The sequence below is a fragment of the Cetorhinus maximus genome, chromosome 9, assembly GCF_964194155.1.
Source record: "Cetorhinus maximus chromosome 9, sCetMax3.hap1.1, whole genome shotgun sequence".
NCBI lineage: Eukaryota > Metazoa > Chordata > Chondrichthyes > Lamniformes > Cetorhinidae > Cetorhinus > Cetorhinus maximus.
The window spans coordinates 72,738,370-73,026,727 of record NC_135887.1 but is presented as its reverse complement, the minus strand read 5'-3'; the positions used below and the strand labels follow the sequence as shown (position 1 = coordinate 73,026,727).

At 45.0% G+C, this 288,358-nt stretch overlaps 2 protein-coding genes across 6 annotated transcripts; one reads left to right on the top strand and one right to left on the bottom strand.

Annotated features, from left to right (window-relative positions):
• Nucleotides 1–12,942: 12,942 nt before the first annotated feature.
• On the top strand, nucleotides 12,943–36,850 carry commd9 (COMM domain containing 9). Its single transcript, XM_078548850.1, has 6 exons — nucleotides 12,943–13,041; nucleotides 28,333–28,458; nucleotides 33,116–33,255; nucleotides 34,545–34,579; nucleotides 34,756–34,859; nucleotides 36,311–36,850. Exons 1-6 carry the CDS (start codon nucleotides 12,988–12,990, stop codon nucleotides 36,449–36,451), a joined length of 600 nt encoding a protein of 199 aa, XP_078404976.1. The 5' UTR covers nucleotides 12,943–12,987; the 3' UTR covers nucleotides 36,452–36,850.
• A 76,383-nt stretch (nucleotides 36,851–113,233) lies between these two features.
• ldlrad3 (low density lipoprotein receptor class A domain containing 3) lies at nucleotides 113,234–256,997 on the bottom strand. Of its 5 annotated transcripts, none has more exons than XM_078548848.1 (6): nucleotides 256,655–256,997; nucleotides 209,804–209,950; nucleotides 207,458–207,583; nucleotides 196,318–196,449; nucleotides 118,052–118,415; nucleotides 113,234–115,681 (listed from the first exon to the last, which is right to left on the bottom strand). In XM_078548848.1, the coding sequence occupies exons 1-6, from the start codon at nucleotides 256,686–256,688 to the stop codon at nucleotides 115,495–115,497; spliced, it is 990 nt and encodes a 329-aa protein (XP_078404974.1). In that variant the 5' UTR covers nucleotides 256,689–256,997; the 3' UTR covers nucleotides 113,234–115,494. The 5 variants fall into 5 exon arrangements, with proteins under 5 accessions (XP_078404974.1, XP_078404973.1, XP_078404972.1 ...); XM_078548847.1 differs by having other exon boundaries at nucleotides 113,234–115,684; nucleotides 196,318–196,452; nucleotides 256,655–256,995; XM_078548846.1 differs by lacking the exon at nucleotides 256,655–256,997 and adding an exon at nucleotides 220,616–221,049 and having other exon boundaries at nucleotides 113,234–115,684.
• Between the last annotated feature and the right edge of the window lie 31,361 nt (nucleotides 256,998–288,358).

Here is a 288,358-nt window from a genome sequence, read left to right as displayed (position 1 = left end):
CAGTTCCAAAGACTCATGGCCCTCTGAGAAAAAATCTCTAATCTCTGTCTTAAATGGGTGCCCCCTTATTTTTAAACTGTGTCCCCTAGTTCTAGATTCACCCTCAAGAGGAAACATCCTCCCCACATCCACCCTGTCAAGACCCCTCAGGGTATTATATGTTTCAATCAACTCACCCCTTACTTTTCTAAACTCCAGTGGATACAAACCTGGCCTGTCCAACCTTTCCTCATAAGACAACCTGCCCATCCAAGGTGTTAGTCTAGTAAACCTTCTCTAAACTGCTTCCAACACATTTACATCCTTCCTTAAATAAGGAGGCCAATACTGTCCATAGTACTCCAGGATCTGGTCTCACCAATAAAGCATAACCTCTCTACTTTTGTATTCAATTCCTAGCAAAAAATGATAATGTTCTATTAGCTTTCCTAATTACTTGCTGTACCTACAAAGTAGCCTTTTGCAATTCATGCACTAGGAACCCTTATCCCTCTGTATCTCAGAGATTTGCAGTCTCTCACCATTTGGATAATATGATTTTTAATTCTTCCTGCCAAAATGGACAATTTCACATTTTCCCACATTATACTCCATTTGCCAGATCTTTGCTTATTCATGTGACCTATCTTTTATTTATTAATTTACAGGATGTAGGCGTCGCTGGCTAGGTCAGCATTTATTCCCCACCCTTAACCGTGCCTGAGAAAGTGGTGGTGAGCTGTCTTCTTGAGCTGCTGCGGTCCTCGTAGTGTAGGTACACCCATAGTGCTGATAGGGAGAGTGTTCCAGGATTTTGAACCAGCGGCAGTCTCCCTTCGTGCCTCCTTATGTCCTCTTCACAACTTACTTTTCTCCCTATCATTATGTCATCAGCAAATTTAGCAACCATACCTTCGGTCCCTTCATGCAAGTCACATATAAATAGTAACAAGTTGAGGCCCCAGCACTGATCCCTGTGGCTAACCACTCATTACATCTTGCAAACCAAAAAAGACCCATTTATGCCTACTCTCTGCTGACTGTTAGCTAGCCAATCTTCTGTCCATGCCACGATGTTACCCCCTACACCATGAGCTTTTATTTTCCGCAATAACCTTTGATGGGGCACATTATCAAATGTCTTCTGGAAATCTAAGTACAGTACATCCACTGGTTCCCCTTTATCCATAGCACATGTGACTCCTTCAAAGATCTCCAATAAATTGGTTAAACAAATTTTTCCTCTCAAAAAACCATATTGACTCTGCCTGATTACCTTGAATTTTTCTAAGTGCCCTGCTATAACATCTTTAACAATAGCTTTTAACATTTTCCCTATGACAGATGTTAAGCTAACTGGTCTGTAGTTTCCTGCTTTCTGTCTCCCTCCACCTTTGAACAAAGGAGTTACATTCGCTATTTTCCAATCTAATGGAACCTTTCCCGAATCTCAGGAATTTTGAAAAATTAAAACCAACTCATCAACAATCTCACTAGCCACTTCTTTTATGACCCTAGACCCTAGGATGAAGTCCATCAGGATCTAAGGACTTGTCAGCCTGAAGTTCCAACAATCTGCTCAGTACCACTTCCCTGGTGATCGTAATTTTCCCCCTAGTTCCTCTCTCCCTTCCATTTTCTGATTTACAGCTATTTCTGGGATGTTACTTGTATCCTCTATAGTGAAGACCAATGCAAAATATCTGTTCAATTCATCTGCCATCTCCTTACTTTCCATTATTAATTCCCCAGACTCACTTTCTAAATGACCAACACTCACTTTGTTAAATCTTTTCTTTTTAAAATATCTATAGAAACTCTTACTGTCTGTTTTTATATTTATAGCTAGCTTTCTCTTGTACTCTAATTTTTCCCTCCTCATTAATCTTTTCGTCATTCAATGATGTTTTCCTTACCTTGCCCAATCTTCTGACCTGCCACCCTTCTTTGCGCAATTATATGCTTTTTCTTTACACTTGATACTATCTTTAACTTTTTTAGTTAACTACGGATGGGGGGTCCTCCCCTTGGAATTTTTCTTTCTTTTTGGAATGTATCTATTCTGTGTATTCTGAAATATCCCCTTAAATGTCTTCCACTGTATCTCCATTGACCTATCCCATAACCTATTTTGCCAGTTCACTTTGGCTAACTCTACTTTCATGACCTCATAAATGCCCTTATTTAAGTTTAAAATACTAGTCTTGCACCCATCCTTCTCTCCCTCAAACTGAATGTAAAATTCAATCATATTATGATCATTGCTACTTAGTGGCACTATCACTGATCATTAATTAATCCTATCTCATTGGACAATACCAAGTCTAGTATAGCCTGCTCTCTGGTTGGCTCCAGAACATACTGTTTTAAGAAACTATCCCGAAAACATTCTTTGAACTCCTCAAACCAGCCACCTTTGCCAATCTGATTTTTCCAGTCTATATGTAGATTAAAATCTCCCATGATTATTGCTGTACCTTTCTGACAAGCTCCTGTTGTGGTATCTTTGACAAACGAACTACAGGAGGCCCAGGATCGCTTATTCGAGCAATTGCAAGGAGAGAACCACCTCAAAGCAGCTTGAGGTAGCACTCTACTAAATTACAATTATACAGCTTATTTATACATCACTGATCACATACAAGAACATTGTTCAGATTCCAATCTTGTCTGCATTTAGGTTTATAGTAAACAGATATCTCTGGTTCTAGGTACATACATCCCCTTTCACCCAGGCAGAGCCCTCTCCCCCTTTCTAAGTTGGGACCATCTGTCCTTTCCTTATCTGTTGACGAGCACACTTAATCTATCTTGTTTTCATCCTCCGTCTCCAGTCTGGCTTCCAAGGCCTTTCTGGTGATTTCAGGCCCTAAGGGTGTGCAAGGTTCATCTGGTAACCCTTAGCTGTTAATGTACTTGATGGCATGGGCTGCCTGGAGAGTCTAAGTAATTCCCTTTCAATAATTTCTTACTGTATTCCCCTTAACAGTCTCCCCTTTTGGCCCTTGCCTAGCCCAAGGTAGCCAATTACAGTGGTACTGTCCATCCCTTTACATACCGCCACCCATTGATACTAGCCAGATATCCAGCTTTGGATTGTAAAGATACTAGGTCAGGCCATCTGTATCATCTGGCCCTTCAATTCAGGCCTCTGGCTTGCTAAACCTCTTTTCCACCTGTTAAAATTCCCACAGCGCCACCTCTTTTGCGACCTACGGGTACAATAAATCCAGTATGTTAAATATATAACTAATATCAGCTGAATCACAACCAGGGCATGGGAGATAATCCAAATCCACGGGTGTATTTGTACATTTCAGCCCCAATGCCACAGATCCTCCCACCATATGGAGGAATCTATTTGCTTGATATCCTCTTTTAAGGTTCTAACTTGTTGCTGCAATGTACAGTAAGTTCTATATATCTGCTGAGGCTGTCTTCGAATCACGGTTAAGTGCTCTGGTAGTAAGGGAATTTCATAGGAGAACTGGTTCAAATACTGCGTCAGGTTATCCTCAAGGCTTTACATGACCTGAATAGTAGCGGCTCCTCTCTTGAATATTTTGACCAGTTCCACCTTCCCCACCCTTGCCGGCACCTGCGGGTGTAGGTACACCGAATGATTATGGATGGGGCACATCCAGTTGCTCCCGTAGTGGATCTTTTGCTGCCACGTGGTAATACAATATCTCCCATTCTCCATATATGCAACATGGGTCATTTCTTTTGCAGCCCATATAGTTTCCATTGTACAATTTGCGGCTGCTTTAAAGCTGCACCTTGCTTCTTCCGTCTCGTATATTGGATGTACATATACTGCTGCGGTGGCCTCTATACTGCACCCTTCTAATGTGGTGCTAACTATATTCCCTTCTATGTCTACTGCATATGGCGGAATATTATGGTACCCAATATAATAATCCCCCCCGTATCACCCCAATATTTTCTACTCTATATATTGTTCTGCTGGGTGTTGACATAAGTATAACAGGTATCAGTAAGACAATGTCTATTAGCATATTATTATTCACTATACATTCAACATTCATTCTATATACACATGTTAAACCTCTGAGCTGGCAACCAGTCAAGTCATGATCCTTTTGTCGTGAAAGATTAAATAAGCGTTCATTAGTTACCCATAAAGGAACTACCCCTTTATTAATCTGTCTTAAATTCTCTCGGGCTTGTTCCAGTGCCCAGGATTCATAGGTGCTACAAACATCATTTCTGCTTGCTTCATCTGAAATATTTTCCCCTATCCCGATCAGTTTATTGATAGTCCCCGCATGACCTTCGAGCACGGCAGCCAGCTTTTGAATTAACTGTCTTGTCCTGGTCTGTATTTAATTGGATGTTGTGAATTCCCTGTCCCCGTTCTAAAATTTCCTTAAGCTTGGAGCTCAAGGTCTGGACCTTCTGGTCAACAGTTGCCAGGTCAATAGAATTAACCATTGATGTTCCTGTATTGAATATTGTAGCGGCATCATTTATCAGGCTGCACTTAACTTGGTTCCCTCCTAAATCTGGAGATATAATCATTGATTGCATCCCGCCATTAAACTTGCCTGCTTCAGTCATCAACTGGCCCATCAGAGCCGTATAAAGTGCACATAAGAGTACAGGTTGAGCACCACTGGGGCAGGGCTATACCAGATATGTTCAAGACTACCGGTACAAACTTATGATGTACGTTATCATACAAAACTTTATTATGATTAACCAATACGAGGCCGTTTGTCGGACCTGGACTCATAGCCAGACAAGGTGGGTCGGTTCGTGTGGGTTGAGAGGCTTCAATTGCCTCTGCTCGGATTGTTGATACAGTCATGGGAGGTGGCTGGGTAGTGGTACTAATCTTCCCTCTAGGGTGTATCGCCCATTTCCATCTACCACTGCTGTTTGCCCAAGTCGGTACGACATTATCGTTTGGGCCACAAATGTTCCATTTGGAATTCTTAGGGTGGGAATGAGCAATTATTGATGCATACATTGTCAATGCTGCATAAACATAACTCTGTTTCACAAACAAAATCGAACTTCCCTGCCCACTCCTTATGTTTAAAACACAGTAGTTAAATTTGGAAACTTAACATCAGAGCCAGCTTTCCCGGACAGCCCCCTCAACCGCCCATGCGGGTCATATCCCTGACACTTCCACATCCGATCTGAAGCAAACCCTTGCTACAATTCAAAATCACTTGTTCTCCTACTGTTACATTTAGCATTCCCCGTTGTGTGTCGTATTCAGCACTGTCCGTGCTGTACCAAAGTCCCTCCTACGGTGCGGGGCGAGCCGTGATAATCCCCGACCTTGTTGCCAGTATCTCCATGCCCACGGGCATCGACAATTGCAATTAACATTCTGTGAACTTAAGCAGTTAACCGTTCCAGTCGTCATTGGTCGGTTGTTAAGATTAGTCCTGTGGACAGAATCAGTTAATAAAACGCTTCAGTTGTGACCAGTGCTCCCAGCGCCCCTTTCCCCTAAAGTCCACGCATGCATGTATTGTTGGTCATGATTACCTCATATGGCCCCACCCACTTGGTTGCAAACCCAGGCTTTTCAGGAGCACCTTTAACCATTACCTTCTACCCTATGCCAAGCACTTCCGCTTGCTCTGACCTAACTTCCTAACTTAAGTCCCATATGATCTGCTGATCCCTAGCCTCCTGCCTTAGCCCGTGAAGCTGCCTGCACAACTCTCGGACAAATTGCTTCACTCTCTCCCTCATCGGTCCCACTTCCTCACTGCCAGTTACAACATCCCCTGGTAGTCTCATCACTCTTCCCGTCATCAACACGTATGAAATTAATCTCGTTATTCTGTTAGGCGTTGCTCGAACTCCCATCAGAATACTGGGTAACAAATCTGCCCACCCCGTCCTGTATCCTGGATGGCCTTTGCCAATGCTCGCTTCAAGGTCCTGTTCATTCGTTCGACCATGCCCGAGCTCTGTGGGTGATAGGGGACATGGAACTGCTGATTGATTCCCAGTCACCTACATACTTGAGTATGCGCCCCGTAAAATGCGTACCCCAATCCGAATCCATCTGCAAGGGTATTCCCCAGCATGGAATTACTTCCTCTAACATTAGCTTTGCCACAGTTTTGGCTGAGCAGTTCCGCATGGGAAAAGCCTCTACCCATCTAGTGAATTGATCGATAATAACCAGGCAGTAGCTTGTATAGGTTCATCTGGTAACCCTTAATTGTTAATGTACTTGATGACTGGAGATTTTCAGCAATTCCCTTTCAATAAATTTTTACTGTATTCCCCCTAACACTTCCATTATCTCTTCCTTTATACTCAGTCCTACTGCGTAGTTACAGTTAGGAGGCCTATACATCACTCCCACAGGGGACTTCTTGCCTATCTCATTTCTCATCTCTACCTAAATCGCTTCTGCATCCTGGTTTCCTGAACCTTGGTCATCCTCTCTATTGTGCTAACACCATCACTAATTAACAGAGCCACCCCTCCACCTTTACCTAGCTTCTTGTCTTTCCTCAATGTCATGTGCCCTTCAATTTTCAGGTCCCAATCTATGTCATCTTGCAGCCATATCTCTATAATGGCTATCAGTTCATTGGTTTTGTTTCGAATCACATTACTTTTAAAGTGCAGAAGGTGGCCATTCGGCCCATCAAGTCTGCACAGGCTCTCAAGAAGCATTCCACCTAGTCCCACTCCCCTGCCTTATCCCCGTAACCTTGCACATTCTCTCTTTTCCGGTAGCAATCCAATTCCCCTTTGAATACGTCAATCAAACCTGCCTCCACCACCCATTCAGCAAGTTTGTTCCAGACTCTAACCACCCTCTGGGTGAAAACATTTTTCCTCACATCACATTTACTCCTTTTGATAATTATTTTGCATCTGTGTCCTCTAGCTCTTGATGCTCTTGAGTGCGAACAGTTTCTCACTCCTCTTACCCCTCAGCATCTTGAATGCCTCTATCAAGTCTCCTCTCAGCCTCCTTTTCTCTAAGGAAAACTGTCCCAATCTCTACAATCTATCCTCATAGCTACAGTTCTTTATCCTTGGAAGCATTCTTGTGAATCTCCTCTGTACTCTCTCCAATGCCTTCACACCCTTCCTCAAGTATGGTGCCTAGAACTGGATGCAGTACTCCAGATGAGGCCTAACTAGTGTCTTACACAAGGTCAACATGACCTCCTTACTCTTGTACTCGATGCCCTTGTTAATAAAGCCTAAGATACTATATGCTTTATTAACTGCTCAACATGCCCTGCCATCTTCAATGATCTATGTACGTATACACCGAGGTCCCTCTGTTCCTGCACCTCCTTTAGAGGTTCTCCATTTATTTTTACTGTCTCACCATATCTTTCCTGCTAAAACGAATCACCTCACTTCTCTGCATTTAACTTCATCTGCCACTTGTTTGCCCAATCTACCATCATGTTTATGTCCTTTTGAAATTCAAGACAACCCCCTGCAGTTGACAACATTTCCAATCTTTGTATCATCTGCAAATTTTGAAATCATGTCCTGTACACCACAGTCTAGGTCATTAATATACATCAGGAAGAGCAAGGATCCCAACACTGACCCCTGGGGAACTCAACGACAAACCTTCCTCCAATGTGAAAAACAACCATTTATCATTACTCTCTGTTTCCTGTCACTCAATTTCTTATCCAAGTGCCTAATTTCCCTTTTATTACATTTCCTAGAATTTTGCTCACAAGTCTGTTGGCACTGTATCAAATGCCTTTTGAAAATCCATACACATCAACAGCGTTTCCTTTATCAACTTTCTCTTTTACTTCCTCAAAAACGCTAGCAAGTTTGTTAAACATGATTTTCCCTTCATGAACGCATGCTGGATTTCCTTAATTATCCTGCATTTGTCTAAGTGACTATTGATTGTATCCCGTACCCTGCTATGTGCAGATACAGAGCCTTTAATTTTGTTCTTTTATTATTTTTGTAGCCTGTAACCTTCTCTGCTGATTTACTCTTAGAATTGTACTATTTACCCATTCCTGTCATGGTCTGTTTATCGTTTCCCATATTAATACCTTTCTCTCTTCCCCATCTCTAATCTACAACATTCTCCCAAATTTGATCTCTTGCCCCCACTATTTAGTTTTAAGTCCTTTCTACTTCCCTAGTTATGCGGTTCGCTAGAACACTGGTCCCAGCACGGTTCAGACGTAGACCGTCCCAACGGCACAGCCCACACTTTCTCTAGTATTGCTGCCAGTGCCCCACGAACCAGAACCCACTTCTTCCACACTAGTCTTTGAGTCATGCATTTTTTCTTTAATCTTATTTTCCCTATGCCAATTTATATGTGGCTCAAAGGTAATAATTCAGAGATTATTACCTTTAAAGTTCTGCTTCTTAATTTGGCGCCTAGCTCCTCATACTGTCTCTGCAGAACGTATTTCCATGTCCTTCTATGTCATTGGTACCTACATGGACCATGATGACTAGATCCTCTCACTTACACTCCAAGTTCCTCTCCAGCCCTGGTCATACGTCCTGAACCCTGGCACCGGGCAGGCAACACAGCTTTCTGGACTCTGGCACTTTGCTGCAGAGAAGAGTGTCAATCCCCCTCACTCTATGGTCACCTGCTACCATGACATTCCTTTTTGCTCCCCGCGACTTGAATGGTTTCTTGTACCATGGCACCATAGCCAGTTAGCTCATCCACCCTGTAGCCCCCACTATCATCCAAACAAGCTGAGAGAACCATAAACCTGTTGCACAATTGCAAAGGTTGAAGCTCCTGAACTCCTGCCCTCTGGGTCCCCTTACCTGCCTCACTTGCAGTCACACTCTCCTGTCCCTGACCAAATCAGAAGCGCCTACCCTATCCTAAGGGGTATGACTTCCTTCTGGTACAAAGCATCCAGGTAACTTTTCCCCCTCCCTGATGTGTCACTGTCTGCAGCTCAGCCTCCAGTTCAACGACTCTGAGCCGAAGCCCCTCGAGCCACGAACTCTTGCTGCAGATGTGTTTGCCCTGGATCACATTGGCAACCAGGAGCTCCCAAATGCTGCAGCTGTGACACATCACCTGTCTGCCACCCTTAATGTTTAATTAGTTACTAAATTATTTTATTCACTTCTTTATCTTTCTTTTTTATATATTTTATGAGCCTTACCACCCATTCCTGTACTATTTTAAAACTTAGGAATTGATTAGACCTTAACCACTTACCAGACACTCACCAACAGCTAGCTTCTTTCCCTGTAGTAAAGAACCAATTCCTACAGGGCTAAAAGGTTGGAAAAAGCAAAAGAGTACCTCCTTCCCTTCCTCACCAAACTCCCTTCCTCACCAAACTCCCTTCCTCACCAAACTCCCTTCCTCACCAAACTCCCTTCCTCACCAAACTCCCTTCCTCACCAAACTCCCTTCCTCACCAAACTCCCTTCCTCACCAAACTCCCTTCCTCACCAAACTCCCTTCCTCACCAAACTCCCTTCCTCACCAAACTCCCTTCCTCACCAAACTCCCTTCCTCACCAAACTCCCTTCCTCACCAAACTCCCTTCCTCACCAAACTCCCTTCCTCACCAAACTCCCTTCCTCACCAAACTCCCTTCCTCACCAAACTCCCTTCCTCACCAAACTCCCTTCCTCACCAAACTCCCTTCCTCACCAAACTCCCTTCCTCACCAAACTCCCTTCCTCACCAAACTCCCTTCCTCACCAAACTCCCTTCCTCACCAAACTCCCTTCCTCACCAAACTCCCTTCCTCACCAAACTCCCTTCCTCACCAAACTCCCTTCCTCACCAAACTCCCTTCCTCACCAAACTCCCTTCCTCACCAAACTCCCTTCCTCACCAAACTCCCTTCCTCACCAAACTCCCTTCCTCACCAAACTCCCTTCCTCACCAAACTCCCTTCCTCACCAAACTCCCTTCCTCACCAAACTCCCTTCCTCACCAAACTCCCTTCCTCACCAAACTCCCTTCCTCACCAAACTCCCTTCCTCACCAAACTCCCTTCCTCACCAAACTCCCTTCCTCACCAAACTCCCTTCCTCACCAAACTCCCTTCCTCACCAAACTCCCTTCCTCACCAAACTCCCTTCCTCACCAAACTCCCTTCCTCACCAAACTCCCTTCCTCACCAAACTCCCTTCCTCACCAAACTCCCTTCCTCACCAAACTCCCTTCCTCACCAAACTCCCTTCCTCACCAAACTCCCTTCCTCACCAAACTCCCTTCCTCACCAAACTCCCTTCCTCACCAAACTCCCTTCCTCACCAAACTCCCTTCCTCACCAAACTCCCTTCCTCACCAAACTCCCTTCCTCACCAAACTCCCTTCCTCACCAAACTCCCTTCCTCACCAAACTCCCTTCCTCACCAAACTCCCTTCCTCACCAAACTCCCTTCCTCACCAAACTCCCTTCCTCACCAAACTCCCTTCCTCACCAAACTCCCTTCCTCACCAAACTCCCAGGTATCCACTCAGTAACAACCTGCACATGCTTGCGAGCTGCCCTGTATTTATATTAACTGAGCTGCAGCTACAGAAACCAGATTAAACCACTTAGCTAATTAACTACTCAGCTACTCTCAGTAACTCTTTTGAGTCAAAACAATAAACTAAATTAACAAAAACAAGGGAGAAATCAAGCACAGCCCCTAAGTCAGGTCAGCTGTAAAATCAAGGAAAAACTTTAAAGGAACCTTACAAACATCAAACTAAGATGTGATTAAAGGGGTCAACAAAACACCCCAGTCCCCGCGGTGCCCACCGTGCACGGACTCTCAGTAGAGAGTATCTACCCTGCCTAAGGCTGGAAGAAACTTACTCCACTTATACAGTACTTTCCAATTACTGCTAACAACAGACTATATTTTTCAAGAACAAGATTAACACTTTAAACTCCCATGTATCCACTCAATAACAAGCTGCACTCATTTGTAAACTGCACTAAAGACCCTTGTATTTATATTAGCTGAACTGCAGCTACAGAAACCAATTAAACCAGTTAGCCTCTGATAGATAGGAACAATATTATTGCATATGGTTTTGAGAGTTTCCTTTCTGTTTTTGGTTTTCTTTTAATTTTTATGTTTAAATTAATTGGTCGCTGGTGTGGCCTACACCTATATACGCCAGCATAAACTAACTATGAGACATATGACTTTTACTCTAATTGTCTCTTCTATATTCCTTCCCTGTTTATTAATAGGATAATATTTTGCTATTGAATGCCTCATTGCCCTGTATAGAATCAAGGAATGTTTATAGCACAGGAGGTCATTTGACCCATCATGCCTGTGCTGGCTATCTGAAGGAGCAAATCACCTAGAGCCACTCCACTGTACTATCAACTATCTTTACAATTTTTAAGAATAAATTATACTGTTGAAAAAAAATGAAACTTTCAAGACTGAGATTGAAAGACTTTTATTAGGTAAGGGTGTCAAGATATGTGGATCAAAGGCAAACAAATAGAGTTGTGGTCAGACGTGATCTGATTGAATGGCAGAGCAGGTTCAAGGGACTGAAACCCAAAGCTCAGGCTGCCAGCCATTTCCACTCAGGCCACTCTGGTGGGAAGGAAAATTCCCTAATCTGAAGATTTCAACTTGCAATCCTGTAGGACAGCGTCTTGCCAAATGTTCTCCAGAAGCTGAAACCCTGGTTCAGAATTCACTGTAAGGAAAAGGTCTGACGTTTCCAACACTGTGATGCTGTTGACCATCTTTTGGAAAAAATCTAATTTATAGCTTTTCCCTCCACAAGGTTTAGTCAGGACTGGACACACAAACTGCACCATCCCATCCCATCATTCAATAATTGAAGTTGGTGTTTCTTATCATGATTCTAATGAAACTTACGCACCTCTCTACCTACAAAAACAAAATAGTGTGGATGCTAAAAATTCAAAACAAAAACAAGGTGCTGGAAATACTCAGCATCCCAGGCAGCATGTCAGTGCCATTCTCCCACCTCTATTCCTCCTCTTCAGATAACGGTCTAACTCCCCTTTGAATGGTTAAATCTGCCTCCACCACACTCTGAGGTCACAATGAGCGGCCACAAATTATACTTACAAATGGGCAATTGTACAGGACTGCGGGAAGAGACCGAGCCTCCATTGAAAATTGCAAATGCTGATAATACACGAACTAAAATATCCAGCGGGTTAAATTGCTGCAGTGGTTCTAAATACCGTGAACAAAACTCCATTCACCGAAACCACTGGTCGGAACCAGCAGCGCCAACGCGTTCCACTCCTTCCGGAGTCAGTCAGTTCTGTCAGTCTTTCCACCCCACCCCCACTAGAGCTGTACCTTGAGTGTCCTGCCATCCATTCTTAATTAGCACATTCTCTTAGATAATATCACCACCTTCAACACCTCTTTGTTCCTTTGTCTGTGACATCTTTTGATTATCTGCTCCTATCACTGCTTGCTTATCCCCACAACCACCTCCCCTCAACTTCTCTCTCCCCGCCCCCCCACCTTAAACCAGTTTATATTTCACCCCTCTCCTAACTTTACTCAGTTCTGTTGAAGGGTCATGAGAACTCGAAACGTCAACTCTTTTCTTCTCCGCCGATGCTGCCAGACCTGCTGAGTTTTTCCAGGTAATTTTGTTTTTGTTTTGGATTTCCAGCATCCGCAGTAGTTTTTTTATGTTCTTGTTTCCACTCCTTCCGGTTCTCGTAGGACTACAAGACCCACCACGCCCTACACAGGCTTCAGCGCTTGCGCAGTGAGTCATTTGAGACCGGGATTGCAGCGTTTGCGCAGTGGGTCATGTGAGACCGGAATTGCAGCGTTTGCGCAGTGAGTCATGTGAGGCAGGGATTACAGCGTTTGCGCAATGGGTCATGTGAGACAGGGATAAAGCGCTTGCGCAGAGAGTCATTTGAGACCGGGATTGCAGCGCTTGCACAGTGGGTCATGTGAGGCAGGAATTGCAGCGCTTGCGCAGTGGGTCATGTGAGGCAGGAATTGTAGCGCTTGCGCAATGGGTCATGTGAGGCAGGGAAGATGGCGGCAGCGGGGAGAGTTCAGGAGGTTGGGGCTTTGCAGCTGCTCCTGAAGGTAACAGAAGGGGACGGACTAGGAGCTTCGCCACTTGTCCATGTCCACTAACCCTTAGGGTGGACATTTATTGTTGGATTGGGCTAACGGTGCGATAAACCCTGCCTTCGCAGTGCCTTTAATAGATGGAGTTGGCTTTTCTATTGAAGTTAAATCTAGTCCCACTTTTAAACTAAAACGAGTGAGTTTTATTCCAAACATTTGGACACTATGTAGTTTCACCTATCTGCAGAGACTGAGGGTGAATCTGACTTTCACTGGGAGATCTCTCTAATGGAATCGCCACATTTGGGACACCGTTTAAAAATGTAGAAACACAAAAAATAGCCCTAGTGCAGAAAATTCAATTTACTTGTTTTCAATGAAATTGCAGGAGCAGTTTCTAAAAATTAAAAAATTGCTAAGATTTGTGATGAAGCTATGAAGGGGGAATAAGAAAAGATCATTATCCCCCCTGGCTGTGGAGTGGGTGATGAAGAGTTACTGGGTGAGGAGAAGTTGCTCTAGCAGTGTCTGGGTTCTTGTGCTGTAAACTTTTTATGAAATCTGTGTATAGTCAGCGCAGGAGGAAATCCACTATTTTTAAAGGGTGCTGCCTTCCTGAAACATTTTTTGGCAAGGAATAGCAGTTTGTAAATTTCTTAATTTGTTGCATTTGATTTGGCTAGTATTAGCTTCATGTTAACAAACAGATGGAAAAGAGTTGTCAAATTCTGTGTGGAGCAGAGTGCTTGTGAGAGGACTTGCAGTTATACTGAACATAGCACTGTGATGCAGGGTCTATTCAAGTGGGGGAGTGAAAAGGAATGTGTTAGTTATAGGGGACAGTATAATGAGGGGGATAGATTGTGTTTCCTACAGTCGCAACTGGGAGCTCTGCAGGGTGTGCTGTCTGCTTGGTGTCTGGGTTAAAAACATCTCCGTGTGGCTGGAGAAGAACTTTGAGTGGGTGCGGGAGTTGTCATAGTCCACATAGGAACCAACAACATAGGTAAAATTAGGGATGATGTTCTGCTGAGAGAATTTAAGGTATTAAAGTACTAATTAAGTAAAGTAGAACCTCAAAGGTGGTGTAATCTCAATTATTTCTTGAATCATGCACCAATTAGCACAGGAATAAACAGGTTAGAAGGTTAAAATGCTTTGCTGAAAGAGTGGTGTGGAGGCAGGGGTTTTGTTTCATGGGCCATTGGCAGCAGTACTGGGGAAAAAGGAGTTGTTCCCTTGGGGCAGACTGCATTTAAACCAGGCTGAAAGTAGTGTCCCAGCACATTGAATGACTAGGATTGTCGACAGAGCTTTAAACTAATAAAGGGTGGGAGGATTTAGGAAAAGATAAGTTCAAAAGCAGCATGGAAAATGTCAAGGTTTTAGAGCAGAACAGTGTTTTGGGTAAAAATAGGCAGAGTAAGCCAGGAAAGGACACTGGCCAGTTTCAAAATTAATGGGACGTCATGACTGAGGTGATGTCTGGGAAAAGTAGAAAAAATGTCAAAGCTAAAGGTCTGAATGTGTGAAACATTTGCAACAAATTAGATGATACACTAGAAGAACTTAAAATCGAGAAGAAGGAGGTGTTGGAAAGGCTACCTTTACTTAAAATAGATAAGGTGCCAGTACCGGATGAGGTGCATCCAAGAGTACTGAGAGAAATGAGAGTGGAAGTTGCAGAGGCAGTAGAGATAATCTTCCATAATATAAAAGCAAATTACTGCAGATGCTGGAAATCTGAAGTAAAAACAGAAAAAGCTGGAAAAACTCAGCAGGTCTGTCAGCATCTGTGGAAAGAGAAACAGGTAATCTTCCAGTCTTCCTTAGACACGGGACATGCCAGAGGACTGGAGAACTGCGAATGTTATACTCTTGTTCAAAAAGAGGTGCAAGGATAAAGCTGGCAACTACAGACCAATCAGTTTGACCTCAGTGGTAGGGAAACTTATGGAAACTATAGTACGGGATAAAATCAATAATCAGTTAGACAAGTGCAGGATATTTAAGGAAACCCAGCGTGGGTTCATCAAGGGAAAATCATGTTTAACTAACTAGAGAAGGTTGATAAAGGAAACACTGTTTTGTGGTGTATATGGATTTTCAAAAGGCATTTGATACAGTGCCACACAACAGACTGATGAGCAAAATTCTAGGCATGGAATAAAAGGGAAAGTAGGCACTTGGATAAGAAATTGGCCGAGTGACAGGAAACAGAGAGTAATGATAAATGGTTGTTTTTCAGATTGGAGGAAGGTTTGTAGTGGAGTTCCCCAGGGCTCAGTGTTGGGACCCTTTCTCTCCCTGGTGTATATTAATGGCGTAGACTGTGGTGTGCAGGGCATGATTTCAAAATTTGCAGATGATACAAAGATTGGAAATGTTGTCAACTGTGATGCGGACAGTCTTGAACTTCAAAAGGACATAAACATGTTGGTTGGTTGGGCAAACAAGTGGCAGATGAAGTTCAACGCAGAGAAGCGTGAGGTGATTCATTTTGACAGGAAAGATATGGCGAGACAGGATAAAATAAAGGGAGAGCTCTAAAGGAGGTGCAGGAACAGAGGGACCTCTGTATACGTACATAGGTTATTGAAGATGGCAGGGCATGTTGAGAGAGCAGTTAATAAAGCATATAGTATCCTAGGCTTTATTAATAGAAGCATTGAATACAAGAGTAAGGAGGTCATGTTGAACTTGTGTAAGACACTAGTTAGGCCTCATTTGGTGTACTGTGTCGAGTTCTGGACGCAATACTTTAGGAAGAATGTGAAGGCCTTGGAGAGAGTACAGAGGAGATTCACAAGAATGCTTCCTGGGATAAAGAACTGTAGCTATGAGGATAGATTGGAGAGGTTGGGACTGTTCTTGGAGAAAAGAAGGCTGAGACGAGACTTGATAGAGGTATTAAAGATCCTGAGGGGTAAGAGGGGTGAGAAACTGTTCGCACTCAAGAGAACATCAAGAACTAGAGGGCGCAGAGTCAAAATAATTGGCAAAAGGTGTAAATGTGATGTGAGGAAAAATCTTTTCACCCAGAGGTTGGTTGGAGTCAGGAACAAACTTCCTGAAGGGGTGGTGGAGGCAGGTTCCATTGAGGCATTCAGAAGGGAATTGGATTGCTACCTGAAAAGAGAGAATGTGCACGGTTATGGGGATAAGGCAGAGGAGCGGGACCAGGTGGAATGCTCTTTGAGAGCCAGTGCAGGTTTGATGGGCTGAATGGCCTACTTCTGCACTGTAGAGATACTGTAAGAACACAGAAATTAATAGGGTTGACCTAATGGCCATGAAAGAAATGTGGTTACAAAGTGACCAACGTTGGGAACTATTTATTCTGGGACACTTCTCTTTTATAAGAGATGGGCAAAATGGAAAAAGAGGAGAAAAAAACAAAAAGCTAAAAGCTACTGCGGATGCTGGAAATCCAAAACAAAAACAGAATTACCTGGAAAAACTCAGCAGGTCTGGCAGCATCGGTGGAGAAGAAATCAGTTAATGTTTCGAGTCTTCATGACCCTTCGGCAGAACTGAGTATAGTTAGGAGAAAGGTGAAATATAAGCTGGTCTAAGGTGGGGGGGGTGGGGGGAAAGAGAAGTTGAGGGTGGGCTGATTGTCTTTTCCCACCTATTCTTCTTTTCCCACCTATTTCCATTATTTTTAAATCTAAAACTAAAACTTTGTTAGTCTTTCCACCCCACCCCCACTAGAGCTGTACCTTGAGTATCCTGTCTTCCATTCTTAATTAGCACTTTTCTTAGACAATATCACCACCTTCAACACCTCTTTGATCCTTTTGTCTGTGACATCTTTTGATTATCTGCTCCTATCACTGCTTGCTTATCTCCACAATCATCCCACCCTCAACTTCTCTTTCCCCCCGACCTTAGACCAGTTTATATTTCACCTTTCTCCTAACTATACTCAGTTCTGCCGAAGGGTCATGAAGACTCGAAACGTTAACTGATTTCTTCTCCACCGATGCTGCCAGACCTGCTGAGTTTTTCCAGGTAATTCTGTTTCTGTTTTGGAAAAAGAGGAGGATTAGACCAGATAATGGATTGGATAAGGACAGAGGAGAGAAAGGATGTTAGCTCAGAAAATCAAGTAGTATGATCAGTTTGGGTGGAGCTAAGAAACAGCAAAGGCAGAAAACACTGGTGGCGGTTATTTATAGCACACCACCCACCCACCCCCCCCACCGCCCCCGAAAAGTAATATAGTAACCTAGGAAGGGTGTAAATCAGGAACTTAGTAATGCATGTAACAAGGATAATACAATAATAATGGGGGACTTTAATCTTCACATAGATTGGGCAAAGGGCAAACCAAATTTGCGCTAATAGCGTGGAGGATGAGTTCCCGGCACAAGTTAATTTTCTAGATCAATAAGTTGAGGTACCAACAAGGGAGCAGGCTATTTTAGTTTTGTGCAATAAGTGGGTTAATTAATAACTATTTAGTAAAGGGATGTCTAGGGAAGAGTGATCATTATTGAATTTGAAAGTGATTTAGTTCAGTATGAAACTAAGGTCTTGAATCTATATGAAGCAAACTATGTTTGACAGACAGATTGGCTAAATTAGATTCGGAAACTTTAAAAAATTCGTTCATGGGAAGTAGGCTTCGCTGGCTAAGCCAGCATTTTTGTTTATCTCTAATTGCCCTTGAGAAGGTGATGGTGAGCTGCCGCCTTGAACCACTGCAGTCCATGTGGTGTAGGTACACCCACAGTGCTGTTAGGGAGGGAGTTCCAGGATTTTGACCCCGTGACAATGAAGGAACGGTGATATATTTCCAAGTCAGGATGGGTGAGTGATTTGGAGGGAACTTTCAGGTGGTGGTGTTCCCATCTATTTGCTGCCCTTGTCCGTCTAGGTGGTAGTGGCATTGGGTTTGGAAGATGTTGCCTAAGGAGCCGTCATGAGTTCCTGCAGTGCTGCTACTATGCATCGGTGATGGAGGGTGTGAATGTTTGTGGATGGGGTACCAATCAAGTGGGCTGCTTTATCCTGGACGGTGTCAATTCTTGTGTTGTTGATGCTGCACTCATCCAGGCAAGTGGAGAGTATTCCATTAGGCTCCTGTAGATGGTAGACAGGTTTTGGGGAGTCAAGTGTATTATTCACTGCAGGATTCCTAGCCTCTGACCTGCTCTTGTAGCCACAGTATTTATATGGCTAGCCCAGTTCAGTTTCTGATCAATGGTAGCCCACAGGATGTTGATAGTGGAGGATTCAGTGATGGTAATGCCATTGAATGTCAAGGGGCGATGATTAGATTCTCTCTTCTTGGAGATAGTCATTGCCTGGCACTTGTTACTTGCCACTTGTCAGCCCAAGCCTGGATATTGTCCAGGTCTTGTTGCATTTGGACATGGACTGCTTTAGTATCAGAGGGGTCATGAATGGTGCTAAACATTGTGAAATCATCAGCGAACATCCCCACTTCTGACCTTATGATAGAAGGAAGGTCGTTGATCCAGCAGCTGAAGATGGTTGGGCCTAGGACACTACCTTAGGGAATTCCTGCAGTGATGTCTTGGAACTGAGATGACTGACCTCCAACAACCACAACCATCTTCCTTTGTGCTAGACATGACTCCAACCATTGGAGAATTTTCCCCCTGATTCCCATTGGCTCCAGTTTTGCTAGGGCTCTTTGATGCCACACTAAGTCATATGTGGCCTTGATGTCAAGCGCAGTCACTCTCACCTCACCTTGGGAGTTCAGCTCTTTTGTGCATGTTTGAACCAAGGCTGTAATGAGGTCAGGAGCTGAGTGGCCCTGGCAGAACCCAAACTGAGCGTCAGTGAGTAGTAAGTGCCGTTTGATAGCATGTTAATGACCCCTTCCATCACTTTACTGATGATCGAGATGGGGAGATAATTGGCTGGGTTTGATTTGTCCTGCTTTTTATGTACAGGACATACCTGGACAATTTTCCGCATTGCTGGGTAGATACCAGTGTTGTTTCTGTGCTGGAACAGCTTGGCTAGGGGCACAACAGGTTCTGGAGCACAAGTTTTCAGTACTATTGCTGGAATATTGCCAGGGCCCATAGCCTTTGCACCATCCAGTGCCTTCAGCTGTTTCTTGATATCACGTGGAGTGAATCGAATTGGCTGAAGACTGGCATCTGTGATGCTGGGGACCTCAAGAGGAAGCAGAGATGGATCATCCACTTGGCACTTCTAGCTGAAGATTCTAACAAATGCTTCAGCCATATTTTTTGCACTGATGTGCTGTGCTCCTCCATCATTGAGGATGGGGATATTTGTGGAACCTCCTCCAGCGTTGTTTAATTGTCCACCACCATTCACAACTGGATGTGGCAGGAGTGCAGAGTTTAGATATGATTCTTTGGTTGTGGAATTGCTTAACTCTGTCTATCACTTGCTGCTTATGCTGTTTGACATGCAAGTAGTCCTGTTTTACAGCAACACCAGGTTGACACCTCATTTTTAGGTATGCCTGGTGCTGATCCTGGCATTCCCTCCACTCTACATTGAACCAGGGTTGGTTCCCTGTCTTGGTGGTAATGGTAAAGTTGGGGATAAGCCAGGTCATGAGGTTACAGATTGTGGTAGTGTACAATTCTGCTGCTGATGGTGACCCACAGCACCTCATAGTTGCCTGGTCTTGAGTTGCTAGATCTGTTGGAAATCTAACCCATTTAGCCTGGTGATTGTGCTACACAACACGATGGAGGGTATTCTCAATGTGAAGACGGGACTTTGTCTCCACAACGACTGTGCGGTGGTCACTCCGACTGATACTGTCATTGATAGATGCATCTGTGGCAGGCAGGTTGGTGAGGATGAGGTCAGAGTGTTTTTCCCTTTTGTTGGTTCCCTCCGCCTGCCACAGACCCAGTCTAGCAGCTATGTCCTTTAGGACTCGGCCAGCTCGATCAGTAGTGGTGCCACCAAGGCACTCTTGGTGATGGACATTGAAGTCCCCCACCCAGAGTACATTCTGCGCCCTTGCCAAGTGGTGTTCAAGATGGAGGAGTACTGATTCATCAGCTGAGGAGGGCGGTATGTGGTAATCAACAGGAGGTTTCCCTGCCCATGATTGGCCTGATGCCGTGAGACTTCACGGCGGCTGGAGTCTAATCTATCCTAATGAGTACAAGACAAAAGGCTTCAATAGCATGTCTCTTCTTTTCAGCAGTACTCAAATATGACAGGAGACGAGCAATGGCTGGCATTGAAAGAATCATTGCATAATTTACAGCAAATACACATTCCTTTAAGGCATAAGAAAACCACACAAAGTGGATAACAAAAAGAATTAAAGATAATGTTGCTAAAAATAACATAAGCCTAAGAATTGGGAGGTTATTTTTAAATTCAACAAAGGAGGACCAAGAAATTGATAAGGAGAAAGAACATGAAGTAGACTAGCAAGAGACATCTGAACAGGCTGTAAATGTTGTAGGTACGCAGTTAGGAAGGGATTAGTGAAACTAAGCATGGGCCCATTAGAGGCAGAGACAGCTGAAATATACTGGAGAGTAAGGAAATGGCAGAGACATTAAACAAAGTCTTTGTATCTATTTTTATGATAGAAGACACAAAAATCTTTCAGGGAATGTTGGGGAACTGAGTCCAGTGAGAATGCAAAACTTAAGAAAATAGAGAAATTAATGGGACTAAATGGCGACAAGCCCCTTGGACTTGAAGGCCTGCACCCTAGGTTTTAAAAGAGCAAGCTGCAGAGATAGTGGTAAGAAGTATTTAGATGAGCACTTGAAATGCCATAGCATATAGGGCTACGGGCCAAGTGCTGGAAAATGGGATTAGAATAGTTAGGTGCTTGGTGGCTGGCATGGACGTGATGGGCCGAAGGGCCTGTTTCTGTGCTGTATAACTCTGACTCTGTGGATGCATTGGTTTTAATTTTCCAGAATTCCTCAGATTTCTAGAACAGTTCTCAAGGATTAGAAGCTGGAAAATGCTCTTTAAGAAAGGAGATAGAGGAAATAGGGAGCGATAGGCCAGTTAGCCTAACATCAGCAGTGGGAAAATGCTAGGAACTATTATTAGGAATGTGGTAGCACACCACTTGGAAAATCAAACTATGATTAAGTAGAGTCGACAAAAATGTATGAAAGGGAAATCGTGTTTGACAAACCTGTGAAGATTTTTTGAGCATGTAATTAGTAAGATGGATAAGGGAAAACCAGTAGATGAAGTGTATTTAGATTTTCAAAAAAAAATTGATAATCTGTCACAAGAGGCTGTTACACAAAATTAGGATGAATGGAATTGGGAGTAATATATTAGCATGGATTAATAATTGGTTTGATGGATGGAAACAGTCGGAAAAAAGGGCCATTTTTCAGGTTGACAGGCTGTGATTAACTGGGTGCTGCTAGGATCAGTATTTGGACCTCAAGCTATTTGTAATCAATGTTAATGACTTAGTTGAAGGAGATGGGACTGAGTGTAACATAACCAAATTTTCTGACAATACAAAGTTAGATGAGAAAGTACATGGTGAAGATGATGCAAAGAGGCTGCTGAGGGATAGAGACGGGATGGGTGAATGGACAAGAACATGGCAGATGGAACAGAATATGACCTGTGAAGTTATCCACTTTTGTAGAAAAAAAGCAGAGTATTTTTCAAATAGGACTGAGAAATGTTTGCATTCCGAGGGACCCCTGGGTGTCCTTGTACATGAATCACAGAAAGTCAACATGCAGGTACGACAGGCAATTAGGAAGATGAGTGGTATGGTGGATTTTGTCACAAAGGGATTGGAGTGTAAAAGTAAAGATGTCTGACTACAGTGACATAGGGAATTGGCTACATCTGGAGCACTGTGCGCTGTTCTGGCCTCCTTACCCAGACAAGGACTTGCCATAAAGGGAGTGCAACCAAGGTTCAAAAGGCTGGTTCCTGGGATGAGAGGATTCTCCTGTACACCAGGCCTATATTCCATGGAGCTGAGAAGAATGAAAATTGATCCAATTGAAACATAAAATTAAGGGACTTGGCTGGGTAGATGAAGAGAGAATGTTTCCCCTGGCTGGGGAATGTAGAACTGGGGGGGGCGTCACAGTCTCAGACTAAAGGGTCAGCCTTTGAGGACAGGGATGAAATGTTTCTTTACTCAATGGGTTGTGAATCTTTGGAATTGTCTGCTCCCAGAGAGCTGTGGATGCTCAGAGAGCGAGTGTATTCGACACAGATGTCGGTAAATTTTTGTGTACTAAGGGTTTTAAGGGATATGGGGATAGTGCGAGAAGATGGAATTGAGGTAGATGATCAGCCATAATCTTTTTGAATGGCAGAGCAATCACAGAAGGCCAAAGGCCCAACTCCAGTTCCTATTTCTTATGTTGTTGAAGGTGATGACCCTTTGAAATTTATTTCTGTGTCTGAAAATGTTTAACTTGAGAGCTATCTGAAGTAAAGGACCTTCAGTATAGGTCTTTGTGTAAGGAACCAGTCTCTAATTCTGGCTGAGGAAGGCCATTTAACCCATTTCCATCCAGCGATATCTTAACATTTCTCCCACTGGAACCTCCTTTTCAGTCTTGGTGCTATGGTAGTACTGTGACTTCCGAGTCCGAAGATAGTAGGACTCAAGTCTGAATACAATTTAAACTATAAGCTGGATGCTGACGGAATGCCTCGCTACCTGATGTGTCATCTTTTAACTGAGCTTTAAACCAAGGCCCTGTCTGCTCTTGGGTGAATGGAAAAGATTCCGTGGCACTATTAGAAGAACAGGGAAATTCTCCTAGTATCTTCACCAATACTTGTCTCAACCAGCATCAGTAAAATGTGACTACCCAGTCATTTACCTAATTGCTGTTTGTGGGCTCTTTCTGTGCAGATTTGCTTCTGTTGCTGTATTGACTATACTGCAAAGTGCTTCATTAGCTGTGAAGTGTTTTGGATTGGTCCTGAGAACGAATGGTACAATATATATTGAAGTCCTTACTTCCTATCTTGATAATTATTCCCTAAATGATTCCAGAGATTTTACCGCTGTTCTATTTGGAAGGTCATTCCACAGATTGGCTTTAATAAGGATCTTTTCAAGTGTTGTTGTGGTGACTGTAGAATTTACTTTATACCTAATTAATTTAAAAGGATTGCAGATTCATTGATTCATATGTCTCTGGACAAGTAACCCCAACCCTATTCAAATGAAAAGATTTACACAATATCGCAGTCTTTTCTAAATAAAACCTTCTGTTGGCAAGGCTCTCAACCCCTTTTTGTAGTGTTGATTGCCTTTGCTGCACAGTTCCCAGTGAAATAAAGAAAATGCAGTCATTCGGTCTCCCAAGTTACATTTCCGTCAGTGAGACCTTTGCTTTTGTGCACAATGTTGTTGACATTTGGGACTGTAACGTTTAAATCTTGTGCATTTCAGTAGTTGTGAGGCTCTGCTGTAAGCACTTGTGTCCTTTTATTAAGTAAATTTCATTCTTCACTTCTGGTGAGAGCAACTAGGATCCCTGTTCCACTACCCTATACCAGGAAAAAATAACTATTGCACAAGATGGTGTTTATTCTATATTCTATTCTAACTGTAAGTAATTGAGAATGAGCTTCCAGAGTATGTGGATGCATCTCCCTCAGTGAGAAATCCAGATATTTTGTATTGTGAGCAGCACCTATTCAGTGGATCCAACTGTACTGCATCCTTTTAGAGATTTGCCTCCCCTTTGACTGATCTGTCTCCAGTTACAGCCTTACATCGAACCTCCACTTTCTCTCTAAGCTGTGTCAGTTTGCAATTGTCTCCCACCTCTATGTCCGCCTCTCCTAACACTCTCTTTGAAGCTTTGCAGCCCATTTTCTGCCCTGCTTGCAGCTAAGACTGCCCTCTCAAAGTCACCAACAATTGGCACTGGCTGTTACAATAGTAACTTTCCCCTTCAGGATGCCTTGGGACACCCATGTTGTGGAGTAAGCCTATATCCCCTGCTGCTGCTGCCCTCTGTGATCTAGCTGAATGGGACTACCCTTCCTTGGCATGCTGCTATCATTCCAATGCAACCAGTGCATCTTAATAGATCCTCCTTCAGCTACTCCATGACCTCCCCATCCCTTCTTGATCTTTATGTTGCCCCTCACTGACATCAATAGGATTGTATAATTTTCCATATGTATTCTGATAACACCCAGTTCTACCTTTTCTATAAAACTCACTATAGGCTGTCAGACTACCTGTTCATGAGCCAGAATTTCCTCAGAGCCATTTTATATAGACGCTACCAAAGCTCTGTTCTTGTGCTATTAACTCCATCCTGTTCCCAGACTATGAACTCAAATGGAACTAGACTCTTTGTAACCTCAGTGTGTGCAACCCGTTTGACCAAGAGTTGAGTTTTAAACGTGCATGACTTATGGAGGTACATATATACAATCGGGTTTCTGCCCTGCTACAGTACCGAAAGAGCTCTTATCAAAATCACAAATGACATTCTGTGACTGAGAAAGGTAAACTCATCCTTCTCAACCTGTCTGCATCCTTTGACAAGGTCAACCACACCATCCTCTTCCAACAACTCTCAACCCTCAACCTGCTGGCTGGGACTGAACTGCTCTTATTTAATCATAGCAGAAGTATCTTCCTTAACCGAGGTTTCCCACCCACGATGGTTGACAGGACCCTCAACCGTGTCCGACCCATCTCCCGCGCCTCTGCCCTCAAACCTTCCTCTCCCTCCCAGAACCAGGATAGGTTCCCCCTTGCCCTCACTTTTCACTCCACCAGCCTCCACATTCAAAGGATCATCCTCTGCCATTTCCACCAACGCCAGCATGATGCCACCGCCAGACACATCTTCCCTTCAGCCCCCGTCAACATTCCATAGGGACCGTTCCCTCCAGGACTCCCTGGTCCACTCCTCCATCACCCCCAACACCTCAATCCCCTCCCACGACACCTTCCCATGCAATCGCAGAAGGTGCAACACCTGCCCCTTCACTCCCCCCCCACCTCACCGTTCAAGGACCCAAACGCTCCTTTTGCACTTCCCTCAATTTAGTCCGCTGCATTCACTGCTCCCAATGCAATCTCCTCTACATTGGAGAGACCAAACGCAGACTGGGTGACTGCTTTGCGGAACACCTTTGGTTTGTCTGCAAGCATGACCCAGACCTCCCTGTCGCTTGCCATTTCAACACACCACCCTGCTCTCATGCCCACATGTCTGTCCTTGGCCTGCTACAATATTCTAATGAAGCTCAACACAAACTGGAGGAACAGCACCTCATCTTCCGATTAGACACTTTACAGCCTTCCGGACTTTACATTGAGTTCAACAACTTTAGGTCATGAACTCTCTCCTCCATCCTCACCCCTTTTCCAATCCCCTTTTTTCTTACATAAAAATTGAAGAATAAATATGTATATATTTTTTCCCACCTATTTCTATTATTTTTAAAATTTATTTCCATTCATTGTTTCATCCCCACCTTTTAGCCTATTTCGATCTTTTCTCCCACATCATCCTCTCCTCCCATCCCACCTCCACTAGGGCCATTTGTCACTTGCTCCTTCTGCTTTCTACTCTTAATGTCACCATTAGCACCTCGCTTAGCCAGTACCGCCACCATCAACACCCCTTCGACCTTTTGTTTATGACATCTTTTGCAATCTCTCTTTTGTCTCCACCTACCACTGGCCTTCTATTCAGCTTCACTTGTCCCATCCCCCTGAAACAGTATGTATTTCACCACATTTGTACTTCTCTTTAGCTCTGAAGAAGAGTCATACGGACTTGAAACGTTAACTCTGTCTTCCTCTCCACAGATGCTGTCAGACCTGCTGAGTTTTTCCAGCAATTTTTGTTTTTGTTTGATTTCCAGCATGTGCAGTATTTTGCTTTTATTATAGTAGGAGTATCATTTGTTATGGCTTTTATAAGACCATAAGACATAGGAGCAGAAATTAGGCCATTTGGCCCATCGAGTCTGCTCCACCATTCAATCGTGGCTGATAAGTTTCTCAACCCCATTCTCCCGCCTTCTCCCCGTAACCTTTGATCCCCATACCAATCAAGAACCTATCTATCTCCGTCTTAAATACACTCAATGACCTGGCCTCCACAGCCTTCTGTGGCAATGAATTCCATAGATTCACCACTCTCTGGCTAAAGAAGTTTCTCCTCATCTCTGTTCTAAAAGGTCTTCCCTTTACTCTGAGGCTGTGCCCTCGGGTCCTAGTCTCTCCTACTAATGGAAACATCTTCCCCACGTCCACTCTATCCAGGCCTTTCAGTATTCTGTAAGTTTCAATCAAATACCCCCTCATCCTTCTAAACTCCATCGAGTATAGACCCAGAGTCCTCAAACGTTCCTCATATGTTAAGCCTTTCATTCCCGGGATCGTTCTCGTGAACCTCCTCTGGACCCTCTCCAGGGCCAGCACATCCTTCCTGAGGTACGGGGCCCAAAATTCTTTCTTCCCATTCCTGCACTGTTACCTCTGTTCTCCAGGATTTATCATTGTCTCACCTCCTCCACCCCCGCCACCGCTTAATGTCTCTCAGCTACATGCTGTCCATTGGTGATTGCACCCAAAAACACAGCAATAATTTTCACATGGATGCTGCTGACACCCACATCTATTTCAACACCACCTCTCTTAACCTCTCCACTATCTCTAAATTATCAGACTGCTTATCTGACATCCAGTATTGAATGAGCAGAGATTTCCTCCAATTAAGTTTTGGAAAAATCAAGGCTATTGTCTCTGGTTACAGTTGCAAACTGTCTTTTTTTAGCTACCAACGCCCCTGCCCCCAAACCAATCCCCCCCCACCCCCACCCCTCTCCCTGGAAACTATCTGAGCTTGAACTTTGCCGTTAACAACCGTGGCATCTTATTTGATCCTGAGATGAGCTTCCAGCCACATATCCGCACTATCAGTAAGACCCAGTTTTTGCCCCTGCCTCGGCTGATGATCTGCTGAAACCCTCATCCAATTTTTTGTTAGAGGTGGGAAATATGGCAAAATGGAAGGAACTCAGCTACTCCAGGTTTGACTATTCCAATGCATCCTGGCCAGCTCCCCACATTCTACCTTCCGTAATCTTGTCATCCTAAACTCTGCCCGTGTCTTAACTCACACCAATTCACGTATCACCCCCATGCTTGCTGAACTACATTGGCTTCTGCTCAAACAACGGCTTGATTTTAAAATTCTCCTCATGGCTTTCAAATCTCTCTATGACCTCACCCCTCCCTTTCTCTATAACCTCCTCCAACTCCACAACTCTGAAGTATCTGTGCTCCTCTAATTCCAGTCCCTTGAGATCCCTGATTTTAATTGCTCAACCATTGGTGGCTGTGCCTCTAGTTGCCTCGGCCCCAAGCTCTGGAGTTGCCTCGGCCCCAAGCTCTGGAATTCCCTCCCTAAACCTCTCCACCTCTCCCTCTTTTTTTCCTTTAAGATGCTCCTTAAAACTTGGCTCTTTGACCAAATTTTAGTTCATCTGCACTCATATTGACTGATGTGGTTTGGTGTCACAGTTTTTGCTTTGCAATGCTTCTGTGAAACAACTGGGATGTTTTATCACATTGAAGGAACTATAGAAATACAAGTTGCTGTATCAGTCAAACAAGTTCCTTCCATTTTGCCATGTTTCCCACCTCTACCCTGTTCTCTGTTCCTGTTCCTACCGAACCATACTATCATCCCCTCTAGACTGAGCTTTCCAATGCCTGTTCACCAGCCTCCCACTCTCCACAAGTCATGGGGGCGGTGATGGCATAGTGGTATTGTCACTGGACTCCTACTTCAGAGACCCAGGGTAACTCTCTGGGGACCTGGGTTCGAATCCCACCATGGCAGATAGTGAAATTTGAATTCAATAAAATAATCTGGAATTAAATTATGACCACAAAACCGTTGTTGATTGTAGTAAAAAATTATCTGGTTCACTAATGTCCTTTCGGAAAGGAAACCCACTGTCCTTACTGTGACTTCAGACCCACAGCAACATGGTTGACTCTTAAATGGCCTAGCAAGCCTCTCAGTTCTCAAGGGCAATTCGGGGTGGGTAATAAATGCTGGCCCAGCCAGCGATGTCCACATCCAATGAATAATAAAAAAAGTCCAATTTGTTCATCATCTACCTGTAACTTCACTATGTTTCACTTGCCCATCAACCTTGCTCTCATAAACCTACACTGGCTCTGTCTCCAGTGCAGAGAGTTTATATTCATTGCACTCATCCACATAGACTTGTCTTGAGACCTATGTTAAAGGTGCTTCACTTAAAGGTAGTTGGTGATCACTGGCTTGAATTTCTGTCTTTTAGGCTTCCTCAAAGGATGTGGTGAGGCATTTATGTCAGGAATGCTTTCCCTCTTCAGCGACCAATTCAGTCAGGTTAGTTGACAGCACTGTCAAAAGCTTATCGGTGACCCCCGAGGAGGCAAAGCAGGTAGGAGAAAACTTGAGTGTGTGTGTATTATAATTATATATTTAATATATGTATAGCCTTGCCTGCATCTAAAAAGTAAATGAATGTTTTTTTTTTGTAAATATAACGAATAATGTGAATCGAGAAAGTAGAATGTGGAGCAGTGTGTTGGGACCCAAAACGAAAGGTTAGAGATGGGTGTAAGTTTGTAAGAATCACAAAACCCATTGTGCACGAGATGTACTAAAGTCCAAGCCTTTTGGACTTAACAAAGGGGGAATCTCTGCTTTTTTTTTTACAGAAAATGTAGCCCCTTCACTCCTGAAACTTATCATTCTGTGCTGAATTTGAATCTGAGATGAGCGTCTGACCCATGGCTGTAAATGAATTGTGGAATATGTTTGTGGCACAGTTCCCCTACAACAGAGTGGGACTACAAATGTTCCAGATTTACCCTGTTTATATTGTGGAGAAGACTCAACACACACCCCGCCCAAGCGGCATGCACAGTTAAAATTGGTACAGACCCAAGGCTTTTAACTGTGGGCCTTGATTACTCTGGAAGGGCAGGATATGGCAGCCTAGTTTATCCTGGCAGCAGGATATTAGACAGTCTTAGTACTATTGGATATGACCACCAGGCACATAACTGCCTACTATTTGTCAGCCTCATTCAGTTTGCAAGAATAGCTGATATGCAAAATGGCAAAAGGCTCCTGTCACAATAGAACTGAAGTAGATTGTTCAAGTGGAGTTAGGAGAAATTTGCCCATGTCTGATGCAAAGAGTGCTCAATTTATGCTTTTTTAAAAAAAAACTTTTCAAAGTTGACACTGCAGAAGGTGCAAAACCAAATCAGTTTCTTCCAATAATAGGAAGGATGTGATTGCACTGGAGGGGGTGCAGGATGTTGCCTGGGATGAAACATTTAAGTTATGAAGAGAGGTTGGATAGACTTGGGTTGTTTTCATTGGAGCAAAGAAGACTGAGGGGCGACCTGATCGAGGTGTACAAGATTATGAGGGGCATGGACAGGATGGATAGGGACCAGCTGTTCCCCTTAGTTGAAGGGTCAGACATGAGGGGACACAAGTTCAAGGTGAGGGGCAGGAGATTTAGGGGGGATGTGAGGAAAAACTTTTTTACCAGAGGGTGGTGACAGTCTGGAATGCGCTGCCTGGGAGGGTGGTGGAGGCAGGTTGCCTCCAAAAAGTACCTGGATGAGCACTTGGCACATCATAACATTCAAGGCTATGGGCCAAGTGCTGGTAAATGGGATTAGGTAGGTAGGTCAGGTGTTTCTCACGTGTCGGTGCAGACTCGATGGGCCGAAGGTCCTCTTCTGCGCTGAGTGATTCTGTGAAAAATGTATGTTACTCACTACATTTACAATTATGGCTCATATTTACAAGATTCATTACATAACAAACACACAGCCCAAGGAATTTTACCCAGCTGCCAGCCCCTCAGTGTAATATGGCTGAAGGGCCTTAAATATGACCTTTCCCATATTGAACCTGTGCTGCAGCTGCCCCAAGCATTAGTCCCTCAACATATCATCCTGAACCTTGGAATAAGCCAGTCTGCAATATTGGGTCAGGGAAAACTTTGCACTGGAAGGCCAGCAAGTTTCAGGCAGACCAAAGAGAGTCTTTCACCGAGTTGATGTTTATCTTGGTGTGTGTCACTGGGCACATAGCTGCTTGAGATGAACCTCATCAAAAAAACACTGCATTTCTATCTGACCTTCTTAGCAAAGGCATATTCCAGAAGGAGGTAGGTGGTGGTCTCTTCCCTGCTGCAGCCGCTCCGAGGGAAATGTCCAGAGTGGGTGAGACTGCAGGCATGTAGGAAAGATCCAACCTCATAGTCTCCCAAACTCAGACGGCCCGCTTCTACCTCCTTCCCAAAATCCACAAACAGGACTGTCCCAGTAGACCGATCATGTCAACCTGTTCCTGCCCCACAGAACTCATTTCTTCCTATCTTGACTCCGTTCTCTCTCCCCTTGTCCAGTCTCTTCCCACCTATATCCACGATTCCTCTGATGCCCCACATCATATTAACAATTTCCAATTCCCTGGCCTCAATCACCTCCTCTTCACCATGGACGTCCAATCCCTCCACGCCTCTATCCCCACCAGGATGGTCTGAGAGCTCTCCGCTTCTTCCTTGAACAGAGTCCCGAACAATCACCATCCACCACCACTCTCCTCCACCTGGCTGAACTAGTTCTCTCACTGAACAATTTCTCCTTAAACTTGTCTCACTTCTTCCAAATAAAAGGTGTGGCTATGGGTACCCGTATGGGCCCCAGTTATGCCTATCTCTTTATGGGATATGTGGAACATTCCTTGTTCCAGTCCTACTCAGGCCCCCTCCCACAACTCTTTCTCCGGTACATCGATGATTGCTTCGGTGCTGCTTCATGCTCTCGTCGGGACCTGGAAAAATTTATTAATTTTGCTTCCAATCTCCATCCTTCCATCATTTTCACGTGGTCCATACTGACACTTCCCTTCCCTTCCTTGACCTCTCTGTCTCAATTTCTGGTGATAGGCTGTCCACCAATATCCATTACAAGCCTACCGACTCCCACAGCTACCTCGACTACAGCTCCTCACACCCCGCTTCCTGTAAGGACTCCATCCCATTCTTTCAGTTCCTTCGCCTCCGTCGCATCTGTTCTGATATTGCCACTTTCAAAAACAGTTCCTCTGACATGTCTTCCTTTTTCCTTAAATGAGGTTTTCCACCCACGGTGCTGACAGGGCCCTCAACCGTGTCCGGTCCATCTCCCGCGCATCCGCCCTCACACCTTCCTCTCCCTCCCAGAACCATGATAGGGTCCCCCTTGTCCTCACTTATCACCCCACCAGCCTCCGCATTCAAAGGATCATCCTCCGCCATTTCCTCCAATTCCAGCATGATGCCACCATCAACACATCTTTCCTTCACCCCCCCGGCAGCTTTCCGCAGGGATCGTTCCCTCCGGGACACGCTGGTCCACTCCTCCGTCACCCCCTACACCTCAACCCCCTCCCACGGCACCTTCCCATGCAACCGCAGAAGGTGCAACACCTGCCCCTTTACTTCCCCCCCTCCTCACCGTCCAAGGGCCCAAACACTCCTTTCAAGTGAAGCAGCACTTCACTTGCACTTCCCTCAATTTAGTTTACTGCATTTGCTGCTCCCAATGCGGTCTCCTCTACATTGGAGAGACCAAACGCAGACTGGCTGACCGCTTTGCGGAACACCTTCGGTCTGTCCGCAAGCATGACCCAGACCTCCCTGTCGCGTGCCATTTCAACACACCACCCTGCTCTTGTGCCCACATGTCCGTCCTTGGCCTGCTGCAATGTTCCAGTGAAGCTCAACGCAAACTGGAGGAACAGCACCTCATCTTCCAACTAGGCACTTTACAGCCTCCCGGACTTAATATTGAGTTCAACAACTTCAGATCATGAACTCTTTCCTCCATCCCCACCCCCTTTCCGATTCCCCTTTTCCAATAATTTATAATTTTTAAAAAAAATTTCTTTTCCCACCTATTTTTAAATTTATTTTGATCTATTGTTTTATCTCCACCTGTTAGCCCATTTTGATCCCTTCCCCCCACTCCATCCCCACTAGGGCTATCTGCCACTTGCTTGTCCTGCTTGCTACCCTTAATGTCACTTATTAGCACATTCCTTATTAGCACCACCGTCAACACCCCTTTGTCCTTTTGTCTATGACATCTTTGGCAATCTCTTCTTTGCTTCCACCTATCACTGGCCCTCTATCCAGCTCTACCTGTTCCACCCCCCTCTACCAGCTTATATTTCACCCCATTTCTCTATTTCCTTAGTTCTGATGAAGAGTCATACGGACTCGCAACGTCAACTGTGTTCCTCTCCGCAGTTGCTGTCAGACCTGCTGAGTTTTCCGAGCTATTTTTGTTTTTATTTAAGATCTGACAGGTGTTGTCTTTCTCACCACCAGCCAAACTACATCTTGGTGCTTGTTTGAAAGTACTGGCAATGGGGCATTCTGCCAAATGACTTTGACTATCTACTCTGGGAACTATTTGACAGGATTCACCATCTCCTTTTCCCGCAGGGCTCTGAGGACATTACATACAGACCATTATCTGATAGATTTGTGGTCAAAGATGTCTTTCTGCATAAACCTTTCCAAGTAGGACAGGTGGTGCAGCACGGTCCAACTGCTTGGAGCATTCCACAGCAACATGACCAGACCCATCCTTCGCAACACCAAGGACAGGTAGAACCTCAGCATGTAGTGACACTTAGTGTTTTTGTACTGAGGGTCTATGCACAGCTTGATGCAGCCACAATCCAAGGTGGCCATCAACATGAGGGTGATGTTGGGTACGTTTTCACCCTCAATTTCTAGAGTCTCTTACATCCTTTCCCTGCGGACCTGGTCCATTTGTGAACCCCAGACAAAGCGGAAGATGGCTCGTGTGTTCACCATGGCGCAGGAGCAGGGTATGGGCCAGATCTGCGCCACATAAAGCAGCATCAAGATTGCCTTGCACCTGATTACCAGGTTTTTACCTGCAAAGTAGAGGGTCGTCACTCCAACATCCCAATTTACTCTCACTAGAGGAAAAAATGATGTATTTCACAAAGCCGAATTACCTTATTTCTATCTCTTTGTTTTCTACCTATAGTTGATCTGCAGCCTACATGGTTTCACACGGCAAATTGTATTCCAAGGACTGACTTCAGCTGAAGAGATTCTCCCACTCTTTCCTGATGACTTTCATCAAAACCTGAAGAATCTGTTAACTAAAATAATTCTTGAAAACATGTAAGTGCTTTTTTTCTACTCTTTCTCTTCTCGTTGTGCTGCTGCCTGCCCTGCTGCACTCGGTTCAAACCGAAAGTGCTACCTGTTAAAACTGATAGTCAATCCAAGTTCTGCTCTGGTTTAACTTGCTTGGATTTTGTGTTCTTACTTGTGCATCTGGGGCTTGAGGACTTGAGTACAATGTGATTTAAAATGTCAGAGGCCTTTAAAATTGGAAACAATCACTTGTCAGCACCTGCAAATGAAACAAGTGATATAAAATATGGTAAATCTGTATAAATGTATATTGTCTAGGATGAATGTAATCTCAGATCCTGATGAATAGCTTTGGACGTTTGACACTTAGATTGAATAATGAGCTGTTAAACTAAAATGAGCAGTTAACATATGGAAACCAGAGAGACCATTGTGTATTGTTAAGGGATGTCGACACTCCAGATTGGCAAGAGAGTCAGTGCCTCTTAGTCCAGATAATTCCAAATTCTACTTACTGTAACTTCATTTGCAATAATTAGCTTATTTGCTCCTCTCGACTTGGCTATTCAAATGCTTCCTTGACTGGCCTTTCACCTTGCACCTTCCAGAAACTTGAACTTACCTAAAACTATTGCCCATTATCTGAACTTGCATGAAGTACTGCTTACCCATCACCCTGTGCTTGCTGACCTTCATTAGCTCCCAGTCTGACAATTCTCATTGTTTTCAAATCACTCCACCCCGGCCTCTCCCTAGCTCTAGCATCTTCCAGCCCTATAAACTCTCCAGAACCTGTGTTCCATCAACTCTGGCCTCTTGCATATCCCTTATTTTAATTGCTCCACCATTAGTAGCCATGCTTTCAGCTGCCTAGGCCCTAAGCTCTGGAATTCCCTCCCTAAACCCCTCTGCCTCCATATCTTCCTCTCCTTAAAGACGCTCCTTAACCTCTTTAACCAAGCTTTTGATCACTTGTCCTAATATCTCCTTTTATGGTTCAGTGTCAAATTGGAACAGTGGTACATGCATTTGGAAAATTGTTTTATTTGTTATGAACTGTATCTAAGCATGAAGTTGGGCAATTCTCCCATAGTGAGCATTTGAGAGAGCTGGGACAGTCTTGATGTACGAGATTTGGTGTGTCTGTGCGTGCAGGAACTGCATGAATGCTTGCCTGACAAAAAATGATCTGCATCAAGATAAAGCACCATCTGTGCTGTGATGTTCTGAAATGCTGCTCTCAGATCTTGTGGTAATTTGGAGAGGGTGGGTGGTGTCTATTCTCTGAAAATTAATTTCACCTTCTATTTCAGAGCTGCCTGGAGGAGTGAAACACTTGCAAACCAAAGTAAGGGAAACTTTTTACTTATTGCTTCAATCCATATTCTGTCATTGTATATTCTGAGGTAAATTCATTGCATGTAATGAGATTCTTATTATATTAATTTCTTCCCCTCTAGTTAGCATAAGCTTAAGAATGCTGGTTCCTTATGCAGTGTTTCTTTCCTTCTTTCTCTTCCCTAGTTTCCTTACCCCATCTCATTGACATGGACTGGAGAGTGGATATCAAAACCTCGTCTGATAACATCAACAGAATGGCAGTGCCCACTTGCCTGCTCCAGATGAAGGTATTACTGTGTAATTCATGCTTGTAACATTTTGAGAATTTGGAGAAATCGGCATCTTTTGAAACATGTTTTTCAAAGGAGGCATCAGTGTTGTGATTTGGGCCAATTGGTGAGTGTCAATCAGGCTCATCCCAGACAAAGAGCACAATTTCAACTGGGCCAATTTGATCTTTCTCTTCAGTCCCGTTAGCACCAAGCGACTGTTTTCCACCTTGTGTTGTAATCTATGCTGTATCAATCATCCCTCACCTATCTACCATAACTGCAACAACAATTTTACAAGGAGAAATTTCTGTAAAATGGACATTTTTGAGACCGGAAAATCCGACAAATCAATGACACAGTTTACAGTAAGTTAAATTGTTCAGATCCAATGGAACAGCCTTTTCCCTTCAGTGTTTTCTTATGGAAAATATTAATGGACATGAACGATTTATGAAAATATTCCTTAGTTTAATCTAGAAATATCAATACAAAAAGCAAATATCAGCAACTCCTATAAAAATGCAGAACTTGCAGCAAGAAAGTCTGCAAATGCATGGGTGCACTATATGATTTAAAATACAATTCAAGGAGTATGCAACTCAGCAGAGTTTTTGTTAATGGTTTTATTATGGGATGTGGTTTTCTTTGAGTAAAAGAGCATTCCTCATCCTTGATGTGAGGTGACATAAATGCAAGATTAATAGCTTTGAGCGAATAACTGAATTTAAAAAAGAATTAATTGCTGTTCATCAGGAAATCTTGTACTCAGTAATTATTCTTGTTCCACATTAGACATGTACAGAATGTTACTTTTGTAGGTATGTTGAAATTCAATGCTGCACTTGCTGACAGTCATACTAGATAGCTGCTGCTGCCTAATGAAGACAGCTTGACTCTGTTGCCTCAGGACTTACGTACACCAATGCACAGTTGTCAAATAAAGGTTTCAGTGCTATGGGCTCATGAAATTAGGATGCAGTATGTGTTGCTGTCATTAGGTTAGGTGCAGTCAACAATAAATAATCATACTTGATTCCCAATAGAAGAAACATCTTTCCATCTGCACCCAGAAAACAATGCTGGTGGAGTACACTCCTTCCCATTTCTCATGGATAGAATTCCAATTCAATCATAAGTTATTCCCAGGTTACCCCCATTTCATCTCATAAGATAGTCAATATAACTGATATTAAGTAGAGACAGCCGCAGCTTTGTGTAGATTAAATCATTGAGTGTTTGTCAAATTGACCAGCTTATGCAGCTAATGCAATTGTGCAGTCTCTTGGAAAGCTGATTATCAGGATTCAGCAAAATTGTGAAAAGGTCACTTTGTTAAATTGCACTCTGTGTGTGTTGTGTGAATAAAATAAAATTGAAAGTAAAATTTAATAACTTCTAATGTTGCAGCCATCTGCATTTGCTGGCAAAGTCGTGTTCGTCTTTTCTAACTGTTGTGCTTCTCTCAGATCCAGGATGACATCAATGCCTGCCGAGGTGGACCCATCATTTCCACTGTCTCTCTTGAACTAAGCAAAGAAAAGCTGGATACAATGTTGGATGGACTCAGTCGAATCCGGGATCAGCTTTCAGCTGTGGCAAACAAGTAGCATGTTAACTAACTGTGTTGGAGGAGTAAAAGTATTGGAACTGTCTTAAAGCATCATGTTTGGACCTGAGGACTTGTTCCGTTGCCCTGTTTTGTTATATGGGACTTTGCATTGCTAAGTTTTCACACTTTATTTACAGAGAGGTTTAATTTCAAACACGATGAATCTATGATTTGTGTAAATTTCCCCTCCACTTTCTTTGCTATTTGATCTGACATATCTTATTGATGGTTTTTCTGTGTATTTTAACACAACTTATTTCTCCTGTGAATTGTGAGCTTTGCATTGTATGTACTCGCCTGAGTTCCTCAGTTTGGTTGACTGAAGATCTCCAAATACAGAGTAAAATATCCATAGAAGACTATTACTTTTGTAATTAAAAGCAATGTCAAAAATCTATTACTATTTTTTGAAACATTTATTCCTTTAATTGAGAAATCCTGTGTGAGGTGAGTTAGGAGACAAAATATGGTAGCTTGTGTGTAATTTCTATTTATTAAAGATTTAACTGGAACTGTATTGATGTGTGGCTGCACGTAAGTGTTAATGTTCACCCTAGCTTTACAGAGCTGAACAGAATAGGCTTATAATTGGCAGCCTCACTCATGATTTGAGTAGTACTGTACTGTTTAACCTTTGATCGGTTATAGAATTGAGGCACTGCAGGAATATGTTGTAAGGTGAAATCTGAATGCACTTGGGAACATCAATGCGGAATAGATAGGTTTAGGTTGCCTGTATTCTCCACTATTATGAGTTAGATTCTATAATTCATTTAGCAGATCCTGAATGCCCAGGAAAATATAAAATGTGAAATGAATGAACAATAAGTGGAAAAAACATCTAATAGGCTTATATTCGAAGTTAGTAATTTTACCAACAGATTGTGATCATGATGAAAACCTCTCCCCACTGCCCCCCCCACCACCCATTTTTTTTAACACCTCTAGCTGTATTATATTTGACCCTATTAATTATTTGTTTCAAATGAGACTTGTGCCAACAAGCAGTCTATTCTGCAAATATACTGCCCCAATCATGAAGAGGTTATTCCTTTTGCCAAATTTACCTTATGACTTTGTGTCCTATGGTTCTTCATAGGCAGGGGAGGGGGGGGGGGGGGCGGGGATGTATCTGGCTGATGGCTCCTAAAATGGTTAAATATAGAAGAATGTAATTGGGTAGAGTATATGCTGCGCATGTGTACACCATGCAGAGAAATGGGTTCATTGCTGTTCAGTGTTACGGTGCATTCACTGTAAAGATTCAAAAGGTTGGATTCCTGAGACTGAGAACTACATGTGAAAGATAGGTGGGTACTTGGGGGGAGGTGGCAGGGGGGTTGGCAGGGAACATATGTCTTACTCATGGTGGTCTCTTGTATTTGCATGATCATCTTTGGGGGGGGTCAGGGAAAAATTTTATAGATTCTGTTTTTTCTCTGATCTTTGCATCTGTCAGAGAATTGCCCTGCTTTTGGATGGGGCTGGGGTGGGTGGGATCAAGATGAGGCGGAGAAATTGTGCTATGATAATGGACCAATGGACAGCTGATCTTCACCTTTTCTTTTTATGCATGTCCACAGTGATTTCCCCTGCCTAGTCTGTTCCAGAAGCTGCTTCGAGCCACCCCACCACAACTGCTGACCAAACTGAAAGCTAACTCAGCACAGACCAGCAATTGACAGAATGCACTGCACTTACCGACCCAGTCATTGGGGGAGTCAGAAGCTGCCTGTTTCCCTGAAACAGACTCTGTGCTTCTGTTAGTGCTTAAGGTTCAAGCTCCTATATCTGAGGCGGATCCTGTAATTGGTATGTAGGGAGTGTCTACACAGTAGTCCAATCAGAATTAAACCCTGAAGTGGAAAAATTGTAAATGGCACCAAGACCCCTGCTGATGACTATTTATTCCCTTTCCCCTGCACTTTTATATAAGAATTTTCTTATCTGCTACAGTGAAATTTCTGCAAAATTCAAGAATTTTTTTTGAGATTAATTGAATTACCAAATGGTGTCTCTTATTTTTGCTATGAAACTTACCACTGGATGCTAATGTTGTTTCTGAGATTTAAATGGAGACCACCAGAGGGCACATATGCACTTTGGAAATATTTAGGTTTAGCTGAATTAGACAATGTTTGAAAGTCCAGCAGTTAACTTCATTGAGTGTAGTTTGACAAATGAATGTTTGACAAAAGTTTTGAACTTTTGGTTGTTGGATTTTTAGTCCGAATCTCTGGATTGCTAAACTCATGGTTTGGCTAAGCTTCAACTTTTAAATTCTCATCTGTGTTTTCAAATCTCTTCATGTCCTCACCCCTCCATAATCTATAACCTTTACCAGCTCCACAACAACCTTCCCCACTTCTCCAATTTGGCCTCTTGCACATCCCCCATTTTAATCGCGTCACCACTGCTGTCTAGGTGTTAAATTCTGAAATTTCCTCCCTAAACCTATCTACTTCTCTATCCTCCTTTAAGATGCTTCATAAATCCTACCTCTTGTCATCGATCCTAATATATGACTTGTAAAATGTTGTTTAGTAATGCTCCTGTAAAGTGCTTTAGGATGTTTTGTAATGTTAAAGGTGCTTTCTAAATACAATTTATTGTTGACGAGTAACAATCACTATTGTACCATACCCAGGTCTACACTTCGATTCATCATTCAGTTAGGTTCCCGATTCCAGATGTGACATTGTGATTCTGCCCCTCTCACAACAGTGAGATTTGTCCCTTACCTCTTTTGGAGGTAGATTCAGAGCAACATTTAGGTTAAGACCCTGGAATAAATTTCCTTTCTCCCTTATCTTATGAGCAGTGTCTGGCTTTGGGAGGTTAGTCCTTTTCTAAACAAAATCTCACATTTATTTTAACAAACAAGATTGGATTAACAAAATCTACATCATGAAGTATCCTATTTTTGCAGATATAACTTTTGTAGCACAGGAGTTAAACTGGCGAACGTGGTGGGGTGGCAGCAGAGATTTTGGATTTGAGCCTATCAATCAAAGTGATAATGCCTCAATGTATAGCTGATCTATTTATTCATTTCTAAGTACTTGAACAGTAGATTCTACAGTAGTAGGATTTTGTTTTTGCACTTGTCTTCTCTATGTGCTGTCATAGAACTGTTTTAAGGGTTTTATAAGTTTTCAGTGTAATATTTCCATTGGTTTGTCTCTGTGCAAAGTACATGTCATTGTTTACATGGATGATAAACTGTTCTTGACAGAAAACTAATTATCAGGCATTTATGTAGGCAGCAAGGTAACCTGGAGAGGCCCAGATAATACATAACTGCAAATTCCAGGGACAGTCCTGTACTGACATATGTACCTAGAGTAGAAACTTTGGAGGTGAGCAGTTAGGCTCCTGGCTTCTGATGTGTTATACATGGTCTGCCTGGAAGAATTTTTGCACTTGTTAAAGTAGAGCTGAAGCCCCTGTTATACAGGCAGGCACAGTAAAGTAGGTTGGCGCAGGAATGCTGCGAATTAGGAATGCCTAATTATGTCTGGTTCAGTCAGCAATGAGTGCTTGATCTTGGCTGTGCTTTTCCTATGCTCTGCAGTGAGAAGAATAGAAATCCCTGCGATGAGGAGTTTATTCCTGTTACTCCCAAGGGATGATGGAAATGTGAGGCTCCTTTTATAAAGAACAACTGGGAGAAGTTACATGGCATGCAGAGAATCTGAGAGGGAACAAGGCAGAAAAAATTTGAGTTGCAAAGTAGCATGTCTTTACACTCTGTTCACATCTGTGGAACTATGGGGACATTGTGCTGTTATTTCCTAAAGCAAATGCATGCAATGGATGACTTGTAGCAGGTTACTGATGATCCCAAAGCTTTTTGGACTCTTGAAAATCATGCAAAAAATAAATTAAGATAAAGGCAAAATACTGTGGACACTGGAAATCTGAAACAAAAACAAAAAAATGATGGAAAAACTCAGCAGATCCAATAACATCTGTGGAGAGAAAGAGAGTTAACATTTCGAGTCCGTATGACTCTTCATTGATCAAAAACATTGATCAGGAACATATGCCACTCAATGTCAACCTTTTAAAACTACCCTACTCACCAGTATCTCTTCCATTTGCAGTTACTTCAAGACATTGTTACCATAAAGGCAGGCTTTACTCAGTTTATTTCCACCAGTTTATTACATGCATCAGCCACATCAGCCTGGCGACTATGTCTGTGAGCGGCTCTACTACAGAGCTTTTTGCCATGACATTGTTTGCAACATTAAATCAGGGTGTTGCAGGCGGAGAACGTAAATTCCATACTGGTCAGCAGCACTCAGTGGTTCAGGAAATGTCACAGAACCATGTCCCTATCTCCCTGGTTAAGCCCGAGTGTTACATCCCTGCCATCATACTGTGTGTTGTTTTTCAAAGTGTGATGAAGTCTTATTACCTGTAAAGCATCCCAGGCTGTGAAGTGCACTTGGTAGGAGCTCCTTGTTATTCTGGGGCATTGGGGTACTGTGACACCAGCTTGTCATTCAACAACCTAATTGTGACAACTCCCTCAGTGTGAACTAGATGACCAGGCTAATTAAAACACATTCCTTTTGGTTCATAGATCTGAGTTTGAATCCCCACTTCACAGACATCTCGTGAATCCCACACTGCTTGCTCAGAGGATGCTTTGTGTGTGATATGAATGTGCTGGGCAATATCACAATGGTGAAGCAAGGGCTGTCACTGATATTTCATTCACTTAATGCTTTCCAAATAAATGTTCCATCATTTCTTTAATGTCATGCATGGGGAAAATACTGTAGTGCAGAGAGCAATTGGCAATTCTCCGTTATACTCCAAAAGAAATGCACACAGTATTCGCTATACAAGTGCCATTTTCAGTGGAAGTGCAATACAATGGAAGAACACATCTGTAGTACTGAATAGGTTAATCAATTGTTCACATGACTGCAGCCACCGTGCTTCAGAATTAATTCATTGCATGTAGAGCTTTGAGACGTTTCAATGACATGATAAGGTGAGATGTAAATGCAAGATGCCTGGTTGAAGCAGCTGTCCCCTAACGCACACTATCCAGATTCAAAACACAAAGTTAGACTGGCACTTATAACCTGGCCCTTGCACGTCTAGCTCTTTTTCTCAATTAAAACGCCGCCCAGGGCAGCTGAACAGTAAATTTGCAAGAGATTATGGTAATAAAAATAAAATAAATTATGCAGAGGTTTCTATTATTTGACAATGTCAAACTTTGCCTGCCTTCAGGGACATGCTGCTTGATATCGAACAGAATTACATTTAAACGCACCTCACGTAGACAGTGAAACATTTACACAGTTACAGCTGCTCATCCAGACAGACTGATGCGATTCTCTGTTGTATCCTAAAATTATCTGGTTTATGTTTTTTGTGCTTGTGACTATATATCAATTTGGTTAAGAATAATGCTTTGTACTGGAGGAGGCGGAACTGCCCTATTGGGTTAATTTAGTGTGTCCATGGAAAGTGTTTTGCAATGCGCTAAATCTTCCTGCTTTTATTCTCCTCTGTGGAAAGGTGTCACACATGGGCACTTGTTTACAGGAGAGAGAAGTGTGTACGCTGGTTCTCTGTCATTTCATTTTCATGGGTAGGCGATCCTGCTGCCAATGTAAAGGAGCTGATTTTAATAGTGTAAACTTGGGAAAAGAGCACATAAACGAGTCTCTGTGATTTGAGTTAAACAAACAGCAAAAGAGCCAAGGATTCACATTAAAAATTGATTCCACCAGTCTTAGTTCAATACAGACAGATCAGAGAGTTTGAGATGAGGAGAAATATTTCAGGTTGTGTGTTATGATCTGGAATGCACTGCCTGGAAGCATGGCTGAAGCAGATCCAGTAACTTTCAAAAGGGAATTTGACATATATTTGAAAGGGAAAAAAATGCCAGCCAATGGGGAAAGAGCAGGGGAGCAGGCCGAATTGGATCGCTCTAACAAACAGCTGGCACAGCCACAATGGACTGAGTGGCCTCCTTCTGTGCTGTATCCTTCTAAGTGGAATTGTCTTGACAGTGTTTTCATCACTATGAAGGAATGACAACCGTGCATCGGTTTTAGTGTGACAGCTGTCATGCACTTCAGTCGCTTAGCCATCGCAACACCTTTAAACAAAACAAAAATAGGTTGACACACCTTCAACAGATTATTTTCCGAAACTACATGGTACCCCAATTTAAAAACAATAGTGCTTCCAATTCGCAGCTGAGCTGTCATATTCATGAATCGTTGGCAAAAATAAAACATTGGAGAAGTGAAGATGAAATGTCAATTGTTAAAGTGCAAATTCTCTGAGAAAGAGGCGCCCCAGGGCTCTTGCCTATACTGTAACATTTTTGTCAAGTTAGTGGGGGATGGAGCATGTCAGGTTATTGTTGGATAATGTACACTTGAAGGAACCTGAAACCTATACTCTGCTAAAGCACATCCTGTGATTATACTGAAGTATTTTTTCAGGTGATCATACACCTTCATAATTGAATAGACCCTCTATGCTATTAATGTTCCTGATACTACTGGTAACATGTACCAGCTTACATTGTATTTCTGTCACACTCTCCAGCTCCTCCAAGCCATTTTCTTTATTTCAGTTTATATCCCATTGTTACTTGTGCATCTAATTTTCCAATTGAACAGTGTCCTATCAATTCTTTCGTTCTTATTTGTGAAATTCTTTTACTAACTCCCACAATTAAGTTGAACCAAAATGCCCAGTTGTTCGGAAGATTTTCAAGTTAGATGCTTAGAAAGGAACCAAGATGTGTGAATTGGACAAACTAGCAATGCAGTAACTAAGAGCCATGCAGTTTTAATGTTCCAACTCTAGATGTCAGTAGGACATTTAGTAAATTCTGAATCACACTCATGCTGAAGGAAACTAGGCATAGAAGATCATTGCAGTATTCGCCCTTTTCTTCATTTTGGGCCCTTGAAACTGAGACATAAATATTATGCAGTACAGATATATATTTATTGTTTATGTGCATTGCCAAACTAAAAGACTGCTTTAGAGAAAGAGCGTTTTAGCTTTTTGTAAAAATTACCTTGCAGCCAGAATATACATCAACATTCTTCATAGTGCTTTGAAAAATAAACTGACGAATGTCAGTTTGCATTACAATACTCCTATATTACAATAAGTGGCTGCACTTCAATACTACTTCACTGGCTGGAAAGTGCTTTCTGAAGTCATGAAAGGTGATATATAAATGCAAATCTGTCTTCCTCAGCTGTAGAAATCAAAGGCAGCAATGGAAAACAAGGGAGTTTGGTGTACCTGCTTATCAATTTACTGATGCCCGCAGTTGATTTGTTGGTGCACCCATTGTGCTGTTTATTTATTAGTTAATAGGTGCCAATTGTTCTAAATTTATTGATGTGACTCTTCAGAATTAAGCAGTGTGACTGCTGCTCTGAGATTATGTTAGTACACATAGTCACTGCTCTATTAATGTATTGATTTTCTGGTATGCCTCCTGTGACATGGATTCATTGGTATCCACTTTGATGCCTATTGCTATTGTATTAGTTTATTAGTTCACTGTTAACACAATTTATTAATTAGCTCATGCCCATTGATCTATACACTTACTGATTCAGTGGTGCCCGTTCCTCCATTAATCCCCTAGTTCTTTACTACCTTTTCAGCTGTGCTGCCATGTTCTGCAGCATTTTTATTATCATCGAGTTCTGATGTATGTGATGGGTATTAGTTGTGATGTGATGGGTATTGTTTGCTTTTACCATTGTATGGTGTCACAAAAAATACAACTGCACACTTACACAGTTCATTCCATTAATTTTTCATCTCCACTTCATTATAGTAGTTTCAATTATCCTTTGTTTTAGGGTGCATCATCTTCACATACTGAGAATTGCATGATAATACTCTAAACACTATACAGAATCTTGACTCCCCACACGCAACACCATGGATCATTGGGCATGTGTATAAACATGCAACATACACACTTGTCACTTTCCCATGATGTCACTTTCCCATGATGTTGCACACTGGAAGACATGACCAGGTATAATCTGTATGTGAAGGGTTACAAGACAGAAGGATAATTGGACCATGAAATAAAAACAGAAAATGCTGGAAAAACTCAGCAGGTCTGGCACTATGAAGAAGTCATACAGACTGGAAACGTTAACTCTGTTTATCTCTCCACAGATGCTGCCAGACCCACTGAGTTTTTCCAGCATTTCCTGTTTTTATTTCAGGTTTCCAGCAACTGCGTATTTTGCTTTTATGATAATTGGACCATGTTGTGTGGGCATAATTCAGCCCCCATTTTAGAATCATACCTTCTGTCCTTATTTGTATATAATTTGATTTATTATTACCAATAATCAAACAGTAAAGTTTGTGGGAATTGGGGAAGTAGAATTGGAACTTAGAGGTTTCTCTATTATAGCTTGAGGGGCTGCGAGATGCAAACCTGAGATATTCTAATACCATCAGTGATGAATTGCAGAATGCCAGGTTGACATAGGTGGTTTCCAAAATGTGGGAAAGATCGGGGAAAGGATCTAATCGTAGTATAAATGACAAGCTTCAATCTTGCAATTCTCCAAGTCCTTTTTGATTTAATTACAGTACAAACCAAAGGCAAATACAAAAGTCCTTGGATGTATTACTCGTCAGCGATTATTTCCTTTTCTGGTATTGTTGCAGGATCCAAAGCCATGAAACATTCCAGGAACTTTCTAATTTTTGAAAGGGATCAAACATTTGGACATATCCTTCATGCCTCTGGAGCCTGTGCTGTGTTCTGGCTGTATGAATATTCAAAGCTTAAATCTGTTAGCTGGCTTTTTGACCTCCAGTTCCTTTTCAAATGGCAGATCCACTTTCTCAGATGATTAAATCCAGCACTGTTCCTTTTGAAACCTTCCACAGATGGTTTAGCTTGAGAGAAAAAGACTGTTAAATTGTGCTGGGTACGGTCTATGCATGCAGTGAATTTTCAGCATCAAAACCCTTTATGACTAAATGCCTGAGATTTGTTTTATAGACGGAAGAAATAGATTGTTATTCCCACAGACTAGTCTTATCTGCATCATTTATTTAACTGGAAGTACAAACCTAACCTAATTGGTGCCGAATCCAGCTTTCCATTCTCAAACAGATAGCAAATTCACCCTGTGTAAATTCATGGCAGATCAAAATGTTTGTTGATTCTTACTGTTGGATCATGATGTTGAATGCTCCTTTTGAGCCTATGTCATCTTGAGACCTTAAATGATGCCTGGGAACTATGCACTTAGCTGTTACTTCAACTGGCCAGGTCAGTGAGCTTCAGGCTCTGTGGTACCGATGCTATATTTTATTTGGTGCTCATTTCAGCATTCTTAAATCTCACCTAGGGTTTTTAACCTAAAGTTCTCATTATTCTCACATGATGGTCCAACACTGAAAAAGACACTTTGCATTCTGTATATAAAGCAGCCTTGTGGAACAATCTGCTAACTACTAAACACAATGCCTGGACTGACTTATGAAGGGACTATTTATTCATTTAGAAAGATTGGTTCTGAAAGCAGGGCTAACATCAAATCATAGATATTGCAGCCCATTTTGACATGAGAATAGCTTAAAGTGTGCAAATTAATGAGGAAGAAATTCAGAGTTATTTTTAGTAGAGTCTGCCCTATTCTTTGAACGGAGTTTATCCTGTAGACATTTGCTCCCATTCTCCATTCGAATTCTGATTTGCAGTGCTTGGATCTTATTTAATTGTGGCGCAAATGTTTGCATTTGCTTGTCTTCTCAACTGTGTTAACTATAGCTTATTCTGCAGGCTGTCTCTGGGAGAACAAAATGAAAATGGGTATATGGATGGATTTAAATACATTTTGTGAGGAGGAGGAGACAGGGGAATACATGACTCCAGCTGCAGTAATGGCCAGTACAGCGATGCCTTAAAGTATGTGGAAGATGAAGGGATCAGGCTAAATTAATGGGTAATTTAAAAGATGAATGGTTGTCGGATCATGAAGGGATTTAAGATTATAGCTAGGATAGTACAGAAGTACATAATCCTTGAATCTACTGCGACTGTAGACATGGCATCTGTGGAATGTGGATTGACGGCATGTTCCGTTGTTACCCAGAGTTTCACAACATTATTTGTGGAGTGGAATGGATTGGGGGAAGGGGAGTAAATGGTGGTCACAAGTTCACTGAGCTTTACTCTGTTTGATGTATTAGAGCTGGCTACAGAAGCAGTATTTAATTGCAATCTCCCTACAGCGATATTGTTTGAGGCTGCAACATTTTACTCAACAATGCTACTAAGTACCACCTACTTAATGTGGTGTCAAATCTGCACAAATATAGTCATGAAAAGGAACTTTCATAATAAGTATTATAAAAATAATTAATCAGCAATTGTTGACATCTGAGTCTCCTTACAATAGATGTTCTCGGGACCCTGACTGCCTGGGGGGGGGCGGGGGGGGGGGGGGGGGGGGGGGGGGGGGGGGGGGGGGGGGCGGGGGGGGGGGGGGCCCTATGCAGTATGGTCCTAATTATGACATCTCTGCTGTTTAAAATACCAGCGACATAGAATAAGTCAGGCAGTGTAAAGACATGGTCTTTTGGTGGGAGTGCGATCAATGAGAAATTATTTTTAATGGTTTCTTACGCTGTGCCTAGGGAGTCTTGGAGACGACAGTCTGATGACACTGGTAACTTCTTTGACTTGCTCTTCACTCATTGAAGAAATGATAATCATACTGGTAACTATGGAACACGCTCTGTACCATCTCCAATTTCTTTGTGCAATCAACTATTTTGAAATTTATGAACTATTCTAATAGAGCCAAACAACACTGATATGTGGAATGTGACTGGACAGTGAGGACTTTGGTCAGCTTGGGTATGTAGCGTAACAGAAATGGCCTGGCAGATTTTAGCAGAAAACTGACTGCTTTGATTGTTATAACGTGGCAGATGATGAGTGCCAGGTGGATCAAATCCGTGAGGGAAACTTGATCACACGGTCACAATTGTTTTGCAATTTGTATTTTATTTCGAGATGTGTGCCTTGAATTCAGAAGTAATAAGACTACCATGACTTCACAGATTTTTAGAAAACTAAATTAAACATTTATCAACAAAAGATTTCAAGCACATATATAGGTCTACAAATTACTACTATAATAACTCCTAAAACCCCTAATTAATCTGGCTCCCAGTTACACCTCCATTAAGGCAACAGTAAAAACAAATAGATTTAAACAGACCCAAGCAAAGCAACACAATACCATGAACAGTCACATTCAAAATTAGTTTTCTCAGCTTCGGTTCCTGTAGACAGCAACTTGATGCACAGAGACTGGAGGCTTTTCACACTTGTTTTGGATCTTAAAATGCCTTCTCCTCTTACACATAACATTTTCTCCCTTATGTTTCTCCCTTTTTAATGCAAATTCCATTGTTCCCATATGTTTTTGCAACTTTACTTTTCTCATAATATAAATCTTTTCATAGTGTTTATATGATCAGTAACCTTTGGGGAAAATAAATGCACGATTTGGCTTAGCTTTTAACTAGGTGTAACATCTTACCATCTCTTTGAAATTCAAACTAACCTAATTTATCTAAAGATGCAAATTTTACTCACATCTCACATTCTAAAACTTCAGCCATGTTTACATATTTAACATTTCAAACTTAGCTTCCTGTTTGATGACTCAAAATCTCCAGACCAGCTGTCTCCAATTCAATTAAATCCCATCCACACAGAGAAACTAATCCAAACCCCACTATTAACCCATGTTTACAATAAACCACAATAACATTGTGAACATTATTATATTTTCATGACAGTGATGAATTTGATGCCTGTGCTCCCAGCAAAGATTCTCAGTACCATATAGTGATTGACAGTTCAGTCCTGAATGAACAACATTGATATCATGTACACACTATAGTGATGATCAAAACTCATGCACAAGAGAAGAAACTGAACTTCATCTAGGCTGTTAGCAGTAGCTCCCCAGGGGATTAGGGGACATAGTTACAGAGTAAGGGGACACTCATTTAAAACTGAGATGTGAAGGAATTTCTTCCCTCAGAGGGTAGTGAATGTCTGGAATTCTCTACCCCAGAGTGTTGTGGAGGCTAGATCACTGAAAGTATCTAAAGAGGAGGTAGATAGATTTTTGAAATATTGGGAGGTGAGGGCTATGAGAAACTGGCATGAAAGAGGAGTTGGGGCCTGGGGCAGATCAGCCATGATCTTGTTGAATGGTGGGGCAGGCTTGTGGGGCCGAATGGCCTACTCCTCCTATTTCTTATCTGATCAGGGATGTTATAAGAACATATCTATTTATGTTCCCTGTTTCATGTTCAAACCCTCTCTAAAAAGGTCCTGATTTGGGAATGTATGGCGCCATGACAGTGGTGTTTTGACCCCACATGTTCCCTATTTCTGTGAGGAATCATCCCTGGTTCATTATGTGCCCTTCACTGCACATGTTCAGAACATTCTCAGCGCAGGCCTGGGAACAGGCCCCCTTTCATTTCATTTCATTTAACTTGGTGAGACTCTGTTCGAAAGGAGTCCCAATACATCTTTTTAACCTTTAACAAGAAATAAAATCTGAAGAAAGGACTTGTTTCTCTATGCTTGGATAACAGCAGCTTGCCTTTTCTGGCTTGAGTTATTTATTAGCTTTTCTCTTCATAGCACCGTCAATTCGGTCTATACACTAAATAGCCACTTACGTTGAATAGGCCAGTTAACTCAGTCCAGCTGCTGAGGGCCATATGAAGCACTCCCTTGCTCCTTGTAAACTGCAGCAATGCTAACTTCCTGACAGCACACAGTCCACCCTCTACTTCACTGAGCTGTGTGCTGATTCCAACGGAGCAGATGGATTCAATCTCATGGTGTAATGCAGTTATACTGAGGTCTAGAGATTTGGATGAAGGTTTGGATAATAAGCAGCATTTCATATAGCTGCTTCTATTCAAATAATCTGGCAACCTCTCTTCACTGATGATAACATGTTTAATGAAACACTTTAATTTAAGCACAGTAACTTTGTGAGATTCCTGCAGTTTTAAAGCCTCCAATTTGCCTGTTAATGTCTGACTCAAACCCGCTGATACACTGTGGCATTCATAGCATTGTTCAAAGCAATGAAACATGCAAAGGGTTGTGGACCAATCTTTTGTTCAGAAAATGAGACTGACGTAGTTTGCAGAAGTTGCAATAAATTTATACTCTTGTTGATTTTATGTAGTTAGATTGTGTTGGAGTCGAGAGGAAATACCTACTTCCTGAATTACAAGTGTATGAAAAGTCCTAAAAATGGCCTTGGGATATTTTACTATGTAAAAGGTGTTATAAAAATGCAAACTAAAAACGGAAAGTACTGGAAACACAGCTGGTCAGGCAGCATCTGTAGAGAGAGAAATAGGGTTAAAGAACAAGGGCAGCAGATGCTTAAGAACACCACCACCTGCAAGCTGGTTACACACCATCCTGACTTAGAAATATATCCGTGTTCCTTCACTGTTGTTGTGAAAAAAGCCCTGAACTCCTTTCCCAACAGCACTTGGGAGTACCTACAATACATGAACTGCAGCGATTCAATAACTAGATCTGGCTTATTACTCCTTACTAAGCCTAAAATGGCTTGGCTCCTTGTTGATTCTAGGACATATTGTTTCAGAAAATTATGTCAGACACACTCAAGAATTCACTACATTTCTGACGTGCTGCTCTGCTTATTTAAATTTGTATGAAAGTTAAAATCTCCCCTTAAAACCATGCTGCCTTTACTACATGCTTGTCTAATCTCTGCATTTATACAAGCTCACTTCACAGATGCTATCGGGGGCCTATGCATAACTCCCACCACAGTCTTAAATCCATATCTATTTCTTAATTCTACCCTTAATGTATCCACCCTCTGCTTACCTTATATATTCTCTCCTCACTGAAATGATTTCATCGCCAATCAGTATTGCTACTCCTCCGTCTATTATGTTCCCTAGTTTTCCTGTAGACCTTATAACCTGGTATATTTAGCTTTCAGTGCTGACTGTCTTGCAGCTATGTCTCTGTAATGGCTACCATATTGTACCTTCAAAGTTGAATTTGTGCCTGATGTTAATTCAATTTGTCCTTATATGAATTTGTGTAAAGAGTGTCTATTTGTGCTATGCACCTCAACCTCTCTTTCTGTTCTCTCATTCTTTTTTATTTCTCTCTCTCCTAGTTTAAACACTTTACACCTTTTAGTTTCCCCTTTACCTGCGGTGTATAAAGCACAATTTCTGACTCTCATTCTGACTGTCATTTCATGTGTTTTCAAACTATTATAACCTGAAAATTCCAGTGTAGGCCACGCACAAGATGGCCCCTTTAAGTTACCACGTGTGTGCGACTGTGCAAAAAATTTGAAGGGGTCGCAAACTTAAATCGCCCACAGCCAAAATTAAAATTAGAGGGAACATTGAAACTGAGCTGCTTTCCCCCCGTCCCCCCTCCTCCCAATTTAGTTCTCGTGATCACATCCTTAGAATCTGTTCGGGTCTTGGTCATAGTCTAGTTCAGTTGGATCCCATCCCAAGGGTACAGTTCTTTCCTGCTCCAGTTCTGGTGCCAGTCGCCCATGAAACAGAATCCCTCTTTCCTACACCATTCCTTCAGCTATATATTCACCTCCCTAATCTGCATATCCAAATGCCAATTTGCACGTGGTGGGGCTCAGGTAATAATCCAACGATTATAACCCTTGAGGTCCTATTCCTTAATTTAACTCCTAGTTCCGAGTACTCTCCAAACACAATCTCTTGCCAACTCTTCCCAGTGTTGTTGGTTCCAATATGGATCACAATGACCGGATCCTCCCTCTCCCTCTCCAATATCCTTTCAAGCTGATTTGAGATGTCCCTTGCCCTGGCACTAAGTAGGCAACATGCCATGTGGGACTCTTGATCCAGTTTACAAAGGATGTTAACCCTCTTTAATTACTGAATCCCAATTACCACATTACACTTCCCCTCCTCTTTCCCCCCCCAACCCCCGTCTTTGCACCTCCTCCTACTCCAGGGTCTGTGGTCTGCATTTTGCCTGTCCTTCTGACAGCCTTTCTCCTTCAGCAGTTCCTCAGGATCCAGGATGACTTGCTTCCACTCCAGTTCAATGGTTCTGAGATGGCTGATAAGTCCAATGCGTGATCTACAGAGTCTGCCACGTGCTAAAGGGTTTGGTAGTTGGGTTGTTTGGAGGTTTGTGCACTCCCTCCCATACCTTGACTTTGTCTCTGCACTTTCCCAATGAAGTCTCTTGCTGTGTTCGGTCCCTCCCTTCTCCATTCTGGTCGGTCACAAGCCAGGGTCTCCCATGAGTCAGTGGAGATGTTTGGTCTTTGTTTTGAGGGCATCCCTAAAGTGTTTTCGCTGTCCTCCTGGGAGTCACCTGCCATGACCAAGCTCCGAGTAGAGCAGTTGATTTGGGAGCCTGGTGTCAGACGTACAAACATGTCGCACCCAGCAGAACTGCTTTTGAGTGACTAGCGCCTCTATGCTAGGCAAATTGGCTTAGGCAAGGATGTTGCAGTTGGACCACCTTTCTTGCCACCAGATTTGGAGGATCTTGTAAAGGCACCACTGGTGGGATTTCTCTCATGCTTTGAGGTATCTGCTGTAGATTGTCCAAGTGTCTGAAACATGCAGGGTTCACTGCTGCCCAGTAAATGGTGGCCTTAGTCTTGGGTTTGAGACTCTGGTCCTCAAATACTCTTTTCCTCAGTTGATTGAATGTTGAGCTGGCACATTGGAGGCGATGATGCATTTCGTCGTCTATGTCTGACTTTGTTGAGAGGAGGCTCCCGAGATACGGAAAATGGTCCACATTTTCCAGGATGTTGCCACTGATCTTAATCGACAGGGGGAGGTGTTGTGCTGTGAGACACAGTTGAAAGAGGACCTTGGTTTCCCAGTTGTTTAGTGAAAGGCCCATTTTCTCGTATGCTCCAGAGAAGGAGCCAACAATGACCTGGAGCTTAGTTCGAGTGAGCATACACCTACATCTACACCCTGAAGCTCTATGACTGAAGTTGGAGTGGTTTTGGATTGAACGCAGTATAGATTGAGCAGTTTCCGGCCTGTTCTGTAGATTATCTCCATGCCTCTGGGTAATTTGCTAGAGGTGAGTAGCAGAATTGTAGTGAGGAAAATGGAAAAGAGAGTTGGCGCATAACCTTGTTTAACCCCAGTCTTCACTGAGATAGGGTTTGTGGTGGTTCCATTGGTGAGGATCCAACGGTTTGTGTGTCACCTTAATCATTTTCTTTATCCTTATTCTCACAGGTAGCAAGTACATTGTACCTGTTGGATCGGGTGAGTTTCTGCAGACCCTCGTTATCTGCCTCACTTGGGTTTCCCTTACCCTGCAAACTATTGATCACACCAACATCATTTTAAACCTGAACCTCTCCATGAGGTGTGACTGAAATCTGAAGCAAACTGGAGTAGTATCTCCCCTTTGTTTATGTGTCAGAGTCTCTCCAACTCACACTCTAGCTCACTAACCCTGAGCTGGAGAGATTTGAGACAGAGACATGTACTCCAGATATGTTCATTCAAGACAATCACGCTGTTCACAAACTCCCACTTACTGGTCTCCAGACACACAACTTGCTCTGCCGTATATGCCATTATTAATCTCTAATTCTTACTTTGTATTTATTTTCTTTTTCTACACTTGCACTAAGCACTAATAATACACTGGACAGAACTTTTAACAATGTATTCCCTCAAGCCTTCAATGAGCCATCAGAAATTGGGGGTAAAAAGCAACACCTCCTTTCTGCTCTCTACGGATTTTCAGCTCTCGGCAGATTTTCACCCAACCGACCACAGTTGATTGAAAGTGTCCTTCAGTTATATGTTAGGGAGATAGACACCATCATCTTCGGCTCCTTGCTACTTCTGTATCCCACCCCCCTTGAGGCTGTTGTCTCAGGTTGAACCATATTGTTTGCAAGCTCATTATCCTTCTTAATTCTGAGATGTGCCCCAACTACAACTTCTATCAGAAAAGACACTTTCTTCTATAGCACCACCACCACCCTGCACCCCTACCTTGGCCCAGTTGCCATTGAAACACTGTGGATGGGATTTTCCAGCCCCTCTTGCTGCCATGATCTTCCAGTCCTGCCGAATGTCAATGGGCTTTTGGTTGGCCCACCTGCATCCCCCACGGTGGGTCCCGCCACAGCTGGGCCGGAAAATCCCGGACTGTGTCACTTTCAGATGTAACTATTCCAATTCTCTCCTGGTTGGCCTCTCATCTTCCACCCTGGCCTGCATAAACTTCAGCTCATCTAAAACTCAGCATTTCAATCACCCAATGCTCACCAAACCCTGATGAATATCTAGCACACTGACCTTCCAATCTTAATTCTTGCTTTGAATCCCACCTCAGCCTTTTTTTTTATGCATTCATGAGATGGCTAGTCCAGCATTTATTGCCCATCCCTAATTGCCCTTGTTTAGAGGGCATTTAAGAGTCAACCATATTGCTGTGGGTCTGGAGTCACATGTAGGCCAGACCAGGTAAGGACAGCAGGTTTCCTTCCCTAAAGGACATTAGTGAACCAGATGGGTTTTTTTTTACAACAATCGACAGTAGTTTCATGGTCATCATTCGACTTTTAATTCAAATTCCACCATCTGCTGCGGCGGGATTTGAACCCAGGTCCCCAGAGGATTACCCTGGGTCTCTGGATTACTAGTTCAGCAACAATACCACTCCGCCTCCTCCCACCCCTCCCCCCTCCACCCTCCCTCTTCCTCCCCCCTCCACCCTCCCTCCACCCTTCTTGCATCTCAGCGTACACCCTGATCTTCTGATTCTGCCCACACCCTGGGTCCATTGGTAGTTCCTGTGCTTCGGGTCCCATGTCCCTACATTCCACAACTCACTCTCCAAAAATCCATTCTTTCCATCCTGACAGCTTTCTCCCCGTCTTTAAGAACCTCCTCTTTGACCAGGCTGTTAGTTATCTCCCATAACTTTGTCATTTCTTGCTCAGTGTGCCACAGTCTACTGTAAAGGGACAGTTATTATGTGAAAGGCTGTATATAAGAGTAAGTTATATCACTGATGTTACAGATGGTTTAATTCACCACCAGCCGTGAGTTGGAATGATTGGATTGGAATTTCAGTCCATGTTCATGCATAAAACTAAGACAGTACCTTTTAAAATGCTGCGGTACAATTGATGGTAACTGCACAGCCCTTTTGAATTTTGCCTGGTACTCATGAAATGAGCTCAATTCAGCTGTATCTATTGGGAATGTGACTTGATCCTTGATGTTTGATGTTCAATAACCGTGGATCTACCTTGCGAAGATTAGTTATCTTGCTGTTTTATTTCTGTGAGATAATGTTGTGTCCTAAATTGAACCAGATGTCTCCCCAGGCCCCTGCATTCCCCATAACCTTCCCAGGCCTTTGATATCCATAGCCCTATCTCCAGCACTCCCTGTCTACAAGGGTTGTAAGGAGTGATTAATGGACTTCAAGCTGCAAAACCACAGGGAGGGAGAGGAAAGGGAATCCTGTTCCATGGGCCATTCCTGTTGTTGCATGACAGTGTGAATTCAATCCCTTTCTTCTTTCTAAGGCTCAGAAATGTTGTTCTAGATTATCTTTTCCCTTTGATGAGGGGGCTTTCATCTTGGGATCAATTAGCTGCTCTGTGTCCGCCAGGTCCTAATGTGGCTTGAGCTCCCAGCTTTCACATGTGGGTAACTCGTGTGTAACTAAACTATCTAAAACATTTGTCCATTTTGAAGGTCCCAACTTCAGATTTTAATTCTTCAGGTCTAATCAAAGAGCATTTCCTTAACTTAAGCTTCCACCTTTCCACTTCCTTTATGTTTAAATAAAACGATTCACCGAAAAACAAAGAGCACACCTCTTTAAAGTGTACTAAATGTTATATCATCTTAGATTTTCTAACATTAAGTGCTTAATTATTCTGCTTATACTGTGGTAATTCTTACAGGTTTAATATTTACTCATATGTTTGTGTTTACAGTGCTCTCTTTCTATTTGGGTCAATTATTAAACTTCCTCCACCTCCGCAAATATTTTTAACATTGGATTGAGAATCAGTCTTGTTCTAAAATGTTGTGGCTCATGCTGAGTTCCTCCCAGAACCTTGTCCAATCATGCGTGCGTTTGAAGACTGAGCAGCAGCAGGATACTTTTATCGTGGGCATCATAGAGGAGTCCATTCTTGTGCGCTCTTGACAGCTATCTACAGGCACACTCAGCAGGGATGAGTGGATAATGATCAGGAGCTGGAACCTAGGCTAATTTTTCTCTCACACCCAGTAGGGTGCCACAGCAGCCCTCATGTTATTTTATACCATTAAAAAAAGAGTTTTCTTTTAGAAAATAGATTATTACCATACTCTTAGATGTTTGGTGGATGAAAATCGCTTCAGGGCTGACACAGTTCCAAAGAAGGCAGTGCATAGAGGGAGATAAAAAAAATACTAGCTATCTGATAACATATTTCATATCATATCATGTACTTGTGCTGTGTGGTGGAGTGCAATGTTTGATGGAGTGTGGGAAAATTTAAGACTGTTGCATAATACGAGCAGAATGTGAACACCCACTTTTAGCCTGGATCTGTGGGGAGAAAGACAGAAATAAAAGATTAATCCACGCAGACAAGCCCCACACAATTCAAGCCAATTAACTACTGAGTAGCCAACTCTGATCTTGGGTCAGTGTGAAAGAATAGCCTCTAACCCTTCCTCCTTTGCATCTCTGTTGTAGTAGATCTGGTTAGGATCAGGATAACTATCTATACAATCATCCGGGATAGGCTTGAAGTCCAAGCACTTAGGGCTATATCAGTACATAAGACAATTGAGCCTCCTCATAAGAACTCACTTCTGTTCATTAGAATCATAGAATAGTTACAGCACAGAAGTAGGCCATTGTTCCATCATGTCCTGCTGGCTGTCTGTAAGAGCAACTCAGCCAATCCCATTCCCTTGCCCTTTTCCTGTAGCCCTGCAAATATTTTTTATTCAGATGATCATCCAACCCCCTTTGGAAAGTCATGATTGAATCTGCCTCCACAAGAATCTCAGGCAGTGCACTCCAGATTCTAATCACTCGCTGTGTAAAAAAGTTATCCCTCATGTTACCTTTGGGCCTTTGGTCATTCACCTTAAGTCAGTGTCCTCTGGTTCTCAATCCTTCCACCAATGGGAACAGTTGTCCCTATCTATTCTACCCAGATCTTCCATGATTTTGAACACCTCTATCAAATCTCCCCTCAACCTTCTCTTCTCCAAGGAGAACAACCCTAACCCCCCTCCAATCTATTCATGCAAGTGAAGACTCTCATCCTCAGAACCATTCTCGTAAATCTTTTCTGCACCTTCTCTAATGCTTTGACATCCTTCCCAAAGTGTGGTGCCCAGAATTGGGGGCAATACTCCAGTTGAGGCTGAACCAATGTTGTATAAAGATTCATCTTAACTTCCTTGCTTTTATACTCTTTGCTGCTATTTATGAAGTCCAGAATACAATTTGTCATTTTAACCACTTGTCCTGCCACCTTCAATGATTTATGCATATACACCCCCAGAACCCTCTGCTTCTGCACCCCCTATTAGAATTGTACCCATTATTTTATATTGCCTCTCTTTGTTCTAACACTTCACACTTCGAACATGCGAACTAGGAGCAGGGCTAGGCCACTCAGCCCTTCGAGCCTGCTCTGCCATTCTATAAGATCATGGCTGACCTGACTGTAACCTGCCGCTTACCCCTTTCACCCTATTGTTTATCAAGAATCTATCTACCTCTGCCTTGAAAACATTCAAAGACAGTTTCCATTGCCTTTTGAAGAAGGGAGTTCCAAAGACTCACTACCCTTTGAGAGAAAAAAATTCTTCTCATCACTGTCTTAAATGAGTGATGCCTTATTTTTAAATAGTGACTTCTCTGCAGTAATTTGCCTTTGTCATGTATCTTCCCATTCCACCAGCCTGTCTATGTCCTCTTGAAATCTATCACTATCCTCCTCAATTATGTTAATTATAGGATTTCCCTTTACAAATATACTGGCAACACTCAGTTCTACCTCACCACCACCCCTCTTGACCTCAACACTGTCTTTAAATTGTCACGGTGCTTGTCCAACATCCATTACTGGATGGGCAAAAATTTCTTCCAATTAAATATTCAGAAGACTGAGGTCATGGTCTTTGGTAGGAGATGAGCTGAGGAGGGGTGGAGACAGATGATATTATGGAGGTGGAAGTAGCTGGCCTTGGTGATAACTGTCTTAAAATAATGGGAAATACACCACATTCATGTCATTAATTTATAATTACAGTAATTCCTGTCTTAACATCTCCATTAAAATCATGACTTTAAGTGAAACAACTTTAAGTGAATCAGAGGTCCCATAGAAATCAATGTATAAACTGGAGTTAGGTTGTTTTGGACATTTATCATCTGGAAAATTTAAACGGAATGACTTGTAAGATAAAATAAATTACTACATTTAAAATAAATATTGTAAAAATTTAAATTAGCTAACACTCACCAGTCACTCTTTCTTCTTAGGCAGTCCCTCAGGATGGAGGATGACTTTCTCCTACTCAGGTTCAATGGGTTCTGAGATGGCTGATGAGCCCAACGTGCAATCTGCAGACTCTGCCACAGGTGGGGCAGAGGGTTGGGTAGATGAGTTGTTTGGAGGTTTTTGCACTTTCTCTGGCTCTTGACTTCACCTCTGCACATTCCCAATGAAGTCTCTCAATGTGTTTGGTCCCTTCCCGGATGAACCTTCTTCATTTTGGTCAGTCACAAGCCAGGGGTCTCCCATGAGCCGGAGGGGATGTTTGAACTCTTCAGGCATACTTTGAGGACATCCCTAATGGGTGGGGTTGCTGGATGAGTGGGTGAGGGAGATATTCTGCAGAACTTTACATTGGGAGGAAAAAGTAAATTATCACAACCACAACTGCGTTTGCTGGGAATCCACATGTGCATTGCTGTGTGGGTTTTTTCCCCCCAATGTTTCCTTTCACATGAGACTTGTTAATTTTGTACCTAGTAACAAACTATGACCTCAGTAATCTGTCCAGCTACTGAACCAGAACGATAGCTATTGGGTTAGTGGGTCAGCAGCTGATAGCCTGCTCCCTTTGCGGGCTGTGAATTGTTTGTCACACAACCTGATGCTGAAACCAGAGTCAGAGCGGCATATCCCTAAACGTGTGGTGCTATTGAATGTTCTGTCCAAAACAGCAGCAGCATCAAAGGTTTAACACAATTGCTACAACTGAAAGTATAGCCACATGCTGGAAGAGAATGGAGAACAGACCAGCTAGTGAGACACTCCAGAGGAGTCAAATCAATAGCAGCAAGAAACTCAAATCAATAATGTATGCAGGGATTTGCAGCCTAAATGAATCCTGAAACTGTGAGAAGGAGATAAAGATGGGCATTGAAAGCTACTTCCTGAAATTTTAGTCAAGTTTTCAGGATCTCCCATCAGGATTAACTCACAACATGGAGTGTTATCATTGTACTTACACTTACTAGAACATTATTTTCTCACACTGGTGAATAGAACTCCACTTTTTTCCCCAGAATTTCAATAAAATAGAACATCTTCACCAGGATTCCATTAAAAGATGGATCTCATCATCAGGACTTTTCTATTTATTCATTCACGAGATGTGAGCATCGCCGGCATTTATTGCCAATCGCTAATTGAGAAGGCATTGGTGAGCTGCAGCCTTAATTAAATCTTATAATTCAAACCATTAGTGAAAATGACATTGTCAGGATCCCCGATTTAAAGGAAGTTCTAGCTTCCCCACCAGGTGAATGCACTGCAAGGTGTATACTGTTTATACGTGTGTGTCATGTGCACATTCTGAGCTGGATTTTCATCCTGAGGTCATGATCCCGATACCTGGAAAACTTCCCAGCCTCAACCCCGCACTGCATCGGAAGCTGACATGTGCATTATTGTCAAGCCAGCCTCTAATTGGTCCAACATCAAGCAAGCTAGCAGAAAGCATTTGGGGGCGGGAGGGGGAGTTGGGGGGGGGGGGGGGGGGTGCGAGGTGGGAGCCTGAAGGAGAGACCCTATTTAAAGTAGGCACTGGAGGCTCAGTGGTGCTGGCCATTGAAAAGAGAGGAGGAGGCATCAGGACAGTCTAGCAGGAGGGTAGAAGGCCATACCAGAGCAGTGCTAGGTTTCTCTGATATCTCCCTGGAGGCTTTGCCAGAGGCTATGGCAGAACGGAGAGCAATACCCTTCCCAGTGAGTGGCATGAGAGCCCACCATGCCAGGCATAGCTGGAGGTGGCAAATATTGTCAGCTGCCAGGGTGTAATGAGGAAGCCTGGGTGCAGCGCTGCAAGTGCTTCTGTGATCTTATCAGGTCAGGCAAAGTGAGTGAAACATCAGATCCAATTCCATAAGCAGCAGTCTACACACGAGATGAGCATCTGAGGATGCATGGTGCTCCTGAACATAGGAGATATGTGTGAACCCCATGCACCACCCACTACCAACACTATTGTGAAGGGGGCAACACTGATGATGGGTAAATCTCATGACGTAGTTGCGATGGCCGTGCTGAGGTAGGGCACCTTTGTCTTGACTCTTTCTTGACCTTGGAGGAAAATGAGCACATGATCCAGTGAGAGGGCTCACTCAGATGGGGGGTGGAGTGCCCCAGCTGATCATGTCATGATGCAGCTCTGCAGGGGCGTCAGCCGACAGAGACACCTTCTTGTGTTTCCATTCTTATGTCTCCCACATGGTCAGTTGTGAAGATGGAGGAAGCGATTCCAGGAGGAACTGCATCAGAGGAGGAAGAGAACCAGGAGCCTAGCACTGTCACATCTTTCAAACTCACCATTCGCCAGCACAAAGACACTCCCCTTGGTGGGGCCTTGATCGGGACTAGAACGGGTGGCATGTCACCAGGAAGAATGAGGGAGGCTGTGGGCAGCTGCCTCAGGGGATGAAGGGCAGACATAGCTTTGCTCAGCCGGGTGGAGATGTACAGCCTTGGGGTCAAACACAAGGTGGGAATTCCTGGAACGGTGGTGTGAGACGAGTGCCCTCCTTGAGGCAGTGTGGAGTCATGGGCAAGGCATCGAGGAGACCATTCAGCACATGTGCTCCACACTGTCTCAGGGTTTTGAACACTTGAGCTCCTCCACTGAGTGAGTGCGCAACATCATGGAAAGCAATCTGCAGCATGACTCAGAGTGGACACTGGCACAGTGCACTGAGATGCTCAGGATGAATGGAGTATTAAGTAACATGGACCACTCAGTGGCACAGATGGCACAGAGAAGAATGAAGGGTATGCCAGTTATGGCCCAGCTGGTGGTGCCTTTTTACATCTATGCATGCCATGAAATGGCTAAGGCAGGGCTGCATGATGATGAGGGGGAAGGACCCCCTCTCACAGGGAATCTTCACCATCATCTGCCTCCATTGTTCTATCTGCACAGGAAGACACAGTGACAGAAGCTGCCCCTGCGATGCCCGTGGAAGTGCCCCCAGCTGTGAGGACAACAGACATCAGGGGCATTTCAATCATATGTGGAATCAAGTGATCAGGCTGGCCCCACCTCATCCCCAATACAGGGGGAGCACCTGAAGGAGCAGCCATGCTGTTGGTAATTGCATGTTGTGGGTCACATGGGTGAACAATTACCTTTTATTTAGTTGTGAGGAAGTAATAATGCAATGGATATGTTGCTGTCAGAACTCAGCCTATGGTGGCCTGCTTTATTTGAAGGCAATGAGGTATGAGAGAAAAGTTTGTTGGCTGCAAGGTCAACATATGCTTGGGATTGTGGTGCCCATTGAGCTTCTAGCTCATCCAAGGTTTGTCAGAGTGGAAAGGCTCAATTGTGTGTATGGTATCGCCTCTACCCAGAAGGTGACTGTTTGACACAATGGTAAAATGTGATGGCAGTGACTCAGGTGACTCGTTCCTGCATCAGGTTGGTCCTTGTATCCCTCCCATCCTGAGCAGCATCATGCACCCTTAGATGCCCCCTGTGCACCGTTGGCCTGGGTCTACATCTTCCTCCTTTTCTCTTCCTCAAAGAACTGTGGCTTTCAGGCTCTTCTCTCTGTTCCAGATGCAGACCTGATTGGAGGGCCATATTGTGGAGTACACAGCACAACCACCTCAATGTGGATTCAATAAGATCATGTCTGATCTGCCCCAGGCCTCAACTCCTCTTTCATGCCAGCTCCTCATAGCCCTCAACTCCCCGATATTTCAAAAAATCTATCTATCTCCTCTTTAAATACTTTCAGTGATCTAGCCTCCCACAACTCTCTGGATTAGAGAATTCCAGACATTCACTACCCTCTGAGAGTAGAAATTCCTTCGCATCTCAGTTTTAAATGAGCGTTCCCTTATTCTGTAACTATGTCCCCTAGTTCGAGATTCCCCCCCTAGTGGAAATATCTTCTCAACATCTATCCTGTCAAGCGCCCTCAGAATCTTGTATGTTTCAATAAGATCACTCCTCATTCTTCTAAACTCTAATGAATAAAGGCCTAACCTGTTTAGCCGTTCTTGATAAGTCAACCCCTTCATCAGCCTAGTGAATCTCTTTTGAACTGCCTCCAATGCCAGTATTTCCTTTCTTAAATACAGGGACCAAAACTGCACACAGTACTCCAGGTGCGGCCTCACCAACACCCTGTATAGTTGTAACAAGACTCCCCTATTTTTAAACTCCAATCCCCTAGCAATACAGGCCAAAATTCCATTTGCCGCCTTAATTACTTGCTGCACCTGCATGCTAACTTTTTGTGTTTCATGCGCAAGGACACCCAGATCCCTCTGTGCTGCACTTTTTTGGAGTCTCTCTCCATTTAAATAAGAGTCTACCTTTTGATTCTTCCTACCAAAGTGCATGACCTCACACTTTCCATTAAACTCCATCTGCCAAGTTTTTGCTCACTCACTCAACCTATCTATATCCCCTTGCAGATCCCTTATGTCCTCATCACAACATGCCCTCCCAGCTATTTTTGTATCGTTAGCAAATTTGGATACATTACACTCTGCCCCCTCCTCCAAGTCATTAATATAGATAGTAAATAATTGAGGCCATAGGACTGACCCTTGTGGCACTCCACTAGTTACTTCTTTCCAATCTGAAAAAGACCCATTAATCCCGACTCTCTGTCTTCTGTATGTTAACCAATCCTCAATCCATGCTAATACATTACACCCAACCATGAACTCCTATCTTGTGCCATAACCTTTTATGTGGCACCTTAATGAATACCTTCTGGAAATTCATTTACACCACATCTACCGGTTCCTCTTTATCAACTCTGCTTGCTATATCCTTAAAGAACTCTTGCAAATTTGTCAAACATGATTTCCTTTTCACAAACAATGTTGACTCTGTTTGATTGCGTTAAGCTTTTCTAAATGCCCTGCTATTTCTTCCTTAATAATGGACTCTGGCATTTTCCTAACTACAGATGTTAGGCTGACTGCCCTATAGTTTCCTATTTTTTGTCTCCCTCCCTTCTTGAACAGGGGCGTCACATTAGTGGTTTTCCAATCTGCTGGGACCCCCCGCTCCCCCGGAATCCAGTGAGTTCTGGAATATTTCAACCAATGCCTCCACTATCTCTGCAGCCACTTCCTTGGATGCAGGCCATCAGCTCCTGGCAACTTGTCTGCCTTTAGACCCATTAGTTTGTTAAATGCTTTGTCCCTCATGATAGAGACTGTTACAAAATCTTTCCTCCCATTAGCTCCTTGCTGGTCTGATACTTTTGGGATGTTTATAGTGTCCTTCACCGTGAAGACCGATGCAAAATATTGGTTTAAATTATCTGCCATTTCCTTGTTCCCCGTTATCAATTCTCCAGTCGCATCCTCCAAGGGTGCCATGCTCACTTTAGCCACAATCTTTCTTTTTATATATGCGTAGAAGCTCTTGCTGTTTGTTTTTATATTTCTTGCCAATTTACTTTCATAATCAATTTTCTCCCTCTTTATTAGCTTTTCAGTCATCCACTGCTGGTTCCTAAACAATTTCCAAACCTCTGGCCTACCGCTAGTTTTTGCCGCTTTGTATGCCTTAGTTTTTGATTGGATACTCTCCTTGACCACCTTTGTTAACCACGGGTGGTTCATCCTTCTCATCGAGTCCTTCTTTTTGACCGGGATAAATTTTTGCTGAGTGTTATGAAATATGTGCCCGCTCCCTAGAGGATCCTTAACTACGATATCTCTTATTAATCCCACCTCATTATACATTACTAGATCTAAAATAGCCTGTTCCTGGGTAGGTTCTGCAATGTATTGATCTAAAAAATAATCTCTGATGCACTCTACAAATTTGTCTTCCATGTTACCCCTGCCAATCTGATTGGTCCAGCCAATATGCAGACTAAAATCACCCATGACAATTGTAGCATCCTTCTTACACACCTCTTTTATTTCCCAATTTACACTTTGTCCTACAGTGAGGCAACTCCTTGGGGGCCTATAGACGGCTCCTACCTGCGTCTTCTTCCCCTTGCTGTTCCTTATTTCCACCCAAACCGATTCCACATCACGATCTATTGCACCTATATCACTACTCACCACCACATTGATACCTTCCTTTATTAACTAAGCTAGCCCACCTCCTTTTCCTTTTTGCCTATTTTTCTGGAATGTCAAATACCCTAGAATATTGAGTTCCCAGTCTTGGTCACCCTGAACCATGTCTCTGTAATAGCTATCAAGCCATATTCGTTTATTTCTATTTGTGCCATCAACTCATCCATCTTGCTACAAATGCTGCATGCATTCAGATAAAGAGCCTTAAGCTGTGACTTTTTACCATTATTGCTCATTCTGGTTCTAATTTCTGCTGTGCTCTTCTGCTTATATTTTCTGCCCCTTCCTGTCGCACTTTGACTATCATTCACCTTTTCACTACCCTGCACCTTTGCTCTCTCATTTCTTTTTGATTTTTTAAAAAACTTCCCTTCAATTGAACCTTCCCCCCACTAATCAGTTTAAAGTCCTGTCTACAACCCTAGTTATACAATTTGCCAGGACACTGGTCCCAGCATGGTTCAAATGAAGCCCGTCCCAATGGAACAAGCTCTCTCCTTCCCCAATACTGGTGCCAGTGCCCCATGAATCGGAACCCATTTCTCCCACACCAATCTTTGAGCCATGCATTTACCTCTCTAATCTTATTTACCCTATGCCAATTTGCACGAGGCTCAGGTAGTAATCCAGAGATTATTATCTTTGTGGTTCTGCTTTTTAATTTAGCCCCAAGCTGCTTGTAGTCCCTCAGCAGAACCTCTTTCCTAGTCCTACCTATGTTGTTGGTACCAACGTGGACCATGACAACTGGATCCTTCCCCCCCCACTCCAAGTTCCTCTCCACCCCAGAAGAGATGTCCTTAACCTTGGAACCAGGTAGGCAACACAGCTTTCGGGACTCTCTGTCACTGCTGCAGAGAACAGTATCTATTCCCCTAACTATGCTATACCCTATTACTACTACATTTCTCTTTTCTCCCCCAACTTGAAAGGCACTTTGTATCATGGTACTGTGGTCACTTCGCTCATTCTCCCTGCAGTCTGTGCCCTCGGGAGCAAGAATCTCATACTTATTGGACAAGGGCACTGGCTGAGACTCCTCCAAAGCTAAATTCTGGATCACCATACCGGCTCCACTCGCAGTCACACCCTCCTGTCCCTGACCATGGTCCAAATTTGAAGTAATTAATCTAAGGGGTCTGAATGTCTCCTGAAATGCAGTGTCCAGGTAACTCTCCCCCTTCCTAATGTGTCGCAGTGTCTGCAGCTTGGACTCCAGCTGAGCCGAAGTTCCTCGAGTTCCCAACACTTGCTGCAGATGTGGTCACTCTGGATCGCACCAGCATCCACTAGCACCCACACACCACAGCTGCAATACATCACCTGCCCAGCCATCTCTATTCTATTTAATTATTTAATTTGGATGTTAAATATTTTAAAAGCGAATTTCATAACTGTAATCTTCAACTGTAAAACGTCTCCTGATTTAAACCATTTGGTCAATCAAAAGAGACACGGAAGAGATACCCACCAATCACATACCTGTTTTCCTTTGACATCATACTTCAGCTCTGACAGGTAGAAACAGATTGAAGGGGCTCTCTGCCCCTGGTTTTTACCTCCCGCCGCCGCTGCCCTTCTCACGTACGTCTGCTCTCGGTGTGCTGGGCCTCCCTCTCTGCCATCGGTTTTTATCTACTGCCGCCGCTGCCCTTCACATGCAGGTCCACTCTTCACCCTTATCCCCAACAGCCATTCACATACTCTTGATGGTGTCATAAAGAGCTATGGCACTTGCAACTGCAGGAGGATAACAGTGTCATGATAGCTTCCAGGAAAGTGTACACAAAAAGTGCTTGTTGTGGCTGCAAAGTAGGTGTACATTTAGGGAATGAAATCCCCTCCTGTTGAGAAAGCTCCTTTGCCCTTCACTTGAGCCTTGATGGTAATGTGGCCACAGTCAACGAGCCTTCGCACCAGCGATGGGAATCTAGCAATGTAGGCAAATCCCATCACCTCTGTGCCTGCTTTGCCCTTCCCAATCCAAACTCAATGTATTCCTCTGTCTTTGTGAACAAGACACCTGTTACCTGTGTTATGTTGTGATGCTCTGCCTCCTGACAGAAGCCATCAATGTCTGCCCATCAAGCCTTGAAACGGGCCGGAGGCATAGAAGTTCAAGCCTATGGTAACTTTGACAGTTACAGGCATGTCATGGCTGCAAGATCTGCAAGGCCTCAGCTGATCCTGAATGAGGGCAGAGGGATCGGGACTGCTGAAGCCTCCTGTGGCATTGTTACTCCAACAAAAAGTAACTAATCCATTGGTGGTAACACCAATGGCCTCGCTGCCTTCCTGCCCTTGTTCCTCCCCTCTGCTCTAATCTTTCCCAGTGGTCCACTTCTGCTGCTGAAGATGCTGCTCCATGTCATTACTGAGCTCTACTTCTGAGTAGCTTGCACCCATTGCCAAGTTTGGCTTTTCTTGCCTTTAGTTGATCAGTCAGACCATAAGACCATAAGACATAGGAGCAGAAATTAGGCCATTCGGCCCATTGAGTCTGCTCCACCATTCAATCATGGTTGATAAGTTTCTCAACCCCATTCTCCCGCCTTCTCCCCGTAACCTTTGATCCCCTTACCAATCAAGAACCTATCTATCTCAGTCTTAAATACACTCAATGGCCTGGCCACCACAGCCATCTGTGGCAATGAATTCCATAGATTCACCACTCTCTGGCTAAAGAAGTTTCTCCTCATCTCTGTTCTAAAAGGTCTTCCCTTTACTCTGAGGCTGTGCCCTCGGGTCCTACTAATGGAAACATCTTCCCCAAGTCCACTCTATCCAGGCCTTTCAGTATTCTGTAAGTTTCAATCAGATCCCCCCTCAACCTTCTAAACTCCATCGAGTATAGACCCAGAGTCCTCAAATGTTCCTCATATGTTAAGCCTTTCATTCCTGGGATCATTCTTGTGAACCTCCTCTGGCCCCTCTCCAGGGCCAGCACATCCTTCCTGAGATACGGGGCCCAAAATTGCTCACAATATTCTAAATGTGGTCTGACCAGAGCCTTATAAAGCCTCAGCAGCACATCCCTGCTTTTATATTCTAGTCCTCTCGAAATAAATGCCAACACTGCATTTGCCTTCCTAACTACCGACTCAATCTGCAAGTTAACCTTAAGAGAATCCTGGACTAGGACTCCCAAGTCCCTTTGCACTCCAGATTTCTGAATTCTCTCTCCATTTAGAAAATAGTCTATGCCTCTATTCTTCCTAACAAAGTGCATGACCTCACACTTCCCCACATTGTATTCCATCTGCCACTTCTTTGCCCATTCTCCTAACCTGTCCAAATCCTTCTGCAGCCTCCCCGCCTTCTCAATACTACCTGTTCCTCCAGCTATCTTTGTATCATCTGCAAACTTAGCCAGGATGCCCTCAGTTCCTTCATCTAGATCATTAATGTATAACGTGAAAAGTTGTGGTCCCAACACTGACCCCTGCGGAACTCCACTAGTCACCGGCCGCCATCCTGAGAAGGACCCCCTTATCCCCACTCTCTGCCTCCTGCCAGACAGCCAATCTTCTTTCCATGCTAGTACCTTGCCTCTAACACCAGGGGCTCTTATCTTACTGAGCAGCCTCCTGTGCGGCACCTTGTCAAAGGCCTTCTGGAAGTCCAAGTAGATAACATCCATTGGCACTCCTTTGTCTAACCTACTTGTTACCTCCTCAAAGAATTCTAACAGATTTGTCAGGCATGACCTCCCCTTGATGAAACCATGCTGACTTTGCCTGATTTTACCATGCACTTCCAAGTATTCTGAAATCTCATCCTTAATAATGGACTCTAAAATCTTACCAGGGGGTTTCCAGGCCCTAATTCCTCTGCCCCACTTAAAAATGGCGGCTCGAGACTTCCCCACCGAATAAATCTCCAGTGGTCAAAATCCTAACTCCCAGAGAGCTCAACTCATTCACAGGTAATTATGTGCCAAAGCATGATGGGCTGTTCTTGGTCTTCCCCTTTTTACAAAGCCTCCTGACACCACAACTGGCTCTCTGCTGTATTCGTGCCTCCATGTTGAGTACATGTTTTGGGAGTTTTCATGGTTCCCGTGCTGCAGGTTAAACATTGCAGACTGGCCCTTTTGGAGCTGTTAAGTGGCTTCTTATCAAACTCAATTGCTTATTTAGAATTTTTGGATGGGTTGCCAGTTCGCTCATCCTGAAACCAACATGAAAATTGCCTCGTATCGGAAAAGCGTCAGGAAACCGTGCTACCGCTTGCACTTCCAATTTTGCTTGCCCGTTTGTCCATCTCCAAATGTAGTACATAAATCCACAAAAATTCAGCCCTCTCCTTGTGCACTGAGCATCTGAATGTTATTTGTATATGTATGCCGTATATTTTATGTGTATGTACATACATGTTTGAATCCCTTTGCTCCTGTTTCTGCCCTGCCACAGTTGTAAAGCTTTCTGAAAGTTACAGATATCCTTTGTTTCTGTGGTGTGCTTTCATCCCTTAATTGATCTCACCAAGGTGTTCAAACGTGGTCAAACACTGCTTCCTTTTCCATCAATTCTCAGCTGCGATCCACTTCGTCAGCGCTGCTCTTGCTCATGTGTGCTCCTAACAATAGCCATGCTTTCCTTCTTCTCCTTGTCTAAATGTTGTTCTGGTTATAACATCCATAGATAAGGAGCTGGTTTCCAAGTGTATGCTGATTCTGCCCAACTAAAGATCCCTGTCACCACTATTGTGTAGGTTGACTCCTTGTCCAATATCAAGTTGTGAATAAGGGAGAACATCCTCCAGCTCTCACCACATACTCCACAATCTAGCCCCATATGCTCTTCTCTGGCTACTAATTTGGACGGAACTAGATTGTGTGCAACAATGGGTGCCCTGTTTGACTCTGAATCAAACTTCAAAGCTCACAACCTATCCATTTCTAAGACCTCTGCTACATTGCGCGCACTTCCCATTTCCACAGAAACTCTCATCCACACCTTCAACTCCTTTCTCATGCATGCACCTCCTCACTCACCTTCCATGTTCCATCCAACATAATCTACAACTTGTCTAAAACTTTGTAATCTGCATTCTATTCTACATTTTATCTGTTTCTCTGTCATCACTGACTTCCATTCCCTGTGCCTCAGTATTTTAAATTCACAATCCCTGTTCCTGGTGACATGTTCCTTCTTGGCCTTGGGCCTTCCCCGTTTTCAAACTTCTCCATCCCTACATGCCAGTACTGTGCTGAGCCTATACCACCATTCAACTAGATCCTGACTGATCTTATCTGCTCTTCATTTAGCTTTTGCTCCATATCCCCTTATCCAACAATTCCAAAGTAGAGTCATGTCGGACTCGAAATGTTAACTCTGTTTCTCTCTCCACAGATATTGCCAGACCTGCTGAGTTCTTCCAGCACTTTCTGTGTTTATCAAATCAAAAATCAAATCTCTTTAGTCATGAGCATTTCAATTGACCCAGAACCTTTTGGGGGAGGGAGTTGCAGATATCAAACATCTTTTGCGTGACGAATTCCTTCTTGATTTCATTCTGATCTGACGTAAATTTTAAGATTATGCCTTTTTTATGTATATTTATGTTTTTTAATATATTGTATTATACTATTAGCATACTATGCTGTGTGTACAAGTGTGTTATGTGTAGCATGTGAATGCACAATGCCAAGCAGGGATAAGACCCCTGTCCAAGATAGTACTTCAGAATTGTAGGCAACTCACATCCTTCTCCTTCCTCCTAGTGGACTCAAGAATGGATTTGCCAGGAGTCTGAGAGCAGCCAAGTACAGCACAGGGAGGGGAAGCAAAGAGACAGAGATGAAGGAAACAGTTAATGAGACCAAAATGTAGGGAGTATTTTCCAGTGCGGCTGGCTCTGCACAAGCCAGGTGAAACACAGAGCCTGCTTCTCCGCTGCAATAACTACTGCAGGGCTGGAATAGATTGGCAGCTGAGACTGAGGATAGGAAAGGCTGGATTGATCAAAACAGCACCTCATGTGCATTCTGAGGGAAATAGAGCATTGGCAGTCCGACTGGTGACTGAAAAACAAGTAGAAGGTGTACCTGGTGGTTTCTAATGCAATATTTTCATCTGAGAACCCACATGGCACATCATCCACTTGTTTTAATCACCAGTTGTGCTAAATATAAAGGATTTCCACAGCAGATAAATCCACTGTAAAACAAAAACAGGAATTGCTGGAAATACTCAGCCAGTAGACAGCATCTTTGGAGAGAGAAACATAGCTAACGTTTCAGGTTGATGACCTTTCACCAAAATTCCACTTTAAACAGCTGTCTTTGTAAATTATACCTGTTTCTGACTTGAAAATGAACCTTAAAAGTGATTTTTTTTTTTGTAAATTTAAGAACCTAAAGCATGAAGTGACAGCCACGACTCAGTGGTAGCTCTCTCGCCTCTGGGCTCAGAAGGCTGTGGGTTCAAGCCCTACTCCAGGGTCTTAAGGATAAAATCTGCGCTGATACTCTATTGCAGTACCGAGGGAGTGCTGCCCTGTCAGGGTTGCCATCTTTCAGATGAGTCACTAAACCAAGGCACTGTCTGCTCTGTCAGGTTGATGCAAAAGGTTCCATAGTACTATTGGAAGAAGTGGTTGGGAAGTAAGAGCAGCCTGGCTAACATTCATCCCTCAATATTCTTCACAGCGAAGAGAAAGAGGGAAATCGGCCACTCAGCTCTAGGCACCTCATGCAGCTGGTTTCTAACAGGGGTTCCTCCTCTTGGTGTGGTGAGGGGGTTACTGTTGGAGGAATTTGTGGGGGGGGGGCAGTGACAATGAGGAAATAATTAAATAACAGGAGCACTATGTTCAAGTCTCTGCTCTTTTGGCTACAACCAAGTCACCTACTGATTGAAATCAAAAAGAACTGAATCTTTCACACTGAGTGATCATTAACCACAAATCACTTGAGAGAAACTGCAGCAATAATGCGTCACTGATACAGGACTATTTATTCTGTAATATACACAACTTCTCCGTCATAAAAGGCATCACAGTAACTGTGATTATTAATTTCATTCTCTTGTGTCAAAATATACACCATTTGAGTGACAACATATCCGCTAACACTAGTGTTTTTGAGAAGGGTGATGAATTTATTCCAGGAAACAAGAAATAATGATTCTCCTAAGGCATTAACATGCAAATTTTATACTAATCGAATACACCACTGACAATTCAGCTGAACAGAAAGTACAAATGTGCCTGAGACTCTAGGCAGAATCTTTTGCCCTCCTTCCTGGCGATCTTGCAGAGAGCCGAAATACACATGATGGGCCATATGGTCTCCTTCAGTGCTGCAGCCATTATATAATTCTGTGATTCTCAGTATTAAGGTGCTGATAGCACTCAATTTTCTGGGTTAAGTTTACTTGTATAATTGTTTGTAGTTCCAACTGCAGACTTGGACTGTAGCAAAGAGATAGACTCAACTGGTGGAAACGAAAACACATGCAGGTAGGCAACATTGAAAAGGAATGTGGCTCAAAAAGCTTTTCCAAAACTGAAAAGGGAGTGGGCTAATAGCTGACAGGACACAAATTAAGGCATAGGAAACCCAATGTGCAGGAATGAGTCTGCAGGGGAATGATGGAGCAGCCCAGCTCGTTGCTTACTGGCTCCTGGAATGGGTTACTCTGTGTGATTCGTTGCAAATACAGTAATTCAGTTTGGCACGGTATGCCATCCTCTCCATAGGTCAGCATATCTGCATGGATATGGAATAAAATAGAAAGTGCTGGGAAAACTCAGTAGGTCTGGTAGCATCTGTGGAGAGAGAAACAAAGTTAATATTTCGAGTCCATATAACTCTTCTTTGGAACTGAAGCAAGGCAGAAACGTGATGGGTTTTATGCTGTTGAGAAGAGGGAGGGTCAGGTGGAGCAAAAAGGGGATGGTCAGGGATAGGTTAGAGGGCAGGGGAGATCAAAGATGTCATGGTACAAGAAATAAGAAGAGTGGGAATGCTAGTAGTAAAGGAACAAAGCATTGATCCAGAATAACTCTTGGTGGTGTTTGTATTGTGGACTTCTCATCTAGATTTCTTAAATTAAAGAAATTGTGTGGGAGAGTTTCACCAGCAGCAGACCTGGTGTATGAAGCTTTGCCATTCCCAGTGCACAGTCTGAACCTCAGTGCTGGGTGTGTTTCTGATATAAAAATAAACAACTCTTAGTGATGATGCTGTGCTCATGACTTTGCAGGGGACTGGCAATGCTGGCCCTCTGCAAGACTGTATAATTGTTTTGATTGCTAATTGATCATCTAAGACACCAAAGAGGCTTATTGTAAAATGGAGCGGTGAAATAAAATGGTGCCAACTCATTTATCGCGATTTACATTTATTGTATTAGCCATCCTTTGGCCTGTCTGAGTACAACTGCTAACCTGTGATTAGGATCTGAAATGCACTGCCTAGGAGTCTGGTGGAAGCGAATCCAAGAGGCAACCTGAAGAGAAACGAATTGTTGGGCTATGGGGAAAGGGTGGTAGGGGTTGGGTGGAACTAGCAGAGTTGCTCTTGCAGCCAGCCAGCATGGATACGATGAGCCGAATGGCCTCCTTCTGTGCTATAACCATTCTATGACTGTGTGTGAAAGTCTTGAGCTGCGGACCCTTGCCCTTTAGGAACTGCTTATTAACGTAGTTTAGAGCGTGAGGACAGTGCAGATACTGAGAAATCAAGAACAAGTGGACATAATCTTAAAATTATTGCAACATTCAGGAATGAAATCAGGAAGCACCTTTTCAAACAAAGGGCCAGTGGAAATCTCGAATTCTCTCCCCAAAAGATTCTGGATATGGGTACAAATGGCACTTTGGAGATGGTAGACTTTTGTTAGGGAAGAGTATCAAGAGACTTTGAGCAAAGGTGGCTAAATTATGTCAGGTACAGGTCAGCCATGGTCTAATTGAATGGCTGAGCAGGCTTGGAGCGCTGAATGGCTTACTCCTACCTAAATTGTAACCAAACTCATGCCATGTAGAATCTCTGGAACCAGTATGCATTGCATCAGTCTGCGCTGGATTCAAACCCAGATGTCAGAGTGAAGGGACAGTTCTCTAATTGACTACGCCATCTTTAGGGATGGAGTGTGTGTGTATGTCTATGAGGCAGGGGTGGTGTCTGAAAAATCAACTATTTTCTATATCTCACTTTGTTTTTCAAGTGTTTAATTTTGCAAAAAGAACCTGCAGAATTTACAGAACACAGCATATCATAATGGAATATATCTCTCTTTAAATAATCACATCATAGATATTAAAATGAAAACGACATATAACAATAACAAAAGAACTTTTCTGTTTACACATTCAGTAGATACAGTCTCTAGACCCTCAACTTGCTGTATGCTATCAAAAGCCAATTAAAAACATTAAAAAACTGTGATTCTCTCTGATCTTTGACAAGCAATACTTCCCAGACTATGTTAAGAAATGAGAGGTTCAATGAGAGACAGGACAGCAGCTGCTAAGGTTTGGAAAGGCTGATTTGGATTCTGTTTGTTACTTGGATCCTGAGATAAACGGCTAATTATTTTAAAAATTTGATTATTCATGCAAGTGCATCCAACATAGTTTTATGAGTCACAAAACATAGAGTTGGAGCACAAGCAGCAAGAAAAAATTCAGTAGTATTGTGTCAGCATGGTTTATTAATGGGATGAATAGCTGTTGCTAGAAGAATCTAAATCTCTTTAAATGATTCTTGCTCCAGGGCATAAATCTTCACCTGCAAATCTGGTTAAGAACTAGATTGTTCCAGTGATGGGGTGGGAATTTGATCTTCAAACACAGGCGATTTAAATATTTCAACAATTTATCTAATCCCATTCAATAATTGTCTCCAAAATGCACCTGCAGTAAACAATAAAATTAATGCTCTCCTTTCAAGAATGTGTGGAAATGAGGCTCTTTGCGAAACTGATGTGATCAACTGAAAATTTATGCAGTGCTGAGATTACAAATTAGGATTGAATGCCAGTGGGGTAATAACCTGCAAAATTGATAAGAACAAAAACAATTGATCAAGAATTTACTTAAGAGGGTGATTGGGAGAGGGTTTGGTACAGTGGGATTGTTGACAATGGGGAGCATGTGGGAATTGGGAACCAGGGAAGTGTTTATAGTGGGATGGGGGTTCAGTACAGTGAAATTGTTTACAATGCTATGGGTTTGGTACATTGGGTTTGTTAATAATGGGATGGGGTTGGTACAGTGGGATTGTTTACAATGGGGAGGGTGTGGGAATTGGGAACCAGGGAATTGTCAGAGGTGGAATTGGTTACAATGGAGAGGGTTGTGTACCATGGGAATTGTTCACAGTGGGATGGGGTTTAGTTCAGTGGGAATTGTTTACAATGGGATGAGATTTGGTACTGTGGGATTGTTTACAGTGGAGAGTGTTTGCTACAGTGGGATTGTTTACAATGGGATGGGGTTTGGTACAGTGGGATTGTTTACAATGGGATGGGGGTTGGTACAGTGGGATTGTTTACATTCGGATGGGGTTTGGTACACTGGGATTGTACACAATGGGAGAGGGTTTGGTACAGTGGGATTGTTTACAATGGGATGGGGTTTGGTACAGTGGGATTGTTTACAGTAGAGAGGGTTGGGTTCTGTCGGAATTGTTTAGAATGGGATGACATTTGGTACAGTGGGATTGCTTAAAATGGGATGGGGTTTGGTACAGTGGGATTGTTTACATTGGGATGGGGTTTGGTACTGTGGGATTGTTTACATTGAGATGGGGTTTGGTACTGTGGGATTGTTTACAGTGGGATGGGGTTTGGTACAGTGGGATTGTTTACAGTGCGATGGGGTTTGGTGCAGTGAGATTGTTTACAATGGAATGGGGTTTAGTACAGTGGGATTGTTTACAATGGGATGGGGTTTGGTAGAGTGGGATTGTTTACAATGGCATGTGCTTTGGTACAGTGAGATTGTTTACAATGGGATGGGGTTAGGTGCAGTGGGGTTGTTTACAGTTTGAGGGGGTTTGTTACACTGGGATTGTTTACAATGGGATGTGGTTTGGTACAGTGGGATTGTTTACAGTGTGATGGGGTTTGGTACACTGGGATTGTACACAATGGGAGAGGGTTTGGTACAGTGGGATTGTTTACAATGGGATGGGGTTTGGTACAGTGGGATTGTTTACAGTGGAGAGGGTTGGGTTCTGTCGGAATTGTTTAGAATGGGATGACATTCATAGACAATCTATGATTGTTTACAATGTCATGTGGTTTGGTACAGTGAGATTGTTTATAATGGGATGGGGTTAGGTACAGTGGGATTGTTTACAATGGGATGGGGTTTGGTACAGTGGGACTGTTTACAATGGGACGGGGTTTCGTACAGTGGGATTGTTTACAGTGGGATGGGGTTTGGTACAGTGGGATTGTTTACAGTGTGATGGGGTTTGGTGCAGTGAGATTGTTTACAATGGAATGGGGTTTAGTACAGTGGGATTGTTTACAATGGGATGGGGTTTGGTAGAGTGGGATTGTTTACAATGGCATGTGCTTTGGTACAGTGAGATTGTTTACAATGGGATGCGGTTAGGTGCAGTGGGGTTGATTACAATGGGATGGGGTTTGGTACAGTGGGATTGTTTACAATGGGATGGGGTTTGGTGCAGTGGGATTGTTTACAATGGGATGGGGTTTGGTACAGTGGGATTGTTTACAATGGCATGTGGGTTGGTACAGTTGGATTGTTTACAGTGGAGAGGGTTGGGATCCGTGGGAATTGTTGACAATGGGATTAGATTTGGTACTGTGGGATTGTTTACAGTGGAGAGGGTTGGGTTCCGTGGGAATTGTTTACAATGGGATGAGATTTGGTACTGTGGGATTGTTTACAGTGGAGAGGGTTTGCTAAGTGGGATTGTACACAATGGGATGGGGTTTGGTACAGTGGGATTGTTTACAATGGGATGGGGTTTGGTGCAGTGGGGTTGTTTACAATGGGATGGGGCTTGGTAGAGTGGGATTGTTTACAGTGGGATTGGTTTTGGTACAGTGGGATTGCTTAAAATGGGATGGGGCTTGGTACAGTGGGATTGTTTACACTGGGATGAGGTTTGGTACTGTGGGATTGTTTACAATGGAGAGGGTTTGCTACAGTGGGATTGTTTACAATAGGATGGGGTTTGGTACAGAGTGATTGTTTGCAATGTAAATTGTTTGCACACTGTAAACATACAGTGTGATGGGGTTTGGTACAGTGAGATTGTTTACAGTGGAGAGGGTTGGGTTCCATGGGAATTGTTTAGAATGGGATGAGATTTGGTACTCTGGGATTGTTTTCAATGGGATGGGGTTTGGTAGTGTGGGATTGTTTACGCTGGGATGGGGTTTGGTACAGTGAGATTGTTTACAATGGGATTTGGTTTGGTACAGTGGGATTGTTTACAATGGCATGTGGTTTGGTACAGCGAGATTGTTTACAATGGGATGGGATTAGGTACTGTGGGATTGTTTACAGTGGAGTGGGTTGGGTTCCATGGGAATTGTTTAAAATGGGATGAAAATTGGTACTGTGGGATTGTTTACAGTGGAGAGGGTTTGCTAAGTGGGGTTGTTAACAATGGGATGGGGTTTAGTACAGTGGGATTGTTTACAATGGGATGGGGTTGGGGCAGTGGGATTGTTTACAATGGGATGGCGCTTGGTACAGTGGGATTGTTTACAGTGGGATGGGGTTTGATACAGTGGGATTCTTTACAATGGGATGGGTTTTGGTTCAGTGGGATTGCTTAAAATGGGATGGGGCTTGGTACAGTGGGGTTGTTTACACTGGGATGGGGTTTGGTACTGTGGGATTGTTTACAGTGTGAGGGGGTTTGTTACACTGGGATTGTTTGCAATGGGATGTGGTTTGGTACAATGGGATTGTTTACAGTGTGATGGGGTTAGGTACAGTGAGATTGTTTACAGTGGAGAGGGTGGGGTTCAATGGGAATTGTTTAGAATGGGATGAGATTTGGTGCTCTGGGATTGTTTACAATGGGATGCGGTTTGGTACAGTGGGATTGTTTACGCTGGGATGGGGTTTGGTACAGTGGGATTGTTTACAATGTCATGTGGTTTGGTACAGTGAGATTGTTTATAATGGGATGGGGTTAGGTACAGTGGGATTGTTTACAATGGGATGGGGTTTGGTACAGTGGGACTGTTTACAATGGGACGGGGTTTCGTACAGTGGGATTGTTTATAATGGGATGGGGTTTGGTACAGTGGGATTGTTTACAATGGGATGGGGTTTGGCACAGAAGAATTGTTTACAATGGGATGTGGTTTGGTCCAGAGGAATTGTTTACAGTGTGATGGGGTTTGGTGCAGTGAGATTGTTTACAATGGGATGGGGTTTGGTACAGTGGGATTGTTTACAATGGGATGCAGTTTGGTACAGTGGGATTGTTTACAATGGGATGGGGTTTGCTATAGTGGGATTGTTTACAGTGGGATGGGGTTTGGTATAGTGGGGTTCTTAACAATGGGATGGGTTTTGGTACAGTGGGATTGTTTACACTGGGATGGGGTTTGGTACTGTGGGATTGTTTACAATGGAGAGGGTTTGCTACAGTCGGATTGTATACAATAGGATGGGGTTTGGTACAGAGGGATTGTTTGCAATGTAAATTGTTTGTACACTGTAAACATACAGTGTGATGGGGTTTGGTACCGTGAGATTGTTTACAGTGGAGAGGGTTGGGTTCCATGGGAATTGTTTAGAATGGGATGAGATTTGGTACTCTGGGATTGTTTTCAATGGGATGGGGTTTGGTAGTGTGGGATTGTTTACGCTGGGATGGGGTTTGGTACAGTGAGATTGTTTACAATGGGATTTGGTTTGGTACAGTGGGATTGTTTACAATGGCATGTGGTTTGGTACAGTGAGATTGTTTACAATGGGATGGGACTAGGTACTGTGGGATTGTTTACAGTGGAGTGGGTTGGGTTCCATGGGAATTGTTTAAAATGGGATGAAAATTGGTACTGTGGGATTGTTTACAGTGGAGAAGGTTTGCTAAGTGGGGTTGTTCACAATGGGATGGGGTTTGGTACAGTGGGATTGTTTACAATGGGATGGGGTTGGGGCAGTGGGATTGTTTACAATAGGATGGCGCTTGGTACAGTGGGATTGTTTACAGTGGGATGGGGTTTGGTACAGTGGGATTCTTTACAATGGGATGGGTTTTGGTACAGTGGGATTGCTTAAAATGGGATGGGGCTTAGTACAGTGGGGTTGTTTACACTGGGATGGGGTTTGGTACTGTGGGATTGTTTACAGTGTGAGGGGGTTTGTTACATTGGGATTGTTTACAATGGGATGTGGTTTGGTACAGTGGGAATGTTTACAGTGTGATGGGGTTTGGTACACTGGGATTGTTTACAATGGGATGTGGTTTGGTACAGTGGGATTGTTTACAGTGTGATGGGGTTAGGTACAGTGAGATTGGTTACAGTGGAGAGGGTGGGGTTCCATGGGAATTGTTTAGAATGGGATGAGATTTGGTACAGTGGGATTGTTAACGCTGGGATGGGGTTTGGTACAGTGGGATAGTTTACAATGTCATGTGGTTTGGTACAGTGAGATTGTTTACAATGGGATGGGATTAGGTACAGTGGGATTGTTTACAATGGGATGGGGTTTGGTACAGTGGGACTGTTTACAATGGGATGTGGTTTGGTCCAGAGGAATTGTTTACTGTGTTGGGGTTTGGTGCAGTGAGAGTGTTTACAATGGGATGGGGTTTGGTACAGTGGGATTGTTTACAATGGGATGGGGTTTGGTACAGTGGGATTGTTTACAATGGGATGGGGTTTGGTACAGTGGGATTGTTTACAGTGGGATAGGGTTTGGTACAGTGGGATTCTTAACAATGGGATGGGTTTTGGTACAGTGGGATTGTTTACACTGGGATCGGGTTTGGTACTGTGGGATTGTTTACAATGGAGAGTGTTTGCTACAGTGAGATTGTTTGCAAAGGGGTGGGTTTTGGTACAGTGGGATTGTTTACAATGGGATGGGGTTTGGTACTGTGGGATTGTTTACAATAGAGAGTGTTTGCTACAGTGGGATTGCTTAAAATGGGATGGGCTTGGTACAGTGGGATTGTTTACACTGGGATGGGGTTTGGTACAGTGGGATTGTTTACAATGGGATGGGGTTTGGTACAGTGGGATTGTTTACAATGGGATGGGGTTTGGTATAGTGGGATTGTTTACAATGCGATGGGGTTTAGTACAGTGGGATTGTTTACAGTGGGATGGAGTTTGGTACAGTGGGATTGTTTACATTCAGATGGGGCTTGGTACAGTGGGATTAATTACTATGGGATGTGGTTTGGTGCAGTTAGATTGTTTACAATGGGATGGGCTTTGGACAGTGGGATTGTTTGCAAGGGAGAGACTTTGGTACAGTAGGATTGTTTACAAATGGGATGTAGTTTGGTATAGTGGGATTGTTTACAATGGGATGGGGTTTGGTACAGTGGGATTGTTTACAATGTGATGGGGTTTGGTAAAGTGGGATGGTTTAAAATGGGTTGGTGTTTGGTGCAGTGGGATTGTTTACAATGGGATGGGGTTTGGTAAAGTGGGATTGTTTACAATGGGATGGGGTTTGGTGCAGTGCTATTGTTTACAATGGGATGGGGTTTGGAACAGTGGGATGGTTTACAATGGGGTGTGGTTTGGTACAGTGGGATTGTTTACATTCAGATGGGGCTTGGTACAGTGGGATTAATTACTATGGGATGTGGTTTGGTGCAGTTAGATTGTTTACAATGGGATGGGGTTTGGACAGTGAGATTGTTTGCAATGAAGAGGCTTTGGTACAGTAGGATTGTTTACAATGGGATGTAGTTTGGTATAGTAGGATTGTTTACAATGGGATGTGGTTTGGTACAGTGGGATAGTTTACAATGGGATGGGATTTGGTACAGGGGGATTGCTCATATTGGGATGGGTATTGGTAAAGTGGGATTATTTACATTGCTATGGGTTTGGTACAGTGGGATTGTTCACAATGCTATGAGTTTGTTATAGTGGGATTGTTTGCAATGGGATGGGTATTGGTACAGTGGGATTGTTTACAATGGGATGGGGTTTGCTACAGTGGTATTGTTTACAATGGGATGGGGTTTGGTACAGTGGGATTGTTTACAATGGGATGTGGTTTGGTACATTGGGATTGTTTACAATGGGATGGGGTTTGGTACAGTGGGGTTATTTACAATGGGTTGGTGTTTGGTGCAGTGGGATTGTTTACAATGGGATGGGGCTTGGTATCGTGGGACTGTTTACAATGGGATGGGGTTTGGAAAAGTGGGATTGTTTACAATGGGATGGGGTTTGGAACAGTGGGATGGTTTACAATGGGATGTGGTTTGCTACATGTGGTATTGTTTCCAATGGGATGGGGTTTGGTACAGTGGGATTGTTTACAATGGGATACGGTTTGGTACAGTGGGGTTATTTACAATGGGTTGGTGTTTGGTGCAGTGGGATTGTTTACAATGGACAGGGTTTGGTAAAGTGGGGTTATTTACAATGGGTTGGTGTTTGGTGCAGTGGGATTGTTTACAATGGACAGGGTTTGGTAAAGTGGGATTGTTTACAACGGGATGGGGTTTGGTACAGTGGGATTGTTTACAATGGGATGGGGTTTGTTAAAGTGGGATTAATTACAATGGGATGGGGTTTGGTACAGTGTGATTGTTTACAATGGGATACGGTTTGGTACAGTGGGATTATTTACAATGGGTTGGTGTTTGGTGCAGTGGGATGGTTTACAATGGGATGCGGTTTGGTAAAGTGGGATTGTTTACAATGGGATGGGGTTTGGTAGAGTGGGATTAATTACAATGGGATGGGGTTTGGTACAGTGGGATTGCATAGAGTGGAATTGGGTTTGGTACAGTGGGATTATTTACAATGGGTTGGTGTTTGGTGTAGTGGGATTGTTTACAATGGGATGGGGTTTGGTAAAGTGGGATTGTTTACAATGGGATGGGGTTTGGTACAGTGGGATTGTTTACATTCAGATGGGGCTTGGTACAGTGGGATTAATTACTATGGGATGTGGTTTGGTGCAGTTAGATTGTTTACAATGGGATGGGGTTTGGACAGTGGGATTGTTTGCAAGGGAGAGGCTTTGGTACAGTAGGATTGTTTACAATGGGATGTAGTTTGGTATAGTGGGACTGTTTACAATGGGATGTGGTTTGGTACAGTGGGATAGTTTACAATGGGATGGGATTTGGTACAGTGGGATTGCTTACATTGGGATGGGTATTGGTACAGTGGGATTATTTACATTGCTATTGGTTTGGTACAGTGGGATTGTTCACAATGCTGAGTTTGGTCTAGTGGGATTGTTTACAATGGGATGGGTATTGGTGCAGTGTGATTGTTTACAATGGGATGGGTTTGGTTTAGTGGGATGGTTTACAATGGGATGGGTATTGGTACAATAGGATTGTTTACAGTGGGATGGGGTTTGGTACAGTGGGATTGTTTACAATGGGATTGGGTTTGGTTCAGTGGGACTGTTTAGAACGGGATTGGGGTTTGGAACAGTGGGATTGTTTACAATGGGATGAGGGTTGGTACAGTGGGATTGTTTACAGGGGGATGTGGTTTGGTACAGTGGGATTGTTTACAATGGGATAGGATTTGGTACAGTGTGATTGTTTACAATGTGATGGAGTTTGGTACTGTGGGATTGTTTAAAATGGGATGGGGATTGGCACAGTGGGATTATTTACAATGGGATGTGGTTTGGTACAGTGGGATTAGTCACAATTGGATGGGGTTTGGTACAGTGGGATTGTTTATAATGGGATGAGGTTTGCTACAATGGGATTGTTTAACATCGTTTTGGTACATTGGGATTGTTTAAAATGGGATGTTGTTTGCTACAATGGGATTATTTACAATGGAGAGGGTTTGGCACAGTGGGATTGTTTACAATGGGATGTGGTTTGGTACAGTGGGATTGTTTACATTTGGGTGGGGCTTGGTACAGTGGGATTAATTACTATGGGATGTGGTTTGGTGTAGTGAGATTGTTTACAGTGGGATGGGGTTTGGACAGTGGGATTGGTTACAGCGGGATGGGGTTTGATACAGTGGGATTGTTTACAATGGAGAGGCTTTGGTACAGTGGGATTAATTACTATGGGATGTGGTGTGGTTTGGTGCAGTGAGATTGTTTACAGTGGGATGGGGTTTGGACAGTCCGATTGGTTACAGCGGGATGGGGTTTGGTAAAGTGGGTTTGTTTACAATGGGATGGGGTTTGTTACAGTGGGCTTGTTTACAATGGGAGAGGGTTTGGTACAATGTGATTGTTTACAATGGGACTTGGTTTGGTACAGTGGGATTGTTTACAATGGGATGTGGTTTGATGCAGTGCGATTGTTTACAATCGGATGGGGGTTTGGTAAAATGCGATTGTTTACAATGGGATTGGGTTTGGTGCAGTGGGATAGTTTACAATGGACAGAGTTTGGTAAAGTGGGATTGTTTAAAATGGGATGGGGTTTGGTAAATTGGGATTAATTACAATGGGATGAGGTTTGGTACAGTGGGATTGTTTACAATGGGATGGGGTTTGGTACAGTGCGATTGTTTACAATGGGATGGGGTTTGGTATAGTGGGATTGTTTACAATGGGATGGGGTTTGTTGCAGTGCAATTGTTTACAATGGGATGGGGTTTGGTATAGTGGGAATGTTTACAATGGGATGGGGTTTGGTACAGTGGGATTGTTTACATTCGGATGGGGTTTGGTACAGTGGGTTTAATTACTATGGGACGCGCTTTGGTGCAGTGTGATTGTTTACAATGGGATGGGTTTGGTTTAGTGGGATGGTATACAATGGGATGGGTATTGGTACAATAGGATTGTTTACAGTGGGATGGGGTTTGGTACAGTGGGATTGTTTACAATGGGATGGGTAGTGGTACAGTGGGATTGTTTACAATGGGATGTTGTTTGTTACAATGGGATTATTTGCAATGGAGAGGGTTTGGTACAGTGGGATTGTTTACAATGGGATAGGGTTTGGTACAGTGTGATTGTTTACAATGTGATGGAGTTTGGTACTGTGGGATTGTTTACAATGGGATGGGGATTGGCACAGTGGGATTGTTTACAATGGGATGTGGTTTGGTACAGTGGGATTAGTTACAATTGGATGGGGTTTGGTACAGTGGGATTGTTTATAATGGGATGAGGTTTGCTACAATGGGATTGTTTAACATCGGTTTGGTACATTGGGATTGTTTAAAATGGGATGTTGTTTGCTACAATGGGATTATTTGCAATGGAGAGGGTTTGGCACAGTCGGATTGTTTACAATGGGATGTGGTTTGGTACAGTGGGATTGCTTACATTTGGGTGGGGCTTGGTACAGTGGGATTAATTACTATGGGATGTGGTTTGGTGTAATGAGATTGTTTACAGTGGGATGGGGTTTGGACAGTGGGATTGGTTACAGTGGGAAGGGGTTTGGTAAAGTGGGATTGTTTACAATGGGATGGGGTTTGGTACAGTGGGATTGTTTACAATGGGATACGGTTTGGTGCAGTGGGATTACTTACAATGGGTTGGTGTTTGGTGCAGTGGGATTTATTACAATGGGATGGGTTTGGTTTAGTGGGATTGTTTACAATGGGATGGGTATTGGTACAATGGGATTGTTTACAATGGGATGGGGTTTGGTACAGTGGGATTGTTTACAATGGGATTGGGTTTGGTGCAGTGGGATAGTTTACAATGGACAGAGTTTGGTAAAGTGGGATTGTTTAAAATGGGATGGGGTTTGGTAAATTGGGATTAATTACAATGGGATGGGGTTTGGTACAGTGGGATTGTTTACAATGGGATGGGGTTTGGTACAGTGCGATCGTTTACAATGGGATGGGGTTTGGTATAGTGGGATTGTTTACAATGGGATGGGGTTTGGTGCAGTGCAATTGTTTACAATGGGATGGGGTTTGGTATAGTGGGAATGTTTACAATGGGATGGGGTTTGGTACAGTGGGATTGTTTACATTCGGATGGGGTTTGGTACAGTGGGATTAATTACTATGGGACGTGCTTTGGTGCAGTGTGATTGTTTACAATGGGATGGGTTTGGTTTAGTGGGATGGTTTACAATGGGATGGATATTGGTACAATAGGATTGTTTACAGTGGGATGGGGTTTGGTACAGTGGGATTGTTTACAATGGGATTGGGTTTGGTTCAGTGGGACTGTTTAGAACGGGATTGGGGTTTGGTACAGTGGGATTGTTTACAATGGGATGTGGGTTGGTACAGTGGGATTGTTTACAGGGGGATGTGGTTTGGTACAGTGGGATTGTTTACAATGGGTTGGGGTTTGGCACAGTGGGATTGTTTACAATGGGATGTGGTTTGGTACAGTGGGATTAGTTACAATGGGATGGGGTTTGGTACAATGGGATTATTTACAATAGAGAGGGTTTGGTACAGTGGGATTGTTTACAATGGGATAGGGTTTGGTACAGTGTGATTGTTTACAATGGGATGGAGTTTGGTAATGTGGGATTGTTTACAATGGGATGGGGTTTGGCACAGTGGGATTGTTTACAACGGGATGTGGTTTGGTACAGTGGCATTAGTTACAATGGGATGGGGTCTGGTACAGTGGGATTGTTTATAATGGGATGGGTATTGGTACCGTGGGATTGTTTACAATGGGATGAGGTTTGGTACATTGTGATTGTTTACAATGGGATAGGGTTTGCTACAGTGTGATTGTTTCCATTGGGATGTGGTTTTGTACAATGGGATTGTTTACAATGGAGGGGGTTTGGTACAGTGGGATTGTATGCAGTGGGATGGGGCTTGGTACAGTGGAATTGTCTATATGGGATGTGGCTTTAGTAGCGTGGGATTGGTAACAATGGGATGGGGTTTGATAAAGTGGGATTGTTTAAAGTGGGATGTGGTTTGGTACAGGGGAATTATTTACAATGGGATGTGGTTTGGTACAGTGGGATTAATTACAATGGGATGGGGTTTGGTATGTGGGACTGTTTATAATGGGATTGTATTTGGTACAGTGGGATTGTCTACAATGGGAATGGGGTTTGGTACAGTGGGATTGTTTACAATGGGATGGGGTTTGGTACAGTGGGATTGTTTACAATGGGATACGGTTTGGTACAGTGGGATAATTTACAATGGGTTGGTGTTTGGTGCAGTGGGATTGTTTACAATGGAGAGGGTTTGGTAAAGTGGGATTGTTTAAAATGGGATGGTGTTTGGTAAATTGGGATTAATTATAATGGGATGGGGTTTGGTACAGTGGGATTGTTTACAATGGGATGGGGTTTGGTATAGTGCGATTGTTTACAATGGGATGGGGTTTGGTATAGTGGGATTGCTTACAATGGGATGTGGTTTGGTACAGTGCCATTGTTTACAATGGGATGTGGTTTGGTACAGTGCAATTGTTTACAATGGGATGGGGTTTGCTATAGTTGTATTGTTTACAATGGGATGGGGTTTGGTACAGTGGGATTGTTTACATTCAGATGGGGTTTTGTACAGTGGGATTAATTACTATGGGACGTGGTGTGGTGCAGTGAGATTGTTTACAATGGGATGGGTTTGGTTTAGTGGGATTGTTTACAATGGGATGGGTAGTGGTACAGTGGGATTGTTTACAATGGGGTGGGGTTTGGTAATAGTGGGATTGTTTACAATGGGATTGGGTTTGGTTCAGTGGGATTGTTTACAATGAGATGAGGTTTGCTACAATTGGATTGTTTAACATCGGTTTGGTACATTGGGATTGTTTAAAATGGGATGTTGTTTGTTACAGTGGGATTATTTGCAATGGAGAGGGTTTGGTACAGTGGGATTGTTTACAATGGGATAGGGTTTGGTACAGTGTGATTGTTTACAATGTGATGGAGTTTGGTACTGTGGGATTGTTTACAATGGGATGGGGATTGGCACAGTGGGATTGTTTACAATGGGATGTGGTTTGGTACAGTGGGATTAGTTACAATTGGATGGGGTTTGGTACAGTGGGATTGTTTATAATGGGATGAGGTTTGCTACAATGGGATTGTTTAACATCGGTTTGGTACATTGGGATTGTTTAAAATGGGATGTTGTTTGCTTCAATGGGATTATTTGCAATGGAGAGTGTTTGGCACAGTGGGATTGTTTACAATGGGATGTGGTTTGGTACAGTGGGATTGTTTACATTTGGGTGGGGCTTGGTACAGTGGGATTAATTACTATGGGATGTGGTTTGGTGTAGTGAGATTGTTTACAGTGGGATGGGGTTTGGACAGTGGGATTGGTTACAGCGGGATGGGGTTTGATACAGTGGGATTGTTTACAATGGAGAGGCTTTGGTACAGTGGGATTAATTACTATGGGATGTGGTGTGGTTTGGTGCAGTCAGATTGTTTACAGTGGGATGGGGTTTGGACAGTCCGATTGGTTACAGCGGGATGGGGTTTGGTAAAGTGGGTTTGTTTACAATGGGATGGGGTTTGTTACAGTGGGATTGTTTACAATGGGAGAGGGTTTAGTACAATGTGATTGTTTACAATGGGACTTGGTTTGGTACAGTGGGATTGTTTACAATGGGATGTGGTTTGATGCAGTGCGATTGATTACAATCGGATGGGGGTTTGGTAAATTGGGATTAATTACAATGGGATGAGGTTTGGTACAGTGGGATTGTTTACAATGTGATGGGGTTTGGTAAAGTGGGATTGTTTACAATGGGATGGGGTTTGGTACAGTGGGATTGTTTACAATGGGATACGGTTTGGTGCAGTGGGATTACTTACAATGGGTTGGTGTTTGGTGCAGTGGGATTTATTACAATGGGATGGGTTTGGTTTAGTGGGATTGTTTACAATGGGATGGGTATTGGTACAATGGGATTGTTTACAATGGGATGGGGTTTGGTACAGTGGGATTGTTTACAATGGGATTGGGTTTGGTGCAGTGGGATAGTTTACAATGGACAGACTTTGGTAAAGTGGGATTGTTTAAAATGGGATGGGGTTTGGTAAATTGGGATTAATTACAATGGGATGGGGTTTGGTACAGTGGGATTGTTTACAATGGGATGGGGTTTGGTACAGTGCAATTGTTTACAATGGGATGGGGTTTGGTATAGTGGGATTGTTTACAATGGCATGGGGTTTGGTGCAGTGCAATTGTTTACAATGGGATGGGGTTTGGTATAGTGGGAATGTTTACAATGGGATGGGGTTTGGTACAGTGGGATTGTTTACATTCGGATGGGGTTTGGTACAGTGGGATTAATTACTATGGGACGTGCTTTGGTGCAGTGTGATTGTTTACAGTGGGATGGGTTTGGTTTAGTGGGATGGTTTACAATGGGATGGGTATTGGTACAATAGGATTGTTTACAGTGGGATGGGGTTTGGTACAGTGGGATTGTTTACAATGGGATTGGGTATGGTTCAGTGGGACTGTTTAGAACGGGATTGGGGTTTGGTACAGTGGGATTGTTTACAATGGGATGTGGTTTGGTACAGTGGGATTGTTTACAGGGGGATGTGGTTTGGTACAGTGGGATTGTTTACAATGGGTTGGGGTTTGGCACAGTGGGATTGTTTACAATGGGATGTGGTTTGGTACAGTTGGATTAGTTACAATGGGATGGGGTTTGGTACAATGGGATTATTTACAATAGAGAGGGTTTGGTACAGTGGGATTGTTTACAATGGGATTGGGTTTGGTACAGTGTGATTGTTTACAATGGGATGGAGTTTGGTAATGTGGGATTGTTTACAATGGGATGGGGTTTGGCACAGTGGGATTGTTTACAACGGGATGTGGTTTGGTACAGTGGGATTAGTTACAATGGGATGGGGTCTGGTACAGTGGGATTGTTTATAATGGGATGGGTATTGGTACAGTGGGATTGTTTACAATGGGATGAGGTTTGGTACATTGGGATTGTTTACAATGGGATAGGGTTTGCTACAGTGTGATTGTTTCCATTGGGATGGGATTGTTTACAATGGAGGGGGTTTGGTACAGTGGGATTGTATGCAGTGGGATGGGGCTTGGTACAGTGGAATTGTCTATATGGGATGTGGCTTTAGTAGCGTGGGATTGTTAACAATGGGATGGGGTTTGATAAAGTGGGATTGTTTAAAATGGGATGGGGTTTGGTACAGGGGAATTATTTACAATGGGATGTGGTTTGGTACAGTGGGATTAATTACAATGGGATGGGGTTTGGTATGTGGGACTGTTTATAATGGGATTGTATTTGGTACAGTGGGATTGTCTACAATGGGAATGGGGTTTGGTACAGTGGGATTGTTTACAATGGGATGGGGTTTGGTACAGTGGGATTGTTTACAATGGGATACGGTTTGGTACAGTGGGATAATTTACAATGGGTTGGTGTTTGGTGCAGTGGGATTGTTTACAATGGAGAGGGTTTGGTAAAGTGGGATTGTTTAAAATGGGATGGTGTTTGGTAAATTGGGATTAATTATAATGGGATGGGGTTTGGTACACTGGGATTGTTTAAAATGGGATGGGGTTTGGTATAGTGCGATTGTTTACAATGAGATGGGGTTTGGTATAGTGGGATTGTTTACAATGGGATGTGGTTTGGTGCAGTGCAATTGTTTACAATGGGATGGGGTTTGCTATAGTTGTATTGTTTACAATGGGATGGGGTTTGGTACAGTGCCATTGTTTACAATGGGATGGGGTTTGTTGCAGTGCAATTGTTTACAATGGGATGGGGTTTGCTATAGTTGGATTGTTTACAATGGGATCGGGTTTGGTACAGTGGGATTGTTTACATTCAGATGGGGTTTTGTACTGTGGGATTAATTACTATGGGACGTGGTTTGGTGCAGTGAGATTGTTTACAATGGGATGTGTTTGGTTTAGTGGGATTGTTTACAATGGGATGGGTAGTGGTACAGTGGGATTGTTTACAATGGGGTGGGGTTTGGTAACAGTGGGATTGTTTACAATGGGATTGGGTTTGGTTCAGTGGGATTGTTTACAATGAGATGAGGTTTGCTACAATTGGATTGTTTAACATCGGTTTGGTACATTGGGGTTGTTTAAAATGGGATGTTGTTTGGTAGAATGGGGTTATTTGCAATAGAGAGGGTTTGGTACAGTGGGATTGTTTACACTGGGATAGGGTTTGGTACAGTGTGATTGTTTACAATGGGATGGAGTTTGGTAATGTGGGATTGTTTACAATGGGATGGGGTTTGGCACAGTGGGATTGTTTACAATGGGATGTGGTTTGGTACAGTGGGATTAGTTACAATGGGATGGGGTTTGGTACAGTGGGATTGTTTATAATGGGATGAGGATTGCTACAATGGGATTGTTTAACATCGGTTTGGTACATTGGGATTGTTTAAAATGGGATGTTGTTTGTTACAATGGGATTATTTGCAATGGAGAGGGTTTGGAACAGTGGGATTGTTTACAATGGGATAGGGTTTGGTACAGTGTGATTGTTTACAATGGGATGGAGTTTGGTACTGTGGGATTGTTTACAATGGGATGGGGATTGGCACAGTGGGATTGTTTACAATGGGATGTGGTTTGGTACAGTGGGATTAGTTACAATTGGATGGGGTTTGGTACAGTGGGATTGTTTATAATGGGATGAGGTTTGCTACAATGGGATTGTTTAACATCGGTTTGGTACATTGGGATTGTTTAAAATGGGATGTTGTTTGCTTCAATGGGATTATTTGCAATGGAGAGGGTTTGGCACAGTGGGATTGTTTACAATGGGATGTGGTTTGGTACAGTGGGATTGTTTACATTTGGGTGGGGCTTGGTACAGTGGGATTAATTACTATGGGATGTGGTTTGGTGTAGTGAGATTGTTTACAGTGGGATGGGGTTTGGACAGTGGGATTGGTTACAGCGGGATGGGGTTTGATACAGTGGGATTGTTTACAATGGAGAGGCTTTGGTACAGTGGGATTAATTACTATGGGATGTGGTGTGGTTTGGTGCAGTGAGATTGTTTACAGTGGGATGGGGTTTGGACAGTCCGATTGGTTACAGCGGGATGGGGTTTGGTAAAGTGGGTTTGTTTACAATGGGATGGGGTTTGTTACAGTGGGATTGTTTACAATGGGATGTGGTTTGATGCAGTGCGATTGTTTACAATCGGATGGGGGTTTGGTAAAATGCGATTGTTTACAATGGGATGGGGTTTGGTAAATTGGGATTAATTACAATGGGATGGGGTTTGGTACAGTGGGATTGTTTACAATGTGATGGGGTTTGGTAAAGTGGGATTGTTTACAATGGGATGGGGTTTGGTACAGTGGGATTGTTTACAATGGGATACGGTTTGGTGCAGTGGGATTACTTACAATGGGTTGGTGTTTGGTGCAGTGGGATTTATTACAATGGGATGGGTTTGGTTTAGTGGGATTGTTTACAATGGGATGGGTATTGGTACAATGGGATTGTTTACAATGGGATGGGGTTTGGTACAGTGGGATTGTTTACAATGGGATTGGGTTAGGTGCAGTAGGATAGTTTACAATGGACAGAGTTTGGTAAAGTGGGATTGTTTAAAATGGGATGGGGTTTGGTAAATTGGGATTAATTACAATGGGATGGGGTTTGGTACAGTGGGATTGTTTACAATGGGATGGGGTTTGGTACAGTGCGATTGTTTACAATGGGATGGGGTTTGGTATAGTGGGATTGTTTACAATGGAATGGGGTTTGGTGCAGTGCAATTGTTTACAATGGGATGGGGTTTGGTATAGTGGGAATGTTTACAATGGGATGGGGTTTGGTACAGTGGGATTGTTTACATTCGAATGGGGTTTGGTACAGTGGGATTAATTACTATGGGACGTGCTTTGGTGCAGTGTGATTGTTTACAATGGGATGGGTTTGGTACAGAGGGATTGTTTACATTCGGATGGGGTTTGGTACAGTGGGATTAATTACTATGGGACGTGCTTTGGTGCAGTGTGATTGTTTACAATGGGATGGGTTTGGTTTAGTGGGATGGTTAACATTGGGATGGGTATTGGTACAATAGGATTGTTTACAGTGGGATGGGGTTTGGTACAGCGGGATTGTTTACAATGGGATTGGGTTTGGTTCAGTGGGACTGTTTAGAACGGGATTGGGGTTTGGTACAGTGAGATTGTTTACAATGGGATGTGGGTTGGTACAGTGGGATTGTTTACAGGGGGATGTGGTTTGGTACAATGGGATTGTTTACAATGGGTTGGGGTTTGGCACAGTGGGATTGTTTACAATGGGATGTGGTTTGGTACAGTGGGATTAGTTACAATGGGATGGGGTTTGGTACAATGGGATTATTTACAATAGAGAGGGTTTGGTACAGTGGGATTGTTTACAATGGGATTGGGTTTGGTACAGTGTGATTGTTTACAATGGGATGGAGTTTGGTAATGTGGGATTGTTTACAATGGGATGGGGTTTGGCACAGTGGGATTGTTTACAACGGGATGTGGTTTGGTACAGTGGGATTAGTTACAATGGGATGGGGTCTGGTACAGTGGGATTGTTTATAATGGGATGGGTATTGGTACAGTGGGATTGTTTACAATGGGATGAGGTTTGGTACATTGGGATTATTTACAATGGGATAGGGTTTGCTACAGTGTGATTGTTTCCATTGGGATGGGGTTTTGTACAATGGGATTGTTTACAATGGAGGGGCTTTGGTACAGTGGGATTGTATGCAGTGGGATGGGGCTTGGTACAGTGGAATTGTCTATATGGGATGTGGCTTTAGTAGCGTGGGATTGTTAACAATGGGATGGGGTTTGATAAAGTGGGATTGTTTACAATGGGATGGGGTTTGGTACAGGGGAATTATTTACAATGGGATGTGGTTTGGTACAGTGGGATTAATTACAATGGGATGGGGTTTGGTATGTGGGACTGTGTATAATGGGATTGAATTTGGTACAGTGGGATTTTCTACAATGGGAATGGGGTTTGGTACAGTGGGATTGTTTACAATGGGATGGGGTTTGGTACAGTGGAATTGTTTACAATGGGATACGGTTTGGTACAGTGGGATAATTTACAATGGGTTGGTGTTTGGTGCAGTGGGATTGTTTACAATGGAGAGGGTTTGGTAAAGTGGGATTGTTTAAAATGGGATGGTGTTTGGTAAATTGGGATTAATTATAATGGGATGGGGTTTGGTATAGTGGGATTGTTTACAATGGGATGGGGTTTGGTATAGTGCGATTGTTTACAATGGGATGGGGTTTGGTATAGTGGGATTGTTTACAACGGGATGGGGCTTGGTGCAGTGCAATTGTTTACAATGGGACGGGGTTTGGTATAGTGGGAATGTTTACAATGGGATGGGGTTTGGTACAGTGGGATTGTTTACATTCGGATGGGGTTTGGTACAGTGGGATTAATTACTATGGGACGTGCTTTGGTGCAGTGTGATTGTTTACAATGGGATGGGTTTGGTTTAGTGGGATGGTTTACAATGGGATGGGTATTGGTACAATAGGATTGTTTACAGTGGGATGGGGTTTGGTACAGTGGGATTGTTTATAATGGGATTGGGTTTGGTTCAGTGGGACTGTTTAGAACGGGATTGGGGTTTGGTACAGTGGGATTGTTTACAATGGGATGTGGGTTGGTACAGTGGGATTGTTTACAGGGGGATGTGGTTTGGTACAGTGGGATTGTTTACAATGGGTTGGGGTTTGGCACAGTGGGATTGTTTACAATGGGATGTGGTTTGGTACAGTGGGATTAGTTACAATGGGATGGGGTTTGGTACAATGGGATTATTTACAATAGAGAGGGTTTGGTACAGTGGGATTGTTTACAATGGGATAGGGTTTGGTACAGTGTGATTGTTTACAATGGGATGGAGTTTGGTAATGTGGGATTGTTTACAATGGGATGGGGTTTGGCACAGTGGGATTGTTTACAACGGGATGTGGTTTGGTACAGTTGGATTGTTTACAATGGGATGGGGTTTGCTATAGTTGTATTGTTTACAATGGGATGGGGTTTGGTACAGTGGGATTGTTTACATTCAGATGGGGTTTTGTACAGTGGGATTAATTACTATGGGACGTGGTGTGGTGCAGTGAGATTGTTTACAATGGGATGGGTTTGGTTTAGTGGGATTGTTTACAATGGGATGGGTAGTGGTACAGTGGGATTGTTTACAATGGGGTGGGGTTTGGTAATAGTGGGATTGTTTACAATGGGATTGGGTTTGGTTCAGTGGGATTGTTTACAATGAGATGAGGTTTGCTACAATTGGATTGTTTAACATCGGTTTGGTACATTGGGATTGTTTAAAATGGGATGTTGTTTGTTACAATGGGATTATTTGCAATGGAGAGGGTTTGGTACAGTGGGATTGTTTACAATGGGATAGGGTTTGGTACAGTGTGATTGTTTACAATGTGATGGAGTTTGGTACTGTGGGATTGTTTACAATGGGATGGGGATTGGCACAGTGGGATTGTTTACAATGGGATGTGGTTTGGTACAGTGGGATTAGTTACAATTGGATGGGGTTTGGTACAGTGGGATTGTTTATAATGGGATGAGGTTTGCTACAATGGGATTGTTTAACATCGGTTTGGTACATTGGGATTGTTTAAAATGGGATGTTGTTTGCTTCAATGGGATTATTTGCAATGGAGAGTGTTTGGCACAGTGGGATTGTTTACAATGGGATGTGGTTTGGTACAGTGGGATTGTTTACATTTGGGTGGGGCTTGGTACAGTGGGATTAATTACTATGGGATGTGGTTTGGTGTAGTGAGATTGTTTACAGTGGGATGGGGTTTGGACAGTGGGATTGGTTACAGCGGGATGGGGTTTGATACAGTGGGATTGTTTACAATGGAGAGGCTTTGGTACAGTGGGATTAATTACTATGGGATGTGGTGTGGTTTGGTGCAGTCAGATTGTTTACAGTGGGATGGGGTTTGGACAGTCCGATTGGTTACAGCGGGATGGGGTTTGGTAAAGTGGGTTTGTTTACAATGGGATGGGGTTTGTTACAGTGGGATTGTTTACAATGGGAGAGGGTTTAGTACAATGTGATTGTTTACAATGGGACTTGGTTTGGTACAGTGGGATTGTTTACAATGGGATGTGGTTTGATGCAGTGCGATTGATTACAATCGGATGGGGGTTTGGTAAATTGGGATTAATTACAATGGGATGAGGTTTGGTACAGTGGGATTGTTTACAATGTGATGGGGTTTGGTAAAGTGGGATTGTTTACAATGGGATGGGGTTTGGTACAGTGGGATTGTTTACAATGGGATACGGTTTGGTGCAGTGGGATTACTTACAATGGGTTGGTGTTTGGTGCAGTGGGATTTATTACAATGGGATGGGTTTGGTTTAGTGGGATTGTTTACAATGGGATGGGTATTGGTACAATGGGATTGTTTACAATGGGATGGGGTTTGGTACAGTGGGATTGTTTACAATGGGATTGGGTTTGGTGCAGTGGGATAGTTTACAATGGACAGACTTTGGTAAAGTGGGATTGTTTAAAATGGGATGGGGTTTGGTAAATTGGGATTAATTACAATGGGATGGGGTTTGGTACAGTGGGATTGTTTACAATGGGATGGGGTTTGGTACAGTGCAATTGTTTACAATGGGATGGGGTTTGGTATAGTGGGATTGTTTACAATGGCATGGGGTTTGGTGCAGTGCAATTGTTTACAATGGGATGGGGTTTGGTATAGTGGGAATGTTTACAATGGGATGGGGTTTGGTACAGTGGGATTGTTTACATTCGGATGGGGTTTGGTACAGTGGGATTAATTACTATGGGACGTGCTTTGGTGCAGTGTGATTGTTTACAGTGGGATGGGTTTGGTTTAGTGGGATGGTTTACAATGGGATGGGTATTGGTACAATAGGATTGTTTACAGTGGGATGGGGTTTGGTACAGTGGGATTGTTTACAATGGGATTGGGTATGGTTCAGTGGGACTGTTTAGAACGGGATTGGGGTTTGGTACAGTGGGATTGTTTACAATGGGATGTGGTTTGGTACAGTGGGATTGTTTACAGGGGGATGTGGTTTGGTACAGTGGGATTGTTTACAATGGGTTGGGGTTTGGCACAGTGGGATTGTTTACAATGGGATGTGGTTTGGTACAGTTGGATTAGTTACAATGGGATGGGGTTTGGTACAATGGGATTATTTACAATAGAGAGGGTTTGGTACAGTGGGATTGTTTACAATGGGATTGGGTTTGGTACAGTGTGATTGTTTACAATGGGATGGAGTTTGGTAATGTGGGATTGTTTACAATGGGATGGGGTTTGGCACAGTGGGATTGTTTACAACGGGATGTGGTTTGGTACAGTGGGATTAGTTACAATGGGATGGGGTCTGGTACAGTGGGATTGTTTATAATGGGATGGGTATTGGTACAGTGGGATTGTTTACAATGGGATGAGGTTTGGTACATTGGGATTGTTTACAATGGGATAGGGTTTGCTACAGTGTGATTGTTTCCATTGGGATGGGATTGTTTACAATGGAGGGGGTTTGGTACAGTGGGATTGTATGCAGTGGGATGGGGCTTGGTACAGTGGAATTGTCTATATGGGATGTGGCTTTAGTAGCGTGGGATTGTTAACAATGGGATGGGGTTTGATAAAGTGGGATTGTTTAAAATGGGATGGGGTTTGGTACAGGGGAATTATTTACAATGGGATGTGGTTTGGTACAGTGGGATTAATTACAATGGGATGGGGTTTGGTATGTGGGACTGTTTATAATGGGATTGTATTTGGTACAGTGGGATTGTCTACAATGGGAATGGGGTTTGGTACAGTGGGATTGTTTACAATGGGATGGGGTTTGGTACAGTGGGATTGTTTACAATGGGATACGGTTTGGTACAGTGGGATAATTTACAATGGGTTGGTGTTTGGTGCAGTGGGATTGTTTACAATGGAGAGGGTTTGGTAAAGTGGGATTGTTTAAAATGGGATGGTGTTTGGTAAATTGGGATTAATTATAATGGGATGGGGTTTGGTACACTGGGATTGTTTAAAATGGGATGGGGTTTGGTATAGTGCGATTGTTTACAATGAGATGGGGTTTGGTATAGTGGGATTGTTTACAATGGGATGTGGTTTGGTGCAGTGCAATTGTTTACAATGGGATGGGGTTTGCTATAGTTGTATTGTTTACAATGGGATGGGGTTTGGTACAGTGCCATTGTTTACAATGGGATGGGGTTTGTTGCAGTGCAATTGTTTACAATGGGATGGGGTTTGCTATAGTTGGATTGTTTACAATGGGATCGGGTTTGGTACAGTGGGATTGTTTACATTCAGATGGGGTTTTGTACTGTGGGATTAATTACTATGGGACGTGGTTTGGTGCAGTGAGATTGTTTACAATGGGATGTGTTTGGTTTAGTGGGATTGTTTACAATGGGATGGGTAGTGGTACAGTGGGATTGTTTACAATGGGGTGGGGTTTGGTAACAGTGGGATTGTTTACAATGGGATTGGGTTTGGTTCAGTGGGATTGTTTACAATGAGATGAGGTTTGCTACAATTGGATTGTTTAACATCGGTTTGGTACATTGGGGTTGTTTAAAATGGGATGTTGTTTGGTAGAATGGGGTTATTTGCAATAGAGAGGGTTTGGTACAGTGGGATTGTTTACACTGGGATAGGGTTTGGTACAGTGTGATTGTTTACAATGGGATGGAGTTTGGTAATGTGGGATTGTTTACAATGGGATGGGGTTTGGCACAGTGGGATTGTTTACAATGGGATGTGGTTTGGTACAGTGGGATTAGTTACAATGGGATGGGGTTTGGTACAGTGGGATTGTTTATAATGGGATGAGGATTGCTACAATGGGATTGTTTAACATCGGTTTGGTACATTGGGATTGTTTAAAATGGGATGTTGTTTGTTACAATGGGATTATTTGCAATGGAGAGGGTTTGGAACAGTGGGATTGTTTACAATGGGATAGGGTTTGGTACAGTGTGATTGTTTACAATGGGATGGAGTTTGGTACTGTGGGATTGTTTACAATGGGATGGGGATTGGCACAGTGGGATTGTTTACAATGGGATGTGGTTTGGTACAGTGGGATTAGTTACAATTGGATGGGGTTTGGTACAGTGGGATTGTTTATAATGGGATGAGGTTTGCTACAATGGGATTGTTTAACATCGGTTTGGTACATTGGGATTGTTTAAAATGGGATGTTGTTTGCTTCAATGGGATTATTTGCAATGGAGAGGGTTTGGCACAGTGGGATTGTTTACAATGGGATGTGGTTTGGTACAGTGGGATTGTTTACATTTGGGTGGGGCTTGGTACAGTGGGATTAATTACTATGGGATGTGGTTTGGTGTAGTGAGATTGTTTACAGTGGGATGGGGTTTGGACAGTGGGATTGGTTACAGCGGGATGGGGTTTGATACAGTGGGATTGTTTACAATGGAGAGGCTTTGGTACAGTGGGATTAATTACTATGGGATGTGGTGTGGTTTGGTGCAGTGAGATTGTTTACAGTGGGATGGGGTTTGGACAGTCCGATTGGTTACAGCGGGATGGGGTTTGGTAAAGTGGGTTTGTTTACAATGGGATGGGGTTTGTTACAGTGGGATTGTTTACAATGGGATGTGGTTTGATGCAGTGCGATTGTTTACAATCGGATGGGGGTTTGGTAAAATGCGATTGTTTACAATGGGATGGGGTTTGGTAAATTGGGATTAATTACAATGGGATGGGGTTTGGTACAGTGGGATTGTTTACAATGTGATGGGGTTTGGTAAAGTGGGATTGTTTACAATGGGATGGGGTTTGGTACAGTGGGATTGTTTACAATGGGATACGGTTTGGTGCAGTGGGATTACTTACAATGGGTTGGTGTTTGGTGCAGTGGGATTTATTACAATGGGATGGGTTTGGTTTAGTGGGATTGTTTACAATGGGATGGGTATTGGTACAATGGGATTGTTTACAATGGGATGGGGTTTGGTACAGTGGGATTGTTTACAATGGGATTGGGTTAGGTGCAGTAGGATAGTTTACAATGGACAGAGTTTGGTAAAGTGGGATTGTTTAAAATGGGATGGGGTTTGGTAAATTGGGATTAATTACAATGGGATGGGGTTTGGTACAGTGGGATTGTTTACAATGGGATGGGGTTTGGTACAGTGCGATTGTTTACAATGGGATGGGGTTTGGTATAGTGGGATTGTTTACAATGGAATGGGGTTTGGTGCAGTGCAATTGTTTACAATGGGATGGGGTTTGGTATAGTGGGAATGTTTACAATGGGATGGGGTTTGGTACAGTGGGATTGTTTACATTCGAATGGGGTTTGGTACAGTGGGATTAATTACTATGGGACGTGCTTTGGTGCAGTGTGATTGTTTACAATGGGATGGGTTTGGTACAGAGGGATTGTTTACATTCGGATGGGGTTTGGTACAGTGGGATTAATTACTATGGGACGTGCTTTGGTGCAGTGTGATTGTTTACAATGGGATGGGTTTGGTTTAGTGGGATGGTTAACATTGGGATGGGTATTGGTACAATAGGATTGTTTACAGTGGGATGGGGTTTGGTACAGCGGGATTGTTTACAATGGGATTGGGTTTGGTTCAGTGGGACTGTTTAGAACGGGATTGGGGTTTGGTACAGTGAGATTGTTTACAATGGGATGTGGGTTGGTACAGTGGGATTGTTTACAGGGGGATGTGGTTTGGTACAATGGGATTGTTTACAATGGGTTGGGGTTTGGCACAGTGGGATTGTTTACAATGGGATGTGGTTTGGTACAGTGGGATTAGTTACAATGGGATGGGGTTTGGTACAATGGGATTATTTACAATAGAGAGGGTTTGGTACAGTGGGATTGTTTACAATGGGATTGGGTTTGGTACAGTGTGATTGTTTACAATGGGATGGAGTTTGGTAATGTGGGATTGTTTACAATGGGATGGGGTTTGGCACAGTGGGATTGTTTACAACGGGATGTGGTTTGGTACAGTGGGATTAGTTACAATGGGATGGGGTCTGGTACAGTGGGATTGTTTATAATGGGATGGGTATTGGTACAGTGGGATTGTTTACAATGGGATGAGGTTTGGTACATTGGGATTATTTACAATGGGATAGGGTTTGCTACAGTGTGATTGTTTCCATTGGGATGGGGTTTTGTACAATGGGATTGTTTACAATGGAGGGGCTTTGGTACAGTGGGATTGTATGCAGTGGGATGGGGCTTGGTACAGTGGAATTGTCTATATGGGATGTGGCTTTAGTAGCGTGGGATTGTTAACAATGGGATGGGGTTTGATAAAGTGGGATTGTTTACAATGGGATGGGGTTTGGTACAGGGGAATTATTTACAATGGGATGTGGTTTGGTACAGTGGGATTAATTACAATGGGATGGGGTTTGGTATGTGGGACTGTGTATAATGGGATTGAATTTGGTACAGTGGGATTTTCTACAATGGGAATGGGGTTTGGTACAGTGGGATTGTTTACAATGGGATGGGGTTTGGTACAGTGGAATTGTTTACAATGGGATACGGTTTGGTACAGTGGGATAATTTACAATGGGTTGGTGTTTGGTGCAGTGGGATTGTTTACAATGGAGAGGGTTTGGTAAAGTGGGATTGTTTAAAATGGGATGGTGTTTGGTAAATTGGGATTAATTATAATGGGATGGGGTTTGGTATAGTGGGATTGTTTACAATGGGATGGGGTTTGGTATAGTGCGATTGTTTACAATGGGATGGGGTTTGGTATAGTGGGATTGTTTACAACGGGATGGGGCTTGGTGCAGTGCAATTGTTTACAATGGGACGGGGTTTGGTATAGTGGGAATGTTTACAATGGGATGGGGTTTGGTACAGTGGGATTGTTTACATTCGGATGGGGTTTGGTACAGTGGGATTAATTACTATGGGACGTGCTTTGGTGCAGTGTGATTGTTTACAATGGGATGGGTTTGGTTTAGTGGGATGGTTTACAATGGGATGGGTATTGGTACAATAGGATTGTTTACAGTGGGATGGGGTTTGGTACAGTGGGATTGTTTATAATGGGATTGGGTTTGGTTCAGTGGGACTGTTTAGAACGGGATTGGGGTTTGGTACAGTGGGATTGTTTACAATGGGATGTGGGTTGGTACAGTGGGATTGTTTACAGGGGGATGTGGTTTGGTACAGTGGGATTGTTTACAATGGGTTGGGGTTTGGCACAGTGGGATTGTTTACAATGGGATGTGGTTTGGTACAGTGGGATTAGTTACAATGGGATGGGGTTTGGTACAATGGGATTATTTACAATAGAGAGGGTTTGGTACAGTGGGATTGTTTACAATGGGATAGGGTTTGGTACAGTGTGATTGTTTACAATGGGATGGAGTTTGGTAATGTGGGATTGTTTACAATGGGATGGGGTTTGGCACAGTGGGATTGTTTACAACGGGATGTGGTTTGGTACAGTTGGATTGTTTACAATGGGATGGGGTTTGCTATAGTTGTATTGTTTACAATGGGATGGGGTTTGGTACAGTGGGATTGTTTACATTCAGATGGGGTTTTGTACAGTGGGATTAATTACTATGGGACGTGGTGTGGTGCAGTGAGATTGTTTACAATGGGATGGGTTTGGTTTAGTGGGATTGTTTACAATGGGATGGGTAGTGGTACAGTGGGATTGTTTACAATGGGGTGGGGTTTGGTAATAGTGGGATTGTTTACAATGGGATTGGGTTTGGTTCAGTGGGATTGTTTACAATGAGATGAGGTTTGCTACAATTGGATTGTTTAACATCGGTTTGGTACATTGGGATTGTTTAAAATGGGATGTTGTTTGTTACAATGGGATTATTTGCAATGGAGAGGGTTTGGTACAGTGGGATTGTTTACAATGGGATAGGGTTTGGTACAGTGTGATTGTTTACAATGTGATGGAGTTTGGTACTGTGGGATTGTTTACAATGGGATGGGGATTGGCACAGTGGGATTGTTTACAATGGGATGTGGTTTGGTACAGTGGGATTAGTTACAATTGGATGGGGTTTGGTACAGTGGGATTGTTTATAATGGGATGAGGTTTGCTACAATGGGATTGTTTAACATCGGTTTGGTACATTGGGATTGTTTAAAATGGGATGTTGTTTGCTTCAATGGGATTATTTGCAATGGAGAGTGTTTGGCACAGTGGGATTGTTTACAATGGGATGTGGTTTGGTACAGTGGGATTGTTTACATTTGGGTGGGGCTTGGTACAGTGGGATTAATTACTATGGGATGTGGTTTGGTGTAGTGAGATTGTTTACAGTGGGATGGGGTTTGGACAGTGGGATTGGTTACAGCGGGATGGGGTTTGATACAGTGGGATTGTTTACAATGGAGAGGCTTTGGTACAGTGGGATTAATTACTATGGGATGTGGTGTGGTTTGGTGCAGTCAGATTGTTTACAGTGGGATGGGGTTTGGACAGTCCGATTGGTTACAGCGGGATGGGGTTTGGTAAAGTGGGTTTGTTTACAATGGGATGGGGTTTGTTACAGTGGGATTGTTTACAATGGGAGAGGGTTTAGTACAATGTGATTGTTTACAATGGGACTTGGTTTGGTACAGTGGGATTGTTTACAATGGGATGTGGTTTGATGCAGTGCGATTGATTACAATCGGATGGGGGTTTGGTAAATTGGGATTAATTACAATGGGATGAGGTTTGGTACAGTGGGATTGTTTACAATGTGATGGGGTTTGGTAAAGTGGGATTGTTTACAATGGGATGGGGTTTGGTACAGTGGGATTGTTTACAATGGGATACGGTTTGGTGCAGTGGGATTACTTACAATGGGTTGGTGTTTGGTGCAGTGGGATTTATTACAATGGGATGGGTTTGGTTTAGTGGGATTGTTTACAATGGGATGGGTATTGGTACAATGGGATTGTTTACAATGGGATGGGGTTTGGTACAGTGGGATTGTTTACAATGGGATTGGGTTTGGTGCAGTGGGATAGTTTACAATGGACAGACTTTGGTAAAGTGGGATTGTTTAAAATGGGATGGGGTTTGGTAAATTGGGATTAATTACAATGGGATGGGGTTTGGTACAGTGGGATTGTTTACAATGGGATGGGGTTTGGTACAGTGCAATTGTTTACAATGGGATGGGGTTTGGTATAGTGGGATTGTTTACAATGGCATGGGGTTTGGTGCAGTGCAATTGTTTACAATGGGATGGGGTTTGGTATAGTGGGAATGTTTACAATGGGATGGGGTTTGGTACAGTGGGATTGTTTACATTCGGATGGGGTTTGGTACAGTGGGATTAATTACTATGGGACGTGCTTTGGTGCAGTGTGATTGTTTACAGTGGGATGGGTTTGGTTTAGTGGGATGGTTTACAATGGGATGGGTATTGGTACAATAGGATTGTTTACAGTGGGATGGGGTTTGGTACAGTGGGATTGTTTACAATGGGATTGGGTATGGTTCAGTGGGACTGTTTAGAACGGGATTGGGGTTTGGTACAGTGGGATTGTTTACAATGGGATGTGGTTTGGTACAGTGGGATTGTTTACAATGGAGGGGCTTTGGTACAGTGGGATTGTATGCAGTGGGATGGGGCTTGGTACAGTGGAATTGTCTATATGGGATGTGGCTTTAGTAGCGTGGGATTGTTAACAATGGGATGGGGTTTGATAAAGTGGGATTGTTTACAATGGGATGGGGTTTGGTACAGGGGAATTATTTACAATGGGATGTGGTTTGGTACAGTGGGATTAATTACAATGGGATGGGGTTTGGTATGTGGGACTGTGTATAATGGGATTGAATTTGGTACAGTGGGATTTTCTACAATGGGAATGGGGTTTGGTACAGTGGGATTGTTTACAATGGGATGGGGTTTGGTACAGTGGAATTGTTTACAATGGGATACGGTTTGGTACAGTGGGATAATTTACAATGGGTTGGTGTTTGGTGCAGTGGGATTGTTTACAATGGAGAGGGTTTGGTAAAGTGGGATTGTTTAAAATGGGATGGTGTTTGGTAAATTGGGATTAATTATAATGGGATGGGGTTTGGTATAGTGGGATTGTTTACAATGGGATGGGGTTTGGTATAGTGCGATTGTTTACAATGGGATGGGGTTTGGTATAGTGGGATTGTTTACAACGGGATGGGGCTTGGTGCAGTGCAATTGTTTACAATGGGACGGGGTTTGGTATAGTGGGAATGTTTACAATGGGATGGGGTTTGGTACAGTGGGATTGTTTACATTCGGATGGGGTTTGGTACAGTGGGATTAATTACTATGGGACGTGCTTTGGTGCAGTGTGATTGTTTACAATGGGATGGGTTTGGTTTAGTGGGATGGTTTACAATGGGATGGGTATTGGTACAATAGGATTGTTTACAGTGGGATGGGGTTTGGTACAGTGGGATTGTTTATAATGGGATTGGGTTTGGTTCAGTGGGACTGTTTAGAACGGGATTGGGGTTTGGTACAGTGGGATTGTTTACAATGGGATGTGGGTTGGTACAGTGGGATTGTTTACAGGGGGATGTGGTTTGGTACAGTGGGATTGTTTACAATGGGTTGGGGTTTGGCACAGTGGGATTGTTTACAATGGGATGTGGTTTGGTACAGTGGGATTAGTTACAATGGGATGGGGTTTGGTACAATGGGATTATTTACAATAGAGAGGGTTTGGTACAGTGGGATTGTTTACAATGGGATAGGGTTTGGTACAGTGTGATTGTTTACAATGGGATGGAGTTTGGTAATGTGGGATTGTTTACAATGGGATGGGGTTTGGCACAGTGGGATTGTTTACAACGGGATGTGGTTTGGTACAGTTGGATTGTTTACAATGGGATGGGGTTTGCTATAGTTGTATTGTTTACAATGGGATGGGGTTTGGTACAGTGGGATTGTTTACATTCAGATGGGGTTTTGTACAGTGGGATTAATTACTATGGGACGTGGTGTGGTGCAGTGAGATTGTTTACAATGGGATGGGTTTGGTTTAGTGGGATTGTTTACAATGGGATGGGTAGTGGTACAGTGGGATTGTTTACAATGGGGTGGGGTTTGGTAATAGTGGGATTGTTTACAATGGGATTGGGTTTGGTTCAGTGGGATTGTTTACAATGAGATGAGGTTTGCTACAATTGGATTGTTTAACATCGGTTTGGTACATTGGGATTGTTTAAAATGGGATGTTGTTTGTTACAATGGGATTATTTGCAATGGAGAGGGTTTGGTACAGTGGGATTGTTTACAATGGGATAGGGTTTGGTACAGTGTGATTGTTTACAATGTGATGGAGTTTGGTACTGTGGGATTGTTTACAATGGGATGGGGATTGGCACAGTGGGATTGTTTACAATGGGATGTGGTTTGGTACAGTGGGATTAGTTACAATTGGATGGGGTTTGGTACAGTGGGATTGTTTATAATGGGATGAGGTTTGCTACAATGGGATTGTTTAACATCGGTTTGGTACATTGGGATTGTTTAAAATGGGATGTTGTTTGCTTCAATGGGATTATTTGCAATGGAGAGTGTTTGGCACAGTGGGATTGTTTACAATGGGATGTGGTTTGGTACAGTGGGATTGTTTACATTTGGGTGGGGCTTGGTACAGTGGGATTAATTACTATGGGATGTGGTTTGGTGTAGTGAGATTGTTTACAGTGGGATGGGGTTTGGACAGTGGGATTGGTTACAGCGGGATGGGGTTTGATACAGTGGGATTGTTTACAATGGAGAGGCTTTGGTACAGTGGGATTAATTACTATGGGATGTGGTGTGGTTTGGTGCAGTCAGATTGTTTACAGTGGGATGGGGTTTGGACAGTCCGATTGGTTACAGCGGGATGGGGTTTGGTAAAGTGGGTTTGTTTACAATGGGATGGGGTTTGTTACAGTGGGATTGTTTACAATGGGAGAGGGTTTAGTACAATGTGATTGTTTACAATGGGACTTGGTTTGGTACAGTGGGATTGTTTACAATGGAATGTGGTTTGGTACAGTGGGATTAGTTACAATGGGATGGGGTTTGGTACAGTGGGATTGTTTATAATGGGATGAGGTTTGCTACAATGGAATTGTTTAACATCGGTTTGGTACATTGGGATTGTTTAAAATGGGATGTTGTTTGGTACAATGGGATTATTTTCAATAGAGAGGGTTTGGTACAGTGGGATTGTTTACAATGGGATAGGGTTTGGTACAGTGTGATTGTTTACAATGGGATGGAGTTTGGTCATGTGGGATTGTTTACAATGGGATGGGGTTTGGCACAGTGGGATTGTTTACAATGGGATGTGGTTTGGTACAGTGGGATTAGTTACAATGGGATGGGGTTTGGTACAGTGGGATTGTTTATAATGGGATGAGGTTTGCTACAATGGAATTGTTTAACATCGGTTTGGTACATTGGGATTGTTTAAAATGGGATGTTGTTTGGTACAATGGGATTACTTGCAATGGAGAGGGTTTGGTACAGTGGGATTGTTTACAATGGGATAGGGTTTGGTACAGTGTGATTGTTTACAATGTGATGGAGTTTGGTACTGTGGGATTGTTTACAATGGGATGGGGTTTGGCACAGTGGGATTGTTTACAATGGGATGTGGTTTGGTACAGTTGGATTGTTTACAATGGGATGGGGTTTGGTAAAGTGGGATTGTTTACAATGGGATGGGGTTTGGTACAGTGGGATTGTTTACAATGGGATGGGGTTTGGTATAATGGGATTGTTCACAATGGGATGTGGTTTGGTACAGTGCCATTGTTTACAATGGGATGGGGTTTGGTGCAGTGCAATTGTTTACAATGGGATGGGGTTTGGTATAGTGGGATTGTTTACAATGGGATGGGGTTTGTTACAGTGGGATTGTTTACATTCGGATGGGGTTTGGTATAGTGGGATTAATTACTATGGGATGTGGTTTGGTGCAGTGAGATTGTTTACAATGGGATGGGTTTGGTTTAGTGGGATTGTTTACAATGGGATGGGTATTGGTACAGTGGGATTGTTTACAATGTGATGGGGTTTGGTACAGTGGGATTGTTTACGATGGGATTGGGTTTGGTTCAGTGGGATTGTTTACAATGGGTTGGGGTTTGGCACAGTGGGATTGTTTACAATGGGAAGTGGTTTGGTCCAGTGGGATTAGTTACAATGGGATGGGGTTTGGTACAGTGGGATTGTTTATAATGGGATGAGGTTTGCTACAATGGGATTGTTTAACATCGGTTTGGTACATTGAGATTGTTTAAAATGGGATGTTGTTTGGTACAATGGGATTATTTGCAATAGAGAGGGTTTGGTACAGTGGGATTGTTTACAATGGGATAGGGTTTGGTACCGTGTGATTGTTTACAATGGGATGGAGTTTGGTAATGTGGGATTGTTTACAATGGGATGGAGTTTGGCACAGTGGGATTGTTTACAATGGGATGTGGTTTGGTACAGTGGGATTAGTTACAATGGGATGGGGTTTGGTACAGTGGGATTGTTTATAATGGGATGAGGTTTGCCATAATGGAATTGTTTAACATCGGTTTGGTACATTGGGATTGTTTAAAATGGGATGTTGTTTGGTACAATGGGATTACTTGCAATGGAGAGGGTTTGGTACAGTGGGATTGTTTACAATGGGATAGGGTTTGGTACAGTGTGATTGTTTACAATGTGATGGAGTTTGGTACTGTGGGATTGTTTACAATGGGATGGGGTTTGGCACAGTGGGATTGTTTACATTTGGGTGGGGCTTGGTACAGTGGGATTAATTACTATGGGATGTGGTTTGGTGTAGTGAGACTGTTTACAGTGGGATGGGGTTTGGACAGTGGGATTGGTTACAGCGGGATTGGGTTTGATACAGTGGGATTGTTTACAATGGAGAGGCTTTGGTACAGTGGGATTATATTACTATGGGATGTGGTGTGGTTTGGTGCAGTGAGATTGTTTACAGTGGGATAGGGTTTGGACAGTGGGATTGCTTACAGCGGGATGGGGTTTGGTAAAGTGGGTTTGTTTACAATGGGATGGGGTTTGGTACAGTGGGATTGTTTACAATGGGAGAGGGTTTGGTACAGTGTGATTGTTTACAATGGGACTTGGTTTGGTACAGTGGGATTGTTTACAATGGGATGTGGTTTGGTGCAGTGCGATTGTTTACAATCGGATGGGGTTTGGTAAAGTGGGTTTGTTTACAATGGGATGGGGTTTGGTACAGTGGGATTGTTTACAATGGGTGAGGGTTTGGTACAGTGTGATTGTTTACAATGGGACTTGGTTTGGTACAGTGGGATTGTTTACAATGGGATGTGGTTTGGTGCAGTGCGATTGTTTACAATCGGATGGGGTTTGGTATAGTGGGATTAATTAATATGGGACGTGGTTTGGTGCAGTGAGATTGTTTACAATGGGATGGGGTTTGGAAAGTCGGATTGCTTACAGCAGTATGGGCTTTGATACAGTGGGATTGTTTACACTGGAGAGGCTCTGGTACAGTGGGATTGTTTACAATGGCATGTGGTTTTTTGCAGTGGGGTAGTTTATAATGGCATGGGGTTTGGTTCAGTGGGATTGGTTACGTTGGGATGGGTATTGGTACAGTGGGATTATTTACATTGCTATGGGTTTGGTACAGTGGGATTGTTCACAATGCTATGGGTTTGGTACAGTGGGATTGTTTACAATGGGATTGGGTTTGGTACAGTGGGATTGTTTACAATGGGATGGGGGTTGGTACAGTGGGATTGTTTACAGTGGCATGGGGTTTGGTACAGTGGGATTGTTTACAATTGGGAGGGTTTGGTACAGTGGGATTGTTTACAATGGGATACGGTTTGGTACGGTGGTATTGTTTACAATAGGATGGGGTTTTGTACAGTGGGATTGCTTACAGTGGGATGGGGTTTGGTACAGTGGGATTGTTTACAGTGGGATGGGGTTTGGTACAGTGGGATTGTTTACAATAGAGAGGGCTTGGTATAGTGTGATTGTTTACAATGGGATCGGGTTTAGTACTGTGGGATTGTTTACAATGGGATTGGGTTTGGTACAGTGGGATTAGTTACAATGGGATGGGGTTTGGTACAGTGGGATTGTTTATAATGGGATGAGGTTTGGTACAATGGGATTGTTTAACATCGGTTTGGTACATTGGGATTGTTTAAAATGGGATGTTGTTTGGTACAATGGGATTATTTGCAATGGAGAGGGTTTCGTACAGTGGGATTGTTTACAATTGGTTGGGATTTGGTACAGTGGGATTGTTTACACTGGGATGGGGTTTGGTACAGTGGGATTGTTTACGGTGGGATGGGGTTTGGTACAGTGGGATTGTTTACGGTGGGATGGGGTTTGGTACAGTGGGATTGTTTACAATGGGATGGGGTTGGTACAGTGGGATTGTTTACAATGGGATGTGGTTTGGTACAGTGGGATTGTTTACGGTGGGATGGGGTTTGGTACAGTGGGATTGTTTACAATGGGATGGGGTTGGTACAGTGGGATTGTTTACACTGGGATGGGGTTTGGTACAGTGGGATTGTTTACGGTGGGATGGGGTTTGGTACAGTGGGATTGTTTACGGTGGGATGGGGTTTGGTACAGTGGGATTGTTTACAATGGGATGGGGTTGGTACAGTGGGATTGTTTACAATGGGATGTGGTTTGGTACAGTGGGATTGTTTACGGTGGGATGGGGTTTGGTACAGTGGGATTGTTTACAATGGGATGGGGTTGGTACAGTGGGATTGTTTACAATGGGATGTGGTTTGGTACAGTGGGATTGTTTACAATGGGATGGGGTTTGGTACTGTGGGATTGTTTACATTGGGATGAGATTTGGTATAGTGGGATTGTTGACAGTGGGATGGGGTTTGGTACAGTGGGATTGTTTACAATGGGATGGGGTTTGGTGCATTGGGATTGCTTTCACTGGGATGCTCTTTGCTGTAGTGGATTGTTTACAATGCGTGGACAGGTGGCAGATGAATTTCAACATCGAGCAATCTGAAGTTATTCATTTTGGTAGTAAGAGCTTGAAAAGACAATATTCAAAAATGGGTGCAATTTTAAAGGGGGTGCAGGTGCAGAGGGACTTTGTTGTATATGTGTATATGTAATATAAGCTGGCAGACAAGATGAGGGAGTGGTTAATAAAGCATACATTATCCATGGCTTTATTAATCGGGGCCAAGAGTACAAGAAGAAGGAGGGTTTGTTGAAGTTGTTTAGGACACTGGTTTGGCCTCAGCTGGAGTAATGCATCCAGTTCCTGGGTGTCACACTTTAGGAAAGACGCAAAAGTATTGCAGAGTGTGCAGAAGTGTTTCACGAGATAATTCTTGCAATGAGGAACTTCAGTTATGAAGATAGATTGGAGAATTTGGGACTGTTTTCCTTGGAGAAAAGAAGGCTGAGAGGGGATTTGCTAGAAGTATTCAAAATTATGAGGGGTCTGGAGAGAGGCGATAGGGAGAAACTGTTCATACTCACGAAAGGATCGAGAACAAGGGGGTACAGATTTATAGTAAGTTGCAAAAGAAGCAAAAGCGATATGAGAAAAACTTTCACGTCGGAATGCACTGTCTGAGAATGTGTTGAAAGCAGGTTCAATCGAAGCATTCGAAAGAAAATTAGACTGTTACTTGAGAAGAAAAAATATGTAGGGTTACGGGAGAAGTTGTGGGAATGACAAAGTAAATTGCTCATTCAGAGAGCCAGTGCAGACACGATGGGCTGAATGGCCTCTTGTGCACTGTAAAAATTCTGTGACTCGGATGAGGCCGAATGTTGTGGAATTTTATATTATGAGAGAGGGATTGTGGCGATGTAATTTTATACAAATTTTGGCCTTGACACTGTAGAATCATATGAAATGCAATGTGGCTTGGTATTTATTCATTCTTAGGATGTGGGTGTTACTGGTTATTGCCCATCCTTAATTCTCCTTGAAAACGTGGTGGTGAGCTGCATTCTTGAATCACTGCAGTCCATGTGGTGTAGCTACACTACAGTGCTGTTAGGAAGGGAGCTCAAGGATTTTGACCTAGTGACAGTGAAGGGTGATATATTTCCAAGTCAGGATGGTGAATGGATTGGAGGGGCACGTCCAGGTGATGGCGTTCCCATGTGTCTGCTGCCCTTGTCCTTTGAGTTAGGAGCAGTTGTCGGTTTGGAAGATGCTGTCTAAGTAGCCTTGGTGAATTTCTGCAGTGTATCTTGTAAATGGTACACACTGCTGCTACTGTGCCTCGGTGGTGGAGGCAGTAAATGTTTGTGGAAGGGGGGCCAATCCAGTGGGCTACTTTGTCCTGGATGGTGTCAAACTTCTTGAGTGTCGTTGGAGCTGCACTCATCCAGGCAAGTGGAGAGTATTCCGTCACATTTCTGACTTGTGCTTTGTAGATGGTGGACTGGCTTTGGGGAGTCAGGTGGTGAGTTACTCACTGCAGGATTAAGAGCCTCTGACCTACTCTTGTAGCCACAGTATTTATATGGCTAGTCCAGTTCAGTTTCTGGTCAATAGTAAACCCCAGGATGTTGATAGTGGGGGATTCAGCAATGGTAATGCAATTGAATGCCAAGGGGCGATGGTTAGATTTTCTCTTGTTGGAGATGGTCATTGCCTGGCACTTGTGTGGCGCGAATGTTACTTGCTACTTGTCAGCCCAAACCTGGGTGTTGTCCAGGACTTGCTGCATTTGGACACAGACTGCTTCAGTATATGAGGAGTTGTGAATGGTGCAGAACATTGTGCAATCATCAGCGAACATCCCCACTTCTGACCTTATGATGGAGGGAAGATCATTGATGAAGCAGCTGAAGATGTTTGAGCCTAGGACATTACCCTGAGGAACTCCTGCAGTGATGTCCTGGGACTGAGATGATTGACCTCCAACAAACACAACATCTTCCTTTGTGTGAGGTATGACTCCAACCAACAGAGAGTTTTCCCCCTGATTCCCACTGACTCCAATTTTGCTAGGGCTCCCTGATGCTGCACTCGGTCAAATGCTGCCTTGATGTCAAGGGCATTCACTCTCACCTCACCTCTGGAGTTCAGCTCTTTTGTCCATGTTTGAACCAAGGCTGTAATGAGGTCAGAAGCTGAGTGACTCTGGCAGAACCCAAACTGAGCATCAGTGAGCAGGTTATTGCTAAGCAAGTGCCGCTTGATAGCACTGTGGATGGCCCCTTCCATTACTTTACTGATGATGCAGAGTAGACTGATGAGGTGGTGATTGCCCGGGTTGGATTCGTCCTATTTGTGTACAAGATATACCTGGACAATTTTCCACATTGCTGGGTAGATGCCAGTGTTGTAGCTGTACTGGAACAGATTGGCTAGGGGCGTGGCAAGTTCTGGAGCACGAGTCTTCAGTACTATTGCCAGAATATTGTCAGGGCCCATAGCCTTTGCACTATCCAGTGCCTACAGCCATTTCTTGATGTCCTGTGGAGTGAATTGAATTGGCCGAAGACTGTGAAGATGGGGGGGTCTGGAGGAGGCTGAGATGGATCATCCACTTCTGACTGAAGATTGTTGCAAATGCTTCAGCCTTATCTTTTGCACTGATTTGCTGGGCTCTCCCATCATTGAGGAAGGGGATATTTGTGCAGCCACCTCCTCCAGTGAGTTGTTTAATTGTCCACCACCATTTACAACTGGATGTGACAGGACTACAGAGCTTTGATCTGATCTGTTGGTTGTGGAATTGCTTAGCTCTGTTTATCACTTGCTGCTTATGTTGTTTGACAAGCAAGTAGTCCTGAGTTGTAGCTTCACCCTCCTGTATTCTTAATTGAACCAGGGTTCATCCCCTGGCTTGGTGGTAATGGTAGAGTGGGGGATATGCCGGGCCTTGAGGTTACAGATTGTGGTTGAGTACAATTCTGTTGCTGCTGATGGCCCACAGTGCTTCATGGTTGCCCAGTCTTGAGTTGCTAGGTCTGTTCAAAGTCAATCTCATTTAGCACGGTGGTAGTGCCACACAACACAATGGAGAGTACCCTAAATGTGAAGATGGGACTTTGTCTCCACAAGGATTATGTGGTGGTCACTCCTACCGTCACTGTCATGGACAGATGCAACTGCAGCAGGCAGATTGGTGAGGATGAGGTCAAGTGTGTTTTTCCCTCTTGTTGGTTCCTTCACCACTTGCCACAGATCCAGTCTAGCAGCTATGTCCTTTAGGACTCAGCCAGCTCGGTCTTCAGTGGTAGTGTAGTGCTACTGAGCCACTCTTGATGATGGACATTGAAGTCCCCCACCCAGAGTACATTCTGTGCTCTTCCCAACCTCAGTGCTTCCTTCAAGTGGTGTTCAACAGGGAGGAGTACTGATTCATCAGCTGAGCGGTGGAAGTGGGGTGGTGGGGGGGTGGGGGGGGGTTGTGTGGCGGTAGGTAGTAAACAGCAGGAGGTTTCCTTGCCCATATTTGACCTGACGCCATGAGACTTCATGGGGTCTGAAGTTGATGTTGAGGGTTCCCAGGGCAACTCCCTCCTGACTGTATATCACTGTGCCACCACCTCTACTGGGTCCGTCCTGCCAGTGGGACAGGACATACCCAGGGATGGTGATGGTAGTGTCTGGGACATTATCTGTAAGGTATGATTCCGTGATTCCGTAAGTATGACTATGTCTCTCCAAATTTTGGCCCAAGCCCCCAGATGTTAGTAAGGAGGACTTTGCAGGGTTGACAGGGCTGAGTTTGCCGTTGTTGTTTCCAATGCCTAGGTCGATGTCAGGTGGTCTGTCTGGTTTCATTCCTTATCCAATTTTCTGTAGCAGTTTGATACAATTGAGTGGCTTGCTAGGCCATGTCAGAGGGCAGTTAAGAGTCAACCACATTGTTGTGAATCTGGAGTCACATGTAGGCCAGACCAGACCAGGTAAGGTAAGTACAGAAGACATTAGTGAACCAGTTGGGTTTTTATGACATCATTAGACTTTTAATTCCAGACTTTGTATCGAATCTAAATACCAACATCTGCCGTGGATTTGAATCCAGGTCCCCAGAGCATTACCCTTGCTCTCTGGATTACTAGTCCAGTGACAATACCACTACGTCACCACCTCGCTTTGCGTACAGTGCAATATTAATCAATCGGAGGGGTTTGATATGGCAGAATTCTGCAAAATGCAGTGGGGCGTTATACAATGGTATTCTATAAAATGGGGACTGGTGTTTGGTACAGTGTAAATCTATGTAATACTAGCAGTTTTCTGCAGTATTGGAAGGCCTAGTACAATGTAATTATATGCAGTGTGAATGGATGTGGTACAGGAAAGCTTTATATATTTGACAGAAGCTTGGAACAGTGGAACTTTATATAATTGGAGGATCTTAGGTGAAATAGAATTTATCTTTGATGAATTGCAGTTGTTTACCTTTCTTGATTTGTATGTGTACCTACACTATGAATGTTTTACTTGGGAAAGGTCTGCTGAAACTGAAGATAAACAGTGTAGGGAAGGTTTCCCCTATGTGGAGTGAAATAATAAACACATCTTTGTTGCAGGTAAATGGGTTTACGGTTCTGTTTGGTGAGAGAAAGAGAATCTAGCCTTAATACAAGAGCCCAAATAATATGATCAAACACAGCACCAAGCCCACTGCAATGCTCTGTATGGTAGAACTTTTGGACAGTTATAAAAGCCAGATTTACATAATGGGATAGTACCAACATTTTGGAAAGGGGAAGGAAATCTCAGAATAAAATCTAAAACTGTTGGAAATACACAGCAAGTCTGTCAGAGCTTGAAAAGAAGTAAACTTATCAGATGCAAATTTCTTGGCTTTGGAACAGCTGGTTGTATTTTTTGTCATCAGCCCTTCATGATGTGGCAACATGCGCCTGAGTGTTTGAAACCGGAAACATCCTGAGATGTTGCAGGTGATGTTGTTTAGAGAAAGCTCCAAACCTTAATTAAGTGACATTCCACAGGGCAGCAAGGTCCAGTTAAGGGTTTTGTTTAGAAAATGCGCCTTAAAGCACATCTCTATTCTCAGGATCATAGTGAACTTGCATTTCCATCACCACAAAAGGTAACAGTGAAAAACCAACTCCAGCACTGCAAGGAACCGGCTGCGGACTTTCCTCAGCTATGTTGCTACGTACCTTTGTCTCATTTTTGGAAACAGCCATTGCATTGACACCCAGATGAAGGGCAGTGAGACTTTCATCAAACAGATAGTGCAACATGAACCTCTGTCATGCGCTCTTCCCTTTCTTATTTTCAGTTAAAGTGGTAGTTGATCCTGAGTTTCCTGGAGATTTGTGCTGTTGAAAAGGTGCACCTAAGGCTTTGTGTTTGTTTCCTGGCATAAAAAGGCAGGGAAATGATGATGTAAGTGAGTTACGCCACTATTTGTGCTCTACTATGAGTTCTGGATTGTGAATGCTGAGATGACTCCAGTGCGCACTGCTCCAGGACACACTGCACTTAGGGGAACTGTGTGGATGCAGTTGGTCATATGTTTGCTTGAGGAAGGGGAAGGGAAAAGGAAGAGAATCACAGTCCAAAGAAATAGCTGCCTCACATGATAAACGGTAACTCTGTTCTATTTGAATACCTAGAGCAGAAGGACCAGAAGGTACAGATACTGCACTTATAGATTCTGAAATGTAGAATCTACACTTAGGCCAAGCAACACAATCATAAAATCAGCAGAATTCTGCTAACTTCCATTATGTTCCGATATGTTGCTTGAAGCTCTCTAGTGATTCACATTTGTTTACGCCTCCTGGCTGCTGTGAGAGTGCACACCCATCGTTTGGACCATAGAGCTATCGAAAATCATGCATCTCCAAACTTCACATTCTTGCATTTACTTTTTAGACTTACAGTCCAGTCTCCAAGCTACCCCACAGTGAAGGCTGCATGGTGGTCCCAACTGGCCACCCATGCCTAAGGACAATTGATCGGCTGTCGCTGACAAATAGCAAGCCTCCAGGGTCAAACATCAGTAAAACGACTGGATTTTGTTACTCAGGTTCACACAGCTAGATGCCAAGGTTGTGTCTTCACAATGAAGACGAAACAAATCAACAAGATTAAAGTGTGTGAAATCTTTTTTTCTTTGTTTCTCGAGTTAAATCCTTCAATGAAGGCTCCTTAAATAATCGCTAGTGCAAGAACACAACTGCCGTTCCACTTCATTGCTGCAACTTTGCTCACAGTCCCTCCTCCGATCTGGTGCTGAGCAGACAGTCTCTCATTTCGGCGCTCTCCTGTAGGTTGTTGGGATGTTCAGAGCTCAAGGTGCTTCCTGCCCTGGAGCGATAAGGGGGCAGCTCAGGATGGCTGGAGGTCTCTGTGTCTGAGAGGTACGGCGGGGGGGGGAGGTCGAACCACGGTGGTCTGCTGGTGGAAATAAGAAACTGAGTATGGAAACACACAGACTATTAATGAAGATGTTTCAGACTGATTGAAGCTCTGGGGATTTTCAGTAAGCACTGAATGGCCTTCTGGACTAGCCAATGAACAGCTTCAAGGTCAGCATGAAACACCATTCATGTTAACTTGAGCTCCTGGTTCGTATTCAGCACTGATAGTACTTAACCCTCTGAGTGTCCTACTGATGTTTGTGCAGCACATTCCAAAACAAAAGGTTCAGGTGGGCGAAGGGGGTGACTGGGGATTGAATTTCCTCCGAGTTTCTCCTACTCTACTGTCATATCCTCTGTGGAATCCCTGTTTACGCACTTATACCGTGAAGTTATGGCGGAGCGGGATAACCACCAAGGAAACTTACATTCCCCACGGCCATCCCCCACCCCCCACCCCCCCACCTTATATTTCAGAATAACTGACAATGCAGAGATGCATCTCCTTCATGAATACGGTTGTACAGATCAAGCAATAGCTTTGTACATGCTATCTGCTTCACTCCCACTCTGACCTCTTTTCCCTCAGCCTCCTACATTGAAACACAAGGAAAAGCACCTTGTCTTTCCATTAGGCACTTACAGCCTTCTGGGTTCAACATTAAGTTCAACAATTTCTGATCATAACCACTGCCCCCATTTTCTTTATGGACTCCACTTGTTGGTAATGTTTTTGCTTTTCCCATTTAAACCTCCTCTAGACCCATCTTTTGTTTCTATCCTTGTCCCATTACCATCCCCTTTTGCCTTGCACCATCATCCCTTTTGTCATTTAATCTCTCCACCCCATCACAGGCCTTCCCTTTGGTCCTTTCCCACTCCCTCCTTTCCCTGCCTCTGTGCTCACTTAAAACCTGTAACATTGACAACATTTTCCTCTTCTAATGAAAGCTCTCAACTTGAATCTTTGGGCTAGATTTTACGCACCCCCCCCCGCCCCCTCACCACCACCCCCACCCCAGCCAGTGTACTTGAAGGTGGAGGTGCTTGTAAAATAAAGCGGGTGGCCTTCCCACCACCTTTTCGCCCACTCCTGACCTGTCTCCCATATTATGGTGGGTGGGGAAGGTGTCAGGCAGCCTGCCTGACCTTGGGCCTATTGAGACCCTTAAGTGCTCAATTAATGGCCCCTTAGGGCCTTATTCCACCTCCGCCACTCTTTTACATGTAGCATGGGAAAGGGCAGGGAAGGCGGGTAGCCCAGCAGCTTTCACAGCGCAGGTTGCTGTTGGGCACGAAAGGCGGGTATGGTACCTTCTTTGGGGGGATTCCCTGTGCCCATAGGAAGCCCATCTCCCAAGATTGTACCCCCCCCGCCCACTTTCATTCTCACCCCCCCTCCCCTTTCTGGCCTCTCAAACCTGGGCCCCCATCTCCCTCCCGCTCTCACTTAGTTCTGCTAGCCAGGCCTGCCCCAAACCCCCAACTTACCTTTAAGTCCGGCTCCATTAGTCTTCTTCCTCAGGGATTGCCTCTAATCCCAGCAGTGGCTACTGCTTGATCCTGGCGCTGCTGAGGCCACAGAGCTGCTGGTCAATCAGATTGGTCAGCAGCTCTCTAGGATAGGACCTTCTCCCAGATGTGAAGTCAGGGTAAAATCTGAATGATCTTTTGTGAACATGAGTTGACATCACTAGTCAGCACTAAAGATTCAGGATCAAATTACTATTGGACAGTGCCTCAGCCAGACACCCTCAATACACAATTCAATGAGAAGATTTCAGGGTCTGCCCACAAATTACCCACTCAATGATCTCCTTCTGTTTCATGGCAAAACACAATTCAACAAAGAGCACTCCATATTTATTCATACATGGGATGTGCACGCCGCCAGCATGATCAGCGTTTATTGCTCATCCCGAGGAATCCTTGAGAAGCTGGTGGTGAGCTGCCTTCTTCAACACTGCACTCTGTGTGGTGAGGGTGCTCCCACGGTGCTGTGAGGAGGCTGGGAGTTCCAGCATTTTGACACAGGAACCATAAAAGGTTGGTAATTTATGTTCAAGCCGGGATGGTGGTGCTCCCGTGCACTTGCTGCCATGATCTATCTAGGGCGTGGAGGTCACGGGTTTGGGAGGTTTTGTTGAAGGAGCCTCAGTGATTTGCTTACAGTGGATCCCGTAGATACACACACTGCAACCACTTTGCATCGATGATGGAGGGAGAGAATATTTAAGGTGAGGGATGGGATGTCGATTGAGTGGATTGCTTTGTCACAAAGCAATTTAGTTCGCGATATTATGTGGCTAATATTTCAGAATCCACTGGATCTGGCTATAACGTGCCCTGCTGTCAGTAACAGCGTTAATTATAGATGGTTTTGTTGAGATAAAGAGCTTCATACCTGTGTTCCAGCACAGCCTCAGAGTATGAGGGTGGCACTTCCTCCATTGCCAGTGGCTGGTGGTACATGGAGTTGGATGTGAGCTGAATGCCATTGCTGGTGTTGTACGTGACGCTGCAGTGGTGGGTGCGGTCCAGGATGACAAGCCGTGACAGGAGCAGCGGGTGCTGCAGGCGGTGCAGGGGCGGCGTGACATGTCCAATCAGGCTGTTCCGCTTGCGGTGGTGGTGCAGCATCATGGCAAGCAGTGCAACCAGCAGGATGAAGACAACCGAGCTGCCTATGATGGCGAAGATGACACTCGGGTAGTACGGGAAGTGGACATCAGATGTGATGTAATCGCGATCTCCGTCCAGACTGTCTTCTGCAAAAAGGAAAGGTGGGGGGATTATTGAACACTCCAAGAGCCAGAGAATCTGGAGTACTTCTGGCATACATGAGACAAATGCACATAGCACACTGTAATTTGGTAGAACTAAAATGACGGGAAAAAAAACTGAAAGCTACGCCGACTGTTTGCTCAAAATACTTATTTTATTTCCATTGCAAACTCTTGCCCTGTTTAAAGTAACAAGGGAACATGTAATATTACTTCTCAGTCTGGTGAAGGGCTGTTCATTACTACAGATGGTATCACAGAGTCTAATAGTACCCTAGTGTTGCTTACAGGAAATTGGAGAATATACTTTTCTTAAGGACTGGACAATCATACTATGTGACGCACAATATATTTCTCTGTTGCTAATGTACAGCTGTATATAATTGGTCTTTCTCTTTGAGGTCACAATGCCTAATGATGGTGAATAGATAGGTGAGGTCAATTAGAGGCTAATTGATATTTGGCATAACCTGGGTCAATTAGAGACCAACTGCCTTTTTCTGATTCTGTTTTTTAAAAGCTGTACATGCTCTCTGGGTGGTTCCGTCTCTGTGTTCATTGGTAAAATATAGCAATTTTACATGTTCAATATGCCAAGATAAATTGCTGTTGAATGCCTTGAGATGCTTTACTGTATTCAAGGTGCTAAGTAAATGCAGGTTGTTGTAATATTTTTTCATGGAAATTCTTGCTGAATAAAAGGTAGTATTTACTTTATGTTGCAAAATTCTCCTTCAAATATATTAAAAGTCAATGAAAAAGTCAGAGAACGTTAATATGATTTTGATTACAAAGGAATATGCACATATCTTCAGAAGATGAATGCAATTTGAAGTATGCAACTGTTCTTGCATAAAATAGAATCTTTACTGTGGCATTGCCAGCATTCTCTTCTTTAGTGAGTACTCACTTAGTACTTCAGCCATGCCCTCTGTCTTTACAAGATCTCTTTTTTGGTCTCTAATTGGCCCCTCCTTTCCTTTGACTACATTCTTACTATTTATATGTCTATAAAAATCATTGGGCTCCCAATTATGCTACACACTAATCACTTTCAGTCTCATTGCCCTTCTTGTTTCCTATGGCAACCTCTCTTGTACTTGGTTTTCTAATAAACTGTGAACTTGACATTTACTAGAAGCCTCCTTTTGTTGTTCCAGTTTAACCTTTATAACCAGGGAGCTCTAGCTTTGGATGTCCTTCCTTTCCCCACCATGGGAATGTGTCTAATCTGTACCGGAGCCATCTTCTCCTTGAAGGCCTTGTATTAAAATTATATCTGCCATTCTTAGATTCTAATCCATCTAGACCAGGTTCCTTTTTAACTCACTGAAATTAGCCCTCCTCCAGTTAAATATTTTCATGTTTGATTTTTCTTGTCCTTTTCCATAACTAATCCAAAGCAAATGATACTGTGACCACTAGTTCCTAAGTGGTTTCTCATTGAAACATGCTCCATTTGCCCCACTTCATTCCCCAAAACTAGATCCAGCACTGATTTGTGGTTGGACTGGAAGCACACTGATCAAGATAGTTCTCTTCTACATGTTTCAGGAATTCCACCCCTTGTTGCCCTATACAAAGTTATTTCTGAAGTCTGTATTCAAATAAATGAAGCCCTCCATTATCACTACTCTAAAGTACCTGCTGCTTTCTGCAAATTTGTCCTTCTATCTCATTCCTACTATTTGATGGCCTATAGTATACATCCAGTAGTGTAATAGCTCCTCTACTGAACCTGAATTCTAACCAAATAGATGCTGCCTTTGAATGCTCAAGTACATTATCCCCTTCTAGTGCTGTAGCAGTGTCTATGATCAGTACTGCCACCCATTCCTCCATTAATTTTCAGCCCTATCTTTCCTCAGTACATTGTAGCCAAGAATATTAAGTACCCATCCTGCCCTTGTATGAGCCAGGTGACTGTTACTGCCATTATATCATATTCCCATGTGGTTACTTGTATCTACAGCTCATCAACCTATTTAGCACACCCAGGGCATTCACATATTTTAAACCTATCTTAGTTTGGGGAAACAGCGGCATAATATCACTGAACTAGTAATCCAGAGGCCCAGGCTAATGTTCTGGGGACGTGGGTTCAAATCCCACCACAGCAGCTGGTGAAATTTAAATTCAATTAATGATCCGGAATTTTAAAGCTAGTCTCAGTGATGGTGACCATGAAATCATTGTTGATTGTCGTAAAAACCCATCTGGTTCACTGATATCCTTTAGGGAAGAAAATCTGCCATCGTCACCTGGTCCAGCCTACATGTGACTCCAGACCCACAGAAATGTGGTTGACTCTTAACTTCCATCTGAAATGGTGTGGCAAGCCACTTGCCTGAAGGGCAATTAGGGATGGGCAAAAAATGCTGGCTTTGCCAGCGATGCCCACATCCCATGAGAGAATAAATTTAAAAAAAGTTTGCCTTGCATGTTCCCCTGACTGACTTGTCTGATTTCTAGACAGCTCTTTACTGTCATGCTGTTTGGTTCTTCCTGTCCTCAGTGTGTCTTGTTTCTCCTCTCTAATGCTCTCTAATCCTGGCGTCTCTTCCCCTGTCAAATTATTTTAAACCCTCCCTCACAGCACTAATAAACTTTCCCAGGGGGGCACTAACTCCAGTCCTGTTGAGGTGAAACCCGACCACCTTGAACAGTTCCTTCCTCTTTCAAATTGGTCCCAATACCCCAGGAATCTGAAGTCTTCTCTTTTGTACCAGTTCTATGCAAGCAGCTTATCTTGCTGCTGCTATAGTCACTAGCATGTGGCCTGGGAATAATTCCTGGACGACCTTTAAGATCTTGCTCTTTAACTTCCTCTCTAGCTTCTGGAACTGTGTGTAGGACCTCAAAACTTTTCCTACCTAAGTCACTGGTTCCAACATGAACCATGACTTCTGGCTGGTCCCATTCCCCCATAAAATGTTATGCACATGTTCAGTGATGTTCTTTACCCAGGCACTAGGGAGGCAACACACCATGCAAGACTTATGTCAGCGGTTGCAGAAATACCTATCTAACCCCCTTACTATTGATTTCCCTATGGTCACTGCATGTCTACACTTTGCCCCATGTAGTCATTTGCCTCAAAGTGTTGGGGGTGTGCTCTAGACTGCCCCTCCCTGAGGTATTGTCAACTTCACCAGTTGTATTCAGCGCTGAAAATTAGTTTGAGAGTGTCACACTCCCTGAAGAGCATCCCTCTTCCTAACCGACTGGATTGTCATCCACTTTCCGTCCTCCTGAAAGCTCTGTAGCGGTGGGATGACCAGCAGTTGGCACACAGGTACCAGGAAGCTCTCAGCGTCCCATGTGCCCTGCAGTTACTCCAGCTCCTCCTCAAGCTCTGAAATAGGTCTTAAGATGGAAATATTTTTAAGAGAGGTAAAACTGTTTGGAAATATGCTCAGCAAAAATTATATTGTGGCATTAAATATGGAAATGATCTTCTAACTTGCCTCTCTGCCGAAAGACTTGTTCTGTGCCCCTCGAGTTAAATTGTCACTTCACGCTGCATCGACAAAGTGAAGTTGCTTCATTTGAAAGTCTCTCTGTGATAAACAAGGCATGCCCCGCAGTCTTAATGAATACAAAGCAACTCCAACCAGGACAAAAGCACCACTGTCACAGGTCAATGACATTCCGATCCAGACTTGGAGCCAACACGGCTCACACAACCAAACAGAAATGTCCCAGGCTTGGAGATCACCAATTAGGAGCCCATCATTCTGCCAAAACGCTGGGACGTCTCATGAATCCCGAACATCTTAGTAATTGCAGCCCAAAAACATAGCAGTCTTCAGGAGATGTTTACCAAAGCATTCTTTATTTTCCAAATGATCTCACATCAGGTGCAGTAAACAAGTGGGTTAAGGGATTCAAACTCAAATTCAGTCTTGCAAATGCTCTCAGCTTCTGGGAATTTAGGTACAGGAACATATTCAGTTATCTGTGTGACGATCTCTGTAAAAAGCACTGAGCTACTTGGTCCTTATGTGCTGTTTCAATCAACATTTCTCTGAAATGGTATGCGAACAGAATGTTGTTAAACCTTTCATTAGCTCATTGAATCATTCAGCCAGAGATTCAATCCAAACAAAAACAGGAAATACTTTGCTAACAGAAACACACATTGAAATAAGGAGGCTTTAACAATACACTGCTGTCTCGGGATCAAATTTGACAGGGTATTCATCAGCGAATATAACACAATATAGCGGAAAGGAGTGTGAAGCAGGTTGGGGTCACTGTAAAACAAATGATGGAGTGTGAAGCCAATCAGCATCAGGGTGGAGCAGACCAGGAGGCGTGTGAATTAGGCCAGGATCACTGTGAAACAGACTGGGAGGTGTGTGAAGCAGGTCAGGATCAGTGTGAAGCAGACTGGGAGGAGTGCGAAGCAGGTCGGGATCAATGGGAAGCAGATTGGGAGGAGCTTGAAGCAGGTCATCATCACTGTGAAGCAGACCGGGAGGAATGCAAAGCAGGTCAGGATCACTGTAAGCAGGCCAAGAGGAGTGTGAAGCAGGGCAGGATTAGAGTGAAACAGACTGGGAGGAGTGTGACATAGGTCAGGATCAGCGTGAAGCAGACCGTGAGGAGTATGAAGCAAGTTAGGGAGGAGTGTGAAGCAGGGCAAGATAACTCAGAACCAGACTGGGAGGAGTGTGAAGTGAGTCAGGAGCAGTGTGAAGGAGACAATGAGGAGTGTGAAGCAGGTCAGGGAGGAGTGTGAAGCAGGATAGGGTCACTGTGAAACAGACTGGGGGGAGTGTGAAGCATCACTGTGAAGCAGACAAGAGGGAGTGTGAAGCAGGTCAGCATCACTGTGAAACAGACCAGGAGGTACGTGAAGCAAGTGAGAATGACTATGAACGAGGCTGGGAGGTGTGTGAAGCAGGTCAGGATGACTGTGAAGCAGGTCAGGAGCAGTGTGAAGCAGACCAGGATCAGTGTGAAGCAGACCGGGAAGAGTACGAGGCAGGTCAAAATCAGTGTGAAACAGACTGGGAGGATTGTGAAGCAGGTCAGGGAGGAGTTTGACGCAGGTCAGGGTCACTGTCAACAGGCCCAGAGGAATGTGAAGCAGGTCAGCTGTACTGTGTGGCAGACTGGGAGGAGCGTGAAGCAGGTCAAGATCACTGTGAAGCAGACCAGGAGGAGTGTGAAGTGGGTCAGGAGGAGTGTGAGGGAGACAATGAGGAGTGTGAAGCAGGTCAGGGAGGAGTGTGAAGTAGGGCAGGGTCACTGTGAAGCAGACAAGGGGGAGTGTGAAGCAGGTCAGCATCACTGTGAAACAGACCAGGAGGTACACGAAGCAGGTGAGAATGACTATGAACAAGGCTGGGAGGCGTGTGAAACAGGTCAGGATGACTGTGAAGCAAGTCAGGAGGAGTGTGAAGCAGACCGGGAAGAATGCAAGGCAGGTCAGGCTCAGTGTGAAACAGACTGGGAGGATTGTGAAGCAGGTCAGGCAGGAGTTTGACACAGGTCAGGGTCACTGTCAACAGACCCAGAGGAGTGTGAAGCAGGTCAGCAGTACTGTGTGGCAGACTGGGAGGAGTGTGAAGCAGCTCAAGATCACTGTGAAGCAGACCAGGAGTATGAAGTGGGTCAGGAGCAGTGTGAAGGAGACAATGAGGAGTGTGAAGCAGGTCAGGGAGGAGTGTGAGGCAGGGCAGGGTCACTGTGAAACAGACTGGGAGGAGTGTGAAGCATCACTGTGAAGCAGACAAGGGGGAGTGTGAAGCAGGTCAGGGTAAAGCAGACTGGGAGGACTGTGAAGCAGGTCTGGATCACTTTGAAGCAGACCGGGAGGAGTGTAAAGCAGACTGGGAGAAGTGTGGTGCATGTCAGGATGACTGTTAAGCAGACTAGGAGGAGTGTGAAGTAGACCGGGGGAGTTTGAAGCAGGTCAGCATCACTGCGAAGCAGACCGGGAGGAGTGCAAAGCAGATCAGGATCACTGTAAGAAGACCCAGAGGAGCGTGAAGCAGTTCAGGATAAATGTGAGGCAGACTGGGAGATGACTGAAACAGGTTAGGGAGGAGTGTGAAGCAGGGCAGGGTCACTGTGAAACAGACTGGGAGGAGTGTGAGGCAGGGCAGGGTCACTGTGAAACAGACTGGGAGGAGTGTGAAGCAGGTCAGGATCAGTGTGAAGCAGACCGAGAGGAGTGCAAAGCAGTTCAGGATCACTGTGAAGCAGACAAGGGGGAGTGTGAAGCAGGTCAGCACTGTGAAACAGACCAGGAGGTACACGATGCAGGTGAGAATGACTATGAAGGAGGCTGGGAGGCGTGTGAAGCAGGTTAGGATGACCGTGAAGCAGGTCAGGAGGAGTGCAAAGAAGGTCAGCATCACTGTGAAACAGGTGTAAAGCAGGTCAGGATCACTGTGAACCAGCCAGGGAGGAGTTTGGAGCAGGTCAGGATCACTGTAAGTAGACCCAGAACAGTGCGAAGCAGGAAAGGAGCACTGTGAAGCAGACCAAGAGGAGTGTGAAGCAGGTCAGGATCAGTGTGCAACAGAACAGGAGGGGTGTGAAGCAGGTCAGGATCTGTGTGAAGCAGACCGGGAGGTCTGTGAGGCACGTCAGGATCAGTGTGAAACAGACCGGGAGGATTGTGAAGCAGACCGGGAGGAGTGTAAAGCAGTTCAGGATAACTGTGAAGCAGAACAGGGGGAGTGTGAAGCAGATCAAGGAGGCGTGTGAAGCAGGTCAGGATCAGTGTGAGGCAGATTGGGAGGAGTGTGAAGCAGACTGGGAGGAGTGTGATGCATGTCAGGATGACTGTGAAGCAGACTGGGAGAACTTGAAGCAGGTCAGGGTCACTGTGAACCAGGCTGGGAGGAGTGTGAAGCAGTTCAGCATCACTGTGAAGAAGATCAGGAGGAGTTTGGAGCAGGTCAGGATCACTGTAATCAGGCCCGGAGGAGTCTGAAGCAGGTCAGCAAAGAGTGTGAAGCCCTGTGAAGCAGATAGGGCGACGTGTGAAGCATGTCAGGATCAGTGCGAAGCAACCGGGGAGGAGTGTGAAGCAGGTCAGGACCACTATGAAGCAGACCGGGCGGAGTATGAACCAGGTCAGGACCACTATGAAGCAGCTCTGAATCAGAGTAAAGCAGACAGGCAGGAGTATGAAGCAGGACAGGGTCACTGTGAAGCATACGGGAAAGAGTGTAAAGCAGCTCAGGATCACAATGAAGCAGATGGGGAGGAATGCAATGCAGGTCAGGATCACTGTGAAGCAGAACTGGAGGAATGCAAAGCAGGTCAGGATTCCTCTGGAGCAGACAGGGAGGAGTGTGAAGCAGATCTGGATCACCGTGAAGTAGGCCAGGAGGAGTGTGAAGCAGGTCAGCATCACTGTGAAACAGACCGAGAGGAGTGTGAAGCAGACCAGGATCAGTGTAAAGCAGACTGGGAGGACTGTAAAGCAGGTCAGGATCATAGTGAAGCAGCCGGGTGGAATGCAAAGCAGGTCAGGTTCCTCTCAAGCAGCCCAGGAGGAGTGTGAAGCAGACGGGAGGCATCTGCAGCAATTCAGGATCACTGTGAAACAGACGGGGAGGAATGCGTAGCAGGTCAGGATGACTATGAACCAGACCTGAAGGAGTGTGATGTAGGTCAAGATCACCAAGGAACAGACTGGGAGGAGTGTGAAGCAGGACAGGATCACTGTGGTGCAGACCAGGAGCAGAACAAAGCAGGTCAGGATCACTATGAAGCAGGTCAGAGTCAGTGTGAATCAGACAGGAGGAAGCAAAGCAGGTCAGGATGACTGAAACAGACCCAGAGGAGTGTGAAGCAGATCAGCATCACTGTGAAGCAGACCGGGCGCAGTATGAAGCGGGTCAGGATCGCTGTGAAGCAGACCGGGAGGATTGCAATGCAGGTCAGGATCACTAGAAGCTGGCCGGGACCAGTGGAAAGTAGATGGGGAGGAGTGAAGCAGGTCAGGGTCAATGGGAAGCAAGCCAGGAGGAATGTGAATCAGGTCAGGATGACTATAAAACAGACTGGTAGGAATGTGAAGCAGGTCAGGGAGGATTGTGAAGCAGGTCGGGATCACTGTGGAACAGACCACGAGGAGTGTGAAGCAGGTCAGCATCACTGTGAAAAAGACCAGGATGAATGCGAAGCAGGTCAGGAGGCTATGAAACAGACTGGGAGGAGTGTGAAGCAGGTCAGGATAACCGGGAATCAGACCGGGAGGAGTATGAAGTAGGTCAGCATCACTGTGAAGCATACAGGGAAGAGTGTAAAGCAGGTCAGGATCGCTGTGAAGCACACAGGGAAGAGTGTAAAGCAGGTCAGCATCACTGTGAAGCAGATGAGGAGGAATGGCGAAGCAGGTCAGGATTCCTCCGAAGCAGAGCAGGAGCAGCGTGAAGCAGGTCAGGATCACCGGGAAGGCGAAGTGGAGGATTGTGAATCACAGAATCACAGTGCAGAAGAGGACCTTCGGCCCATCGAGTCCGCACCAACACATGAGAAACACCTGACCTACCTGCCTAATCCCATTTACCAGCACTTGGCCCATAGCCTTGAATGTTATGATGTGCCAAGTGCTCATCCAGGTACTTTTTAAAGGATGTGAGGCAACCTGCCTCCACCAACCTCCCAGGCAGTGCATTCCACCACCCTCTGGGTAAAAATGTTTTTCCTCACATCCCCCCTAAACCTCCTGCCCCTCACCTTGAACTTATGTCCCCTTGTGACCGACCCTTCAACTAAGGGGAACAGCTGCTCCCTATCCACCCTGTCCAAGCTCCTCATAATCTTGTATACCTCAATCAGGTCGCCCCTCAGTCTTCTCTGCTCCAACGAAAACAACCCAAGTCTATCCAACCTCTCTTCATAACTTAAATGTTTCATCCCAGGCAACATCCTGGTGAATCTCCTCTGCACCCCCTCCAGTGCAATCACCTACTTCCTATAATGTGGCGACCAGAACGGCACATAGTGCTCCAGCTGTGGCCTCACCAAGGTTCTATACAATTCCAACAGGACCTCCCTACTTTTGTAATCTATGCCTCGATTGATAAAGGCAAGTGTCCCATATGCCTTTTTCACCACCCCACTAACATGCCCCTCCACCTTCAGAGATCTATGGACACACACACCAAGGTCCCTTTGTTCCTCAGAACTTCCTAGTGCCATGTCGTTCATTTTAAGGGTTAAATTCCATCTGCCACTTATCTGCCCATTTGACCATCCCGTTTATATCTTCCTGTAGCCCAAGACACTGAACCTCACTGTTAACCACCTGGCCAATCTTTGGGTCATCCGCAAACTTACTAATCCTACCCCCCACATAGTCATCTATGTCATTTATATAAATGACAAATAATAGGGGACCCAGCACAGATCCCTGTGGTACGCCACTGGACACTGGCTTCCAGTCACTATCGCATCATTCTGTCATCACCCCCTGCCTCCTACAACTAAGCCAATTTCAAATCCACCTTATCAAATTACCCAGCAGGTCAGGATCCCTGTGAAGTAGACTGGGCGGAGTATGAACCAGGTCAGGACCACTATGAAGCAGCTCAGAATCAGAGTAAAGCAGACAGGGAGGAGTATGAAACAGGACAGGATCACTGTGAAGCATACAGGGAAGAATGTGAAGCAGCTCAGGATCACAATGAAGCAGATGGGGAGGAATGCAAAGCAGGTCAGGGTCACTGTGAAGCGGACCTGGAGGAATGCAAAGCAGGTCAGAATTCCTCTGGAGCAGACTGGGAGGAGTGTGAAGCAGATCTGGATCACCGTGACGTAGGCCAGGAGGAGTGTGAAGCAGGTCAGCATCACTGTGAAACAGACTGGGAGGACTGTAAAGCAGGTCAGGATCATTGTGAAGCAGACAGGGAGGAATGTGAATCAGGTCAGGATGACTATGAAACAGACTAGTAGGAATGTGAAGCAGGTCAGGGAGGATTGTGAAGCAGGTCGGAATCACTGTGAAAAAGACCACGAGGAGTGTGAAGCAGGACAGCATTACCGTGAAAAAGACCAGGACGAATGCGAAGCAGGTCAGGAAGCTATGAAACAGGCAGGGAGCAGTGTGAAGCAGGTCAGGCTCACTGTGAAACAGCTGGGAGGAGTGCGATGCAGGTCAGGATAACTGGGAATCAGACCGGGAGGAGTATGAAGCAGGTCAGCATCACTGTGAAGCATACAGGGAAGAGTGTAAAGCAGGTCAGGATCGCTGTGAAGCAGATGGGGAGGAATAGCGAAGCAGGTCAGGATCACCGTGAAACAGAACAGGATGATTGCAAAGCAGGTGAAGGTCACCGTGAAGCAGATTATCAGTACTATGAAGCAGGTCAGCATCACTGTAAGTAGGCCGTGAAGAGTGTGGAGCAGGTCAGGGTAACTGTGAAGCAGACCAGCAGGATTACAAAGCAGGTCAGGATCAATTCGAAACAGACCGGGAGGAATGTGAACCAAGTCAGGGAGGAAGGTGGAACAGGTCTGGTTCAGAGTGAAGCAGACCAGGAGGAGTGTGAAGCAGGTCAGGATTACTGTGAAGCTGATGGGGAGGAATGTGGAGCAGGTCAGGATGACTAAGAAACAGATCGGGAGGAGTGTGAAGCTGGTCAGGGAGGAGTGCAAAGCAGGACAGGATGATTGTGAAGCAGACTGGGAGAAGTGTCAAGCAACCTGGGAGAAGTGTGAAGCAGACTGGGAGGAGTGTAAAGCACATCAGCATCACCGTGAAACAGACCAGGTGGAGTGTGAAGCAGGTCAGGTAGGAGTATGCAGCAAGTCAGGATCACTATGAAGCTGACAGGGAAGCGTATGCAGCAGATCAGGGTCACTCCGAAGCAGACCTGGAAGAGCATGAAGCAGGTCAGCAGTATGAAACAGGCTGGGAGGAGCGTGAAGCAGATATGCTTCACTGTGAAACAGACTAGAAGGAGTGTGAAGTGGGTCAGGGAGGAGCGTGCAGCAGATCAGGATCACTGTGAAGCTGACGGGGAGGAATGTGGAGCAGGTCAGGATTACTGTGAAGCTGATGGGGAGGAATGTGGAGCAGGTCAGGATGACTAAGAAACAGATCGGGAGGAGTGTAAAGCTGGTCAGGGTCACTGTGAAGCAGGCCAGGAGGAATGTGAAGCAGGTCAGGATGACTATGAAATAGACCGGGAGGAGTGTGAAGCAGGTCAGGGAGGAGTGCAAAGCAGGACAGGATGATTGTGAAGCAGACTGGGAGAAGTGTCAAGCAACCTGGGAGAAGTGTGAAGCAGACTGGGAGGAGTGTAAAGCACGTTAGCATCACCGTGAAACAGACCAGGAGGAGTGTGAAGCAGGTCAGAGAGGAGTATGCACAAGTCAGGATCACTATGAAGCTGACAGGGGAGCATATGCAGCAGATCAGGGTCACTCTGAAGCAGACCTGGAAGTGCGTGAAGCAGGTCGGCAGTATGAAATAGGCTGGGAGGAGCGTGAAGCAGGTAAGCATCACTGTGAAACAGACTGCAAGGAGTGTGAAGTGGGTCAGGGAGGAGCGTGCAGCAGGTCAGGATCACTGTGAAGCATACAGGGAAGAGTGTGAAGCAGCTCAGGATCACAATGAAGCAGATGGGGAGGAATGCAAAGCAGGTCAGGGTCACTGTGAAGCGGACCTGGAGGAATGCAAAGCAGGTCAGGATTCCTCTGGAGCAGACCGGGAGGAGTGTGAAGCAGATCTGGATCACCGTGAAGTAGGCCAGGAGGAGTGTGAAGCAGGTCAGCATCACTGTGAAACAGACTGGGAGGACTGTAAAGCAGGTCAGGATCAATGGGAAGCAGACCAGGAGGAATGTGAATCAGGTCAGGATGACTATGAAACAGACTGGTAGGAATGTGAAGCAGGTCGGAATCACTGTGAAAAAGACCACGAGGAGTGTGAAGCAGGTCAGGAAGCTATGAAACAGGCTGGGAGGAGTGCGAAGCAGGTCAGGCTCACTGTGAAACAGCTGGGAGGAGTGCGATGCAGGTCAGGATAACTGGGAATCAGACCGGGAGGAGTATGAAGCAGGTCAGCATCACTGTGAAGCATACAGCGAAGAGTGTAAAGCAGGTCAGGATCGCTGTGAAGCAGATGGGGAGGAATAGCGAAGCAGGTCAGGATCACCGTGAAACAGAACAGGAGGATTGCAAAGCAGGTGAAGGTCACCGTGAAGCAGATTGTCAGTACTATGAAGCAGGTCAGCATCACTGTAAGCAGGCCGTGAAGAGTGTGGAGCAGGTCAGGGTAACTGTGAAGCAGACCAGGAGGATTACAAAGCAGGTCAGGATCACTTCGAAACAGACCGGGAGGAATGTGAACCAAGTCAGGGGGGAGTGTGGAACAGGTCTGGATCAGAGTGAAGCAGACCAGCTGGAGTGTGAAGCAGGTCAGGATTACTGTGAAGCTGACAGGGAGGAATGTGGAGCAGGTCAGGATGATTAAGAAACAGATCGGGAGGAGTGTAAAGCTGGTCAGGGTCACTGTGAAGCAGGCCAGGAGCGATGTGAAGCAGGTCAGGATGACTATGAAATAGATCGGGAGGAGTGTGAAGCAGGTCAGGGAGGAGTGCAAAGCAGGACAGGATGATTGTGAAGCAGACTGGGAGAAGTGTCAAGCAGCCTGGGAGAAGTGTGAAGCAGACTGGGAGGAGTGTAAAGCACGTCAGCATCACCGTGAAACAGACCAGGAGGAGTGTGAAGCAGGTCAGGGAGGAGTTTGCAGCAAGTCAGGATCACTATGAAGCTGACAGGGAAGTGTATGCAGCAGATCAGGGTCACTCTGAAGCAGACCTGGAAGAGCATGAAGCAGGTCAGCAGTATGAAACAGGCTGGGAGGAGCGTGAAGCAGATTTGCATCACTGTGAAACAGACTGGAAGGAGCGTGAAGTGGGTCAGGGAGGAGCGTGCAGCAGGTCAGGATCACTGTGAAGCATACAGGGAAGAGTGTAAAGCAGGTCAGGATCACTATGAATTAGATGGGGAGGAATGGTGAAGCAGGTCAGGATTCCTCCGAAGCAGAGCGACAGCAGCACGAAGCAGGTCAGGATCACTGGGAAGACGACCAGGATTGTGAAGCAGGTCAGGATAACTGTGAAACAGAACAGGAAGATTGCAAAGCAGGTGAAGGTCACTATGAAGCAGATTGGCAGTACTATGAAGCAGGTCAGCATCACTGTAAGCGGGCCGGGAAGAGTGTGGAGCAGGCCAGGATGACTGTGAAGCAGACCGGGAGGAGTGAGGAACAGGTCAGGATGACTGTGAAGCAGACCGGGAGGAGTGTGCAGCAGGTCAGGATCACTTTGAAACAGACCGGGAGGAATATGAACCAAGTCAGGGAGGAGTGTGCAGCAGGTCTGGATCAGAGTGAAGCAGACCGGGAGAAGTGTGAAGCAGGTCAGGGTCACTATGAAGCAGACCAGGAGGAATGTGAAGCAGGTCAGATGACTATGAAATAGACCAGGAGGAGTGTGCGGCAGGTCAGGATCACTGTGAAGCAGACTGGGAGGAGTGTAAAGAACATCAGCATCACTGTGAAGCAGACCGGGAATAGTGCAAAGCAAGTCAGGATCACTGAAACAGACCGGGAGGAGTGTGAAGCAGGGGCAGGGAGGAGTATACAGTGAGTCAGGATCACTGTGAAGCTGACAGGGAAGCGTATGCAGCAGATCAGGGTCATTTTGAAGCAGACCGGGAAGAGCGTGAAGCAGGTCAGCAGTGTGAAACAGGCCGGGAGGAGTGTGAAGCAGGTATGCATCACTGTGAAACAGACTGGGAGGAGTGTGCAGCAGGTCAGGATCACTGTGAAGCAAAATGGGATGAGTGTGAAGCTGGTCAGGATACACTGTGAAGCAGATCGGCAGTGGTTTCAAGCATGTCAGCATCACTGTAAGCAGACCAATAGGAATGTGAAGCAGGTCAGGAAAGAGTGCGAAGCAGGTCAGGATCACTGTGAAGCAGACCAGGAGGCATGTGCAGCAGGTCAGGATCACTTTGAAGCAGACTGGGAGGAGCACGAAGCAGACTGGGAAAAGTGTGAAGCAGAGTGGGAGAAGTGTGAAGCAGACTGAGAGGAGTGTGAAGCAGACTGGGAGGAGTGTGAAGCAGACTGGGAGGAGTGTGAAGCAGACTGGGAAGAATGTGAAGCAGGTCAGGATCACTGTGAAGCAGACCCAGAGTAGTGTGAAGCCAACCAGGATCACTGTAAAACAGACTGGGAGGAGTGTAAAATGGGTCAGGGAGGAGCGTGAAGCAAGTCAGGATCACTGTGAAGCAGACCATGTGGAGTGTGAAGCGGGTCAGGATTACTGTGAAGTAGACCCGGTGTTTGAAGCAGGTAGGGATCACTACAAGCAGACACAGAGAAGGGTGAAGCAGGCCAGCATCACACTGCAGCAGAGAGGGAAGAGTATGGAGCAGGTCAGGATGACGGTGAAGCAGACCGTGAGGACTGTGCAGAAGGTCAGGATGACGGTGAAGCAGACCGGGAGAGAAGCAAAGCAGGTCACAATCAGTATGAAACAAACCGGGAGGAGTCTGATGCAGGTCAGGGAGGAGTGTGAAGCAGGTCAGGATCACAGTGAAACAGGCTGGGACTAGGGCGAAACAGGTCAGCATCACCGTGAAGCAGACCAGGAGTAGTGCTAAGTATATCAGGATCACTGTGAAGCAGAACAAGAGGAGTGCGAAGCAGGTCAGGGAGGATTGTGCAACAAGTTAGGATCACTGTGAAGAAGGTGAGGGAGGAGTGTGAAGCAGGTGAGGGAGGAGCGTGAAGCAGACTGGGAGGAGCGTGAAGCAGACTGGGAGGAGCATGAAGCAGACTGGGAGGACCGTGAAGCAAGTCAGCATCACTGTGAACCAGAACAAGAGGAGTGCGAAGCAGGTCAGGGAGGAGTGTGCAGCAGATCAGGATCACTTTGAAGCAGACCAGGAGAATTGTGAAGCAGGTCAGGGAGGAGTGTGCAGCAGGTCAGGATCATTGTAAAGCTGACAGCGAGGCGCGTGCAGCAGATCCACATCACCTTGAAGCAGACCAGGAAGTACGTGAAGCAGGTTATCAGTGGTGAGAAACAGGCCTGGAGGAGTTCAAAGCAGGTGAGGATCACTGTGAAACAGACTGAGAGCAATGTGAAGCCAGTCAGGATCACTTTGAACCGGACCGGGAGGAGTGTGAAGCAGATCAGGATCACTGTGACGCAGACCAGGAGTACGAAGCAGGTCAGCATTATTGTGAAGACGACCGAGAGAAATGCAAAGCAGGTCAGGATCACTGTGAAGCAGACCGGCAGTAGTTTCAAGCAGGTCAGCTTCACTGTAAGCAGACCAAGAGGAATGTGAAGCAGGTCAGGGAGGAGTGTGCAGCAGATCAAGATCACTGTGGAACAGACCATGAGCAGTGTGGAGCCAGTCAGGATCACTGTGAAGCGGATCAGGAGGCGTGTGCAGCAGGTCAGCATCACTATGTTGCAGGCCAGGAGAATGTGTGAAACAGGTCAAGATAATTATGGAGCAGACTGTGAGGAGTGCAAAGCTGGTCAGGATCACTGTGAAGCAGACTGGGAGGAATGTAAAGCAGGTCAGGATCACTGTAAGCAGGCCGGGAAGAGTGTGAAACAGGTCAGGGATGAGCGTGCAGCAGTCAAGATCACTGTGAAACAGATTGGGAGGAATGTGACGTTGGTCAGGATCACTGTGAAGCACATCAGGAGATATGTGCATCAGGTCAGAGTCACTTTGAAGCAGACCGGGAGGAGTGCGAAGCAGGTCAAGATCACTGTGATGCAGACTGGCAGTTGTTTGAAGCAGGACAGCATCAGTGTGAAACAGGCCAGGAAGAATGTGAAGCTGGTGAGGATCACTGTGAAGCAGACCGGGAGCAGTGTGAAACCAGTCAGGATCACTGTGAAGAAGACCAGGAGGTGTGTGAAACAGGTCAGGAACAGTGTGAAGCAGACGGGCGGCGTGTGAAGCAGCTCAGCCTCACTGAGAAGCAGACTGGGAGGAGTGTGTAGCAGGGCAGCATCAATGTGAAGCAGGCCAGGAGGAGTTTGAAGCAGCTCGGGATCACTGCAAGCAAACCCAGAGATGGGTGAAGCAGGCCAGCATCACACTGAAGCAGACTGGGAGAAAAGTGGGGCAGGTCAGGGAGGAGCATAAAGCAGGTCAGGATGACTATGAAGCAGTCAGGATCATGCTGAAGCAGACCGGGAGGAGTTTGAAGCAGGTTGGGATCACTGAAAGCAGACCCAGAGAAGGGTAAGCAGGCCAGCATCACACTGAAGCAGACCATGAGGAGCGTGAAGCCGGTCAGGATCACTGTGAAATACAGCGGGAGGACTGTGGAGCAGCTGAGGATGACTGTGAAGTAGACCGGGAGAGGTGCGAAGCAGGTCTGGATCAGTGAGAAAAAGACTGGGAGGAGTGTGAAGCAGGTCAGGATCACTGTAAGCAGACCGGAGAGGTGTGAAGCAGGACAGGATCAGTGTGAAATATACTGGGAGGAGTGTGAAGCAAGTAAGGGAGGGGCGTGAAGCAGGTCAGCATGACTATGAAACAGACCGGGTGGTGTGTGAGGCATGTCATGGAGCAGTCTGAAGCAGGTCAGGATTGCTGTGAAGCAGGTCAGGACCAGTGTGAAGCAGACCGGGAGGTGTGCGAAGCTGGTCAGGGAGGAGTGTGCAGCAGGCCAGGGTCATTGTGAAGGTCAGGATCCTTGTGAAGCAGACTTGGAGGAGTGTGAAGCCAGTCAGGATCACTTTGAAGCAGACTGGGAGCAGTGTGAAGCAGACTGGGAGGAGTGTGATGCATGTCAGGATGACTGCGAAGCAGAGCGGGAGTAGTGCAAAGCATATCAAGATCACTGTGAAACAGGTGTAAAGCAGGTCAGGATCACTGTGAACCAGACTGGCAAGAGTTTGAAGCAGGTGAGCATCGCTGTGAACTGGCCAGGGAGGAGTTTGGAGCAGGTCAGGATCACTGTAAGTTGACCCAGAGGAGTGCGAAGCAGGAAAGGATCACTGTGAAGCAGACTGAGAGGAGTGTGAAGCAGGGCAGGATCAGTATGAAACAGGCTGGGGGGAGTTTGAAGGAGGTCAGGATCACTGCAATTCGACCAACAGGGGTGTGAAGCAGGTCAGGATCAGTGTGAAGCAGACCGGGGGGAGTGTGAAGCAGACCGGAGGGAGTGTGAAGCAGATCGGGGAGGAATGTGAAGCAGACTTGGAGGAGTTTGAAGGAGGTCTGCGTCACTTTAAAGGAGACCGGGAGAAGTGTGAAGCAGACCAGGAGGAATGCAAAGCAGGTCAGGATCACTGTGAACCAGGCTGGCAGGGGTGTGAAGCAAGTCAGCATCACTGCAAAGCAGATGGGGAGGAGTGTGAAGCAGTTCAGGATAAATGAAGCAGGCTGGGAGCTGTGCAAAGCAGTTCAGAATCACTATAAGGCAGACCGGGGGGAGTTTGAAAGAGGTCAGGATTGCTGTAAGCAGACCAAGAGCAGTGTGAAGCAGGTCAGAATCAGTGTGCAACAAAGCATGAGGAGTGTGAAGCAGACTGGGAGAACTGTGAAGCAGGTCAGGATCAGTGTGAAGCAGATCGGGATCAGTGTGAAGCTGATCGGGAGAAGTGTGAAGCAGGCAAGGATTCTTCTGAAGCAGACCAAGAGGAGTGCGAAGCAGAGCAGGGGAGTGCAAAGCAGTTCAGCATCACTGTGAAGCAGACCGGGAAAAGTGTGACGCAGACTGGCAGGAGTGTGATGCATGTCAGGATGACTGCGAAGTAGACAGCATCACTGTGAAGCAAACCGAGAGGAGTGCAAAGCAGGTCAGGATCATGGTGAACCAGACCGGGAGGGGTGTGAAACAGGTCAGTATCACTGTGAAGCAGACGGGGAGGAGTGTGAAGTAGTATAGGATAACTGTGAAGCAGACCGGGAGGCGTGTGTAGCAGTTGAGCATCACTGTGAAGAAGATCAGGAGGAGTTTGGAGCAGGTCAGGATCACTGCAATCAGACCCAGAGGAGTGTGAAGCAGTTCAGGATAACTGTGAAGCAGACCGGGAGGAGTGTGAAGCAGGTCAGCAAGGAATGTGAAGCAGTTCAGGATAACTGTGAAGCAGACCGGGAGGAGTGTGAATCCAGTCAGAATCATTGTGAAGCAGACTGGGGGATGGGTGAAGCATGACAGGATCAGTGCGAAGCAACCTGGGAGGAGTGTTAAGCAGGTCAAGATCACTGTGAAGCACACCGAGAGTAGCGCAAAGCAGGTCAGGATGCCAGTGAAGCAGAAGGGGAGGAGTGTGAAGCAGGTCAGCTTCATTGCGAGGCAGACCAGGAGGAATATGAAGCAGGTCAGGACCTCTGTGAAGCAGCTCAGAATCAGTGTAAAGCAGACAGGGAGGAGTATGAAGCAGGACAGGATCACTGTAAAGCATACAGGGAAGAGTGTAAAGCAGCTTAGGATCACTGTGAAGCAGATGGAGAGGAATGCAAAGCAGGTCAGGTTTGCTCCAGAGTAGACCGGGAGGAGTGTGAAGCAGATCTGGATCACTGTGAAGTTGGCCAGCAGGAGTGTGAGGCAGGTCAGGATGACTGTGAAACAGACCGGGAGGAGGCGAAGCAGACCAGGATCAGTGTGAAGCAGTTCCAGATCTCTGTGATGTAGGCCAGGAGGAGTGTGCAGCAGGTCAAGAGCAGGGCGAAGCAACATGGGAGGAGTGTAAAGCAGGTCGGGATCGCTGTGAAGCAGACCGGGAGAAGCGCAAAGCAGGAAAGGATCACTGTGAAGCAGACCGGGAAGTGTGCAAAGCAGTTCAGAATCACTATAAAGTGGACCAGGGGGTGTTTGAAGGATGTCAGGATCCCTATAAACAGACCAAGAGGAGTGTGAAGCAGGTCAGAATCAGTGTGCAACAGAACACGAGGAGTGTGAAGCAGGTCAAGGTCAATGTGAAGCAGACCGGGAGGAGTGTGAAGCAGGTCAGGGATGAGTGTGAAGCAGGTTAGGGTCAGTGTGAAGCAGACTGGGAGAACTGTGGAGCAGGTCAGGATCAGTGTGAAGCAGACCAAGAGGAGTGCGAAGCAGACCAGGGGAGCGCAAAGCAGTTCAGCATCACTGTGAAGCAGACCGGGAAAAGTGTGACGCAGACTGGCAGGAGTGTGATGCATGTCAGGATGACTGCGAAGCAGACAGCATCACTGTGAAGCAAACCGAAAGGAGTGCAAAGCAGGTCAGGATCATGGTGAACCAGACCGGGAGGGGTGTGAAACAGGTAAGTATCACTGTGAAGCAGACGAGGAGAAGTGTGAAGCAGCATAGGATAACTGTGAAGCAGACCGGGAGGCGTGTGTAGCAGTTGAGCATCACTGTGAAGAAGATCAGGAGGAGTTTGGAGCAGGTCAGGATCACTGCAAACAGACCCAGAGGAGTGTGAAGCAGTTCAGGATAACTGTGAAGCAAATGGGGAGGAGGATGAAGCAGGTCAGCATCACTGAAACAGATAGGAGGAGTGTGAAGCAGTTCAGGATAACTGTGAAGCAGACCGGGAGGAGTGTGAAGCCAGTCAGAATCACTGTGAAGCAGACTGGGAGATGGGTGAAGCATGACAGGATCACTGTGAAGCATACAGGGAAGAGTGTAAAGCAGCTTAGGATCACTGTGAAGCAGATGGAGAGGAATGCAAAGCAGGTCAGGTTTGCTCCGCAGTAGACCAGGATCAGTGTGAAGCAGATCCGGATTGCTGTGAAGTAGGCCAGGAGGAATGTGAAGCAGGTCAGTATGGCTATGAAACAGACCAGGAGGAGTGTGAAGCAGGTCAGGAGCAGTGCGAGGCAACATGGGAGGAGTGTAAAGCAGGTCGGGATCGCTGTGAAGCAGACCGAGAGGAGTGCAAAGCAGGAAAGGATCACTGTGAAGCAGACCGGGAAGTGTGCAAAGCAGTTCAGAATCACTATAAAGTGGACCAGGGGGAGTTTGAAGGATGTCAGGATCCCTATAAACAGACCAAGAGGAGTGTGAAGCAGGTCAGAATCAATGTGCAACAGACCACGAGGAGTGTGAAGCAGGTCAAGGTCAATGTGAAGCAGACCGGGAGGAGTGTGAAGCAGGTCAGGGATGAGTGTGAAGAAGACAGCATCACTGTGAAGCAGACCAGGAGATTTGTGAAGCAGACTGGGAGGAGTGTGATGCATGTCAGGATGACTGTGAAGAAGACAGCATCACTGTGAAGCAGACCAGGAGGAGTGCAAAGCAGGACAGGATAACTATGAAGTACACCAGGAGGCTTGTGAAGCAGGTCAGGGAGGAGCGTGAAGCAGGTCAGGGGCAGTGTGAAGCAGGCTGAGAGGAGTGTGATGCATGTCAGGGTGACTGTGAAGCAGACTGGGAGAAGTGTGAAGCAGGTCAGCAAGGAGTGTGAAGCCAGTCAGAATCACTGTGAAGCAGACTGGGAGACATGTGAAGCATGTCAGGACCAGTGCAAAGCAACCCGGGAGGAGTGTGAAGCAGGTCAGCATCCCTCTGAAGCAGCTCAGAATCAGAGTAAAGCAGACGGAGAGGAGTCTGAAGCAGGACAGAGTCACTGTGAAGCATACAGGGAAGAGTATAAAGGAGCTCAGGATCACAATGAAGCAGATGGGAAGGAATGCAAAGCAGGTCAGGATCACTGTGAAGCGGACCTGGAGGAATGCAAAGTAGGTCAGGATTCCCGTGGAGAAGACTGGGAGGAGTGTGAAGCAGATCTGGAACACCATGAAGTAGGCCAGAAGGAGTGTGAAGCAGGTCAGGATCACTGTGAAGCAGAACGGGAGGAGTGTGAAGCAGGTCAGCATCACTGTGAAACATACGGGGAGGAGTGCGAAACAGGTCCGGGTTACTTGGAAGCACACCAAGAGGAATGTGAAGCAGGTCAGGAAAGTGTGAGTGAAGCAGGTCAGGATCACTGTGAAACAGTGGGAAAAGTATGAAGCAGGACAGCATCATTGTGAAGCAGACTGAGAGGACTGTAAAGCAGGTCAGGATCATTGTGATGCAGATGGGGAGGAATGCAAAGCAGGTCACAATTACTGTGAAGCAGACCTGGAGGAAGGCAAAGCAGGTCAGCATCCCTGTGAAGCAGACGGGGAGGAGTGTGAAGCAGACCGGGAAGCATGTGAAGCAGGTCAGGGAGGAGAGTGAAGCAGGTCAGGGTCAGTGTGAAGCAGACTGGGAGGAGTGTGATGCATGTCAGGATGACTGTGAAGCAGACTGGGAGAGTTTGAAGCAGTTCAGGATAACTGTGAACCAGACCAGGTAGAGTGTGAAGCTGCTGAGCATCACTGTGAAGAAGATCAGGAGGAGTTTGGAGCAGGTCAGGATCACTGCAATCAGACCCAGAGGAGTGTGAAGCAGTTCAGGATAACTGTGAAGCAGTCCGGGAGGAGTGTGAAGCAGGTCAGCAAGGAGTGTGAAGCCAGTCAAAATCACTGCGAAGCAGACTGGGAGACATGTGAAGTATGTCAGGATCAGTGCGAAGCAACCTTTGAGGTGTGAAAAACAGGTCAGGATCACCATGAAGCAGACCGGGAGTAGTGCAAAGCAGGTTAGGATGCCAATGAAGCAGAAGTGGAGGAGTGTGAAGCATGTCAGGATGCCTGTGAAGCAGACCGGGCGGAGTATGAAGCAGCTCAGAATCAGAGTACATCAGACGGGGAGGATTATGAAGCAGGGTAAGATCACTGTGAAGCATACAGGAAAGAGTGTAAAGCAGCTCAGGATAACTATGAAGCAGATGGGGAGGAATGCGAAGCAGGTCAGGACTCCTCTGGAGCAGACCGGGAAGAGTGTGAAGCAGATCCGCATCACCGTAAAGTAGGACAGGAACAGTGTAAAGCAGGTCAGGATCGCCGTGAAGCAGGTGTAAAGAAGGTCAGGATCGCTGTGAAGCAGCTGTAAATCAAGTCAGCATCACTATGAAGCAGATGGGGAGGAATGCGAAGCAGTTCAGGATTCCTCCGAAGCAGAGTGGGAGGAGCACGAAGCAGGTCAGGGTTACCGGGAAGAAGACCAGGAGGATTGCAAAGCAAGTGAAGATCACTGTGAAGCAGATTGGCAATACTATGAAGCAGATCACCATCACTGTAAGCAGACTTGGAAGAGTGTGGAGCAGGTCAGGATGACTGAAGCAGAGCGGGAGGGGTGTGGAGCAGGTCAGGATGACTGTGAAGCAGACTGGGAGGAGCGTGAAGCAGACCAGGATCAGTGTGAAGCAGATCCGGATCACTGTGAAGTAGGCCAGGAGGAATGTGAAGCAGGTCAGTATGGCTATGAAACAGACCGGGAGGAGTGTGAAGCAGGTCAGGAGCAGTGCGAGGCAACATGGGAGGAGTGTAAAGCAGGTCGGGATCGCTGTGAAGCAGACCGGGAGGAGTGCAAAACAGGTCAGGATCACAGTGAAGCAGAACGGGAGAAGCGCAAAGCAGGAAAGGATTACTTGTGAAGCATACCAGGAAGTGTGCAAAGCAGTTCAGAATCACTAATTTGAAGGAGGTCAGGATCGCTATAAGCAGACCACGAGGAGTGTGAAGCAGGTCAAGGTCAATGTGAAGCAGACCGGGAGGAGAGTGAAGCAGGTTAGGATCAGTGTGAAGCAGGTCATGGTCAGTGTGAAGCAGGTTAGGGTCAGTGTGAAGCAGACTGGGAGAACTGTGGAGCAGGTCAGGATCAGTGTGATGCAGACCGGGAGAAGTGTGAAGCAAGTCAGGATTCTTCTGAAGCAGACCAAGAGGAGTGCGAAGCAGACCAGGGGAGTGCAAAGCAGTTCAGCATCACTGTGAAGCAGACCAGGAGATGTGTGACGCAGACTGGGAGGAGTGTGATGCATATAAGGATGACTGTGAAGAAGACAGCATCACTGTGAAGCAGACCGGGAGGAGTGCAAAGCAGGTCAGGATAACTGTGAACCAGACCAGGAGGAGTGTGATGCAGTTCAGTAGAACTATGAAGCAGACCAGAAGGCTTGTGAAGCAGGTCAGGGAGGAGTGTGAAGCAGGTCAGGGTCAGTGTGAAGCAGACTGGGAGGAGTGTGATGCATGTCAGGATGACTGTGAAGCAGACCGGGAGAAGTGTGAAGCAGGTCAGCAAGGAGTGTGAAGCCAGTCAGCATCACTGTGAAGCAGATTGGGAGACATGTGAAGCATGTCAGGACCAGTGCAAAGCAACCTGGGAGGAGTGTGAAGCAGGTCAGGATACCTGTGAAGCAGACTGGGGGAGAGTATGAAGCAGGTCAGGACCACTATGAAGCAGCTCAGAATCAGAGTAAAGCAGACAGGGAGGAGTATGAAGCAGGACAGGGTCACTGTGAAGCATACGGGGAAGAGTGTAAAGGAGCTCAGGATCACAATGAAGCAGATGGGGAGGAATGGTCAGGATTCTTCTGGAGCACACCGGGAGGAGTGTGAAGGAGATCCGGGTCACCGTGAAGTAGGCGAGGAGGAGTGTGAAGCAGCTCAGGATCACTGTGAAGCAGAATGGGAGGGGTGTGAAGCAGGTCAGCATCACTGTGAAACAGACTGGAAGGAGTGCGAAACAGGTCAGGGTTACTGGGAAGCAGACCAGGAGGAATGTGAAGCAGGTCAGGGGGTTGTGAAACAGGCTGTGAAGAGTGTGAAGAAGGCCATGAAAGTGTGAGTGAAGCAGGACAGCATCAGTGTGAAGCAGACTGGGAGGACTGTAAAGCAGGTCATGATCATTGTGAAGCAGATGGGGAGGAATGCAAAGCAGGTCAGGAGCACTGTGAAGCAGAGCGGGAGGAATGCGCAGCAGGTCAGGATGACTACAAACCAGACCTGGAGGAGTGTGAAGCAGGACAGGATCACTGTGGCGCAGACCAGGAGGAGCGCAAAGCAGGTCAGGATCACCATGACACAGGTCAGAATCAGTGTGAATCAGACGGGAGGAAGCAAAGCAGGTCAGGATGACTATGAAACAGACCCGGAGGAGTGTGAAGCAGGTCAGCATCACTGTGAAGCAGATCAGGGGGAGTATGGAGCAGGTCAGCATTACTGTGAAGCAGACCAGGGGGAGTATGAAGCAGTTCAGCACCACTGTGAAGCAGGCCAGGGGGAGTATGAAGCAGGTCAGCATCACTGTGAAGCAGTCCAGGGGGAGTATGAAGCAGGCCAGCATTACTGTGAAGCAGACCGGGAGGAGTGTAGAGCATGTCAGGATCACTATGAATCAGACCCAGGGGAGTGTGAAGCCAACCAGGATCACTGTAAAACAGACTGGGAGGAGTGTAAAGTGGGTCAGGGAGGAACGTGAAGCAAGTCAGGATCACTGTGAAGCAGAGCAGGAGGTGCGAAGCAGGTCAGGATCACAGTGAAGCAGACTGGGAGAGTGTGAAGCAGTCTGGATCATGGTGAAGCAGACCGTGTGGAGTGCGAAGCAGGTCAGGATTACTGTGAAGTAGACCTGGAGTTTGAAGCAGGTAGGGATCGCTACAAGCAGAAACAGAGAAGGGTGAAGCAGGCTAGGAGGAGTGTGAAGCAGGACAGGAACACTGTGACAAAGACCAGGAGGAGCGCAAAGCAGGTCTGGATCACTGTGAAGCTGAGAGGGAAGCATATGCAGCAGATCAGGATCACTTTGAAGCTGATGGGAAAGAGCGTGCAGCAGATCAGCAGCAGTGTGAAACAGGCCGGGAGGAGTGTGAAGCAGGTAAGGATCACTGTAAGCAGACCAATAGGAGTGCGAAGCAGGTCAGGATCACTGTGAAGCAGACCGGGAGGCGTGTGCACCAGGTCAGGATCACTTTGAAGCAGACTGGGAGGAGTGTGAAGCAGACTGGGAAAAGTGTGAAGCAGACGGGGAGGAGTGTGAAGCAGACGGGGAGGAGTGTGAAGCAGACCCAGAGGAGTGTGAAGCAGACCCAGAGGAGTGTGAAGCAGACCCAGAGGAGTGTGAAGCAGACCCAGAGGAGTGTGAAGCAGACCCAGAGGAGTGTGAAGCAGACCCAGAGGAGTGTGAAACAGTCCGGGAGAAGGGTGGAGCAGGTCAGGATCACTATGAAGCAGACCCAGAGGAGTGTGAAGCCAACCAGGATCACTGTAGACTTTGAGGAGTGTAAAGTGGGTCATGGAGGAGCGTGAAGTAAGTCAGGATCAGTGTGAAGCAGAACGGGAGGACTGAGGAGCAGGTCAGGATGACTGTGAAGCAGACCGGGAGAGGTGCGAAGCGGGTTAGGATCAGTGTGAAACGCACCAGGAGGAGTGTGAAGCAGGTCAGGGAGGAGCGTGAATCAGGTCAGCATCAGTGTGAAAAACACCAGGAGGACTGTGAGGCAGGTCAGCAAGGAGTGTGAAGCAAGTCAGGGAGGAGTATGAAGCATGTCAGGATCAGAGCGAAGCAGACTGGGAGGAGTTTGAAGCAGGACAGGATCACTGTGTGCAGACCGGAGAGGTGCGAAGCAGGTCAGGATCAGTGGGAAACATACCAGGAGGAGTGTGAAGCAGGTCAGGGGAGAGTGTGAAGCAGGTCAGGATTACTGTGAAGCAGGTCAGGATCACTGTAAAACAGACTGGGAGGAGTGTGAAGCAGGCTGGGAGGAGTGTGAAACAAGCTGGGAGAACTGTGAAGCAGGCTGGGAGGAGTGTGAAGCAGGCTGGGAGGAGTTTGACGCAGGACAGGATCACTGTAAGCAGACTGGGACGAGTGTGAAGCAAGTCAGGATAACCGTGAAGCAGGCCGGGAGCAGTATGATGCAGGTCAGCATCACTGTGAAGGATACCGGGAGGAGTGTGAAGCAGGTCAGGGAGGAGTATGCAGCAGGCCAGGATCACTGTGAAGCAGCCGGGGAAAAGTGCAAAGCTGGTCGGGATCACTGTGAAGCAGAACGGCAGTAGTTGGAAGTAGGTCAGCATCACTGTAATCTGACCAGGAGGAACGTGAAACAGATCAGGGAGGAGTGAGAAGTAGGTCAGGGAGGAGTGTGAAGCAGGTCAGCATCAGGGTGAAGCACCCGAGGAGGAATGTGAGGCAGATCAGAATCACTGTGAAGCAGGCTGGAAGGAGTGTGAAGCAGGTCAGAAGCGGTGTGAAGCAGCCTGGGAAGAGTGTGACGCAGGTCAGGTTCATTATGAAGGAGACTGGGAGAATTGTCAAGCAGTCCAGGTCATGGTGAAGCAGACCAGGAGGATTGTGAAGCAGGTCAGGATTAGTGTGAAGCAGACCGGGAGGTGTGCAAAGCAGGTCAGGATAACAGTGATGCAGTCCGGGAATAGTGTGGACCAGGTCAGGATCACTATGAAGCAGACCCAGAGGAGTCTAAAGCCAACTAGGATCACTGTGAAGCAGACTGGGAGGAGTGTAAAGCAGGTCAGGAACATTGTAAGCAGACCCAGAGGAGTGCGAAGCTGGTCAGCATCACTGTGAAGCGGACTGAGGAGTGTGAAGCACATCCGGATCAGTGTGAAGCAGACTGGGAAGAATGTGAAGCAGGTCAGGGAGGAGTGCCCAGCAGGTCAAGATCACTGTGAAACAGATTGGGAGGAGTGTAAAGCTGGTCAGGAATACTGTGAAGCAGATAGGAAGACATGTGCAGCAGGTCAGTATCACTGTGAAGCAGACCAGGAGGAATGCAAAGCAGGTCAGGATCACTGTGAAACAGACTGGGAGGAGTGTGAAGCAGGTCAGCATCACTGTGAAGCAGACCAAGAGGTGTGTGAAGCAGGTCAGGATCACTGTGAAGCAGACCAGGAGCAATGCGAAGCAGGTTAGCATGACTATGAACCAGACCGGTGGCGTGTGAACCAGACAGGGTGGCATGTGAGGCAAGTCAGGGAGTAGTGTGAAGCAGGTTGGAATCACTGTGAAGCAGGTCAGGATCATTATGAAGCAGAACGGGAGGACTGTGAAGCAGGTGACGGGGGAGTGTTGATCAGGTCAGGATAACAGTGATGCAGTCCGGGAATAGTGTGGACCAGGTCAGGATCACTATGAAGCAGACCCAGAGGAGTCTAAAGCCAACTAGGATCACTGTGAAGCAGACTGGGAGGAGTGTAAAGCAGGTCAGGAACATTGTAAGCAGACCCAGAGGAGTGCGAAGCTGGTCAGCATCACTGTGAAGCGGACTGAGGAGTGTGAAGCACATCCGGATCAGTGTGAAGCAGACTGGGAAGAATGTGAAGCAGGTCAGGGAGGAGTGCAAAGCAGGTCAGGGTCACCGTGAAACACAGCAGGTGCAATGTGAAGCAGCTCAAGATGACTACAAAACAGACTGGGAGGAGTGTGAAGCAGAGTAGGAAGAGTTTGATGCAGCCTGAGAGAAGTGTGAAGCAGGTCAGGGTCACTGTGAAGCAGATTGGGGAGTAGCGTGAAGCAGGTCAGGATCACTGTGAAGCAGACCAGGAGAAGCGTGAAGCAGGTTAGGGAGGAGTGTGCAGCAGGTCAGGGTCACTGTGAAGACGACCAGAAGGAGCGTGAAGCAGGTCAGCGAGGAGTTTGCAGCAGGTTAGGGTCACTGTGAAGCAGTCAAGGAGTGTGAAGCAGGTCAGGATCAGTGTGAAACAGACCGGGAGGAGTGAGAAACAGGTCAGGGAGGAGTGTGAATCAGGTCAGGATCATTGTGAAGCAGACCAGGAGCAATACGCAGGAGGTCAGCATGACTATGAAACGCGCTGGGAACATTGCAAAGCAGGTCAGGATCACTAAAGGCAGGTCAGGATCAGTGTGAAGCAGATGGGGAGGAGTGCGAAGTAGGTCAGTGTCACTGGGAAGCAGACCAGGAGGAATGTGCAGCAGGTCTGTGAAGCAGGTGAGGGGGGACTGCTAACCAGGACAGCAGCAGGGTGAAGCAGACAAGGAGGAGTATGAAGCAGGTCAGGGAGGAGTGTGCAGCAGGTCAGGATCACTGTGAAGCAGTATGGGAGAAGTGTGAAGCAGACTGGGAGAAGGGTGAATCAGACAGGGAGGAGCGTGAAGCAAGTCAGTATCATTGTGAAGCAGGCTGGGAGTAGTGCAAAGCAGATCAGGATCACTATGAAGCAGGCCAAGAGGAGTGCGATGCAGGTCAGGGAGGAGTGTGCAGCAGATCCGGATCATTTTGAAGCAGACCGGGAAGAGTGTGCAGCAGGTCATATTCAGTATGAAACAGGCCGGGAGTACAACAAAACAGGTCAGGGTCACTGTGAAACAGACTGCGAGCAGTGTGAAGCCAGTCAGGATCACTTTTAGGGAGACTGGGAGGAGCGAGAAGCAGATCAGGATCACTGCAAAGCAGACCAGGAGGAGTATGAAGCAGGTCAGAATCAGTGTGAAACAGACCGGGAGGAGTGTGCAGCAGATGAGGGTCACCATGAAGCAGACCACAAAGAATGGAAAGCAGGTCAGGGATCACTGTGATGCAGACAGAAGGAGTGTGAAGCAGGTCAGGGTAACTGTGAAGCACACCAGGTGCAATGTGAAGCAGCTCAAGATGACTACGAGACAGACCGGGAAGAGTGTGAATCAAAATCGGGAGGACTGTGAAGTAGACCGGGAGGAGTGTGAAACAGACCAGGAGGAATGCAAAGCAGGTCAGCATGACCACGAAACAGACCGGGAGGAGTGTGAACCAGGTGAGGGGGAAGTGTGAAGGAGGTCAGGATCACTAGGGAGCTGACTGGGAGGCGTGTAAAGCAGACTGGGAGGCGTGTAAAGCAGACTGGGAGGCGTGTAAAGCAGACTGGGAGGCGTGTGAAGCAGACTGGGAGGTGTGAGAAGCAGACTGGGAGGTGTGTGAAGCAGACTGGGAGGTGTGTGAAGCAGACTGGGAAGTGTGTGAAGTAGACTGGGAGGTACGTGAAGCAGGCTGGGAGGAATTTGAAGCAGGATGGGGTCACTGTAAGCAGACTGGGAGGGGTGTGAAGCAAATCACGATAATTGTGAAGCAAACCGGAGGAGTATCATGCAGGTCAGCATAGCTGTGAAGTATACCGGGAGGGGTGTGAAGCAGGTCAGGGAGGAGTGTGCTGCAGGTCAGGATCACTTTGAAGCAGGCTGGGAGAAAGTGTGAAGCAAACCAGACCATGGTGAAGCAGACCGGGAGGAATGCTAATAAGGTCAGGATTACTGTGAAGCAGACCGGCAGTAGTTGAAACAGGTCAGGATCACTGTGAAGCAGAGCAGGAGGAGTGTGGAGCAGGTCAGGGAGGAGTGTGAAGCAGGTCAGCATCAATGTGAAGCACCCCGGGAGGAATGTAAGGCAGGGCAGGATCACTGTGAAGCAGACTGGATGAGTGTGAAGCATGGCAGGGAGGAGCGTGCAGCAGATCACTTTTAAGCAGACCAGGAAGAGCGGGAAGCAGGTCAGATTCTATGTGAAACAGGCCGGGAGGAGTACAAAGCAGGTAAGGATCACTGTGAGCAGTGTGAAGCTGGTCAGGAGCACTGTGAAGTACAGCAGGAGGAGTGTAACTAAGGTAAGGATCACTGTGAAACAGACCAGGAGGAATGTGAAGCCTGTCAGGGAGGAGTATGAAGCAGGAGAGGATCAGTGTGAAACAGACCGGAAGGAGTTTGCAGCAGGTCAGGGTCATTGTGAAGCAGACCAGGAGGAATGCGAAGCAGGTCAGCATGACCACAAAATAGACTGGGAGGAGGGTGAGGCAGGTCGGGGAGTAGTGTGAAGCAGGTCAGGATCACTGTGAAGCACACCAGGTGCAATGTGAAGCAGCTCAAAATGACTACGAAACAGACCAGGAAGAGTGTGAAGCAGAGTGGGAAGAATGTGAATCATACTGGGAGGGGTGTGAAGCAGGTCAGGATCACTAGAAGCAAGTCAGGACCAGTGTGAAGCAGACAGGGAGCAGTGCAAAGCAGGTCAGGATAACTGGGAAGCAGACTACGAGGAGTGTGAAGCAGGTCAGGATCACTGTGAAACAGACAGTGAGGAGCGTGATGCAGGTCAGGGCCACTGTGAAGCAGACCAGGAGGAATGCGAAGCAGGTCAGCATGACCACGAATCAGACTGGGAAGAGAGTGAATCAGATCAGGAAGAGTGTGAAGCAGGTCAACATCACTGTGAAGCATGCTGGGAGGAATGTGGAGCAGGTCAGGATGGCTGAGGAGCAAGTCAGGACCAGTGTGAAGCAGACTGGAAGGACTGTGAAGCATGTCAGGTTCATTGAGAAGCAGACCAAGAGGAATGCGAAGCAGGTCAGCATGACCACAAAACAGACCGGGAGGAGGGTGAGGCAGGTTGGGGAGTAGTGTGAAGCAGGTCACGATCACTGTGAAACAGAACGGGAGGAGCGTGAAGCAGGTGAGGGGGGAGCGTCAAGCAGGTCAGGATCAGAGTGAAGCAGGCCGGGAGGTGTGTGAAAGAGGTCAGGATCACGGGGAAGCAAACTGGGAGGAGTGTGAAGCAGATTGGAAGGAGTGTGAAGCAGACTGGGAGGAGTGTGAAGCAGACTGGGAGGAGCGTGAAGCAGACTGGGAGGAGTGTGAAGCAGACTGGGAGGAGTGTGAAGCAGGACACGATCACTGTAAGCAGACTGGGAGGAGTGTGAAGCAACTCAGCATAACTGCGAAGCAGACCGGTAGGAGTATGATGCAGGCCAGCATAGCTGTGAAGCATACCGGGAGGAGTGTGTGAACCAGGTCAGGGAGGAGTGTGAAACAGGTCAGGATCACTTTGAAGCAGGCTGAGAGAAAGTGTGAAGCAGTCCAGACCATGGTGAAGCAGGCCGGGAGGAGTGCGAAGCAAGTCAGGATTATTGTGAAGCAGACTGGCAGGAGTTTGAAACAAGTCAGGATCACTGTGAAGCAGACTGGGAGGAGTGTGAAGCAGACCGGGAGGAGTGTGAAGCAGGTCAGGGAGGAGCGTGAAGCAGGTTAGGGAGGAGTGTGAAGCACGTCAGTATCAATGTGAAGCAGGTCAGGGAGGAGTGTGAAGCAGGTCAGATTTAATGTGAAACAGGCCGGGAGGAGTACAAAGCAGGTCAGGATCACTGTGAAACAGACTGCGAGCAGCGTGAAGCTGGTCAGGAGCACTGTGAAGCAGACCGGGAGGAGAGTGAAGCAGACCAGGAGGAGTGTAAAGTAGGTAAGGATCACTGTGAAACAGACCAGGAAGAATGTGAAGCCAGTCAGGGAGGACTATGAAGCAGATCTGGATCACTGTGAAGCAGACCGGAAGGAATGTGGAGCAGGTCAACATGGCTGTGAAGCAGACCTGGAGGAGTGTGACGCAGACCGGGAGGAGTGTGAAGCAGGTCGGGGAGGAGTATGAAGCAGGTGAGGATTACTAGAAGCAGGTCAGGACCAGTGTGAAGCAGACAGGGAGCAGTGCAAAGCAGGTCAAGCTAACTGGGAAGCAGACCGGGAGGAGTGTGCAGGTCAGGATGGCTATGAAGCAGACCGGGAGCAGCGTGAAGCAGACCGGGAGGCATGTGAAGCAGGTCAGGGAGGAGTGTGAAGGAGGTCAGGATCACTAGAAGCAGGTAGGACCAGAGTGAAGCAGACAGGGAGCAGTGCAAAGCAGGTCAACGTAACTGGGAAGCAGACCAGGAGAAATGTGAAGCAGGTCAGGATGGCTATGAAACAGACCGGGAGGAATGTGAATCAGGTCAGGAACTCTGTGAAACAGACTGTGAGGAGCGTGATGCAGGTCAGGGTCACCATGAGGCAGACCAGGTGGAATGCATAGCAGGTCAGCATGACCACGAAACAGACCGGGAGGAGTGTGAAGCAGGTCAGGATCAGAGTGAAGCAGACCGGGAGGAGTGTGAAGGAGGTCAGGATCACTGGGAAGCAAACTGGGAGGAGTGTGAAGCAGACTGGGAGGAGTGTGAAGCAGACTGGGAGGTGTGTGAAGCAGGCTAGGAGGAGTTTGAAGCAAGACAGGATAACCGTGACGCAGACCGGGAGGAGAATGATGCAGGTCAGCATAGCTGTGAAGCTTACCGGGGGCGGGGAGGGGAGGGCGGGGTGGCATGTATAGCATGTCAGGGAGGAGTGTGAAGCACAGCAGGAGGAATGTGACGCAGGTCAGGATCACTGTGAAGCAGACTGGAAGGAGCGTGAAGCATGTCAGGGTCACTGTGAAACAGAACAGGAGGAGTGTAAAGCAGGTAAGGACCATTGTGAAACAGGCCAGGAAGATTGTGAAGCCAGTCAGGGAGGAGTGTAGAGCACATCAGGATGGCTGTGAAGCAGACCGGGAGGAGCGTGAAGCAGACCGGGAGGAGTGTGAAGCAGGTCAGCATCAATTTGAAGCATGGCAGAGAGGAATGTGCAGCAGATCAGGATCACTTTGCAGTAGACCGGAAGAGCGTGAAGCAGGTCAGATTCAATGTGAAACAGACTGGGAGGAGTACAAAACATGTCAGGAACACTGTGAAGGAGATCGGGGTTGAGTGTGAAGCAGATCAGGATCACTGTCACGCAGACCAGGAGGAGTGTAAATCAGGTAAGGATCACTGTGAAACAGACCAGGACAAATGTGAAGCCAGTCAGGGAGGAGTGTGAAGCAGGTCAGGATCAGAGTGAAGCAGACCGGGAGGAATGTGAAGGAGGTCAGGATCACTGGGAAGCAAACAGGGAGGTGTGTGAAGCAGACTGAGAGGTGTGTGAAGCAGACTGGGAGGTGTGTGAAGCAGGCTGGGAGGAGTTCGAAGCAGGTCAGGATCGCTGTAAGCAGACTGGGAGAAGTGTGAAGCAAGTCAGGATAATCGTGAAGCAGACCAGGAGGAGAATGATGCAGGTCAGCATAGCTGAGAAGCATACTGGGGGAGGTGTGTAAAGCAGGTCAAGGAGGAGTGTGAAGCACTGCGTGAGGAATGTGATGCAGGTCAGGATCACTGTGAAGCAGACTGGAAGGAGCGTGAAGCATGTCAGGGTAACTGTGAAGCAGACCAGGTGGAATGCGAAGCAGGTCAGCATGACCACAAAACAGACCGGGAGGAGTGTGAAGGAGGACAGAATCGCTGGGAAGCTAACTGGGAGGAGTGTGAAGCAGACTGGGAAGAGTGTGAAGCGGACTGGGAGGTGTGTGAAGCAGACTGGGAGGTGAGTGAAGCAGGCTGGGAGGAGTTTGAAGCAGGACAGGATCACTGTAAGCAGACTGGGAGGAGTGTGAAGCAAGTCAGAATAACCGTGAAGCAGACCGGGAGGAGTATGATGCAGGTCAGCATAGATGTGAAGCATAGCAGGGGGGGGAGGTGTAAAGCAGGTCAGCGAGGAGTGAGAACCAGGTCAGCATCAGTGTGAAGCACACCGGGAGGAATGTGAGGCAGGTCAAGATCACTGTGAAGCAGACTGGAAGGAGTGTGAAGCATGTCAGGGTCATTGTGAAGCAGAGCAGGAGGAATGCAAAACAGGTCAGCATGACCACGAAACAGGCCGGGAGGAGGGTGAGGCAGTCGGGGAGCAGTGTAAAGCAGGTCAGGATCACTGTGAAACAGAGCGGGAGGAGTGTGAAGCAGGTGAGCGGGGAGCGTGAAGCAGGTCAGGATCAGAGTGAAATAGAACGAGAGGTGTGTGAAAGAAGTCATGAACATTGGGAGGAGTGTGAAGCAGACTGGGAGGAGTGTGAAGCAGACTGGGAGGAGTCTGAATCAGACTGGGAGGAGTGTGAAGCAGGACACGATCACTGTAAGCAGACTGGGAGGAGTGTGAAGCAAGTCAGCATAACTGTGAAGCAGACCAGTAGGAGTATGATGCAGGTCAGCATATCTGTGGAGCATACTGGGAGGAGTGTGTGAACCAGGTCAGGGAGGAGTGTGAAGCAGGTCAGGATCACTTTGAAGCAGGCTGGGAGGAAGTGTTAAGCAGTCCAGACCATGGTGAAGCAGGCCGGGAGGAGTGCAAAGCAAGTCAGGATTATTGTGAAGCAAACTGACAGTAGTTTGAAACAGGTCAGGATCACTGTGAAGCAGACCGGGAGGAGTGTGGATCACGTCAGGATGGCTGGGAAGCAGAGCGGGAGGAGTGTGAAGCAGGTCAGGGAGGAGTGTGAAACAGGTCAGCATCAATGTGAAGCATGGCAGGGAGGAGTGTGCAGCAGATCAGGATCACTTTGAAGCAGACTGGGAAGAGCGTAAAGCAGGTCAGATTCAATGTAAAACAAGCTGGGAGGAGTACAAAGCAGGTCAGGATCACTGTGAAACAGACTGCGAGCAGTGTGAGGCTGGTGAGGAGAACTGTGAAGCAGACCGGGAGGAGAGTGAAGCAGATCAGGATCACTGTGAAACAGACCAGGAAGAATGTGAAGCCGGTCAGGGAAGAGTGTGAAGAAGGTCACGACAGGTCAGGAACAGTGTGAAGCAGACAGGGAGCAGTGCAAAGCAGGTCAGGGTAACTGGGAAGCAGACCAGGAGGAATGTGAAGCGGTCAGGATGGCTATGAAACAGACCGTGAGGAATGTGAATCAGGTCAGGATCACTATGAAACAGAATGTGAGGAGCGTGATGCAGGTCAGGGTCACTGCGAAGCAGACCAGGTGGAATGTGAAGCAGTTCAGTATGACCACAAAACAGACCGGGAGGAGTGTGAAGCAGGTCAGGATCAGAGTGAAGCAGACCGGGAGGAGTGTGAAGAAGGTCAGGATCGCTGTGAAGCAAATTGGGAGGAGTGTGAAGCAGACTGGGAGGCGTGTGAAGCAGACTGGGAGGAGTTTGAAGCAGGACAGGATCACTGTAAGTAGACTGGGAGGAGTGTGAAGCAGGTCAGGATAACCATGAAGCAGACCGGGAGGAGTATGATGCAGGCCAGCATAGATGTGAAGCATTGCAGGGGGCATGTAAAGCAGGTCAGGGAGGAATGTGAAGCAGGTCAGCATCAGTGTGAAGCACCCCGGGAGGAATGTGAGGCAGCTCAGGATCACTGTGAAGCAGACTGGAATGAGCGTGAAGCATGTCAGGGTCATTGTGAAGCAGACCAAGAGGAATGCGAAGCAGGTCAGCATGGCCACGAAACAGACCAGGAGGAGGGTGAGGCAGGTCAGGGAGTAGTGTGAAGCAGACCGGGAGGAGTGTGAAGGAGGTCAGGATCGCTGGGAAGCAAACTGGAAGGAGTGTGAAGCAGACTGGGAGGTGTGTGAAGCAGACTGGGAGGTGTGTGAAGCAGACTGGGAGGTGTGTGAAGCAGACTGGGAGGTGTGTGAAGCAGGACACGATCACTGTAAGCAGACTGGGAGGAGTGTCAAGCAAGTCAGGATAACCGTGAAGCAGACCGGGAGGAGTATGATGCAGGTCAGCATAGCTGTGAAGCACGATAGGGGGGCGTGTAAAGCAGGTCAGGGAGGAGTGTGAAGCAGGTCAGCATCAGTGTGAAGCACCCCGGGAGGAATGTGAGGCAGGTCAGGATCACTGTGAAGCAGACTGGAATGAGCGTGAAGCATGTCAGGGTCACTGTGAAGCAGACCAGGAGGAATGCGAAGCAGGTCAACATGACCACGAAACAGACTGGGAGGAGTGTGAGGCAGGTTGGGGTGCAAGTGTGAAGCTGGTCAGGATTAGAGTGAAGCAGACCAGGAGGAGTGGGAAGGAGGTCAGTATCCCTGGGAAGCAAACTAGGAGGAGTGTGAAGCAGACTAGGAGGTGTGTGAAGCAGTCTGGGAAGTGTGTGAAGCAGGAGAGGCTCACTGTAAGCAGACTGGGAGTAGTGTGAAGCAAGTCAGGATACGCGTGAAGCAGAGCGGGAGGAGTATGGTGCAGGTCAGCATAGCTATGAAGCATACCGGGAGGAGTGTGAAGTAGGTCAGGGAGTAGTGTGAAGGACGTCAGGATCACTGTGAACCAGAGCGGGGGGAGTGTGAAGCAGATGAAGAGGGATTGTGAAGCTGGTCAGGATCAGAGTGAAGCAGACTGGGAGGAGTGTGAAACAGGTCAGGGAGGAGTGTGCAGCAGGTCAGGATCACTGAGAAGCTGACGGGGAAGAGTGTGAAGCAGGTCAGCACCACTTTGAAGCAGGTCAGGATCACTATGAAGAAGACCAGGAGGAGTGTGATGGAGGTCAGGGTCACTATGAAGCACAGTGGGAACGTGAAGGAGAGGATCACTGTAAGCAGACTGGGATGTGTGTGAAGCAAGTCAGTATAACTGTGAAGCAGGTCAGGGAGGAGTATGATGCAGGTCAGGATCACTGTGAAGCAGACTGGAAGAAGTGTGAAGCAGTCCAGGTCATGGTCAAGCAGACTGGGAGGAGTGCGAAGCAGATCACGGTCACTGTGAAGCAGATCAAGAGGCGTGCGAAGCAGGTCTGGGTCACTCTGAAGCAGGTCAGAGAGGAGTGTGAAGCAGGTCAGGAGCAGTGTGAAGCAGAGTGGGAGGAGTGTGAAGCCGGTCAGCATCACAATAAAGCAGAGCGGGAGGAGTGTGAAGCAAGTCAGGATCACTGTGAAACAGATCAGCAGAAGTGTAAAGTGGGTCAGGGAGACGTGGGAAGAAGGTCAGGATCACTGTAAATCGAGTGGGAGGAGTGTGAAACAGGTTGCAATGTGAAGCAGGTCAGGATCAGAGCGAAGCAGACCGAGAGGAGTGTGAAGCAGGTCAGAATAACTGTGAAGCAGACTGGGAGGAGTATGAAGGAGATCAGCATGACTGTGAAGCAGGTAGAGATCACTATGAAGTAGGTCAGGATCACTGTGAAGCAGCCCGGATCATGGTGAAGCAGACCGGGAGGAGTGTGAGCAGGTCAGCATCACACTAAAGCAGACTGAGAGGTGTGTGAAGCAGGTCAGGATCACTGTGAAACAGACAGTGAGGAGTGTAAAGTGGCTTAGGGAGGAATGTCAAGCAGGTCAGGACCACAGTGAAGCAGGGTGGGGGGAGTGTGAAGGAGGTCAGGGAGCAGTGTGAAGCAGGTCAGGATCAGAGTGAAGCAGACCGGGAGGAGTATGAAGCAGGTCAGTATCACTGTGAAGCAGACTGGAATGAGCGTGAAGCATGTCAGGGTCATTGTGAAGCAGACTGGGAGAAATGTGAAGCAGTCCGGGAGAAATGTGAAGCAGTCCGGATCACGATGAAGCAGACCGGGAGGAGTGCGCAGCCGGTCAGATTACTGTGAAGCAGACCAGGAGGAGTGTCAAGCAGGTCAGCATCACACAAAAGCAGACCAAGAGGATTGTGAAGCAGGTCAGGATCAGAGTGAAGCAGACCGGGAGAGGTTTGAAGCAGGACAGCATCACTGTAAGCAGACTGGGAGGAGTGTGAAGCACATTAGGATCAGTATGAAGCAGACCGGGAAGAGTGTGAAGCAGGTCAAGGAGGAGTGTGCAACAGGTCATGATCACTGTGAAACAGACCAGGAGCAGCATGAAGACTTTCAGGATCACTGTGAAGCAGATTGGAAGGAGTGTGAAGCCAGTCAGGATCAGAGTGATGCAGACCAGGAGCAGTTTGAAGCATGCCAGCATCAATGTGAAGCAGGCTGGGAGGAATGTGATGCAAGTCAAGATCACTGTGAAGTAGTCAGGATCACGGTGAAGCAGACCTGGAGCGGTTTGAAACAGGACAGGATCACTGTAAGCAGACCGGGAGGAGCGTGAAGCAGGCCAGGATAACTGTGAAGCAGACAGGGAGGAATATGATGCAGGTCAGCATGGCTGTGAAGCATACGGGGGGGGGGGGGGGGGGGGAGTGTAAAGAGGTCTGGGAGGAGTGTGAAGCAGGTCAGCGTCAGTGTGAAGCACCCCGGGAGCAAAGTGAGGTAGGTCAGGATCACTGCGGAGCAGACTAGGAGTGTGAAGCATGTCAGGGTCTCTGTGAAGCAGACCAGGAGGAATGCTAAGCAGGTCAGCATGATCACGAAACAGACCGGGAGGAGTGTGAAGCAGGTCGGGGAGTAGTGTGAAGCAGGTCAGGATCAGAGTGAAGCAGACCAGGAGGAGTGTGAAGTAGGTCAGGATCCCTGGGATGCAAACTGAGAGGAGTGTGAAGCAGACCGGGACCTGTGTGAAGCAGACTGGGAAGTGTGTGAAGCAGGACAGGATCACTGTAGGCAGACTGGGAGTAGTGTGAAGTAAGTCAGGATAACAGAAGCTGAGCAGGAGGAGTATGGTGCAGATCAGCATAGCTGTGAAGCATACCGGGAGGAGTGTGAAGCAGGTCAGGGAGTAGTGTGAAGCACCTCAGGATTACTGCGAAGCAAAGTGGGAGGGGTGTGAAGCAGGTGAAGGGGGAGTGTGAAGCAGGTCAGGATCAGAGTAAAGCAGACTGGGAGGAGTGTGAAACAGGTCAGGGAGGAGTGTGAAGCAGGTCAGGAAGGAGTATGCAGCAGGTCAGGATCACTGTGAAGCAGACCGGGAGGAGTGTGAAACAGGTCAGGGAGGAGTGTGAAGGTCAGGAAGCAGTATGCAGCAGGTCATGATCACTGTGAAGCAGACCAGGAGGAGTGTGAAGCAGGTGAGCGGGGTAATATGAAGCAGGTCAGTATCAGAGTGACACCGGCAAGGAGGAGCGTGAAGCAGGTCAGGGAGGAGTGTGCAGCAGGTCAGGATCACTATGAAGAAGACCAGGAGCAGTGTGAAGGAGGTCAGGGTCACTGTGAAGCAGAGTGGGAGGAGTGTGAAGCAGGGGAGGATCACTGTAAGCAGACTGGAAGGAGTGCAAAGCAAGTCAGGATGACTGTGAAGCAGGTCAGGGAGGAGTATGATGCAGGTCAGGATCACTGTGAAGCAGACCGGGAGGAGTGCAAAGCAGATCAGGGTCACTGTGAAGCAGATCAAGAGGCGTGCGAAGCAGGTCTGGGTCACTGTGAAGTAGACCAAGAAGAGTGCAAAGCAGGTCAGGGAGGAGAGTGAAGCAGGTCAGGATCAGTGTGAAACAGAACGGGAGGCGTGTGAAGCAGACTGGGAGGAGTGTGAAGCAGGTCAGCATCACACTGAAGCAGACCGGGAGGAGTGTGAAGCATGTCAGGGTCACTGTGAAGCAGACTAAGAGGAGTGTGAAGCAGGTCAGAGAGGAGTGTGAAGCAGGTCAGGAGCAGCATGAAGCAGAGTGGGAGGAGTGTGAAGCAGGTCAGCATCACACTAAAGCAGAGTGGGAGGAATGTGAAGCAAGTCAGGATCACTGTGAAACAGACCAGTAGAAGTGCAAAGTGGGTCAGGGAGGAATGGGAAGAAGGTCAGGATCACTGAGAAGCAGGGTGGGAGGAGTGTGAAACAGGTTGCAGTGTGAAGCAGGTCAGGATCAGAGCAAGGCAGACCGGGAGGAGCGTGAAGCAGGTCACAACAACTGTGAAGCAGACCGGGAGGAGTATGAAGCAGATCAGCATCACTGTGAAGCAGATAGAGATCACTAAGAAGTAGGTCAGGATCACTGTGAAGCAGTCCGGATCATGGTGAAGCAGACCGGGAGGAGTGTGAAGCAGGTCAGCATCACAGTAAAGCATACTGGGAGGAGTGTGACGCAGGTCAGGATCAGTATGAAGCAGGTCAGGAACACTGTGAAGCAGACTGGGAGAAATGTGAAGCAATCCAGATCACGATGAAGCAGACCGGGAGGAGTGCGCAGCCGGTCAGATTACTGTGAAGCAGACCGGGAGGAGTGTCAAGCAGGTCAGCATCACACAAAAGCAGACCAGGAGGATTGTGAAGCAGGTCAGGATCAGAGTGAAGCAGACCGGGAGGGGTTTGAAGCAGGACAGCATCACTGTAAGCAGACTGGGAGGAGTGTGAAGCATATTAGGATCAGTATGAAGCAGACCGGAAAGAGTGTGAAGCAGGTCAGGGAGCAGTGTGAAGACTTTCAGGAGCACTGTGAAGCAGACCGGAAGGAGTGTGAAGCCGGTCAGGATCGGAGTGACGCAGACCGGGAGCAGTTTGAAGCATGTCAGCGTCAATGCGAAGCAGGCTGGGAGGAGTGTGATGCAAGTCAAGATCACTATGAAGTAGGTCAAGATCACTGTGAAGCAGACTGGGAGTGGTTTGAAACAGGATAGGATCACTTTAAGCAGACCGGGAGTAGCGTGAAGCAGGCCAGGATAACCGTAAAGCAGGCTGGGAGGAGTATGAAGCAGGTCAGCATAACTGTGAAGCAGACCAGGAGGAATGTGATGCAGGTTAGGATCAGTATGAAGCAGGTCAGGATCACTGTGAAGCAGACTGGGAGAAATGTGAAGCAGGCTGGATCACGATGAAGCAGGCTGGGGGCAGTGCGTAGCAGATCAGATTACTGTGAAGCAGACCGGGAGGAGTGTCAAGCAGGTCAGCATCACACTAAAGCAGACCAGGAGGATTGTGAAGCAGGTCAGGATCAGAGTGAAGCAGACCGGGAGAGGTTTGAAGCAGGACATCATCACTGTAAGCAAACCGGGAAGAGTGTGACGCAGATCAGGGAGGAGTGTGCAACAGGTCATGATCACTGTGAAAAAGACCGGGAGCAGCGTGAAGACTTTCAGGATCACTGTGAAGCAGACCATGGGGCATGTGCAGCAGGTTAACATCACTGTGAAGCAGACCAGGATGAGTGCAAAGCAGATCAGGGTCACTGTGAAGCAGATCAAGAGGTGTGTGAAGCAGGTCAGGGTCACTGCGAAACAGACCGGGAGGAGTGTAAAATGGGTCAGGATCACTGTGAAGCAGACTGGGAGGAGTGTGAAGCAGATCAGGATCAGTGTGAAACAGACCTGGAGGAGTATGAAGCAGCTTGGGAGGACTATGAAGCAGGTCAGCATCACTGTGAAGCAGACCTGGAGGAGTGTGAAGCAGGTCAGGGGGGAATCTGAAGCAGATCAGGGAGGATTGTGAAGCAGGTCAGGATCAGTGTGAAACAGACCAAGAGTGTGAAGCAGATCAGGGAGGAGTGTGAAGCAGATCAGGGTCACTGTGAAACAGGCCAGGAGTATAAAGCAGGTCAGGGACGAGTGTGAAGCAGGACAGGATCAGAGTGAAGTAGATCAGGAGGAGTGTGAACCAGAAACAATAACAAAATATGCTGGAAAAACTCAGTATATCTAGCAGCAACTGTGGCAAGAGAAACAGATTTAACATTTCGAGTCCGTATGACCCTTCTTTAGAGCTGAAGAGAAGCGGAAATGTGATGAAAATTTAATGTTTAAGGGGTGTGGGGCAGGTGGAGCTGGATAGAAGGCCAGCGATAGGTGGGGACAAATGAGGGATTGACAAAGATGTCATGAACTAAAGGACAAAGGGAGTGTTAATGGTAGTGGTTAGTGCTAAAAAATGGTGCTGATAGTGCCATAAAGGTAAGAAAGCAGAATGTGATAATAGCAGAACAAGGGTCGCATTATGTGAAAGAACAACATGGAACAAGTAACAGATGGCCCTATAGGGGATGGAGTGGGGGGGAAAAAAGATAGAAAATGAGACAGAAGGGGGGATAAAAAGGGGGATAAAACCATGGATAAATGAATAAAAAATAAGTGGGTAAAAAATAAAAATGAATGTAGAAAAAAAGGGGGTTAGAAAAAGGGGGTGAGGAGGAGGAGAGTGTTCATGGTCCGAAGTTGTTGAACTCAATGTTAAGTTCAGAAGGCTGTAAAGTGCCTAATCGGAAGATGAGGTAGATGAGACCACATTGGGAGCAGCGGAAGCAGTAGACCAATTTAAAGGGGGTGCGAGTGAAGCGCTGCTTCACCTGAAAGAAGTGTTTGGGCCCATGGACGGTGAGGAGGGAGGAGGTAAAGGGGCAGGTGCTGGCATGAGAAGGTGCCGTGGGAAGGGGATAAGGTGTTGGGTGTGATGGAGGAGTAGACCAGGGTGTCCTGGAGGGAACAGTCCCTACGGAATGCTGACAGGGGGGTGAGGGGAAGATGTGTTTGATGGTGGAATCATGCTGGAGTTGGCGGAAATGGCAGAGGATGATCCTTTGAATGCGGAGGCTGGTGGGGTGAAAATTGAGGATAAGGGGGATCCTATCATGGTTCAGAGAGGAAGGGAAGGTGTGAGGGCAGAGGAACGGGAGATGGATCGGACATGGCTGAGGGCCTTGTGAACCACAGTGGGGGGGAAACCTCGGTTAAGGAAGACACGTCAGAAGCGCCGTTTTGGAAAGCGGCATCGAGAAGTTGAGTTGGCGTTCAGCCTCAGCAAGGTAGAGGTCAGTACGCCAGACAACAGCACCACCCTTGTCAGCATGTTTAATCACAAAGTCAGGGTTGGACCTAAGGGCACGGAGTGCAGCAAGTTCAGAAGGAGACTGGTTAGAGTGGTGAGAGGAGCAGAGAAATTCAGATGGCCAAGTCACGCCGACAGTTCTCAATGAAAAGATTGAGAGCAGCTAAGAGGCCAGGTGGAGGGAGAATACTGGAGGCAGGTGAAAGGATCTGTGCAATGGGGGGAGGACTCCTGCCCAAAGAAGTGAGCACGAAGACGAAGGCGGCGGAAGAAGAGTTCATCATCGTGCCGAGCCTGAAATTCATTGAGATGAGGGAGTATAGGTAAATATTGAGTCCTTTGCTGAGTACAGAACATTCAGCATCAGAGAGGGGAAGGTCAGAGGGTATGGTGAATACGTGGTCAAGGGCTGGGATCAGAAGGGACGGGAAGGGGTGGACGATCCTGGATGGGTGTTGGTATCAATAAGTTGTTGGAGCTTGCGTTCCTTAGCATCTGAAAGGAAGAGGAAAAGTTTCTTGATAAGGCGTCGGATGAGGCGAAGAATAAAATGAAACTTGGGACAAGGACAGCTTTGAGATAGGATGAGTTGGTGCTGCTGGAGAGAGAGGTCAAGTGTGTTAATATGGCGGCGCACGGCACTTAGTGTGGATCTCAGGATGCCGCGAGAACAGCAGTCCCGGAGATACCTGTAATCCTGGGTGGATTTGAAACATGAGGGATGGAACTTCAATATAAATTTAATCACATTTCCACTTCTCTTCAGCTCTGAAGAAGGGTCATATGGACTCAAAACGTTAACTGTTTCTCTCTCCACGGGTGCTGCCAGACATGCTGAGTTTTTCCAGTATTTTCTGTTTTTGTTTCAGATTTCCAGTATCCACAGTATTTTGCTTTTATTGGAGTGTGAAGCAGGTCAGGGTCACGGAGGAGCCGACTGTGAGGAGAATGGAGCAGACTGGGAGCGGTATGAAGCAAGTCAGTGTCACTGTGAAGCAGACCGGGAGGAGTGTGGAACAGGTCAGGTTCACTATGAAGCAGGTCAGGATTACTATGAAGCAGGCCGGGAAGCATGTGGAACAGGTCAGGATCACTATGAAGCAGGTCAGGATTAGTATGAAGCAGGCCGGGATTAGTATGAAGCAGGCCGGGAAGCATGTGGAATAGGAGTGTGAAGCAGTGCAGGATCACTGTGAAGCTGGCAGGGAGGCGTGTGCAGCAGGTCAGGATCTCATTGAAGCAGACCGGGAGGAGCGCGACCTAGGTCAGGATCACTGTGAAGCAGACTAGGAGGATTGTTAAGGAGGTCAGGATCACTGTGAAGCAGACTGGGAGGAGCATGAAGCAGACTGTGGGGAGTGTGAAGCAGACTGGGAAAAGTGTAAAGCAGACTGGGAGGAGGATGAAGCAGGTCAACATTGCTGTCAAGCAGACCGGGATGAGTGCAAAGCTGATGTGGATCACTGTGAAGCAAACTGGGAGGAGATTGAAGCAGGTCAGGATCAATGTAAGCAGACCAAAAGGAGGTGAAGCAGGTCAGCATCACTGTGAAGTAGACCAGGAGGAGTGTGAAACAGCTCAGCATCACTGTGAAACAGACCGGGAGGAGCAAGAAGCAGATCGTGAGAAATGTGAAGCAGATCGGGAGCAATATGAAGCCAGTCAGCATCATTGTGAAGCAGACGGGAAACGTGTGCTGCAGGTCAGGATCACTGTGAAGTAGACCAGGAGGAATGCGAAGCAGGTCAAGATGACTATGAAACAGACTGGCAGGAGTGTGAAGCAGGCCTGGAAGAGTTTGAAGCAGCTCAGGATTAATGTAAGCAGGCCCAGAGGAGTGTGAAGCAGATCAGCATCACCGGGAAGCAGACCAGGAGCAGTGTGAAGCAGGTCAGGATAACTGTGAAGCAGATCGGGAGGAGTGTGAAGCAGGTCAGCATCACTGTGAAGCAGACCAGGGGGGTGCGCGAATCAGTCAGGATCACTGTGAAGCAGACTGTGAGAAGTGTGAAGCAGACTGGGAGGAGTGTGAAGCAGGTCAGCATCACTGTGAAGCAGACCACGGGGGGGGTGTGCGAATCAGTCAGGATCTCTGTGAAGCAGACTGTGAGGAGTTTGAAGCAGGTCAGCATCACTGTAAGCAGACCAAGAAGAGTGTGGAGTAGATGAGGAATACTGTGAAGGAAACCAAGACGCGTGCAAAGCATTCAGGATCACTGTAAGCAGACCGGGAGCAATGTGAAGCAGGTCAGGGTCAGTGTGAAACAGACCGGGAGGAGTGTGAAGCAGGTCAGGGTCACTGTAAGCAGACCCAGATGAGTGTGTAGCAAGTCAGGATCATTGTGAAGAAGAGCAGGAGGAGTGTGAAGCAGGTCAGGATCACTGTGAAACAGACTGGGGAAGTGTGCAGCAGGTCAGGATCACTGTGAAACAGATTGGGGAAGTGTGCAGCAGGTCAGGATCACTGAATTGAGAGAGTAAAATAATCAAAATGACAGGAAGGCTGTGAGTTGATTGATAAGTTTTGTCGCTTTGGTTCCCTTTCTCTAATGTTAGGAAGTTAGTTTAAGAAGATAGGAAATTAAACAAACAAATCATTTTTTTGATAATAATGTTGAAGCATTTCAATTAACTTCCCTATATTTAAGCAGCAACAGAAGAAGAGACTTGAGTCAAGAACAAAATACTGCGGATGCTGGAAATCTGAAACAAAAAACAGAAAATGCAGGAAAAACTCAGCAGGATTGACAACATCTGTGGAGAGAGAAACAGAGTTGATGTTTCAAGTACATACGACCCTTCTTCAGAGATTTGAGTCACTGTTGAGACTTTTTTGTCAAGTAGTAGGTTTTATTATCTAATAGAGGAATGGCAGAACAGCTCTGACCCCTGGACTGCACATGTGGGAACTCCAGGACATTTCCTATGTCCTGTATAACGATATTTGCAGGAAGTGTCGTTTGGTGCAGCAGCTCGAGCTCTTGGTTTTGGACCATAACCAGCAGCTGGCATCACTGTGGTGCATCCACAAGGTTGAGAGCTTTGTCGATAGCAATTTATAGATCTGGTCACCCTATAGCTCAAGAGTATACAGGGAAAGAGGAAATGGGTGACCTCCAGACCATAAATAAGAAACAGACAGGTGGTACAGGAGTCCCCTGAGTGCATCCCATTCAATTTTGAATACCTATGAAAGTGATGGTTCATCTGAGGACAGCAGTCAGAGCCAAGCCCCTGGCATCAGAACTGGCCCATATTTGTAACAGCGATATAGGTAGAAAGAGGGTCGTGTTCCTAAGTCAGAATTTAGGGAATTAGGTAGAAAATTAGCAAGCAGGGCTCAAAAGTAGCCATCTCTGGATTACTCCTGGTACCATGTGCAAAGGAGTATAGAAATAGGAGGACAGAGCGGATGAATGCGTGGCTGGAAAGATGATACAGGAGGGAAGGCCTTAGATTCTTGGGACATTGGGATCAGTTCTGGGGGAGATGGGACCTGCACAGGCTGGACTGGTTGCATCTAGACAGAGCTACCCTTGTGGAGTGATTTGCTGGTGCTATTGGGGAGGGTTTAAACTAACTTGGCAGAGGTGTGGGAACCAGGAGATAATATCAGAGAGGAATATCCAGGTGCACAGAATGCTGGGGCAGACAGATACTACTAGAGTAGGAAGTAGTAAGTTATTGGGTAGGCTCAATGTAAGAGGGAATATACTAAAGTCTAAGTTAGGCTTATAATACATATATGTGATTGTACGGAGAGGCAAATAAGATTGGTGAGTTGCAGGCACAGATAGCCACATGGAAACATGATGTTGTGGCGATAACAGAGACCTGGCTCAAGCAAGGACAGGACTGGTATTAAATATTCCTGGATTCAAGCTGTTCATGAAAGACAGGAAAGAGGTGGGGGGGGTGGTGGGGGTGGTTGGCAGTATTGATTAAGGAGAACATTGCAGTACTGGAGAGGGAGGCTGCCCAGAGGGGTCAAGGATAAAATCTATTTGGTTAGAGCTAAGGAACAGAAAAGGTGCAATTATATTGTTCGATGTAGTCCATAGGTCACTAGCTAGTCGGAAAGATGTAGAAGAATAAATTTGCAACAAAATTACAGAGATGTGCAATACTTATAGAGTAGTTATACTGGGGGCTTTAATTATCCGAATATAGACTGGGATAGTATTGGTGTAAAGGGCAGAGAGGGACAGGAGTTCCTAGAGTGTGTTCAGGGGAATTTTCTACAGCAGTATATTTCCAATTCAATGAGAAAAAAGACATTACTGGACCTGGTTCTTGGGAATGAGGTGGGCCAAGTGGATCAAATGTCAGTAGGAGAACAGGAAACAGTGAACATTGTATCATAATGTTTATGCTGGCTATGGAAATGGACAAAGAGCTCTGCAGAGTAAGAATAATTAACTGGGGGAAGAATTGATCTGAACCAGATAAATTGGAATCAAAGATTAGCAGGCAAAACTCTAACTGAACAATGGGATGCCTGTGAAGAAGAGATAGTTCAAGTATAGTTAAGGTATATTCCCATGAAGGGGAAAGGTAGGACAAACAAATCTAGGGCTCCCTAGATAATGAAAAAGATAGAGATTAAAATGAAGCAGAAAAATTGTGCTTATGACAGATGTCAAGTAGGCAATACAATTGAGAAACAGGCTGAATATAGAAGGTAGAGAGAGGAACTGAAAATGCAAATAAGAGGAGCAAAGACACAATATGATAAAAGACCAGCAGCTAACATAAAAGGAATCCAAAAGCTTTCTATAGGCATAGAAATAGTAAAAGGGTGGTTAGAGGAGTGGGGGCCAGTCAGGGACCAAAAAGGGGATTTACTCATGGAGACAAGGGGCATGGCTGAGGTATTAAATGAATACTTTGCATGTTTTTACCCAGGAAGAAGATGCCAACCAGGTCATGGTGAAAGAGAAGGTACTTTAGACAGTTGAAGGCTTCAAAATTGATAAGGAGGAGGTATTGGATAGGCTGTCTGTACTTAAAAGTTGATGAGACACCAGGGGCAGATGAGGGAATAGTGAGGGAAGTGTGAGTGGAAATTGAGGAGGCACTGGCCATAATTTCCAGTCTTCCTTAGATTCGGGGGTGATCCCAGAGGACTGGAGAATTGCAAATGTTACACCCTTGTTCAAAAAAGAGTCTAAAGATAAACCCAGCAACTACAGGTCAGTCAATTTAACCTCAGTGGTGGGGAAGCTTCTAGAAACGATAATTCGGAACAAAATTAATAGTCACTTGGACGAGTGCAGGTTAATTAAGGAAAGCCAGCAGAGATTTGTTAAGGTCAAATCATGTTTAACTAACTTGCTGGAGTTTTTTGATGAGGTAACAGAGATGGTTGATGAGAGGTTTGATAATGTGCCGTACAACAGACTTGTAAGCAAAGTTAGAGTTCATGGTAGCAACACGGATATGAAATTGGCTGAGTGCTAGGAAACAAAGAGTTGTGGTGAATGGTTGTTTTTCAGGCTGGAAGGTGGCCTATAGTGGAGTTCTCCAGGGATTGGTATTAGGACCCTTGCTCTTCCTGATATATATTAATTTCAAACTTGTGGACGATACAAACCTTGAAAGTATTGTGAACTGTGAGGAGGGTAGTGTAGAACTTCAAAAAGACACAGAGAGGTAGGTGGAATGGGCAGACAAGTGGCAGATGAAATTTATTGCAGACAAGTGTGAAGTGATTGTTTTGGTAGGAAGAATACAGAGAGACAATATAAAATAAAAGGTACAATTCTAGGGGGCGGGGTGCTGGACCAGATGGACCTGGGTGTATGGGTTTATAAATCATTGAAGGACATGCTGTGAGAGCAGTTAATGAAGTATACAGCATCCTGGGCTTTATCAATAAGGACAGAGAGTACAAAAGCAAGAAAGTTATGTTGAACTTGAATAGAACAACTGGAGTATTGCATCCAGTCCTGGGTGTCACAATTTTGGAAGGATGTGAAGGCATTAGGGAGGGTACAGAAAAGATTTACGAGAATGGTTCCAGGGATGAGGATGTTCGGTTATGTAAAAAGATTGGAGAAGTTGGGGCTGTTTTCCTTGGAGAACAGAAGATTGAAAGGAGATTTGATAGAGGTATTCAAACTCATGAGGGATCCAGGCAGATCAAAGACCAGAGGGTACAGATTTAAGGTAATTGGCAAAAGAAGCAACGGTGACATGAGGAAAATCTTTTCCACGCAGCGAGGGTTAGGATCTAGAATGCACTGCCTGAGAGTGTGGTGGAGGAAGGATCAATTGAGGCTTTCAAAAAGGAATTGGATCACTATCTGAAAAGGAAAAAATTCACAGGGCTATAGGGAAAAGGCAGGGATTGGCACTAGGTAAATTGCTCCTGCAGAGGCCCAGCACAGACACCACAGACTGAATGATTCTCTTGGATGCTGTAACCATTTTGTCATTCTATACTGGGAAATGGTGGTGGTTGTGGGGGCAGGTGGGTTAACAATAAATGCTTGGATCGGGGATTTTAAATAATCAGCTTGAATTGGAGGAGTGATCCCATTGGAACTTTGTGCTTAGGCAATGGATAAGAAGCTATTTGCCGTATGGGGGTGAAGTGGACAGGAATTGGACCGCTAAAATTCTACACAATGTAAGTGAATGGATTACATATAAGGAGCTACATGACAAAACAGTTATGTAATACAGCACAGTACTTGAAGAACTGCATGAATTTAGTGCATTGCAAGTAGGCGTATGCACACCAAGAGGGAGCGTGAAGGTGCAGGGGGTACACACAGAGAGAGCATGAAGACCATATATTTATATAATGCCCTTCATGACCCCAAGAGGTCCCAAAGTGGTTTACAGCCAATGAAGTACATCTGAAGCATTGTCACTGTTGTAATATAGGAAAGTAACATTGAGCTTCAGTGAGAATATGGAGTTGAATTATATGCCTTTTTTGGTATTAATTTTTAAAATTAAGGATTTTCTGCTAAAAATTCTTGCATTATCACCAACTTTGAATGCCCACCCAGAACTGGCAAGGTGACCTATTCCATAGACTTCTAGAAATATAGGAACAGCAGAAGGTCATTCAGCCCATCGAGCCTATTCCACCATTCAATGAGATTATGGTTGATCTTACCTTAACTCCATTTACCTGCCTTGGCTTGATATTCCTTAATACTCTTGGCTTACACAAATCTATCAATCTCGGATTTAAAATTATTAATTGAGCTGGAGCCTACTGATTTTTGTGGAAGAAGTTTTCAGACTTGTACCATTCTTTTCATGAAGCAATGATTCTTAATTTCTCAACTGATGAAAGGTCATTGACCTGAAATGTTAGCTCTGCCTCTCTCTCTCTCTCTCTCTCCACAGATGCTGCCTAAACTGCTGAGTATTTCCAGAATTTTCTCCCTGAATGGTCTGGCTCTGATTCAAAGGTTCTGTGTCCTTGATCTAACTCTCCCATCAGTGGAAAAAGTTTCTGTTTACTCTATCACCTCCCCTTGACATTCAATGACATTGCCATTGCTGAATCCCACACTATCAACGTCCTGCGGGTTACCATTGACCAGAAACTTAACTAGGCCAGCCATATAAATACTGTGGTTACAACAGCAGGTCAGACGTTGGGAATTCTGCAGGGAGTGACTCACCTCCTGACTCCCTGAAGGCTGCCCACCATCTACAAGTCAGGAGTGTGATGGAACATTATCCACTCGCCTGGATGAGTGCAGCTCCAACAACACTCAAGAACCTCGACACCATTCAGGACAAAGCAATTTGCTTGATTGGCACCTCATCCATAATCTTAAACTTTCACTCCCTTCGCCATCAGTGCACAGTGGCAACTGTGTGTACCATATATAAGATTCACTGCAGCAAGGCGTCAAGCCTCCTTCAACAGCATCTTCCAAACCTGCGACCTCTACCATTTGGAAAGCCAAGGGCAGCAGACACATGGGAATGCCACCACCTGAAAGTTCCCCTCCAAGCCACTCACCATCTTGACTTGGAAATATATCTCTGTTCCTTCACTGTAACTGGGTCAAAATCCTGGAACTCCCTCCCTAACAGCACTGTGGGTGTACCTACACCTTTAGGCCTGAAGTGATTCAAGGCGGCGGCTCACTACCACCCTCTCAAGGGCAATTAGGAATAAGTAATAAATGTTGGCCTAGCCAGCGGTGCCCACATCCTGTGAAAGAATAAAAAAAAATCAGCTCAAATTTCTTTTAAATGCTCAGTCACTTGGTCCTCCATGATTCCAATAACCTCCTCACAATGAATGTTAGATTAAGAAGTTTATAATTTCCTCTAGTTTTTCCCCTCTCAACTTTCTTAAATAGTAGTTATATTTGCAATTTTCCAACCTAAAGAAACAATTCTTGAATTGAGTTTAAAATTCTTATTCTTGCTTTGAAATCCCTCCAATTCTAAACCCCTCTCTGTAACCTCCTCCAGCCCTACAGCCTTCCGAGATATCTGCGTTCCTCCAGACCTAGCCTCTTGAGCATCCCTAATTTTAATGGCTCCGCAACTGGTGGCCAAGCCTTCAGCTGCCAAGGCCCTAAGCACTGACATTCCCTCCCTAAACATCTCCAATTCTTAATCTCTCTTTCCTCCTTTAAGACATCCTTTAATATCTAACTGTTTGACCAAGCATTTGGTCATCTGCCCTATTATATCCTTATGTGGCTTGGTGTCAAATTTGGTTTGAAAATGCTTCTACTAAGTGCCTTAGGGTGTTGTACTATGTTAAAGGTGCTCTCTCATTGTAAATTGTTGTTATTGCTAATGTTGCATTAAATAAAATTTTGGAGGATTATGGCTAAATCATCTGCAATTTCCTCACTTCCTTGAAAGCACAGGGGTGGAATTCATCAGGTCCTGGGGGTTTGTCAGCCTTTAATCCAATTATATTTCCTTACACTATTTTCTTGCTTTGTTGAGTTTCCAGTCCTTGAGTCATTATTACTTTCCTGAAATGTCAGTTATATTATGCTCTTAATCTACTGTGAAGACTGATACAAATTAATCATTGAACAAGTCTGCCATTTCCTTATTTTTATTTGCAATATTTTTTTAATCATTCATGGGATGTGGGCTTTGCTGGCTGGGCCAGCATTTATTGCCCATCCTTAGTTGCCCTTGAGAAGGTGGTGGTGAGCTGCCTTCTTGAACCACTGCAGTCCATGTGGCATAGACACACCCACAGTCTGTTTTTAAAGGGCCCACATTACCCTTGCCAAACCTTTCTCTTCTAATATAATTATAAAACCTAGTTGTGTTCATCTTGATATCGCTCGAAAGTTTATATTCATATTCCCTTTTTGCAGCTCTTACTATCTTTTTGTATTCTTTTGCTGTTCTTTATATCTCTCCCAGACCCCTTGATCTATGTTATTTGTTGCACTTATGTAAGATTTTTCCTGTAATTTAATGTTATTTTCACCTCTTGTGTGACTGTTTTGTTTCATTTTGTAAGTAGAGCTCTTGCTCCTTAGGGGTTTATACTGGTCCTGTATTAAGCTGAAATGAAAGCAAAATACTGCGGATGCTGGAAATCTGAAATAGAAACAAAGTGCTGCAAAAACTCAGCAGGTCTGACATCTATGGAGAGAGAGATGGAGTTAACGTTTCGAGTCCAATACGACTCTTCATGAATGAAGCCAGACCTGCTGAGTATTTACAGCACTTTCAATTTTTATTTCTGGATTAAGCTGAATTATTTTTTGAACACCTCCCAATGCCTTGAAGCTACAGTCAAAGTTACTTTGTGACTAGCCAATGAGAAAGGTTCTGGTCATGCCCAGTGTCTTTCTCTCATCCTTCCTTCAACTTCATCAGGGAGCTGGCAAACTCATCAGTGGGGATGTGAGTGCAGTTCCCTGTCATATGAGCCTGCCATTAGAATGCTGGCCTGAGGGTGGCACTCCAGGCTCGAACCACCACTATAGTTAGCCTGGCTTCATTTAAAATGCCTTCTTTCAAATGGAGACAGACCCTAGTTTGAACTCTCTTTCGATTCAGATGTTTGTTCCCAAAGTTAGTTTGACAATTTTTCAACCTTCGTTCCCACAAACCTCCTGAATCTATTTCATCTGCATTAAGGGTATTGAAATAATTGACTAAATTCCAGTAGAATACCTGGGTCAGGTCAGTGTTATATTTCACTGTGAAAAAAAAAGTGCATTAATTTCACTTATATTATACGAGATGAATAGTTTAATATTTCCAATGAAATTTTGAGGATTGCTTTAGCTTTTTTTTTTGCATTCGTGGCAAATCTCACGGCTGAAATGTTTTGCCTTACTCTGCAAGACACTTACAAAATTTGTCTGGAAACTAATTAAAAGCACAAGAAAGGGACAAGAATAGACAATTCACCACACCAACCCCACACCAGGTACAATCTATTGGTCCTTGCTCCATTCATTCAATCTGCCTGAAGGAAACCTCTGTGTGTAAGGTAATCAGGCAAAACGGAACATTTATTCATTACTACATCACTGCTGTTCGAACTGCAGACAATGCATTAGATTTTATGTTGGGCAAAGTCAGAGATCAGCAAATATGAATCAATATTCTAATTGTGGTCTTATCCCTGATCTATACAGGGTTCAAATGACTGGTTTCAATTAACGGCTAAATGCCCTGAAGCTGGTTACCAGTATTTGATTGGCTTTGTGTTGATCTTCAGTCAACACTTTTGCCTGACTTATTTGGCTGAGATTTAATTAATGCTTATCCTTCGATCCTTTTTCTTTATCACTGCTCTAAGCTACAGCTTCTTCATGTTGCATGTGTTTACTATTTCCTGATCCATTTTACAAAGTATTATATTCGTCTGCACTAAAATTCAACTGCCAATCAATTGCCCGTTCTGCACCATTGAACAGGTTTCTCTAAACGCTGCTCATTTCCCTGGCATTGGTCACCCAGACATGTAGCTTGGTGCCATCAGCTCATCTTTATAATTTTACAAGTATCTTTTTGCGAATTGTTTAAATGAAAGAGATCAAGGTGAAATAAAGAACAGGCCTCCGTTGAAGTCTGCCAGTTCCTCCTTCATAATCTTTTTTGCATTTATGGTGACTTTCTATGTCCTGTTCCAATTCTGGCACCCATTAGTGCTATGAGCCTTTGTTTATGTCTATGTTTCTTCCTTTTCTTATAGGAATACGCTTCCTTTCTATATCAAGCACTTAAGTTATACCTAGAAATGATTTTAGTAATGTGCTTAAATCTATAAGTACCATTTGGCAGTGATGTTTATACTAGTGAGAGACGAATTACACGGAACACGCAGCATAGAAAAGGCCATTCAGCCCAATTAGTTTATGCTGGAAGAGGTTGGTTCTACATAAAATCTGCATGATGGAAGTAAACAGTCACAGGTCAGATGAACAAGGTGTTTTGTACAATGGTAATGAAGGGGAAGAAAATTAGCTCATAAATCCTATTTATCTTATTTAGAGTTCCAGGTAATGGGAGTAAATAAGAAGGGGTAAAATTCATTAAAAATCCATACAATGGTAAGAAACCAGTTCGATCCATTATGCTTCTGTGTAAAAAAAAAGACTTGAACTTATACAGCATCTTTCAAGACCTCAGAATGTCCCAAACTGTTTTACAGTGATTGAAGTTCTTTAACGTGTAGTCACTGTTGGAATGTGGAAAACATGGCAGCCAATTTGCACTCAGCTAGCTCCCACATAAAGGAATGATAATGAATCAGATAATCTATTTTTCCGATGCTGGTTGAGGGATAAATATTGTCCAGGACACTGGGGAGAACTCCCCTGTCCTTCTTCGAAATACTGCCATTGGATCTTTTATGTTCACCTGACAGTGCAGACAGACTCTCAGTTCATGTCTCATCCAAAATATGACACCACCAGCTATGCAAGTGCAAGTAGTTGTTTTTGCAGCACTCCCTCAATACTGTCAATCTAGGTTATAGACTTCTGATTCAGAAGCAAGATCGCTAGCCACTGAACGATATCTGATAAAACTGAAGAAGATTTGGGTCACTGGGACTTCCAACTGTGGGAATGAAAGGGAAGGAATTTGTACATTGGAATCCTATGCTTTTATTCAGTTTTTATTTATTTTAAATTAGGCAAATAAGAGAATACCCTGTAGTAGAATCACTAATATTTGGCACTGCAGACATGGGGTATATCCTGATGTTCTGAATGGTAGCAGTTAGCTGCTTGTGGATGTTATTGTCCCAGTGCATTTTTATCTTCCTAGCACAGCTATCTCAGAAATGTTGGTAGTGCAAGTGGGTTGGAAATTTGGGGTGGAAAAAGCATTAACGTATTCCTTCCTTGGAGCAGTAACACATCTTAAGGTCTGGTTCTGAACCAGTGCAGGGCTCCAATGGTCAAAGCAGTCTCAAGAGTCCTCCACAGCAGCACTCGGTTTGTTCACAGAAAATACACTGTCACAGAGGTTCCTGAACGTGCTGTGTTGAGCACAACCTTGTGAGGCTGGGGGTGGAGGCAGGTGGGGTGGAGGTTTGGGGAAGAATTTGTTGCACAAAATCAAAACATCCTTTAGGGCATCCAGATGTACAGCGAGTAGTGAAGGGGATAAAATTCCCTGCAATTCAGATTCCAGCAATCATTTACAATCTGCAGTATTTTTATACAGGGGCTTTACGAAAATGAAGAATTTCAAGATTATGCTGCATGTTTTCTGCTTAAATAACTTCATGCAGGGAACGGAGTTGTAGTTTTCAGCTTTTCTGTCATTCTTTTGGGCTGTTTATTCATTTAAAGTCTTGGGGTGAATTTTGTCCCGTTAACTTGGCTGGGAATAGAAAAGAAATTAAAAATTAAACCAGTGTTAGTGTTGATCATTCCCAGCTTACAGGGTACATCGTGGATCTACTGAAGGATCATATTTCTCTGCACTGTGCCACCAAGTTCTTCCAGGTCATGTGCAGCAAAGGGCCTTTGTCTCTGTACCATGAGGCCTCGGGGGCCACATATCAAGTTTAAATCACTGTTGAAAGGTGCTGATAGATCCTGTCATCATATTTAGGATTTAAGCTACCAATAAGGCAACAGTGTTAATACAATAGGACAAAGCAGTGTGTAATTATGATACAACTGTGGCTCTTGGCCTTCAAGTATAACTAGGGCTTGAGGGGGCCACTCAGGTTGGATATGCCATGACATACAGCCCAGGTTAGACGCAGGTCCAGTATGGGGAAGGTTCAGAGGGGCCGGGAGCAGTTTTCCTTTGGTCTTATTTGCCCTCAAGGCGATATAACAAAACTGTTTTTTTGTCCCCCTGCCTCATCAAGAACCTCAGGTCAAGTGCAATACAGCCACAGTGAAATCCTTTCAATTGATTCATCAGTGCCCTGTAATCACAATCTCAGGAAAGAATCTTCTACTGTCTCTGTGTGCTTTTCACTTCCTATGCTGACCAGCCATGACAAAGACTAATGATTCAGCATCTCCAGGTTGTGTTGAGGATTTGCGTCCACTCTATGAGCAGGGAAGTACCTGATATTCACACAGACTGAGAACAATACTCCAGTTCCTAGCAGTGCTACCTGCCAACTTACTTATCTCACTTTCCTCCAGAAAAGGCTATTCGAAGAATAATTTGCCACTTCCCACTTATCCTCTCCCAATACAAGAATTATACTGTGCCTATGTCCCTCTCCTTGTCTCTGGTATTAATCATGTTTGTTTGTAAAAGGTAAATGAATGGTTTGTCTGAGTTTATGACAAATAATCAAAGATTTTTTCATATATTTTGTATGTTACAAATCACAAGCGAAAAAGAGCATTTGTTCTTAAAGAAACTGGTGTTCCTCATGAAAAATATCCTTTCAGTCTCATAATATATCTCCTATAGGACAAAGCGCCAAACAAACCTCCCCCATCCCCTCTGCTGATGCTGCAACCCTTCAAAGCGCTATGAGTTGTGCACATGCCTGCCCACTTGTGGCTTGATCCCATTCTACAGGTTGCGTACCATTGTGTGATAGTATAGGGACACTAGCAGATCTGGAGATACCACATATAAAGATGGGTCCAGATAGATTCAGAGGCAGTGCTAGCTATTGAAATATTGGGCCAGATTTCTATGGAGTCAGGGAGACTCTGTGGAGGAGTGAAAATGGCAACCGGGACCTGGTTCCAGGATTCCTGATCCCATTCCCGGGATTTCTGATCTTTAGGGGTGCTTTTTAAGGTGCGGGCTGGTTTGGGTTGCGAGCCCTCACTATGCACTCCCAACCTGGCTGGCTTGATTGCGGGGACAGGCATGTCCAGTCGGGCCAGCTTTTCAAAGAGTTGTGGTTACCAACACCTCAAAGGTAAATTGAAAAGGTCTTCCTCATGCCGCACCACCCCCCACCACCCCCGTGCCAAAGAATGCCCCCCACCCAACCCCCATGGTCCCTCATGCCCCTATGCCAAGGTATGCCCTCCAACCCACCCCCTATGGCCTCTTAAATCCCCCATGCCAAGCTATAGCACTTTCATGCCCATTTTCTCACTGTGCATGGTATAGAACCATTGAACCCTATAGTGGCAATAGTATGTGAAGCTTTAAAAAAGTCATTCATTGATAACTTTCCACTTTCTTAAAAAAAAACATTTTTATTACATGCCAATAAAACTGTCAATCATTCAGATGCTTTCAGTATCAACAGCTGAAACTGCAAGTACTTGAAACCTCTTTATCTTGTGTAAATAAACATTTTGCAATTGACAGAAGAGATTCAGAGTCATAGCTGTCAATCAAGCAATATTTTCCCTGGGGCTCAGGTGTTTCAATGCTCTAATAGATGTCTGGGCTTTCACAATGTTTTTTTAAAGCTTTGTTTTTACACATCCTTTTGTCACGATAGAGTTCATTGGTTCTATAAAGTGTATAGTGGGTGAATGGGCATGGAAGTGCCATAGCTTGGCGTAGGGGCATGTGGGGCCATAAGGGGTAGGTGGGGGTGCATATGGTGGCATGGGTGGGCCTGGGGAGTGTGTAGGGGTGAGGGGTGAGGGCTGGAGAGACTTTCTATTTTTATTATAACTGGGACAAAGTCCCATAGTACCAAGGCGGTCTTTTAAACAGCCCGCTTCAGCACCTGACAGCCCCTGTGGCTGCCTTGGAATTCTTTCCCACGTCGGCTGGCCCGGCTGTAGCCCATACCTGCCTCCTCACAATGAAACTTCCATCTTTCCTGGCATTTTCTCAAAAGGTGGCGGAAGCAGAATCTTTGAATATTGAATATTTTTGAGGTAGAGCTAGATATATTCTTGATTAACAAGAGGGTGAAAGGTTATCAGGGGCAGGTAGGAATGTGGGGTTGAGGTTACATTCAGATCAGCTATAATCTTATTGAATGGTGGAGCAGGCTCAGGGGGCTGAGTGTCTTACAGCTGCTCCTAATTCATACGGTCGTATGTTCATATGTTAGGTGGGCGGGCTGAGCTGGGAATTTCCCCAACTAGCGTTACCCATCTCGAGGATGAAAATCCAGCCCATAGGCTTTTGTTCAGAAAGATTTAGTACTCTCAATTTTGACGTGTTTTGTTTATTTTTAGAATTAGACTATATCAGAATGAGACAGATAGCAAAAGAATGTCGCAATAAACAGGTGAGGAAGAGCACATGAGGAACAGAGATGATAACATCATAATATAGAAGGGGAGAGATAATAATATCACATTGAGGAAAAGAGAAGGCAAATGTCATATTGAGGCTAAGAAAAAAGATAACATCACAATCGAGGTCGAGACCAGAACGTCATAACTAGGAGAGGGGGAATTACTCACAGTAGGGACAGAGAGAGAGAGAGAGAGAGGGAGAGAAAAAGAGAGAGAGAGAGAGAGAGGAGGATAACATAATGGGTGAAAAGAAGACCACTGACTTGTATTTATATCGAACCATATAATTTATTTCACATGAGGCATTTAGCCCATTGTGTCGGAGCCAGTTCTTTGAATGAGCTGTCCAATTGGCCTACTTCCTTGCTCTTGGACAGTTTCCTGGAACAATATGTTGTAGATCCAACCAGGGATCAGGATATTTTGGATCTGGTAATGTGTAATGAGGCAGGTTTAATAAATGATCTCAGAGTAAAAGATCCCCTAGGAAACAGTGACCATAACATGGTTGAATTTAGCATTCAGTTTGAGAGTGAGAAACTTAGTTTGGAAACATCTGTGCTAAACTTTAAGGGTAATTACATTAGAATGAGGGCAGTGTTGGCTGGAAAGACTAGAAAAGGGGTTTAGCAGAAAAGACGGTTGATGAACAATGGCAGACGTTTAGAAAAATAGTTCATGCCTCTCAACAAAGAAATATCCCAGTGAGGAAGAAGGATTATAGGAAGGGAATAAACCGACCATGGTTAACCAAAGTGGTTAAGGACAGTATCAAATTGAAAGAAAAAACATACAATGTGGCAAAGATTAGTAGTAAGCCAGAGGATTGGGAAAGTTTTAAAGCCAACAAAAGATGATAAATAAAAATAAAGAGGGAGGAAATAAACTTTGAGGGTAAACTAGCAAAATAATATAACAACGGACAGTAAGAGCTTCTTTAAATATATAAAAAGGAAGAGAGAGGCCAAAGTCAATATCGGCCCCTTAGGGACTGAGGCTGGGGAAATACTAATGGGGAACCAGGAAATGGCAGAAGAGTTGAACAAATACTTTGCATCAGTCTTCAAGGTAGAAGACACTAATAGCATACCAAAAATACTAAATAATCAAGGGGCTAAAGAGGGGGAGGAAATAAATACAATAACAATCACTAGAGAAGAAGTACTAGAAAAATTAATGGGACTCAAGGCCGATAAGTCACCTGGACCTGATGAGTTGCATTCCAGAATATTAAAGCAAATAGCTGCAGAGATAGTGGATGCACTGGTAGTAATCTTCCAAGAGTCCTTAAATTCTGGAAAAGCCCCAGAGGGTTGGAAAACTGCCAATGTAACACCCTTATTCAAAAAGGGAGGGAGACAAAAAACAGGTAACTATAGGCCAGTTAGCTTAACATGTCATTGGGAAAATGTTGGCATCTATTATAAAGGATGTAATAGCAGAGCATTTAGAAATGCATAATCTAATCAAACAGTCAGCACGGCGTCATGAAGGGGAAATCATGCCTGACAAATTTATTAGAATTCTTTGAGGAGGTAACAAGCAGGATAGGTAAAGGGGAGATGTAATATATTTGGATTTCCAAAAAGCGTTCGATAAGGTACCACACATAAGGCTACTTAATAAGATAAGAGCCCATGGTGTTGGGGGTAGTATATTAGCATGGATAGAGGATTGGTTAACTAATAGAAGACAGAGAGTTGGGATACGGTGGGGCATTTTCAGGATGGCAACCTATAACTAGTGGAGTGCCACAGGGATCAGTGCTGGGATCACAATTATTTACAATATATTTTAATGACTTGGATGAAGGAAATGGATGTACTATTGCCAAGTTTGCAGATGACATAAAAATAAGTGGGAAGGCAAGTGGTAAGGATGACACAAAGAGTCTACAGAGGGATATAGACAGGTTAAGTGTGTGAGCAAAAATATGGCAGATGGAATATAATGTGGGAAAGTGTGAGGTTATGCACTTCGGCAGGAAGATTGGAGGAGCTGAATATTACTTAAATGGGGAAAGACTGAAGAAAGCTGCAGCACAGAGGGATTTGGGGGTCGTCGTGCATGAATCCCAAAAAGCTAACATACAAGTTCAGCAGGTAAGGAAAATTGAATGTTGGCCTTTATTTTAAAGGGAATGGGGTATAAAAATGCTAAAACTATACAAGGCACTAGTTAGGCCACACCTAGAATACTGTGAATAGTTTTGGTCCCCTTATCAAAGGAAAGATACACTGGCATTGGAGGCAGTTCAGAGAAGGTTCACTAGGTTGATCCCTGCTATGGAGGGATTTTCTTGTGAGAGGTTGAGTAGGTGGGCCTGTACTCATTGGAGTTTAGAAGAATAAGAGGTGACCTTATTGAAACATATAAAGATTCATAGGGGGCTTGACAGGGTAGATGCTGAGATGTTGTTTCCCCTTATGGGTGAGTCTAGGACCAGAGGGCATAATCTCAAGAGTAAGGGGGCGCCCATTTAAAACAGAGATGAGGAGAAATTTCTTCTCTCAGAGAGTAGTCAATCTGTGGAATTCTTTACTACAGAGGGTTGTAGAGGCTGTGTCGTTAAGTATATTCAAGGCTGAGATAGACAGATTTTTAATCAGTAAGGGAATCAAGGGTTATGGGGAAAAGGCAGCAAAGTGGAGTTGAGGATTATCAGATCAGCCATGATCTCACTGAATGGCGGAACAGACTTGATGGGCCGAATGGCCTACTTCTGCTCCTATGTCTTATGATCTCTTTCCCCATAGCCCTGCAATTTTTCTTTCCATAGACATGTCTTATACCCTTTTTGCAAGTTACTATTGAATCTGCTTTCCAGTACCACTTCAGGCTGCGCACTCCAGATAATAATAATTTGCTTTGCAAAAGAAAGTCTGGTTCTTCTGCAAATTATCTTAAATCTGTATTCTCTGTTTTATTTATATATGGTTGTGTTTGGTGCAGACAGCACGCACAGTGTAATGTCAGCGGCTACCTTGTGTTGACAGTCGTCATTCCGTTATGATATATAAATATATATGCACATTTACTTTAGGGTGTTTTTTTACATCAAAGGCAAAATTACCACCAATGATTTTAACAATTTAACTTAATTAAATACTCCTGAAAAAGCTGATAGGGCCAGTTTGATTTAAATAACTGTTAACTCCATTCAAAAGCAGCTGCCCATCATATACATAATTGAACCAATTACATGACATGTTTATATTTGTAACATGTGGCATATTCCTTCAGTAAGCAAATGTGCCCAGAGGCAAATGAATGAAATCCCAACATTTACATCGAGTTAAGGTGAGCAAATGATTCTGACTGCACCTGGTTTATTTTCAATGGGGTTGGTAAACAGCAGACACAGATTGGAGATAATTGCAAAAAATCCAGGGGAGGGGGATATACACTTGAAAAGGCAATATAGGGCTATGGGGTAAGAACAGGGGAGTGACAGGAATTGGATAGCTTTCAAAGAGGAGGCACAGGCATGATGGGATGAATGGCCTCCTTCCATGCTGTATGCTTCTGTGTTGTGTCAGGATTAAAGGGATTGCCAATAAACTATAAAATAAAGATGCTGCAATTTTGTTACAGTCATAATACAGCAGAGCAGGGGAATAACACCATGACGAGGGAGACGGAAGGATCAAGGGATAATGTTCCAAAGAGGCAGTGAGGCAAACTAGTAACAGGATGTCTGATTAAAAACAACAGAACTCAGTTAATATCCATTGTCTAAGAACAAAGGAACAGGAAAAGGACATTCAGCCCCTCGAGTCTTTTCTGTCAGTTAATCAGATAGTGACTGAGCTGCGCCTCAACTTCATCTACCCGCATTGTTCCATGACCATTGAGGCCCTTACATTAACAAGTTATTGATTTGTCTTGAAAATTTCAATTGACTCAACATCCAACATTGTACCCCAACCCCAACCCCAACCCCAAGATATGCTTTGGGACCCTTGGAAGTCCCAGTGCACTGACTCTATGGAAATTGCCCAGAAATTAGAACTTGTGTTGGGCAATTTCCCTGTTCCCTGGGACCTTCCGAAAAAGTCTCCAACTCTGAGTTAGAGTCAGAGGCTTCGGATGGTTCCGGCTTACTACCAAAATAGTTACCCTGGAAAAGCTAGACTAAAAAATCGTAGTCTAACACCTGGGTAACTATATAACTGACCTCCCAAACACTCACATTGAAACCTCTCCCGGGGACTATCACGCTGAATACCTGACTCCCCCCAATCTGACCTGGCCCGACCTCACTACCCAACTCCCCCCCACCCCGACCTGACATCACCACCCGACTCGCTCCGACCCGACCTCTCTACCCAACTCCCACCACGATCCCCCAACCTGACCTGACCCGACATCACCACCCGCCTCCTCCCTGATCACCCCCCAACCTGACCTGAGTCTACCTCACCACCTGACTCTCCCTGCCAACCCCTCCCCCAACCTGATCTGTTCCAATCTCACCCATCCTACCACTTACCCACCTACACATTCCACATTCACTCAGATGTTCATTCACTAGCAAACCAAAAAGCTGTTTAAATGTCCCAGCTTTTCAGTATGTTAGCGAGTACTTACCAGAATACAGCAGCTAGTGCCATAAAAAGAGGGTGTGTCTTGTCTTACCCCTATGATCCAGCACGACGAGGATGCAGTTAGATTGAAGGTATGCTCTGCATTTCTGAAGAAACTGAGATCAGAAGTCCCAGCCAGAAATGCGGAGCTCAGATATTGCACAGAAAGGAACAGCAGAGCGGCAATGTGACGGTGATTACCGCTCCTCAGAAGATTCAGGCAAAGCTATCTAGCTTAGCTGGGTAAACAGTCAATGCTATAATCTAAACTAATACTTCTATCACAGCCTGAAACATACCATATTATGAATCACTAAGTATTAACATCCACTTAAGACTGGCCAAGTTGACAAAATGTCCTGTTGATAAGGTTCAGGCTGCCCTGTGAATCTATCTTGACCTCTTCCTTGCTCACTGTACCGTTAACTAATTCCCCTCATCTGCTACCCATCTGTGCTACAGGGCGCACAATACAGGCCTTAATAAGTCACTCCCAAAACTAATGCAGACCAAAGCAAAACCAGCCAACAGTTTCCATCTGCATTCAGAGTTGCACTAACCCTTTCCCTGCTGATGTTTAAGGGGGGTGTTCAATTTATCCTGCTTCATGTCTCAATAATCCCAAAGAATGCTGACTTTCCTGTGCATTTACCAAACCCGTCCAAAGTTCTAAACCATAAAACCATTTTCATGCTATCAAAGAGCAATCAATACAATAGTTTTCCTGGATGAGGTTAGTGTATCTCTTTAAGAAGAAAGGGTGCTGTGGGGGAAGCTGACCATTTGTTGACACCTGGGTGAATGTGATATTTTTATGTATCGTCACCATTCACCAGCTGGATTTCTCTTGTTCTGCTAGAACAGGGTCAGAACAGGACTTCATCTAACCTCCTGGCTCAGGATTGTGGGCGTTGCTGGCTAGGCCAGCATTTATTGCCTGTCCTAGTTGCCCTTGAGAAGGTGGTGGTGTTATGACCACAGCCGATGTTAATTGCTGCGTAAACCAAATCCCAGAGGGGAATTTGGCTTAGAGGCCATACCCTTATATTTTGTATTCTGCAAACAAGAAGACAACATACTAATCTCAGCAGCAAGAGGTCCAGTAACACTTGTGGGATTTTAAAAATTGAAAGTAGAAGTTTTATGAACAAGAATAAATTAAAACTTAAACACACAAGATTACATTTGCACAGTTAAAATTAGTCATAGAAAACATTCCCCCAAAAGACTCCTTGCTTGGTCAGACCCACAAGTAAACACCTTCCAGGCAACACTCTTGTTTAACGATAAAAATCCAATAATATTACCTAAGCCAAACTGCTGTAGCTTTAATAAAGGCATACCACATGACCTCTGAAATTCTCTCCCACTCTGCTGTGGAAATCCAAAACTTCAGAACAAGACTGCTTGTTGCATCCCAAGACTTTCCTGGCTTGATTGGATGACTGATTCAAACTGCATCTTCTCCCAGTCTAGAGCTGTTTCGAGGAGATCTTCCTCACATAGCCAATAGCCTACAGCTAACAGCTCAACAGCCACCAGTTCCAGCTACCTTAAGCTTTCCACAGTAACTCTAAAATACATTTCCACCGCCCCCCCCCCTCCCCTTTAATGTCAGGTTCTATTGTTCACACACCTCTTTGAAACTCAAATCCTTCCAAACATAAAATCTTTCATGTTCCCATTTTGTCTCTGCTATCAGGTCAATAAGATATAATATACAATCTTCTATTTACCAATGGAACTACTGAAAGATGCAAACATGTTTCTTGTCAGCACTGATCTTCAAACAAACTCTCAACTTATCTAAAAATGCAAATGTTAGATCCAACCTATTTACTTGTACCTCAAACCTAACGCCTCCATCCTTCTATGTTTTAAACCCTCCAGACAATCTTTCTTCTAGTAATTTTCTCCCAGTTTAATTAAATTGTTTATGCACGCACAGCCTTCTTCACAGAATAACACAATATTCCCCAAAAGTATTAAAAAATAACATCCATTCTCAAGGGTGGTGAGTTGCCCTCTTGAACCACTGCAGTCCATGTGGTGTAGGTACACTCACAGTGCTTTTTGGGTGGGAGTTCCAGGACTTGGACCCAGCAACAGTGAAGAAATGGCAATATAGTTCCAAGTCAGAATGGTGAGTGGCTTGGAAGGGAACTTCCAGGTGGTGGTGTTCCCATGTATCTGCTGCCCTTGTCCTTCTAGATGGTAACGGTCATGGGTTTGGAAGGTGCTGTCTAAGGAGCCTGGGTGAGTTTCTACAGTGCATCTTGGTAGATAGTGCACACTGCTGCTACTGTTTGTTGATGGTGGAGGCAGTAAATGTTTGTGGATGGGGTGCCAATCAAGCAGGCTGCTTTGTCCTGGATGGTATCAGGCTTCTTGAGTGTTGTTGGAGCTGCACTCATCCAGGCAAGTGGAGAGTATTCCATCACACTCCTGACTTGTGCCTTGCAGATGGTGGATAGGCTTTGGGGAGTCAGGAGGTGAGTTACTTGTCACAGAATTCCTAGCCTCTAACCTGCTCTTGTGGCCACAGTATTTACATGGCTAGTCCAGTTCAGTTTCTGGTCAATGGTAAGCCCCAGGTTGTCAATAGCGGGGGATTCAGTGATGGTAATGCCATTGAATATCAATGGGTAATGGTTAGATTCTTTCCTGTTGAAGATGGTCATTGCCTGGCACTTGTGTGGCGCAAATGTTACTTGCCATTTGTCAGCCCAAGCCTAAATATTGTCCAGGTCTTGTTGCATTTGGATATGGACTGCTTCAGTATCTGAGGAGTCACAAATGGTGAACATTGTGCAATCATCAGCAAACATCCCCACTTCTGACCTTACGATGGAAGGAAGGTGATTGATGAAACAGCTGAAGATAGTTGGGCTGAGGACACTACCCTGAGGAACTCCTGCAGTGACGTACTGCAACTGAGGTGACTGTCCTCCCACAACCACCTTCCTTTGTGCTAGATATGACTCCAACCAGTGGAAATTTTCCCCTGATTCCCATTGACTCCAGTTTTGCTAGGGCTCCTTGATGCCACACTCTGTCAAATGCTGCCTTGATGTCAAGGGCAGTCACTCTCAGCTCAACTCTGGAGTTCAGCTCTTTTGTCCATGTTTGAGCTAAGGTTGTAATGAGGTCAGGAGCTGAGTGGCCCTGGCGGAACCCAAACTGAGCATCAGTGAGCAGGTTACTGCTAAGCAAGTGCCGCTTGATAGCACTGTTGATGACCCCTTCTATCATTTTACTGATGATGGAAAGTAGACTGATGGGGCGGTAACTGGCCAGGTTGGAGTTGTGCTTTTTGTGTACAGGACATACCTGGGCAATTTTCCACATTGCCTAGTAGATACCAGTGTTGTAGCTGTACTGGAACAGCTTGGCTAGGGTTGTGGCAAGTTCTGAAGCACTAGTCTTTAAGTACAATTGCCGGTATATTGTCAGGGCCCATAACCTTTTCAGTATCCAGTGCCCTCAGAAGTTTCTCGATATCATGTGGAGTGAATCGAATTGGCTGAAGATTGGCATCTGTGATGTTGGGGACTTCTGGAGGAGGCTGGAATGGCTATGCAGAGTTATCTTACGCTGACATCTCTAATACATCAGTCATCCTCTGCCAGCTTTGAGTGAAACTGACAAGAAGGTTTACAGGAAATTTTAGGCTGTGGGCTTCTACCTGGGTCAGGTTGGGTTGAGGGTCAGAGTTGGCATTGCTTTAGACTTAAAAACGTTGACCCTGCAGTGATGGGATCAAAGGTACTAAGTATTGGGGGAGGATGCGCCATTCCTCCTTAAAAAAATTCCACTTCAATGACCTATTACGGGCTCATTACAGTATTGAAGACATGCAGTACATTAATACAGATACAGATTGATGGATAGACGGTGAAATAAAAGCATCTATACAGTGGTTTATTACACATAGTTAAAGGCTTTTAATCTTATAAAAATTTTGCACTGTCTTTTGAATATAAACATGGGGTCCGAGATCCCTCATTCAAAATAACTTCATGTGATGCTATGTCCCTGTACCCTGTGGTGCCTCTTGCTGTCAAAGTAAAGTCTGCTCTCAGTAGCCAGCCTCATGCCACATGCCTTTGTGCCAACGTAATTTCCCTTTATTTTTGCCTTCAGGAACAATGATACCTTTTTAGTGCACGCTATCAAATGGGCCCCACAGAGGACAGAACAAGCACCAGTTTGGAATAATAATGAGGCTGGAGCTTAACATACAGCCACTAATTCTCTCTTGTTTAGCCGGATTGTTGATTTAATCTGCTCAGGGTGGGAGCTGGACACATTGATCCCTTTTTAGAGCTGTGGCGACAAGTCATTCCTCCTGGGGGATATTGGCTGTCCTCATTTTAAAAAGGCCAGTGATCAGAAAGTCACCCAAGCAGGTTTGAACAAAGAGAAGAGCCTTAATGGGCCACATCAGTGACCGTCTGGATCTGTTCTGGTCCTGGGACAATCCTCATGAAAATCAGGCCGATTATAACAGACGGGCAATTCACCCCAGTCACTGAAGGTGGAAATTACCTCCACTCTGTATTTCTGGGTTTAACACTTTCTGTATATGCTTTGCAGAATACACTGGGGGGTAGTTTTGGCTTTGGGTGATAGTGTATAAAGGGGAATATTGGATAAGTTGCCTATTGGGAAAGGTATTTAACAGCTGGCTGATCCAATCTCATCTGTTTTACACCATTGCTGAAAGTCAAAAGTACCACCACTGTGTGTTAGCGGGTTTAACAGTCCGATTTCCTATTTTACATGTGACAAAATAATTGACTGAGGTTTTAATCTTACTTATGTATTAGTATTGTTTCCATGGTGCTGGCTGAAGCTCTATTGTGTTTATTGGAAATGCACAAACCTTGACAAGATTAACCCCTGATCAGCAGCATTCTGTAGGTCTGTGTGAGTTTGTAAAGATGGGGCCTGACTGGTCTGTGAGCCTTTGTTAGTCTGGAGCCTGAATGTGCACAAGTTGATCAACATGCTGTTTACTGCATGCCCCACTACACGAAGTTTCATCAGTTCCACGCTTTCCCAAGGAGCCCTGGGAAAATGGAAACTTTAAAGGTCGTCTAAATCTGTGAACGGATTAACCTTAGGGCTATAAGACACAGCCGCTGAGATCAGAGAGTTTCTAAAAATGTTTATGGAGTTCAGTAGCTGAGGGGATGGGCATTCCGCAGAAGGTGTGAGAAAATGTTTCATAAATGTTTGCAAGTTACATTGGCACAATGGATTAAGGGGAGATTTTTGTTTTTACCTCCTGGGAATGAAGCATCACCTAAACAACGTGCAAGATGAAAACTGTAGGAAGCATTGTACAGTAGCAACAGAGCCTGTCTAGTTTCCTTCAGTTAAAGTTATTGCAAGGAATATCAGAACGGTTCTGGAACTAATCTATGACAAGAGTTTCCATTCCGCACTCCAGCCAAGTGATGCTGAATGATGAGATATGAAAAGCAAAATTTACTGCTCTGTAGCACCAAGAACAGCAATTTTTGGTCTATCTGCTCCATTACAGCAGGATAATCTGTTATACAGTCTGTTATCCAACCCGGTGGGACTACCCCTGTGTACTCCTGCCGAATCTATCTGATTGTAGGCCAAGCACCTCCACCTAAACCTCTCTTACCACAACTCCAGCATTATTTCAGAAACTTCCCCCAAGGATCTGTCCTTGCCCACCACCCCCACCCACCTCAACTGGGCTTCCAACCTTATATCCTCCATATCACAAAGATTGTTCTACTTCCACCTCCATAACATCATCTAAAATGGGCTGAGCTGCCACCAAAACCCTTATTTGTGCTTTTAATGTATTCTGATTTGACTGTTACAATGATCAACTGCCCAGCCTCATATCTTCCAACTTCTTTAAACTTAGGCTTATCCAAAACTCTGCTGCCTATCATCACACAATATCCCACTCACACATCCCCAACATGAGTCTGTAAAACACCCATCCCATTGTCAATGTGTCAACTACCGGTAATGGTAAAAATCATTACCTACTCACCTTCTAAAACTATTCGTAGTTTAAGGCCACTATTATATCCCCATTTAAATTTCTCTGTTCCAATGAAAACTCCAATTTTATGTGCCTTTCATTATCGCAATAACCTCTTGTTTCTGACATAATTCAAGTGAATGTTCACTGCACCTCTTTGTCTCTAACACCCTTCCTTGAGTGCTGCATATCATTTTGTATAGGATGTCTCCTTGTGTGTCACAATAAAGCTCCTCAGCAGTCACACACAAACTTAAAGTGCTGCCTCCAACCCACAATCTAGGATAGCACTGGAAAGGAACCTTGTGTCAACTGCAGTTCAGCTTAGCCGAGGTATGCATCAAAAGGTCTGTTCAAGCTCCAATTCAGAGAATGGAGCGCATAATCCAGGCATTCACAGTGCAGTACTGAGGGAGTGCTGCGCTGTTGGATGTGTGGTCTTTTGGATGAGATTGGTCCCATCTGGTGCACATAAAAGATCCCATGACACTATTTAAAGGAAAACAGGGGAGTTCCCCAGTATCCTGGGCCAATATTTAACCCTCAACTAACACCTAAAACAGATGAAAGCAAAATACTGCGGATGCTGGAAATTGGAAACAAAAACAAAAATTGCTGGAAACTGAAGAAGAGTCATACGGACTCGAAACGTTAACTCTGTCTTTCTCTCCACAGATGCTGTCAGACCTGCTGAGTTTTTCCATTTTAAACAGATGATCTGGTTATTATCACATTTCTCACTACCTCTGTGATGACGTCTCAAAAATACTTCAATGGCTGTGATGTGCTTCGGGACTGAGGCTGTGAAATGTGCTATAGAAATACAAGCCCTTTCTGGTGCAGCTGTGAACTGGATATTTACAGGTACCAGTCTGTCTCTCTATAAGGAAGGTTTGCTGAGGGGACACCGTTAGTAGTTTTGATGTCCTCTCTAACATTGAAGCATCATGTCTGCCACTCTTTAATGGAACGCAGCACAATTATATTTACAAAATATTTTGTCCAAGTTCCACAAAGAACAAGTAAATGCTGTTCACACAGCTGGGAACAAAGGGGAGCTGTATCTCGTTATGCTCGAGGGGCACATGGCACTGCAGCAAATCTCATGATTCAGACATTTATAGCACAGAAGGAGGCCACTTGGCCCATCATGTCTATGCCGGTCAAAGATCTGACTACACTAATCCCATTTTCCAGTGTTTGGCCCATAGCCCCGGAGGCTATGGCAACACAAGTGAATCTGCAGAGACCCTACTGTTTATATCAGCCTTCTGTATACCCTAAATAGCGTGGGATGCGATTATAATCTCCTGCAGGGCAGGGGATTTAATCACTTCATACTGTCGTATTCTTGTCCCTCCAGTCATTTGTGAGTCAGTTGATGCTGGGATGCATTCCTTATGTTAATGAGGACAGTCATTCTGAACATGCGACTCCAATGGAGTCACATGAACATACAAACTAGGAGCAGAGGCCTCCTTGAGCCTGCTCTGCCATTCAATAAGATCATGGCTGATCTGTTTGTGTTTCGAATTCCACATTCCCATCTAACCCCGATAACCTTTGATTCCCTTGCCTTACAAGAATCTATCTACCTCCACCTTAAAAACATTCAATGACCCCGCCTCCACCACCTTCTGAGGCAGAGTTCCAAAGTCACACAACTCTCAGAGAAAAAATTTCTCCTCATCTCTGTCCTAAAGGGCAACCCCTAATTTTAAAACAGTGTCCCCCAGTTCTGGATTCACACACAAGAGGAAACATTCTTTCCATGTCCACCTTATCAAGGCCATTCAGAATCTTATATAGTTCTATCCAGTTGCCCTTCACTCTTCTAAACTCCAGTGGAAACAAGCCCAGTCTGTCTAGCCTTTCCTCGTAAGATAACCCGCTCATTCCAGCTATGTCACCTGTCTCATATTATGAATGGCTCTCACTGGTGGTGCTTGGGAATTCATTAACAGCCACAGATAGAGTGAGTTTAAGGGACTGTCACAAAAAAAAATCTCTTCTTAGCCAGCACACCCCCACTTCCCTGCCCCCATTTCCCCTGGGTTCTCCATTCACACGATCTGGCAGGTTGCTTGAAGCAAAACAGAGAAAATGGCAGGGGTCCTCGGAGCTGCTGAGATTTAGCTGGCAAGCACACTGAGGTTCAGGAAATCTAAACACTGGTTCCCATGGAAATAGGCTGATTAAAGAGATTCACTGCTCTTAAGTGAAATTTGACGCCAGAATAGATTATCTGACACCGTAATTCAGCACCAAAAGGGGAATCATTGTGCGGACAAATAACAGAGCCTGGCTGTGGAAATGCAACCCAAGCAATGGATTAAAACCAAGGAATTTAAAGAAGTAGGCAGCCTGACATGAGGCCTGAACAAAACTATTGCCTAACACTGCAGTATGGAGCCACTTAAAATGACAGCAATCTCCGAGGAAGCAGCGATGTAACATCAGAATGATATTTTCTGCTCCATTTTCTGAGTGTAATCTGAGAGATAGGGATTAATTAAGGGCAAGACAGCAGAGACACACCAGGTCTCAGTCTCTTCAAATTTCAACTGGAACCAACAAATGGGCAGTGCACAGTGATCTTATGTAATCTGTACTTCATACCATGTACTTCTTCTCATTAGCATCCTGGCAACACAATCCTGGGGTCTAAATGTTCCTGAGGGTCTGAGGTATTACATCATTAAAAAGCAGAGTCACTGATTAGTGTAGAGATCAGACTCTTTTTTTTCATAAAAATCATCAGTGTCAACAATCTTTATATCTTTACATTGAGACTGGGCACTGCACTCATCCCTCACCCGCCCGAGACTGGGTATTGCACTGATCCTTCATCCGCCCAAGACTGGGTATTGCACTGATCCCTCACCCGCCCGAGACTGGGTATTGCACTGATCCCTCATCCTCCCGAGACTGGGTATTGCACTGATCCCTCATCCGCCCGAGACTGGGTATTGCACTGATCCCTCACCTGCCCGAAACTGGGCACTGCACTAATCCCTCACCCACCCGAGGCTGGGTATTGCACTGATCCCTCACCCACCCAAGACTGGGTATTGCACTTATTCCTCGCCTACCTGAGGTTGATCATACACAGAAATTACAAGATGGAAACAGGACACTAAGCGACTTATCCTCCACAGAACAAATAGTTATGATCATACTTGCCCATTCCCAAGGCTCTTTTGACAGCCCCTTTCAAATTCGCCATCTATACCACCTAGAAGGTCAAGGGCAGCAAATGCATGGGAATACCACCGCCTGGGAGTTCCCTTCCCAGCCACTCACCATCCTGTCTTGGAAATATATCTCCATTCCTTCACAGTAACTGGGTCAAAATTCTGGTATTCCCTTCCTAACAGCACCGTAGGTGCACCTACATCGCATGGACTGCAGTGGTTCAAGAAGGCAGCTCACCACCACCTTCTCAAGGGCAAATAATGATGGGCAATAAATGCTGGCCTAACCCATAAATAGATTTTTAAAAAAACCTTTGTCCCTTCTTGTTTCATCCACCTATCCAATTTAATCTTAAATGTTGACATGGTTTTAGCCTCTACATTAACACTGAAAGTGAATTTCCACAGCTTTAAATCCTACTGTATGAAGAAGTTTCTTCTGCTCTCTGTTCCAAATCTCTTGCATCTAACCTTATATTTGTGGCCTTTCATTCTTGTATTTTTAACTACTGGAAGCAGTCTGCTTCTTTCTACCAAGTCCCAACCTTTTAGAATTTTAAATACTCCTTTCATATTGGCCCTGTAGTGAGCTGCCCCTCTGAAATACAAAGCTGAGACACACAGTGAACCTCTCCTCCCCCACACGAGGTTGGGGGACACAGTGAATTCCCCCTGCCTTCTTCCCTATTCCTGAGGAGTATTTTCTTGCTCTAAACCCGGTGTGCCAATTCAGGTTGGATGCATTCCTGGATGTTTGAGCATGTGCCATTTGACCACATGATGTTTGATCAGATGGTAATGGGCACATGCCATTAATTACAAGATGTTTGATCGTCTAGTATGCAATCATGTAATGTTTCACGTGGCTTTCAATCATGTGATACTGTTCTCTCGACATCTGATCTTGTGATATTTGCCAACTGTCTTCCAATGTTATTGCATTTACCTTTAGTTGAGTGTCTCAATATCCCCAAGGGCCAATGACATGTCAGTAAGACATGAAATAAATCATCAACTGTGTCAATCAAACTTTAGTCTTTTGCTCATTTAAAAATGGACTTCGCTGAACCAAAGGATGGCTGCTACAAATCATATTACTCAAGACTGGCAACAGCTTCTGGAAATTTCTAACAGCAGTTACAATGACAAAAGAGTTCTACCCTCATCTTGTGGAATGTCACACCTCATTGTAAGAATCCATTATAATTCACATAAACAGAGGACTATAACAAAGAGAGAGACATTGAAACTTGTTATACCTGCAGAAGTACTAGCAGCCACCATCTCACACCTGGGACAGTCAAGAGGAACACAATTAACGTTTCGAGTCCGTATGACTCTTCAACAGAACTAAGGAAAAATAGAAAAGAGGTGAAATATAAGCTGGTTTAAGGGGTGGGTGGGACAAGTAGAGCTGGATAGAGGGCCAGTGATGGCCAAAAGAGGTCATAGACAAAAGGACAAAGAGGTGTTGAAGGTGGTGATATTATCTAAGGAATGTGCTAAAGGTGTCATTAAGGGTAGAAAGCAGGACGAGCAAGGTACAGATAGCCCTAGTGGGGGTGGGGGTGCTGCTTTCTACCCTTAATGTCACCTATTAGCACATTCCTTAGATAATATCACCACCTTCAACACCTCTTTGCCCTTTTATCTATGACATCTTTTGGCCATCACTGGCCCTCTATCCAGCTCTACTTGTCCCACCCCCCCTTAAACCAGCTTATATTTCACCTCTTTTCTATTTTTCCTTAGTTCTGTTGGACTCGAAACGTTAACTGTGTTCCTCTCCGCAGATGCTGTCAGACCAGCTGAGTTTTTCCAGGTATTTTTGTTTTTGTTTTGGATTTCCAGCATCCACAGTTTTTTGCTTTTATCTATGGGACTGTCAAGGTCCATTTCAAAAAGAACTACGAAAGGGAAATGGACATCATTTGCATCTTTATAAGCTTACCCCTCTAGCAGAGTCTGAGGGTCTACCAAGACAACAGCTACCTGGACCAGGATCATTAATATGGATAATGACTCTTTCAGAGACTAATGGCTGGGACATTATAAGCCACCAAACAAAAGCCATACCCAGACACCCACAGATAAACATCCATTTATGAACTTATTGTGGAGGAAGGGGGTCACATGGCTCAAGTGACCATTTTGAAATCTCTATGTACGTTGAGAACTCAGAAGCAGGCCAGTCTGCTGATTTACCTCCAACCTGCAAGACAAAGCGCAGGACTCCAGGTTGACCAAGCAATCTGCAACAAGTCTCAGCCCCTCGAAGCCTGTTTATCTGGAAGCCTCTGACATCGTCTGCCAAGCAGACCAAGTCTATGTATAGCAATCTCATCTCGCTGCATCGCTGTCCACTTCAAGAGGATTATTCTTCAGACTTTGACTTTCTGGACTCTGGAAATCACGTGAACTGATATCCATTTCTATGGTTCTTACACTCAGTTACTCATAGTTGCAAAACTCCTTTTCTATCCCCATTACTGTGTCTGTCTGTGTCTGTGTGCGTGTCAGCACGTGCATGAAGCTGCAATCACTCCGCTCACCACCCCCGCCCCAGGTTTGAACGTGTGAATAAACTACCCTTCGGATTTAATCAAAGAGAGTTTGTCGCAAGTCACTTTAAAAATTGGGTTTCGCAAACTGAGGGTTTGGGAAGACACGCCACAACCTATTTTTAAACAATTAAAAACACCTCTGCTTACGGACAGATAGCGAGAGGATAAAGGAGTTCAGTTTTGCCTCTCTCTTCTGTCCATAACACAAATAATATTTCAGTATTTTTATTCTGTAGAATATAAATGTTTCAGTTGACTGAATTATAGCAAAGCTTATGAAACAATGCAAGTCTGAGTAACCCAATTCCAAATATATTTTTGGATGACTCTTTCTCTCTATCAAAAATGAACTTTCCACTACTCCAAGTATCCTTTTTCCTGCTGATTTTCACTGTTTTCCCTTCACATTCCATGTATTCTCCATCACTTCCTGTCATGCTGCCGCCTTTTGCTTTTACCTGTTATCTTGGCCCCGTCCCTTCCCCTCCTGTCAATCAACCGTTCCAAGTGACCAATCTGGCCCAATCCCCTTATCAGGACCTTGTGTGGGTGCTTTAAGTTTAGAGAATTTTCCCCGACACCCAATCGGGCCCTGTATTTACCTATATCTTCATTGTCAGCTGGATTTTACCATCTTTGGGGCAATATTTCCAGGTTTTCTCATTTTTTGAGTCTAAGGGGCAAAATTCTACTTTCCCTCCTCCCCACGAATCTCCACTCCCAGCCCTGCTAGTAGCAGTGCTCAGATGGCCAGGGTGCAATTCTGGGACAAGCCCACACAACTCATCCAGATTGCTACAGCCAATTTTCAGGGTCTAGGATGAACATAAGAAATAGGAGGTGGAGTAACCCATGAAGAAGTGAAAATGGATTAAATGGATCATTAGCTTAGCGATGATTGCACACGGACCTCTTTAACATGCCTTGTAAATAGAACTTGTGGCAATGACAGCTAGTCACTAATTGTGATCATCAGTATACAAATCCTTCATAGGCTGACCAGTTTGTGCACTTTCGATAACAGTTACCTAGACTGTCTCTCCTCTTTGGGTTGGCACTAGCTCAGAGTCATTTCAAATTGGGTTGGTGGACCAAACAGATTCACAGTCAATCAATCCGACTTTGATTCAGGTCGTCAATGAACAACGTGCTAAAGGTACCATGTCATCGCATTTTGGTTTATCGACCCTGCCTCTGTGGTCACAAGATGCTCTAAGTTTATCCAGCCCTCGCTTGACACCTCTTCTCTGCTGACCTATAACCTACAATGAGGCTGCTGGGGGGGGTGGATTGGTGGGGGTGTCAGTGCACTAACCCACTTGACCTCATGGTTACTTCCTACACACGTGGTTTATTGTGGTTAATTTTACAATTCTTATCCCTGTGTTCAAATCCCTCCACTGCCTTGCTACTCCCTATGTCTGTAACCTCCACCAGTCTGCAGCCCTCTGAGAATGCTGCATTCTTTCACTTCCGGTTTCTTGCGCATCCCCAATTTTATTCACTCCATGTGCTTTCAGCTAGCCAGGTACTAAGCTCCAGAATTCCCTCCGAGCCTCGCTGCCTCCTTTAAGATACTCCTTAAAACCTACTTCTTTGATCATGCTTTTGGTCACCTATCCTGATATCTTTTTATGTGGCTTGGTATCAAATTGCATCTGATACGTCTGATAACAGAGCTGTGAAACACTTTGCAACTTATTTTTTTTACAAAGGCTCTATGTAAATGCATATTGTTGTGATTTAATTTAAAGGGACAGACCATCCATCAAATATTTGTCAAATCTCAGTGAATGGAGAAGAGCTGGATCTCATTTTATTCACAATGGCGGCACACGCAAGTGATGCAGCAATGGTCTTGCATGTGAATCATATCATCATGTGCTGTATCTGTAAAGGGGAAAAGGTGCTTTATAGAAGTGGTGTTCCTTTGAGAGGCAGGCAAACCCAGGGACGCATTCATGCTCAATGTCTGGGTTGCGAAGGTGGTGAAATTGTTGTGTGAACCAAGCATGTATAGATCAGCACTAGCTTACACCAAACCTGAATGAGAAGTGTGACTAGAATCAGTCAGAAACTGTGTTTACCAGGACACTGTCATGAATCTGCTTCTGTCAGGACTGAATAGTGTTTGTGACAGCACTGTGAAAGATCAAACATGCTGTAAAACATCGACATGGCAACACAGCCAACTCAGTTTTGGAAATTTTCAAGCTGCTCCCAAATGTTTGCTTAACGGACAAGAGTCTGAAACAAGAAAATACAAAGCAGCCAGAGGGCTGACTGTCGGGTCACAACAAGCTACACTAATCTAATCAGAGATACAATATAAACGCAGCAGGCTTTCTAACACTCAGAAATCATCACCATGATCAGCTCTCACAGCCTGAAACTATTTAAACTCCACACAATGTACAGGAATCTGTACTGTAACTACTAATTGTACAGGGGTCTGTACAAAGAGTATATGGGGATTTGTAACACAGATCTGTACACAAAATCTGAAGGGAATCTGTAACAATACTTCATGGGGGGATCTATAAAGAGTCTAAACAGGGATCTTATAGTATCATCGAATCATGCTGCACATCATGAGGTCATGCAACCCATTATGCCATTGTCGGCACTTTGAAAGAGCTATCCAATTAATCTTATCCCTTGGCTCTTTACTCAGAACTCTGTAATTTTTTCCTTTTCAATTAATTATCCAATTCCCTTTTGAAAGTTACTACTGAATCTGCTTCCACCCCCTAATCAGGCAGTGCATTCCAGATCACAACAATTCACTGTTCATTCCTTTTTAATTTATACAAACCTCTGGTAAAACAAAGCCTTTCATCTTGACCTTACTTAAGTACAGGTCAAACCCTTTGCTTGCTCTATAAATTCTGTTTGCCACATCATTTTTGTCCCTTCTTTTGAAATATTATTCCTTCTATTGCTTTTTAATGTCCATAGGAAAATGTTCAGTCCTCCAGATTTATTGCAGATTGTGGATGGCTTGAACTCCCATTTCCCCAGATATCTTAATGACTTCCACATTAACATGTCGTTTACAATCTATCCCTCACCGGCCTTTCCAATAGGTGGAAGATATTTAAAGTCGTCCCTCCCTTCATTTCTTCCTTCTATCCACTGTGTTGTTGAGATCTTTCTCACCTTAAAAGGCCGAACAACAATTTGTATGCTGAGAGACATCCAGTGACGACCTTTTAGTTAAATCCTTCTCCCCTCTCTTTCTGACCTGTTTCTGTTATTTTATGGTGCTTGGCTTTTTAGCTGGTCCATTCCACTTTCTCCTTAAGCTTATACCCAGCACTAGTTTACACCAATCCTGCATCAGAAATGTGATTAGGATCAGTCAGAAACTGTGTTTACCAGGACACTGTCATGAATCTGCTTCTGTCAGGACTGAATAGTGTTTGTGACAGCACTGTGAAAGATCAAACAGGCTGTAAAACATCGACATGACATCTTTGCACAGACTGTATAAACACTGTACACACAGCCTGCATGGGGACCTGTACAACACAGACAGACTGCAAGAGGACCTGTACTGTACATAGACAGTACAGGTGTTTGTACACAAATTCAAGGGGTGCTTTACTGCCTTCGGGTTGTATAGATTCTGAGCTCTTGAGGTTGAGCAATGGGAGGGATCCAGAGACAGATGGAAAAACAAATGTGTCAGTCACTAGCAGGGCAATTAAGATGTATTTTTTAGCATAAGCAAGCCAGAAATTAAACAGCTGCCTCATTCTACCTTGACCAGGTTTATTGCCGCGTAATATTTTGTGACCCTGAATGACAATCTGTGAGTGAAAGTGCAGTCAGCAGCATTGTACCTGGAGAGATCTCACAGTTGTCCTCATCACTGCTGTCCTGGCAGTTATTCACTCCATCACATAGAAAGCTTTTGTCGATACATCTCCCATTCTTGCAATGGAAACGGGCCGTTGAGCATAACAGGGGGTTTGCTGCTATGAAACATAGAAAAAAGCATTAGGGAATACAGGCAGCTGATTGTCATGGAGTAACTGCTATATGGAGACAGAAATGGAGGCTAAGAGGAACACCATGTCATACAGAGGTTGACACATCTGTCTGATACATTGGGCTAGATTTAATGCAACCCTTCGCGACGGGAGGCATGGCAGCTGGGCTCACTTAATAGTGGGAGAGGCCCTAAGTCAGTCTCCCACCGGAAGCAAAATCTCCCCCAATTAAGTGGGAGGGTGTAAGAGGTTGGCGTGGTATTCTTGGCCACAGGGTGTTAATTAGGCTCATTAACGAGCCAATCGACATCCATTATCCCCAAGCCCACCGCAATTTAATGGTGGCTCAGGGATTAAACGGGGGCCACACATGCCCTCAGAAGGCCGCCCAGCAAACCCAGCCAGTGGCCTCCCAGGGGTCCTTGTTCAAAGGCACTCGATGCCTGATCAAGGGACCCAGCATCAGGAATTGCAGAGCCACTGAAAACCAAATGTCCTGCACTTGCCTCCGACTGCCCTGCTCCCACACTCCTCCGACTCCCACACCGTGATCCCCATCCCGTCTTCACTCACCTGTGGTCTGGGATCCTACAATGATCCTGGACCTTTTGGTGGGTGCATTGCTGCCATTGGCAGCATGAAGGGCTGCCGTCCTCTGATTGGCCAGCAGCTCTCAGAGGGCAGGACATCCACCTCTGGCGACCTCAATCGCAGGAAAGGCCCATGGTGACCACTTAAATGTCTGAAGGGCCTCCTCTACAATGCTGAAGGGGATTCCCCATCAATTCTCCAACTGGTGGGCAAGACACGTGTCAGGCTGACGGAACCCCAGCCATGGAGACTGACAGGGTCACCGTGTGTTATACAGAGACCGACACCTGTTACAACAGTTATACAGAGATCGACACCAGCTATACAGAGATCGACACCTATTACACAAGCTATAGAGAGATCGACACCAGCTATAGAGAGATTTACACCAGCTATACAGAGATCGACATGGTCGCCGCGAGTTATAGAGAGATCGACACCTGTTACACCAGTTATACAGAGATCGACACGGTCACCGCCAGTTATACAGAGATAAAAGCAAAGAACTGCGGATGCTGGAAATCCAAAATAAAAACAAAAATACCTGGAAAAACTCAGCAGGTCCGGCAGCAGCGGTGGAGAGGAGCACAGTTAACGTTTCGAGTCCGCATGACTCTTCAACAGAACTAATTAAAAATAGAGAAGGGGTGAAATATAAGCTGGTTTAAGGGGGGGTGGGACAGGTAGAGCTGGATAGAGGGCCAGTGATAGGTGGAGATAACCAAAAGATGTCACAGACAGAAGGACAAAGAGGTGTTGAAGGTGGTGATATTACCTAAAGGAATGTGCTAATTAAGGGTAGAAAGCAGGACAAGCAAGGTACAGATAGCCCTAGTGGGGGTGGGGTGGGGTGAAGGAATCGAAATAGGCTAAAAGGTACAGATAAAACAATGGATGGAAATACATTTAAAAATAATGGAAATAGGTGGGAAAAGAAAAATCTATATAAATTATTGTGAAAAAACAAAAAGGAGGGGGAAAAATCAGAAAGGGGGTGGGGATGGAGGAGAGAGTTCATGATCTAAAGTTGTTGAACTCAATATTCAGTCCGGAAGGCTGTAAAGTGCCTAGTCGGAAGATGAGGTGCTGTTCCTCCAGTTTGTGTTGAGCTTAACTGGAACAATGCAGCAAGCCAAGGACGGACATGTGGGCATGAGAGCAGGTGGAGTGTTGAAATGGCAAGCGACAGGGAGGTCTGGGCAATGATTGCGGACAGACCGAAGGTGTTCTGCACAGCGGTCACCCAGTCTGCGTTTGGTCTCTCCAATGTAGAGGAAACCGCCCAAACACTCATTTCAAGTGAAGCAGCATTTCACTTGCACTTCCCTCAACTTAGTCTACTGCATTCGTTGCTCCCAATGCGGTCTCCTCTACATTGGAGAGACCAAACGCAGACTGGGTGACCGCTTTGCGGAACACCTTCGGTCTGTCCGCAAGCATGACCCAGACCTTCCTGTCGCTTGCCATTTCAACACTCCACCCTGCTCTCATGCCCACATGTCTGTCCTTGGCCTGCTGCATTGTTCCAGTAAAGCTCAATGCAAACTGGAGGAACAGCACCTCATCTTCCGACTAGGCACTTTACAGCCTTCCGGACTGAATATTGAATTCAATAACTTTAGATCATGAACTCTCTCCTCCATCCCCACCCCCTTTCCGATTTTTCCCCCTCCTTTTTGTTTTTTCCAATAATTTATATAGATTTTTCTTTTCCCACCTATTTCCATTATTTTTAAATGTATTTCCATCCATTGTTTTATCTGTACCTTTTAGCCTTTTTCGATTCCTTCACCCCACCCCACCCCCACTAGGGCTATCTGTACCTTGCTTGTCCTGCTTTCTACCCTTAATTAGCACATTCCTTTAGGTAATATCACTACCTTCAACACCTCTTTGTCCTTTTGTCTGTGACATCTTTTGGTTATCTCCATCTATCACTGGCCCTCTACCTAGCTCTTCTTGTCCCAACCGCCCCCCCCCGCCCCCCCCACCTTAAAGCAGCTTATATTTCACCCCTTCTCTATTTTTAATTAGTTCTGTTGAAGAGTCATGCGGACTCGAAACGTCAACTGTGTTCCTCTCCACCGATGCTGCCGCACCTGCTGAGTTTTTCCAGGTATTTTTGTTTTTGTTTGTGCCAGTTATACAGAGACCGACATGGTCACCGTGTGTTATACAAACCTATAACATTTTAAACCACTTGTACTAAATTTGTAGTTTGATCCTGGGAGGATAATTTAGTAATAGAATATTTCTTCAGTTGTTGGCAATATTAAGCGATTTTAAATGGCCCTCTGACGATTTCTCTTACTGCTGCAGTGAGCTGTCAGTGTTGATTACAGCAATCAGAGGAGTTCACTTAGGCTCACGCCCTGGTTAAGTAATAAACTGAAGATCAAAAAGACATGTGCCTGTGTTTTGTGATTTGCAGTAACATTGCTGCTCTCAGTAGGAGATGAATTCCAGTTTACAACATCCTGAGACTCCCATTCTAACACGCGGCTCCCGAGATGGCAGACCGTAGGAAATTTCAGGGCGAGAAATTTAATATATTCCCATTGGAAGAGTCAGGCAAGTGATTGCCAACCTGAGGTCCCAACCAGTTTTTTCTTTTGGTCTCATTTCAATAGAGCTGGCAGAAAACAAGCACCCTGATGTCCCACTGCAGTTGGGAAGCTCAAGATAAAGGCCAGCCAGCAGGCTAAGTCGTGCTGGGGGTTAGGGGAAAGGTTGCTGGGTGTTGTGTGGGGAGCAGGGCGTCAGTCAGGGTGGAGTTGGTGGTGGAGAAGGGAAAGGTGAGGTAATCCCAGAGTACAAGGGAGTGGAAAAGGCAGAGAGGTTGTGATCACAGAGGGTAGGAGTTGGGGTAAGGAGGCAGGGAAAGGGATGGTGTGGCAATCCCAGAGGTTGAGGGTGGGAGAGGATGTAGTGATCTTAGAGAGAAGGTGGGTGGGAATGGGGGTCCTGAATATGCCAGAGGGATCTGGAGTTTTATCAGGGGTCCATGAATAGCAGCCAGGTCGCACATCTTTGCCAGGTCACTATAATTTCTAGTTGTGATTAGATGCCAGGTTGCCTTACAGTCAGATGGGAAAATTTACCATCCTTAGAATCACACCGAGTTTGGGCTGTCCCTTTTCGTAAGGCAGCTGGCTTCTCAATAGTTCAAGAGGAGATCGATGGTGTCCATCGATCTGTGAGCTCCCACAAAACTACACCGTGCAACCAGCCCCCTCCCCCCCCACCCCCCTACCCATCATCCAGCTACAGGTATTGTCACTACTCTCCGAACGTACTGAGCTTACGTGGCAACTCGCAGAGGGGTCGACATGTTAACTCCCAACATGCTGGAAATTTCCCAATGTTTTTCATACTGCAAAATTGAATCATCCAATCCCTTCACAGAATATAACAGCTGGTTTGTAGGTGTCAAAGCCCACCCTCTGTTCCCACAGATAATGACCTCAGTTAGAGTGGCCTGAACAACAGCAGAGCTGCAATGATGCACATGTCTCTACACGACTGGTCAAAAAGAAGACCATCAGGGTTTTAAAGGAACACTTTCACTACCAGCATAGCTCAAGAGGAGCTCTGCAGTCTGCTCCAAATCATAGATCATGAACAGTTAAAGCCTGCTGTACCTTTTCCAGTTTACCTATTCAAACAGAGCTGCACTGTGACATTACTGGTAATAAAGCACTGAATCCATTAGAGACTGAACTACATGGAGCAGATTGTCATGATGCCCTGAGCTCAGAGGATTCTCAGTGACTGATGTAAGAGTCTCCAGAGAACATCTCATCACTAAAATCTATGTAACTCAGTCTACAAATGAAATCACTGCCTGACCTCCTCCTCCTCTCCCTTCCAATAAAGGGACATTCCCTCAATCCATTACCCATCCTACAACATGACAACACAACAGTCCTCTTTATCTTGCTATGACTGTGCCAACAACCATCATTGAGTGAATAAGCCAGCACGAAATAAATGTCCTGATTTCTGTAGGATTCCAATGTCCATCAATAACATGCTGTCTCAGTACAGTCTATTCTATTCCAGTGGTTTCCAAAGTAGGCACTAGCAATCCAATCTTTAACACCTACAAGTGTCTTTTTTATGTATCTATTCTTATTCTTATCCTTCTAGATGCCACCTGAGGCCCAGGATCCAAGGTGATGCTTTACAAATGGCTGGTAGGGAAGCACTGACTCTTGCGTCCCTGGAGCTTGTTACTGTGCAGCCTTCTGTCGTTCCCCCATGTCCCTCTGGTCTGAGGAGAAAGACTGGAATGTCCTGAGAGGCAGCATTATCAGGCATGTGGCCTCCAGCTGTTGCCTTTGCACCTGACCCTGGATCCATGGTCCCATTGATCAATGGGATGACTGATCTAATTGCAGCTATCAAATCCTGAAAGCCTCCTGGGATCATCCTGGTCTGGAAACCATGATCAGTGCTGCACTCCAATCTGTCCCCATGGAGGTGGAGGTTCTGACTGGTCCCAGTCTACTTCTTATGTGGGAAGCTGCTGCAGAGTTTACTGCAACGGCCGCTTGTTCTATTGAGGCGTACGAGGAAGATAAAGCTTCTGTTATTGTACAGGAGGGCTGTAGATGTCAAAATTACGCCTATCAATTGTTGCACATTCTCAGAGCTTGACCGCAGAGACTGCATATTGCTGCCATGTTTCTTTCACATCCTTCTTAGGGGTGGATGCCTGAACTCAGAACCCATAAGCAGCCTTATCCTCAGGCTTCAATGGGACCAGGCCACATGTTCACTCTTCTCCTCCAGCTCCCTCTTCTCCTCCCCCTCCCTTGTGCTCTGTGAATCACTCAATGTCACGTCTCCACCATTACTAACCTAACTGCCCCCAGGTGAAAAGTATCTGAGTCGGTGCCTTGGGCTGAGGAGGCAAGTGAGCCATTGGGTGTGTTGGAGGGGGTTGGGGCAGAGTAACACAGGCTAGGGTCTTGCTGTGGGGACTCCTGGCTGGCATGGCCCTCATTGTTCTCTTCCTCGTGGAACATGGGGGTGAGGTACAGATCAGACATAATTTAATTGAATGGCAGAACAGGCTCAAGGGGCTGAATGGCCTACTACTGTCCTATATTCATCATCATAATCAGAAAAGAAGAGAGCTCCTTCTTGCTGTTCCTCCTCATTTGCCACATCATCATCACCTTCCTGCACCCACCCTGTTGCTGTAGTGGATCTGCAAGAAGGGAGGGTAGACTAAGTCAGCATTATCCACTTAGGGCAGGGAAGGAGATAGTAGCTTATATCTGTGGGGGAGCTTCATAGGGGTGCTAGAGTCAAGTATAGATGTCTGGTCAGTACCCCTAATATGTTGCCAACCTTGCTACCCTCCGTGGAAAAAGTCTCCCCTTGAGCAGAGCTCTGCTAGAACGTGAGGGATTTCAAGGTGGGAATTTTGTGCCCATTTATCTTGCAAGAAACTAGTGCGGGGCAGGTTTGCAATTGAAGAATGTCTCCAATGGCAAGGGAGAATTAGAATTAGATCTGTGTGAGTATTGTTAAAACGGAGGAAGGGAAGGGATTTTAGGATTGGGCAAGTACCTGATTGCTGTGAAGGCAGCAGGCTAGCCATCATGCAAGATCCTGAGGTAGATCCTCCATTAACCAAAGAGCACTGTGAAGGGTTAGTTGTATGTGTGTGCTTTAAGAGGGTGATGAATGTGATGGGCGGGCAAAGAAGAAAAGGAAAAGGATTCAGCCATAATCTGAGTGAATGCTGGACAGGCTCCAGGGGCTAAATGGTCTACTCCTATTTCTATGTTCCAGTGTTTTGTCCTGCATGCTGCGGCAAGACCACTGAAGCTCTTTCGACACTGATGTGCAGTCCTAGGGTGAGGGAGTTGGCATCACTGTTGGTGCCACATTCTGCCTAGCGATGAGAGCAGCATTCTTGCCAGGCTTGTTGGCATGCACACTGTGCCTCCTGATTTCAATCTCTCCCAAGAGGGCTTGGGGATCTAAGCATGTAAAATTCTGTCTTCTTCTTTTGCTTGGCACCCTGCACTACTGCCTTATCTGGCAGCTTGGACCAGACATGCTGAATGGAGACATCATCAACATGGAGCAGACTATGTGGCTGTAGAGATTGTTCTTTAAATGTATAATGAAAAGATTGATATGACATGCAGCAAAGTTATTTGAGTGCCATGTTCTGTATCTGGCTGTTCCCCTACTGTTTTCCCCTGCTACTTTCCAGCTTACAACTTGTTGACATAGGATTAATATCAATCTCTGCTCTAATGGGTATGCAAATGAGCTGACTAAAGAAACCCTTGAGCCTCTGGTAGGCACTGATGGGTGATGGTATATACATTGGCATCCAGCCCAGACATGGTGTGGAAATTCATGGTTAACTTTCCAACAGGATTCCTTGAGCCAATCTTACCCCTTTTCAGATGGGAATTGAGATCAGGAGCACGTTATTCTTGGTTGCTGAGCCTCATTCTAGGATTGCAACCGGATCCAGTTCACATCAGAAAATTATCCATCTAATTTTTCAGGTTTTGTATTAAAAGATCATCCACCAACAAAGTTAAGTACACAGAAAGCTCCTCCATGTAATAGAGGAGCTCAGGTTGGGAACCAGAGGATATAAATCTGAGAGAACTAGCAAAAGGACCAGAGGGCAGGTGAGGAGAAATTGTTGTGGTGATCAGGAAAGCACCTGTCAGAAAGGGCGGTGGAAGCAAATTCAAAATAAATTTCTAAAGGGACTCGGGTAAATAATAAAGGGAGAAATTTTTCACGGTTTTGGAGAAAGGTCAGTGGAGAGGGACTCTACTAAAGAACCAGCATAGGAAAGACGGGCTGAATGGCCTCCTTCTATCCTGTAATATTCTATGTAACACCATGAGCATCTTTTCATTTTCAGGCTTCACGACTCTCTTCCTCTCTGGTAGGGTCCAGTGTGTCTGGGAGACTGCAACCTGACATTGCTTCATCAACCAGAACAAACAGTTCTTACCCACAGGGAGAGGTCGGGGGGTTGGGGAGGGGTGGGGGAGTGGGGGCTGTCAACAGATGGCATCCAGGGTCATGGCCTTCAGGGGTCAGGGAGGTTAGAGGCACACAAATGACTTCATTGCGGTAACATCACAACAGGAATGTCCTGACGCTCCTTCTACATGAAACAAGGGGATTGTATTAACACACTATTGCTGGAATACTCTATCATATGAGGCTGCAGCCAGATGGTTACACGGTGTCAAATAAGATTAGATATGGTGATTTTATAACTTTAACCTTTACCCGGCTGAGCAAATAGCAGCGCCCTGTGGCTAGTGCAACACAGTAAGCAGAGTTTTAAGGGTTAAAATAATAGTTGAAGTCGTGTAGACTGATTGCCAGTGAAGACGGCTCTCCTGTCTTCAAAGAAGTTTTCCTTTGACAGCAATGCCTGTTAACTCTTAGCTTGCATACTTTATTGAAGTGTGTCCCATGCTTCTCAGGGCCAGAACAGTGAGGCGATTGAGTGTGAGATACTTCTACATGGAGGCAGATGAACATGAATGTATTAAATATTGTTGCAAATCCCTGTGGTATGGCTGTAATGGAAGTTGTGGCAAACAGTGACATAGGAACATTGGACAGAGGAAAAGGAGTAGGTCCTTCCAGCCTGCTCCCCCATTCCATAAGATCATGGGTGATCTGATTGTGGTTTCAACTCCACTTTCATGTCTGCCCCCCACCATAACCCTCGACTCCCTTGTCTATCAAAAATCTATCTAACTCAGCCTTGAATAAATTGAATGACCCAGCCTCTACTGTTTTCAGACTAACAACCTGCTGAGAGAAAAATCTTCTCCTCATCTCCATCTTAAAAGGGAGCCCTTTTATTGTTAAACTATATCCCCTAGTTCTAGTCTCCCTCACAAGAGGAAACTTCGGGCAGAATCATCCCAGAATTGCACTAAGTGCGGTAGTGGGCGTGTAAAACAATCTTTTACCCGCTGGCTGCAATGTTGGGTTTTTTCTCCCTATTGTCCACTTCCCGCCTCATTATTTATGCAGTCGCGGGAAACACGCCATTTCGCTGGCGGGCTTCCTCAGATTAGCCTGCCACACCATACTCTTGCTGCTTCCTCACGCCAGGTGCCATACTTGAACTGCAGCCGTGAACACAGCTCTCAATGCTTGCGGCCTAGGACTGCTGCATAGAAGACATGGCCCCGATAGACAAGAAGACTGCAGTCCACTGTTTTTCTGATGCATCCCTGGAATGGCTTTTGGATGCCATGGAGGGCTGCCACGGTGTCCTTTACTCCTGCTCTGGCTGCAGGAGGCCCATCAGTGTCACCACTCTGGATTGGATGGCAGTGGTCAGTGCCAACACTGCACAGAAGAGGTTCACCATCCAGTGCAGAAAGAGGATGAATGATCTCATCCGTGCCGCCAGGGTAAGGCAACCATCTCATCACTCTAAGCTCACACAGTCACAAGCCCATCACACATTCACTGGCATCTCACTCACTGCCAGCTTGAGGAATATCACCACCCATTCTCATACACACATGTCCATCTGACCTCATCTCCTCTGGAGACTGCCTCCTCAGCCCTCACCATCTTGAGGCCACTTGCACAGATTAACATGTGTCCCCATACAGACCTTGGGATACCCCCCGCCTTCCCCAGTACAGCCCTCGCCCTGCAGCCTCTTCCCTTCCCTGAGGCCACTTTTCCCCTTCCCCAAGCAAGCCCTAGCCCTGCAGCCATTGAAAAGCCACCCTCGCCTTACCACTGGTCTAGAAGGTAGATGCCCATGAGACCCCCTAAAAGTGAAGTGGTGCTGTCTGTGAAACCTTGGGCTGATGACTGCGAGTGCTGCCTGAAGCCAGGTATGCAAACAAACCTCGAAGTCCCAAGTGAAGCGCAGCTCGACAGGTGCACATTGCTTATGTACAGTTGTGATGCACATTGGCATGAGGTGCCTGGATGATCCAGCATGGGGGGATGATTCCGGTGAGCAGGCAAGATGAGATGCAAATGCATTGAAATTAGGTTCCCGACGTCCGGTGGCAGGGAAGGCAGCCCTGCCATTAATGGGTGAAGCGGATGATCGCAAACTGGTTTCATGGCAGTGTGAAACCGATTTTTGGCCTTCTCGCCATATTGTCTGCTCACACCCGCCCTGACGCCCAATGCCAATGGGGCCGGAAAATTCTGGTCATCATCCCAGTACCCACCTTATAAAGTCCCCTCAGGGTTTTATGTTTCAATAAGATCACCTCTCATTCTTCTAAACTCCAATGAGTACAAGCCCAACCTGCTCAAACTTTCCTCATAAGATTTGGTATGTGCCTCTGCAATAAAATAAAAGTGGCCTGTCTCACCTCTCGTGTTCTGTGGAATTCTGTGATTCCTTTTTATTTTGTGTCATAGCATATTTCATATTACAATATGACATTGTGCAATGTCACCATCACTAAAAATGAACTGGGCTGCTCCCTCCATTGACTATCGCCTCTTGGAGTCTTCACAATGCCAAAACGTCATTGGATGAGATATGTTAACCTTCCTAAACATCACAAAGAGGTAATGGGGTGGAGTGGGGGAAGGGAACTGTCAAGCGGTCTCTGAAAATGTGCACAGAGGAAAAGAGTGAGCACACACCACCAGCTAGTGGTGCGCGACCACAGCAAGGATTAAAACTAGAGGAGAAATAAATAATGAAGGGGAATGGATGGTGCAGAGTGCCTGGCCACACAGTCGAAAGCTGTTAACAATGAGGAAGCATTTAGGGTTGCCAAACAACATTCTCTTTAATTGTTTTTTGAACTGTGTAGGTGATTTAAGTGCGCAGCCCCTTTAAATTTTTTGCGGGTGTAACTTTAAGAAGCTGACTGGTACACAGCTTACACGGAGAGGTTAGGGTTCCTGTGGAATTTATAGGGAATGTTGTTGCCAACCCTCCAAGACTGTCATGGAGACTACAGGAATTAAAGATTATCTCCAGGGCACCAGTGCAAACAACCTGGGAGAAAAATCATGGGGGCAATAAAACAAAATTGTGTTTTTTTTACTTTCTTTGAACACTTTTGTTTCTTAGTTATTAAATAATAATCCATTAGGGAAAAATGGCTATTTGACCAGGTAGGAGTTGGAAGGTCATGTGATGAAATCTTCAGGAATAATTCCAGCCTGATTTGGCAACCCTAGAAACATTAGGAATTAAATATATGATCCCATAAAGAGTGAGACAGATTGCATACCCCTATAAGGAAATGGCTGTTTTACATTAAGGAGGTTGAAATAGATGACATTTTCAAACCAATGGAGTGAAACCTGTTTGAAGCCTGCTAAAATTAGCTCCTTTCTCTTCCAGCATATCTAACAATCTTGAAACGACGCTAAGAACACTTACTGCAATTTTCCTCATCACTACCGTCCGGACAATCCTCAAATCCGTTACACCGGAAGCGCCCAATAATACAATGGACACCGCTGGCACAGGCGAAAAAGGTTGGCGCACACTTGGATTTGACTTTTGCTGTAGGAAGGTGAGAAAGAAAGATGAGAGAGAGAGAGAGAGAGAGAGAGATTCAAAGGAAAAACAAACACCAACCTATCCAAACATTAAAAACAAAGGATCTGAGAGTCTGGAGCCCTCAAGTCTAAACTCCACAATCCCTGTGAAATCCAAATCAGTTCTGCTCATTGACCCATGACAACAGGAGTCACAATCAGGAAAATCAACAGCTGCCCTCAGATTAGAAATAATGCCCCAGTTTGTCAGCTGATAAATCTGCCCATCCCTTTCCCCTCACTGCCTTTCTCAACAGATGGCCTCTGGGAATGGGAGCGTCCTGAAACCCCGGCTTTAGCTCTTTTCATGTTGAATGTCCCTCCTCTTCTTTGATCCATCTCTGCACTGTTGCGACAATGTGTCACGACGAATGTGGCAGCTAGAAGTGCAGCCAAGTATAAAGAGCCACACTGGGGACATGAGAGACAATTACAGGATTTGAAGTGGGAGACTTATGTCATACTCCAGTGCAGCACTGAGGGAGTGCTGCACTGTCGGAGGTGCTGTCTTTCGGATGAGATGTTAAACCAAGGCCCTCTCAATTGGAACCCTAAAAGATCCCATGGCACTATTTTGAAGAAGAGCAGAAACATTTTCCTGTGTCCTTGTCAATAATTATACCTCAAACAGCAGCTAAAACAGATCATCTGGTCAGTTATCTCACTGCTGTTTATAGGAACTTGCCATGTGAAAGTTGTCTGCTGCATTTCCACATTGCAACATTGACTCGACTTGAAAAGTACTTAATTGGCTGGAAAATGCTTTAGGACGTCCTGAGGTTGTGAAAAGCACTTTATGAACATAGTTCATTTTTTCTTTTATCATAAACACTGGGGGCTAGAGAATGCATGTTCCTATTGCCATGAGTGTACACAAAACCTGCACTGCTGAGCAAAGGGACTCTAATCCTCAGCTATACCCACAGAATCAAAGGCTGGGAGTGGGAGGGGAACAGAGGGAGGGAGAATTACATTATCTTGTCCTGGTCCTCAGATCACTTTCATGCATCTCTTTGCTGTATGGTATTAGTGTCCCGTCCCATTCTCAGTTATGGGATGGTGTATTTTTTTAAAATTCATTCATGGAATGTGGGCATCGCTGGCTAGGCCAACATTTATTGCCCATCCCTAATTGCCTTTGTTCAGAGGGCAGTTAAGAGTCAACCACATTGCTGTCGGTCTGGAGTCACATGTCAGCCAGACCAGGTAAGGATGGCAGATTTCCTTCCCTAAAGTACATTAGTGAACCAGATGGGTTTTTACGACAATTGGCAATGGTTTCGTGGTTATCATCATGCTTTTAATTCCAGATTTTTAGTGGAGGAAGACCAAAATGTGGAACAAGGAGGTTGTTTGGGTGTGGGAGGCGGGGGTCCAGGGGAGAAGGGATTTCGAAATCGGAAGTCTTTTATGTTTTGGTTTCTTAAACTAAACATTTTACAGTCACTTTCAGGGTGGTATCAATCTACCTCAGTTGACTCTATTGCAGGTAGCTTCTGCAGGCTGTTAATTGTAGCTTAATTGGCTAGTTAGTTCTGATTCACAAATGTACAAATTTCCATTTTACTGCTCTTAACCCCAGATTGGGTGGCATGCCAGTGCCACAAACATCAGTGCACTGTGGTTTCACCAGCACAAAAGGACTGCAGCCAGGTGGAGAGGTTAGGGTGGGACAGGGCAGGGAAGGCTCTTCCGGGTCACTGGGCTTTAAAAATTCTCAAAATTATCTTCATGTCGGTGGTGGCTGTCCGAGAGTCAATTGAGAAAAGAAATAAAGAAAAACTTGCATTTACACAGCACCTAACAGACTTCAGTACATCCCAGAGCACTTTCCAGCCAGTAAAGTACTACTGAAGTCTAGTCACTGATTTAATGTAGGAATATAAAAGCAGATTAAAAGGCAAATCTGACACACATGGATACATCAAGTCAGGAAAGATGCAGGTACACTCAGTTGCCAATTCAGAATAGTCTTTAAGCAATTCATCACATTTCTCCAGACACTAACATATTTGGATGTTCAGTAATTAATCGCCAATCTGTTTCCAGTTTTCAATTGATGTATGACTGATTGTCAGGTCTGTCACAGCTGACTGTGCGCTTGAGAGGTAACACAGGTTTTAAATCACCCACAGAAAGACCCGAAACACAAGCAGCCTAAGATAAACACAGAACCATCACTCACGACATTCTTTTTCATCGCTCTTGTCAAAGCAGTCTGGCAAGCCGTCACACTGCCAGGCGCCGGGAATGCACTTGCCGTTGCTGCATATGAAGTTCCCAGGAATGTTGCACTCGTTGGTGAAGTTGTTTCCAGGCAGGAGCTGGCTTTCTGTTTAAAAGAAAGAACACAAGAGAGAAAACCAGTCAATGAGGAGAGTGAATTAGGCTCCATCTGCAACATTATCATGGAATAAGCAAACATCTGCATTACATCCATATGTATGACCGTGCAGCTGTGTGTTGTATTTGTATTGGTGTTTGTTTCTACTTATAGCTGTACGTGCATCTACCTATGTCTGGAGGTGTCAGCTGTGGCTCAGCTCATAGCACCCTCGCCTTTGAGTCAGAAGGTTGTGGGTTCATGTCCCACTCCCGGAAACCAAGAACTGTGAATGTACTTGAAAGAGTTACAATCTGTGACTGTTGATAACTCGAAAGAGTTACATATGTCTGTAAGCATTGGTGCTCTTATTTGTGTGTATCTGGTCCACACAAGTCACTGCAAGTGCATCAGTTGATTGGATAATTGAGTTGTTATTCCCCAACATTCAGGATTCATTGTTTCAGTCTAAGGTTTCTGTGGCTCTTGTTGTCTCTGATTAAAGAACCCATGGGTTGGTGGATGTTTTTTGGAGATAAGTTAGAAATGCAATAATTCCCACCTTTACTCTGCACTGGTTGGGTAAACTGCAGCACGAGTTGGAAATGTCCATCATCCTAGTGCTGTCAGCAATAGTAAATGTGCTGACATTCATTTTCTTCCTGCAGGTAGAATATGTCAGAGTGGACTTGAGGTTTTTTTAAACCCAGTATTTGTATTCTTCACTTCCACTTAAGATCAATCAAAACTTTGTTGCCTGTATCATAACTTGTATCAAGTCCTGTTTACCCATTACCCCCGGCTATGTTGGCTTCTGATTCTGTAATACCTCGAGTTTAAAATTCTCATTGTTGTTTTCAAATCCCCCTATGGCCTTACTCCTCCATGCCTCTGTAATCTCATCCAGCCCACAACCCTCTGAGCTCCCTGCACTTCTCCAATTCTGGCCTTTCACGCATCCCCAATTTTAATTGCTCCACCACTGGTGGCTGTACCTTCAGCTACCTAGGCCTTGGCCTCTGCAGTTTCCTCCCTAAAGCTCTCCACTTCTCTCTCTCTCTCTTCCTTTGAGACATTCCTTAAAGTCTACCTGTTTGACCAAAATCTTACTCATCTGTCTTCCCATCTTCTTATGTGACTCAGTGACAAATTTTGTTTGATCATGCTCCTGTGAAGTGCTTTCAGACATTTTCCTATTTAGAATGTGCTACATAATAGCAGGTTGTTGTTATTGTTGTTGTGTATCTCATATTAGACTGTTGAATCATTAACCCGCCTTTTTCTCTTTACAGATGCTGACTGACCTGCTGTGCATTTCTTGCTTTTTCTGTTTTCATTTCACATTTCAAGCATTTGCAGCTTTTCTTTTTCAAAAACAAAAAGTAAATTCCAAAGTCCTTGTGATTCTCTGTCATGACATTTCACTTGGAACAGTATCTGTAATGGGAGCTTTATAAGTGAAATCGAATGTTCACATAGTACTCCCCTGTCTTCCTCACCACCGGGAATGTACAAATCTATTGAATGACTTGGATACGAGACAATATATGCTTCTGAGTCTGAACAGAGATAATAGAGTATCGAAATGGTATCTTTTAAAATAAAAACTAGCTGTTAACCACAGCAGCATTCAAAGGCTTATTTCCCAGAAATCTCTTTCCAGCTGTTCACTCCTTTTTAAGACAGGACCAAAATGTCAGAATCTGATTTGCAAGACCCCTAAAGGAGGACACAATCAAAAAGAATTAGCTCCCTATCTCACAGCCTGGCAATAATACTACATCTGCTGTCAACTACAAATAGTTGACAATTAACAGTTACTTGTCGACTTCTGAGCCACAATAATTAACTTGTGCAATGGATGAAGGTATTGCTGCTGGGAAGTCTCTTTTCAGTCATGCACATGTAAAATTAGTCACTGGCTAATCAGCTACCAAAGTCCCATTTAAAAGAAAGCTTTTTAGGGTTCCTGGTCCACCTCACAAATGTCAGCTAAAAAAAAGACTTGAATTTATATCGCACCATTTGCAACCTCAGAATCTACAAGGTACAAGTCAGGAGTGTGATGGAATACTCCCCACTTGCCTGGACGAGTGCAGCTCCAACAACACTCAAGAAGCTTGACATCATCCAGGACAAAACAGTCCGCTTGATTGGCACCACATCCACAAACATTCACGCCCTCCACCACCGACACACAGTGGCAGCAGTGTGTACCATCTACAAGATGACTGCTGTAACTTAACAAGGCTCCTTCAACAGCACCTTCCAAACTCATGACCACTACCATCTAGAAGGAAAAGGGCAGCAGATAGATGGGAACATCACCACCTGCAATTTCCCCTCCAAGTCACTCACCATCTTGACTTGGAAATATATCGCCATTCCTATCACTGGGTCAAAATCCTGGAACTCACTCCCTATCAGCACTGTGGGTGTACCTACACCACATGGACTGCAGCGGTTCAAGAAGACAGCTCACTACCACCTTCTCAAGGGTAATTAGGGATGGGCAAGAAATGCTGGACTTGCCAGCGATGCCCACATCCCATGAATGAATAAAAAAAATCTCCCGAAGTCCTTCACAACCAATGAAATGCTTTTAAAGAGTAGTCACTGTTGTAATCTTCGGATTAGAAGAAATTTGTTTTTCCTGGAGTTGTGCAAATGCGGCCTAGACTCCCAGCTAAACGTCTCAGAAGACATGTACCTCTCTCCAAGTGCCATTGACTCCCAACTGACTTTATCCAGATTTAACTGTCATGATCAACCAATTCCCATGAATTCCGATGTGAACTTTGAGGCCTAGTGCATAATCAGAACACCAACTGAAGCTGAAAGATCACTGGAGCAATCAAGGCTAATTTGACTGTATTTTTATTCGGAATAGAGTGCAAATGGATATTGATGGATGATAACAGGGTACAACACTCCACAATGCTGTAGGCATGTACCTCTCAACACATTAAACTTTTATACCCCCATCTTCCTCAAACCTGCAACACAGCTTGATATTAGCAAGTCATCTTGTGGCTATATGACTGGGGCCTTGAACCCTCAAGGGCGTCCATTATCTGGTACCCCACATGTCCTGTCTATATATTAAAATGCTGTATCAAAATTAAGGGCTTCTGTGTATTACTTGTTCACTCTAAAAACAGGCTCAATAACAAAAAGGAATAGTTAACGTTTGCCAGGCGCTGTGTTTCACTCTGTATAATATAGTTGATACTGAAATACATAGGAAGTAGTGATGACAGCATCTGTTGATGGAAATAAGACCTCAGGCGACATTAAACAATGTTTCCTGTTATGCCCCAGAATCAGTGATGCTCACACAGCTGGGTAATAGAGACAGGCCTCAGGCTGTAAGCATGTGTTCCTATCGGCACGACACCACTGAGGGACTTTGTTGCAAATTATTTTAGGTAATTGAAAATTCCGTCAATTAAGCAGAAGATGAATTGATTATTCAGCTCCTGTACAAATGATACAGATTACTAGGTAAGTACACATTTACTGTCACAGAAAGCGTGACAGTATATGCGTACTCTTATTCTAATTACCAACACGGCAACCCTCACCCTCTACTCCAGTTTATCATTCTCAATCCTTCTCTACTCCAATTACCAATTACAATGCTCATTTACTCTAATTACCGACCACAGCCCACACGTAATCTCACTACTGAATACAAACCACATCTATTCTAATTACCAATTACAAACCCAGCTCCTCCATCTATTCTAATCACAAACCCAGCTCTTCCATCTATTCTAATTACAAACACAGCGCCTCCATCTGTCCTAATTACAAACCCAGCTCCTCCTCCTATCCTAATTACAAACCCAACTCCTCCTCCTATCCTAATTACAAATGCAGATCCTTCATCTATCCTAATTACAGACCTAGCTCCTCCATCTATCCCAATTACAATCTGAGCTTCTCCATCGATCCCAATTACAATCTGAGCTCCTCCATCTATTCTAATTATAGACCCTCTTCATGTAGCATCCTCCGAGGGTTGCTAATCATGGCTCTCCCCACATCTCAATGCCATGGTAGCACTAGGAGACAAGGAGAAGTGGTCAGGCCTCAAGAACTGACTCAGCCAGTACAGGGAGTGAACCACTCTGTTGGTATTATTAAGCACCTTGCTTTTAGTCAACTGTGCTAACCAGCTGCCTCCTCCATTTGTACTTGTTGCAATGTGAGTTCCTTTACCTGTTCTAATTACAGGTTCCAACTCTTCCATTTATTCTAAAGTTGTCTTTGTGGTAGATTTTTTAATCCATCTGAGCTCTTGTCTTATCTCAGTTAACTAGCTCATACTACATTCTATGAGTATCTGTAGTCTTGACAGGATCCTCACCTTACTTCTGGCCAGTCATTTTCCTTATAACGCTGTTCTAATGTACTAATCCTTCTGCTGATCTTCCTGCCTGTTCAATGGAGATCCAGTCACCATCTCTCCAGATGAAATAGCTTCAAGTATTGAAGTACATCCCAAAATCTTTTTCTCTTCTGGCAAGTGCATTCTTATTACTGCTATGCGGTTGTTAGTTCAATAGCACAAACAACATTTTGGAGCTAGAGTTGGTGGCTGTTTCCACCTTAAAAGTATGAGAATGGTATTGAGCATTCTTTGACAGCATCCCTTAACCCTGAGAACTCATTCCTGAGAAGGACAAGCTACAAAAACATGAAAATGCCTCCAAGTTCCCCTCCAACTCACACATCATCCTGAGGTGGGATGGGAAAGGAATACAAGGGCTGAGAGAATCTTTAGTAATTACACCCGCCTACCACTGGCTGAGCTGTAGTACCTCAGATTTGCATCCAAATCTTCAAACCATATTGGAGAGAAAATGTCTAAGCTAAAACTAATTCTATTCCTCAAAACTGCTGAACATAAGGCTGTGAAAACAGCCAAGATCTTGGGTTTCATTATAGGACAATAGAGTTTGAAAGCAACAAAGCCTTTATAATTCACTAGTTAGGCCTCAGCTAGAGCATTGTGTTCAATTCTGGATACTACACTTTAGCAAGGCTTGTAGAGGTTGCAGAAGAGATTTACTTGAATAGTACTGGGTAAGTGACTTCAGTTATGTGGAGCGATTAGAGAAGCTGGAAATGTTTTCCTTGAAGCAGAGAAGATTAAGGGAAGATTTAATAGAAGTGTCAAAACTATGAAGGATTTTGACAATCTAATAAGGAGAAATTGGCAAGAAGAGTTGGTAACCTGAGGACATTGTTGAAAAAGAAAAAAAAAGCGCTAGCATGGACATGGACAATGAGCTAAATGAGCTCCCTCCGTGATGTATGATTTTATAATGACAGTTTATATAACTTTAAACTGGGAATTAGAGGAAGCCTTTGGTTTAGAGGTACCATTCCTGTCTTTGTTGTTAGGGGATACAGGGTTCAAGCTCTATCCGAAATTGGTTTTCTACGTTTTTAATAAATGTCACTTCAGATTAACTGTGAGATCACATTTACAAATTGTAAGGAGTGTCATTTCCAGCTGTACACTGCCAAGCGTGTCTTCGCAGTATTGGCTTCAAACGTCTTTCTTCTCAAGCATCCTGTACAAAGTTTCTCACTTTTGAAAACTCCGTAGATCTTTGTTAAAATGTCCTTTTTTAAATTTCTTCCCATTCTGAGCAAATCTATACAGATTGTTCTCGACTGGCCTTTTGCTTAAGCCTCGAGCAGATTAAAACTGCTTTTCCTCTCGGCTTTTGTAAAATTTTCCTATCATTGCTCGGAGCAACGCCAGATGTGGGAAAATAACTCGTTTAATCGAAAAGCTCACTGGAAACATTTGAAGTGGCGAATGAAACCAATTTTTAAAATCTCGCCGAGCTTGTCTGGAAGACAGGCCTTCAGCTTTAAGAAGATGAAGCCAACTGCAAGGTCTGCAACATGTTATAAGTAAGCAGACATTTGCTTCAGCTCACAGCGGGACCTCAGGCTATCCCCCTCCTCATACCATTGCAGTCTAAATTTAGAGTTCTGCTGCTCCTGATCAGGTTTCTCTTCACATCAAAGATGATCATCTGCTCTCGTCCTCTCCTCGACACTGTCCTTTTGATGTCTGCACAAACACCGGATCTGACTTTCTAAAGAACATGTTAGCTCCTGAACTGCTGCTTTCCCAGGCACGCACCTGCTTCCCATAAGCAAGGCAGAAAAAAGACAATTCCTTCTGGATGCTGCTCCCGCTGAAATGAGCCAAGTTCGATTCAGAGTTAGTGTAAAAACCAGGAGATTAAATTAAATCTCACCAGCCTATAAACTACTTTGCTAATCACTTCTTCATTAGTGTAACGGTTAGCATTCTTGCCAATCATGGGGGTTCAATTCCCCAATGGGGAGCTTGTGACTTTAGATGTTAGCTGTGGCTCAGTGGTAGTCCTCCTGCTCTGATTCAGTAGGTTGCTAGTTCAAGTCCCACTCTGGAACACATAATCTAGGCAGTGCAGTCGTGAGGGAGTGCTGTCATCTTTTTGGGTGAGACCCCATCCATTTCAAGTGGATGTAAAATATCCCAGCACTATTTCAAAGCAGGGCAGGGGAGTTCTCCCCAGTGTCCTGGGCAATGTTGACCTCAACCAACAGCACTGAAGGAGATTATCTGACCATTATCTCATTGCAGTTTGTAGAATCTATCTGTGCACAAATTGGCTGCCATCTTTTCTACATTACAACAGTGACAACACTTTAAAAGTAGTTTGTTGGCTGTGAAACATTTTGGAATGTCATGAAAAATGCTAAATAATGCAAGCCTCTCTCTTTTCTTCCATTCGCTACCTCAATCCTCTTGACTGGGGAGGTGGGTCGACCATCTGCTAACACACATCTGGTGAAGCTGGGCAAAGCAACCAGCGGCAACATGCTTTTTATTTTCTCATTGTTCCTGGAAAGATCTGACCATTCTCCACTCAACAACTTCCCCTGGCGGTGTACCTCATGCAGCAGTGTGGTAGAGGAATGGTAGCAGAGTGGTTATATTACTGGATTAGTAAATCAAAGGTCTGGACTAATGATTTGGTGATGAGTTTAAATCCCACCACAGCGACTGGGGAATTTAAATTCAGCTAATGTATTTAAATTCCAGATTTATTTAATAACCTTGTAACTACCCAATTGTTGTGCAGACTGTCCAGTTTGCTAATGTCCTTTAAATCTTCACCCAGTCGAGCCTATATGTGATGTTAGACCCACAGCAATTTAAAGCTCAATCCCTTGTGCATTTACTAGGTAGCCAAAGGGCAGAATCGTCCCAGGTTTGCGATAAGTGCAGTAGTGGGCAGGTAAAACAATGTTTTACCCAGCCGCAATGGCGGCTTTTCATGCCGTCTCGTCCCAAACCCACTGCATTAATTATGCATTCCCAGGAAACATGCCATTTTGATGGCGGGCGGGCTCTTATTTGCCCACCATGCCATCGCCTCATCGTTTCATCACGCCGGGTGCCACATTTAAAATCTAGCCACGCGCACACATCTCAGTGCTTTCAGCCCAGGACGACTGCAGGGAAGACGTCCACAAAAGGCAAAAAGACTGCAGCCCAGGTTTAATGGTGTGTCACTGAAATGAAACACCTTTTGGATGCCGTGGAGGCCCGGCGTGATGGCCTCTACCCCTGCTCTGGCTGCAGTATAGGCAGCAGCATGACCAACCAGGCTTGGGAGGTGGAGGCAACGTGGTCAGTGCCAACACTCTGCAAGAAAGGACAGCCACCCAGTGCCGCAAGAGGATGAATGGTCTCCTCCGTTCCACCAGGGTAAGTTACTCTTCTTATCACTCTCAACACACACGGTCACAAACCCATCACACATCCACACGGCTGTCATTCACTGCCAGTTCAAAGGACATCACCATTCACTCATGCACAACTCACTGAGGTCAACACTAGTAGGATGGCGGCCGCCATGGAGACATTGCTCCTGGACATCGCTTCTGCACTTCAGCGCGGGCTGAACTCTATCGCCGACACCATACTTGGCCTCAAACAGTGTATACGCAAGAAGGTTGGGGGGAAGCTCAATCTCACTCCAGCTACCCCTTTCCTCAAGGAGTCAGCCAGGGGCCCTCGGGTACCCAGAGGGAGGAGGATCAGCAGGTGTACCGCCCCCCCCGGGGCCATTCATCCTGGTAACTCCAGGAGTGTCCGCCCATCTGAATCCCCTCTTCCTGTGACCTCAGTAGCTCCAGCTCCACAGGCCGAGGAGGGTGCCAGTGCCACACAGGTCCCCGAAAGCAGGCTGAGGCCCTCCAGAGGACACCTGCTAAGGTGGGAGGTGAGGTGGTGGAATAGTGGTATTGTCATTTGGCTGGTAATCCAGAGACCCAGGGTAATGCTCTGGGGACCTGGGTTCAAATCACACCATGGCAGATGGTGGAATTTTAATTCCATAAAAATTTGAAATTAAAAGTCTGATGATGACCATGAAACCATTGCCAATTTTCATAAAAACCCATCTGGTTCGCTATTGTCCTTGTCTGTGACTCCATGTGGCCTACATGTGACTCCAGACCCACAGCAATGTGGTTGACTCTCAAATGCCCTCTGAACAAGGGCAATTAGGGATAGGCAATAAATGCTGACCTCACCAGCGACACCCACATCCCGTGAATGAATAATAATTTAAAAAAGGCCATCACAGACAGTAGCAGTCAGCAGGCTGCCTCCACCTTTGCTGTGGATGTCGGGGGGAGCACCAAGATGGAGATGCAGGGTTAGTAAAGTTAAGAAGATGTAACTGTTTCGAGTCCAACCAAATAAACTAAATTAACAAATCAGGGGACAAATTAAAAGGCAGCCCCTTAAAGGGAAACTGCAAAAACAAAAGACAAAATTTAAAGGGAACTTACAAACATTAAACCAAAATGTGATTAAGGGGGTCAATAAAACACCCCAGTGCCCGCGGTGCCCATCGGGCACGGAAGGCCTCGACGGTGCCGGCAGACACCGCGTGCTCCCTCTCCAGGGATACCCGGCCGCGAACGTAGCCGCAAAAGAGGGGCAAACAGTCCGGCCGGACGACCCCCTCGATCTCCCGCTGCCTGGACCTGTTATTGGCCAACTTGGCCAGGCCCAGGAGCAGGATCATGAGGAAGTCCTGTTCCGCGCCCCCTCCTCCCCCCACCCGTCTCCCCCTGCCTCCAGGTGCCCATAGATCAGGAGTGTGGGACTGAAATGCAAACAAAACAGAAGCAAATGGTTTTTCAAGCAACTAAAAAGAGGGTGCAGCCTATAGCAACCTATATAAGAGTGGTCCACGGACCCCACAAGGCCACAAAAGACGCAGGCATCTTGGGAGTCTGTGAACTGACGCAACCTATGATTGTATGGGACTGCGGCGTGCAACACCCTCCACCCCAGGTCCCCGATGGAAAGGGGGTGGACTCTCGTGTAGAGAGCTCCTGACTGGGAACCTCCGCCACCGGACAGCAACAAGGCACACCAGGGCGTGTCTGGGCAGCAGGAGAGGGCAAGGACATGAAGGGTGTGCAGCAGCAGCCCGTACAGGAAACCCCTCCGCTCTGTGCTTAACGGCACGGAGGGAAAGAAGATGCAGTTGAACAGCCTGTGCATGGGCCTTAATCACTTGTACATAATGTTCACTTCTGTCAGTAAACACCCAAGAATGTCTCCCTGCCTATGGCTCCTTGTTCTGAGGAGCAGTGCTCATGTCATTCAGATGTAAATCCTTTCTGCACAAGACAAAGGCAGGTGTCTCAGTCCAGGGCCTCTTCCCTGTGCTTTGTGCAGCCTTCAGACTAAAGTGATGGTCCGGCCTCACACTCCCTGGACACATTACTGATGCCTGCACCTCGATGGTGCTTGTCATTGCTGCCGGAATGTCGTGGGCAGGTGTCACAGAGTTCTCTCATTCTCTGTGTGTGCTCTCAGCACCTTTAAAATGGGGCTGGCCCCATTTCATCAGCATCTGTGACCAGTGACGCTGTGCTCCTGAAGGGCTCAGGTGTTGAAGGTGGACAAATGATCAGATGCTTTTAAAGTTTCATGGCTGTGTTGCTATATGACCCTGATCACAGAGCGCAAGTGAACTGCCCACAGCCAGACTGGAGTCAAACATTCATAGATGCAATGTGAGGATCAATGGTGTCTCCTCACTGCATGTCATCATCATCCTCCATAAATCTAGTAGTTATGAGGGCCTCCTTCCTGAGCGCCTGCCTCATTTGGCCACTGCGAGGACCTCATGCCCATCATCGTAGCCTTCAAGGACCTCCTCGCCCTCATCCCAGTTGGTGTCCTCCTCATCGGAGGAGACTTCCATCTCCTCCTCAGCCAGCTCCTCTCCCCGTTGCAGCACCAGGTTGTAATGGGCGCAGCAGGAGATGATGATGCGTGACACTCTCTGTGGGCTGTATTGCAGGGCTCCACCAGACCGGTCCAGACACCGGAACCTCATTTTCAGCATCTCAATGGTCTGCTCCACTAAGTTGCGAGTTGCAGCATGAGCCTCATTTTACCTTCTGAGGCCGCCGCACAGGTGTCATCAGCCAGAGTCTCTGCAGGTAACCCTTGCCCCCTAGGAACCAACCCTGCAACTTCTGTGGACTCTAGAAGACTTCAGGGATCTGTGACCAACTGAGAATGTAGGAGTCATGCACACTCCCTGGAAATAGTGTACATACCTGCACATTCAGCGAATGAAGCCCTTGCGGTTGACATAGTTGACCGCGTGTTGCGGCAGAGATCTGAGTGCCACCTGAGTGCAGTCGATGGCACCCTACATCTGTGGGAAACCTGAGATCTGGGCAAATCTAATTGCTCTAGCATCCTAGCTCTCCTGGTCCCAGGTGAAATGCACAGAGTTATGTGGCCTTGCGATGATGGCATCCATGACCTCATGGATGCATTTGTGGCTGGAGGCTAGTGATATCCCACAGAGGTCATCTGTGGAGCCCTGAAAAGAGCCACTGGCATAGAAATTGAGCACCGCAGTCACTTTCACGGCCACTGGCAATGGATGCCCTCCATGTCCCCGTGATGCCAACTCCTGCAGTAGCTGGCAGATGTGACCAACCAGTTCCCTAGACATGTGCAGTCTTTGGCAACATTGGTTCTTGATCATCTGCAGGAATGAAAGGCACCTCCACCAGTGACTGCTCCATGTCCAGCTTTAGCAAGGAGATTGTACAACGTGCCCAGTCGTCCAACTGTTCTACAGTCCACTAAAACACTCATTACTTTGCAGTCTGTGTCTGAGGAGTGAAAAGCTCTAGAGCACTTGGTGTCATTTTGATGCCTCTGCAGATAAGTTAGAGTACCGACTCCAATCATAACAATGGCTCGTCTGAACTGTCTCAGCTGCAGAGAAATGGTCACTTTATACAAGGTGTCCCTAATGCGTGGCCGCTTCACTCGCCCACCCTACCCCCCACCTAAATGCTTGTGCTCTACCTTCAACCACAGGGCAGCTCTAGCACCCCCCCACCCCCAAAGTTGCCTCAACCTCAGGGCAGCCTACAACGTTATTGTGTATTCACCTCCGAGTTCCCCTCAAAGTGCAGCCCGCTAAGTGCATGCCTCTTATTTGCTCTTGTGAAACACGTCGGTGTGCTTTCCCGCCGACGTGGGTGGCGATCCAGCAGAGGGGGGGGGGGGGGGCGCGGTGGGAGGGGGTGTGACATGATTCCAGCGGGCTGGCCTAATATTGATAGGCAGATTACAATTAGGTTCCCGACATCCGATGGCGGGAAACGCAGCCTGCCATCGGCGGGCTGAGCAGACGATCTTAAACTGGTTTAACGCCGTCGTAAAACTGATCGTGCCATATTGTCGCTCATACCACTGAGCACGCCCAATGCCAGCAGGCGCAGAAAACCCCAGCAAAAGTATATCAACAAGCATTAAAAGAAGGTTTAAAAAATTAAGCATGATACACTGACTGCTCATGTCCATGTATGGTACATTAGAGGGTTTGGGCCAGATATGCCTCGACCTTTGTGTTATCAGCCTCAGTTTCCTCCAGTTAAACTTAAGCTATTATCTTAGACCTTATCCCAAACGCTGACATTGATTCCATCCTCCTCCCAAGTAGTTTCAGGTTAAACATGACCATTTGCAACCTCAGCATCCTGTTTGGCGGAGTTGAGCTTCTGTCTCCGTATCCTCCCCCGCCTTGGGCTCCTTATTTCCACCTCTGTAAAATCGCCTGTCTCTGCCACCGCCTCAGCCCATCTGCTGCTCAAACTCTGATCCATGTTTTTGGCAACCTCCAGGCCTGACTATTCCAATGCTGTCCTGGCTGATCTCTTATCCTCAACGTTCCATGAACATGAGCTCATCCAACTCTCTACTGTCCATATCCAAACTCACACTAAGCCCCATCCACCCATCATTCCTATGCTGGTGGATCTACATTGGCACGAATGCCTCAAATTTAAAATTCTCACCCTCATGTTCAAATCCCTCCATGGCTTCACCCCTCCCTATCACCATAACATCCTCTAGCCTCACAACTCTTCAAGAGCTCTGTGCTCCTCCAATTCTGGCCTCATGTGTAACCCCCATTCCATTTGCCCTACCATTGGCAGCCCTACCTGCAGCCATTTGGGCTCTCTTGGAATTTCCTCTCGACACCTCAAAACCTCAAATGTTTCTCCACCCTTTCTCCTCCTTTAAGAAACTCTTTAAAACGTACCGCTCTGACCGAGCTTTTAGTCATACTTTTGGAAAACAGGAACAGGAGTAGGTAATTCAGTCCTCGATCCTGTTATACCATTCAGGTTGGACGTGATTTGTCTGTACTTCAACCCCATTTACTCTACATTCCTTCATACACTTATCTTCTGACTTTATGATGGAGGAAAGGTCATTAATGAAGCAGCTGAAGATGGTTGGGCCTTGGACACTGCCCTGAGGAACTCCTGCAGTGATGTCCTGCAGCTGAGATGACTGACCTCCAACAACCACAACCATCTTCCTTTGTGCTAAGTATGATTGCAACCAGTGGGAAGTTTTCCCCCGATTCCCATTGACTCCAGTTTTGCGAGGGCTCCTTGATGCCACACTCGGTCAAATGCGGCCTTGATGTCAGGGGCAGTCACTGTCACCTCACCTCGGGAGTTCAGCTCTTTTGTCCATGTTTGAACCAAGGCTGAGGTCAGGAGCTGAGTGGCCCTGGCGGAACCCAAACTGGGCATCAGTGAGCAGGTTATTGCTAAGTAAGTGCTGCTTGATAGCACTGTTGATGACCCCTTCCATTACTTTACTGATGATGCAGAGGAGACTGATGGGGTGGTAATTGGCTGGGGTGGATTTGTCCTGCTTTATCCCCCCATCCAAATTTTCTTCTTCCTCTTCTGTTTTTACTCTCAAATTTCCACTTCAAAAATTGTTGCCAGGGCATCCAGTGTCCGAACTTGGCTATCTTTCTCTAACTGTACTTAGCAACCTTTTGAGCTTCTACTCTCGATCTAATCCGCTCATTTGTCTTTCTGTCCATCCTTCATCATCCGCACATTTCAAAAGCTGTTATCCTCCTCCCATCCTCTTTCCTCAGGGTCCAACTCTCACATCCATAGAGTGCAACACTCCAGACCAGTGACTATACCAGAAATTTTTTGAGCTTCACGCTAATGCTTTTGGACTCCCAGGCACCATTTAAGACACTCACGTCTCTTACCGTAGTTGCTCCAACTTGTATTTCATTCTTGGATGAAACTTTAGGTGTTTATCATTGAACCAAGGTACCTGAATTTGTCCACTGCCTCAATCTCAGTGCTTCCAAATCTTGACCTTTCCATTGTCATTTAGAGCCATAATGTTGGTCTTTGCCTCATTTATGTTCATTCCAAATGACTCCCTGTGTCTTTTGACTGGGCCTGCCACAGTCTCTAACTCTTCCTTTGTTCTGGCTATGAGTGTAGTGTCGTCTGCATATGCTACAACCTCCTATGATGCAGTCACGTCTCTCTTATAAATCTTCCTACACCATCCTCAAGATCTTCTCTCCCACAGCTTGAAGCAGCATGTGTGACAGAAGACACCGCTGCCTGACTCCCTTCTCAAATTGGAATTGGTTTGTATGTTCATCACCAACTCTGACGAGCCCTGAAGCATTTCTGTATTACTTTTATATTAGCTACATAAGACGTTTGGGTATACCAAAGTCTTTAAGTGTCCTCCATAGCACATAATGCTAGAAAAAGGCAAAAGCTTTGGTATAGTCATTGAACATGAATCAAAGCTGCGCTTCCTCCTTATTTTCACATTGCTCCATAAGATTTCTGAGCACAAGCATAGTGTCAGTTGTACCCTTTCCAGGAATTAAGCCAAACTGTTCCTCAGCTTCTTCTCTGTTCACACAGGAGGTGACTCTCTGCCTAATGACATCAAGTAGTACTTTAGACGCATGACTGATGAGACTTAGCATATGATGTTTTGAACAGTCCTGTGTGCCTGCTATCTTAGGCACTGTGGCCATCTCAGATATAGTCTTTAGATATGTAACTTGGTCAGTGTTTTTGTACTTTTGATGTGCCTCGAACAGCACTCTGAGGCTCTGTACTGGCCTGTGGCTTTTGTGCTGCAAAAATGAAAGAGAATTCCTCTCAAGAGGATTGGCTGAAGCAGTCCTTGCAGTGAGACTATTTTGTAGTGTGACCATTTCCTGCCCCGTGTTCACTGTTGGGAGGAGATAATGCCAGGGTCAATCAATGGCACAGTGCACAACTTTTAAACCCAGTGCAGGCTCGGCTCAGGGCTGGAGAGATCCTAACCAAAAGGGCTTTATGTGAATGTCCTAAAAAGAGGCACCAAAGTTTGAGAAAGAGTGTGATGTGTCTCACGTTCTCAGGACCTCCAAAGGCACTTCACAGCCAACTAAACACTTTTGAAGGATAGTCCAAAAGGGAAATGTGGCTGCCAATTAGTATACAGCAAGATCCCACACATAGCAATGAAATGAATACCAATTAAGCTTATTTTTTTTGATGATGTTAATTCAGGGGTGAATGTCAGCCAGGAAGACACAAATAAGTAACACTTGAGATACTTTTCTAAAGACTATTACGCTGCAGCACCACCTGGAGATGTTCCAACATCAGTCAAGTCGCATCACTGTAAACTTAAGAACCAGCTCAACCACAGTGTAATGACCTTTAAATGGACCTAGACCTAGATCTAGACCTCTAACCTATATCCAGCAGGTTATGTTAAAAACATACTCTCAGAACACAGATCAACAAGTGACTGCAGGTAAATGGAGTTCTTATGTAGAAAAGATTATAAAGTGGAAACAAAAGAAAAAACTCTCACTTACATAACATTTTTCAAAATCTCAGGATGTCTTAAAGCACTTTACAACCTCTGAAGCACTTTACAAAGTGCAGTCAATTTTGCAATGAAGGAAGCACTGTTCCCAGCTCACAACCCAAATCCTAGTCCTTTCAAACAGGTTTCACCTTTGCATCACTTGTTTTTAAGTTTTTTCCTTTCCTCATTTGAAGGCATCTACTTTTTTGCCACATGGTGATTCCATAGGTGCTGGTGACCGTGCATATGTGTGTGTTAGCAGGACATTTGATTGTGGGAGAGTGGCATTACGAGCAAGCATAAACTTGCTGTCACCCAGTGAACACAAAGACATCTTGAGCAGGGGTTTCTAGAGCAGGAACCTTGGCCAATTTGCTACACATCATCCCAGAGCCACTGAGGCTAATTGGAAGTCCCCAACTTTTCATTTTCATAGAGCGGAGCAGAACTATTATTTACTTCAGAGGAATGCAGCTTAGAAGGGATATGATTGAAGTTTTTTAAAAAATAAATCCAGGAATCAGATAGTTAGTTTATTTGAAATGGATAGGGATGGCAAAGCTAGACGGTTGTCTAAAAAATCCATTGACAAAAACTTTGGCTTGACATCAGGAAGTATTTTTTTCAGACCATCCATACCCTCTGCAACAAGCTACCAAATGATCTACAGATTACACCATATTTGACAAGCTGTAGAGGGGAGACTGTGAGTTCGATGGGACTTTAAGGCGTTATGGGTTTCTGCAGTCTCCTTAGGCAGTTGGAGAGGAACTTCTCAAAGTTTTCCCCTGAATTGATCAAAGGGATTTGAGGAGATAGTGTGGCTGAACAGCATGTGACGTCACACTGCAAACTGAATGGGGCATCACAATGTTTTTTTTACCTTTTTCTGAATGTTCATCTACTGCCAATCTGCCCAAGATCAGCTCATACACCACAGCCTCGGGGTTAAACCTGGAACCATCTTGGACATTATAGCTCAACAGCAGACTGAATAACTACAGAGTTGTCAATCCTGGGCTGAACAATCTGGGCTATGAACCTCTAAAATGAAAACCAGACACCCAGGGGAACAAATTGGGCTTTGCCAGTGGCGCAAACTGGGAAAAGGAAAAGGGAGAGACAGTGTAAAATGGGCTGCCAGTTTGGGTTGAGCCCATTTTCTTCTATGGCCAAAGACTTGGAGGTGTGTACTGGCTCAGGTAATGTGGGTTGGGCTGACTTGTGATTTAGCCCTCCACACTGGAGTAAATCACTTCACTGCTTCTCCCACTAGCTACCCCTGGACTTTATCCTATATAGAACCTGGGGAAATATGGGCTTTACACTGAGGGCCCTCGAGGAGGTCAGGTTTTGCTCAGCATTAAACTGCAGAAATAAATTACGCTGCCACATCTTTTCCACACAATACAAATGGCCCAAAAGCCCTGTCACAGTTCCAAGTGGCCAATTACTAAAATACAGTATTAGGCACACCATCTCTTTGTGTGTCATTTATAGTCACTGCCAGCCCCGAGCTACTCATTACAGGCTGTAGCTAGTAATCTCAGGGCTGATAATAATCATATTATGCCTGAACAAAATGCTATTTCCTTGATAATTTGGAGTCTCGGTTGTTACAGATCCATCTATCACACATTAGTCACCAACCGCTAGGGAAGTGGATTGCAATATATAAATTGAGTCAAAGTGCATTTGAGCAAAGTGCCTTCCTTTACATGGGCTCAGCTACCTGTTCACAAGTAATTGGTGAGAGTCATCATTAAAGCTGCATTAATGATTCTTAGGGCCTGTGAAATAATGAAATGCACCATCTACCTCATTTGTCAGCAGCCTTGCTGCTGTCTACACAACTGACTCCTCCTCCCTTCCAGAGCACTCCATACCAACATGAATTTAGGGAAGTTTTTACAATTTCCTACATCTTGCATGTCTCTGGGTCATGCACCACCTTGGGTGGAGTAATTCTGAATGATACTCCAAAACTGGGTTAGGGGTAGGAGGTAAGGGTTACTCACTGAGCGGAGTCCCTATTCATTCAGCAGAGTATGGACTGCACACTGTACGGAGTCCCTATTCATTCGACAGAGTATGGGCTGCACACTGTATACAGTCCCTATTCATTCGACAGAGTATGGGCTGCACACTGTACGGAGTCCCTATTCATTCAGCAGAGTATGGGCTGCACACTGTATACAGTCCCTATTCATTCGACAGAGTATGGGCTGCACACTGTATACAGTCCCTATTCATTCGACAGATTTTGGGCTGCACACTGTATACAGTCCCTATTCATTCGACAGAGTATGGGCTGCACACTGTATACAGTCCCTATTCATTCGACAGAGTATGGGCTGCACACTGTATACAGTCCCCATTCATTCGACAGAGAATGGGCTACACACTGTATACAGTCCCTATTCATTCAACAGAGTATGGGCTGCACACTGTATGGAGTCCCTATTCTTTCAGCAAAACATGACTACACACTGTGTGGAGTCCCTATTCATTCAGCGGGGTTACCGCTGGAAATATATGTTCTCTTTAGCAGCTTTTTACTGAACCAAGGCAGGATAGTTAATGCAAGAATAAAGATAGAATAAAGTATAGCAATATGGGTAAAATGTAGTTAGTCTTAGAAAGCTGTGCGTGCCTCTGCATGGAGCATCTTAAGCAAACCATACAGGAAGCAGAAGTTTAACATTTTCAACATTTTGGTAGATATGCTTAATATGGAAGATGGTTGACCACTATGTAAAAGGGATGAGTTAGATAATGGAAGAGGATTTAAGACTGAGTCCCCTATGTTTGAGAATCTGTTCATGGATCTAAGCATCATAGATACTCAACAAGGTTAAAGACCTAACAACCATGAGCTAAAACTTGATTTAAGTGATTTGTAAAAGCCACATGTATGGGCAATAATATGACTATAGAGGAAAAAAGTTCTTGCTATTTGTCACTGCAGGAGAAAGGAAGAAGCAGCTGAGCCCAGGCCATGTGTCCCAGGAGTGGATTTATAATCAACTGTTTAATGATCCAAAGAAGGTCACCCAAAAGTCTGCTGCCCATATCCCAACTTGCATAAAATCCCATTCACTCTTCAGCCCTGTGCTTGCTGACCTACTTTGGCTCCCGGTCAAGCAACAACTCAAACTTTTAAATCATCATCCTTGTTTTTGAATCTCTCTCTGGCCTGGCCCTTCCCTATCTCTGTAATCTCCTCCAGCCCCACAACACTCTTGAGATATCTGCGCTCATCTGATTCCAGCCTCTTAAACATCCCCGATTTTAATCACTCCACCATTGGAGCCGTGATTTCAGCTGCCTAGGCCCTTAGCTCTGGAATTCCATCCCTAAACCTCTCTGGCTCTCTACCTCTCTTTCTTATTTTAAGACACTCCCTAAAACCTACCTTTTTGATCAAGCTTTTGGCCATTTGACCTAATATGGTCTTACGTAGCTCAGAGTCTAATTTTGCTTTATAATGCTCCTGTGAAGCATCTTGGGCCATTTTATTATATTAATTTGTTATTTTACCAACTGCATAGGAAGGTACATGTGTTATGGAAAGTGGTTGATCACTGCCACTATAAATCAGGAGTTGTTATACAGGCTTGTATTGGGATAGGGCTGATAGACTCTTGTTTACCACACATTAATCCAGTATATAACTAAGGTTGAAGGACTTTTGATAACTAATGTAAAATGTTGAACTGACATCTCATGAATTAATGAGAACCAGAGTTTAACAGTTACTCACTGTGGAGCATCTAATTATTTGCAGGATAATTTTACGATGTGGAGGTCCCTATTCATTTAATAGAAGAGTTACACACTATTTGGAGTATCTTTTCATCTTCAAGGTATGGGGTTACACACCGTGTGCAGTCCTTATTCATTCAGGAGGGTAATGGTTACTCAGTATGTAGAATTTCATGAGAATTATTTTTTTTTATCATTTATTTGATTTTTTTTTTAATCTTTAGCTGCTTTGGAGTTTGGCAGCTGTGTTAATGTAAATTTGTTTTTATCTCAAAAGATCAAGGACTTCTTGTACTAAATGTATTAACAGCTAACTGACTCATTCTCACTGCTCAACAGTGTCATGATTAGTGGGCCCAGTCCCTCTCCTCACTGGGCTCCAGAATGTGAAATGTGCTTGTTATTGGGTTCTGCAATCTTCAATGAATTCTGTATCCTCTCCACTTTTACCTCCTGTCCTATTTCAAGCTATTTTACTTCAACCACCCATCCATCCCACCACCAACTCATCTCCCTAAACGCTGTACCTATCCCTTGGCTAAATAGATAGCTGGCAGATGACTCCCAAAGCTCTGCCAATGTTCCAATAACTCATCCTCCTTTAATTTTCCCCCTTCTGGGGAAGGGCTTGATCCCCCCGCCCCACCCCAGCTCCAACTTTAAACAATGATTTACAGGAGCATAGGCACCATCAAGAAAATCAGATCTGTGCTCCATTCAAAACTCAGAATTAATTTTAATAATTGACTGAGATCAACATTTTTAGTGGAAAATAAATATTTATGTTTCTAACATTTGTTTTCTTTAAAGAGTTCAAGAAATATAGGGGGGGATTTTCACTGAGGCAATAAAGTTAGAGGGGCACTCTCATGATTTCACATAAACAGCAAACACAGGAAATTGCCCTCCAAAAACCAAACCAGTTCCCGATTTTCCATTTAGATTAAAGCACTACTCTGCTCACCCAAAGTAGGATGGGCCCTATTGCAGCCTCTACTTTTAATAACCAATGTAAACTCTCAGCAGCACTAACACTTCTGACTCAGCCTGACCAGGATTTTCCAGCCCTGCCCGCCACTGCGATCGTCCGATCCCGATGAAAGTCAATAGACTTTTGGCTGGCCCACCACATACCCCAGCCACGGTGGGGCTGGAAAATCCCGGCCTGGGAAGGGGATGGGGTCTTCTTTGCTGCTTTGGGATTTAAAAGTCTGCAGTAGCTTAAAGCGGACAGCACATATTAAATTCTGGAGCAAGTAAGTTAGACTATCAGGCAAGCTGTAGAGATTGTAGGTTTCCCCATGATTTAACGAAATGCCTTGATTGGAATTTAGACACCAGAGAGATGCCCTGTTTGGTTTAAAGCAATACAGGCTCCAAAGGAGAGCAGCACCAATGAGCAGGACCAATGGGATGGGCAGGGTACAGCAGTGAGTGCCAATGGAATGATTCTATACATGGCAACTCAAACTTCAGGAAAAAAGTTTAACCACCTCACCAGATCAGAAAAGGTAAAAGAAGCCATCAGTTCTGTTCTAAGGGTGCAACTGAGCCACTTACAGACATCGCCCCTCACACTCAGTTAAGGCACTTATCACCAGAGGCTGGGAGGCTATAAAGTGCCATTTACAACCCCAAATATCACCTGAAATTGTACCTTCAGTTGAAGCTTCAGGTGCATTCAGCCCTATCATCACATAGTATATAATTGTTTACAAAACAAAAACAAAAATAAAAATACCTGGAGAAAATCAGCAGGTCTGACAGCATCTGCGGAGAGGAACACAGTTAACGTTTCGAGTCCGTATGACTCTTCAACAGAACTAAGGAAAAATAGAAAAGAGGTGAAATATTTTTCCTTAGTTCTGTTGAAGAGTCATATGGACTCAAAACGTTAACTGTGTTCCTCTCCACAGATGCTGTCAGACCTGCTGAGTTTTTCCAGGTATTTTTATTTTTGTTTTTCTTTTTGGATTTCCAGCATCCGCAGTTTTTTGCTTTTATTTTAGTATATAACTGTTTGATTTGTGTAGCCTGCCATCGCCTCTATAATATTCTTTTGTGTGTAAAATCTGTACAGGTAATTCCACGGATTGTACACTGGACCCCGCTCACACTTTTTAAGCCTGATTGTAAACCAGGCGGTGTGTGTAAAATCTGCTCACACTTCTTAACTATCAAGCCAGGTTCACTGCTAATGAACAAAAACAAAAATACCTGGAAAAACTCAGTAAGTCTGGCAGCATCTGCGGAGAGGAACACAGTTAACTTTTCAAGTCCGAATGACCCTTCAATAGAACTAAGTAAAAATAGAAGAGATGTGAAATATAAGCTGGTTTAAGCGGGGTGGGACAAGTAGAGCTGGATAGAGGGCCAGTGATAGGTGGAGAGAACCAAAGGATGTCACAGACAAAAGGACAAAGAGGTGTTGAAGGTGGTGATATTATCTAAGGAATGTGCTAATTAAGGGTAGAAAGCAGGACAAGCAAGGTACAGATAGCCCTAGTGGGGGTGGGGTGAAGGAATCGAAAAAGGCTAAAAGGTAGAGATAAAACAATGGATGGAAATACATTTAAAAATAATGGAAATAGGTGGGAAAAGAAAAATCTATATAAATTATTGGAAAAAAAAGGGGGATCGGAAAGGGGTGGGGATAGAGGAGAGAGTTCGTGATCTAAAATTATTGAACTCAATATTCAGTCCGGAAGGCTGTAAAGTGCCTAGTCGGAAGGTGAGGTGCTGTTCTTCTAGTTTGCATTGAGCTTCACTGGAACAATGCAGCAAGCCAAGGACAGACATGTGGGCATGAGAGCAGGGTGGACAGCAACATTTCACCTGCACTTCCCTCAATTTAGTCTACTGCATTCGTTGCTCCCAATGCAGTTTCCTCTACATTGGAGAGACCAAACGCAGACTGGGTGATCGCTTTGCAGAACACCTTCGGTTTGTCCGCAAGCATTACCCAGACCTCCCTGTCACTTGCCATTTCAACACTCCACCCTGCTCTCATGCCCACATGTCCATCCTTGGCCTGCTGCATTGTTTCAGTGAAGCTCAACGCAAACTGGAGGAACAGCACCTCATCTTCCAACTAGGCACTTTACAGCCTTCCGGACTGAATATTGAGTTCAACAATTGTAGATCATGAACTCTCTCCTCCATCCCCACCCCCTTTCCGATCCCCCCCTTTTTTTTTCCAATAATTTATATAGATTTTTCTTTTCCCACCTATTTCCATTATTTTTAAATGTATTTCCATCCATTGTTTTATCTCTACCTTTTAGCCTTTTTCAATTCCTTCACCCCACCCCACCCCCACTAGGGCTATCTGTACCTTGCTTGTCCTGCTTTCTACCCTTAATTAGCACATTCCTTTGATAATATCAACACCTTCAATACCTCTTTGTCCTTTTGTCTGTGACATCTTTTGGTTATCTCCACCTATCACTGGCCCTCTATCCGGCTCTACTTGTCCCACCCCCCCCTTAAACCAGCTTATATTTCTACTTGTCCCACCCCCCCCTTAAACCAGCTTATATTCTCTCAGTTCCTTCGCCTCCGTCGCATCTGTTCTGATGACTCTACCTTCAAAAACAGCTCCTCTGACATGTCCTCCTTCTTCCTTAACCGAGGTTTTCCATCCACGGTCGTTGACAGGGCCCTCAACTGTGTCCGGCCCATATCCCGCACATCCTCCCTCATGCCTTCTCCTCCTTCCCAGAAACATGATGGGGTCCCCCTTGTCCTCACTTATCACCCCACCAGCCTCCGGATTCAAAGGATCATCCTCCGCCATTTCCGCCAACTCCAGCATGATGCCACCACCAAACACATCTTCCCTTCATCCCCCCTGACGGCATTCCGTAGGGATTGTTCCCTCAGGGACACCCTGGTCCACTCCTCCATCACCCCCTACTCCTCAACCCCCACTTATGGCACCTCCCCATGCCCACGCAGAAGATGCAACACCTGCCCCTTCACTTCCTTTCTCCTCACCGTCCAAGGGCCCAAACACTCCTTTCAAGTGAAGCAGCATTTCACTTGCATTTCCCCTAACTTAGTCTACTGCATTCGTTGCTCCCAATGCGGTCTCCTCTACATTGAAGAGACCAAACGCAAACTGGGCGACCGTTTTGCGGAACACCTGCGGTCTGTCCGCAAGAAAGACCCAAACCTCCCTGTCGCTTGCCATTTTAACACTCCACCCTGTTCTCTTGCCCACATGTCTGTCCTTGGCTTGCTGCATTGTTCCAGTGAAGCCCAACGCAAACTGGAGAAACAGCACCTCATCTTCCGACTAGGCACTTTACAGCCTTCCGGGCTGAATATTGAATTCAACAACTTTAGATCTTAAACTCCCCCTCCCCCCATCCCCACCCCGTTTCTCCCCCCACCCCCCCCTTTTTTTTTTCAATAATTTATATAGATTCTTCTTTCCCCACCTATTTCCATTATTTTTAAATCTAAAACTAAAACCTTGTTAGTCTGTCCACCCCACCCCCACTAGAGCTGTACTTTGAGTATCCTGTCTTCCATTCTTAATTAGCACTTTTCTTAGACAAATATCACCACCTTCAACACTTCTTTGATCCTTTTGTCTGTTGATTATCTGCTCCTATCACTGCTTATCTCCACAATCACCACACCCTCAACTTCTCTTCTCCCCCCCCTCCCCCCCCCACCCCTCCCCCCCCCCCCCCCCCCTTAAACCAGTTTATATTTCTCCCTTCTCCTAATTATGCTTCAGTTCTGCCAAAGGGCCATGAAGGCTCGAAACGTTAACTGATTTCTTCTCCGCCGATGCTGCCAGACCTGCTGAGTTTTTCCAGGTAATTCTGTTTTTGTTTTATATTTCAGCTCTCTTCTATTTTTACTTAGTTCTGTTGAAGGGTCATTCGAACTCGAAACGTTAACTGTGTTCCTCTCCGCATATGCTGCCAGACTTGCTGAGTTTTTCCAGGTACTTTTGTTTTTGTTTTGGATTTCCAGCATCCGCAGTTTTTTGCTTTTATCTCAGTGCTAATGAAGTTCGCTTACCCAGTTCTCATTGTTCCCATGTCTCGTATGTCACCTGGACCACAGCTAGTCAAAGGTAAGGCACATCACCTCAAATACCATTACACACTCTCCTCTCCAGGATAAATAACCACCTCCCAGATATAACCACCACCCACTGCCACACCCTCTCAAAACCTCTCACTCTTCCACTGTTAACTCTCTGGAACTGGCCACTGGGACATTTAAAGAGATCAGTGCTTAGGTGACTCTCCCTCTGGCTTCCTGCTCTCCCTTCCCATGGAGAAATGCTGTATCTCAGCTTCACTCTTTGGCTGTCAAGATTTCACAGTCTCAGAGAGAATCACAAGTAACTGGCAAGTCACTTTGTCACACAGTGCAGTGCAACAAAGGCCAACATCACGAGGGGAGCAAACAGCTTTCCAGTCCCAGAAATGTAGGAATAAAGTATACAATATACAAAATCACTTTTTTTTAGGTAGTTGGATATTGCTAATTTTAGTTTTGATTTTGGCTGCAGAAATGGCACTGCTGGACTCAAGGACTCCAGAAAAAAAACTTAAAAATGCAAAGCTGGCTGAGTGACAGGAAACAGGTTAGTGGTGAATGGTTGTTTTTCAGACTGGAGGATAGTATATATGGGGTTAATTGGATCATAACGTTTGCAGGGCTACAGGGAAAAAGGTGGGTGTGGGGTTGCGACGAACTGAATTACTCTTGCGGAGACCTGGCATGGGCTTGATGGGCTGAATGGCCTCCTTGTGTGCTGTAACCATTCAATGATTCTGATTCTAAAATCACTTTAATGTGGTTTAAAGGAAGAATTGCAACATGTCACCAGTTCATTTCCACTTCCAACTAACTTGAGCAATCCACACAGACCCTCCAACACCCCTCGTCACACTGTATTAAAACATTAGCTTCTCCAATATCACATTTCTAGAGACTGACTCAATTCTATAATTATAGCATTGAACAAGCAAAGCCACATCAAACCTCCATCCAAAACCCTTTACCACAGCACTGTAGTCTCACATGCTACTTAGCTTTTAATCAGGCATGAAATGGAAGGATTTGCTCCTAGAGTAACTCTTCTGGGAACCTCCAGCGGGAGCTGAAAGTCCAATTTTTCAGATCCAAGGGGTCACTGACCAGGGTTCTGATTAGATTCGGAATGAAGTTTGTCTCTCAAAGAGAGAACCATATTATCTGAAACCATTAATAACGGTGTCCACTGTGAAAACTATCCAAAAGAGGGAACTTCATTAGCAGAAACATTAAAGAGAGGCTCTCACCATAACAAACATTAAAGTGAGCAGCCTAGATATTCTAAGATGCCTTTCCCATTTTACAGGCATAAACCAGGAACATCAAGCAAAGAAAATGTTGCGTACACATTCAGCTTCAGAAATTCACTGCACACCATGTTGATAAAAAATCCTGCACAGAAGTGCAAGGCCCACAGCTGAAACAGTGTTCAGCCCTTTGCATGTACAAATGGGGAAAAATGCCTTTTGAGGCTTCATTTGAAAAATGTACTTGCATCCACTGGTAAATATTCTCAGACACTTGGCAAATAAACCGGCCATCTAGCACAAAATTTCCTGATGATGTGCCAATCCTCTCCTGCTGCCATTTTCCGATGTGCCAATCATCTCCTGTTTCCATTACAATTACCATTTTCTGAGGGACTCAGCCCATTTTATGTACACAATGCCTGACAGTTTTCTATTGAGCTAAAATAAATCAATTCTTATAGCTCTCTTCTTTCCCCTGAAGTCTATTTAATCTATTGTGTCGTGCCTTGTCCGACTTAGACTTAGAAGACTTCCCACATCTAGAGGCACACAAGGCGGAAAAGTACATTCTCAGATCTGTTTTTCGTAGCTTGTTTTTTCTGCAACAGCTTGCTAGCCTGAAGGTTGAGGCTATAGCTTGAGGGGCACCACTCCGTATCAAGTAAGGCTGACTATGGGTCTCTCCCACTCTTATTACCTGACATCAGCATGTTGGGAGGATGTGCAGATTAACAATCAACCTGTTCAGACATGTTATGACTGCACCTTCCATCAAGCCCTAGAGTGGGACTCGAACCTGGAACTTCTGGCACAGAGGTAGGGGCACTACCTACTGTGCCACAAGATCTCCTCCCTTACCTGACAGTTTCATCAAATGTCTTCTGAAATCAACATCTCTAAGCTCTGCTTTTGCAAACTTCCAGATGTGAAAATAAGAAATACTGTAAATTCACAGAAATAGATGCAGATCAAGAAATACTTCCAATAATGAACACATTCTGCCACTCAGCAAAATAACTCCTACACATATTGAGCCCTCTCAAACATCCTACAAGCTGCCTATAAGACCATATAAGACATAGGAGCAGAAATTAGGCCATTCGGCCCATCAAGTCTGCTCCGCCATTCAATCATGGCTGATAACTTTCTCAACCCCATTCTCCCACCTTCTCCCCGTAACCTTTGATCCCCTTACCAATCAAGAACCTATCTATCTCCGTCTTAAATACACTCAATGACCTGGCCTCCACAGCCTTCTGTGGCAATGAATTCCATAGATTCACCACTCTCTGGCTAAAGAAGTTTCTCCTCATCTCTGTTCTAAAAGGTCTTCCCTTTACTCTGAGGCTGTGCCCTCCGGTCCTAGTCTCTCCTACTAATGGAAACATCTTCCCCACGTCCACTCTATCCAGGCCTTTCAGTATTCTGTAAGTTTCAATCAGATCCCTCCTCATCCTTCTAAACTCCATCGAGTATAGACCCAGAGTCCTCAAACTTTCCTTATATGTTAAGCCTTTCATTCCTGGGATCGTTCTCGTGAACCTCCTCTGGCCCCTCTCCAGGGCCAGCACATCCTTCCTGAGATACGGGGCCCAAAATTGCTCACAATATTCTAAATGTGGTCTGACCAGAGCCTTATAAAGCCTCAGCAGCACATCCCTGCTTTTATATTCTAGTCCTCTCGAAATAAATACCACTTAGTCATCCTTTTGCCCTCGCCCAGTTACTTTGTAGCTTTCCAGAACTCTACCCAACAAATACTGTCATAAAATCGAAACAAAATGCTTAATTCTAATTTGGTACTATTTATAAGTATCATGGGATCTAAGCTTTATACTAGTTCTTCTGTTCAGTGTGCTGCCTTCCTTCTTAGCCCATGGCTCTATCTGTACTTGTAGAATGGGAGGAACAACTGTGCTCCATTGGAGGTTGTGGTCTCCATGCGTCGGCTGTGGCCATGAATCTGTGAGATCAGGGTCAAAATATGTCCTTTCAACAACTGAATCCACCTCTCACCACACAACAGTAGCCAGGTCCTACCCAAGCTCTGGCGTTTCCTTGATCTTTCGAGGGCTCTAGCTCACGTCATAGGTTGTGTAAGCCACTTCCGGAATAACGGATCTTCACAGAGCAAACATAAAATATGTTTTCTATTACAGAAGCAGCAACAGCCTAAAGTAATGAATAGGAAAAGTTAACCTTGCACTTCTATAGAGCGTTTCACAACGTCAGGATGTCCCAGAGCATTCCACAACCAAGGAAACATCATCTCGGCTGACATCATCTTGGCCCCTTCTGGGTTTCTGCGGGACAGAATGAAAGAGAACCCCCTTGGATCTGTTGAGTAATTAAGGTAATCAGAAAGCCAAATTAGACCCACTTAATTCTCAATTCTCGATTCTCTAACCAGGGCAGCTGTTTCTCAACTTGTCAGCAACTCACCAGGATTGCTGAGGGGAGTACAGCAGAGGGAGAGCTTCTTCAGTGAAACCAGCAGCACCTTCTCCAGCTGCCTTCTCCTCAGCCACATGCTGCTTCATATGGCAGAAGGCACTGACACCAAGATCCAGATCAAAGGGGGCGAGACCCCCAACACAGGGTGTACAGGCAGAGGATCAGCTCTCTTGACATGTCCGAGGCAGCAGTGCCTCAGGAGACTGAGCCTCTCACTGCAGCCTCCTGGAACATGACTGGTGGAATAAGTGGGAATGCATTGCCATTGCCAAATGAATTAACAGCACAAATAGAGGTTAATAGGTATGAACTTATAGCCATTGCGAAGACGTGGTTACAAGATCGTCAAAGCTAAATATTCAGGGGTATGCGATTTTTCAAAAGGACAGGCAGGAAGGAAAGGGTGGTGGGGTAGCTTTGTTAGTACAAGATGGAATAAGTACAATAGCAAGAAAGAATCTTGGATTGGAAGATGTAGAATCCATATGGGTGGAGGTAAGGAATAACAAGGGGAAGACAACACTGATGGGAGTAGTCTGTAGGCAGTAGCTACACTGTAGGACAGAGAATAAATCAGGAGATAATGAAGGCATGTAAAAAAGGCAGTACATTAATCATGGGTGACTTTAATCTTCATATAGATTGGGAAAATCAAATTGGCAGAAGTAGACATGAGAAAGGATTCAGAGAGTGTATTTGGGACAGTTTCTTAGAACAAGATGTTGTGAATCCAACCAGGGATCAGGCTATTTTGGATCTGGTAATGTGTAATGAGGCAGGTTTAATAAATGATCTCAGAGCAAAGGATCCCCTAGGAAACAGTGATCATAATATGGCGGAATTTAGCGTTCAGTTTGAGAGTGAGAAACTTGGGTCAGAAACAACTGTGCTAAACTTAAATAAGTGTAATTACATTGGAATGAGGGCAGACTTGGCTGGAGTGGATGGGAAAGCAGTTTAGCAGAAAAGATGGTTGATGAACAATGGCAGACGTTTAAGAAAGTAGTTCATGACCCTCAACAAAGATATATCCCAGTGAGGAAGAAGGATTCAAGGAAGGGGATAAACCAACCATGGTTAACCAAGGAAGTTAAGGACAGTGTCAGGTTGAAAGAAAAAATATACAATGTGGCAAAGATTAGTGGTAAACCAGAGGACTGGGAAAGTTTTAAAAACGAACAAAAGATGGCCCAAAAAATAATGAGGGAGAAAATGAACGTTGAGGGTAAACTAACAAGTAATATAAAAACAGACAGTAAGAGCTTCTTTAAATATATAAAAATGAAGAGACACCAAAGTGAACATAGACCCCTTAGCCTTAGAGAATGAGGCTAGGGAAATAATAATGGAGAACCAGGAAATGGCAGAGGAGTTGAATAAATACTTTGCTTCAGTCTTCATGGTAGAAGATACTTAGCATTCCAAAAATACTAAATAATCAAGGGGCAAAAGGTGGGCGGGGGGGGGGGGGAAGAAGGAAATTAATACAATAATTATCACTAAAGAAAAAGTACTAGAGAAACTAATAGGGCTAAGGGCTGATAAGTCCCTTATGGGTTGCATCCTAGGGTATTAAAGGTAGTAGCTACAGAGATAGTGGGTGCACTGGTAGTATTCTTCCAAGAATCCTTAGATTCTGGAAAAGTCCCAGAGGATTGGAGAATGGCCAATCTAACACCCTTATTCAAAAAGGGAGACAAAAAACAGGCAACTATAGACCAGTTAGCTTAACATCAGTCATTGGGAAAATGTTGGAGTCAATTATAAAGGGTGTAATAACAGAGCATTTAGAAATACATAATCTGATCAAGCAGAGTCAGCATGGCTTCTTGAAGGGGAAATCATGCCTGACAAATTTATTAGGATTCTTTGAGGAGGTAACAAGCAGGATAGATAAAGGGGAACCAATAGATGTAATATATTTGGATTTCCAAAAGGCGTTCAATAAGGTACCGCAAGTAAGGCTACTTAATAAGCTAAGAGCCAATGGTGTTGGGGGTGATATATTAGCATGGATAGAGGATTGGCTAACTAATAGAAGACAGAGAGTTGGGATAAAGGGGGCATTTTCAGGATGGCAACCTGTAACTAGTGGAGTGCCACAGGGATCAGTGCTGGGGCCTCAATTATTTACAATACATATTAATGACTTAGATGAGGGAAGTGAATGTACTATTGCCAAGTTTGCGGATGACACAAAAATAGGTGGGAAGGCAAGTGGTGAGGATGACACAAGGAGTCATCAGAGGGATATAGATGGGTTAAGTGAATGAGCAAAAACTTGGCAGATGGAATATAATGTGGGAAAATGTGAGGTTATGCACTTTAGCAGGGCAGAGGAGCTGAATATTATTTGAATGGAGAAAGACTGCAGAAGGCTGCAGCACAGAGGGATCTGGGAGTCCTTGTGCACGAATCCCAAAAAGCTAACATACAAGTTCCACAGGTAATAGGGAAGGCAAATGGAATATTGACTTTTATTTCAAAGGGAATGGAGTTTAAAATTGAGAAGTCTTGCTAAAACTATAGAAGGCACTAGTTAGACCCCCGCACCTAGAATACTGTGAACAGTTTTGGTCCCCTTATCGAAGGAAGATATACTGGCATTGGAGGCAGTCCAGAGAAGGTTCACTAGGTTGATCCCAGGGATGGGGGGATTTTCTTATGAGGAGAGGCTGAGTAGGTTGGACCTGCACTCATTGGAGTTCAGAAGAATGAAAAGCGACCTTATTGAAACATATAAAATTCTTAGGGGGTTTGATGGGTAGATGCTGAGGAGTTGTTTCCCCTTGTGGGAGAGTCTAGGACCAGAGGCCATAATCTCAGAGTAAGGGGTCGCACATTTAAAACAGAGATGGAGGGGGAATTTCTTCTCTCAAATGGTAGTCAATCTGTGGAATTCTTTACCGCAGAGGGCTGTAGAGGCTGGGTCATTAAATATATTCAAGGCTGAGAGAGACAGATTTTTAATCAGTAAGGGAATCAAGGGTTATGGGGAAAAGGCAGGAAAGTGGAGTCGAGGATTATCAGATCAGCCATGATCTCACTGAATGGTGGAGCAGACTCGATGGGCCGAATGGCCTACTTCTGCTCCTACATCTTATGGTCTTATGGTCATTGACTGACAAGGTACCCGTCATTGGAGGGCCGGCCAACCACCACTGCCCCTATCCTCTATGGTCAATGGAGTGCCTGCAGAGAGAGGAGTGAATGGAGCTGCAAGCTGTGTTGTTCTGAAGTGGGATGTGCAGGAGAATCCTGCAAGGAGTGTGGGTCTTGACACCTGACAGTGTTCTGTCACTCACCTTTCCTGCCCTCCTGAATTCCTGGATCCTCTTGCTACTCTGTCACCAGGTTTGAGGGGCCACACTCCTACTGTTCACTTCCTTGCCCACCTCCATCTAGTCTCACAAGGCTAGGGAGACTCCTCTTCCTCCCAACCTTGGGTTCTTAATTGGCTTTTGAATTATCTACCTGACTGATCCTGGGGTGGGGGTGGGGGTGGGAGGGGTGTTTACCTCACTGCAGTTCCCTCAGATCCCTCGGCAGGACCTCCAGGTAAGAGTGAGAGACCGGTGGAGATGCTTGCCGAGGTCTTCAGCCTCAAAAATCCAAGTGCTGGTGAGTCCTTGTAACCCATGTCATTGACCCTTTAATTAGAAATCCTTCCTTTGACTGAATGAATATATCATTTCACCCGCCCTCCCTGATTGATCAGGGAACCTGGAGGTGGGATAATAATGCTGTGCCTTTGTGAAGCTTGCCAATTTAATAAAATGGGTTCCCCACCCACAATTGGTCCCACCGCTCCAGCAGGGGACTAACTGTAGGAAATTTCACCCAGGGCCTCAGTTTAAAGCCTCATTCCAAAGATGACACCTCTGACTCCCTCAATTCTGGATTGAAGTGTCAGCCTAGATATTGTGCTCAAAGTCTGGAGTCAAATTTGAACCCACAATCTTCTGACTGAAAGGCGAGAGTGCTACCATCGAGTCATGGTTTACAGAAAGGGGCAGGCTTCACAAATCAGCCTTACTTGTTGTCATGATTGCATACAAACCACGGCTGAGTGGAGCCTAGTCTTGTAAAATTGCTACTGTAATATCCACAAACATATCCGTAACTGCCAATTGTTCTCCACCAAGAGAATTTGGATAAATTTTCAGACAAAGACCATTTAACAAAGGATAGCTTTGAGTTACTGCTTGTACTATCAGTTGACGCTGAAGTCATTTCCTTTTATTATAAGGCTCCAATTTTTTTCTCAACTACAGATATCCTACAGTTCAGGCTGCTGGCCAACTTAAATACTGGATTCCCAAACTGACAACAACTTTGCACATTACAACAAAATTCTAATGAACTTGGCCTTGAGTAGTTGGACACAAGTCTACAAGATGTGGAGTCTGACCTCAGTCAAATTTACATTGGCTGCACTTGCCTCAGCGAGGGAGGGAAAATTGAATGGTGAACACCACAGTGCCAATCTTGTACTGTGCCCAGTTCTTGTTCATACTATAGAATTGAGAGAACAGCAGGGTCTGCTTCCAGCCTGATGACTCAGCCAAAGAACAAGTACAGCGCAAGGCGACTAAAGCAATTCCAAAATACCATCTTCAACCAACAGCAGCAAACCTTGGCAGCCAAAACTTCACAGCACGTTACTGTATAACACAACCACTACAACTTAAATAACACAACCCAGCTATGTACAATTTATAAACTAACCCATCTTCTTTACAGTGTATAACACAGCCCAATCTATATACAGCACATTGAATAACATCATTCAACAGTTATAGTGAACAAAATAGCAATGCCATCCTTGCTGACCTCCACATTCTATAAGCTCCACTCTGTCCAAACTCCAGTACTCAAACCTTACCCACACCAAACCCCACTCACCCATCACCCCTGCCCTCACTGATCTACATTGTCAGCCCCAATTCATTTTGTTTTGAGTGTAAATACCTACATGGCCTAATTCCTCTTCATCTCTGTCACATTCTCCAGTCTTATGGCCCCCTAAACTTTGTTCCTCATTTGCTTCCCCTTCTTTTCCCCTTTGCCATTGATAGCTGTGCCTTCAGCCTCCTAGATTCCACTTATTAAAATTTCTCTTCCTGGACCTCTTGCACCTCCATCTCCTCCTTCAAGTCTCTTAATGTTGCAATCCTGTTACAATGAAGTGCATGCTCTAATTGTAAGTGAGAACAAGTATTACTGATTGGGAGAAAGGTTAGGGTATTATTTTAACTCTACATATATTTATATATATATATGAACCAGTTTCACTTGTGTGGAGGGAAGGAAAAGGAAGTCTGTATCTGTGTTCTCTGGGTTTTGTGAATAAACCTATGTTATGGAAAGACTGGCTCCAGATTCTTTCTTTACTCAGCGAATGAGCAATGAATCGTAACAAAGTCCTCCTTAAAATTCAATACTTTGACCAAGCTTTCCTCATCCCGACAAATATCTCCTTTTTTGCATATTACATTTTTCTCACACTTCTGTGAAGAGGCTTAGGATGTTTTTCTACGTTAAAGGCCCTAGATAAACGCAAGTTGTTGTATAACACTTTATACAGTATATAATATCTATATACAGCGTAATACACAACACACCCTCTATATAATGTAATACAGAAAACTTCTTCAATTCAATCTGTATAGCATTTAACACATCCATTGTAACACCCAATCCATCCTTTATAGGGCTTACTACAACTTATCCTCACTAACTCAAGCTAATATACCCAACCTCTATGGAGTGTATGGACAATCCAACCTATATAATGTAAAACCGAACCCAGCCTCCAGATAGTGTACACCACATTCCAACTTGTATAAATTATCTAACAGAACGCAACATGTATACAGTGTAAATCACAACTCAACCTAAATAAAAAAAAACAACCTATATGGTTTATATCACAAATCAACCTATATAGAGCGCATAATAGAACCAAACCTATAATGCGTATAACACAATCTAACTAATATACATTGTATAACAGAACCCAACCCATATACAGTGCATATCACATCCCAATTCATATACATTGTATAAAAGAACCCCAAATAAATAGTGCAAAACAGAACACAACACATATACAGTTTATAACACACATCCCAACCTATACACAGTATATATCACACATTCCAATCTATATACAGTGCATATCACAAATGCCAATTCACATACTGTATATCACATCCTAACCCATATACAGTGTATATCACAACAAAACAAGCCTTAGAGCATTTGATCAATATTTTCAGAATTTTTGTTTGTACCTTGATCCCGTATGAGGGAACCAACAAGAGGGAAAAACATACTTGACCTCATCCTCACCAACCTGCCTGCCACAGATGCATCTGTCCATGACAGTATCGGTAGGAGTGACCACCGCACAGTCATTGTGGAAACTAATACCCGTCTTCACGTTGAGGATACCCTCCATTGTGTTGTGTGGCACTACCACCGTGCTAAATAGGTTAGATTTCAAACAGATCTAGCAACTCAAGACTGGGCATCTATGAGGCGCTGTGGGCCATCAGCAGCAGCAGAATTGTACTCAAACACAATCTGTAACCTCATGGCCCAGCATATCCCCCACTCTACCGTTACCACCAAGCCAAGGGATCAACCCTGGTTCAATGAAGAGTGCAGGAAGGCATGCCAGGAGCAGCACCAGGCATACCTAAAAATGAGGTGTCAACCTGGTGAAGCTATAACACAGGACTACTTGCGTACCAAGCAGCATGAGCAGCAAGTGATAAACAGAGCTAAGCGGTCCCACAATCAACCGATCAGATCTAAGCTCTGCAGTCCTGCCATATCCAGTCGAGAATGGTGGTGGACAATTAAACAACTCACGGGAGGAGGAGGCTCCACAAATATCCCCATCCTCAATGATGGAGAAGCCCAGCACATCAGCACTAAAGATAAGACTGAAGCATTTGCTACAATCTTCAGCCAGAAGTGCTGAGTGGATGATCCATCTCGGCCTCCGCCGGAAGTCCCCAGCATCACAGATGCCAGTCTTTAGCCAATTCGATTCACTCAACATGATATCAAGAAACTGCTTTAGGCACTGGATAGTGCAAGGGCTATGGGCCCTGACAATATTCCAGCAATAGTACTGAAGACTCGTGTTCCAAGGCTTGCCGTGCCCCTAGCCAAGCTATTCCAGTACAGCTACAATACTGGCATTTACCTGGCTATGTGGAAAATTGCCCAGGTATGTCCTGTTCACAAAATGCACAAATCCAATTCGGCCAATTACCGCCCCATCAGTCTACACTCGATCATTAGTAAAGTAATGGAAGGGGTCATCAACAGTGCTATCAAGTAGCACTTGCTTAGCAATAACCTGCTCACTGATGCCCAGTTTGGGTTCCGCCAGGGCCACTCAGCTTCTGATCTCATTACAGCCTTAGTTCAAACATGGACAAAAGAGCTGAACTCCCAATGTGAGGTGAGAGTGACTGCCCTTGACATCAAGGCAGCATTTGACCGAGTGTGGCATCAATGAGCCCTGGCAAAACTTGAGTCAAAGGGAATCAGGGAGAAAACTCTCTGCTGGTTGGAGTCATACCTAGCACAAAGGAAGATGGTTGTGGTTGTTGGAGGTCAATCATCTCAGCTCCAGGACATCACTGCAGGAGTTTCTCAGGGTAGTGTCCTAGGCCCAACCATCTTCAGCTGCTTCATCAGTGACCTTCCTTCCATTATAAGGTCAGAAGTGGGGGTGTTCGTTGATGATTTCACAATGTTCAGCACCATTTGCAACTCCTCAGATACTGAAGTAGTCCATGTCCGAATGCAGCAAGGCCTGGGCTGACAAGTGGCAAGTAACATTCGTACCACACAAGTGTCAGTCAATGACCATTTCCAACAAGAGAGAATCTAACCATCGCCCCCTTGACGGTCAATGGCATTACCATCACTGAATCACCTATCAACATCCTGGGGGTTACCATTGACCAGAAACTGAACAGGACTAGCCATATAAATACTGTGGCTACAAGAGAAAGTCAGAGACTAAGAATCCTGCAACGAGTAACTCACCTCCTGAGTCCCCAAAGCCTGTCAGCCATCTACAAGGCACAAGTATGGTGTGTGATGGAATACTCCCCACTTGCCTGGATGAATGCAGCTCCCACAACACTCAAGAAGCTTGATATCGTCCAGGGCAAAGCAGCCCACTTGATTGGCACCACATCCACAAACATTCACTCCCTCCGCCACCGCTGCACTGTAGCAGCAGTGTGTACCATCTACAAGATGCACTGCAGGAATTCACCAAGGCTCCTTAGACAGCACCTTCCAAACCCACGACCACTACCATCTAGAAAAAGGGCAGCAGATAGATGGGAACAGCGCAACCTGGAAGTTCCCCTCCAAGTCACTCACTATCCTGACTTGGAAATATATTGCCGTCCGTTCTCTGTCACTGGGTCAAAATCCTGGAACTCCCTCCTTAACTGCACTGTGGGTGTACCTACAGCACATGGACTGCAGCGGTTCAAGAAGGCAGCTCACCACCACCTTCTCAAGGGCAATTAGGGAAAGGCAGTAAATGTTGGCCTACCCAGTGACGCCCACATCCCATAAATGAATTTTAAAAAGATGTGATGGTGTACAACAATACTTAGCACCTGCCTTCTTCAGCCATACTATTTACATGTCTTTCAATGACTCAGTCCAATAGTGGTTTCCTCTGCCCAGATTCTTCTTTGCCTTGTATTGCATCCATGCCCGATGATCCTAAAATTATCTAGAATTTAGGAAGGATGCAACAAGCAATCATTGCTCATCCTCTCCTTTGTGGCAATGATGCTTTCTACTGATGGTTCATATATCTCGAGTTTTATTGGCAAAGAAAATATCCTCACGTTTCATCTTCAACCAGGAATGAGCACCAGCTGCCAGGATGATTACCATGCCTCCCACCCCTTTGAACATTTCACCAGGGAGCTTGCTCTATTCACACAATCATATAACACAAGAGTCCATTCAGCCTATTCATACCTAGGCTGGCTCTCGAAAGAGCCAGTTCCAATTAGTTCCACTCCCTGCCCTTTAACCAGAACCCTGTAATTTTTTGCCTTTTTAAGTAATTATCCAATTCCCTTATGAAAGTTACTACTGAACCTGCTTCCACACCCTAATCAGGCAGTGCATTCCAAATCAAAATAATTCACTGTTGATTCCTTTTTCATTTATACAATCCTCTGGTCAAACAAGGCCTTTCATCTTGACCTTATTTCAGTTCAGATCAAACATTTTGCTTGCTCTGTAAAATCTGTTTGCCAGACTTTGGGCGACATTCCTACTTTCAGCAATAACACAGCATCACTGGCAAATATCACACCATTTACAGACTGTCCTCTTCATTTAACATCTCCATTCATACCATCTAGACAGATCCTTACAATTGCAGCTAACATTACATTGATACATATAAGAACCATAACACAGCCTTGCCTCATTTCTTCAGCTATTTAAACCACTCAGACAACTCATAGCATAAGCACACCCAGCATTTGAAAAACAGTCATACACAGTGCAGACTTACGATCCTATTTACATTCAGGTCACAGTTCCATATTATTGCTCACAATCTGTCTCTTCAGACCTTGTCAAATACTTATCTGAAAACACTCTTAATGAGATATTAGTTATTTTCGTGGTATTTTTCAGATTGTTGCCTAAGGGTAAACAAATTGATATACTTTGCCTCAGTTATAGCTCATCGCATTCCAACAAGAAGTTAATGATATTTTTTATTTGCAATTTGATTACCCAAGACTGACAAATACTTTATCAGTTACGCCCAGGAGGCTAATTCCGGAGTAGATTTTACACTAGTTTTTATCCCCTCTTTTGAAATATCATTCCTTCTTTTCCTTTTCACTGTCCGTAGGAAAATGTTCAGTCTCCTAAATTTTATTGCTGTCAGGGGGCTAAGACCTCACTCTATATATATCAGCATGGTTAATTTGTAAAATCTTTAAAACTGGACAAAGGCTTTAAAATGACTGAAGCCATGGCTGGCAATGGCTCACACAAAATGAATTTCTGGCCTTCAGAACAGCAGCAACCTCGTTTTCTCTAAAGAGGTGCTAATGCCTCCTGTGACAGCAGAGATCAACTCCCAAGGAAACGTACAAGTTCCTTTACATTTCTAAGGCAAGGCCCTGGTCAATGGAGACCATCGGTGTCCAAAACAAAAGGACTCTGACACCTCTGTTGAACTTATTAATGGGAGAAACATTAACTCCCCTCAAGAATCTAGACAAGGAATATACATCCTTGTCCAAACCAAGGTGGAGAAGTGGGAGTCAGGTCACATGACACCTCCCCCACCCACAAGCTGCTAAAACCTGTAATATTACTTTGTGGAGCTGAAAAAGGCAGGCTGACAATTTCCATTTAGCAGGCAGCAGCAGAAAAAGGACTCTGTCTAGGTCTTTTGAATACCTGGCTCCTCATCTACACTGTTTCTATTGGAACTTCCGTACCTGCGCCTACAAGACGATTTCATATCCAAGTGCCTATCCCATCCTGGAAGTCATCTCTACTGGAAAAGTAAATTATCCAGCAGCGGTTCAGGCTGCTGACCTCTGTGAAAGAGTACAGCATTGGATTTTGATTCTGGACTCATATGAAACAATAATTTTGTCTGTGGTCTTTGCCCTGTACCTCTTTCTGTTCACTATCCCACCTTTATTGTATGAATGAAAAGGAGGCCACATTGCAACCCTCCTCTTGCGCTTCAGTGTGCAAACAAATTAACATTTTTTTAGTCCATCCTATCTCAAGTTTGCTGTGGGATTATTAATAGAGAATTGGATCACACACAAAACTGAGGGGCTGGGAAAATACACCACCGCATATAAAGGGGGAAATCAAAAATCAAAAACATCTTTCTGTTTACAGATGGGTGGCGAGAGGACTGTTTAAATTAAACCACCTCCTATCTGTAACATTATAGATTGTGGATGACCTGAACTCCCATTTCCCCAGATACCTTAACAACTTCCACATTAACATGTCGTTCACAATCTATTCCTCATCAGCTTTTCCAATAGGTGGAACATATTTAAAGTCCTCCCTCCCTTCATTTCTTCCTTCCATCCATTGTATTGTTGAGGCCTTTCTCACTTTGGAAACCTAATAATAATTTGTATGCTGAGAGACTTCCAGTGAAGATCTTTTAGTTAAATCCTTTTCCCCTCTCTTTTTGATCCATTTCTGCTATTTTATGGTGCTTGAATTTCTAGCTGGTCCATTCCACTTTCTTCCTCTTGGGCCTCCTTAGGTCTCATTAAGGTCTAACAGACTGACTATCCATAGTAAACAGTTAGAATGTCCTCTGACGAAATGACAGTATGTGCCCCTTTGGCAGTGTATTGTTGTGTTTGGGAAGGCAGGGCTGGGCTAGCAAGTGGCTGCATATCACATTTGTGCACCTTGGCAACCCTTCACTGGCCCACCATTTTGAGCTCTGAAAAGCTGAGATATAGCAGGAGTTGGGAGTTTGGGGGTGGGGGCGGGAGCGGGATCATCAAGGAGAAAACCGTAGTGACACTATTACTAAATTCGAAAAAAATCTACATGAGTACGTTACTTGTCACAAACTCTCCCAAAAAACTAGGTGATCAGGGAAGAAGATGCACACACCACAAGGTACAGAAATCGCTCAAAAAATGTTCACTGGCATCATTGGGCATTTTTAAAGAAACTTTCATAAATGCTTTCATTTAAGAAACTTTCAAACATTCATGAATGCATTTTTAAACAGCAGGTCATTTTGATCACACCATTTTCTTTAACAACACCTCTCCGCAGAGAGAAATAAATAACGGAGCCACTGGATAATGTCTAGCAAAACAACAGCCATTCAGTATACAGAGTATAAAGTAGTCCAGTCAATGTACAGAATTCTAAATAACCAAGTCATTATACATCATGCAAAATAACCTAGTCAATATAAAGTGTCTTAAATAACCTCAGTCACTATACAAAATACAAAATAACCAAGTCACTATACAGAGTATAAAATAACAACTTTTATTTATTTAGCAGCTTTAATACAATATTCCAAGGCACTTCACAGGAGCAATATAAATCAAAATTTGATACCTACATAATGAGGTATTAGGACTGTCATGTCCCTAAGACATAAAAGAGATCATAAACTATTTTAATCAAACCTTGTTTTTTTTGCTTATTTAAAAAGTGGACTTTGCAAAGCCAAAATATGGCTGCTACAGGTCACATGATTCACTAATTGGCTACAGTTTGTGGAAGTTTCCAACAGCAGTTACAGGACAGAAGCTCAACCCTCATCCTTGTGGAATCTCACGCCTTACATGCATTACAATCAACAAAACCAGGGAACAGCAGACGATCTGTCTCCCCAGCCTGGCCTTATAACAAAGGGAGAACCATTGAAACTCGTTATATCTGTAGAAGCATTAATAGCCATCATCTATCTCCTAAAAGGGAAAATGGATTTTGACCAGAGGCATAGAAACTGCATGTTAGCCTGCAACTGGCTCATTAATGGGCAACATCACATGAGCTAAGTTTCTGGCCTTTGGAAAGTTTTTATATTACATTTCTAAACTCAGTCTGCTGTTTAACCTCCAGCCTGCAAACACCACAGCAGGACTCCAGGTTGACCATCAGCCTGCATTAAGTCTAAGCTTCCTTGAAGCCTGATTCTTTGGAATTGCCTGAACAATAAAAAGATAGGACGAAGTCTCTGTTTACCAACCTCATCTCACTGCGTCACCCTCAACTTTAAAGGAATTCTGCAACTCCTGCTTCAGCTAGCTGAGCCTGGCTAAACTGTAACTCCTCCATGAAAGAGCCCTCACTGGACTCAGACTATCTGAACTCTTGCAATCACGTGAACTGATATCCATACCTATGGTTCTTTTTTCCTCAAGTTATTCATAGTTGTGAAAACTCCTCTTTCCTATCTTCTTATTGTGTGCTTGTGTGTATGTGTATATGAAGTTGCGACCATTCCCCAGGATTGAATGTATGAATAAACTATACTTTTGATTTAACTCTAAAGAGAGTTTGCTGCGAACACTTCAAAATTGATGTCACAAACAGAGGGTCTGGGGAAACATACTACAGCCTGTTTCAAAAATTAAAACACCTCTGCTTACAGACAAACGTCGAGAAAAATAAAGGAGTTCAGTTTGCCTCTCTCCCCTGTCCGTAACAGGGCAGATAACCTAAAGCTTGGTCAAAGAGGTAAGCTTTAAACCGCGTAATCAAGGAAGATGACAAGGTGGAGAGGTTTAGGGAGAGAATTTCAGAGCTTAGAGTCAAGGAGCTGAAAGCACAAGTGGAGTGGTTAAAATCAGTTATGCTCGATGGGCCAGGATTAGAGAACTGCAAAGATCTTGGAGGCTTGTGTGGCTGAAGGAGATACGGAAATACGGAGGGGCGAGTCCATAGTGGGATTTAAAAACAAGAAAGAGAATTTTACAACTGGGGCATTGCTTCTAGTTCATCCTTTGAGACGAAGATGACCATGTTCATCATCTGGAGCGTTTGATGGGTTTGAGTGGGTAGGTAAGTGACTGCAAAGGCCGATCTGTGCCCAGAAGGTTCTGCTGTAAATAGGACAGGATACCAGAGACGACTGAGTTTTGGACGAGTTGCTGGCTCGGGATTTCCTCTCCTTGCGTTTTCTCTCTGCCTCTAATATGTGTTGGCTTTCGAATGAGGCTGCACCGTTTTTTAATTGGTGGTGCTAGGTGCAGTGATCCTGAGTGACTGTTAGGAAATAGAGATAGCTTAAGTAAGTTATACTTGTATTTGTGGGTATTAAGAATGAGTTCCAGCTTTAAAGTTTAAGTTTAATTTGTACTTCTGGATCTGTGCATTAGGAAAGGTCAAATGGAGTTTTAGTTTTGCTTTAAAAGGCTGCTTGCATTTCTAATGAGATGTTTACGACCCCTATAAAGTGAAAGTAAACACAAGAGTAGAAAGAACATGCTGTTGCTTAGCAACAGGGGGCCAGATAGGCAGGTCCTTCCCACAGACACACACACAGAAAGACAGCAGTTTGTTTTGGAAGCTGTTTTGAAGGCAGCTGTGAAGCAGAAGCAGCCTTAAAGGGGACAGAGGGCAAGTCCCCCAAGCTAAGAAAAAGCCCAAAAGTCCAGGGCAGTGGAAGAAGAGAAAGTCCAAAGGAGACCTGCTAGTTAAAGGAAGAACAGGAACCTGGGAAAAGGTCCTGTTAAGTGAAGTTAAGAATGAGGGGCAGAGAGAAAGGCTCCAAGCTTCATATTTAAAGTGAGAACAGCTTGCAAGAAGCAAGAAGGTTCAAAGAGACAACTGAAGGTCTGTCATTCTTTGCTATGGGCATGTGAAGCAGTGGTGTACTGTTAAGGCTGAGTTGGTGAGCCAGAGAAGAGGAATATCAGAAGGAGAGTTTGAAACCCTGGAGGTGAACCCTTGTGGAAGGTGTCAGAGCGAAAACGTCAGTTTGGGAGAAGATTCTAGGGTGAGGCCCTGGAGAAGTGGAGATTAGAATCCCTCGTGTGAAGGGCAGATTTCAGTGAGACTGGTTGGCTCACAGTGTGACAAGCGTATGGGAAGAGTTGAGGAGAGATCCATAGCATCTGTTTGAGGTGGCATCTGTCACTTGGTTTCCGAGTGTGGTGTGTCTGACCACAAGGTGCCACAGGTTTACAAGGACAGTGTATTTACTGTAAACATTTGAGTATAAGATAGCTTTTGGAACTTGTATACAGATTCGTAAGGATAACACATCTGTAAAGGTATAGTTGTGGGTGAAGGAGTATTGTAAAATAGTTCATCTTATCTTGTTGAATAAGTGTTTTATTCTTTTGTTAAAAGTTCATCAGCTGACTCCTATGCCTCTGTTCAGTAGGTACTCTCCACGTATCTAAACAAACAAAAATAAAAGTTAGGATCTATCAAGCTGGGTTCTACTCTGGGATCAGGCTTGTCCAGGGGTAACCTCAGCTCGGATCATAGCAGTGACCTTCTCCCAGCACTCGAAGCCGATATCAAACTCCTACGAGTATTCTCGTAGCACTTCCTTTGACCACCATGAGAACGCACTCCAGACTCATGCTCTCTATAGAAGGTTTGTTTTGGTAAGCAAGTGTCAGGCATTCTGATTACATGACCATTGCTTAATCAGGAGCCAGAGAGAGGGGAAGAGAGAATCGTAGAATCATAAGAACAGGGCAAATGGGTGAACGGGATTTTGTGCGAGTCAGTGAACGACAGCAGATTTTTGGATGACATCAAGTTTACGGATTCAACCTCTATATAGAAAATAAGGTAACCCAGACACTATAGGGAATATAAGATATCCCAGTCACTATACAGTTTTAAAATAACTTGGTCAGTATACAGTGTATAAAATATCCAGTAACTATAAATATATAAAAGATCCAACAACTATACAAAACATAAAATAACCCAGTCACTATAGAGGATATAAAATAGCCCAGTCACTGTACAGAATATAAATGACCCAGTCACTACATAGTGTAGGAAATAACCCAGTGTCTATAGTTACCCAGTCATTGTACACTATATATTAAATAACCAAGTCACTAAACAGTGTGTAAAATAACCAAGAGTAGGGATCAGCAGGTTAATCCAGGTAGCCTACCTGAGAAGCTGGCATAAATGGGCAAGCCCCACCCCCTCCAGCCAACTTCTCTCCCCCCACCCCCACCAAGGTTCTCGACCCCTCACCACCAGGCTTTCAAAGCACCCATCCCACCCCAGACCTCCAAACTTTGATCCTTTCCCCACCCCTCAGCATGAGGCCTCTGATTGCCCCCCTCAGTCTCCTGACTTCCACCCTGGGATCAACTGCCCACCCAACTGATTTCCCCCCTTTCCCCACCCCTATACTCTTGTGGGTCTGGCCAGTAAAAAGTTCCCTCTACATGTCTGTCATTCTCTATTCATGCAGAGCAGTGCAATATAATTTTCTGATCAGGCTACTTTCAGTGATCATGAGGTTTGTCTTGTGACCCAGAATTACAGCATTACTCTCTGTTCTTCCATTCAAATTTCAGTTAGAAGGAAACTAAAAGAATGTAAATGATGATCTTCTGAACTAAAACTTAAACACATAAAACATTAGTACCTATGATGAGTAAACTTAATCCAGAAATTTCCATTCACAAACCATATTCAAACCCCGTACATATAATTCCCAACATCCAAAATTGAAAAATCACAGCAAACAGTTATCATTCTTTTTCTGAGTATGTGGTTTCTTGTCACTTTCATGAAATAAATTTTATGAAACCCTAAAATGATGTGCTAATTTTACAAGTAGAACACCACACACTTAAACAATTGGTGAACCTGTCCAAATAAGTGCGCATCACTGTGTCAATGGTTGTGTGGTCAGGTCAGTGCATTCCTTAATTATGGTATCATACTAGGCCCATGTAGTTTTCTCTATGCAACTGTTTAACAACAACTGGTGTTTATACAACATCGTTTGACATGGAGAATGCCCCAAAGTACTTTACAGGAGCATTGTCAGACAAAAAGTGACATCAAGTCACATACACAGGTATTAGGACCGGTGACCAAAAGCTTGATCAGTGGTTTTAAGTGGCAGGTTTTAAGGAGCATCTTAACTATTATTCTTTGCGTAACTCATCACTAAGTATCTCCTGTCATAGATCTGATTCACTCATCTGCACCTGATATACTCTGTTACTCCAACAGATTATAGTGGCTCAGTTATGGGGAGACAGTGACATAGTGGTAATGTCACTAGAATAGTAACCTAGAGGCCCAGGGTAATGTTCTGAGGATGTGGGTTCAAATCCCATTACAGCAGCTGGTGGAATTTGAGTTCAATCAATAAATCTGGAATTGAAAGCTAGTCTCAGTAATGCTGCCTGTGAAACTATCATTGATTGTTGTAAAAACCCATCTGATTCACTCTGCCATCCTTACCTGGTCTGGCCTATATGTGACTCCAGACCCACAGTAATGTAAAAGCAAAATACTGCGGATGCTGGAAATCTGAAACAAAAACAGAAAATGCTGGAAAAACTCAGCAGGTCTGACAGTATCTGTGGAGAGTGAAATAGAGTTAACGTTTCAAGTCCATATGACCTTTCTTCAGAGCTCTGAAGAAGGGTCATACGGACTCGAAATGTCAACTCTGTTTCCCTCTCCACAGATGCTGTCAAACCTGCTGAGTTCTTCCAACATTTTCTGTTTTTGTCCCACAGTAATGTGGTTGACTCTTAATTGCCCTCTGAAATGGCCTAGCCAGCCACTCAGTTCAAGGGCAATTAGGGATGGGCATCAAATGCTGGCCTTGCCAGCGAACTCACATCCCATGAATGAATGAAAAAGTTAGTAACATCCTTGCCTCTGAGTCAGATGGTTGTGGGTTCCAGTCTCACTCGGAGACTTGAGCACAAAAGTCTCGACTGACAATCCAGTGCAGTACTAATTGGAGTGTTACGCTTTTGGAAGTGCTATTTTCAGGTGAGATGTTAAACTGAGGCTCCCTCTGCTCATTTGGGTGGATGTAAATGATCCCATGGCACTATTTTGAAGAAAAGCAGGGGAGTTATCCCTGGTGTCCAGGTCAATATTTATCCCTCAATCAACATCACAAAAAACAGATTGTCTGATCATTATCGTTCCAGTATGTGGAAGCTCACTGTGAGCAAATTGGCTGGGAGATTTCCTATCTTACAACAGTTTCCACACTTTAAAACTATTTCACTGGCTGTAAAGTGCTTTGGGATGTCCTGAGGTCATGAAGGTGCCATGTATATGCAAGTTTTTTTTTACTTATGTAATACATAACAATTTATATCTACCTGTCCTGGTAATTCACTCCTCTCTAGTTATTCTCAATATAACTCATTGCTGTGAATTTGTTAACAGCCTGTGCAACTCAGAGTAATGGTTTTGTTCCTGTCCATATCCATGCAACTCCATCCTCACTGTTTGTACTGAATTATACTGTCCACCGGTTCTGAGTGCCCCAAACTATAAATACAATCCAGCAAACATCACTTTGTAGCCACACTCCAGCAAAAAGTAACATGTGTGAGGGGATGAGCTTAACTAACAGGTGAGAGAAACTTCTGAAGTTGCAGGTAGGCACAAAGGTTACAATGAGGGGGCGAATTTTCATCAGGAAGCAGATTGCACACGCACACACAAACACTTTACACACAAACACTACACATAAACTTTGCACAAACGCTTCGCACACAAACACTTTACACAAACGCTTTACACAAACACTACACACACAAACACTTTACACACACAAACACTTTACACAAACACTACACATAAATTTTGCGCAAACACTTTACACAAACGCTTCGAACACAAACACTTTACACAAACACTTCACATAAACTTTGCACAAACACTTTGCACAAACACTACACACTTTACACAAACACTTTACACAAACTTTGCACAAACACTTCACACACACCCCACACAGTATACACTCTGTACAGACACACATTTGACTCATGTCCGACACGAATACTTCCCGCAGCCCCAGCTCTGTCCTCACCCTCCCTCTGGGAAGGATCCTGGGATCAGGGACAGGCAGACGGCTCTGGATGTGACCGGGAGCCGGTCGGGAGAGTCCTGTCCCCGGGGCCGGGGCCCAGGCAGCAGCAGCGGCCCAGCTGGAGCAGCTCCCTCCCCAGCTCAGCTCTGCTCTCCCAGGGAGATGCCCAGGCCGGAGGGGCGGCTGAAGACACTGTAACCCGAGCCGAGCCGGGCCGGGCCTCCCTCCCCCTCGGACAGCCCCCAGCAGCTGTCCCGGTCCCGGACACTCACCCACGGCCGCGACCAGGAGGTAGAGCGGCCACATGGTCCCGACACTCGGCGCTGCTCCCACACAAACTTTCCCTGGAACTCCGACTGGGATCCCGGCTCCCAACGCGATCGATTCCGATCCCGGACTGATCCCGATCCCGATCCAGATCCAGCTGCCAGAAACCAACAGGCACCGCGGCTCAGGGAAAACAGCAAATGTGGAAGAGAGGAAGGGAATGAGGGAGAGAGAAAAAGGAATGAGGGAGAGGACAGAGGGAGAGAGGATGGAGGGAGAGGGAAGAGAGGACAGAGGAAGAGAGGACAGAGGGAGAGAGGATGGAGGGAGAGGGAAGAGAGGACGGAGGAAGAGAGGACAGAGGGAGAGAGGACGGAGGGAGAGGGAAGAGAGGACGGAGGAAGAGAGGACAGAGGGAGAGAGGATGGAGGGAGAGGGAAGAGAGGACGGAGGAAGAGAGGACAGAGGGAGAGAGGACGGAGGGAGAGGGAAGAGAGGACGGAGGGAGAGAGGACGGAGGGAGAGGGAAGAGAGGACGGAGGGAGAGGACAGAGGGAGAGAGGACGGAGGGAGAGGGAAGAGAGGACGGAGGGAGAGAGGACAGAGGGAAGAGAGGACAGAGGAAGAGAGGGAAGAGAGGACGGAGGGAGAGGGAAGAGAGGACAGGGGAGAGAGGACGGAGGGAGAGAGGACGGAGGGAGAGAGAACAGAGGGAGAGGGAAGAGAGGACAGAGGAAGAGAGTACAGAGGGAGAGGGAAGAGAGGACAGAGGGGAGAGAGGACAGAGGGAGAGGACGGAGGAAGAGAAAAGAGAGGACAGAAGGAAGAGAGGACAGAGGGAGAGGGGAGAGGACAGAGAGGGACAGGGGATAGAGAGATAGGGACAAGGGATAAAGCGAGAGAAGAGAACAGAGAGGGAGACGGGTTAGAGAGAGAGGGACAGTGGATAGAGAACGAGGTACAGGAGAGCATGAGAGAAAGAGGGAGGGACAGGGGAAAGAGAGTGAGAGAGAGGACAGGGGAGAGAATGAGAGAGGACAGAGAGAAAGAGGGACAGGAGATAGAGAGAGAGAGCGAGAGAAGGGACAGAGATAGAGGGAGGGACAGGGGAGAGAGCGAGAGAAGGGACCGAGAGAGAGAGGGACAGAGGATAGAGAGAGGGACAGAGGATAGAGAGAGGGAGTGGGAGAGGGGACAGAGAGAGAGGAACAAGGGATATAAAGAGAGCAGCACAGGGACAGGATAGTGGGAGAGCGAAAGAGAGAGGGACAGAGAGAGGAACATGGGATAGAGAAAAAGCGAGAGGGACAGAGGATAGAGAGAGAGAGGGACAGGCAATAGAGCGAGACAAGGGACAGAGAGAGAGAGAGAGGGATAAGGGATAGAGAGAGAGCGATAAAGGGGATAGAGAGAGCAAGATAGGGGAGAGAGAGGGACGGGGATAGAGGGAGGGAGAGAAGGGACAGAGAGAGAGGGACGGGATAGAGAGAGGGAGGGACAAGGGATAGAGAGAGAGAACGAGAGGGGATGCAGTGGGACAAGGGATAGAGTGAGAGAGGGGACAGAGAGAGAGAGAGACAGCGAGAGTGGGACAGGAAATAGAGAGAGAGAGCGAGAGGGGTGACAGAGAGAGAGCGGGACAGGAGATAGTGAGAGAGCGGGACAGGGGATAGAGAGAGCAAGAGAGGGGACATAGAGAGAGAGAGAGACGGGATAGTGGGAGAGCGAGAGGGGGATAGAGAGAAAGTGAGAGAGGGGATAGTGAGAGAGGGGACAGAGAGGGTGAGACAAGAGTTAGTGAGAGAGGTGGAGAGGACAGAGAGAAAGGGATAAGGGATGGAGAGAGAACAGGACAGGGGATAGTGAGAGCAAGAGAGGGGACAGAGAACGAGAGAAGGGACAGAGAGAGAGAAAGAGGGACGGGATAGAGAGAGACCAAGAGAGGGGACAAAGAGAGAGGAACAGTGGATAGAGAGGGAAGAGGATAGAGAGAGAGAGAGACAAACAGGACAGAGAGGGACAGGTGATAATGAGAGGGAGAGAGAGGGGGGCAGAGAAGAGTGTGAGGTTTAGAGGATATAGAGACGGGATAGAGAGCTAGAGGGGATAAAGAGGGAGAAAGACATTGGACAAAGCGAGAGAGAGGGGGACGGGAGTAGAGAGAGAGAAGTACAGGGGATAATGAGACAGACAGGATTGAGAGAGAGAGAGAGAGACAGGATGGGGAGGGAGATAGACATTCGGCAGAGAAAGAGTGAGAGGTACGGGATAGGTGAGAGAGAGAGAAACGGTGTTAGAAAGAGAGAGACAGGATAGAGGGAGGGAGAGAGAATGAATAGAGAGAGAGCGTGACGGGATAGAGAGAGAAACAGGATAAAGAGAGAGAGAGGATGGGAGAAAGAGTGGGGATAGAGAAATAGTGGATAAAGGGAGAGGGGAGACGGGATAGAGGGAAGATAGAGAGAGAAACAAGGGATGGAGAGAGATATTGGATAGAGAAAGGGAAGGGAGGGAGTGTGATAGAGACAGGAGAGAGGGAGAGAGACAGGAGATAGAAGGAGAGAGACAGGAGATAGAGAGAGAGAGAGACAGGAGATAGAACGAGGGAGAGAGACAGGGAACAGAAAGAGAGACGGGATAGAGAGAGAGACAGAGGATAGAGAGAGAGACAGAGGATAGATAAATAGAGAGAAAGAGACAGGGGGAGAGAGACGGGATGGACAGAGAGAGAGACGGGATAAAGAGAGAGACGGGAGAGAGATGGGATAGAGTGGATAAAGAGAGAAGGGAGGGAGAGTGAGAATCAGAGGATAGAGAGAGGGAGGGAGAAAGAGACAGAAGATAGAGAGAGGAGGAGAGACGGAATAGAAAGAGGGATGGGATAGAGAGAGAGATAGGATAGAGTGAGAGAGACAAAGAGACAGAGCATAGAGAGAGACAGATGATAGAGAGAGAGAAAGACAGAGGATAGACAAAGAGACGGGATAGAAGGAGAGACGGGATAGGGGATAGAGAGAGAGAGACAGGGGTTAGAGAGAGGATGGGCTAGGAGACAGAGAGAGATGGGGATAGATAGATAGAGAGAAAGAGGCAATAGAGATGGGATAGAGAGAGGGAGACCAGAGAGAGAGAGAGCCATGGGATAGAGAAAGAAATGGGATAGAGAGGGACAGAGAGAGACAGGGATGGAGAGAGAAAGACAGGATAGAGAAAGAAACAGGGTATAGAGAGAGGGAGATGAGACAGAGAGAGAGAGAGAAAAAGAGAGATGGGGATAGAGAGAGACATGGGATAGAGAGAGTGGGACAGGGGATAGGAAAAGAGAGACAGGATGGAGAGAGAGAGAGAGTTAGAGATGAGTTTAGAGAGAGGGAGATAGAGACGGGAGCTAGAGAGAGAGAGACAGATGGAATAGAGGGAGGGGGTAGAAACAGCAGGATATGAAAAGATAGAGAACTGGGGATAGAGAGAGAAATGAGATAGAGAGGGGGAGATAGAGAAGGAAAAGAAAGAAAGAAATGGGATAGACAGAGAGTTGGGATAGAGGGAAAGAGACATTGGAGAGGGGGAAGAGAGAAAAATGGGATAGAGAGGAATGGGATAAAGGGATGAGAGGCAGGATAGAGAGAGGGAGGGAAAGAAGGAATAGAGTGAGAGAGTGACAGGACAGAGAGAGGGAGAGACGGGATGAAGAGAGAGGGAACAGATAGAGGAGATAGAGAGAGACACATGGGATAGAGAAAGAGACTGAGACAGGGAATAGAGAGAGGGAGGGATAAGGGATGGAGGGAGGGAGAAATAGACTGAATAAAGAGAGAGACAGGGAGATGGGATAGAGAGCGAAAAGGGAGAGAGAGTGAGAGAGTCGGGATAGAGAAAGAAACGGGATATAGAGGGACAGAGGACAGAGAGAGAGAGACAGGGACGGAGAGAGAAAGACATGGGATAGAGAAAGAAACGGGACAGAGAGAGGGAGACAGGACAGAGAGAGAAAGAGAGATGGGGACAGAGAGACGTGGGATAGAGAGAGCGGGACAAGGGATAGACAACGAGAGACAGGATGGAGAGAGAGAGGGAGTTAGAGATGAGGTTAGAGAGAGGGAGATAGAGACAGGAGCTAGAGAGAGAGACAGATGGAATAGAGGGAGGGGATAGAAACAGCGGGGTATGAAAAGAGAACTTGGGATAGAGAGAGAAATGAGATAGAGAAGGGAAGATAGAGAAAGAAAAGAGAAAGAAATGGGATAGACAGAGAGAAAGTTGGGATAGAGAGAAAGAGACATTGGAGAGGGGGGAGAGAGAAAGACGGGATAGAGAGAGGGATGGGATAAATAGAGGGAGAGAAAGAAGGAATAGAGTGAGAGAGTGATGGGACAGAGAGAGGGAGAGACGGGATGAAGAGAGAGTGAACAGATAGAGGAGATAGAGACACGTGGGATAGAGAAAGAGACTGAGACAGAGTAGAGAGAGAGGGAAGGATAGGGAATGGAGAGAGCGAGAAATAGAGTGAATAAAGAGAGAGACGGGGAGATGGAATAGAGAGCGAAAAGGGAGAGAGAGTGAGAGAGTCAGGGGATAGAGTAGGGAGAGAGAGACAGGAGATCGAGAGAGGAAGAGAGACAGGAATAGAAAGAGTTTGGATAGAGAGAGACGAGAGAGATTGGATAGAGAGGGAGACTGGGAAGGGGAGAGAGAGAGAGAGACGGGATAGAGAAAGAAAGACTGAGACAGGTTACAGAGAGAGACGGACAGGGGATAGAGAGAGAGGAGATAGAGCTAGGGGATAGAGAGAGCAGGACAGAATATAGAGAGAAAGATGGGCTATAGAGACAGCTAGGATAGAGAGAAAGATAGGGAATAGAGAGGGGATAAAGAGAGAGCGGTGAGAGATGGAGAAATGGGGAAGTGGGGATAAAGAGAGTGAGAGACGAGATAGAGTGACAGGGTATAGAGAGAGTGACGGTATAGAGAGAGAGGGACAGGATTGGGATAGAGAGACAGGGTATAGAGAGAGAGGGAGAGACAGGGGATAGAGAGAGAGACAGGACGGAGAGAGGGTGTTCAAGAGAACGTGTTGTGTGGGAGAAGATTCCAAAGCAGTTCTTGGAGAGTGGAGATTGGAAACGCTCATGTGAAAGATGGAGTTCAGTGAGACTGGTTGGCTCACGGTGTTACAAGTGTCTGGGGGAAGTTGAGGAGAGATCCATAGGTTCTGTTTGGGGTGGCATCTGTTACTTAGTTTCAGAGTGTGGTCTGTCAGACCACAGGTCACCTATTGGCTTACTTACTGTGAATATTAGGATATAAGATAGCTTTTGTAACTTGTGTTATCCTTATGAATCTGCATATTTCTCCAAAGGTATAATTGTGGGTGGAGTATTGTGATATAGTTCATCTTTTCTTGTTCAATAAATGGTTTAGTCTTTTGTTAAAAGTTCATCAGCTGACTCCTATGACTGTTCAGTAGCCACCCTCCACGTTTCTAATCCAAAAATAAATGTTAGGATCTATCGAGTCATGTTCCGCTCTGGGATCTGACTTGTCCAGTAGTACCATCAGCTGGAATCATAACACAGGAGATAGTGAGGGAGAGGGATGGGATAGCGAGGGAGAGAGATGGGAGAGGAAGAGAGACAGTGGATAGATGGATAGAGAGAAGGAATAGCGAGAAAGAGATGGGATAGAGAGAGAGACTGGATAGAGAAAGAGAGAGATGGGCTAGAGAGAGATAGTGGATAGAGAAAGAGACTGAGCATGGGGATAAAAAGAGAGAGACGTTCCAAAGAGAAGGAGAGAGAGAAGGTACCGAGTGAGAATGATGGGGATAGAGAGAGAGACGAGGAATAGGGGTGGGATGCAGGGGATAGAGAGAGCCATGTGATTGAGAGAGAGGGACAGGGGTTAGAGAGATAGAGGGGATAAAGTGAGAGAGAGACATTGGATAGAGAAAGGGGAGACAGAGTGAGAGAGATGGGATAAAGAGAGAGGGACAGCAGATAGAGAAAGAGACAGGATAAAGAGAAAGACATGGATAGAGAGAGAAAGATGGGGTAGAGCGGAATGGGATTGAGAGGGAGAGAGACAGGCAACAGAGAGGGACAGGATAGAGAAAAACAGGATTAAGAGAGAGACGGGGATGGAGGGAGAGATGGAATAGAGAGAGAGAGAAGTGATAGAGGGGGGCACAGGATAGAGGGGGGAACAGGATAGAGAGGGAGAGGAGCAGGGGATTGAAAGAGAGGGACGGGATAGAGAAAGAAGGAGTAGCGAGAAAGGGACAGGGAAGTGAGAGAGACAGGATAGAGGGCAAGAGAGAAAAAATAGAGTGGCAGGATTAGAGAGAAACAGGATAAAGAGAGAGAATGATAGGATATAGAGAGATATGGGAGAAAGAGAGGTGCATGGGGATGGAGAGAGACATAAGATATAGAGACAGACCGGATAGAAATGGGAGAGGGACAGGGGTAAGAGTTAAACGGGCTAGAAAGGGAGAGACGGGATGGAGAGAGGGAGAGAGAAGGGATAGAGGGAGAGTGACAAGGATAAAGAAAGAAATGGTATAGAGATAGCAGGGATAGAGAGAGGGGGACGGGACAGAGAGGGAGAGAGAGAGTGGATAGAGAGACGGGGAAGAGACAGAGAGAGTGGATAGAGAGAGGAATGGAATAGACAGGTTAGAGAGAGGGGGATAGAGAGGGAGTCATGGGATAGAGAGTGATGGGGATAGACAAAGAGAGGATAGAGAGAAATGGGATAGTGAGGGAGAGAGAGAAAAACATAGTGACAGGATTAGAGAGAAAGGGGATAGAGAGGGTAAAGAGAGAGACATGGGATAGAGTGGGACCGAGTTATTGGAAAGAGAGAAAGAAACTGGAGAGTGAGAGGGACAGGGGCAAAAGAGAGAGTTAGACAGGATGGAGAGAGGAAGAAAGAAGGGATAGAGAGAGAATGACAAAGAATGAAAAGAAACGGAATAGAGAGAGAGAAACAAGATAGAGAGATAGAAGGGATAGAGAGAGAGGTGGGCGGGATAGAGAGGGAGAGAGACATTGGATAGAGATAGACGGGGAGAGACAGAGAGAGATTGGATAGAGAGAGAGGAATGGAAGGGAGAGGAACAGGGAACTGAGAGAGACAGGGGATAGAGAGAGAGGGACAGAGGATAGAGAGAGGGATGGGGGTTAGACATAGAAAGAGAGGGGAACGGGATAGACAAAGAGAGATGGGATAGAGATAGAGGGGGAGATAGAGATGAGGTTAGAGAGAGGGAGATAGAGACAGGAGGTAGAGAGAAAGAAAGAGAGACAGACAGGGGATAGAGGAAGGAGATAGAGAGAGAGAGAGATGGGATAGAGAGGGGGAGATAGAGAAGGAAGAGAGAGAAGGAGAAGTAGTGGATAGAGAGAGTTGGGATAGAGAAGGAGAGAGACATTGGAGAGAGGGGGGAGAGACAGGGAACAGAGAGGGGGATGGGATAGAGAAAGGGACAGGATAGCGAGAGGGAGAGAAAGAAGGAATAGAGTGAGAGAATGACAGGGGATAGAGAGAAAAAGCCATGGGATGAAGCAAGAGGGAATAGAGATAGAGAGAGAGGGAGACAGGGAATAGAGAGGGAGGGATAGGGGATAGAGAGAGAGAGATGGGATGAAGAGAGAGAGGGGGGGAATAGAGAGATAGAGTAGATAAAGAGAGAGGAGGAGACGGGATAGAGAGTGAGAAGGGAGAGAGAGTAAGAGTCAGGGGATAGAGAGAAGGGGAGAGAAAGAGAGACAGGAGATAGAGGGAAAGAGACAGGAAATAGAAAGGGAGAGATGGGGTAGAGAGAGAGATATGATAGATGGAGAGAGAGGATAGAAAGAGAGACAGAGGAGAGAGGATAGAGAGAAAAAGGATAGAGAGACAGAGGATAGAAAGATATAGGTGGGATAGAGAAAGAGAGAGAGAGAGACAGGGGATAGAGAGAGAAAGAGAGGCAGAATAGAGATAGCAGATAGAGAGACGGGTTAGAGGGAGAGGGGGCTAGGAGACAGAGAGATGGGGTTAGAAAGAGAGAGAGAGAGGTGCTAGAGGGAGACCAGGGAGAGAGGTTGGTGGGTGGGGGGGTGGGGAGGGGGGGGGCGGTGCGGGAGTGGTGGATAGAGAAAGAAACAGGGAATAAATAGAGAGAGACAGGGGATAGAAAAAGAGAGACTGAGACAGGGGATAAAGAGAGAGAGAGAGAGGAGATAGAGAGGGGAAGATAGAGAAGGAGAAGCAGTGGATGGACAGAAAGAGAGAGAGAGTTGGGATATGGAAGGAAAGAGACATTGGAGAAAGGGGGAGAGACAGGGAACAGAGAGGGGGATGGGATAGAGAAAGGGACAGGATAGGGAGAGGGAGAGAAGGAAGGAATAGAGTGAGAGAATGACAGGGGATAGAGAGAAAAAGCCATGGGATGAAGCAAGAGGGAATAGAGATAGAGAGAGAAGGAGACAGGGAATAGAGAGGGAGGGATAGGGGATAGAGAGAGATGGGATGAAGAGAGAGCGGGGAGAGAGAGGAGGGAATAGAGAGATAGAGTAGATAAAGAGAGGGGGGGAGACGGGATAGAGAGTGAGAAAGGAGAGAGAGTAAAAGTCAGGGGATAGAGAGAAGGGGAGAGAAAGAGAGACAGGAGATAGAGGGAAAGAGACAGGAAATAGAGACGGGGTAGAGAGACAGAGATATTATAGATGGAAACAGAGGATAGAGAGAGAGAGACAGAGGAGAGGATAGAGAGAGAGAGACAGAGGAGAGAGAGACAGAAGTGGGATAGAGAAAGAGAGAGAGACAGGGGATAGAGAGAGAGAGAGGCGGAATAGAGATAGCAGATAGACGGGTTAGAGGGAGAGGGGGCTAGGAGACAAAGAGAGAGATGGGGACAGAAAGAGAGAGAGATGGGATAGAGAGAGGGAGACCGGGGAGAGAGAGGTTGGGGGGTTTGGGTGGGTTGGGGGGAGGTGGGGGGATGGATAGAGAAAGAAACAGGGAATAGATAGAGAGAGACAGGATAGAAAAAGAGAGACTGAAACAGGGGATAGAGAGAGGGACAGGAGATAGAGAGAGAGAGAGATAGGGGACAGAGAGAGAGGGACAGGAGATAGAAAGAAAGATGGGATATAGAGAGAGATAGGATAGAGAAAAAGATAGCGAATAGAGAGGAGGGATAAAGAGAGAGAGTGGATAAAGAGAGGCGGGAATAGAGAGAGTGAGGGACGAGATAGAGAAAGAGAGAAACAGGAGCGAGAGAGATGCATAGAGAGAGACTGGATAGAAAAAGAGAGGGAGAAGGAATGGAGAGAGAGTCACAGGGGATAGAGAAGGAGAGACAGAGCATGTGGATAAAGAGAGAGAGACGTTCCAGAGAGAGGGAGAGAGAGAAGGAACAGAGTGAGAGTGACGGGGATAGAGAGAGAGACAGGGGATAAAGAGAGAGGGAATAGAGAAGGAGAGAGAAGGAATAGGGCGAGAGAGGGGGACAGGGGATAGAGAGAGCCGGGGATTGAAAGAGAGCAAGACAGGGGGATAGAGAGAGGGGGACAGGGGATAGAGAGATAGAGGAGATAAAGAGAGGGAGAGACATTGGATAGAGAGAGATGGGCTAAAGCGGGAGAGACAAGATGGAGAGAGTGTGACAAGGATAGAGAGAGAGAGAGACATAGGATAGAGAGATAGAGGGGGTAGAGATAGAGGGAGATGGGATAGAGAGGGCGAGAGACATTGGATAGAGAGAGATGGGGAGAGAGAGAGAGAGGGACAGGAATAGAGAGGGAGAAACGGGAGGGACAGGAACAGGGGATAGAGACATGGGCTAGAGATAGGGGACAGAGGGTAGAGAGAGAGGGATGGGGGATAGACAGAGAGAGACAGGATAGAGAGAACATGAGGGATAGAGAGTGGGGCTGGAGAGAGGGAGAGAAGGAATAGAGACAGGAGGTAGACAGAGAGAGAGATTGGATAGAGAGGGAGATATTGGAGAGAGAGGGAGAGAGAGAGAAGAACAGGTGCAGGGCTGTCCAGCAGGAACCTTTCTGGCGATGTGCGTTAATTCAATGGCTCCCCAAAACCTGCAATCACTGCAAATCCTCTGGCTTTTTCCACTTGACTCTGGTAGTCCATCGTGAAAGAGATATAATTTCCTGCCTTTCTGAACATCGCACTAGTGAAGACCTTGATACAGTGGTGTGCTGCATTATGCCACTGAGGTTTCCATGTGCTACCTGAAAGGACCCTGTTGTGAAGAAGGTGAATGTGAAAGTGACCTTGACAGCTACAGGCATTGGGTGATCCCCAACGCAGTTGAAAAAGTTGTCCCCACCAACATGCCACAAAGGGATGTGACTGTGGCTTTTGAAAGCTTGAGCCTCCTCTTACATTGTGCCTCAGATATCTGCAGAAAGCTCAGTCTCAGCTTATTTAAGTCCTTCTGCGCCTCCAATGGGGATTCATGATGTCTTCATCACCCTCTGGGTCTGGCACAGCTCTGGCACCCTCGTGCACCACCAGTGTATCCTGGATTTCCTGATGTGCCCTTCTTCCTCTCACTCTCCTCCACTTCCTCATCATCTTCTCCTCCTCACTGGAGGTTGTGTCTCCCACAGAGACAACTATCCCCACGTTTGGCCTAGTTTGAAGGCTAAGGTGATGGTCAAGGTCTAAATGGACCTCTCTGCAGGAGGAATAAGGCCTCTAAATAAGATGTTTGAAATGCAAGCTCTAACAATAAGAAATGGTTTAACTTACAATTACTACAGTGGCCATTCAGTTGCCTAAATCCAAAGCCCTGGAATTCTCTCCCAACATCTCTCCCCGTCTCTGCCTCTCTTTCCTCTTTTCAGACACTCCTTAAAAGCTACCCCTTTGACCAAGTCTTTGGTCATCTGCCCTAATATCTATTTACGTGGCTCAGTGTCAAAGTTTGTTTGACAACAGTCCTGTGACGCACCTTGGGACGTTTTATCATGTTAAAGGTACTATAAAAATGCAGGTTTTTGTTGCCATGCTCATTATTGCTACAGCACAACCATCTTACAGCTCACTGCACCCTACTGATAAAAACTGGTGCTGTCTGTTCTATCTTCCATGCACTGAGCGTTCCAATACCTCCTGTGTCATGTAACATAGCGAAATGAAACATTTCTGAAGCTAACTGGTTGTGATAGAGTTTGGGAATGGTCAATAATATTTTCAATGAAGTGAAGTGCTCAGTTATTGTTTATTAGTTTAACAATTAAACATTAAGCCCACATGCAAGTTTAGAATTTGTTGCAAGTACTTTTTTTTTTATATTATTCTGATTGTTGAAACAGAAGTGTATCCATGTGAATGGCTAACAAAAAAAGTGAAATGTTCCAGAGGTGTTAAGAGTTATTCCTTCTAGTGCTTCACAGTAAATAAAGGCAGCTTAGAATCTGCCGGCACTAGGTATTTTGTGCAGTTTGTGAAGCCATCAGTGGAGGAACAATCATTGAGTGCCGATGGTGAAAATGGCCTCTGAATGTAGGTACAAATTAATGGCTGAGTTAAAAGGGATAAAAGACCTTTCCTCACTCATATCTACTGATGGGGAATTCTGTCGATAACTGATTTCCCCAGTCTACCCTTTCTAAAAACATCGATGGAGGAATTTTACCCTAAAGGGGGTACAGGGCCTGAGTAGGGGGAACTGGTCTGTGGTGGATCAGCCACCTTTTATACACCTGCCCCAATGATCCTTTCAATTAAATATTGAATGGGCAGAATTTGTAATGAGGGGTTAAACTGCTACCACTGGTTTTGCCCTAGCCTGCCCCAAATGTCCACACAAAAATTATACTTGCTCAGGAGTCTGCAGCAACTCTTCAATGGGTTTTTGCTTCCACCATCCCCACCCCCCACCCTGGCCCTGTTGTTGGATAGCTCACGGCCTTTGCTTGGCCCAGCACTGGTGGTATTGGAAGGATGAAGAACTTGCCCAAGTGGTAAACCATGGTAATGCCCTTCACCCTTGCCCATCTCCAAGACTGCAGGGCTTTCACCTTAAAGGAAGCAGTTGTTACACCTCAGAACAAATTGGTGGCCGTTCTTCCTGCCCCTGCAGCCTCGTTATGTGCAACCTCGTTCAGGCATTGCATTTCAGAACTGGTGCCTGTGTCAGAGGTGCAGTGGTAAAAACATCTTAAAGTTACTTACCAATCAATCAGTCATGTACTATGCTTGTTTCAACAAGGAGAGATTTACAGGCTAGCAATCACAATGGATTCCTTCAGATACCCTTTCACTTAACCAAGGAAACTCAGACAGAACAGTGCCTCCATAAATTTTTTGAGCAGAAATGGGGTCTACATGCCCTTCTAGATTGGCAAGGACAATTTAGACTGTCAATCTTATCAACGCACCTCAATTGGTCTTGACAGTAAACATGCGGAGGACATGTTTAGAAATAACCAGTCACTAGGCAACCATGTTAAAGTAATGGGAAGCCCACAATGCTAGAGACATTTAACAGCAGTTATAACTAAATATATTGAAAAGCATCTTATGGACCAAATATTTCTATCCAGCTTCTCAGGGTTTATTCAAGTTATTAACTGACAGTTTTTGGTCTGCTCAGCACCAGGAACTAGAATGAGTTTCTTCTGTTTCTGCACCTGGATTCCCCCAACACTGCCCCATCAACCGGAACTCTGCTGTAACCTTAGAACAGCATCGACTAATAGAACTGTGTGACATTCCTACTTCCCAGCCCAGAGTGGGAATGCAAAGCAGAACAGAGCAGAGGGGTGTAGACTGGGATATATGTAAATGAAGGGGGCTACAGAGGTAGGAGGGATGAGGCTATGGAGGAATCTAAATGAGGAACGTATGGGGAGATGGTGCGATAGTGTTAATGTCACTGGGCTAGTAATCCAGAGGCTCAGGCTAATTCTTCAGGGACATAGGTTCAAATCCTACCATAGCAGCTAGTGTATTTTAAATTAGGTTAATAAAATCTGAAATTGAAAGCTAGTCTTAGTAACGGTGATCATGAAACTATCATTTATTGTCATAAAAACCCATCTGGTTCACTACTGTCCTTTAGGGAAAGAAATCTGCTATCCTTACCTGGTCTGGCCTACATGTGACACCAGACTTACAGTAGTGTGACTAACTCTTAATTGCCCTCTGAAGTGGCCTAGCAAGCCGCTCGGTTCAAGGGCAATTAAGGATGGGCAACAAATGCTGGCCTTGCCAGCGATGCCCACATCCCATGAAAGAATAAAAGTAGAAAAGGACAGGGATTTTGAATGCAGTTCAGGAGGAAATGAAGTTTGGTGAGAATGGGGCTCACAGGGCTAACGACTGAGTGCAGGGCAGTGAGTGAGCAGTGAAGTTTGGAGGACAGGCACTGTAAAATTGTAGAGGCCAAAATACCACCAATTGAGCCATGTTGGCATTTTATTCTTTTTAAAAAATCAGGTGCCCAACTTTCTTCTGCTTCTGGCGTTACTAGATATAGGTAGGTCCCACTGGCCATTTATTTTGAATCAGACAAAAGTCTACTGGAACAATGGCCATTGGTGTAAAATAGGGGATTGAATTGACCTCTCATTATACCATAAACCTTATTTCCCTTTCCATTAGAGTCATTAGAATAATAACTGAAAAAGATGCAAAGTGAGCTGTAAAGTCACTATCACCTTTGCACAGCAAAGGACTGAGTTTCATACCCTTACGCCCTCATCTCAATGAATTTCAGGCTCGGCACGATGCTGAACTCTTCTTCCGCCGCCTTCGTCTCCGTGCTCACTTCTTTGGGCAGGAGTCCTCTCCCCGTTCAACGGATCCTTTTACCCACCTCCAATATTCTCCCTCCACCTGGACCCCTCCCTCTGGATTCTTACCTTCTCTTGATCTTTTTATTGAGAACTGTCGGCGTGACATTAGTCGTCTCAATTTCTCTGCTCCTCTCACCCATTCTAACCTGTCTCTCTCTGAACTTACTGCACTCCGTTCTCTCAGGTCCAACCCTAACATTGTCATCAAACCCGCTGACAAGGGTGGTGCTGTTGTTGTCTGGCGCACGGACCTCCTACCTCTCCCTGGACCATGACCCCACCACTGAACATCAAGCCATTGTTTCCAGGACTGTTACTGACCTCATCTCCTCTGGAGAGCTTCCTCCCACAGCTTCTAACCTGATAGTCGCCCAACCTCGGACGGCCCGCTTCTACCTCCTACCCAAAATCCACAAACAGAACTGTCCCGGCAGACTGATCGTGTCAGCCTATTCCTGCCCCATGGAACTCATTTCTCGTTATGTTGACTCCCTTCTCGCTCCCCTTGTCCAGTCCCTTCCCACCTACATCCGTGATTCCTCTGACACCTTACGTCACATCAACAATTTCCAGTTCCCTGGCCCCAACCGCCTCCTTGGACGTCCAATCCCTCTACACCTCCATCCCCCACCAGGATGGTCTGAGGGCTCTCAGCTTCTTCCTCGAACAGAGGCCCGAACAATCCCCATCCACCACTACTCTCCTCCGTCTGGCTGAACTTGTTCTCACACTGAACAATTTCTCCTTTAACTCCTCTCACTTCCTCCAAATAAAAGGTGTGGCTATGGGTACCTGCATGGGCCCCAGCTATGCCTGCCTCTTTATGGGGTATGTGGAACATTCCTTGTTCCAGTCCTACTCCGGCCCCCTCCCACAACTCTTTCTCCGGTACATCGATGATTACTTCGGTGCTGCTTCATGCTCTCGTCGGGACCTGGAAAAATTTATTAATTTTGCTTCCAATCTCCACCCCTCCATCATTTTCACATGGTCCATCTCTGACACTTCCCTTCCCTTCCTTGACCTCTCTGTCTCAATTTCTGGTGATAGACTGTCCACCAATATCCATTACAAGCCTACCGACTCCCACAGCTACCTCGACTACAGCTCCTCACACCCCGCTTCCTGTAAGGACTCCATCCCATTCTCTCAGTTCCTTCGCCTCCGTCGCATCTGTTCTGATGATGCTACCTTCAAAAACGGTTCCTCTGACATGTCCTCCTTCTTCCTTAACCGAGGTTTTCCACCCACGGTCGTTGACAGGCCCCTCAACCGTGTTCAGCCCATCTCCCGCACATCCGCCCTCACACCTTCTCCTCCCTCCCAGAAACATGATAGGGTCCCCCTTGTCCTCACTTATCACCCCACCAGCCTCCGCATTCAAAGGATCATCCTCCGCCATTTCCGCCAACTCCAGCATGATGCCACCACCAAACACATCTTCCCTTCACCCCCCTGGTTGCATTCCGTAGGCATCATTCCCTCCGTGACACCCTGGTCCACTCCTCCATCACCCCCTACTCCTCAACCCCCACCTACGGCACCTCCCCATGCATACGCAAAATATGCAACACCTGCCCCTTCACTTCCTCTCTCCTCAGCGTCCAAGGGCCCAAACACTCCTTTCAAGTGAAGCAGAATTTCACTTGCATTTCCCCTAACTTAGTCTACTGCATTCGTTGCTCCTAATGCGGTCTCCTCTACATTGGAGAGACCAAACGCAGACTGGGCGACCGCTTTGCAGAACACCTTCGGTCCGTCCGCAAGAATGACCTAGACCTCCCTGTCGCTTGCCATTTTAACACTCCACCCTGCTCTCTTGCCCACATGTCTGTCCTTGGCTTGCTGCATTGTTCCAGTGAAGCTCAACGCAAACTGGAGGAACAGCACCTCATCTTCCGACTAGGTACTTTACAGCCTTCCGAACTGAATATTGAGTTCAACAACTTTAGATCTTGAACTCCCTCCTCCATCCCCACCCCCTTTCCGTTTCTTCCCCCTCCCTTTTGTATTTTCCAATAATTTATATAGATTTTTCTTTTCCCCCCTATTTCCATTATTTTTAAATCTATACCTTTTATGCCCTTTTAGTCTTATTTCACCCCACCCCCACTAGAGTTATCTGTACCTTGCATGTTCTGCCATCCATTCTTAATTAGCACATTTTTTTAGATAATATCACCACCTTCAACACCTCTTTGTTATTTTGTCTGTGACATCTTTTGATTATCTGCTCCTATCACTGCTTGCTTGTCCCTACAACCACCTCCCCACCCCCACCGACTTCTCTCCCCCCACCGCGCCCCCCCCCCCCAACCCCCCAACCTTAAACCAGCTTATATTTCACCCCTCTCCTATTTTTATTTAGTTCTGTTGAAGGGTCATGAGGACTCGAAACGTCAACTTTGTTCTTCTCCGCCGATGCTGCCAGACCTGCTGAGTTTTTCCAGGTATTTCTGTTTTTGTTTTATTCACTATCACCTGTTTTACGCTATTGCTCAAAGTTAAAAGGTACCCCTTTATCTTTAATATCTATTATCTGAGGTGCACCTGATCATTTTAAATGATGCTTACTATGACCAGTGGTTGAGTTGCAGTATACAAACAGTCAAAAAGGCCTGACATACACATTCACTAGGCATCATTCTTATGAAAATACATTTTGACTGCAAAGCAAGTAGACACCATTAATCAATTCACACTGCTTGCTTTGTTCTGACAAACAATCAATTTGAGGTAAAGGACTTGGGTTTGTCAAGTATCTTGTTGACGTTCAGGGAACTTACTTTAACTTGATAACTTTGATCGACTGTGAAAGATGCCTTTTGATTTCCTGTTTCCAAGTTTGAACTTCAAGAGAATAAGAGAAGTGTTTTCCAGGGAATGCACTCTCAGCTCTTCTGGACTTATTGGGATAGACCTTGACTTTGTGTGATGGTGTTAAACTGCCTGTGGCCGAGTTGGCAGTCTGTGTTACAGCTCTCCCACTGTAGTCAATAAAAATCTGGCCAGATGTAAAACTGGCTGCCAACTCACTATACTATCACACAAAGGCAAAAATCCATCCCACTGAGTTAAAGGCATATTCTTAGAGATTCCTTGAGGACAGTTTAATTCTCACAGGCATGAGTGCACTATAAACTGAGGTCCAAGTTTGCTAATATTAGTAGAGTTAACAAAGTGTCACATGTTTTATTATTATTACACCAAAACAGGAACTTGAACCTAAATAATGAACTACATAGCACCGATCCTCTGCTGCTGTTTAACATGTACTCTTGATTAATCTTTCCAGAAGTTTGCTGTCTGGATTGCATGCTCACATCTAACCAAAGCTCAAAAAAAGACAAGAATTCATCACCTATCTAAAAAGCTAATTACAATTATAGGGCAAAAACAAAAACAGAAATACCTGGAAAAACGCAGCAGGTCTGGCAGCATCGGTGGAGAAGAGCACAGTTGACGTTTCGAGTCCTCATGACCCTTCAACAGAACTAAGTAAAAATAGGAAAGGGGTGAAATATAAGCTGGTTTAAGGGAGTGGGGAGTGGGGGTAGAGGGGGGGTTGGGACAAGAAGAGCTAGATAAAGGGCCAGTGATAGGTGGAGATAACCAAAAGATGTCACAGACAAAAGGACAAAGAGGTGTTGAAGATGGTCATATTATCTAAAGGAATGTGCTAATTAAGGGTAGAAAGCAGGACAAACAAGGTACAGATAGCCCTAGTTGGGGTGGGGTGGGGTGAGGGAATCTAAAAAGGCTAAAAGGTACAGATAAAACAATGGATGGAAATACATTTAAAAATAATTTAAATAGGTGGAGAAAGAAAAATCTATATAAATTATTGGAAAAAACAAAAAGGAGGGGGAAAAAATGGAAAGGGGGTGGGGATGGCCGTCAGACCTTCTCCTCCCTCCCAGAAACTTATCACCCCACCAGCCTCCGTATTCAAAGGATCATCCTCTGCCATTTCCGCCAACTCCAGCATGATGCCACCACCAAACACATCTTCCCTTCACCCCCCCTGGCGGCATTCTGTAGGGATCACTCCCTCCGTGACACCCTGGTCCACTCCTCCATCGCCCCCTACTCCTCAACCCCCTCCCACGGCACCTTCCCATGCAACTGCAGAAGATGCAGCACCTGCCCCTTCACTTCCCCTCTCCTCACTGTCCAAGGGCCCAAACACTCTTTTCAACTGAAGCAGCATTTCACTTGCACTTCCCTCAACTTAGTCTACTGCATTCGTTGCTCCCAATGTGGTTTCCTCTACATTGGAGAGACCAAACGCAGACTGGGTGACCGCTTTGCAGAACACCTTCGGTCTGTCCGCAAGCATTACCCAGACCTCACTGTCGCTTGCCATTTCAACACTCCACCCTGCTCTCATGCCCACATATCTGTCCTTGGCTTGCTGCATTGTTCCAGTGAAGCTCAACGCAAACTGGAGGAACAGCACCTCATCTTCCGACTAGGCACTTTACAGCCTTCCGGACTGAATATTGAGTTCAACAATTTTAGATCATGAACTCTCTCCTCCATCCCCACCACCTTTCCGTTTTTTTCCCCTCCTTTTTGTTTTTTCCAATAATTTATATAGATTTTTCTTTCCCCACCTATTGCCATTATTTTTAAATGTATTTCCATCCATTGTTTTATCTGTACCTTTTAGCCTTTTTCTATTCCTTCCCCCCACCCCACTCCCACTAGGGCTATCTGTACCTGTTTGTCCTGCTTTCTACCCTTAATTAGCACATTCCTTTAGATAATATCACCACCTTCAACACCTCTGTGTCCTTTTGTCTGTGACATCTTTTGGTTATCTCCACCTATCACTGGCCCTCTATCCAGCTCTACTTGTCCCACCCCCCTTAAACCAGTTTACATTTCACCTCTCTTCTATTTTTACTTAGTTCTATTGAAGGGTCATGAGGACTCGAAACATCAACTGTGCTCTTCTCCACTGATGCTGCCAGACCTGCTGAGTTTTTCCAGGTATTTCTGTTTTTGTTTTTGTTTTGGATTTCCAGCATCTGCAGTTCTTTGGTTTTACAATTATAAGGCTTTCTGTTTGGCCCATTGATTCAGTACATTAAAGAAAGAACAAACTTCAATTTCTTTAGTGCCTTTTATCTCCCCAGGACAACCCAAAGCATTTCATAATCAGTGAAAAACCTTTTCTTTTGAAGTGTAGCTGATGTTGTGCACAGCAAGTCTCAAAAACAAGCCAAACAAACGACCAGTTAATCTGTTTTTGATTGGTGTTGAATGAGGGATAAACATTAGCCACGACACCGGGAGATCTCCCCTGCTCTTCTTCAAGTAGTGCCATGGGAACTTTTACATTAACCTGAGAGGGCAGCTTGGGACTTGATTTAACATGTGAAAGATGGCACCTCTGACAGTGCAGCACTTGCTCAGTACTGCACTGGAGTGTCAGCCTAGATTATATATTCAACACTCTAGAGTGGGACTTGAAACCACAACCTTCTGACTCAGAGGGGACAGTGCTACCAACTGGGCTAAGCTAACACTTTAAAGTCACACTCTGGATAATGGGGAGGATGCTGAAACTTTTAAAATATAAGAAGTAAATGGAAGGTAAATAGAGTTAAGTTGTAGGTCATTCATGATCAAATTGAATGGCAAAGGAGGCTCAAAGGTCTGAATGGACAACTATTGTTCCTAGTTCTTATAACAGGGGATTCCCACAATTTGTGGAGCTGCAAATGTGGAAGAAAATGTGCATAACTGAAGAGATCAGCAATGAGCTTTGTGACTGGAGACCTTGGAATAAATAACCAATTGGGATCTTATAGGTTCCTTCATTCAGCGCACCTGATTGTGTGGGGCATAAAAATGGTACAAGACTGCCAAAATCAAAGCAACAGTGGGGCACATAAAGAGAACAGATTCTAATGAGAGCTGGTCTTCAGGATTCTGAAAGACTAAGGACTATAATGTGGGAGAACTGCAAGAATTCCTTCTATCAGAATTCCTTGTACACAAGCATGACTGATCGATAGACTAGCTGCCCCTATCTGAATTCACATCCCTATCGTTATTTACTGTTTAATCATATCACAGGAAGTGGTTGCTTTCAGGATCATTACTTAGAAACCATAGCATCAAATCTTCAGCTCCTGTCAGTCTACTCAGTCTCTGTTACAACTAGCTATTGTTCAAATGGTTTGGAGGATTTATCAAGTAACTTGTGACCCCTCCCCCACACCCAGCCCCCACTCCCCTTTTCCCATCCCTCTTGACATTAATGTCAATCTCTTGATTGGCTGTACCTCAATGGATATTGGTTTACTAACTGTTTCTTGATTTTCATGCTCACTGCACTGCTTTTGGATTCACTTCACTTTAGTTGATTTGTTTGTGAACTATGCAGTGAAGGTCAGTGCCGAAGAGTGGAACAATTTATACCAAGTGACTGCATCAAGCATGGGCTGGCTGGCGACTCATTCTCCTGATGTCTACAGGACTATTACAACCACCTGACTGTAGACATTGAGACAGTCGTCACAAAGATAAGTACAGATATGGTAGACCATGCAGCCCATCAAGCTTGTCCTTCCATGCAAATTTATGGTCACCGAATCACAGTATTGAATCACTTCTTAAATGATCCCAAAATTCTTGCCTCAACAACCTGCTCCAGACCCTTCCAGGTAGTAATCACTCTGCAGAAGTCTGTCCTGATATTAGCCCCACATTTGCTTTTTACCCATCCTGTACCCATATCTCCTTGTCATGCAGTCAGTTTAGCTTGAAATAGGGCTGAGGATTAACTTTTCCTATTCCATTCTGTACCTTACATATCTCAAGAAAGCCCTCTCTTGGCACAGGCATGACTTCTTCTTGTGGACTGGTTTCAAGCTTCCCTTGTAGTGCATCATTAAAATGGCCACACTTCATGTAGTAACTTTTGACAATGAGTCAGCAGACTGTTTTGATCAGAGCCTTTCAGCTGGGATTTGCTGGAAAGCAGTCAAGGGAGGGGATCCTTGGTTGAACCTGATGGTAGTGGTAGCTGAAACCAACCAACTCAGTACAGATCAGGGATCAAAGATTGGACCTTCCTGTTTCACAGGAACAGGAGCAGACCATACAGCCTGTTGAGCCTGTTTTGCTGCTTCATTTAGATTATGGCTGATATGTATCTTAACTCCATATATTTAACTTGGTCCATAACTCTTAATGTTCTTTTCTAACAAAAGCCTACTAATTGAATTTTGTTTTTTTCAATTGTTCACACTCCTTGCGTGAAAAAATAATTCCGGCATTGCCCCTGAACGGCCTAGCTCTAATCTTACAGTTATTAGCCCTTGTTCTGGACTTTTCGACCAGAGGAAACATTTTCTTTTCATCTATCTGATCAACTTTTCATCATCTTAAAAACCTCAGTTAGATCGCCCCTTAATTTTCTCTCCTCAGGGGAACACAATGATTCGTATTAACCCAGATACTCATTGGAAAAATGCACCGGACCAGGTTTTCGCGACCGAGGCAGGAAGGCTGAGTCGGGAAATTTCCCAACTTGCTGGACCCACCTTGGAAAAAAGCACCTGAATGTTGTGATCTTCTCTCAGGGTTGGAAACAGGGGTAGGGGCGGGTGCGGGGTGGAGTCTGGCATGCCGATGGCAGAATCAATCATAGGCGGCCATGGGACAGCTGAGAGCTGAGGCGGGCTGGCTGGAAGGCCTGCCTTAGTTCTCTGAGACTTCACCCCGTATGTTATAAGATTTTAGGCCCACTAGCCCCATCTCACATCCCCTCAAAACCCCCCACCCACCCCTCTGTAGTGCCTTATATGTCAACTCATGCACTCCCACCCATCTTCATTTCCCTTTATAACCCCTATGCCAACTCATGCCAACTCACACAGTATCTACCTTGGGCAGACCTCAGGAGCCATGTGGAGATGAAATAAAATAAAGTTCTAAAATCCTAATATAGCTCTCACTATACAGACTTGATAGTTAAAACACTCCTATTCATAAAAGCCCATTCAAAGCTTGTTTAAAAAAAAAACAAGCTTATATTCATGTCCCACATTAACTGGCAAAGAATAAATAAAATAAAAATAGGATGAAAGCAAAATACTGCAGATGCTGGAAATCTGAAATGAAAACAAAAAATGCTGGAAAAACTCAGCAGGCCTGTGGAGATGTTCCACTGATGCTGCCAGACCTGCTGAGTTTTTCCAGCAATTTTTGATTTCATTTAAAATAAAGCTATACTTTATCCTAACAGTTTGGGTTAAAATCTAGTGCAGATCAATGTGATGAAAATGCTTCTTCTGCTGGTGTTAAGGATCCTGTGAGGGATATATTTGGGTCAAACTCAATCCACTGCCCTATAGGCACGGTTACCGCACAAAACTGTTCCCTCAAAATAATGGTTTGTGGTTGAAATGGAGTCATCACATGTGAACAGTAAGGCAAGTACCTCCAAAGTTGGGGATGAGGAAAATCTCTCCCTAAACCCCTCCAACATATTATCTTACCTCCCTACTTCAAACTTCTGTATTTAACCTGTGCTATACTTGAACTGGCAGTGTTTGATGTGATAGTGTAAAGCACACCTGGGCAAACTACAGCCCATGTGGGAGCTTCCAATCTGACCTGCAGTCGCAGTGCCGGTGAATGCAATGCGCACTGAGTGCACATGCACGACTGTACATGTGCTTCTTTTGCTATTTACAAATCAGAGATTTTGCACACAACAAAATCGCCTCCTAGTTCTCTAATTTTTTCACTACAATGCCCTTCACTTTTAATCTTAAAAACTCTTTGGGAGCAATATTTTGACTCAGAATTATCAGAAGATATCTGGAAGTCCATTCTCTCTTATTTACATTCCTAATCTGTATGTGCAAGACATGGGTTGCTACAATTTAAAATCTTACACCGTATCAATAGGTGAAATTATCTAAGGTTTATCCAAATTTTGATCTAACCTGTGATAAATGTCATACTGCCCCAGCCTCGCTAATTCACATGTACTGGTCATATCCTAAATTGACTTTGTTTTGGACAAAGATTTTTAGATCACACTCACAGATTTTCAGAAGCAACATTGAACCCTTTCCTATTACAACACTCTTTGGAGCGGAACCAAATGGCATCCCTCTTACAAAAAATCAGACTGATGCACTCGCCTTTTCAACATCATTGGTTAGACGTATTATTCTATTAAATGGAAACAGTCTGCCCCGCCTTCTTTTATTAATTGGATACGTGATCTTATGCAGAATCTTAAACTTGAGAAAATTGAGTATGCTATAAGAGGCTCTACTGATGGATTTTATGTAAAAGCAAAAAACTGCAGATGCTGGAAATCTGAAACAAAAACAAAAATACCTGGAAAAACTCAGCAGGTCTGACAGCATCTGCGGAGAGGAATACAGTTAATGTTTCGAGTCCATATTCTATGTAGCTTGGCAACCTTTCTTATATTACTTTGAGGAACTACATCTTCCTACTTTCACATAACTAATCCTAATTAGGTTATATGTATTATATCAGGTGGAACTATATCTGACCTATGATTGTTGTTGATTTTCTTATTATTTATTTTTTGGGGGGTAGGGGAGGGTTTTTTTCTCTTTCCTTATCCTTCTTCTTCCTCCTATTTCTTTTTTCCTTTCTTTCTCTTTCACTTCCAAATATAAATGTATTGAATTATTGCTGTACTGTTAGCTTTTTTGTTTGTACGGTTACTTACTATGTTGTTAAAATATTAAAAAATTAAAAAATAAAATAAAAACAACTGCTTCTGGTGCCTGGCCGGAGCTGTGAAAGTAAAATGTAAATTGTGGAGACCTTCAATGGAAGTGGTTCCAGGTCAAATGGGGTTGACCAATGATTGGAGGCTGAGGGCAGGCCTTTTCTTGGTGATTACTTATGAAATTACTGCAGTTTTGGTGTGCATTTTGGTTTTTCAAGGCTTCAACTTATTTTACACTTGGGTTTTAATATTCTTTATGAAAACTCAAATCAACTCATATAGTTCATTTCCCCGTTTTTATCATTCCCTCACTGAAGGGGCTAATTCTTGCTGGGATCTGATGCCATGGGCGTTGGCAGCCCAGGATTTGAACCTGGGATCTTCAGATCTGCATTGGCATAGTTATACACTGAAGAATGTCTTCAACCATGAGAATGGTTATATATCTAAAAAATCATTCACGTGTGTATGTCCTATCAACTTTTTACATTATAAATTCCTATAGCGAAATTTGCAATAGTACCAGGGATATGGAACTTAAGTTTAATGGGGAGATGAAAAAAGCTGAGGTTGTCCTCCATGGAGCAGAAAAAGTTGATGGGCAGATTTAATAAAGGTGTTCTAAATCACGAAGGGTTCTGATTAGGTAAATGAGGAGGAACCGTTTCTAGTGACAAAAGGGTCAGTAACCAGTCGACCCAAATTTAAGGTAATTGACAAAAGAACCAGAGGATAGCAGATTGGTAGACCCAGCAAAAACTTGATCTATAATTCTACTGGTGAACAAGTGATGAAAGTGCTGCTATCTGCTGTGAGTCCCAAGATATGGGTGACTGAAGGTCTCAGCAAGCAATCTCAGTTTAACATTTTGAGATGGGCATCTCAGTGATGAATTGTTTATGCACTTGCAAAAATTAGAGTTAACAAAGCATCATCTGCTCCTGCCAGAGGTGCAGCTAAGGTTTAGACCTTTAGAAGAAGGATGACGAATGTAACAGAAAGTGAAGAGTATGTGGTTTTAGATTAACGTTTTGTGTTTTGAAAAAAATGAAAATTAAGAACGCATTCCCGAACAGGTGTGGAACATAGAAACTTAGAAAATAGGATCAGGAGTAGGTCATTTGGTCCTTCGAGCCTGCTCTGCCATTGAATATGATCATGGCTGATCCTCTATCTCAACGCCATACTCCCGCTCTGCCCCATACCCCTTGACTCCTTTAGTATCTAGAAATCTATCTATTTCCTTTTTAAATGTATTCAGTGACTTGGCCTCCACAGGCCTCTGTGGTAGAGAATTCCACAGGTTCACTACTCTCTGAGTGAAGAAGTTTCTCCTCATCTCAGTCCTAAGTGGTCTACCCCGTATCCTGAGATTGTGACCCCTTGTCCTAGACCCTCCTAGCCAGAGGAAACATCATCTCTGCATCCAGTCTGTCCAACCCTCGCAGTACTTAATATGTTTCAATGAGAACCCTTTTCATTCTTCTAAACTCCAGTAACTACAGGCCTAGTTAACCCAATCTCTCCTCATACGACAATCCTGCCATCCCAGGAATGGTGAACCTTCGCTGCACTCCCCCTATGGCAAATATATCCTTTCTTAGGTAAGGAGACTAAAACTGCACACAATACTTCAGGTATGGTCTCACCAAGGTCCTGTACAGCTGCTGTAAGACATTCTTGCTCCTATACTCAAGTCCTCTCGCAATGAAGGCCAACATACCGTTTGCCTTCCTAACTGCTCACTGCACCTGCACGCTTGCTTTCAGTGATTGGTGTAAAAGGACACCAAGGTCCCTTTGTACATCAACATTTCCCAATCTATCACCATTTAAATAATACTCTGCCATTCTGTTTTTCCTGCCTAGGTGGATAACTTCACACTTATCCATGTCACACTGCATATGCCATGTATTTTCCCACTCACTCAACTTGTCTAAATTGTCTTGAAGCTCCTTTACATCCTCCTCACCACTCACATCCCCACCGTGTCGTCTTGGAAACTTGGAAATATTACATTTGGTTCCCTCATCCAAATCATTGATGTATATTGTGAATAGCTGTGGACCACGAACTGCTCCCTACAGTACTGCACTAGTCACCACCTGCCATTCTGAAAAAGATCCCTTTATTCCTACTCTCTGTTTCCTGTATGCTAACCAATTCTCAATCCATGCCAATATATTACACCAATCCCAGGCACTTTAATTTTGCACACTAACCTCTTATGTGGGACTTTATCAAAAGCTTTCTGAAAATCCAAACACACCACATCCACTGGTTCTCCCTTATCTATTCTACGAGTTGCATCCTCAAAAACTCCAGTAGGTTTGTCAAACATGATTTCCCTTTCATAAATCCATGTTGACTTTGTCTAATCCTGTTGATATTTTCTAAGTGTCCTGTTATCACATCCTTTGTAATAGACTCTAGCATTTTCCCTACTACGGTCCGTAATCCCCTGTTTTCCCCTGTCCCTTTTTAAAAATATTGGGATTACATTTGCCAATGTCCAATCTGCTGGGGCCATTCCAGAACAGATTACAGATGCATTTGGTAGCACCTCTTTTAAAATGTACCGTTAAGTTATTAAATCTCAGCTCTAGGAATGGAAGGTAGAGAGAGGATACAGATCACTGTACTCCCGACAAGATATGGTAACTGCCCCTGAGATGCCTTTTGGTCTCTCCACATTTTCTTTCTTTTTACTGTTTTCCCTTGGCGGTTCTTGCAACAACATATGGTAGATCACAGAAAAGCAGCGTTTATGTCAGCAAGACTAAAAGCAAAATACTGCGGATGATGGAAATCAAAAATAAAGGCAGAAAATGCTGGAAGTACTCAGCAGGTCAGACAGCAGGTGTGGAGGAAGACAAAAGGTGATATTGAGCTTTGATGCCATTGTGAAGAGGGGTAGTCATTTGCGTTGTTCACAATAAACCAAGAGTGCATGAAAAAGTGGGTATGTTTGGTATTGTCATCATAATAATAAAGGTTTTATGTTTATTGGTACCTATTGAGCCTTTATGGCCGACCCCCATACATTTTCCACATCCAGATGTTGCCATCCAGTTGACAGGTTTTCCCACCCCTAATCTAAGCCCATGCTGTACCTGCCATGGTAATGTTTGACAGGACAGTATAGAGGAAGGTTTAATTTGTATCTAACCTTTGCTGCACCTGATCTCAGAGTGCATGTGTTGTTGATGCAGATGACCAAAGCAGTCATTCCTCATGATGGGAATCCTTCATCTATAAATAGATTTAAACAAAGGAAAGATCACAAGACTTCTCACTGAGCGTTCAGGGACCGTCTTCACGTCTTCTCAGCTTCCTCCAGTAAATAACCTCTAGTGAATTTTTTGGCCTGTGCTGAAGACCAATAGCACCTATCTACTTAAATCCTATAGTGGGTGTGCCCACTCAAGAAAGGTGAGGTTATAGAACGATTTGCGGAGTTGATCATTGATTTTCATTTTTTCCCATTTTCTCAATCCCCTGTGAATTCAGGCATAAATGATGAACAAACACTATTGCCCCAGGCAGCTTGTGGTGACCTAACATAAGCTGCCTCTTCAAAGGCAGCATTCATGTGGTACATTGATAGACAATGAAAGAACATGTTTGTCTCCAGAAATTCCAGTCCCACTGACTGTGCCAATTGCTGCAAGGAATAAGGGTTTCTGTTTGACTTTCAGTCTCATTAGGCTGCTACTGAACCACGTCACTGGATATTATCTCTATAGCAACCCCTATTTCAAACAATTCAAATGGAAATTGGTCATCAGGGGCCTTTTACAGAAGAAGTTTGGCCACAGACACATACTAACAGGGAGACTGACCACACATGCCCATTAACAGAGAGGCTGACCACAGACACATACTAACAGGGAGACTGACCAGAGACACACATTAACAGGGAGACTGACCACAGACACCCATTAACAGGGAGACTGACCACACACACCCATTAACAGGGAGATTGACCACAGACATACATTAATAGGGAGACTGAGCACACACACATCAACAGAGAGACTGACCAGACACACATCAACAGGGAGACTGACCACAGATACGCTTTAATAGGGTGACTGGCCACAGACACCAATGAACAGAGAGACTGACCACACACACATTAACAGAGAGACTGACCACAGACATCCATTAAGTGGGAGACTGCCCACACACACGCATTAACAGGGAGACTGACCACACACCCATCAACAAAGAGACTTACCTAAGACACTCATTAACAGGGAGATTGATGACAGACACCCATTAACAGAGAGACTGAGGACACGCCCATTAACAGAGGACTGACCGCACACCCAATAACAAGGAGACAGACCACAGAAACATATTAACAGGGAGACTGACCAGAGACACCAATTAAAAGGGAGACTGACCACACACCCATTAACAGGGAGACTGACCACAGACACACATTAAGTGGGAGACTGCCCACACACAGCCATTAACAGAGAGACTGACCACACACCCATCAACAGGAAGACTGACCAAAGACACACATTAACAGAGTGACTGACCACACACCCATTAACAGAGAGACTGACCACAGACACATGTTAACAGGGAGACTGACCAGACACACCAATTAAAAGGGAGACAGACCACACAAGCCCATTAACAGGGAGACTGACCATGCACCCATTAGCAGGGAGACTAACCACAGACACCCATTAGCAGGGTGACTGACCACAGTCCCATTAGCAGAGACACTGACCACACACACCCATTAACAGAGAGAATGACCAATCACCCATTAACAGAGAGACTGACCACACAAACCTATTAGCAGGGTGACAGACCGCACACCCATTAATGGAGAGACTGACCACAGACACCCATTAGCAGAGAGACTGACCACACACTCACTAACAGGCAGACTGACCAAACACCCATAAGCAGAGACTGACCACAGATACCAATTAACAGAGAGGTTGACCACACGCACACATTAACAGGGAGACTGACCACACACCCATTAACAGTGAGACTGACCGCACACTCATTAACAGAGAAACTCAGCACACACCCATTAACAGAGAGACTGACCACACGAACCCATTAACAGGGTTACTGACCACACACCCTTTAATGGAGAGGCTGACCTCAGACACCCATTAGCAGAGAGACTGACCACACACACTCATTAACAGAGAGGTTGACCACACACACCTATTAACAGGGAGACTGACAACACACACCCATTAACAGGGAGACTGCCCACACACCCATTAACAGAGAATCTGACCAGACACTCATTAACAGACAGACTGACCACGTACCCATTAACAAGGTAACTGACCACACCCTCATTAACAGACAGACTGACCACGCACCCATTAACAGGGTAACTGACCACACCCTCATTAATAGGGAGACTGACCACACACAACCATTAAGAGAGAGACTGACCGCACACCCATTAACAAGAGACTGACCACACAGACCCATTAACAGGGAGACTGACCACGCACTGATTAAAAGGGGGACTGCCCACACAGTCCCATTAACAGAGAGACTGATCACACACACATTAACAGGGAGACTGACCAAAGACACACATTAACAGAGTGACTGACCACACACCCATTAACAGAGAGACTGACCACAGACACATGTTAACAGGGAGACTGACCAGACACACCAATTAAAAGGGAGACTGACCACACACCCATTAACAGTGAGACTGACCACACAAGCCCATTAACAGGGAGACTGACCATGCACCCATTAGCAGGGAGACTGGCCACACACCCAGTAACAGGGACACTAACCACACACCCATTAACAGAGACACTGACCATACACCAATTAACAGAGACTGACCACACGGCCCCATTAACAGAGAGACTGACCGCACTCACCCATTAACAGGGAAACTGACCACAAAGACCCATTAATAGGGAGACTGACCACACACATGCATTAACAGAGAGACTGACCACACACTGATTAACAGGCAGTCCGACCAAACACCTTTTTACAGAGAGACTGACCACACACCCATTAACAGTGAGACTAACCACTGACCCATTAACAGAGAGACTCACCAAACACCCATTAACAGAGAGAACGACCACAGACACCCATTAACAGGGAGACTGACCACACACACACAATAACATAGAGAATGATGTCACAACGTTTAACAGACTGACCACAGACACACAATAACAGAGAAACTGACCGCACACCATTAACAGGGAGACTGACCACACAGACCCATTAACAGAGAGACTGACTACACATTCATTAAGAGGGAGACTGCCCACACATACCCATTAACAGAGAGGCTGACCATGGACACACACTAACAGGGAGACTGACCACAGACACCCATTAACAGGGAGACTGACCACACACACCCATTAACAGGGAGACTGATCACATACCAATTAACAGGGAGACTGACCAAACAGCCATTAACAGGGAGACTGACCAAACAGCCATTAACAGAGAGACTGACCACATCCTCATTACTAGGGAGACTGACCACACACATGCATTAACAGAGAGACTGACTGCACACCATTAACAGGGAGACTGACCACACACACGCATTAACAGAGAGACAGACCATGGACACCCATTAACAGAGAGACTGCCCACACACCCATTAGCAGGGGGACAGATCACATACCAATTAACAGGGAGACTGACCAAACACCCATCAACAGAGATAATGACCACAGACAGCCATTAACAGGGAGACTGACCACACACACCCATTAACAGAGAGAATGACCACAGACACCCATTAATTGGGAATACAAAAACAGAATTACCTGGAAAAACTCAGCAGGTCTGGCAGCATCGGCGGAGAAGAAAAGAGTTGACTTTTCGAGTCCTCATGACCCTTGTTTTTCCAGGTAATTCTGTTTTTGTTTTGGATTTCCAGCATCCGCAGTAGTTTTTTGTTTTTATCCATTAATTGGGAGACTGACCACAGACACCCATTAACAGGGAGATTGATCACATATATCCATTAACTGGGAAGCTGGCCACACACCCTTTAACAGAGAGACTGATCACATACCAATTAACAGGGAGACTGACCACACACCCATTAACAGGGAGACTGACCACACACCCATTAACAGGGAGATTGATCACATACCAATTAACAGGGATACTGACCAAACGGCCATTAACAGAGAGAATGACCACAGACAGCCATTAACAGGGAGACTGACCGCACACACCCTTTAACATGGAGACTGACCACACAGACCCATTAACAGAGAGACAGACCACACACCCATTAACAGGGAGACTGACCACACCCTCATTACTAGGGAGACTGATCGCATACCAATTAACAGGGAGACTGACCAAACGGCCATTAACAGAGAGAATGACCACAGACAGCAATTAACAGGGAGGCTGACCACACACACCCATTAACAGGGAGACTGATCACATACAAATTAACAGGGAGACTGACCACACCCTCATTACTAGGGTGACTGACCACACACATGCATTAACAGACAGACTGACCGCACACCATTAACAGAGAGACTGACTACACATTCATTAAGAGGGAGACTACCCACACACACCCATTAACAGAGAGGCTGACCATAGACACCCATTAACAGGGAGACTGACCACATACATTCATTAACAGGGAGACTGACCACACAGACCCATGAACAGAGAGATTGACCGCACACTCATTAAGAGGGAGACTGACCACACACACGCATTAACAGAGAGACAGACCATGGACACCCATTAACAGAGAGACTGATCACACACATCCATTAACAGAGAGACTGATCACACACATCCATTAACAGAGAGACTGCCCACACACCCATTAGCAGGGGGACAGATCACATACCAATTAACAGGGAGACTGACCAAACACCCATCAACAGAGATAATGACCACAGACAGCCATTAACAGGGAGACTGACCACACACACCCATTAACAGAGAGAATGACCACAGACACCCATTAATTGGGAACACAAAAACAGAATTACCTGGAAAAACTCAGCAGGTCTGGCAGCATCGGCGGAGAAGAAAAGAGTTGACTTTTCGAGTCTTCATGACCCTTGTTTTTCCAGGTAATTCTGTTTTTGTTTTGGATTTCCAGCATCCACAGTAGTTTTTTGTTT

Coding starts and splice junctions, on each gene's coding strand:
- commd9 (XM_078548850.1), top strand. CDS start 12,988: ATGGCGGCAGCGGGGAGAGTTCAGGAGGTTGGGGCTTTGCAGCTGCTC. Junction 28,459..33,115: donor CCCCCGAGGAGGCAAAGCAG/GTAGGAGAAAAC, acceptor TTCTACCTATAG/TTGATCTGCAGCCTACATGG. Junction 34,580..34,755: donor TGAAACACTTGCAAACCAAA/GTAAGGGAAACT, acceptor TCTCTTCCCTAG/TTTCCTTACCCCATCTCATT.
- ldlrad3 (XM_078548844.1), bottom strand. CDS start 220,832: ATGAGGTCATGGATGCCATCATCGCAAGGCCACATAACTCTGTGCATT. Junction 207,584..209,803: donor GAGCGATGAAAAAGAATGTC/GTGAGTGATGGT, acceptor ACCTTCCTACAG/CAAAAGTCAAATCCAAGTGT. Junction 115,685..118,051: donor GAGGCTGTGCTGGAACACAG/GTATGAAGCTCT, acceptor TATTTCCACCAG/CAGACCACCGTGGTTCGACC.